Below are 288,358 nucleotides of genomic sequence, written 5' to 3'. Positions count from 1 at the left end.
TAAAGCTGCTACAGGTACTGAAAATATAATAAGAGGATATTATGGAAAGCATCAAGTCAGCAAATTTGAAAATTAACATGAAACAGGAAATTTTGTTTAAAAAAACTTAATAAAACTGACAAAAAAAGTAGAAATACTGACAATAACCAATAACCTATAACCTGAATATAACAGATAACCATTAGAGAAATTGAGTAGGTAGTCAAAAATATTTTGGCCCAGTTCCACATGTCCTAACTTATACAAATCTTCCATATGACAGAAAAAGAAGAAATGCTTTCCAACTCATACATTGCTAGCATAATCTTGTTTTCTCAAGTTAATAAGTAAAGACAAGAAAATTATGGGTCAAATTCTCTCATAAAGATATATGAAAAATTTTAATTAAACTATTAGGTAACTAAATCAAGCAATATATTAAAAAGCTAATATGTCATGATTAAATTGGATTTATCCCATGAATGTAAGGTTGGCTTAACATTAGTAAAGAAATCACTGTAATTTATCATCTTAAGAAGTTAAACACAAGAAAATCACATTATAATCTCAAAAGATACAGGAAAAGCCATTTGGCATAATTCAGGTCCTTTTCTTGATTAAAGGGAAAAAAAAAGAAACTTTCAGCAAACTAATAATAGAAACACAAAGCCTGTGGCTCTACCCCAGACCTAATGGTCAAGAACTGTGGGAACATGGCTCAGGAATGTATATTCTGATAATCCTTCCTAGAGATCCTGATGTCCTTCAAGTCTGAGAACCACTGAACTATTCCAAACCATACCTCACTCATTTTTTTACTTATGTGAATGGATAATTGGTCTTAATTTTTATTATGAGGATTAATTAACTGGTGACCATTGAAAAGAAAAAAATACAATGTCTTTAAAATAGGTCTGAAGAGCTTATATGGTCCTTGTCAAATGGTTTTGTCAAAATAAAATTAACATGAGTATCTTTTCACTAATTTCATGAAACTATTATTCTACACAAGAAGAGAAAGATCTATCATCAAAACCTGCTTGAGAAGACTTGAAAATATTTCACATAAATATTAGGGAGAGATTTCTCATTTGTAATTTACTAATTATGGAACCTCTCCATATACTGCTTCATCTATCATTGCAATTATATATTACTTAGCATAAGTAACATCACTTTATTCCAAGATTATTATTTCATGCTAGGATTTTCAAACTCTCCAGAATTTTTTTTTTTAATTTGAAAGTGTTTCAAAAATATCCTTATGTGTCTACAATAATACACTCAGAATTAAAGTGACATTTCTGAATCACAAAATTTTTTCCTTTCTCCTATTTGTTTCACTCAGCTTTACCTAATCACTATCTTCACATCTATTGTATAAAATGACAGATTTCCAACTAAAAGCTCACTAAACGCACACAGTAGTCAACTCTAATTGTAAAAAATTACAAAACAAACTTTAAAGCATTTCTACCAATGTAAAGCTCAGTGGGACATTTTCTCAAAGTATTGTGGATGATTATTATGAGCAAAATAAATGAGGTAAGGTAATGTTACAATAACAATCTGGAACTATGAGTCAAATGAGTAAGATTAAAGGCACAAAGAAACTCTTCCTAATAAACAAGCAGATAACTGCTGGAAATAAAAATATGTTCCTTGTTTGAAATTAACTGCCAAACATTCTCAACCTACACAAAGCTGTCATAAAGGACATCTAAATCTGTCCTTGTTTGTAACATGTGTTGTGACAAGATTTGACAGTTTATCAAAGAACTATAATTGCCACCTAAACATCTAGCATTTTGTCAACTGCAAGTATGTTTAGTGAAAGCATTTATTTTACTTAAAATACAACAACTGTTTTTCTCTACTTTCTAAAAGAATTGACTGAATTTCTTTTCTCCTTAGATGATCAAGCTGCATCAGGGCTCTCTCTTTGAATTATTTATGTGTCAATTGGGAAGGGTAAAAGAATAATCAGTAAGGCAAGAAACTATTTCCAAGGGAATGAATATATATATATATATATATATATATATATATATATATATATATATATTTTTTTTTTTTTTTTTTCCTGGCTATTGACTCAAAAGACCTTCAAAATGTAGCAATTCTCACAGATCTGTAGAGATGACATTTAAATACACTTGCCTTGGGAAGGAGAAAGGTAGGCATTTTCTCTATACCACAATTTATTTATCCAGAGTAATTTATTAATAGATGATGTCTTAAATATAGAGAATGTGTTCTTCAATAGGCATTATTCCTACCCATAACTTCTGTTCGAAACAGCCAGTGATAAGATAAATGTCTTTATCAACCTACAGAGACCAAGGTAAACAGGAGCTAAATCCCCTTGCAACAGATTCACGTAACAGAAATGTCAGAGTAATAAAGATATTTCCATGACACTGCCAATTGTTCATTTCTTTTCAGAAATAATTTTTTGGAGAATTTTCTAGTCTCAGGTTTAGGGCTTTGTTCTTTGTTGTAGTTGTTTGATAATACAAAGTTACATTTTTAGCAAAAGTTTCTGCCTGACTTTTAAATTTTTCCTTCATTTTCATAAACCTCAAAGAAAAATGATAGATTGAGAAAAACTCTATTTGGAAATTCAGGAATCCCATATTTTAGTGCACACTCTGCCTCTAATTAGCTGTTTGATCCCAGACAAGTTGCTTCATTTCTCTGGGTCTCCGCTCTCTGTCTGTGAATCAGGATGCTGGACTGGAAGGTCTCGAAGGCCATTTTCATCTTTAACATTTTATGATTTCAGACAAATCCCTGGAACTACGAGGTGTTGCAACAGCCAGAACTTGGAGCAAAAATAGCAGCAAGACAAAAATTTCTCCTACTTAACACCTCAAGGAAAATGCAACCAACTATGTGTTTTTAATGTTTACATTAGCATTCAGTCCTATTTAGGTAATAATAGATCTATTTAAAAATCTGTTTTGTTTTTCTTTAAAAACTGAAAAATGTGTGACACGTTGAGAACACTAAGAGAAAAATCATTTTAATTGAAGCTGCAAGTACTTTTTAGTGCTGCTAAATTAAGCCACAGAATTTTCTTTAGAAATCACTGTATGTAGCCAGGCTGAGGAAGAGAATTATATAGTATAGATGTTTCTGCTGATTTTATGATAGGAAGGAACATGAATGGAGGGTTGTGGACAGAAATGACCTGGCAATAAAGTGTCTGAATTAAAAAATGGGCAGATGCTGATGTTGGAGAAAGATGTGACTGGATCAGCAGCAGGACATTTTGATTTAGTCTTTTTGACATAGTTGTTTACATGGCTTTATAATAATAGCACATTTAATATACTTTTTTCCCTAGTAAAATATTGTGTTTCACAGACATTGTCAAATCTTCCCATTTCTATTACCTACTCCAATTCCTGAGCTTATCCTATCAGTGAAACCAAAACCAGTGGGAGAACTCAAAAGTAGGGTGTGAAAATATATTCAACAAATTATTTAGGAATTTCAAAATACAAAAAAAAAAAAAAAATGGTTACTTGACTTTTGGCTAAATCAAAATGTTCCAGAAACAAATGTCAGTCACACAACTGGCGGGATAAAAATGTATGATCTATATCTGATGCCTCCATTATTTTTATGAGACAGTTTGTTATTGAAATTCCTGGTATCTATTGTCCCTTCCACTTCTTTCCTCATTACTCTAAACCCCAATGCACTTAAGTACTTAAGCTATGTACTTAAAATTTGCTAACACTTAATCATCTTATATGTTTTATTAGTGCTTTTTTTATTATAGAAAGTAATGGAAGTTCCAATACTACATTGATAGATGGCAATAAAATGTGACAGCCCTCCTTCACCCCAAATTCCCACCCACCTACTCCGTCCTTCACACCAAACTCCCACCTATCTACTCCTCTCTCCAAAGATAATCATAATAAAAAGAATCTCCACAATGATTTGATGTTTTTACTATTACTTATTACTTACTACTTATTAAATACATAAATTTCATATTATATATATCATTTTGACTGTGTTTTTTACTGTATTTATATATATATGTATACATATATATATATAAATGTATATATATCATTTTGACTGTGTTTTTTACTGTATTTCTACTATAGTTAGAAATATCTTGGGGATATTTCCATATGACTACACATAAATCAGCTTCTTTAATGGCTGCTGATGTGATAATTTACATTATATAATCATACATTATATGTAAATTTCCTATTGATGGACATTTATTAGTTTCCACCTATTATAAGTAATTCTAGAGAGACTACTACTTGTCAATCACCATCTTATATTCTGTAAATGGTACAACACTTGACACACAGAATACCTGAGGAAGTATTGACAGAATGAATTAATACAGCAACAAGTAACATTATCAATGTATTTTGGGGATGCCTATGAATATTCCCATTGAGTAGATTCCTAGAAATGGATATGTCCGGTCAAAAGATATACAAAATTTCCCTTGCAAAATTTATACACTTAACACATTCTCTAACAACAGAGATGTTATCTAATAGTTTGGGCCCACCTGGTGTGTGAAAATGATTGGCATTTTCCTGATTATTAGCATTTTTTTCCATATGTTTATAACTTCCTCCCCTACCCCCCCCAAGCTATGTATACTACTTCCAAACTATTTTGCTCATCTTCTTCCTTACTCTATCAGAAAGAATACAGCCTAAACTGTATTTTAGACTTTTTCCTCCAGTCTGTAACTATCCTTTTAAACATATACATCTCTTATGCTGCAGAAGTTCTACATTTTTTTAAATTTTTTATTTTTTATAAACATATATTTTTATCCCCAGGGGTACAGGTCTGTGAAAAGTTCTACATTTTTATGTGTTTGAATTTGTTTCGCAGCCGTAGGGAACTACTATAGACACCAAGAGAAGAAAACAAATCCATGAACTGAAGAAAGACTTGATTTTTCTCAGTTTTAAAGTGCGAAGTGGGGGCCAAACAGGATTTTTTTTTCTGAAGACCCAAGGTGCCCGTAGAGCGGTTCGTGGCCGGAAGTGGGACTGTAACCGCCCAGTAACAACCGGAAGTCCTTATTTATCCGGCGGTCGGACTTCGGTTGGGATCCTGGCAGCCGGGGTGATCGCTGGACGGAGAGTGCCTGGAGTGACTGACCAAATGCCAAATATCAAAATCTTCGGAGGCAGCTCCCACCAGGACTTATCCCAGAAAATTGCCGACCGCCTGGGCCTGGAGCTAGGCAAGGTGGTGACGAAGAAATTCAGTAACCAGGAGACGTGTGTGGAAATTGGCGAGAGCGTGAGGGGAGAGGATGTCTACATCGTGCAGAGTGGTTGTGGCGAAATCAACGACAGCCTCATGGAGCTTTTGATCATGATTAATGCCTGCAAGATCGCTTCAGCCAGCCGGGTTACTGCCGTCATCCCATGCTTCCCTTATGCCCGGCAGGATAAGAAGGATAAGAGCCGGGCCCCCATATCCGCCAAGCTTGTGGCGAATATGCTGTCTATAGCAGGTGCAGACCATATCATCACCATGGATTTACATGCTTCTCAGATTCAGGGCTTTTTTGATATCCCCGTAGACAATCTGTATGCGGAGCCAGCTGTCCTGAGGTGGATAAGGGAGAACATCTCTGAGTGGAGGAACTGCATTGTTGTCTCACCGGACGCGGGTGGAGCTAAGCGAGTGACCTCCATCGCAGACTGGTTGAACGTGGACTTCGCCTTGATTCACAAAGAACGGAAGAAGGCCAACGAAGTGGACCGCATGGTGCTAGTGGGAGACGTGAGGGATCGTGTGGCTATCCTGGTGGATGACATGGCTGATACCTGTGGCACCATCTGTCACGCAGCTGACAAACTCCTCTCAGCGGGAGCCACCAAAGTTTATGCGATCTTGACTCACGGAATCTTTTCCGGGCCGGCCATTGCTCGCATCAACAGTGCATGCTTTGAAGCAGTGGTAGTCACCAATACCATACCTCAGGAGGATAAGATGAAGCAGTGCCCCAGAATACAGGTGATCGACATCTCCATGATCCTTGCAGAAGCCATCAGGAGAACTCACAATGGGGAATCTGTTTCCTACCTGTTCAGCCATGTCCCTTTATAACAGAATTCTGTTTTAAAATAAAATAAGATAAAAATCAAAATATACCTTGCTTCTTGTTTGTTTATTTATCCCCCCCCCCCGCCTTGGAATTTTATGGAAAGTTCAGTAGAAGACCCAGCTTGCCCAGGTGTGACTTTCTACCTCCCACATCGGGTATATTAAGGTTTATCTTAAATTGAGAGGAGACAGATTGAGGATAATTGCTGGGATTTTTCTCTCTGGGTTGTCTCATTCTGGCTTCTTTGATTATTTTGTGAACCTTGCAGCTTTAACTACAGTTCAGCTACTGATTTCAGACTTTGAGGGTGTTGTGTGGAGGTGTTTGAAAGTGATTAGGGAGGTTTAGACTACATGTGAATGCTTCAGGATAAATAGCAACTACAGCCAACCTCAACCACCAACCTCACCACTACCCTTTCCTACCATCCTCTATTCCCTTTTCTCCCCCCCTCTTCTGAGCTGTTCCCCCTCTCATTTGTCACAAGCTCTTCAAGATGCATGCTAAACCCCTGCAAGCATGCTACAAGAGTAGCAGCTTTCAGTTTGAACAGCCACTGGGTAGGATCATGAGAGGAAGCTGGAAAGTGCAGCCAATGCTTCTGAAAAGGAAGGAGAGGAATCTGTCACCATCTGTTTGGAGCTTATATATCTCGGATTCTCGAGGGAGAGAGTGGAGAGAGAATCTCAAGCAGACTCCCTGCTGAGTGCAGAGCTCCCTGTGGGGCTTGATCTCAGGACACTGAGACCATGACCTGAGCTGAAACCAAGAGTTCAATGTTCAACTGATCTACCCAGGCACCACTGTACCTATAACTTCTAGTTTTACCTCCAACCACCTTGACCTTTTCCAGGACAAATATCCTGTTGGGTCCAAATGATCCAATCTTCTGGAAAGCAAATCTACTTCCTGCTATGCCATCTCTTAACATTTGCATTAGATATTTTTGCTGTAGCTTAATCTGAGCCTACTAACACCATGATTGTAGATTTTAGGTGATATTATAGTGCTTTTTGATGAAACATTTATCTTTGTCATCCTTCCTTGTATTCAGTTGGCATCTCGGGTGACCTCAGATAAATTTATGTTTAAAAGTTGGTATTGTCCTCCTGTTGGGGAAACTAGTAGAATATCTGCATGTAGGTGAAATATATATATATATATATATATATATATATATACACATCTAGACATATCATGAAATTTCTAATTTCCAGGAAAATGCAGATAGGCCTTAAAAGCTGCTGGAAGATAAAACATAAGGTGATTTTAAAAGAACAGTATTCAGAATGCTGTTAGATTTTTTCATTTGATCTCTCAGGCAATAAGCAAAATGGAAAAAATTTTTGCATTCTGAAGGACATTATTTTCAACCTAGATTTCTTGCCCAACCAAACTATCATTTAATTTTGAAGGCAGAATTAGGGCATTTTAATATACTAAAGGACTCTGGAAATTTGTCCCCATAAGTGCTTTCTGAAAATAATCACTTGAGGATACTGAAAATTAAAAAAATACATATACAACTAAGAGGAACACATGAATTAAAAGAGATATTGGTGAAACTTACATAAAAATAAGTTTTCATGAAGTTATTGTGAAGATTATCATAGTTAAGATAAAATTCATATAAAAATTGAGCCACAGTATAAAGCAAATCATTTTAAAATCTATAAATAAAATTCTAGATGATATCCAAAAAGCATGGGAGATTACGAGATGTAAGGATTGGTCTAAGTTAATAATTTTATCTAGTTTGGGAAGAAGGTTACTGACACAACTGACATTATAGAAAAAAACTATGTTAAAATATGTTTTCTAAAATTCAAGGACAAGTAAGATAAAAATGGAAAGAATTACTTGAAAATTCCTAGACAGAAAAAAAAATGTGTAATGGTCACAATAATGACAAAATGAACAAAGTAAAAAAATCCAGATGAAGACAGGAAATAAATAAGGAAGAAAACATAGCAAATAGAAAATACATATACTTTAAAGTCAACATATTAACTAAAGTCAATATGTTAAATTAACTTTATGAAAGAAATTATTAGATTGGGTAGCAAAATTTTCTAATGATAAGCTGTTTACAAAAAGATACACCTAAACAAAAATTTTGATTAAAAAGGAATGATGAAAAATATATCAAGTAAATGCTCACAGAGAGAAACTAGAAGGGATTTTTCAGTCAAAGTAAATGTGGAGAATGTTTTGCTGATTAAACACAATAAGTCACAATCATCAAGAATCTTTATGCACCTAACAGCTCAACATTGAAATATAAAAAGAAAAACAAGTGAGAGTGTGAGGAAAAATGTATGAACTACATTAACAGAAGGAAATTTCAACAGAACTCTCATAAATAAGATATCATTTTAATAACTACATATGGAAACTGAACAGATAATTCATAACTTACAGCATGAGTGAAAACATAATATTAAAAATATTCATAGGTCACCAAAAAGTCTTCATACATTTTTTAAAAGAAATTTACATAGACCATATACAGTGAAGAGGATTTATTACAATTGTCTTGACAATCTTGTGAAAAAATACAACTATCAGTAAAATAGGAATAGAATGAAGCTTGCTTGACTTGATAAAGAAAATCCACTAGAGACTTACAAAGATATAATAAATGATTCCCACTACAATCAGTCAGATATCTCAGCCAGTGGAATAAGGCAAGAAAAAGAAGAGAGCAATATTAGAAAAAAAGGAGCCAAAACTGTACTTAGTTAAAGATGTCATGATTGTCAACAAGAAATCCAACAATCCAAAGAAAATTTATTTGTTCCTACAGGAGGTCAGGAGACTGATTACACCTAAGTAATTGCCTCTCCTAAATACCAACAAAACACAATTTTTAAATATAACTTAAAAAAAATATTCCACAACCTAGAGCAATAAAATCTGTAAAATAACCGGTAAGAAACTCTAACACTTTAGGACTGGTATGAAAAAAGTTTGCTATAGGATACAGTATATATGAACCTGGAGAGGAAGAACAATATGAGAGTTCCTCAAATCACCTAGTCAGTATAACTCCAATCAAAATCCCAAGAGGATTAAAAAAAAAAACTTGACAAGTTTTTCTTGAAGTTCTTTTGGAAAATAAATAACAAAAATATTCAAGATATTTTTCAAAATGTTTTTGTATTATATTAAGATATTATAAAGCTATAGTAATTAAGACTGTTTTGATGCAGGAATGAACACATAAATCGATATTACAGAATTTAGATTCCTGAAACAGACCTATGTACACTTACAGGAATTTACCATACCCGTACTCTTTTTAATGGAGGGATTGTATTACTGGAAAAAGAAGCATAACTGAATCAATTCTCTAGGAGATTCACTATTGTAAAGTCTCTATGGAGATGCTTTCCTGATATCCTGCCTTGGCAACCACTCCCGCAATGTACTCAGATTCTCTGAAATGGGGATGAGACTCCTGCCACAATTTTTTTCCTTAGATATCTTCATATAATTATTGGTCAATCCAAATGATAGTGATGCTTATAATGGGCTCCTTAATGTAAGCTGACACTGGCCAATATCTAACTTCGTGATGATCTTAACTTTTCTGCTTACTTGGTTCTATTCTAGAAAGCACCTCCAGCCTCTTCAAGACTTCTACTTCTTCCGTTATAACACTGTTACCTTGTATATATGAAGTGTACCCAATATTATTTCCACACATTTAACCAGTCATTTTGGACAAACTGTTCTCAGAATACAAAATAAACGAAAGAGAGGCCATAGGATAGTAAATAACTCAGATAGCGAATATATTCATCCCATGGTTGGCAAAGTAACAGATAATCTAGCTGAAAGCTATAGTGTGCTTATTATGCTTATCGGTCAAGAACTGTATAATACAGTCCATCACACTGGGTACCAGCTTCTATTAGATGAGAGTTCACAACCGTACCTAAAAGTTGAAGGGGTCGGGCACCTGGGTGGCTCAGTGGGTTAAGCCGCTGCCTTCGGCTCAGGTCATGATCTCAGGGTCCTGGGATCGAGTCCCACATTGGGCTCCCTGCTCAGCAGGGAGCCTGCTTCCCTCTCTCTCTTTCTCTGCCTGCCTCTCTGTCTACTGTGATCTCTCTCTGTCAAATAAATAAATAAATAAATAAATAAAAAAGTTGAAGGGGTGGAAATGTATAATGCATGTGTGTGTGTGTGTGTGTGTGTGTGTGTATACATACTCACACAGTTGGCCCTTTAATAAGTTGAGAGTTAGGGGTGCTGAACCCCGACACAATTGAAAACCCTCTTACAACTTTTGACTCCCCCCAAACTTAACCACTAATAGCCTACTGTTGACTGGATGCCTTATCAATAACATAAACACTTAATTAATACACATTTTGTATATTACACATATTACATACTATATCTGATAATAAAGTAAACTAGAGAAAAGAAAATGTTATTAAGAAAATGATAAGGGGGCACCTGGATGACTCAGTTGTTAAGCATCTGCCTTTGGCTCAGGTCATGTTCCCAGGCTCCTGGGATCAAACCCTGAATCAGGTTCCCTTCCTAGCGGGAAGCCTTCTTCTCCCTTTCCCACTCTCCTGCTTGTGTTCCCTCTCTGTCTTTCTCTTTCTTTGTTAAATAAATAAATAAAATCTTTAAAAAAAAAAAAAGGAAGTCATAAGAAGGCAAAAACACATTTACCATACTGTACTATTTTTCTTAAAAGATTTTATTTATTTATTTGACAGAGAGAGATCACAAGCAGGCAGAGAGGCAGGCAGAGAGAGAGGAGGAAGCAGGCTCCCTGCTGAGCAGAGAGCCCGATGTGGGACTCGATCCCAGGACCCTGAGATCATGACCTGAGCTGAAGGCAGCGGCTTAACCCCCTGAGCCACTCAGGTGCCCCATACTGTACTATTTTTATTTAGAAAAATCTACATGTAAGTGGACAAGGAGTTCAAATCTGTGTTGTTCGAGAGTCAACTGTGTATCTATGGGAGTGTGTGTATTCATATATATATATTTATTTATTTATTTGTATGTATATTACAACTAATTTTGCCAAAGTGGCATTCAGACAAGTACATGGCAAAGTTGGCGTATCATGTCATTAGATAAATAATGTACTGATCAATCAATAACGATAGATACCTAGTAACTGGGAAATCTTTTTTTTTTTCATCCTTAAATGATGCATAAAAATAAATTCCAGGAGAAATGGTCATTAGAAAAAAACTGTAAAGCACTGGAAGGCAATGTGGAGTAACTTTCATACTCTTGTATTGGAGAAGGCAGTACAATGCACAACCTTTCAGACGTAAAATCACACCTTGAAAATTTCCCTCTCCCTTTCAAGAACTATACTCATGAATTATCTCTTGTGGCAAAATTTTGAAGTCTGTTGGTCTAAAGGTAGAGACAGTCATAACAATTCTCCTGGTCTTTAATATATTCATTAAATTCATTTAGTTCAACAGACTGATCATAGATCATTCCCATTCTCAATACCCAATACCTCTCTGAAGGTTTGTTTGTTTGGTTGGTTTTTAGAAACTTGCATCCAGGCTTCCTTATTTGGGGATCCTATCTTTTATCTCTATGAAATTCCGATTTTTGCATTCTATTAGGATTTATTGGCAATTGGTTTCCATATATTTTTATATAACATAGGAATTATTTACTTTTCTGACCTTTCAATTATTTCCCTTCAGGCTAAGATTTTATTTTGTTTTATCTTATTTTATTTTCTGTTGACCTTCCTCATTCTCCTTGGCTCTGAAAACCATTAGAAGATTGATAACTATTTGCTAATCGAGGTGCCTTTTTCTACCTGACTTTTTATGGTACTGTAATACAGGGGCTTTTCTCCCAACTCTTGGTCCTTCTCAAACTTCTTCCCCACTATCCCACTGATAAAGCTCATTCTCAGTCACTGTGGGCAAATCTTAAGGGCAAAGACCTTTTTATATAACAATTATCAAAGGTAAGTACTTACCCTAACATCCTCCTATGGATTCCCTGTGCACTTCTGCCAGACTTATTTTCTTAAAATATTATTTGTATTACTTTAATGTCATAATAAAATTTTCAATAATTCCTTTTTATTGTTTACAGCAAACCCCCTCCTTTATTTTCAGGCATGACCATCAAAATCTGGCCCACGACTCCCAACTTTCTGCTTTGTTCTTATTGGTTTATTTACTGCTCCAGAAAATACTTGCAAATCTCTGCCATCATTCCTTTACACACGTTCTCCTAACTTTCAATTATCTTCGTTACCCTCCACTTGACTGAATCTTACTTCAAGGCCCACTTCTTTTACAAATATCACAATATCTGATCTTTTTGTGTCTCTCTCCTGCAAACTCCTTTTTCCTGCATCATTTTTTACAATGTTGCCTATTCTTTTTTAATTTAATTTTTGAGTGAGTGTGTATGTTCCAAAATTCATTGTTTATGCACCGCACCCAGTGCTCCATGCCATACGTGCCCTCCTTAATACCCACCACTAGGCTCACCCAACCCCCCACTCCCCTCCCCTCCAAAACCCTTAGTTTGTTTCTCAGAGTCCACAGTTTCTCATGGTTTGTCTCCCCTTCTGATTTATGAGATGAATTTCGGTAGTCATTAAGGACTGGGAATATTTCATACAGTCATTGTATCTTTAAGACACCTTATTTAATGTTTATCATGTATCAAGCAGTCAGTTATTAGGGCTTGGTGGATATTTCTACATTGATATAAACCTTACCTAATGATGGGTAAACCTAATAGTAGCTAAGTAGGTGTCTTAAATACCAACCTAAAGATTCTGTATTCATTTAAAAAGTAAAAGAGAGCCATTGTAGCTTTTAAAATGAAAACAGTACTTTTTTTTTTTTAAATAGTATTTTCTGGAAGACAATACAGCAGCACTGTGCAAAATGAACTGGACTGGAAAGACTCTGCAACTGGAAGATCCAATGTGTCTCGGTGATTTCCATTTTGAGAAATTAGGCCTAAATAATATTTTTTTTAATTTATAGTAAACAAAGAAGTCCTAATTTTCCTAAACCTTAATGTACACAAGGGATGTTCACTGGAATTCAGTCTGAGTATACATTTCTAAATGCAACACTGACAGTATCTCTTATCAAATGACATGATTAATGATGTTTTCTTCAGAGTGGCTTCAGTTCGTGTTTATTAAGATGCTTTCCAAATCCTAATGCTCATTCAAAGATACAGTCAGATGATTCTACTTATGAGCATCTTACAAGAATCAAAAAAGATAAGGCTGTGATTGAATGGTTTTAAAGAATACATTTTACCCAGATTTAATTGTTATTCAACTAGTGACTTCTTGTTTTTATATTCACCTTTCTTTATTTTCTAGAAAAAAAGCAATTCCTTCACATCTTTGTAAATGCTATGTGATGACTGACATAACTCATTGCTTAGAGCTATGCCCTCCCTTTTAGAATATTAAAAAGAGTTCGATTGTCATATAAGCAATGGGCCTACTTCACAGACTTAAAATCTTCCTCCTTGCTTATTACCATTTAGTTTTTACTTAATCGCCCTACCAGTTAAAAGAGGATGAGGGACACTAACCCTGTGAAAGTCTCCAGGAATGATAGACCATGCAGGGGAACAGAAATGACAAAAACTTTGAGGTGGGAACGTGCACATGTTAGAGCAACAAAAAGATCCGTGTTGCCCAGAGTGGAGTGAGCAAGAGGAAAAGCAGAATGAGAATAATCAGTAACTTGGGCAGAGCCAGATTCAGTGTGTAAGCCATCATGTGGGCTGAAAATTCTCTGATCACCAGTCTCTATCAAATTGATGTGTTGTTTACCCATGGCTGGTAAGTGCCCAAATCTCTACCAGTAAGATTGGGTCTTAAATTATCACTGCTCAATAACTTTACGTTTGTCCTTCACAGGAGCTTTCTGAATACAAAGGCAACTCTAATAATCCCAAACTTGCCAAAACTTAAAATTCCAGGCCTCCTACTCTTAACTTCCTGTATTTTCCAGATAAGAGACCTAGGAGACAGTAGTTTTAAACAATTAATCTAGGTGATTCCTATGATCAGGCCAGCTTAGGAAACACTAAGTCCCAAAAGTGAGAATAATTTTGAGAGAATTAAAGTGAGAGGATTTTGAATGTGGGAGGCAGTTTGGAGCAGTAGCATACCAAATTATATATTACATTACTAATATTTGTGGCATCTGTAGCCAACACATGGCACATGGCTGCCATTTTCCTCACCTATGACCATGCGCTTCACCTCTTATGGACCCCAAGGCTCCTTCCTGTTAACTTAGACATGACCTCAGATTTCTTCTCCATGCAGAGATCCAGGCAGCAACTACCAATTACTAAGATCTGACAACATATGGAACTTGTATGCCATCTCTCTTGTGGGGTTATCCCTAGACCAGGAGGTCTTCTCAGCGGATTTTTACTTTGAACAATATTGTATTCGTTTATAGAAAAATGTATTTGTATTTGGGGAGTGAGCTGTAGGGCTAACTTTGTTTTATTAACTCAGAAAATATATTGATATAAATTTCATGACTGCAGCATCTAAAATCAGATTTAGACATTTCTTTTGTAAAAGTTTATATATACAAACATATTTTTGAAATATTAGACCCTGAAAACAAGAACGAGCTTAAGAATTAAATAGACCTTAATTTTAATTCTGGAATGTATTGCTTACCAGCTATACAACTAACCAGTTAATACATGTCTTTGAATCCCCGATTCCTCATCTCCATAATGAAGACAAAATATCTCACACGATTACTGTGATTCAATATGAACATGTGTGAAACAGCTAGAACAGTTTTGGTCACATGGTATGTACATGAAATAAAGCCTAGATTTCCTCTTTTCCTTTGCTTGAAACAGAAATCTTCCTCTATTAATAGACTTGCTCATAGACTTTTTCCTGTGTTCCTCTATTTGGTAACAGAATTTGGATAGTGTAATGTGGAAATCTGAAGAAAAACTCTAAAACGTTATTTATTCAAAGTTTGATAACTAATATGTATTCAAACAAGCGAAATCCTCAATTAACCTTGTTTCTGTGTATGGGTATATGTCTAGCCTCATATAAGGAAACCATGGAACCATAGTTCCTTAGAATTAAATGGGATCCTCCACATCATTAGTACAACACCTTGAACTCCTACAGGCAAGTGATGAGAAAATAAGCTCAAATTGGGGTCTCATTTATAAAAAATGTTTTCCTGGAGTTTTAATAAGGAATTGTCCAAAACTACACTTTGTGCTTCTTCAGTAAAGAATAATGTCTTTGAATATGTGAAATCTTCAAATTAAGTTATGTGACTTAAACTACCATAAAAAGTCTGGAAATGTAAGTTAACCTAACAGAAGTAAATATAGGAAGAATTTATACACTCAAAAGTTGTCTACATAGCTCAAATAATCAGAACTCTAAGTGAGTCAGAACAATACAATCCTTATACATGATATTTCACATTTTACTGAAGTTGTATGTAAATGTCTCTAAAATTCTCCCAACTTCTTTGTTTCCCCTGCCCCTTAGGCATGTAGTCGTCTTCAGAACATACATCAATAGGCTAAAATATCAAAAAATTGGACTATAGGGTCTTATTACTTATATTATTACATCACTTCCAAGTTCCTCATTTTGTACCTCCCTTTGCTTCCTCAGCTACTCTCATGGGGAACTGGTAGTTTCTGAAACAATTCTAACAAGATCAGAGATCAAAAGCTTTGAATGTGCAACCTGATGTAGGTTTAGAATTAATCACCGCAATGCAACTGCTACCCATAATGGTTGGGCTCCCACATGTCCTCTGTTTCTTCTTTACCGTCAACAGAGCTCAGCCCAAGGCCTGCTCTATGAGGACCAAGCTTCAGGTCCCTAGGCATTCCCTGGGTTGGCATATTCTGACATTCCTTTTGTGTTTGCTATTAGGTCGGGATTTTCCTTTGATTATCTCTCTTCTCCATATTCTGTCTGCATTGTGCTCTAGTTCCTGTTTGTACTGGGGCCCTACATGGAGCCCCAGGTGATGTCAAGCCTCAAGAAACTTGCTGGCTCTAGCGTGTGCATCCGTTCCTGAGGAGAAGCCTGGAATAGCCTGCTATGTTGTCACCTCTGGTCAGCCCTCCTGCACCATCACTTCGATTTCCTCTCGCTGTGTTCTGCCCAGCGAATCAACTCTTCTGATTCTGGCATTGCCAGTATCATGCCCAAGCATGCCTTTTGGATGCTGTGCTTTGGAGCTTGCTTCTGACCTCACTAGGGCTACTCTTTCACTTCCTCTACCCTTACCTCTGCTAAGTGGGTAAGTAGCTTTCCACCTGGTTTTTGGCTGTGACCCACTCCCTGCTGTGGTCCCTATGTGCTTTTTAACAAGGCCAATCCAAGTTACTTCTAGTACTAGTACTTCTAGCTCTCATGCCACTAATCTTAACCTATAATCTCTCTTTCATAATGCTGACAGATTATTCTTCAAAGACATCCCTTTAATGTCATCATTCTGATGCTCAACAGCTCTATAATAGCTTCTTTTCTTTTTAAGATTTTATTTATTTATTTGACAGAGAGAGACACAGTGAGAGAGGGAACATAAGCAGGGGGAGTGGGAGAGGGAGAAGCAGGCTTCCCACCAAGCAGGGACTCTGATGAGGGGCTCAGTCCTGGGACCCTGAGATCATGACCTGAGCCGAAGGCAGCTGCTTAACAACTAAGCCATCCAGGCGCCTCCTATAATAGCTTCTTACTGCCCATTGTGTTTAACAAATTTTTCTTTTGGCTTTTAGAAATCTCCCAGGATCCATCCAAATTCCCCAATCATTCCCATGAGTCAGATCTTACTTGCTCACGGGCCAAGTTCTTCACTCACACTGTTGGTCCCACATAAAGTGCCCCCTTCCTCCTTCCTTCATGGCCCAGTGCTAGTCATCACTCAGAGACAAACTCAAGTAGAAATCCCCACACTAAGTCTTCCCTGACCCCTCCAGCTCTTTGGAACATTGACTAGTATTTAACAATTTAGTTCTTAATTCTTTCCAGTTGTTTCATATGTTTCATCAGTTCTGAGTTTCCCAAAGAAGTCTGGAAGGATTCTGTAAGAGATGACCATTTTCTCTGCTCTTGTATCCTTTCCCAGTGCTTAGGACACTAAGAGATGGCAGGAGATAGATAAAACACGTTCATTTGGTTTTAAAAAGTGCCCAATAGAGACACCTGGCTGGCTCCATCCCTAAAGCATGTGACGCTTGATCTTGGGACTCTGAGTTTAAGCCCCACACTGGGTGTAAAGATTACTTAGAAATAAAATATATAAAGTTATAAAAAATAAAAAGTGCCCTAGAGGCAAATTGCTTATTTCCATTAAAAACACATTGCTCACTAAGCAGTGGTTTAGTTGTGTTTGATACAGTGATTCAATTACGTGGTGCTTTCCTCTGTCAAAGCATCTACCTATCAGAGAAGATACAAGGTGACTCCACCTGGGTAAAATAGGAACAGGTGTTAAACAATTGTGGAAACCTCTCTAAAGCAGTAACAGCAGTAACTGGGATGGTACTTGACTCAGCTGAGTTAAAAAGCCTAGGAATAACTGTTCCCTGTTTGTTTTACTCAGAGTTTCTGGGATATTTATTTCAAACAGGGCAGAGCACTAGGAAATATGCTCCCAAGATAAAAACAGAAAGAAAGAGAGAAGGAGGGGAGAGAATAGGGGGAGAATGAGTATACATATAAAGATTTTTTCTCTATGAACCGACTAAGAATTAAATCAGAACAAGCTCTATAGGGGAGCCATGCCTAGCTATACTTACCTTGCATATAAATAGTGGGGTGCTGGGAAATGTTTAACAACCAGCTCTCTGGAAAACAAAAGTCCTGCTTTGTACTGTTTGCATAATTCCTTGGAATACATACTCCCAATTGCCAAATTCAAGTTACCAATGTGCCCTTATTGAACAAGGAATTGGAAATGGACATAACTGTGTCAAATGAGGAGAGGCTCTAGAAAACCCTGGCATAAAAGTTGCCAGCCACTACGAGAACTTTCTGAAAATAACGTGAGGGCTTTTAAATTCTCTCATATTATTCAGTTTCCTGAAGTTGCAGGCAGTGAACCCCTTATTGGAAAGGGCCTAACTGCTTTTATCAAAATAAGACTGATGACATAGTGTTCTGGGAAAGCTAAATTCTATTCTTCAAACAGTCTTTGGAGGCAAACAGCCAAATATTGCAGAATATACAGAAACATTTCCCATCACTTTTTCTGTTCTTGAAGTAACCGGTTTTATAGCGAATAATATTCTTGTGTAATCCGAGTTCTACCCAGAAGAATTTGGCTTTTCACAATAGTAACCTGTCTTAGTCATTTTGGGCTGCTGTAACAAAATACCACAGTTTGGGAGGCTTAAACAACAAACATTTATTTCTCACAGTTTGGAGGCTGGAAACTCCAAGATCGGGGTACTGGCAGATTGGAAATCTGTTGAGAGCAGCATTTCCACCTTGCAAACTTGGCTGTATCCTCGGTGTGTAGGGAGTATGTGTCTCCTCTTTTTTCTAAGGACATCAATCCCATCATGAGGGTCCCACCCTCTGACCCAATCTAAGCCTAATTACCTTCCAAAGACCCCACCTCCTAGTACCTTCACTCCTGGGGTTAGTGCTTCAAACAACACGTGAATCTGGGGGGGAGGCCCAAACATTCTCTCCCAGCATAACCATTTTTACATAAGGAATAGGAAGAGGACAGGGGGTTGTGGCCAGCAATAGAGGCAGGCAGGAGCCGAGAAAAGGTAAGGTAAAGCAGAGAGCCTGGTGGAGAGCCCTTGTTCAGCTTTGCTGAAAATATCTTTCTTCCTCTTGGGCCAACAGGGACAATAATGTGCTAAAGCTGTTTGAGAGAATGAAGGTAGGAAAATGTTTAAGAATTAGTTGACCAAAAAGTAAGTAAACTGATCTAAGCAAAAAGGTTACCAAAAAATAAACTGATATTAGAGTGATCTATACAAAATAAGTTTGGACAAGTTTGATTTATTTAAATGAATAAAAACAAAATGTTAATTTATGGACATAATTCGGTAGGCTAATTAGTCATGCAGTACAGCATTGTCCTTTGACAGTTTATTTCCATCAGCAGAATTAATCACAGCAGAGCAGATGTAGTAGGGACAATCCAAGGTTAAAACAAATGATACAAAATAATGAACTAGAGCACAGGATGATAACCTGGAGAAAGTAATGATTTATTATTCTGCCAGAGCCTTCTGTGGATTGTGCAGCCACTTTATGCAAGCCTGTCTCCCTTTTAACCAGATATCTCTGATTGTAGTGATCTTTTACTTTGCATTAATTTTATCTGCCTTTGAAGGTAATGTAACTGTGATAAGAGCCAATTAGTTTTGCACCATTGAGAAGCACAATGAAATGTGACTTAAGAAAACAAAGATAAAATTAACTGTCTAAATGAGACTACAAGGCAATCTCATCTTCGCTATTTTCTTATAGGGCTAGAGCACCATACGTTCAGCATCATAAACTGAAGGACAACTATAAGGATATTTAAGTTGGTTCAAAGACATGCTGTAACGAACACAATTCTTCCTGAGTAACATTAACCAGTAATTTAATGCTAACTTTCCACAGGACTTCAGATCTGTATCTACAGATTACGTTACAGACAAACAGAAATGACAGGGTAGCACTCTGGGGGAACCAAATCCCTTTAAACTTCATGTTTGGGATTTTGATTATGAAATAGAATGAGCAAGAGGGTCTTCCATTGAACATCATCTGGCTTTATTATGCCATCATCCTTGTTTCCCTGTTGCTTCATTATGCCCAGGACGATTCCAGTGTTTAAGTCACAGAGGTATTGCACAAAGGATAAACTTTTGGGGGAGTTCACATTTTGCACATCTTTTACGTTTTTAGCTTATGCTTCTGGCAAGAAACAGATGCAAATAATGATTTAAATCATATAAAACCCATTATATTGTTCTAGGTCTCCTTTATTTATCAAAAAATAAACAGTTTTGCTAAAAAAAGTAAAATAATTAACAGTTTTAGTGTTCATAAAGAGTTTTTTGAGGGTTCAACAGATGGATAATAAATGGTTGTAGTGTTTTTTTAAAAAGTCAAGAAATTGACACATAGATCATTGGAGTAGATGAGAGAGCCCAGAAATAAACACACGTATAAATGATCAATTAATTTAATACAAAGGAGGCAAGAATATACAATGGGGAAAGTCTCTTCAATAAATAGTTTAGGGAAATCTGGACAGTCTCATGCAAAAGGATGAAACTAAGACTACTGTCCAATCCCATACACAAAAATTAACTCAAAGTGGATTAATGATTTGACTGTAAGATCTGAAACTACAAAACTCTTAGAAGAAAACATAGGCAGCAAACTCTTTGACATTGGTCTTGGTAATGATTTTCTTAATTTGACTCCAAAAGCACAGGCAACAAAATCAAAAATAAAAAGTGGGACTACATCAAACTAAAAAGCTTCCGCATTGCAAAGGCAAATATGAAAGGGAACCAATTGAATAGGAGAAAATATTTTCAAATCATTTATCTGATAAGGGCTTACCATCCGAAATATATAAAGAACTCATAGGACTCAATACCAAGACAAACAAACAATCTGATCTAAAAATGGGCAAAAAATCTGAATAGACATTTTCTAAAGCAGATACACAGGTGAGCAACAGACACATGAAAAGATGCTCAACATTGCTATTCACTATTCATTTGAAATGCAAATCAAAACCACCAAGAGACAGCACCTTAAACCTGTTAAAACAGTGAATATAAAAAAAGACAAGAAATAACAAGTATTGGTGAGAATGTAGAGAAAGGGAAACTCTAGTGGACTGTTAATGGGACGGTAGTTGGTGCCAACACTGTGGAAAACAGTATGGAGGTGTTTCGAAAGATTAAAAATTGAAATACCACACAATCCAGCAATTCCACATCTGGGTATTCATCAGAGAAAATGAAAACACTAATTCAAAAAGGGATATGCACCCCCCCATATTAGTTGTACCATTACTTACAATAGCCAAGACATAGAAACAACTTAGGTGTCCTTTGATGGATGAATAGATAAAGATGTAATAGATGTGATACACACACACACACACACACACACACACACACACACGCTGACCATGTAACCCTTAAAAAGAATAGAATTTCGCTATTTGCTACAACATGGATGGACCTTGAGGGCATTATGCTAAGTGGAATAAGTCAGGCAGAGAAAGACAAACCCTGCATGATCTCACTTATACAGAATCTAAAAACCAAAACCAAACAAGCAATGAACAAAAAACCCCAAGCTCATAGATATAGAGAACAGATTGGGGGTTGCCAGAGGGGTTGAGGTGAGGGATGGGCACAGTGGGTGGAGGCTGTCAAAAGGTACAAACTTCCAGTTTTAAATAAGTCAGTCGTGGAGATGCCACGTACAGCATGGTGACTATAGTTAATAATACTGTATTGCATATTTGAAAGTTGCTGAGAGGGTAAATCTTAGAAGTCTTCATCACATGAAAAGAAAAAAGAATTCTGTAACTTTGTATGATGACAGATGGTAACTAGACTTATTGTAAGGATCATTTGCAATGTGTACAAATATCAATTCATGTGGTATAGCTTAAACTAATATAATGTTACATATTAATTATGTCTCAATTAAAAAATGTTTAAAAAGAGTGGTGTAAAAAATGGAAACAATAAGGGGTTGCCTGGGTGGCTCAGTGGGCTAAAGCCTCTGCCTTCAGCTCAGGTCATGATCTTAGGGTCCTGGGATCAAGCCCCACATTGAGCTCTCTGCTCAGCAGGGAGCCTGCTTCCCCCGCCCCCGCCTGGCTCTCTGCCTATTTATGATCTCTGTCAAATAAATTAATATCCTTTAAAAAGTGGAAACAATAAAAAGGATAGAATTATTTGACCTTATGAAAAAAAAGAAACCCTGTATGTCAAGGTAATAAAGAAGGCAGAAAAAAACATCTTGAGTATAGACCCAACATATATGACAAAGATATAGCTATAGCAGGTAAGGACAAAAAAAGAAATCAGAGAAAAGATGATCACCTCAGAGGAACAAAAAAATAGCTGAACAAAAAAATAGGTAAGAATAATTCTCAGAAGAAATAAAAGGCAAACTAAAATGAGGAGAGGGTAGAAATTAGCATTTCTCAGGCGCCTGAGTGGCTCAGTGGGTTAAAGCCTCTGCCTTCGGCTCAGGTTATGATCTCAGGGTCCTGGGATCCAGCCCTGCATCGGGCTCTCTGCTCAGCAGGGAGCCTGCTTCCTCTTCTCTCTCTGCCTGCCTCTCTGCCTACTTGTGATCTCTCTCTGTCAAATAAATAAATAAATAATCTTAAATCAGCATTTCTCGTAATGCAAGAAATAAAAATTAAGCGTACTATTTTTTACTTCCAAATAAAAAAAATCATTCTTAATTAAATAATTAATATTAGCTGGGAATAGGAAAGGACTTTCATGTCACAAATCATTTGTAAAAGTATAAATTAGTGAATCTTTTTTGTGGGCAGTTTGGAAATGTTCATGCTTTTTGATCCAATGATTCCAGCAGTAGGAATTTATCCTAAGAAAGTAATCACAGCTGTGCTCAAAACAGCTAAGAGGATGCTCTTGTTATTATTGTTTACAGTGATGAAAACAACAACCTTAAAATATATCCAATGACAAAATATTATAAATCACAGTGCATCCATTCAAGAATACTGTGCAACCATTAAAGCCTTGGTTCCCAAACTTCCGTGTGTTTCAGAATCATCTGGAGATCTTTAAAAAGTTCCAAAGTCCAGGTCCCTTTCCTGGGTCGCCAGTTAGACCATAATCTCTGGGAATGAGGCATAGGCTTCATTATTCTTTTAAGCCCCTCACCTGCAATGTGCAATATCCTTAGCAAACTATTGCATTAAGGTGACATAAAAAATATTCATTATCATGAAAAAGTACTCACAATATATTGCTTTGTCAAAAAAAATTTAAGGTGCAAAACAATATTACTGCAGAGATAGCAGGGTTCTGTAAAACATTAATTTTTTGTTCTACCTTGTGGATCATCTTATGAAGGGTTCTCAAGCCCCTGGTGACATGCTTCGCCTTTACCAAATCTAATTGGACCAAAAATAAGCTCCTGACTTAGAGGCAGTCAGTCTATGAGCTAGCCAGAAGCTCAGAGTAGTTTGGCATCAAAATCTCTGACCGAGCAGAAATTAGCTGGGTCAGTCAGAATTTTGTGATAAGGAAAGCACAATTGTGAATTGGGGGGGGGGGTTGTTTTTGAAGATTTTATTTATTTATTTGAATGTGAGAGAGAGACAGAGTCACAAGCAGGGGGAAAGGCAGTGGGAGGGAGAAGCAGACTCCCTGCTGAACAGGGAGCCCGATGTGGCCCTCGATCCCAGGACCCTGGGATCATGACCTGAGCTGAAGGCAAACGCTTAACTAACTGAGCCACCCAGGACCTCTAGTTGTGAATTTTGAAGGAATCAGGCAATGAGACTGAAGCTAAAGGGGTGTACAAAGGAAGGATCTTGAGGCAGAGAAGACTCTTGAGGTAGAGAAGGGGTCAAAAGAAAATTACAGTAATGAAGAAGCTGAGAGCATTAGTAAACAAAAGATACAAAGTGGTCAGAAAGACTAATGGGTGAGCAAGCAGCTGGTGAGGGGGACAGTTTAAAAAGACATGCAAAATGAGGAGACACCAAGAGAGGACCCAAAATGTGGCATTTATAAAGCTCTGCAAATACTTGTTTAGGCTTTTCGGAGCTTCCTTAGATTCAAAAGACCCACTTGGGTCCAGTTTTCCATGAGGCCCAGTAGAATCCTCAAGAGAATTGTCAAGGTAAATATTGCACTTGGTGAGGGAAATCTGGCCAGTTTCTAGGAGAACAGAAGCTAGAGACTCCAAAGACTGAGAAGGCCAACACCAAAGCAGAAACCAAGCAAACAGACCTAAGTAAAAACCATGAAAAACAAATGGATATGGTGATGACACTAGATTCAGGTTCTGTGAGATCCAGATTAATTTCCCGACAAAGACTATATTAAGGCTGGACTTTAAAGAACTTTAAAGATCGGTAGGTGGAGCATCTGCCTTGGGTTCAGATCATGACCCCAAGTCCTGGGATCAAGCCCCGCATCTGGCTCCCTGCTCAGTGGGGAGTCTGTTTCTCCCTCTCCCTCTGCCTGCCGTTCATGTGCTCTCTCTCTTTCTCTCAAATAAATAAATAAATAAATAAAATCTTAAAAAAAAAAAAAAAATGGAAGAGAATTTCTTTCCTAAGCACTATGAAAGAAGGCATTTGGTTTCTAATCCTGGTTACACTGCTACCACTAAGTATGTAGGCGACATGGGAAGAATCGTCTTCTGTGCATCTCAGCCTTCCATTTCAAACCAGGGACAGGATTCAGCTAGTCTCTGTCAACCGCCAGCTGGTACCATTTGATTATTATATAACGAAACCTAGGACTGTTGGAATTTCCTCTCTCTGAGTATCTTTAAAAAAAGGATGCTTTAATATGAATCACTTAATCGGTATATTTAAGCCAAATATTTTACAGTTGGACACATAGTGCACCAATAGCATTTAACACACAGTTCAGTATCTTTGGGGAAATTTGGAAGGAATTCCGTATGGAACACATGCAGTGACAGTTTTAAGAAAATCAATTTCCAGATCTTCATTTTCTTCAATGACTTTTTTCTTAAACCTGAGTATGTGCCTATGGTCAAAGTATCAAGTCTCTTTTCCTCTTCCACCTTCACTTTTCCTAATGCCCTTGTCCACTTTACCAAAGAAAGGCATAAACTCACCCACTCTGAATTGACAAGGTTGCATTTCCCCATGTTGTATAAACACTATGGGATTGCCAAACAAAGGGTAATCCGGAATGTGAGGGTCTGTGAAGACTTATCCCTTAATTAAGAGTGTGTTTGGGTTTTTTCTTTCTTTCTTTCTCTCTCTCTCTCTTTTTAGCATATGCTCAGACTCATAGCAGATATATTTCCATCAACATTTGCTAAAATATTACTGATGCTATAAATTTATGTCTGTCTTTTCTTTGGGTAGGTCTCCTGCTCACCGTCACATGCCAACTGCTTCTCTATTTTTTCATTCCTATCACATTCTTATTCAATTTGGGCCAACATAAAGATGATGTGTTGTGGATTTTTCTGTAAATAATGCACTTAGAAACACTCCTGAAAAACTTCACGTAAGCCATACACTTATTTAGTGACCTCCCAGTAAAATTTGTCTCACTTTGGAAATAAGGCATATTTACTCATGGATACACCCTTTATTGAAAAGTGAAAAAACTGCATTCATCATATAAGAATTGCATTTCTGGTAAAATCTTACTTTAATGTTTAATAATAAAAAGCGTAATATATTTATGTTTCTTTGACCAATCACTTAATATTAAATACAATCATAACTCAACCCAAAAGAAAAAACATTTTGAACACTTAGAGCTTTATGGTAACAGACAATAAATGAGCTTTCAAATGTTGTTTTATGTGTATATTTTGCTTCAGAGAGGTATAAAGGAATAATCAATAAATCCTTTCAAAACGTAAATATTTCAGGGGCACCTGGGTGGCTCAGTCAGTTAAACTTCTGACTCTTGATTTCAGCACAGATCATGGTCTCAGGGTCATGAGATTGAGCCCTGTGTCAGGCTTTGCCCTGGGTGTGGAGCCTGCTGAAAATTCTCTCTCATTCCCTCTGCCCACACTCCCATGTGCTTTCTCTCTCTCTCTCTCTGTCTCTGTCTCTCTCTCATACACACACACTAAATACTTCAAACAAAAGAGTAGATCATAATAGGGCAAAAAAGATCATTCGGGTTAGTGTAATGAAAAGAGGAATATAAGTAGGAAAAAGAACAATGTATACTTTGTGACAAGAAGGGCTTGATACATCTTTTAAATGTATCCTGGTGGTCATCAAATCACTATGATATTAGATTCCATTAGCTAAATTTAAGAGCACTATAAAAGTTTTAGGGGTGCCTGGGTGGTTCAGTGGGTTAAAGCCTCTGCCTTCAGCTCAGGTCATGATCTCAGGTCCTGGGATCGAGCACCGCATCAGGCTCTCTGCTCAGCGGGGATCCTGCTTCCTCCTCTCTCTCTCTGCCTGCCTCTCTGCCTACTTGTGATCTCTGTCTGTCAAATAAATAAATAAAATCTTTTTTTAAAAAAGGGCATTTTGGGTGCCTGGGTGGCTCAGTGGGTTAAGCCACTGCCTTCGGCTCAGGTCATGATCTCAGGTCCTGGGATCGAGTCCCACATCGGGCTCTCTGCTCAGCAGGGAGCCTGCTTCCTCCTCTCTCTCTCTGCCTACTTGTAATCTCTCTCTGTCAAATAAATAAATAAATAAATAAATCTTTAAAAAAATAAAAATAAAAATAAAAAAGAGCATTTTAACAGTTTTAATTTTAAATGTTAATATTTTGGGGGTGCATGGGTGGCTCAGTCGGTTAAGTATCTGCCTTCAGCTCAGGTCATGATCCCAGCGTCCCGGGATCCAGCCCTGCATCAGGCTCCTTGCTCAGTGGGGAGCACTGCTTCTCCCTCTCCCTCTGAGGCTCTCCCTATTTGTGCTCTCTCCTCCTCTCTCTCTTAAGTAAATAAATAAAATCTTTAAAAAAAATAAAATGTTAATATTTAATAATGTGGAAAGGGCATGTTAGTAACTATGAATCCCATGATAAAAATTTAAATATACACTTAAAATGGGTAATTAAGTATCTAAATTTTTCAAAACATTTTTAAGAATAATCAAAAAATTTAACATTCATAAATGAGAAACTTTATATTTAGTATTTAATGTTTTCTTGCCATTATAAATGGTCTTATTAAGGACATGGAAAATCGTTCAAAACATACTGCTTACTAAATGACGATCATAATACGGTACATTACAACTTTAAAAATCTAGAAGATGCTAAGATTTTAACACTGTCATATTATGTCTTTTATTTGAAAAACACTCATTAGGTTATAATATTAATATTAAAAACTAAAATAGTAACAATGGCCAGGGTGGTTAAAATAAGAAGTAATTTTTATTTTCCTTTTAGCTTATCTTTTTTTCCTAATTTTTATACCCTAAGCACTTCTTACTTACATTGTAAGAAAAAATTAATTAAAACAGTAAAATGTATATTTTGATCTGAACATCAACAGCTCTCCAAGAGAAAACAATAACAACAAAAATCCCTGCAGAATGAGGGGTTTTTTTTATTGTAATTCTCAAGTGTTAGCTAGGACAAATGCTGAAATTAAACCTTCCCCTTTGATCCTAAATTCTGCTGGTTTTATCCAGGATTCTCAGGACATTTATTCTGAACAAGGAGGGCAGAATCAGTCCTCATAATAGTAACAGTATTATATCACTAAAAATATACTGCCTAACTCTTTGTAAAAAAAAAAAAAAAAAAAAAAAGCCAATCAGCAGAAAACATATTCTATAAAGACACCTCCTGCATGGTCCTGAATTACAACTTACCTTAACTGAAAAATATAGAAACCAAAGAACACAGAAATAGTAGACAACTTACATTCCACATTAAGTTTGAATTATTACTCTTCAAGGAGTTCTGAGGTCATTCAGTGTGTATTAAATCTCGAACAAGTTACAGGTTTTTGGAACCAAACAGTAATTGGTTTGTAAAACTGGCTTAAGCATTTCCATCTGCACACATAAAATTTTGATTAATTTTCTTTCTAGCTATGTGGTGAGGCATAGCAATGTATTTTGACATTGAGCTCTTATCCCCATTTGGGGGACTGAAAGGTCATTACGCTTGCACTCTCGGTGAAGACCTGTCTTGAGGGTAATAGACTATCCCCAAACAGTACCAGGTGATACTGGGCTGGCAGTTAGCTGGGTCTCTGCACTATTAAAATTTTCACAGGACTCAATTCTACCAACACTAGACTGAACACTTTCATTGTGTCTGTTTCATCTTGTATATTTTGGAAATATAGATCCTGATAACCCTAGATCAACACACATCTCTTTCCTAATCCTTACCTTTGTCTGCAAAATTTCCCCTTAATTTAAAATAGAGAAAACAGAGTTTTATAGAAAATATAAATAACATGGGGTGCCTGGGTGGCTCAGTGGGTTAAAGCCTTTGCCTTCGGCTCAGGTCATGATCTCAGGATTCTGGGATTGAGCCCCGCACACCGGGCTCTCTCTGCTCAGCAGGGAGCCTGCTTCCTCCTCTCTCTCTCTGCCTGCCTCTCTGCCTACTTGTGATCTCTCTCTGTCAAATAAATAAATAAAATCTTAAAAAAAAAAAAAAGAAAATATAAGTAACAACATTCTCATAAGCAAAGATGAAATTGTGCTTAATCCAGCTCCATGGGTTAATGAAATAGAACTTTGGATGCCAAATGGGATAGTAAGGTGAGACCAAATCTTGAATCTATACTTACTTCAAATGTACAGGTCTGGCACTCTAGGGCGTGCATCTGAAGAGTTAAGGAAGAGAATATATTAAGTTTCAGCTCGAGATAGTGGGACTTGTAAATAAAAGCAGCTTAAGATAAATAGTGATGAGCAATTCCAATGCACTGTTGTTTGACATGAGGGCTCATGGAGACAAGGAGACATGCTAAACTCTAAATTGTCCACCAAACCACTCCTCATCTACTAAAATTGATTTTCCATTTTCATATGTGATTTATTTTCCAAAATACTGTTGTACGTTGCTTGTTAATATATAAAATTCCTCTTAAAAGCAGATTTTTGTGCTAGATTTTGCTATTCGTTCTGTTTCTTTCACCCTATAACAGTCCACAGAGTACCCCCTCCAAATTCTTTCTAGTTTGTTTAGATACCCACGGTGACTACCATAATTCCATAATCACTTCTGATGAGATGTGAGGAACAACAGTCTTAAATCTAAACACCAATTCTGATACTGACTGCCTTTTTAACACTTGAGAAGTTACTTGAACATCTGAAATGTTTGTTTCATCGTCATTTAAGTGGAAACAGTAATATCCACCTCATGTTGCTACAAAAAATAGACAAGGAAAAAATCCTACCATTTTTCCTAAAACATAATGGTTCCCCAACAAGTGTTCTGTTACATTTTCTCCTATTGTATCATCTACTGAATTACATTAAAAATTAACCATGGGACAATTTCTATAGCAATAACACTAATATATTAATAACTATGTGAAAACAGTATTCTTCTGATCATCAAGGTAGATGGATCAGATTAGAGATAAATCTATGTTAAACTGAATTCCATGCCATAATTGGTTGGATCATGGTCTGTATTAACCATTACAGGCTCTGATGTACTTACCTTATTGGTGCATTTGTTCAATGAATGCCCTTAATAATTCTGTCAATGTCAACACTGTTTACTCTAAGCTTTTTAATTGTCTTTGGACTTCAGTTAGCACATGTTGTTACATTAAAATAAGAATATAATTTAAGAACTTAAGTGTTAAACAAATGTGGTTTGATTTGGCTGAAGGTCCAAAAGCAAATGATGAAAAAAGACTTTGCTGCCATGGATAGATTTACTTTTAATGAAGATCAAATTATTGAAGACTTACTGCAAGGGGAAAAGTATTAATAAAAAATCATCCTGCAAACATAGGATTAAACACAAAGCAATTAAGGAAAAGTGAATGTCACTCATTCGCATATGGAGAAAGTATTAAATAGTCATTTCAATGCTGTTGTGACCTTTGTTTCCCCAGGCAATGACAACTTTGGAAGCATTCAAAGCTTAGGCAAATAATCGCAGTAGTAATTGGGTCCAGTTGCCATTCAGAATTTTTCATGGGGACTCCAAACTCTCTTTTTCCTGGTGGGGCTATTAAAAAAGTTAATAGTGCTAGTCAATTACTTTATGTAATGCTACTCTGGAAATTTCTATAGATGTGTTAAAAGGGCAAGTTAATTAAGATAAACAGAAATAATTACTGGTTTTCTTCATCAATTCCCATCTGTTATTAAGAACTCATAATCACAACATACTTTCACTCATAAGAAGCACAGATAAATAACAGGAAAGAGAAGGGAAATACACAATCCCTTTTTCTACTGAAAGGTTCTAGCTCAATTCCCACCTAACTGGTACACTGAGTAGATAAAAGCTCAGTGTAGTAAAGTCTCTACTTATGCAGTGCAACATCTCCATGGAAACGTCTCCCCCTCCGCGAAATAATGAGATGGTAATGAAAACAGCTGCCACATAATGAACCTAGGCACAAGCAGAGGCCAAGTTACTCATGCCAAAAAGTGAGTGACAGGAGGTCAAATAGATAGGGGTGGGATGCAAGGTGTAAGAAGAAAGCCCATCAGTGTGTATTATGCGAAGGGCTGGGAAGAACTGCATAGTACACTAATGTTGAGACTCAGAATTTGATTATTGCAAATTTTGGTACCAAATTTGTGGCATTCCCTTTTTAAAGATAATTAGGTACAGAATTGAGTTTGAGTATCTGAATGCAACCTAATGTTTCATGTATTCAACACTTCAAACTCAAAACATGTAGCTTGACCATTTAGGGTTCTAGATTCTGCTGGGATCTAAGAAGCATGTGTAAAAATGGGAATAAGACCAGGATTCCAGGGGGACCCTTCCATTTGGGGAGATAAAAGGATATGATGCCTTCCCTTCAAATGTTCCCAGGTTAATAGAAACTATACCTTCCTGTTCAAAGGTGATCTGGGCCCACTCATTTCAAGATTAAGAGTGGAAATAGGTTGGAACTGCTCAGTAGACTTGGATACATAGAACAAAGAGAGACAAGTGTGGATCATTCACAATAAAAGCCATGAGTCCAAAAGGCCTGGGCCAAAAGTGAGAAACAAGACATAAAACAACATGAAACACATGGACACACACAGATACACAAACATTTGTATATAATTTACATATAATTAATATTTAACTTAAGTATCATAGTTTATCACACATATACTTATATTCACATACATTAGCAATTGATGTGAAAATCCCCCTTAAGGAGTGAGCCTCTTTTGTTTGATCAGCCACTGGGAGACTGGGTTTTTAAGGTTGTGGCATAGCAGGGCCAAAAAGGGACCAGAACTTTATGAATCCTGTCCTAGCTTTCATCCAGAGATAAAGTGAAAGCCAGACCCAGAGAAACCACTTCAAACGATATTTTTATTACTAAACTACATAAGCTATACTAGTTTGATGTAAGAGTTTTTGCTGGTAACATGCTGCATCTACAGGATAAAGGAAGGGAAGGTATTAGAAAAGGAAAAACAGGCATGAAGAGGAAAAATAATGAGTTTGATTCCAGATGAAGCACGACTACCAGAGGTGTTAAAAGCTCGTTGAAGATGGAAATCCTTTTTATCTCTTTCGCACATCCATGTGTCCATTCCTTAATTCTATAAAACATTAACAAATGCCTTTAGTGCCTGCACTGTGCTAAGCATGGAGGGTCAGTGGATAGAGCAGTGAACAAGATAGATGTGGTCTCTGTCCTCCTGGGTCTCACAATCTCAGAAGTTGACACTAGAGGTGGAGATTACTTTCATGAAGCTTGACTTACAGCCAAGGGAAGGAAAAATGAAGTGCCTAGAGGGAATGGCCAAGTTCGTGATTTTTTTCTTAAGGTGAGAAAGATTGGCAAGATTTCATTCTTTTTTATTGTTAAGTATTATTCCATTGTGTATATATACCACATTTTCATTAAACATCTTGCCATTTGCAATGACGTGGATGGAACTAGAGGGTATTATGCTAAGCAAAATAAGTCAGAGAAAGACAAGTATCACATGATTTCACTCATATGTGGAAGTTAAGAAACAAAACTGTTAAACATAGGAGAAGGGAAGGAAAGATAAAATAAGACAAAATCAGAGAGAAAGACAAGCCATAAGAGACTCTTAACTCTAGGAAACAAACCGAGGATTGCTGGAGGGAAGGTGAGTGGGGGGGATGGGGTAACTGGATGATGGGCATTGAGGAGGGCGTGTGATGTGATAAGCGCTGGGTGTTGTATGGAACTGATGAATCACTAAATTCTAACCCTGAAGCTATATAATATGCTCTGTTAATTGAATTTAATTTAAAGAAAAAGATTTTTTTAAAAAGTTGAGAAAGATTGGACCATGTTCATATCCTGGAGCCAAAAAGCTAGTAGAAAGAGATTAAAATACACAGAAGGAATAAATGATAAAGTAGACCTAGAAGAAGAGAGGAGGAACTGGACTAGACCATTCTTGCATGGGGGGGGGAGACGGTGGGAAGTACAGATGGCCCAGGAAGCAGTTTTGGTTGCTCCAGTCAGCCAAACTCTACACAGTGAGGTAGGAAGAAAAAACAACTACTAAAAAGAACCGGAAGGCAGGAGTCCTAGGGGATTTTAGGAGGAAGTTTAGAATAGCCTGTTGAGAACTATGTGGAGTGACCTAGTGGTTAAAGCCTGTTGTTCTGACATCAGAGAAGAACTAGTTTGAAATCTGGCTCTTCCGTATCCTGTGACCAGGAGCAATGACTTCATGTGGCCAATCCTAAATTTCTTCAGCTGTAAGACGAAGTCAAGAGTAATACCCGTCAGGGCAGCTGGGGGCCTCAGTTAGTTAAAGCCTCTGCCTTTGGCTAAGGTCATAATTCCAGCGTCCTCTGATCGAGCCCCGCATCGGGCTCTCTGCTCAGCGGGGAGCCTGCTTCCTCATCTCTCTCTGCCTGCCTCTCTGCCTACTTGTGATCTCTGTCTGTCAAATAAATAAATAAAATCTTTAAAAAAAAAAAAAAGAGTAACACCTGTCATGGAGTGATCGTGAGGCTTAAATGAGAGCATGCTTACAAAACACCTATCACAGGGAGTGTTCAATAAATATTAGCTATCATTTATATTAACACAGGTAAAAGAGCTGACAAATTACTAGAACTTTGGAGAGAGTATATATAAATACATGATTTTCTTGGTAAAAATTTTATTTATTTATTTAAGAGAGCACAAGTGGCATGAGGGGCAGAAGGAGAAGGAGGCTCTCTGCTGAGCAGGGAGCCAGGGAGCTGAGCAGGGAGCTGAGCAGGGGACTCAGTCCTGGGACTCCAGGATCATAACCTGAGCCAAGGCAGATGCTTAACTGACAGCCACCCAGATGTCCCAACACATAATATTTTTAAAAAGATTTTATTTATTTATTTGACAGACAGAGATCACAAGAAGGCAGAGAGGCAGGAAGAGAGAGGGGAAAGCAGGCTCCTTGCTGAGCAGAGAGCCCCATGAGGGACTTGATCCCAGAACCCTGAGATTATGACCTGAGCTGAAGACAGAGGCTTAACCCACTGTGCCACCCAGGCACCCCAACACATAATATTTTAAAAAGGATTTTCACATGGCATTAAAGGACCAACTGAGTTTGAGTAGTCTATATTTGGAATGGCCCCATTCTCTCCAGTTAGACAGTATTTTTTTTTTAAAGATTTTATTTATTTATTTGACAGAGAGAAATCATAAGTAGGCAGAGAGGCAGGAAGAGAGAGAGAGAGGAGGAAGCAGGCTCCCTGCCGACCAGAGAGCCCGATGCAGGACTCCATCCTGGGACCCCGAGATCATGACCTGAGCCGAAGGCAGTGGCTTAACCCACTGAGCCACCCAGGTGCCCCAACACATAATATTTTAAAAAGAATTTTCACATGGCATTAAAGGACCAACTGAGTTTGAGTAGTCTATATTTGGAATGGCCCCATTCTCTCCAGTTAGACGGTATTTTATAGCTGTCCTTTATAGCCTGGATTTAACAGGGAAATAAATAAATAAATAAATAAATAAATAAATAAATAAATTGTACAATTGCATTGAGAATTTGCAGGCAGTGTTGACCAAAGAAACTGTAAGGGTTTGTCAGTGAGAGATTTGCCATCCCCTGCCATCCCCATTGTCTGTAGAGAAGCAAGCAAAGTGGGCAGAAGCTGAATGAAAGTCAAAATGCTAGGGCATCCAGGTGGCTCAGTCAGCTAAGCACCCACCTCTTGATTTTGGCTCAGGTCATGATCTCATGTGTCGTGAGATCAGGCCCTATGGAGGGCTCCACACTCAGCGAGGAGTCTTCTTGAAAATTTTCTCCCTCTGCTCCTCACCCTACTTGCATGCACGTGCTCTATCTCTCTCTCATAAATGAATAAATCTTAAGGAAAAAAAAATGAAGATGCTACAATAAGACAGATAACCTTGAGTCAAAGAGAAGTAGAGTGAAGCTAGAAGGAGCCATCTAAGAATTGAAGAAAGTGTTGAGAATAGAGAGTAGCAACTTTAGAGTTCCATGAGAGTTCTGTCCATTGACAACATGCCTTTGCAAGCAGGTAAGGCTGATTGAGAGTTCAGAAGGTGGTCAGCAAAACTCACATCATGAGGACAAGTTCCCTACTGCTCTCGACCAGGTTAGCTGATCTAAACTCCTGTCTCCTGTTCCACTGGAACTCAACTGGCTTCCTCAGATGGTTCTGGGGTCCTTCTCATCGGCCCCCTCCAGTGAGACACTGGTGTCTCCCCAGTCCCCTAACATCAGGACTGCTGTGTTTTCTCTCGGGGGACTGCTCTAGTCATTGTTGTGTCACCAAGGTGTGGTCAAACCCTTCATTTCAGACCTTCCTCTGTACCCCTGGCTTGTTGCTGATTAATAGCACCCCACCGAAGAGACTTCCTGCTCTTCCCTGCCTCAGTCAAAGTGCTGACGTGCCCCCAGCTGCCTCAGAAGATCACCTCCAGTGGCTGCTGCAACGCCTCCTCCCTCTGACCGGTGTTAGGTCAGGTAGACAGGAAGAATGCCAAGATACTCATCCTTATGTGCATCAGTCAGAAAACTCCTACTGATGGCAGAAGAGATGATGGAAGACACTAGCCATTAGCAAATTAATCAATTTGGCTGTTATGTTTAGGAGGTTTAAAATGTGCAGTCATTACCCAAACATGCAGAAATGATGATGGAAATCTCACACTTCTGCCATTTCAAGATTTTTAACTCTCCCTTAAAATTTAAATGCCTTTTAGGCAGGTAGTATTAAAAAAAAAATTAAAAAGTAATTTTCCTTCTCCTCCTTTTCAGGCCTTTTTCCGCCCAACCCCATCCCCCACTACTTCTCAGCTCTTCTATATAGCTCTGGGAAACTCAAGGACACTCAGCTGTTTCCCCTTCCTATGATGGAATGTTCTGGACCTCTGCAAGTGTACCAACAATTTCTGTTGTCCAGACACATCCTCCAGCCGTGGACATCCAAATACTCTAGCACCAGGCTTCTTGCAGAATTTCTTGAAGGCGCCTGTGTTCTTTGCTATTTTTCTTGAATTCCTTCTCAACTTGTCTGGGTTTTCTAGCTAAGCCAGGATCTAAATCTTAGTCATCTTCCTCTCATCATATTCTTGACAGCTAGCTAAAATGTTACCTCTTTTTAGAGCGGTGACAAAGATGCTGTGATGTTAAAGAGTAAATTCTTCCTATTTTATGATTTGTAGTATCAACCACAGATTTTCCAGCTATAAACTACAATTCATTAATAAGTTATAAAATCTATTTCTCTAACCTTAAATAGAATCAGAGTAGAAAATGCTATTCTATCATGTCAAAAGTACAAGTATTGTTTTGTAACACTTCTGTTTTATGTGTGTGTGTGTGTCTCCGTGTGTGTATTATATACCAGATCAAGATGTAAAAATATTTATTTCTGTGAGTCACTATCAAGAAATGTTTTAAAGATTCTGGTATGAACTTTGCTCAGTTCTCCAAGCTCTGACTTTGGGGAAACCAAAATATTTTTCTCCTAGGAATTGTTTGGCTCTTGCAAATCAAAGTATTTTGACCTATTACTGGTTTTTGACAGAAACTTTCAGAAATCAGTATTAGCTTTTTATTTCAAATTCTGTCATATCTTCCTCTGAGGTAATGGGCAGCACTGGATAATTGGTAAAGATGCTTATGACAAGGAAAAGGGGAAGAAAAAAGAAACCTGGGACTAAAGTCTTCATTTTCTCATTAAATGGGTGAGAACAGAAGGATTCACACAGTTCCTTGCAAATGAAGCCATGGTCATTTTATGCAATAACTATATCGAACATTTATTGAACATCTAATGGGTGCACAGAGATGAATAAGCGATGTCTGCTCACATCCCAACTGGGTAGACAGGTAAAAATAATTAAGAATGTAGTAATTGGGGACGCCTGGGTGGCCCAGAGGGTTAAGCCTCTGCCTTCGGCTCAGGTCATGGTCTCAGGGTCGTGGGATCGAGCCCCGCATCGGGCTCTCTGCTTGGTAGGGAGCCTGCTTCCCCCTCTCTCTCTGTCTGCCTCTCTGCTTCCCCCTCTCTCTCTGTCTGCCTCTCTGCCTACTTGTGATCTCTCTCTCTCTCTGTGTCAAATAAATAAATAAAATCTTAAAAAAAAAAAAGAATGTAGTAATTGCCGGTGACATAATTCAATGTAAAGTGCTAAAGATCCGTAGAGGACGAAGTTTAGGATGGTTACTTCATCTAACTCTCAAGAACAATAGGTGTTTCCCAGGCCCCAAATGGGAGGAAATGTCCTCTAGGCAGAATGGACAGCAAAAGTGGGAAAAGTACTTGAATACACAGTGCATGTTCGGATTTATTGGGGGGAAGGTACAAGGCAGAAGTGGAATGAGATGAGGCTGAAAACAAAGACTGAGGACAGACTGAAGAATGGGAGGTTCTTAACACCGTCCTGGCAATAGCATATAGTATTAATTTTGTTGTGTGCCATGCTTAGAAGTTTGTACTTCCTTTGGTAGAGCAGATGGGAGTCACAAAGTTTTAGGCAAACGTGTGATGTTTCAATGTGTTTTAGAAAGATAAATGCAGTGGAGAAATGTTACAAAGTGAGGAAAGTTGGTAGCAAGCAAAAGAACATGCCAATCTGTTGGAGGTAGGGAACGGGGGCAGGAAGGGCATTCCAAATGTTCCTAGCTGAGGCTAAATGCATGGATGGTGTTTGTGGTTTGTAAGAGAAAGTGCAGACTTGAGAAGCACAGGAACTTACAGTAGTTTTGCATAAAACTACAACTAGGGGAAGAAACTCTAAAGGTCATCAACAATATTAAGGGAATTTATTCTAGAGTGGGTTTCCAGGGAGGGAGAACTGAAAATAAAATGTGTGTGAATCATAAAGATACTCTTTCTCATGGGGTTTGATGAGATCTTCTGGCTGCATCGGAATAGGGCCGAGTGGGAGAATAGGTAGTTGGAATATAATACTGGGGTGGGGTCTGTGCTGAGGTGACAAACCCAGTGGAAGGCTGAGACTGTCTGTGTCACCTGGAATTGGATAGAGATAAGCAGTATTTGATAGTAGAATCCATTACTTTGGTAAGGAAAAAATGTATTGTGACATGCTTATCCGATGGGCAACCAAACATAATGGTTTATAATTCACGAAAGGTAATATCTGGGACTCCCGGTGGGCAGACAACTAGTGCAGGGCAAGTCTGTCAGTAGGTGACCCATTCACTGGGTGGGACCTTATGAGAGAATTCTAGTGCCTCACAGGGAGACGGAGAAGGATCTATGGATCTATGGATCTATGAAAAATGGAGCTTTATGTGGGTATTAAGTAGGGACCTAGATAAAAAAACAAAAACAGGGATCCAAGTATAAGGCTCTGGGTACAATTTGGGGAGTGGATCTTGGAAACAAGATGGAAACCTGTTACCAGCTGATCAGGAAGAACATGGAGAGCTGATAGAGAACTGAATTCCAAAGTGTTAGTCAATGCTTCTTCAGCTGGCTAGCACATTACAATCATTTGGGGGAAATTGAAACAAATATCTTTGCCTAGTAACCAATCTAAACCAATTAGAATCAGAATCTTGAGGATGGAGACTGGACATTGCTATTTAAAACAAAACCTATGCAAGTGTCCTAAACCAAAGTTGAGAAACACAAGTCTAGAGTATTCTTAACTTTGCTGCCCATTGTATTCACCTGGGTAACAAAAAATCCTGAGTTCATGTTCTACCCAATAGATTCTACTTTAATGAATCTGGGGTTTGGCTTAGACATCAGGGCTCTTAAAATCGTCCCTAGATGATTCTAGTGTACAGCCACAGTGGAGATTTGGGGTCTAGAACTACACCCTCCAATATGGTAGCCACTAGCCACATGCGACTATAAAGCCCATGAAATGTCACTAGTCTGAGTTGAGATGTGAAGTGTAAAATACACATTGGATTTCAAAGACTTACTATGAAAATAATAATGTAAAATATTCATTAATAATATTTATATTGACTACATGTCAGAAAGCTAATATTTAAGGTATGTTGGGTTAAATAATATATTAGTAAATTTAACTTTGCTTTTTGTTTTACTTTTTACAATGTAGCTACTAGAACATTTAAAATTACATATGTGAGTCATGTTATATTTCCATTGGACAAATGACAGTCTAGCACTTCTTACATGTTTCCAGCCTAAAGTCCAAATTGGTCCTAAGGAACACAACTGAGCTAAGCCTGGGATAGACTAGCTGTGGGAGGAAAAAGGCCTGTGGCCAAAAAGGCCTTTTCTTTATACATTCCTTATTTACTCATAAAATTTAAGTACATCAGGGATGGGGCGAACATTAGAAGTCATCCAATTTAACTCCTTCATTTTATAGTAGGAACTATGTATTTCATTTTACTGTGTTGTCCTAAATGAAAATTTTCCAATTAGCTATTCTAATTAGGTAACAAACATTTTCCATTAATAATGTAAATAACTTGAGACTAGGGAAACTTACTCAGTGACACAAGAGTCAAACAAATTCTTTCCTTATAATACCTAAGGGAAAGCTGTGGAGAGACAGATAGATTGCTTTACTCATAATACCTAAAGAAGGCTGTGGGGGAAGAAATTTGGTTTTGGACTTGGCGAGGGGAGCAAGGTAAGGAAATGGTGAGTACCCTGGAGAATAGAATGGGTCTCAGAGGAGTCCTATAAGGAACACTTAGGACAGGAAGAAGATACCATGAATCTGAATGGACTAGAAGAAGATAGTGGGGGGAAAAAATACCAAAGAGAATTGGGAAGCTTTTTATTTCAAAATTTTGCCTGTTTCCAAGGAAACAAGAAAAAGAAAACTAGATTTCCTTTTTTGTAATTCCCATAAGTCTGACTAATATGAAAGTATTAAAGTTTAGTGATACTGAAAGTTAAATAGGCTTTTAAAAATTAAGAGTTGCCCATGTAGAACACTGACTATTAAGTGGAAAATTCCTCACAAAACTTAGCTATATACAGTACCTGGATTTTCTAAATGGTAGCACATGGCATAAATCTGGACAATAAGCATATAACACAAGCCAGAGGTGTTGCTTTAGAGCTAGACATTTTTGTCTATTTAATGACTAACATCCCTGAATTGAATGCTTTGGACAAGAGGGAAGATGTTCATTTCCTCTTCGTACACCAGTCTACTGTGATACAATTTAGAGAATCAAGAACGTTAAAATGGGCCTGGGAATCCAAACTTGATTTGGTAACTTTTTGATAGTTGACGATTATTTTTTTTTTAAATAAATTCCATTTCTTTTGCTTTGAGAAAGAGGTTTCTGTTTCTCCTTTCACTTCCTCATGAGAAGGTGATCATTTAAATCCAGTTCTGTCTGTGCAACCTGTCGCAAATGCAAGATTCTTCTTTAAGGTGAGGCATTCTGCTTTTGGGTACAAAACCAGAACCTCGGTAGAGTGGTAAAAAGAAACTCTAGCCAAGTGAAGAGGGCATGTGAAGAAAATATTGAGACCAGCCTAAATAATTTTGAATAGATATTCTGCTCTAACTGTGATGTTGGCTAACTCACACAAACAAAACAAAACCCCTTCCATAATCTTTGTGGAAAAAGATTGACTGAAAACTTTAATGAGGAAAAGAAATTCAAAGATTACAAGATTACAATGTGTTTAATCAACATTTTGCGGGTGCTTAGATACTCCCTTATGTCTTAGAGTCTTTTCTCTTCCCAGCTTTGTAAACCAAGGTCCACCTTCCCAAACTTTGAATACCAAGCTGCTGTCTGAGTTCTAGAAATGTCTCTGCATGTAATACCATTCATTTAAAACCTGAAGTCCTAATCTATCTACTTGTCACCACTCTGCAGCAGCAGACGCGTCTGATTCAACTGAATACAGAATCAATTGCCTTTTTTTTCCAAGAAGAAACACTTTATTGCTCCCAAATTATGAGTCTGTGCCTAACCCATTTTTCTTCTCAAATGGAAACTGATTTCTTTCTTGACTCAAAAACGAGTTTATGATTCTCAGTGTTTATGGGGGACTAAAGGTGAGGCATAGAGAAGCAGTGGCAAGAGCTAAAGGGGATCCTGTAAACGAACTTCAGGAAACCCCACAAACACCTTAGGAAAATGTGGGAGTTACAGAATTGGTTGTATGCTAAATTCACAGCAGAACTTCTGCAGTACCAACCTCAGAGTTTATTACTTTTTTATTTGTATAATGGGTACCAGCCTAACTTATTAGAAAAACATTGGACCAAATTGGCCAAACATTTTATAATCATCCATAACATTTCTGGTCATTTTTTCGTTAAAATAATATTTTACTTTTACTCGTGATTTTTAATGGACCGCCTGTTTTTGAACTGAGTACATGGTTGCTCTGAGTAAGGACTACATTCCTCAGCTATCCAGGTAGCTCAGCATAGATACTAATAAGTTCTATTCAATGGGATAAAAGGGGAAGTGATAAACACAAGTTTAAGGAAGAATATCATTCAATAAAATGAGAGTGCAGATGGTGATGACATTACAATGCATACCTCTCTCTCCATCCACACATATTATAAATATATATGCATATATATACATATATATGTGTGTATATATATATGTGTGTATATATATATCTATCCATATACACACTCGCATATATATATATATATATATATATCTTCCAAGAAGAAATGCAGAAACCATTCCAAGTCTTGCCAAATATAATTTTATATTCATTTTTATAAACAATTAGACACATTTTGGAAATTGTTCATTTTCTGACTTCAGTGACTAATATCCTCACCCCCTACACCCATGCCATATGGCTTTTTTAATTTTTCTTTTAATGTTCCTTTTACATATAGAAGAGTGTAGAGATAGGGCTAGGCCTGGGACAGCCAAAGAGCCTACATAAAATTTTGTTATGCGTTTGTGTCTTTGACATTCTAGTTGATACCATTTAGCAAGAAAAAAAAAAAAGAAGAAGAAGAAGGATCATACAAGGGTGTCTGGCTGACTCAGTGGGATGAGCATGGGCTTCATCTCAGGGTTGTGAGTTCAAGCCCCACACTGGGTGGAGAGATTACAAAAAATAAATAAACTTAAAAAAAATAAAATAAAATGGGACCCCTGGGTGGCTCAGTCCGTTAAGCATCTGTCTTCATTCAGCTCAGGTCGTGCTCCCAGGGTCCTGGGATGAAGCCCCACATTGGGGTCCCTGCTCAGTAGGGAGTCCACTTCTCTGTCTGCTGCTCCCCCTGCTTGTGCTCTTTTGCTCTCTTTCTCTGACAAATATATGCATTTTTAAAAATCTTTTAAAAAATAGTAAGAATGAGAATAACTAATACAAACATATGGAATGTGAAGTGCCAGTCACTGTGTATAAACATAATCTCATTTCATGTTCACAACAACACAGAGAAGCAGGTATCATCCCCATTTTAAAGAAAACCTATTTTTAGGATAAAGTTTAAATCCTTATTCATTTTTCTCCTGCTGGGACTAAAAATGAAAGAACTGTGAAGTGTAGCAAGTTATGGGTGGTAAGTGCCTGGAGTTGCTCTGCATATCCCATTGTTAGGGCCCTTACAAATTGAAAAAAAAAAATGGCACAAAACACCTCATACAGAGGTGTTTTATAAGTGAGTAGGTTGGGGAAAAGCATTGTTTTTAATCAGTCAGCCTGAGTATTTTGGTCCTTGACAACCTAATTAAACTCTAGCTTTGGCTATTTCCGTCAATGAGATGCAAAGAAACACAGATATGAGTCATTTTCCTTTTTTATAGGATATTTTCCCTTCAGCTAAATCAATATCATTAAACAATCTCAGAAAATCTGGAGCCTTGGACATCCTTGATATTTCTGAAAATTAGTGTATTCAGGAAAAAATTGTTCATATGAAATTGTATTCGGCATAATAAAAACACAACCTTGACATAGAATTATTGCCATGATTTGAGGATTTTATTCCTCAAAGAAAAATTTGGTTGAAACATTCATCTTTATTCTTTTTTGCTTCATCCCATCAAGTTAATGAACGAAGAATGACAAGCTATAAGGAAAACCTGCATCTCAAGCCATGATTTTATTCCGAAAATCAAATCTATTTTTAACAGCTACTGTGAGCCAGAGACTAATTTTTACACAAAATTATACATTCATGGAAAAACTGTGAATGAATCTACTGCTTGTTAAATGAACATAAGTAAGTGATGGAGTAAGCTGCCACCTAGAGTTGAGATTTTAATTCAGTTCAAAATATGATATAAAAATGATCCTATCAGTCTGAGATTTTCTTTGAAATGTCTCAATATGTATACAGAAGTCCTTTACTTCTGAAAGTTAATGTCTGTATAGATCTGAAAATTTTGTCAAAGAAGAAAATGGTAATATCTTTGAAGGAAAACCTAAGACTACTAGAAGTTAAATATGTTGATATTTGTTGGCTAAATATTTTTAAATGAGTCTTTGGGAAAATATATTTAATATATTAACACATGTAAGTGCTCCTGAAACAATTTAGAATGTCTTTATATTAGAGTACCTCATGGCTCAGTCAGTGGTGCATCTGATAATTTTTTTTTTTTAAGATTTTATTTATTTATTTGACAGAGAGAGAAATCACAAGCGGCAGAGAGGCAGGCAGAGAGAGAGGGGAAGCAGGCTCCCTGCTGAGCAGAGATTCCCGATTCGGGACTTGATCCCAGGACTCTGGGATCATGACCTGAGCCGAAGGCAGTGGCTTAATCCACTGAGCCACCCAGGCGCCCGGTGCATCTGATTCTTGATCTCAGGGTCATGAGTTCAAGCCCCACATTGGGCATGGAGTCTACTTTAAAAATAGAATGTCATACATTATAAATTTCTGGAATAACAGTCTATTCAGCCCAACCCTTCCATTCATAACCTATTCTATTTCCTAGTTCACTTACAGCCACACTGGAGCCAAAGGTTTCTATGACATGTATATCCAGGTCAACTGGTGTGCCTCATTGCTCAGTTCGAAGAACATGTGACTCTTGCTTTCAGGGTCGTGAGTTCGAACTCCAGGTTGGGTGTGGACTTAAATAAATAAAACTTAAGAAGAAAAAGAAAAGAAGGGACACCTTGATGGCTCAGTCAATTGAGCGTCTGCCTTCAGCTGGGGTCATAATTCCAGGGTCCTCAGATGAAGCCCCATGGCCGGCTCCCTACTGGGTGGGGAGTCTGCTTCTCATTCTCCCTCTGCCTGCTACTCCCCTTGCTTGTGCTTTCTCAATCTCTGTCAAATAAATAAATAAAATCTTTGAAAAGAAAAATATGGGTCAACCATTCAAATTTAAATATGACAGTGAACTATTCTAAGGTCTGGAAAGCTCATGTTTTCATTTCCTTAAACTAGGCTGGTCTAAAATCATACTCTTGTCAGAACCCCTGAAGTTACTAGATTAGCCATAAGAGAACACACCTAGCTCAATAAATTGTGAACAGCCCATTGTTACCCCAAATTTACACCTACCCACAAGTATGAAAAGGATTTTTCTGGCCTAACTATTCATAAGCAATGTGGGTGGAGCCTTGACTCTCTGTGTATCCACACTCTGTGAGTATAGATTTTCGGGGTCAAAGAGAGCCAGAGAATGTTGATGAGCAAAGGGTTTAGGAATTAAGCTACTTCTGACTCTTCACCTGCACAATTCTATGGCTGCAGGTTTATCAGCTGACTCTACTCATTCTTCACCCCCCACCATGTACCTGGTTATCTTTCAGTTTCTTGGTGCATGGAAAATAAGTTGTTGACTCTTTTCCGCTTCACAGAATGTCCTACTTCTTTCTTCTCCATATTTCTCATTGTAGTTCTCCTCATCCATTTTCACAGCACAAACTTACGGTCTTTACTTTTGTCACAAAATTTTGTTTCGATAATCCGCTTCCCCTCATTTTCATCCTTCTCTGTGCGACCTCTGTGGCCCAGTCCCCCGTGGGCAAGCATGTGCTTAATCCTGTTGGTTTGTGACAGCTTCCCTTCAGCTCCTCTCAGATCTCAGACCTCCCCGAGTCCTTTCCTCCCTTACAGCGCCCCCTAGGAAGCTCTTGCCTTCCTGCTTCTGCATTCAGCCAGAAAGGAAGCAAGATGGGTTTCCTTCTCACTCCCTAGCAATGACTGCTTTGTTAAACTGTATTCTTTAACTAGTTGTTTGACATTTACACCGTATTCTTTCTGTCCAAATTGCCTACAAGTCCCCATGCACCTTCCCTCTTCTCTCCCGCCCCCCACCTTTAACTAAACCATTTTTGTCTACTTTAGAACATTTTGATCTTCATTGGCCTCTTGGTTTCTACCCTAAGTCCAACCGTTATATTAGTGTCTTGTCATTTACACCAAAATGTCTTAACAACATGAACTGAACACCTGCTGTACTAAAAGCATTGTTCTGTGCTTTGCACTGGTTATTACTTCACATTTATAAAAAAACAAACAAACTCTGTGAGGTAGGTATTATTATTGCCCTCTTCTTTCAGATGCGCACACACACACACACAAACCTAATTAACTTGCCCAAGGGAAGGTAGGCAGTAAGTATTAAACCTAGAATTTGAATCCCAAAAAATTAGGCTCCAGAATCCATAGACAAAGTCACAAGGCTCTAGGCTTCCAGGCCTCAGCCCTTCTCTTAACTTTTCTTTCTACTTCCAGGGCACACAATGAGTCTCAAAAAACACCAGAGAACCTAGATTTTGGTTGCTTGGAGAAGGGGCTGGTAAAGTCAGCTGACTTCTAACTGTTGCAGTAGAAAAGCACTATGGATTCAGGCAACTGCTGTAAACAGCCAAATGGAAGAAAGGCTTGGGAATCAGATAGACTAGGGTTTGATTTCAGGCTCTATAGCCTGTATGGAAGACTTTGTGTGGTTTTTTGACCTTTCAGGTTCCCTGTGTGTGAAATGGAAATAGGCATCTGTCTTTATGTTACTATTCTAATCCATGTTAGTATTCCAATTCAAAATTCAGTCTCTTTTTTTCCCCCTTTCTACTGCCAGTCATGTCTCTTCCAATTTAATACTGACTTCTGGTTGGTTGCTCTGAATGGAGAAAGGTAACTAATATCTGAGCTGACAAAGATCTGGAGCCCCAGACCCTATTCTTCCCCCTCCACACTCTCCTAATTGTTCACTCTTGTAATTTTTTATTCTTGTCAGCATCTGCTAAATGTCCTTTTGATACAGGCTATAATTTTTTTTCCTATTGAACTCACTGGAAGTAATAAGTAAACTCTAAGAGAACAAAGGGTATTGTCTATAGGAAGTAAGTGAGAAATGGGAAAATTGCTTTGTCAATGCAGGGTGACTACTAGAATTTTCACAGTTTTCATGGGAAGTTAGGCAAATATACACGTACATTCTACCACCTATCAGTTACTATATTAATTAGTATACACAGTATATATATATATATATATATATATATATGGGACAAGATTTTTTTTTTTAAAGATTTTTTTATTTGACAGAGAGAGAGATCACAAGTAGACAGAGAGTCAGGAGGAAGCTAGCTCCCTGCTGAACAGAGAGCCTGATGCGGGGCTCAATCCCAGGACCCTGAGATCGTGACCTGAGCTGAAGGCAGCGGCTTAATCCACTGAGCCACCCAGGTGCCCCTGGGACAAGATTTTTGAGGGAATATTAGATGAGACAGTGTAAGCCAAATGATTAATTTAGTGCTAAGTACATAGTAAATGCTCAATAAATATTAACTCTTGTTTTCATTACTGTCCTATAAATGAGTCTATCACTTGACTATTAAAAATCTGACTAGATTCTATGCAAATAAAAATAATAAGACATGCTCACTTGAGAAGTGGATGAAAACAACTTTGTTTTCATATTTGTATCTTTTCAATTTGATCTAGCAATTACACTTCTCACATATCCCTAACTGTAATATACTTGAATTTTGATTTATATTAGCTTTTTAAATTTTTTAAGGATTTTATTTATTTGAGAAAAAAGAGAGAACAAGAAGGTGAAGGGACAGAGGCAGAGGAAGAGGGACAAGAGACCTCCCTCAAGAGAGGATCCTGATGTGGGGCCTGACCCTAGGACCCTGAGATCACAACCTGAGATGAAGACAAATGCTTAACCAACTGAGCCACCCAGGTGTCCTGCTTTTTAATTTAATATTATAGTCTGAATGGTGTTCTCAGACTATAAGGGGAAACTTTTAAGTAATATCAACATTGCTTAATCAATATGTAGATCAGATCATTTGTATTCACTAACATGTTCGAGAACACTGAAAATATACTATATGAATGTTCCTGTTTCAGGTATTTAGAAAACAAAACATATTGGGGCCCCTGGGTGGCTCAGTAGGTTAAGCGTTTGACTTGTGATTTCAATTCAGGTCATGGTATCATGGGGTTGAGGGATCAAGCCCTGCATCAGACTTTGCACTCATTGGGACGTCTGCTTAGGATTCTCTCTCTCCACCTCCCTCTGCACCTCCTCCTGCCCCCGGCAAAATAAATAAATAGATCTTTAAAAGAAAAAGAGTGAAAACAAAACACATTTTTCTAGGGGATTATTTTGGGGTATGTTATTGCTTAATGTCATATCTCAGCACGGACCAAAAAAGAAACCTGATCTGGTCAATAAAACAGGCCTATGGTAGTTTTTGATTCTATCTGAATTCTGAAAAGTGGCATCAAACAAGGACAGAAGTTTCAGGAGCAGTTGTGCACCAAAAAATACATACCCACAGTTGTTCTTGAGAAAAAAATCAGAAATCCCCCATAAAAGTGATAGATGCTGAATTGGGAAAGAGATGGGGCAACTAAGTACCATCAACAAAAGAGATCAGGAAAAAGGCAAATTCAGATTAATTTTTCCATAGTTTGCCTTCTAAAATAACCATTTTTTTATTAATCCAGCCATACATATAAAATTTTTGACCCAAGTAGGATGATACCTTAAAGATGTTGCAGTACCCATGAGACTTACCGGGAAACGGTGGCCATCATAAGATATATAGAAACAGAGTTGGGAGGCACGTTAGTGCTCAAGAATACTGCTAGACACATAAGCCACCAAGGTTACTGAGTGGCCCTGGTCACATTAGTAAACTCTGTGCCTACATCTTCTTATCTGCAAGATAGGGTAGTAATAAACCTATGGGATAGGGTTGTCTAGGGAATTTTAAAATGTAATACATGGAAAAGTACTTTGAAGGGTTCCAGATCATAGCATTTGTATATTAGATGTTAGCTATCATCACCGTCACTGTTAGCATTTACATTTAAAAATGGGTTATCTGAGTGCTTATTCCCCAGAAGCCCCTTCCAGTAATGGTCACTTCGAAAAATTTCTCATCTGCTAGGAATTGTTTCAGCTTTGTCATGGAATGATCATACGTCTACTGCTTTCTTTAGCCTGAGATCATTAAAGACACAGCAGTAGAAAGTCCTTTGGTACTAGTGAAAGGGAACCAACGGTTACTTTCTTCACATGTATTCTAGTCTGAAGATTGAAAAACATGTTGTCGGGGCCCCTAGTTGCATGGTTGGTTGAGCTTCCAGCTCTTGGTTTGGCTCAGGTCATGATCTCAGGGTCCACATCTCAGGGTCTGCATGTTCCACACTCAAAGCAGAGTCTGCTTAAGATTCCCTCTCCTTCCCCTTCTGCCCCTCCTCCCCCTCAAGTAAATAAATTAATCTTTAAAAAAAAAAGTCATAGGAGTGTCTGGGTGGTCAGTTGTTTAAGTGTCTGTCTTGGGCTCGGGTCATACCTGGTATCAAGCTCTGTGTCTGTCTCCCTGCTCAGTGGGGAGTCTGCTTCTCCCTCTTTTCCTTCCCCTGCTCATGGGCTCTTTTGCTCTCTCTCTCTCTCTTTCTAAACAAACAAACAAACAAAACATGTTGCCTTTCATTAACACAGATCTCAAGAAAGTTGTACTAGTTCTTCAAGTTTGAGAAGGACTTGATATTTTCAAAGAAACTTCAAATATTAATTAAACAACATCCGCATGAAGCAAGTCAGTAATTTCACCTTTCATGGTAGCTAAACAAAACACAGTGAGGTAGAATAAAAATTTGCCTTGGGTTATAAACTAGCTCATCATTTGAATTGACTTCCTCTCAAATAACTAGTTTGTGCTTCAATCCAATAGGCGCAGCTACAACAAACAGATTATCAAAATACTAATTTGTATATTGTTATATTTAGTGAGTCATTGCTGTATCCTGTTCCTCATGAATCTGAGCTTTGCATCTCATGTTTCACTGCATGAGATGACCTCTCTTCCCTAGCCCATTTATTTTCTAGTTATTTTATTTTCATTTTTGTAACTTATATGTAACCTCCTCTAAGAAGCCTTCCCTGACTTGTTGTATGGAAGTTTCCTATTCATTGTTAATAAAACACTTTGGATCCCACAGCCTATTATGGCATAAACTATATTTCATATAGTTTATAAAACTATATTTTATCAGAAAATAGGCCCTCTGGGGGGAAAAATTCCTCTTTGTCTTTATACTCTCTGGCACATGCCTAGCACATAGTATTTGCTCAACAAATAATTTCAAAGAAAGAATGATAACACACATAAATGATATGTGTGCTGGTCAGGACAGGAGAGGATCTACCATAATAACATATGCAGGCTAAGTTCATTTCTTATGTTAATAGAAATGTCCAACCCAGGTCTGAAGGAGGTTTGGCACTGATCATTGAAGAATACAGTGTGACAAGGCTTTTTACCTTCGTGGGGTGCTAGATTTTCTGAAGCAGTTTGCCAAGGTTTCCAAGCAGGTTTCAGGTCGACAAGACAAGAGAAGAAAATGCTGATGGATCACACACTGAAAATTAAATTCACCTGTGATAGTAATTTCCTTCCAAAAACCACTGGTCAGAACTGCTCAGCACCTAAAGGAGACAATGCCTATCCCTGGCTCAGCTCCTTAAATCTCCAGGCTGCAGCCATTCAATGGCCGGCACCTATGGCTCCTCTTCAGTCGTCTGCCTTTGAGCTCCTGAAACTCCTTTGCACAGTCAGAAGTGCTTAGTATTCACACGGATGAAGCCTGGAGTGGCCGTTGATTAATGACTGTCCTGTGCAAGAATATTAGCTCAGTCCCCTTTCCTCAGCTTAGGACAACCCAGAGGCATCTCCTATCGTCCAGACTTCTGCTGTGGGGTCATGCTCAAGCCTACCTTTTGAGAGACTTTGGCCTCAACTTAACACTCTTACTTGGCTTGATTCCATTCCTTCTTTCACTTCGTTTCTTTACCAGTGTCCCTGGAGAATATTTCCTTACTACATCACTTGCATATGTGTTTTTGTCTTAGAGAATGCGTTATAGGAAATGACCTAAGATAGTACCACCTAATGAATAGGTAGGCAAAGAAGTATAATGCATGCCATTTCCAGAAAGAGGAGAGCCGATAGAGGTAAGCACTGTTATTTCTACCACAGCACAGTGAAAAGCGATTTGGTAATTAAGGGCTACGTGACATGGGTTTAGCTATCTCAGTATCAACAAGGACTAAGAAGATGGAAGACAGGATTGCACCAAAATGTGTTCACTAAAAAGGGTGACCTCTTTGCCAGGTAAGAAGCTGAAGAAGCCAGGCTAGTAGTCCAAAATACAAAGTTGAAAGAAGCACTGGGCTTGGCTCTAACTGGAGTCATTATTTGAGGAGAGTCAATTGTGCAGTAATAATAAAGATGGCAGGCAACACAAGAGTCCACGTGACATCACAGTATAAACAGTATATACAGGAAAGTGCAAGACCTCACTCATTACATTTTCTTTATTTAGAGTTTTCCTAGCTATTCTTGAATGTTTATCTTTCCATATGAACTTTAAAGTCAACCTATTTTCATCAAAACAAAACCAGAAACAAAAATAATAACTTCAGAGTATTTTTATTAATAATATTAATAGGGATCACATTAAATTTGTATATTAACTTGGAGAGAATTCACATCTTCACGATATTGAGTTGTTTTATCAAAAAATAAGGGATGTCTTTCCCTTTCTTCAGATCTACTTTTTGAATTTAAGAGTATTTTAAGGTTTTCCTTACATAAGCCTAGCATATTTTCTGTTATGATTATTCTTAAGCATTTATCTTTTTGTTGTTATTATAAATATTTTTCAAGTATAGATTTTTAAAAATATTTTATTTATTTATTTTTTTAGAGAGAGAGAAAGAGAGAGCACAGAGGGGGATGGAGGAGAGGGAGAGAACCTCAAGGCAACTCTTCACTGAAGGTGAAGAGCAACCCGGGACATGATCCCATGTCCCTGAGCTCATGACCTGAGCTGAAACCAAGAGTCAACTGCTCAACTGACTGAGCTACCCAGGCACCCCCAATTATTGATTTTAAGTGGTTATGTTTCTATCTGTGAAAGCTATTGGTTTTTATATGTTAATGTAATTTAATATCTGCTACCTTATTAGATGGTTTTTCTTATTTGTGTTAGAACTGATTCTCTTCTATGTTAGAAGGTATGCATACTATATGTTATTGGATATAGTTTTACTCTTTTTCAATTCTTATACTTCTGCTTATTCTCTCTTATATAATTGAATTCATTAATACCTCTACTCCAAGATTAACCCTAGTGGAGCTCATAGATATCCTTGCCTTATTCCTGACTTTGGTGGCTCTCTATATTCTCTACATATTACAGAAAGGTGTATCAATTTGCAGAGCTTTTTATTTTTTTTAATTTTTTAAAAAATATTTTATTTATTTATTTGACAGAGAGAAAGAGAGAGATTACAAGTAAGCAGAGGGGGGTGGGGGAAGCGGGCTCCCTGCTGAACATAGAGCCTGATGCAGGGCTCAGTCCCAGAACCCTGAGATCACGACCTGAGCGGAAGGCAGAGGCTTAAACCACTGAGCCACTCAGGTGCTCCTATTTTTATTTTTTTGTAAAGATTTTTATTTATTTATTTATTTATTTTTGAATTTGTTTATGTATTTATTTATTTATTATATTTATTTATTTGACAGAGGGCACAAAGCGGGGCAGGGGGAGAAACAGGCAGAGGGAGAAGGAGAAGGAGAAGCAGGCTCCCTGTTGAGCAGAGAGCCCAATGCAGGGCTCCATCCCAGGACGCTGGGATCATGACCTGAGTCAAAGCCAGATGCTTAACTGACTGAGCCACCCAGGCACCCCTTACAGAGCTTTTTTTTTTTTTTTTAAATGTTTTAATTCTTTAAATTAACATATAATGTGTTACTAGCCCCAGGGGTACAGGTCTGTGAATCGCCAGGTTTACACACTTCACAGCACTCACCATAGCACATACCTTCCCCAATTCAATGTCTATAACCCCACTTCCCTCTCCCTATACCCCTCCCCCAGCAACCCTCAGTTTGTTTTGTGAGATTAGGAGTCCCTTATGGTTTGTCTCCCTCCCGATCCCATCTTTTTTCATTTATTATTTTCCTACCCTCAAATCCCCCATGTTGCCTCTCAACTTCCTCAAATCAGGGAGATCATATAATAATTGTCTTTCTCTAATTGACTTATTTTGCTTAGCATAATACCCTCTAGTTTCAGCCACATCATCGCAAATGCAAGATTTCATTTCTTTTGATGGCTGCATAGTATTCCATTGTGTATATATACCACATCTTCTCTATCCATTCATTTGTTGATGGACATCTAGGTTCTTTGCATAGTTTGGCTTTGGTGGACATTGCTGCTATAAATATTCAGGTGCATGTGCCCCTTCAGATCACTACAGTTGTATCTTTAGGGTAAATACCCAGTAGTGTGATTGCATCACTGGTATCTTTCCTGACAGTTATCTTTATCTAGAGAGTTAATAAAATATTTACTGTTAAGTTGTATAAAATTACATCCTATAGTGCTATCTATTAATCTTTCCTTTTTAAAGTAACTCAAAATTTACTTTTATCGATAGTGACTGACTGGAAAAACCATGATGACCTACAGAAATTGTAAATTTCCCACCCTTTCTCTTTGTCACCCCATGTCCTATTTTCAACTATAGCCATATTTGACCATGGCAAGCAATCTAATTCACTTGTCAATTCCTTGTGTTTTCATAATTATTTTATCATCAGAGACCAATCAGCTGTCTAATAAACAAAATTATGCAACATAAACATTTTTAAGAACTAAAAATACTCTTTTGCTAAGGGGTTTACACTAAGGTTTTAAATATTCTATACCTACCTCAAACCAACTCTGAGACCCATATTTTTCCTCTCAGCACCTATTGGCTTTATTCTTTTTATTCTCTTAGCTACTTTCAAATTTGGAGGGAGGTATAAAAGATGGTACTAATGTCTGGGGTGAAGGATAGAAGTGAAACTTTTGGAAAAAGAAGGGATGGAATTTTAAACCTGAAATGGCCTGTGGAATTTTTATAAAATAGACATAATGGGTTAAATCTTTGTCATCTTACGTCCTTCAGCTTGAACAGGGGCAACGTTTAGATGACTTTATCCCCACTTGCAGGCTCTCAGTCCATCTCGTTGGTCGGAGGGACAGTCACTTTGGGAATTGCTCACGATTATTGTTTAGTTTGGGATAAGTTACTACTTTCAATGTCAGTTTAAGTCATCTTATGGAAGAAATAATATTAATAAGTTGATGATAAAGAATAACGAGTCACATATTTCCTGTCTTCCAAACGATTGTTTTATGTCTAACTTTGTATTCTTGGAGCTCAACACCTACAGCCATGTGAATTTGCACTTCTCCTATAGTGAGTTGTGATGAAAATCTGAGTTCCGTGGTCAGGAACACCCTGGGGCCAATCCCTTACTCTTATTGTGCCTAAACCTTTCTTTTAGCTATATATTATAGAGTGACAAAATATTGTTTCTCTTTGGTGATCAGAGCCTTCAAAATTTTCCACATCATGTTTATTTATCAATCTATTTGTACACATATTTGGGCTAAGATTAGAGTCAATAGCATAAGAAATATTTGTGAAGCTAATTCTAGACTCCAAGAACTTGAGGTAGCCTTAAAGATCAGACTAGCTCAACTACCCATTAAATAGATATAACATACTCTAGCCTTAGAACCGAGGATAGAATTTATTTCTGTATATCGATTAACCATTCTCAACGGGTAACTTAACCCTTAAGTTACTTAACGGTTAATATGATTTAAAGAAGGAACATTAAATTTCATCTGGAAGTAAAGTTTAAATGTAGTAAGGTTGTTTCTGGAAGTGGGCCAGTTAATTTGATAGTTTTAACTCCTGAGCTCTCATTAATAGACTTACCAATTAAACCTGATATCTTGGTCTAGTTGTTTTCAATATAAGCCTTAAACATGATTCACTTCAGCCTTGACAGGATATTTATATTGTTGTCTACTGACTCTGATGATAAAACGTTTTCAGTTTTTAGAAGCTTCAGTGTACCACATTTTAATTTTCAAACCAAATTTATATTCAAAGAAATCTTGACTATATTACTTTATTGCATCCACTATATTTTAAATGAGATTTAAATAATTTCTTTGAGTGCAATAGGTACAATCAACCAAAACTCTTACAAAGGCTGACAGAATATTGCTTCAGTTAGGTGAGTGGGGCCTGCACAGCCTTCTGTGTCATGCTTATCCAAGCAATAAATTACTTTTTTAGACAAAAATCATCCTATGAAATTGCTTTAGCTTTTTCTGAAGAAAAGGTATTGAATGTATAGTATTGGAAACACTTTATTTTGCATTTTATCAAACACAATTATTTTCCACTTGATAGCTAGCATCACAAGAGAACAAGATGGATTTCTTATATTTTCCTATTTTCTAATTTATATTGAGTCCAGTTTTAATTTGTCCCATGAAAGATTCTTTCTGCCCTGTAGCTTAATTTCACCGGCTTCTTAACCCAGAATTCTTTTGAAAGTAACCTTAAAACATCTGAGATACATTTATCAAATTTGAATTTCATGCACAATATTACTTCCTAGAAAGTTATTTCTAAAAGTAGATAAAAGTCATGTTTAAAGGTTTGTATAGAACATAGATACTGGCTTCTTATTAGATGTTCATCTTCCTTGATGTTTCACACATCAAATGAATAACAAGTGTTTTGCATTTTACTCCCTGGAGAAGTATGCTAACGGTATCACACATATACAAATAGGCTGGTATGTGAAGAAAGTAACAAGGGAGGAATTAAATGAAAAATAAGTGTCTTTGGTTAAAGCTCTTAGAAAGCCTTAAAATCTAGGTTAAAAACATCAGGCAAAGACAGATTCTATTCCATACTCAGGCGAATGTAGCCACCTTGGTATGATATATTCTGAGCAAATCCTGACAAGTGAGCTATGTGCTCACTTTATTTTGATTCACATTAACTTAAGTCAGCTTTTGTGGGCTTACAGGTCTTTTTTTGATACTGAGACAAGCTATAAACCCTCTTTGGGATGGGGAGGCGAGGTGGCAAAATGCAAAAGGCACTTAAACACAAACATGATATCTTGCATAGAATTTCAGGCAGTTTGCAGCCTGCCCATTTACTGCACAGGGATTTGTACTCATCAGGGCTCTAATATTACAAATGAAGAGAAAACCAGTTTATATTAAAGGAAAGATAAATGTATTGGTTCATGTATCTAGGAAGATACTGAATAATTCACAGAAATGAAGAAATGGCAATAGTGATGTATCTAGGAAGAACAGGATCTGGAAACTCAGCATCACGAGAGTATATTCTGTCTGCTGCTCGTTTCTGCTTGTCTCTACTTCTCCTGACATATTAATGTCATTTTCTTTCTTTTTTTTTTAAAGATTTTATTTATTTCTTTGACACAGAGAGAGAGCACAAGCAGGGGGAGCAGCAGGCAGAAGGAGAGGGAGAAGGTGACCTCTCGTTGAGCAGGGAGCCTGATGCAGGGGTCGAAGGCAGATGCATAACCGACTGAGCCCCCAGGCACCTCTTAATGTCATTTTCTCCTGCTCTGCAGAGATGCTTTATTATGTGGTAGAGAACATACCTGCCAGCAGATCCTGCTTAGCAACCCCAGGAAAAACACCAATCATGGGCATCCACAGTATCAAAGTCAGAAAGGGACCCTATACCTGATTATATCACTTGTCAATTCCAAATCACCATTGCTCAAATTAATCAAGAGCAAGTTCCATGTCTACCTCTGTGGCAAGGGAGGCAGAGTCTGTAAGTAAAAGAGGATGGATCACCTTAAATACTATAACCAACATCCCTGGGTCCCAGCATCAAGAATCTGGAGGAGAAGGGGAATAAGCTGACAACCAGTGGGAAAACTGAGACTGTGTGAAGGGGGTCAGAGAGCGTCACTGCGGGACAGTGGCAAGCTGGTAAACTGGTTCTTGGGGGGAAAACGTATGCATATATTTATAGATGCATATAAATTTATCATGTACTTTACTGATACAAAAATGACTGGCAAACAATTTACTAAAAATGATGCAAAGTTTAATATTGTTATTACTTGCATATAGCCAATTAATTCTCTTCTAAATTTTTTGTTGTTGTTGTTGAATTCTTATATCCTCACTAAACTGTGATTGCAATTGACAGACAAGTGTTTGGTGAATGAACACTGGTTGATATTTTCTTTTTCTTTAACAAGTAAGATGCCAGAATTTCATTCATTTGTCAATAGTGTGAGCAACTTCTTTACTGAATTGGATATAGTTTTGGAATGACAGAAGAGTAGTTTCTCAATTTTGTGGTGTGTGTGTGTGTGTGTGTAAGAGAGAGAGAGAGAGAGAGATTCACAATGTAACAGTTGGATGGGGCGCCTGGGTGGCTCAGTGGGATATGCCTCTACCTTCAGCTTAGGTCATGATCTCAGGATCCTGGGATTGAGCCCTGCATTGGGCTCTCTGCTCAGCAGGAAACCTGTTTCCCCCTTTCTCTCTACCTGCCTCTCTGACTACTTGTGTTCTCTCTCTCTCGGTCAAATAAATAAATAAAATCTTTTTTAAAAAATTTAAAAAAGTAACTACAATGTAACAGTTGGTCATCACACCTTTTAAGTTTAATATGAATTATTAACATGTTTTTGATTGCTTCCTTAACTCTAGAAAATTAGCAAAACAGTAACCCAGGTCTTGATTTTGTAGTATTTTTCAATTTCCTTGGTATAAATATTCCCTCCACAGCTGGTTTTAAGCTATCTTTGGGATGTCAATGAACAAAGAGTTGAGAGATGTGAAGTAGCACACCATTCCATAATAGTTTTGCCGTAAAATAAACATAAATGACTTTGAAAACATAGATAATAGTAAGGAGTAGTAAAATAATTAGGAAGTAGAGATTTTTGAGTATTTATGAGCTTTGTGTTATACATAATTTATCCAATTATAAGTTTACACACTTGAATTTTTAAAAATGATTCTATCTAAAAATTGGCTAGTAAAATTCCAAGAATTTTAACCACTGTCGCTCATGCATGATTCCATTTGAATTAGCTCCAGCATACCATTACTGATGGTTTGCAAGACTTTCATGAAGAAAAGGATAGGTAAGAAATACTAACTTGAAGTTACTGTAAAATAGAAAGCTAATGTGTGAAATTAAGGTCTGCTTTGGCATCACTATGCTTTCTCTAAAACAATATACTCAATAAATAGAGCAGGGTGAATATTCTATATTAGACAATCTCAAATTTGAATGGCTTTCCTTTATAGTTTGACAAGTTTTAGATTATTCACCACTTCTGACTTTTAAATTCATTTTCTCTTTTATTAGGGTCATTGATTGAGTGCTTATTTTATCACACTTTAAAAAAGTGTGATTTCTATAAGCTTTAGATTTTAGTTAGAAAAGGAAGCCAAAGCGATCTCCACAAGGCTTTTCTGTTCCTTCATTGATGTGTGTGATTAAAATCTCACTTCCATTTATTTCATCACATTATAAACTCGATCAGAATCTTTTATAATCTAATAATCAGCTAAAAAACTATAGTTGATCAAGTGGAACAATGAACACTAGGAATACACTGTTTATCTCAGATCTACTGCTATCTTTCAGAGAATGTAATTTGGCCAAATGTAGGAATGAAGGAAAATAACAGTGAGAAACACTTTTGATATTTTATTTATACATATTTAGCTTTGGATGGAAAAGCATCTGCTTAGCAGCTCTCTGGCAACTCAAAGCTCTCATGTGCTTTAAATCAATAAATGAAATGGATAAATGAGAGCAATTGCTGAATAAGTTATATTGAAAACTAGATAGTAATTGTGTCATTTAGTAATTATTTTGTCTTTGATGTTGAGTAAAACGTGTTGCTGTTAAACCTTGTGTTATTGTAAAAACCTACTAGTTTTAGTTAGCAAACATTGTAGTGTCATTCTTAAAATAAGCAAAGCAAAGCATATGATTAGATGAGATGCAGTGTTCCGATCATATTTCCAAGGAATTGGTTCAAAAGAAAAGTAATTTTCCCTAATAAATAAGGGAAAGATAATCTGGAGCTTAGCAGAAATATCAGAAATGACTGAAAATGAACTTTTGGTGCTCCTGGGTGGCTCCGTGGGTTAAAGCCTCTGCCTTCGGCTAAGGTCATGATTCCTGGGTCCTGGGATGGAGTTCCGCATTGGGCTCTCTGCTAAGTAGGGAGCCTGCTTCTCAATCTCTCTCTGCCTGCTTCTTTGCCTACTTATGATCTCTGTCAGTCAAATAAATAAATAAAATCTTTAAAAAAAAAAAAAAAGAAAGAAAAGAAAAGAAAAATGAACTTATGTTTGGCATCTGCACCGTCAAAAATGGGACCTGGCAAATCAACTCTGGACATACGTTCTCGTAAATGCCCACATGCTGCAGCAAAGGCGGCCTGCTGCTGAAGGTAATGCATGGTTTATCCCTTGTGTTTGGTTCTTACTGGGACTTACCTGTTACCGATCACAGGTCTTCCCTTTCAGTTGGAGTAAGGCTCAGAGGAAGCCTGCGACCGTGGACACAGGGCTACTTTAGGGACTAGGGATCAGCCTGAGGAGAGAGAAGAGTTGTTGATTAATGGTATACTTACCAATGTCAGATACATTGGGGATACAACTGGTCTAGGAGAACAGAAAAGCACAGGTCTCTGACGGTGAGTTATGAAGGAGAACAGAAGGGACACAGCTTAAGTCTGGCACAGCACTTGGAAAGGGAGGCAGAGTGAAAGAAATGGACTGGATACTCTCAGGTTACAGCATAAGCATGGTGGGAGTCAGAGGCCAATAGGTATGAGACAGACATAACAATCATAAGTTGTCAACGATAAAGAGGCCTCAAGTGGGCTTGGAGAGATTAGCTGAATGTATAATGCATGTCAATCAATGAGAAAAATTCAATAAAAATGTGAAACTCACTTTTACTATCAGGAGAGGTAAAGTGTGTTTACATTAGACTAGAACTATGGTTAGATTTTCCAAGTTAACAGAAGAAATTGGATAAAACTCTATAGGGTTCATACCCTTGTCTCTTATATGAGCAGGGGGGGGGTAGTATGCAAACTGGAAAAACAAGTTATTGTTATATTAATTCCAGTTTATTTTAAGAGATTCTCATGAGATCTAGACTACAAACAAACAAACAAACAAAGCCAGAAAACAAGGGTGCCTGGGTGGCTCAGGCGGTTAAGTGTCTGCCTTCGGCTCAGGTCATGATCCCAGGGTCCTGGGGTCAAGTCAAGCATCATGCTCCTTACTCAATGGGGAGCCTGCTTCTCCCTCTCCCACTGCCTGCTGTTCTGCCTACTTGTGCTCTCTACCTCTCTGTCAGAAAAATAAATAAAATCTTATATAAAAAAACTGAGATGCCCAAATTACAACCATAACCGCTATTTCTGCTTCTGTACCTTCACTTGCTAACCCAGGAGGAGATGGAAAATTACCAGGAAACTTTCTGGAGGCCCTCTGTAACCACACAACAGAATCGAACCTAGCAGAGTGGCCACTCCCAGACCCCCACCCGGCTCTGGGCCAAAAGATAACAGCCATCTGGTGCCAGAGAAACCCCCACCCAGAATTGGACGTGACAAAGTGACTGCTCCCAGACCCCCTAACCAACTTTGGGTATGGGAGATAATAACCATCTGGCTCCCCGCGTCTTGACAGGGAGACCCCGGCCAATCCTGAGGGGGCACGTACCCTAGCAGGGCCAACTAAGCAGTTTAAAGAATGACAGCCTTTTGATCTAACCAATAACCTATTCTCAGCTTTTTCCCGCTCTGTAGCGCAACAGTCATATTATAGAGTTGTTGTTTGATTTTCCCGCGGTATGTAGTAATTTGTTACGAGATACTATGATGTATGCTAAGTCCCTCCCTCCCCAGAATAGAGTATAAAAAGTGCTGTGATCCTGAGCTCAGGACCTCTTAGTGTCACCGGCAACGAGTGCGCGGAGGTCCCGGTTCGAACTCATAATAAACGACCCTTGCTGTTTGGCTTTGACTCTGGACTCTGGTGGTCGTCTTTGGGGGATCTTGGAATCTGGGCACAACAAAACAAAAAACAAAAAACAAATTAGAAGTTGCTTGAGAAAAACAGGCAGGTTTTTTTTGTTTTGTTTTGTTTCGTTTTCTTTTTGACATTCAAAGCATATATTAACTCCTAGATCTACAGCTGAGTTTGTGGGTGGTATAGTAGAAAAAAGAATAAATTTCAAATTAGAAAAGTCTAGATTCAAATTGATATGCTATGTATTAACAGAGAACTCTGAGGCAAATTCAATCAACTTTTGAGCCTCAATTTCCTCATTTTAAATATGGGGCTAACAATACTTACCATGAAGTTCGAAGGTTACAAGGTACATAAGGCACCTGGCACAGAGGAGGTGTGTAGTAACATTCGTTTCCCTGTTTCTCAGTGAACTTTCAGTGTGGGAGACTCCTGTCAGGGTAAGGAGTGCCTAAAGAGATCCCCAGGCAAAACTTGCCCCATAGTCCAATTCACCAAAGTCATTCTTTGACGCAATGCCTGAGCCAAACAGCTGACTGTACCACCTCTTTAGTTCCCAATTTTCCTCATCCTTGGATAACGGCTACCAGAACTCTCTGCGAAGGCTCTCAGTATTTTAGGAGCAACCTGTCCTTCATTCTAACTCATGTTTGTCTCTTATTCACTCTTTCCTTAACTTCCCTGGTTTGTTTTCTAAGTAGACCAGATGGACCAGCATTTTCGGTCTTCAGCCTGTCCACCTCTCCCAGAGATGTGTGTGTGTATGTTTGTGTGTGTGTGTGTGTGTGTGTGTGTGTGAGAGAGAGAGAGAGAGAGAGAGAGAGATGCAGCTGTTTAATTATAATACCCAGGTCATGATTTGATGAAGCAGTTCTCCTTAAAGCCCAGTGTAACTGTTGAGGATCAACTTAAGCCCTATCCCTTAAAATAGTCCCTTGGTCCTGGAAGCTGGGGGGCAGAAGAGAAGGTGAGGATTTCTCAGGTTAGACAATTTCTACTCTCAGTAAGTAGAGTTAAAAAGTGTTTTATTTGGGACATATATTCCCAGGTGTGGTAACAACAACCCACAATAAAAGAACTTGTCACTCATGAAAGTCCTAAGGTTTTTCTTTTTGAATCTAGTAGATGGGTTGTCCTGTATGGTTCTTTCCATCTCAAGAGTCTGTTATCTCCACCAGTAGCATCCAAAGTTCACCTTGGAGAGTAGAGAGAGAATAGGATTGCTACATTCCATTGACCTGAGCTAGTTACATGACCCCACCTAGATAGGCAGGATTTGTAATCTTTCCTAATGCCCAGAGGAAAATGAAATGATTAGGTCAACACATCATCATCTGCCATAGAAGATTTAGAGAGATGTTATGAAATATTCCCTTCTTCCCAAAAGCTGATGGTTCATAGATTAACAACTTGCTTCTAAAGACAAAAATAAAAGTTGGAAGAAAGAAACTCAATTATATTTTCACATCATAGAGTTTCAGTGTAACCAAAAATTCTGGCAGAACCATGAAGAACACATTTGATGAATTAATCAGACCCAGCTTGAAACAAAGTAAAAACTCTTGCTTAGGGAATCAACAGTCTTTCACTGAGTAGTACAACACAATTAAGATAGTGATAGTATAGAATTTAATTTTGGGGTAACAAAATTACATTAAAAATGATGCTGTAATTCTTATGCTGAGGACAGCCAGAATGGTCAATTTTTTTTCATGCAGTTTTTTAAAAAAAATACTTTATTTATTTACTTGACAGAGAGAGAGAGAGAGATCACAAGTAGGCAGAGGTAGGCAGAGAGAGAGGTGGAAGCAGGCTCCCTGCCAAGCAGAGAGTCTGATGTTGGGCTCGATCCCAGGACTCTGGGATCATGACCTGAGCCGAAGGAAGAGGCTTTAACCCACTGAGCCACCCAGGCGCCCCTTTTCATGCAGTTTTAAGCACAGTATATCTCTCTCTATTACTAAAGTAACTAAATGTTACTAAAGTAACATTTTGTACGTATTCGCTTGCCTGTGGTATCTCCTCCACCGTACAAACAATAATATATAGAACTGAAGAGCAAGATGGCTTGTATTTTAATTATGTGACCCTAAGACTTGACAGGAAAACCCCATCCTTGTTATTTCTTCCCTTACCTCTTTTTCTGAAGTTAAATTACACTAGGCAAAAAAATGTGAAAATGATAAATGTCTTCTTTGTACCTTCCAACCACTGAAAGTTCAGTGGTAATAAATGTCTCGATACAAATTCTATAACCCTGGAACCGTTGATATTTTAATAGACCATTTAAGCTTTAGTGAATAAAATAATGGGTAAACAAACAGACAAATTTCATGATTCTATTAAAGGATTCTCTGGTAAATAACCAATCATATGCCTTTACCCAGAAGGCAGATATTTCACTTAGAGAAACACAGTTAACCAAAAAAAAAAAAAAAAAAAAAAAAAAAAAAGGGATTCCTTCATTCATCCTTCTGCTACTCCTCCCAATAAAAACAAACATTTCCCATTCAAAGCAGAACATTTAGCTCTGTTAGCAACAGAAAGAACACTTCCCCAGCAACAGGAAAACCCCAAAAGGACATCTATTTTTAAAAATCAAATGTGAAGCCCTCTGCATTTTGCTGATTTAGTGAACAGGATAAATCTTATCCAACCAAATTAGGTGAATATCCTACAGATTTCAAGAATAAATAGCCTGATTTCACATTCCTTTTATTTGTCTACTCACTTTGTTTTTTATAGAGCAGAACTTTTCTTGACATGTTTGCTGATCTCTCTGTTTGTGGATATTTACACGCATGGCTGTTATAAGGTAGGAGGTCTCTCATTTTAAGCAGAAAGGTGGTAATTCAAGATCATTACCAATCACCTAACAGCTCACAGCAGAGTATGCCTCTGCTCTGAAGCAAGGTTTTTGGAAAAGATGATGATGAATAAGTTTGTTGAAGGAAAGTGATAGGAAAATGAACTGCACCTTATTTGGTATCATAAGTTTTAACTTTGAAAAAACCCTAAAAAGTGGGGTGCCTGGGTGGCTCAGTGGGTTAAGCTGCTGCCTTCGGCTCAGGTCATGATCTCAGGGTTCTGGGATCGAGTCCCGCATCGGGCTCTCTGCTCAGCAGGGAGCCTGCTTCCTCCTCTCTCTCTGCCTGCCTCTCTGCCTACTTGTGATCTCTCCCTGTCAAATAAATAAATAAATAAATAAATAAATAAAATCCTTAAAAAAAAAAACCCTATAAAGCATTTGATCTTGAACCACAAGACATTACCCAACATTTCAAATAACACTGTGTACACAGTACACTGTGTACACAGGGTACATACTAGATTAGTATTAATCTAGTTATATGTTTAACCTAAGTTTACAGAAGAAGACACTAAACTTGACAAATGATAGATTTTCATTTCCAAAGTTTAATCCTATTTTATAGTAAAGACAGGACCATAGTGTAAATATTCTCAGGCTGTTAATCATTTTCTTCCACAGCCATTATGAAGGGGTATATGTCTAATATCTTTTCAACTTAATTGTGTGCACATTTACTAACAGGCTTAAATTTGAACATTTAAAAAATATTTTTAAAAATTTTATTATTTATTTGAAAGAGAGAGAGCTAGAGAGAGAGCATGAGTGAGGTGAGGGGCAGAGAGAGAAACAGACTTCCTCCCAAGCAGTGAGCCTGATGTGAGTCTGATACCAGGAGTCTGGGATCATGACCTGAGCCGAAGGCAGACTTAACTGACTGAGCCACCCAGGTGCCCTGAAACTTTTAAAAAGGATTTTATTTGAGAGAGAGAGCACAAGCAGGGGGAAGGGTAGAGAGATGGGGGAATCAGATTTTCCTGATGCTGAGCTCAATCCCAGGGATCATGACCTGAGCCAAAAGCAGACATTTAACCAACCAAGCCACCCAGGTGCCCAGGTGCCCCATGAATTTGAAATCTTCATTTAAAGCAGAAAGATCACCATATATGCAAGAGTGAAGGCAGGTCAAATTAACTTTGTGCCAATAAACACAATATACTGCCATTTTAAAACAATAATAATTTTTAGGATAATCTTATTTTTTTCACCTTACTTGTTAGGTCAGTAAAGTAGAGCACAACATAATAGCAGTCTCTGATTTCACCCTTACTTGTAAAAATGGAACTAGCTGAGGTAAGCCTTAAATATGGGGACATATTAGGTTCTGTCCATGAGCACTGATTCCTTTTCTCATTTCCTCCTTTGGCTGATGGCAAAAACAGGAGGTCAAGGCTAATTACAGTTCTTATGATTCACATAAGAAACTGGGGACATGATTATTTAAAATGTTTAATTTTTAAAAGTTAACTAATTTTAATATACTTGAAGATACAGTTTATGCACACATAGAATTCTAAATTACATAACTATATAGGGTATACATATATATACACATACATACATATGTGTATGTATTTAATTTTTTCATTAAATATCAACTTTACTACTAGTTGTATAAACTTGAGCTAAAAAAATGTAATTCTCTGGGCCTCAGTTCCATCATATATAAAATGTGAATAATAACATTTTGTTATTTAACTTTATACCATTGTTGTGAAGCACTTATAATAGAGGCTGGCATATGGCAGAAACTTAATATTAGGTATTACAGGGAATTATATATTTAGTATATGAAATATATATGTGTGTATATTTTTTGGTATCTCTATATCCAAGTGAAGTTTCTTTTGTAAAATCATCAGTTGTTTGGGTCTATAGATAAGAATGTAAAAGAAATTTCATCATGTATTTTTCTTTTATGTTTTAGGCCTGTGAAGCTATTCTATATGATATGATGTTTAAGTAGTTGACAAAAAGCACAAAGAGTGAAACTTATTATATCCAAATGAGAAAAAAATCAAATCATTTGGGAGGTTGGGGGAATTTCAAAAAGAGAGTAGCGAGCTATAAGAGAATCTAAAGGTATTACAAATGTGTGAAACTACATCACTGAAGGCAATAGGGGGAAAGGTAGCTGAACTAAGCAACTTTGGAAATAACTGAAATTAGTAAGATTAAAGGCGAGAGGAATTGTGTCTAGACACTGTATTCTAGTTGATCAGGTTGTTGCCCAAGGGTTAACAATTCTGATAATGCTATGCATGTATACTGAGATTAAATCATTAAATAAATGGCTGGCAAGCGTAGGAACTAGGTTTCCCACTGTTGGAGTGGGAATTTACAGATAAGCAATGGGACGCGGCTAGAATGATTCACTGTTAATGGGTTAGAGTCAGGCGACATCAGTATGAACTCGTGTTTAGCTTAAATACAGATGGTTACATACAGAAATATGTATAGATGGGTGTATATATGGATTAATGTACACACACATATTTCCTTGCTTTATCAGTTGCAAGGGATGAAAAGAAAGGACACCCTAAGTAGCAAAGAACACACCTGGTGCCTAAATCTTGTTTTCTCATCTTCAATAAAGAAATGGAAATTCCTTAGAGAAATGGCTGATTCTAGAACTGGGGTATAATGACCCTGGAGCATTTTATAGTATCTTGAGTATCATGTAGAAAGGAAGTCCTCAAAAAACAAAAAACTATCCCACATTGATATGAGTATATTAAGAGGACATAGGGCAACTAAGAATTCCCAAAGCTGGGACAATTTCCACAAAATACAAAAGTGTTGGATTTAACCTGGAGGACAAAATAAATATCTATGAGTCCAAACTCATATAAATAAATGATTGAATTGATAAAAAATGGAGAAGAGACACATTTCCCATGTAAAATAATTCCAAATAATTTAAGTAGATATTCCCCCCTCAACGAGAAGGAGCTTAATTCTGGGCTCCTTCTGTGTGGGCTGCTAACAGTGACTTCCTTCCAAGGAGTGTAGTAGTATGAAAAGGGGAAAAATAGTAACATTGTAGCAGAGAAATCTGAGAAACACTGTCTCAGCCAGGTTGACTGAAGTCAACATCAACAGTGATAAATGATGTTGACAGATATACTTTTTACTGGTGACTTGGGGCCACTCATTAAGTTTGTCATGGCCTCAAAAGGTAATAGGATCTACTATGATAGCCTTCTTCAATTGTTAAGCATAGTATCTGCAAAATAACCTCCCATAGCACCTGGCCTGTATTCATAACTGAGAATTAAGTGTTTGAAAAGTGCCGTAGGTTTAATTTTTGTGATGAAAAAAATATGTTTCAATAAATATTGACTGAGGTTGCCAGTGATCTCCTCATACTTCTGAAATGTGAACATTATTATTCTGCTATGGCTGCATCTATTGTTAGCAAAGTTTCATGTTATTTCTGTTTCAGTTTTTTAGGTTTGAGTTGCCTAAGTATTTTCTCAAAAAATACTATGCAAGAGAAGAAAGCACAAGCTGGGCTATTTGAAGCTAGACTTCAGATCACTCTTAAATGCCCAGCAATTTCTGCTTACTGTGACCCTACCAAAGCTGTAATGAAGAATCAGGATATCCTGCTGTTGTCTGTTCTTACAATGTGTCTCCTCTGTTAGCAATGCATTACTTCAATACTGATTCGCTGGCTTTGAGATTGGGCGTTGTTAATGAATGCAGAGTACTCTTTAATGTTCAGTAGCAGTGGTAGTTGACATTGATAATAATGGTATTATGAAGAAACTGGAGTTAATGAAATGGCTTAAAAAACCAAGTTTAAAATATAACAACTGTGTGATAGATGTGCTTGCTTGGAAGGTTGATGCTGTATGTTCCCAGTTTCTCAAAAGGAATTGTAGCTAATTTGTAACAATCTGAATATGTAGGAGAGTTTTTTTTTTTTTTTTTTAATCTGTTTTTAAAACGAAAAAGTAGGCAAACTAGGTATTCCAAATTGCTGCTTGGGGGTTGAGAGGTCATTGGCATTGGCCTATTTAAAAGGGTCATGCACTTGATTTTTGCCTCTGACCTCTTTTCGTCATCCCTTCCTGTGTTAATTGGACAGATTGGACACTGCTGTTGGGGAATCAGACCTTTTGCAAGAACAGCCACGTAAATATCCTTATCATGTGTTTCTTAAGACGGATTGTTTTGTTTTGAATTTCTGATTGATAGCCAAAGCAGCCGGCATTTCAGATCAGCTGGTTCCAGGTTTCCTTTGTAACAACTGATAGGGTATTTTCAAGACCACATGGAATGCAACTGTAATCTGTACCAAATTAGGTGCTTATTTTTAACATTGTTTCTCAGCTATACAATTCCTCAATTTCCATAACTCACTGAAATGGCATACCATATTCAGTTTGTTGCTTCTCTTGCCAGCATGCTAATTTTAACTCATGCCCAAGATAAATGTAACATTTGTTTTTAACATTTTTTATCCTTATCCCTCACCCCATTAAAAATAAAGGTGTAGATCACATTTTTGTCATAAACTTTTCTTTAGCAGTCTAGTGACAATAAAAGTAATTCTCCCCATAACTGCAAGGTAAGAACATGCAATGGCTGATTTTTTAAAAATTAACCTTCTAACACCAAAGATTTTGCTTTAAATTAATTTTAATTAAGGTTTTTCCTTTTGAGGTCTTTCAGAAAACGATTTACCCATTCACTTAAGAAATACTTATTGAGTGTCTACTATGTTCCATGCAATATTCTTAGTATTCTTGGTGCTGAGGAAACATCACAACAGAACAAAAAACAGAACAAAAAAAAATCCCTGACCGTGTGGAGCTTATGTTCTAATGGAGAGAAGACAGACAGTAAGAAAGAAAACAGTAATTATGTTAGAAGGCTTAAGAGTTATTAAGAAAACTGAAGCAAGGGAGGGGGGATGGGGATAGGCAACATTTTAAATGGGACGGTCATAGTAGGTTTCTTTAAAAAAGGTGACATTTGAGCAAAAACGGGACAGTGGTGAGGGATCTAACCATGTAAGTATTTGGTGGAAAGATCTTTCTACAACATGCCTTGCTGTTATAGGAGCAGGAAAGCTGGAGCAAAGTGCTTAGTAGAAATGAGGTCAGAGAGGTGGATGTGAGGAGGGACTTGAGATGCTAGCTAGCATAAGGTTTTTAGGTCACAGAAAGGAATCTGGCTAAGAAAACTAGGAGCTAATGATTTTGGCTTGCTCCTAGGTCTACAGAGAAACTCTTAAATGTTAAAAGCACGTTCAGGTCACATTACAGGTTTGTTGTACCAACAAATCTCACGTTATGTCTACACTTATTTTACCACCTTTAGAACAGGTGAAAACAGGTGAAAATGTATAGCTCCTGGAATGGGAAAATATGTGCAAAAAGTTAAATACCCAAGGCTAAACGCCTAAATTACAATTTTAATTCACCAGCTGGTATCTTAAATATTAATAAGTCTCCTCTGTTTTCTTACTTACAGGTTGGATCAGTATCTTTTTCCAGCTTCCTTGTCTCTAGTATCTTAGTTTCCCTTAACATCTTAGTCCAGATAATATTTTCCAATAGTATTTCCTACTCATGGCTTAATCTGTCAATACCAGTAACACATTTTATTGTGTTGCAGAGGTCAGAATTCTGCCCAGCCAATAATATGGAAATTATGTATCAGATGGAGACCAAAACAACAAAACTGCTTTGCCTCCATTAGCTGCATTCAGTAAAATGAGTGTTTTACTATCTAAATGAACAATTTTGTTTTCTTGGTGAGGACACAGCAGAATAGTAGTAACACAAGTCTGTAATGCCTTCACTTAATATTTCGAGAATATGACAGGAATGTGTTAAGTAAATTTCATTTTATAAAATAGTAACATTGTTAAGGAAAGGAGTAGAGGTGTGGGGAACGAGATTCTGGAAAGGGGAATGAACCATTGGCGTTAGTTTCCCCAAATTGTACCCCCGTAAAAAAGAGATGGAAGGGTTCTGCATTTCAAATCTGAAAATCTTCAAATTTTCTTGTAAACTAGTTTCGAATACACAACAGAATAACACACTTTGACAGCAGGTTCAGGTAAACTACTTTCACTCAAATTCAGGTGGAAGTGGCTGCCTCCAATTCCACACGTTACAACCCATCTACTGGTAGATTCAGAATGGGGTCAGTCTCAGGGGCTCCTATGCACCGAGCGCCAGAGTTCAGTTCCATTTTAAGTTGGCACTACTTATACGGACGGCTGCTCAAATCTGCACACCCTGATACAGACCCATAATATATCAAGAAGCCAGGAGAGCTGTAGAGATGGCAGTTAAAAAGCAAAAGCGGCCCCCCCCCCCGTTTTTTCCAGGTCTCTTAGAAGCAGCGAAACTAAGCCCTCATTGTCATGCAGGTGGTGGCCAATCAACTAATCTGCGACAGTCCGCACGGCTAGGATCGTGGGTAAAGCTGATATGCCTGTATCAATTCTACAACCTGCCGCGCACCCCAGAAGAGGGTTCGCTGACGACGGGTCAGGACAAAGGAAAAGTTTCTGTCAAAGTTCCGGAAGACAGGGGCTGCGTGGGGAGCAGTTTCAGATCATATTTAACCCCATTCGCGGAAGGGGCCGACCCTGCTCTTCGGTCGCCGGTGGGCAAAGGAAATGCGAGAGGGAAGTTTTTCCACAGGACATCGGCCGCCTTGTCCCCGAGAGGCGCGAGGTGCGCAGCGCCATCAGTCGAAGGCTCGGTCTCTGCCGGTCTCGCTCCACCCCAGAGGCGGCCTACCCCGGCGTGCGGTGGAGGACGAGCGAGCTCCGCTGGCGCGCGCGCCGCCTCCCGTACTGGCCCTGCGCTGGGGCCGCTCTCCACTCGCAGCAGTCCCAGGTGGGTTTGGGAACCCAGCTTTGGAGGCCTCACCGCCGTGTCGGAGTGGGCCCCGCAGCTTCCGCCTTCACTTCCCCACGCGCTGGCGCCATGGAGACGGTCACGAGTGGCCGGCGGCTCCTGCGCCCACCAATGGGAGCGCACGTCGCAGAGAGACGCGGACGTCGCTCTTCCAAGATGGCGGCGCGTCCGTCGCGAGCAGCCGGGCCGGGGGGAAGCCAGCGAAGCCGAGTAAAGCCGCCGCCCGGGAGAAGACTGAAGGAGCTGTTCCGGCCGTTGGCGGCGGCTCGGGCAGTTTTCGTTGCTGCTACGGCTGTTGCCATGCGGCGAGGCTAGGGAGGAGCTCGCTTCCCCGGGGTGTAATAATGTTAACAGAGGTAAGCGGCGACGGCGGCCAGTGTTTACCTGTGAAATGGGGAAGGGGCCGGCGCCAGCTCTTCCGAGAACATCATTTCTCCCGCCCGCGGGCTTGACCCTCTGTAGAAGGCCCCTGGGCCGGAGGAGGAGCGGGGATCCTACAAGTGCCCCCTGAATAGGAGCTGTGCTGACTCAACAGAGTCCCACCACCTCCAGCTGCTGTGCCTCCTCTTTCGCAGTTGCCACTTGCCTGTCGCCCGTGGCACTGGTCACCCTCCTGCTGTCGCTACCTAACTCATCGCTTCCTTCGTGGTGTCCCCTTACACGCTGCTCTGTGGCAGCGTTGGTCTCTGCGTTGCTGCTAGTTCCAGTTCCCCTACGGTTTGCCCGAGAGCTCCCTTCCTCCGGTCCCTGGCCTCCAGGGCCCTCCACTTCCAAGCTCGGTCAGCATCCTGGGTTTGTCACTCGGCCAGACCGGTTTTTACCCACCCCCTACTTTGCTTACTTAGTGAAGTGGACCTTCTTTCTCAAGCGACACTTGAATAGCCCGGTTATATCACCGTCCTCCCTCCCCCCTCACACCCTGTCACCTTTTTAAGTCGTAGGAATCGGGAAGTTCAGTTTAGCACCTACATACACTCTTGATTTGCGTAAGGCTCCCTTGGTACCCTTTGTGGAACAGTTTTGTTTTGTTTTGTTTTGTTTTAAACTTGGACCTGAAATGGAAGTAGGGCAGCTATGACTAGCCAATCAGTTTCCCTTTTCTAGTGCTTCATGTCCATTGCAAAAAAAAAAAAAAGCAGAGTTTTTGAAGAAGTAGAGTTTGCCTTTACTAGCAGTACTTTAAGGGGAAGAACTAAATTGGTCTCATTAGATACTTGACCCAAGTTAACACAGTTATGTGTACTGGTATATGCTCGTGTAGGCGTCACTGAAGAGAAATTCTGCAGCTTGTGGATTTGAGGAAATATCTTAGAAGCTACTCGCTTGAAGTCCTTTGAAGGTTCAGATGTCAGCTGTCAGGGACTAGTTTGGGTTATCTTTGTGGGCCGAGTTAAGGATAGGAAACAGTTTTAATGGGCAACAGGGAGTATTCCTACCTGGGCCAAAAGAAAATAAAAACGTTTGTAGATGAGTGGCTTTTGTTGTGTTAAAAAGTGATAAAAAAGGATTTACTTGCCTTTCCAATTTGTTGAACCTCTGAGGAAGTTCACATTTTGGTATTTGCTCTTGATCTGCACACAGAGCTTTGGAATATGATTGATCTGGTAAATACTGGTTGGTATTAATTCATGAAATCCTTATTTCTTGTAGTTTGTAGTTCACTTAATATTTCTAAATCCCACATATTTTTCATTCCTGGAGTTTATTTAATTTTTGGAAATTATGATGTGTCGTAAGTTTCTGTTGTCATTAGCAGTATTTGGTTAAAAAAGAAGTCCTAAGTAGCAGAAGTTCTATTATTACCTTCAGTATGATATTTTGGTGAGAATAATTAGCCTTACAATAAGTTTCAGTCGAGTCTTTAATGTCTGATATTTTATGACATGATCTTCTGATGAAACTTGGCTTAGGTTAGCATGGTTTAAAGGGTTCTAATGTTATCACATGAGCTCAGTGTCTGCTACTAAAATGCTAGTGTCTTGATTTGGCAGGACTGTACCTTTTAAGCCTCTGTATTGTAAAGTGGTTTTGTGTTTCAGTGAAATATTTTAAACAGTACATCATTGATGGTAGTAAGATGTACTTTAGTGCTTTGTGTGTGTTGATTGGTGCACAGCTTGTAGTGGCTGAGCCAGGTTTCCCACCTTGGCAGTCAGTCCTTGCCGAGTCCATTCTGTTAACTACTACAGTGGATTGCCTTCCCGAAGGAAGGCCCAGATTAAATGGGACTTGGATTTTATCTTTGGTTTTTAGTAGTTATTTTATAGATGAGAAAACTGAAGCCCAGAGACTTCAAGGGTCTCTGTCCAAATGTCTAAGGCCAGCATTTATTAGTGGCAAATGTGAAACTTGAATCCCATCTCCTGACCTAGTATTTCTGACTGTATAGCTTTCAGTGAGTAATTTTCACCTCTCTTAATAGATTTTATAATACACTACTTTTGCCCAAATACTGTCAGTAGATAAACAGAAATATTACGTGAGAAAGACTTTTTGTTTTACCTTTAGCCTTTAGTTTTTAAGACTCAGAAATAGTCTGTTTGGAAATACATTAGATATAAAATTTTACTCAGTATTGGTTACTAAAAAATTAGTAGTGTGGGACTCCGTTTTACTGCTTCTCTTTGTTACAACATAGATCAGGAGATATTAGAGGAAGTGATTTAATTCATGTTAAACTTTAAAATACATAATGATGAACTATGTGCAAAAGAATCTATTGTTCAATGAGCAGACTTTATGCTCCAGAAAGTGGTGAGTGGTACTGTCTGCTTGGTTTTTTGATATCTCAGCATTGAGATGGGAGATACAGTCTTCAATAGCCAGATGAGAAGACTGAGAGTTAAAGTAGTTGGCTTAAAATTATGTAACAGGTGGAACCAAGAGTCACACCTATGTCCTTTTATTTCAGATTGTGTGCTGTTTTTGTGACTCAGTATGGAATAAATGCATCATTAATTTTCTTTTGTAGCTGATAATCATCAGTAAAGTATTTTGAGGTTTACCTTTTTTTTTTTTTTTTTAACCAGGATGAGGATGCCAGGTATATAGATACATAATAGTAACAGTAGTGATAAATATTCATATGAAACTTCAGTTTTGCATTTTGTCAAAATAGATCTTTGAAACCTTTCAGAACCTATGCCAGTGGCCAATTAAGGGCCATCTCAAGTTAATGGAAAAAATTACCTAGTTGAGCAAATTGATATGTATGTTGAACTTTGAAACCTGTGATGGTAGATTAGCGTGAATTGAAAGTACAGCCCCAGTATGTCCTCTTGCATTTTTTTTTTTTTTAAGATTTTATTTAGTTATTTGACCAGTTATTTTGATCACAAGTCCGCAGAGAGGCAGGCAGAGAGGGGGAAGCAGGTTCCCCACCGAGCAGAGAGCCTGATGCAGGGCTAGATCCCAGGACCCTGAGATCATGACCTGAGCCAAAGGCAGAGCCACCCAGGTGCCCCTTGCCTTTTTTTTTTTTTTTTTGGTTTGTTTCCCTAAAGGGAGGTTAACATAGTTTTCGATTTAAACTTTTTGGCTTCAATTTGTATTATATTCATTATCAGTACAAATGACATATTTAGAAGACTTGCTAGCGATATTTGTGTGTCTTTTGCATTTTCCAAATAAGTATGACTGGTTTGTCTGTTTTAAATGTCTAGTTAATCTTTTTCCCCTTCTACTGTCTTTGCCCCTGTTAGGACTTCTGCTATTTTTTTTTTTTTTAAGATTTAATTTATTTATTTGACAGAGATCACAAGTAGGCAGAGAGGCAGGTGGGATGGTTGTGGGGGGGGGCAGGCTCCCTGCAGAGCAGAGAGCCCAATGCCGGGCTCGATGCGGTGCTTGATGCAGGGCTCCATCCCAGGACCCTGAGATCATGACCTGAGTGGAAGGCAGAGGCTTAACCCACTGAACCACCCAGGCGCCCCAGGATTTCTTACTCTTAATGTTACTCCTATTTGTCATAGTGTACTTGAAAATTATTTGTTTAATACCTATTTGCCCTCTACTCCTCTCTTTTAAAAAAGAAGCATAAATTTACATATATCAGAATTAGGGTATGGGATGTTTACTTGAGGATTTGTTTCAGTTAATCTGAATTTTCATAGGATTAGAATGTAATGAAATACATTAGGATATAAAGAGGTATTTAACAAAGAATTGTCATTAACTACATTTTTAAACTTTTTTTAAAAGCTTTTAGGGTTATGGGTCTGAGCATTTATTATTACAGAATACTAAAGGTATAGAAGATACAGGATAATATGTTGAATTTAAACCTAAGCTGTGGTATACTCTGGAGGTTGTTTTTTGCTAACAACCAATTACTAGACAGTTGACATTGGTCTTCTGCTTTTAAAAATATGGAGTAAAACATTGTAGCTGTTTAAGCTTAGTAGTTTGGGTTGTGAGCAGATGTGAGGTGTTAGATAAAAATGGTTTATATTTGTATTCAGTCACTGCCACCCAGATTTATTGGTTTTTATATACTAACGCTAATTGTAGCTTTTGTGATTAACAAATAAGATATAGGTGGGAAAAGTTGCACTCTGTAGCGCTTTTAGAAGTCCCAGATTAATAGTTGTTGAAGGAATAAAATTTTGTGTTTCAAATACTTTCTGAAGATATTTGCACAAAGGAAGTCAGTAGGTTTTTTCTTTCCGGATTTTATAGTTTTTGATAGGTGATTTGCTCTTAAAGGTGATTGAGTTTGCATTATAGTACAGAGTTGTTTAATCATGTGATGATAATTTTATTTGTCAGCGTAACTGGTCATGGGGTGCCCAGATTAAACAGTTACTTCTAGGTGTGTCTGTTAGAGTGTCTCTGGATCAGGCTGAGATTAACATTTGAATCAGTGCACTCTCTAAAGTAGATTGCGCTTCCTGTTATGGGTAGGCACTCTCTAATCCCTTGAGGGCCCGGAATAGAACTGTAGGTGGAGGAAGGAGGAATTCGCCCTCCCTTCCCCTGCTAGAGCTGGAACGTCCCATCTCATTTCCTTGAATTGGGATTTAAATCTTTGGTTCCTGATTCTTAGGCCTTTGGACTGAATTACCACTAATTTTACTGGGTCTCCAGCTTTTGGATGGCAGATGTGGGACTTCTCAGCTCCCATAATCGTGTGAACCAGTACTTCATAATAAATCTTAAAAAAATCCTTACTTCTTATTGGTTCTATTTCTCTCCGAGAACTCTAATATAGAGACTCTGGTGTTTGGATGGGTTGTTTCAAAGTTTGTTGACCACTTTTCCATAGACATTGATAAAAAATTGTTTTCTTAACTAGTCTACTGTATGTTTATAATTAAAAATGCTATACTGGGCGCCTGAGTGGTTCAGTTGGGTTAGCGGCTGCCTAAGGATCAGCTCAGGATCCCAGGGTCTTCGGATGGAGTTCCACCTTGGGCTCCTTGCTCAGTGGGGAGCCTGCTTACTTCTGCTCTCCCCCTGCTTGTGTGTGTGCTCACTTGCTCTCTCTCTCTATGACAAATAACTAAAATCTTGAAAAAAAAAAAAAGTTAAAGGAATTGGTTGTATGTCATAAGGCCACTGGAAAATGTATTTGCTTTTGATCTTTTCATGTGGTAATTGCCAACATATATATAGCTTTTCGCAGATGACATGGGATGTTTTATGTATTAATCTAGTCTTGTTAGATGTGCTCATGCTTACCTACATTTAGTCTCATTTCTAGTGTTACTGTGGAAATCTCCTAAAGGGAAAATAAAAAGGGTATGAGAGGATGTTTGCTTCAGGTGGAATCAACCAGGCTGTGTTAGCTGAGTAATAATGGAAAGAGGGAACATGAGCTTTTGGAAGAGGAATAAAATAGGTTTTATCATGGGGAAGTTTTCAGCTCTGGTCACTAAGTAGCTAGCCATTTGGTGGTGAAGCTAAGTGACTTTATGGCATTCCTGAGAGAGGTTCTTAGGGTATGGCTTTTTAAACGTGTTTTGAAATTTTGTGGTTTTACAGACCATTAAGTGTCCTCTCTATCGATGGTAATCTAAAATTGACTTTCTGTTTCTTAGGTTTAATTTTGATACTACAGCACTTTAAATATTTGGAAGGAGAGAGATAAATTTGAATTAAAGCAAGTGGACAGCTTTAAAATAGTAAACTATTTGACCATTAAAAAGGTTTAAAATTGAGTGAATAAACAGGCTGGACTCATGGTGGTAATGCATGCTCATGTCTGTCAACATATTACATGTACCACAGTAGTGTGGCAACAGACAATAACCTGTTGTTAAGTGGTATGAGGATGAGTTCCAACTTCACTTATTTATGATGTGACATCAGGGGAGTTGTTTGAAATTTTTGAGTCTTAGTTCCCTTCTTTGTAAAATTGGATAGTAGTAGCACTTCCTAGCTGCTCTCATATTGTGAAGATCAGATAAAAAAATGATAGAGAGTACAACTCTGTAAATTTTCAATCATTATACAAATATTTGTGGTTAATACATCAGGCTGCCCCCCCCCCCCCCCGCCCCGTATGCCTTGCATTGATTTGAATCCAAGTCCTAGGCTCCATCTAGCTTTATGGCTCATTTGCTTCTTAGTGGGTGGATGGATGGATGGATTCCCAGAGAAAGAGGGTGCCCCCTGGCTACTGGTGTAGATATAGGGGAGGCCAAGAATAGGTTAAAAGAAGTGAAAAGAAGAAAAAAAAAGGTTGACCGAGAGCATGTCTTGCAAACTAGTAATGAGATTAGTTTCCTATGTAGTTGGTAAACTGATTCCAAAGAATTTTTGAAAGAAAAAATATTTTGAAAAAGTTCACTTATTTGAGGGTTAGCAGTTATTTCTACATGTCCTTAAATATTTGTGGGAAAGTAAATCTTTTAATCAACCCTGATAAATTCTTGAAAGGAAAAGGTGTTGTTTAGGATAATTTTTATAAAGCTTTGGTTATAACTTGTATCAGAGGTTAATTTTTGCAGTTTAATTTGTTCACTAAACATAAATACATGTACTATGTGGTAGGCACCTGAGAAGTTCTGGTGCTCAGGGGGTGAGTCAGATCTGAAACCTGCCCTCTAAAAATTCACTATCAGAGCTACCTTGTGCCAGTTTGGCATTCATTCACCTGAAGCCTTGAGGTCTTTTGTCAAAATAAAACAGATAACATAATTAAAGGATGAAAAATTAAGCGGAAGAAAAGGTTGGAGTATGTAATTAAAAGGTAATTACTTTCATTAGCTTTATAACTCCAGGTTAAAACTACCAGTTTGGATGAGATGGTAGCTGTTAAAATGAATTTCTCTTTGTTATTGAAGAGTCAGCCCATCTCTTCTGTCTGTATTTGCGCCAAGCTAATTCATAATAAATTTTTTTAAAAATGAGAAAAGAGAGGTAAAAGAAATTTGTGAATTTGTCATGTTCTTTGTTTTTTTGTTTTTTGTTTTTTTTTGGAAAAGACTTTAAATCTCCTTAAGGGGTCTACCATGGTCTACTGAAGGATCTAGCTGAATTCCATTACTCCATAAAAGTAATGCTAAGCTCCACCCTCCTCTATTATATATACATTTATATGCTTATTTTGTGTTTCTTCCCAGCCGAATGTGAACTCCTGAAGATGGGGTTCACAGTTGTGTTCCCAGTACTTGGAATAGAGCTTAACATCTAATGTCCTCACTAAAATCTGTTGAGGGGATGAATGTTAAATATTCTTTGCAGTAAGATTAACGTACAAGTGAAAAATCATTAAGACAAAAATTGTCTACCATAAATTTATGCCAGCACATTAATTACCTTTCAAAGATTGGTTATTATCAGTGTCCATTAGATATTTTTTAATAGGACACCATCGTTGAATATTGTGTTTGGGATCACAAAACCAAAAAAAGTTGAACACCAGTCTTTTTGTTAGAATGTATTTTGTCTTAATTTTTCTTACAGGTAAAAATTTGGTTAGATTGATGTCATTTTCATATGACCAATTACAAATGCAAGAACAACTTAGATTTTATCTTGTATCTCTTAATACTTGGTTTTTATTATGATTTTATTTGTATTACTTAAAATTTGTGTTCCTGTACTAGGTAAAGCTTTGTTTCTAGCTGATTTTTGTGGTGTTTTGTTGAGTGTTTCGCAGTTTGTATAACCTTTAATGCTACCTTTTTTTTTTTTTTTTAAAGATTTTATTTATTTATTTGACAGAGATTAAAAGTAGGCAGAGAGGCAGGCAGAGATAGCGGGGGAGCAGGCTCCCTGCCCAGTAGAGAGCCTGATGTGAGCTTGATCCCAGGACCCTGAGATAATGATCCAAGCTGAAGGCAGAGGCTCAACCCACTGTGCCCTCCAGATGCCCCCCTTTAATGCTATCTTGAAACTTTGTGAGTATGACAAAAAATTTGGTTATGGATTTCAGAAAGTTGGAAATTTGGGATACATTTTCAAGGAGGGCAGCTGCTACCTTACTCTCTTGACTAAAAGCCTCTTGGTGTCATTGTTAGAGACAGAACATTGTTAGATCATTTCAGCCATCTACAATTCCATTATAAATTCAGAAATGATACGTACCACAAAGTTCAATGAAACAATTCTATGTTCTGCTGTGAAAATTAAACTGGTTTATGATCTTTAAGTTAGTACCAGGCACTTCATGTACATTAACTGGAATAATTTACTGTTCTTGGTTTATTGCGTTGTTTTTTCCCAATTTCCTGAGGAATCTTTTTATTCTTATGCATGTGTGAAACCCACAGGGTGTATCTTGGTTTTTTCACCATAGATCTGCATGATTGGAGAGTCCTTGGATGTTACTGTGCTTAAACCTGAATTGGTTTTGCTCCTGGAACCCTGGAGCTATTTTTATTTTTAGCCTGGCTTTGGTTTGGCACTGTAGAGAGAGTGTGATTCTTTGCATTATGACTTTTAAGGCTAGAGCTGTGTGACAGCATAGATGTGTGGAGAAAGGCTTTTGGATGCACCATCATTTGAGGCTTGGAAATTATAAAACTGATTGAAGTTGTGCAGTGTTAATAGAAGAATTAAACTTCTTATTTTCGTTACTACATAAATTTTGGGAAGTAACTGGTCTGATTTTAAGATATGTGTTATCCAGTGTTTAAGTCATAATATTGTACTTTGCATTTGTTCTTGTTGTCTCTTCTCGAGTTTATTTGAGATGGCATATTTTTCTCAGGGTACTTAATCAGACTGCAGTTATTAATATAATCAGCTATTTTTATACCTGATGTTAATCACTAGTATCTGACACATTTTCTTAAGTAGCACCTAAATGCTCAACACCTAACCCTGTGGAATAGTCTAATCCTGGTAAAGTTTGGCAGAGTAAGAGAAAATGGGGTAGGGGGAGGTTGGAGGCAGCTTGAAGGGTTTAACAACAAAGAGAAAAAACATCTGAAATAACCTATTTTAAAAGAGTGGGTGTATTGATTACATAAAAATTTTAGAAAAATCATTTAGGCCTGAGAGTATTTTATAATTTATTAAAATTGTGTTTTATGAACTAAAGTTCAGTAAATGTCTGATAACTCAGAATAGTGAGTCAAGTAAAGGCACTAATGCAAAATTTAGTGTGATTGTCTTTGTTCTGGGGCGAAAAGTGCTAATTATCTCTCTTTTCTACCTATGCATAAATCTTTGTATACACGCATATTCGTATTTTCTAATCACAATTGAACATTTCCAATTTCTGAGGAATGTATGCTGATGATTAAGAGCAGTGGGTGGTGTCAGATTATTTGGATTTGAATCAAAGTTTTGTCACTTCAGAGCATTTTGATTTTGGAAAGTTATTAACCTTTTTGAACCTTAGTTTTCTCATCTGCGTGACTGTAAATTAATGGTATTTACGCCATAGTGTTGTTATAAGTATTAAGTGAAACAACACATTAAATCCTGTGAATAATGTTTCCCACAGTAATACTCAGTAAATACTAGGTTTTATTCTTATTTTTTCAGATGTAAATAGCAAGTAGTTTATTTTCATAGCTTAGAATTTAGTGTTTGAAGTTGTTTTCTGTGTTCTTTGTTTCATGGTAGAGATTTTAAAATGTCAAACTGGGGACGCCTGGGTGGCTGTCTGTTAAGCATTTGCTTTTAGCCCAGGTCATGATCCCAGGGTTCTGGGATTGAATCCCCATCTTGGGCTTTTGGGAGTCTGCTTCTCCCTCTGCCAGCTCTGCCTGCTGCTCCCTCCTTCGCTTGTGCTCCCTCTCTCTCTGATAGGTAAATAAATAAAATCTTAAAAAAAAAAAAAAGCAAAGAAATTCTCTTTGACCCAGATGACCAGATTTTTCCCTCTCTCAGTTTTTACTAACTCTGTAATTTATGTATTACATTGAGAGCTAGATTTAGAAAATTTCAGGAGGAAATTGAGAGGTGATACCTGTGTGATAGAATTGGTCATAACTAGAACTTTTGACTAATTTATCTATTCTATATTAAAGCTTTTACTGTAGGTGAGTGAAATGAAAAAGTTGTAGTACAGTTTCATATTGTGCTTTAAAAATGCCAGTGTTGGGCGCCTGAGTGGCTCAGTGGATTAAGCCGCTGCCTTCGGCTCAGGTCATGATCTCGGGGTCCTGAGATCGAGCCCCGCATCAGGCTCTCTGCTCAGCAAGGGAGCCTGCTTCCCTCTATCTCCCTTTCTGCCTGCCTCTCCGTCTGCTTGTGATTTCTCTCTGTCAAATAAATAAATAAAATATTTAAAAATATATATATTTAAAAATGCCAGTGTTAACGTAGTTTTCTGTTATGGAAAGTATTATGATTCTTGTCAGTTTGATAACGTTTTATGTAAAGTAGCTTTGAATTTATGGAAGTTCTTCTGTTAGTTTGTTCCTTTAATAGGGAATAGGCAAGGGATGTAAAAATCCTTTGTTTAAAAAATAGACGCAGTGGCATGATTAGTAGTAGTAGTATCGCGCAGTGAGTTAAGAAAAGGACTGAAGGCTGTGTTACTACAAATAAAATTTGTACTTATAAGTTTAAATGTGGATATTAAGCATATAAATTACTTCAGTCCCTCCACAGGACAGCTGCCTTTCTGCGTTCATGCAATAATAAAATAGTTATACACAAGGAGGGGGTGTTCCTATTATAAAAACATTTTACTTAGCTGGAGATTATGCCATCAAAGTCCTTTGTGGGTGAATCTGTATCTGTCTTTATTTTCCTTTCTATACTTAATTTTTCTTTTGTTGGTGAGGCTTTGTAGATGTGTTGATTATTTTCCCTTACCTCTTATTATTCTACTCTCTCTAAGCTTGCAGCTTGCTCTCTCAGGGCTTTTCCCCTAACCTTACCCTTTCCTCCTTCTTGCAAAGAAATTAAATAGGTGATGATAGAGTATTTAACTTTCATTTTTACACACCACGAACAGGTATAAAAATATTTTTCTGTTGTTAATTTAAGAGGTGAACAAATAAAACAGCATGTATACATTTAAAGCGATACAGTGCAGTATAATTTTTTTTATGTTGGTATGCCTCTCGTCTGAATTTATCTTATTAAAGACTCATGATCTCTGAGTTAGTGAACACCGTTGGGCTTTTTTTTTTTTTTTATTGTGAGTTAAAAGGATCTTGTAGTACTTTCAGGGTCATTGTTTTGATAATGATTTGTTACTGTACAGCCGTCAGGACTGTGAAGGAAATTTATGTGTATCTGTGCCAACTCTAGAACATACCCTAAAAGTTACCTGAATACTATTACTTAAAAAATCTACATCAGAGTTTTAGAGTACCATGAGATTTAAGATGTTAGTGTCAGTTTAGTTACTTCAGGTTTTTCTGACAAATTGAATTTTTGAATCTCAGTAAATCACTTTTATTTGATTTTTCAGAAATTGTGTGTATAATCTTGCCCATCTCCTCCTGACTTTCCTTTTTAAAAAGTCTGTTTGAGAGTCAGTGTAAAATAATGGTTCAAAACATGCTTGAATTTTAAATAAACCAGGCTCACTTCATGGCCCAGTTCTATGATTTAGCTATTTCCTTATCTGTAGAATAGCATTAGTAATATAACATGTCAGAGTTGTTGTGAGAATTAAATATATATAAAGTGGTTAGCAAAGGTCCTAGCCAATACTAAGCACTTAGTAAATGGTGGTTTCTACTATGGTTTTAGAGGATGCTCCTTTTTATAAGGAAAAAAAAAAAAACAAGATAGAAGGTTGGTGATAATTCATTGGTAGGCTTTGCATTGAAGATCTAGGTCTTTCTACTGTAATAGGCTTGTGTTGTTTTGATTTACCCTTGGATGATGTATGATGGGGAAAAGCAAAAGTTGAGTTTGAATATTGAAACTTTTTTCTTGTTTTAGTCATGTATGAATGAGGGAGAAGAGGAGCCATTTATGAATATGGCCTGTTTTGTCTTGCTGTTGCACCTGTGAACTACTGTGGTAAAAGTTTTGTGAACTTTAGTAGAGGAACACTTTTGTAAATGGAATTCTTCAGGCATATTAAGTAAATTCATTCTTTATAAATCACTTTTGCTAAGGGCACTTAATATGCCTTTATATTGCCATGTAACTAAGCTTATTTTTTCAGAATGAGGTAATGATAGAGAATGGTCTTGAATTTTAAAAAAAAACTATTTTATTTATTTGTTTGTTTGTTTGTTTGTTTATTTAGAGAGCATGCATGTGCTCACGCTGGAGCCAGGGCAGGGGCAGAGGGAGAGAGAGTATCTCCTGTAAGATCCAGGCTGAGCAGGCTAGGGCTGGATCTCAAGACCCTGAGATCGTGACCTGAGCCAAAATCAAGAGTTCCATGCTCCACCCATGAGCCACCCAGGTGCCCCAGGGAATGGGCTTGATGTTTGAGGATCTTCATGTAGTATAATGTGGCCCAAAAAGAGTAGGTGAGCAGTGCCTAATTGTTGGGTTAGAAGTGCCAAGTGCAGGGGTGCCTGGGTGGCTCAGCAGTTTAAAGCCTCTGGGTCATGATCCCAGAGTCCTGGGATCTTGGAACGAACCCCGTGTGGGGCTCTCTGTTCTCTGACTGCCTCTCTGCCTACTTGTGATCTCTATCAAACAAATAAAATCTTAAAAAAAAAAAGGTGGGGGGCGCCTGGGTGGCTCAGTGGGTTAAGCCTCTGCCTTTGGCTCAGGTCATGATCCCAGGGGCCTTGGGATCAAGTCTCCAGGCAGGGAGCCTGCTTCTCCTCATCTCTCTCTGTCTGTCCCTCTGCTTACTTGTGATCTTTTTCTCTGTCAAATAAATAAATAAAATCTTAAAAAAAAAAAAAGAAATGGCAAGTGCAGTACTAATATTAGAATAATACCTTTTATTTTAGTGTTAAAGTTACAGGATCTAAAGAGAACAAGGTATTTATGGAATAGGAAGAAAATTACTGAGAAACCTGGACATTCAAGATCTTAATTTTTTTTTTTTTTGATGTTTTCTTTCTGGTCTTGAAGAATATAGTGGAATAGTGCCCTCTTTCCCATTAAAACATTTTCATTGTTGTTGCAAGAAATGTCATGAATAAAAAACACTCTCCATTATTCAGAAAGAACCTTTTTAAAATAAACTATTTTCAGAAATATATAAATAATATAATTTTAATCAGTTTTTTAAAGTGTAATTTTTCAAACATACTGGAACCTTGAAAAATATTGCCTTTAACACCAATATACCAAGTACTTATATTAACATTTTGTCATATTTCTTCATTTCTGACTCTTGTGTTATTTTTGTTGCATTGTAGCTGAATCATTTTAAAGTAAACTGCAGATATTAGGTCATTTCTCAGAATACTCTCACAATCTCCCAAGAGTATGGATTTTTTTTTAGCTTTCAAGTTTTTATTTTAATTCCAATATAGTTAGCACACAGTGTTATATCAATATCAGATGTACAATATGGTGATTCAACAGTTCCATACATTACTTGATACTCATCACTATAAGTGTACTCCTTAAGCCCTATCACATATTTAACCCATCTCCCTACCCACCTCCCCTTTGTAACAGTTCTGTATAATTGAGAGTTTCTGTTTCTTGATGTCAACCCCTGTTTCCCCTTTGTTTTTCTTAAATAACACATATGAGTGAAATCATACAGTATTTGTCTTTCTCAGACTTACTTCGCTTAGCATAATACTCTCTAGTGCCATCCATGTCATTGCAAATGGCAAGATTTCATGTCTGGATAATATTTCATATATTATATATGCACGCACACCACATCTTTATCCATTAATCAGTCAGTGGACACTTGGGGTGCTTTCATATCGTGGCTATTGTAAATAATGCTATTGTAAATATTGTAAATAATGTAAATAAATGTAGGGATGCATGTATCCCTTTAAATTAGTGTTATTGTATTCTTTGGGTAAATACCCAAGTAGTGTGATTACTGGGCTATAGGGTAGTTCTGTTTTTAACTTTTTGAGGAACCTCCATACTGTTTTTCAGAGTGGCTACACCACTTTGCATTCCCACCTGCAGTGTACAAGGATTCCTTTTTCTACACATCCTCTCCAATACATGTTACTTATGTTGTTGATTTTAGCTATTCTGACAGGTGTGAGGTGATAGCTCATTGTAGTTTTGATTTGCATTTCCCTGATGGTAAGTGATGATGAACATCCTTTCCTGTGTCTGTTGGCTCTCTGGATGTCTTCTTTTGGTGAAATATCTGTACGTGTTTTCTGTCCACTTTTAGATTTGATTTTTTGTTTTTTGGGTGTTGAGTTCTGTAAATCTTCTTTTTTTTAAGATTTTATTTATTTATTTGAGAGAGAGAGTGAAAGAAAGCATGAGTGGGATGAGAAGCAGAGGGAGAGGGACAAGCAGACTCCCCACGAGCTGGGAGCCTGTCTTGGCTCCATCGAGGAACTCCTGGATCATGACCTGAGCAGAATCTATCAATCAACTAAGCCACCCAGGCTCCAAGCACCAAGTTGTGTAAATTCTTTGTATATTTTGCGTACTAACCTTTTATCAGCAATGTCATTTGCGGATATCTTCTCCCATCCCATAGGTTGCATTTTAATTTTGTGGATTGTTTCCTTCTCTGTGCTGAAGCTCTTTATTTTGATGTAGTCCCAGTAGTTTTATTTTTGCTTTTGTTTCCCATGCCTCTGGAGACATAATTAGAAAAAAATTGCCATGACCAATGTCAAAGATACTACTTCTTTTTTTCTCTTATAGGATTTTGACGGTTTCCTGTCTCACATTTAGGTCTTTCATCCATTTTGAATTTTTTTTTGTGCATGATGTAAGAGTGGTCCAGTTTCTTTCTTATACCTGTTACTTTGCAGTTTTCCCAGCACAGTTTGTTGAAGAGACCATCTTTTTCCCATTGGATATTCTTTGTTGCTTTGTTGAAGATTAATTGACCCTATAGTTGTGGGCTTATATCTGGGTTTTCTGTTCGGTTCTGTTGATCTATATGTCTGTTTCTGTTTTGATTACTGCAGCTTTGTAATATAACTTGCAGTCCAGAATTGTGATGTCTGCAGCTTTGCTTTTGTTTTTGAAGATTGCTTTGGCTATTTAGGGTCTTTTGTGGTTCCATACAATTTTAGAATTGTTTATTCTAGTTCTTTTAAAAATGTTGTATTTTGATAAGCATTTCATTAAATGAGAATTTAAAAAAGTATAACCGCAGCATTATTGTCACACCTAATAAAATTACAAGTAATTTCCTATTACCATTGAATAGTCATTATATTAAAATTTCCCCAGTTTGAACCAGAATCTGTTCCACCAGTATCATTGTTAATATCTTTAATCCAGAATAGGTAATCTCTTCTTCTTCTTTTCCTTCTCCTCTTTTTCCTGTTTCTCATCCTTTTTTCCCTCATTGTTGTACGGGTTGTTGTCTTGTGCATTAGGATGCTGTGTAGGGTACACACAACATCCTTGGCCTCTGTGATAGTAGTACCTGCTCCTCTTACCCCCCCCCCCCCAACACATCTTTTGATAACCAAAAATGGCTCCATATGTTGTTAAAGTTTTCCTGGGGAGCAGAGTTGTCCCTGGCTGAGAGCCACTGCATTAAAGGTAGTACCCTTTCTTCACTGTAATTTTTTAGATACTTGTTCCTTAGAATTTTTTTTTTTTTGTTCTAAATTGATTATGTTCCATTTTTCTGTGTGTCTGGCCTGCTTTGCTTATTTATTTCCTCTTTTTTTGTTGTTTAGCTAGCAAGTGGTAGTTTTAAAAATAGTTTTACTGAGATATTATTATTCACATACTACACAGTTCACCCAAAGGGTCTAATTCAGTGACTTCTAATACAGAGAATTATGCCTGCATTGCTGCAATAAGTTGTAGAACTCATTACTCCCAAATAGAAAAACCCTCACCCTTTGGCCATCATTCTCAAATCTTCTCTCCTTTTATCACAAATACCTTGCTATAGATTTGCCTATTCTGGACATTTTATATGAATGAACTCAGAATATGTAGCCTTTGTGACTGGCTTCTTTCATTTAGCATGTTTTCGTGTTCGTACATGTCGTAGCATATATCAGTACTTCAAATTTTTGTATTGCCTAATATTGTATAGGTACACCACATTTTATGTATCCTTTTGTTTATTGGTAGACATGGAGTTATTTCCATTTTTGTACTATTCTGAATACTGCTGGTATGAACACTTGTGTACAAGTTTTTGTGTAGACATAATATTTAATTTCTCTTGGGATGTATAGTAGGAGTGGAATTGCTGGATCATATTGTAACTGTGTTTAACCTTTTGAGAAACTGTGGACTGTTTTCTAAAGCACCTACACCATTTGACATTCTCATCAGTAGTACAGAAAGTTTCTAGTTTCCACATCCTTGATATTGTTATATCTCTTTTTGATTATAGCTGTCTGGTGGGTGAGAAGTGTTATCTCATAGTGGTTTGATTTGTATTTCCCTTATGCTTAATGATATTGAACATCTTTTCATGTGCTTTTCATGACCATTTATCTGCATTGGAGAAAATGTGTATTTGAATCTCATGCTCATTTAAAAATTGGGTTGTCTACTTCTTACTCAGTTCTAATGGTTCTTTGTGTATTATATGTAGAGGTTCGTTGTCACATATTTTAATTTACAAATATTTTCTCCCGTTCTGTGCTTTGGCTTTTTTCATTTTCTTGAAGGTATCATTTGAGTGCAAAGTTTTCTGATTTTGATGTAGGCCAGTTTATCTACTTTTCTTTGGTTGATTGTGCTTTTGGTGTCACAAGGTATTTAAATTTTGCTGTGCATTTTGTTGTTGTTATCTTTAGGAGATAGTATTACTCATATTGCATAAGTAAGACCAAATAGATAATAGAGCTGAAATTAAGTCATTGCAGTTTTCTCCAACTTGAATTAAAATTTTTTTTTTGTGAAATTAGTATCACATGTAGATGGTGTATATGTATTTATAGAAGACTTTACTGAGATATGAGGGTGACGAAGAGTGGGGTTTATGTTGTGCAGTGTTGGAGAATTAACAACCACTGTGCTCTTTAGTGGGGAAGCTAACTACAGTGACTTGAAATTCTGCAGTGTTCCTGTCTTCAGTTGCTCTGCTGTGAGTGTTCTTCATGGTTTGTCACACCCCTGGAGGAGGAGGAATCCTCCTGAAGCAAGAGACACCCTGTATTTCCAGCCTTGCCCTCCTTGCCCCTGGAATCTGCTTACTGCCCCTCACTAAATTCCTGCCTGTATTATCTCGTGATAATTACCGTGCTTATCCATTTTTTTTTCTCCTAGCACATTTTGAGTCTCTAGGTCTTAACTTTGGAGATCCTTTATAAGACTGGCTAGTTGTCTCAGCATCACTTTAAGTCCAGGATTCTTAACTTTTTATTACTCTTGAGGATCATCTTTGTTAATGGTCCTGCTGCCTCTTTACAGTTACTTGCAGCAATGTCTGTCTTCATCACCTCCACCTTCCTAATGTCATACTTCCTACTAAGTGTTTTAAAATTCTTAATAAATACTTAATTAGGCCTTGGCAATATACCAGTACTATTTTTTCTAAAGATTTTCCACATAAAATCTGTTTTAAAGGGCATGTGTGTGTTAAGCTAGGTCCTCATTATTACCATAATTTGACCAACTATTATGCTTTGCATCTTAAGGATGTTTCGTATTTTTTGCTTAGAGGAGTACAAATATTATGACAGCCTTTATGATCAGAGCTTGCTAGAAATAAATGTTAGTAATAGTGTATTTTAATATTTTTAGTGAATTGTTAATTGAATGCTAATAAAATCAATTAAGAATATGGTGTATATTTTGTAGGAAAAGTGGTAAGTGCAATCTAAGAATATTGAAGTATATTTGTACTATAACATGACTTTTGAAAAGCAAACCAGTGCAGAAGCATGTTTAGTAGGTGAAAGTCTTGTTTGCCTTTTCTATTAAAAAAAAAAGTATTTACTTCTATACCTTTCTCTATATTTAAACACATGAGAGAATTTTCAATACATTTGTAAAAACAAGTGTCAAGGTAGTGATGTGAATTACCTTTTCCTGCTTTGGTAAGTTTCTAAATTGTTTATCTAATTTTTTCAGTGATTTTTCTTTATTAGTGTACTTTATACTGTTTTCTTTTCTCTGCCCTATAGTTAGCAGTTGGTTAGTGAATTGATTTGACACAGAAACCAAGGATAAGTGGAACCTAAGTATTAAGATACCAGTTGATGATCAGAAAGGAAGATAAACTGTTGAAGATTATTGCTGATTATAAAATCTTGTATAAACTACAAATCTTGATTTATGTAACACTGATTTGATGATTGATCAGGGTACTATTTTCAATATACACTCTTGAGAGCGTACTACATGTGCCAAATGTTACATTTGGCACCAAGAATATATCAATGAACAAAACATACACAGTTTATGTCCTCATGAGACTTATAGCATATGTTATATATCAGAAAATAAACAAGTAATTTCATCATAATGTGATAAATGAGGATATTGGCAAGAGAGTAGTTGAGATGGTGAGCTGTGGAGTCCAATCTAGATAGGGAAGTGGATACAGAAGTGGGCTAAATAAGGAGAAAATAGAAGAATCAAGTGTCTGGAACTCTGAATGACAAAAATAGATAAGTTGGTATAACTAATTTAGAGCTGGAAGATTGTAGTAAGAGAATAAGACAATTAATTTTCACATTTGCCATTCAGAGAAGACAAGATGATGATGAAGTCTGGAGTGTGGTCTTCCAGTGGCTAAAGTGGAGTTGCACTAAAAGTTGGCAAAGGTGAAATATTAATGATGTTAAAAGTAGACTGATGGATGGATTATCCGTATGTATGTTAAATGATTCAAGGTTATGTAGTACTTGGGATAGAGAAGAATGTTATATACCATGTATGAGGAATTTTGAATGAACAGTTAAGGGTGCCATGGAGATTAGTGGTCCCTACCTGTGACCATGTTGAAATCACTTGGGGAACTTAACAAACTGCTAATGCTCTTCCTTAATTTGCTACACCTCGGAAATCCAAATAGCTAGCTCTCATCCCCAGCTGTTCTGATTTAATTCATAGGTAGTGTAACCTGGGCAGTGGGCCTTTAACACCCCCCCTCCCCCGCCACCCCAGGTAGTTCCAAGGGGCAGGAACTGTACAGGGACAGAAGTTCTTACAGGAAACTGACTGGGAGTTATGATTGGGACCATGACCCTGCATCAAAAAGTTGGAGTAAGTAAGTGATAAATGAAAAAATAGGCAGCCTTTGAGAGGGTCACTGGAGAAGCAGCTTTTACTTAAAGCAAACAGTGAAGTTTTTGAGGATGTAGGTGTGTTTGTTTGTTTGTTTTACCATGGAACACAGTAAACCTAGAGGAAACATAGGAAACACTAGCTTTGGGTAGGAGGGAAGCAATGGGAAGTTGGATAATGGAGGAAAAAGCAAGAACAATATAGTGGTTAATAGTATACAGGAGAGTACTGATAACTGAATACATTTATCTTGGTAGTGACCAAAAACAACAGGGCATTGTGGGTTCAGACTTGATGTGGAAAATACATTCATCAGTTCCGCAGTGGGTGACAGTTGGTAATAAGGTAAATGGTTCTTAGGTGTCCGTTTTGACCTTGATGGGTTGATAGTGTTTCATAGGAAACACTAGCTTTGTACCCTTCTGTTTGTTACAGGGTTTGGATTAATTGAACACGATCCATGGAGGGACCCAGAGTACTGGGCTGTTGTTCCACAGGTTCCCTGGGTAGTCGTTACTCGCCTGGTCTGTTTGTTCTGACACTGGCTGGTGGCAGCTTTGGAGTGTCAAGACTAGGTCCTTTCTGCATAGCATAGTTCTGTGCACTCACTCTGCTGCTCATGTGCATTTGGCACTCTGCTGTACCTGACACACTTTCTTTAACTCTTGATGCTTTTTAGGAACAGTTGTAATTGTCTAGTTTCAGATTTGTGAGCAGCTCTTGATGGGTTTTATTTTTTCTCCACTGTATAAGAATTGGAGTAGATTTAGAAGTACTGAAAAAGAACTTTATATATTACATTGACAAACTTCCCTTATTTATACATTAGAATTTTAAGTACAGAGAGTCAAGGTCGAAGTGAGCTTCATGAAGAAACCTTACTCAGTTTAGCTTAAGGTATAATGGACCTAGACATTTATAGTTGTTAAACTGATTCAAATTTGTTACAAGAATAAATGGGTTAATTGCAGCTCATTTTATTAATTTGACATATATCTTGATTTTCTTGCATGGTTAAACTTGGAAAATGTGATCATCAGACCTCCCTGTCAACAGAGTGCAGCAAATTTATTCTTCTTTTAAAATTAAAAGCTTTTCAAAGTATAATACTTGCAGTATGAAAGAGCCACCCTAGTTATGCATATGTACTATGAAATTAGTTTTGAATGAAAAGTTCATTCAAAACATTCTAAAAATTTTCAGCATATTTTTGGTCAAAATAAGATAAGTAGTTATGTAGTAAATTTAATAACAGCTTGATGTAGAGATAAGAAAATTGTATGCTAAGTGGAAAACAAGACTTTTTGCGTAATTATAGTGTATCATGTTAACTAGTGATTAAAACCCATGTGCTTTTACTAAGTGAAATATATGTCATGATTAAAGCTTTTATGCTTTGTTTAATTAGATGATTTTGCATACAGTGACCTTATTTTGTATGTGTTTAAATTAGGGAACTAAAAGTAATTTTTTGAGGCTATGACATGAAGTAGATGAAGCCTGTGATAGGTCATGGGGCTTAGGGTACGTCAAAAGGGTGCTTGTAACAGCTGAATTAAGACATGCATTTTTATTTCTTTTGTATTCATAGTTTTCAGACGTACTTAGCAAGGTGAAAATTAAGGCACAATTATGCTAAAGAGTGCTCCTTTTCCTTTCTCTTTTTGGATTTCATTCTTTGCCTTTCCTGATGTTAAGGTGGGTATGAATGGTACCCATTTTCCTAAAAGTCCGTTGATATTTATTTAAAAACTACACAAGTCACTTGTCTCAGTCATCTGTGGTTATATCTCACAGTTTAGTTTTAACAAGAGATTCAGATGATCCATAGGAATGTTAAGATTTTTCTTTGGCTATGACAGCTGACATCTTTTGGCTTAAAATTTTCTAAGCCAAAATTATTTCTACTTTACTGTATGGTGGGAACTGATGGTAACTCAGGTCAACATTTGTTATGTTGGAATGTATCCAAAGTTGCTTCCTTTTTTTTTTTTTTTTTTTTTTAAGATTTTTATTTATTTATTTCCCTGAGAGAGAGAGAATACGGAGCCTGATGTGGGGCTCCATCCCAGGACCCTGGGACCATGACCTGAGCCAAAGGCAGATGCTTAACGATTGAGCCACCCAGGTGTCCTCCAGAGCTGCTTCCTGAGGAAACCTTGGGCTTTGCTTTTTTGTGCCACCTTATAAAAGCAAGGTTAAGAACACTAGTCTCTTTAATTTTTATGGCTTATTTGATTTATTGTGTATGTGGATTAAGTCTAAATCAGAAATAGAGAAAACCAACCCAAAATGATCTCAGGCTTTATGGTACTCAGTACCTCCTTTGCAAAGCCCAAAAGAATTGATACTCTTTGATTTAGAGTTAAATTTGGAGTTAATTTAATCCAACCTGTCTTCTAGATGATCTTTCACCTGTTTTTTATTTGTTTATAATTGTGGTTAGATTCTCTAGTTTCTGCCCTTGGATAAAGTTTTACTGCTAGAAAACTAATCTTAGAACACATTAGTTTTACTCTTTGCGGAATTGCCTTCATTGAATTGACTTTTAATGTTTATGTCCACTTCCATTTAAAGTCATTATGAGAAGCAGTTCTGTTAAACTAATGACTTTGCTGTACAACTGTAACATTAACCAGTACTTCATGCTTTGTTTTTCAGGTAAATTCCTATATGATACAATTCTTTAAAAATTCAGAGCTGCAGATATAGAGCCTGAGTTAAATGAGAGGAACCTTGGATATCATCTGTTTCCAGCCTGTTTACAGATGAAGAAATTGAGGCTCAGAGAGGTCAGCTATAAGTAGCTGGTCTAGAACCCGGGTCTAGAAATTGTATCTTCTAACAACTGACCCAGGTTTTTTTTTTTTAAGTTTTAAAAAAATTGAGGTGAAATTGAAATTGACATAACAGGTTAACCATTTTTAAAGTGAACAGTCCATTGGCATTTAGTACAATCACAATCTTGTGCAACCACCACCTCTGTCTAGTTCCAAAACATTTTCATCACCTCAAAAAGAAGACTGTATTCATTATAGTTGCTCCCCATTTTCTTCCTGTTCCCTCACTTCCCAGAGGTTGGCATCTGTCATTCTATATTCTGTCTCTATGGATTTCTCTATTTTGGATATTTCATATAAATGGAATCATACAATATTTGACTTTGTATGTCTGGCTTCTTTCATTTAGCACAGTGTACCCATGTTGTAGCATGTAGCAGTACCTCATTCCTTCTTATGGCGGAATACTACTGTATTGCATGTGGATACCATAATTTGTTTATCCTTTCATTTGTTGATGGACATTTGGGCCACTTCCATCTTTTGGCTTTTATGAATAATAGCACTATGAAAATGTATGTGCATGTATTTGAGTTTTCAGTCCTTTGGGGGGTATATATCTAGAAGTGAAATTCCTGATCATATGGTAACTGTTTCATGTCAGGCCTTACCATTTTACCTATCTCCTAGTTCTGTTTATTTGTTCTTTGCTTCCCCTCTACCCCACTATGGTGGATCATGGTGGCTTGAAAAAGAAAATGAGCCAAAGATGAGTTTTTTTTGTTGTTGTTGTTTTTTTAAAGGCATGAGCTCTCACTTGATATGTCTTATGCAATAGATTTTAAACCAAGTTTATCTGTCTTTTTTTCCCCAGTGGTTTATTGAATTTGATTTTGGTTTGTTCTTTTCATTCAAGCTGAGTTGAAATTGTACTTCTTCATTTCTTTTCCCTTATAATATTTATGTTCTTAGAACCTATGAGAATGATTTTAGAAGTCTAAAGTAAATGTCAATTTATTTATTATCATTTATTTATCAGAACGACATGAAAATAATAAAACAGAAGACATAACAACACAAATAGTCTTGAGTACTTGTTATTTTTAGGTTTTAATGGACTGAAATGCAGGTCAAATATCTGTGTATTCCACTTGTGTTTTGGGGATCAATTGGCAGGGCTTGGCAGTTTGTTTTTTTCTTTTATCTCAGAAATTTGGGACCATCCCATCACTTTGTCATTATTAAAACAGAGCCATGTATTACTTGGCAGATGGATTTTTTAGTAAATTTTAAGTAAATGCTTAAAAGAGGTTAAATAGTCATCAAATCTAAGTTTTTGAGGTAAGACTGATTTTGATTTAGCTGGACTTCTGTTTATTGAAGTCTGTCAGTTTTTCCACTATTTCATTTTTTATTTGGTTTTAATCATCATAAAATGGTCCTCAGTAAATTTTCTCTTTTTCAAGAAAAAAAAAGTTAAGCTAATGTCAACTCTGGAAGAAGACTTAACTGAGTATTCCTGTTAACAGAGAAAACTTCTTACCCCAAATAAGAGTATAAACCTATATTTATAGTCCTTGAGGAAAGAATCTGAAGGTAGTGGTGGTGGTTGTTATTAGTACTACTATTATTGCTTTAGTTTTAGAAGCTAGAGATCTACTAAGAGGTACACAGAATGCACTTATTTAGCTTTATGAAAAGTATTAGGTATGTTAGGCTTTTATTTATTTTATTTTATTTTTTTGTTAACATGCAAAGCACAGAGGGATTCTGGAATTACCTTAGGTGACAAGAATTGAATTACAAAGATACATGATGAAATCAATAAAATAAGAGCTTTATTAGCTATCCATGCTTCACAATAGAACAGACATGGCTGCCCTGCCTGGTTAGCTTCCTGGTTATCTTGTGACTATCACTAGCATTAGACTCCTATTGTGTTAATCCCTGTGCTAGTGCTTTGCTATGACAGTTGACTTTGTTACTGTTTTACTACTGCTTTTATCCCTCTTAGCACCAACTGACAGTCTCAAGAGAAGATCTTATTTGTCAGATGAGAGTTATCATTTTCTCTAACTTATCTGTGTTGCCATGTGTTGCCATGCTAAGTTACCTGCCAGGCCATGTCACAGAACATTAAACCAGCTGTAGAAATCCACCCAGCTGTGGATTTCTAATCTGTCTAGCTGTCTGTGGTCTGACATGGTAGGGGTCATTTATTTGAATTAGAGCATGGTACTCTTTTCTTAAGGAATCCCTCAGAAGACCATTTAAGGTATGGTAGGCAGGCATTTGTGAGCAAAGTCCAGGAAGGAAAGCAGTGTATCAGGTGAGTACCTTGCTTGTCTTGAAAGGAAGTTTCATAATTAGACATAGTTACTACGTTTGTGCTAGGTGCTGCTTTATGGATTTCTGGGATCTTAGGAGAAGGCCATTTTATACTCCCAAGTTAAGATCTTTCATAGTTAGAAAAATTCACCAGAGACTTTCAAAGGGGTGCTCTAAGTGTATATATCTTTGAATTTGTGGTATGTGTCCACATGAACACACCCCTCACAAAATCATCGTAAGTTAATTTTTAAGCCATTTTTGTATAGGAGGTCTGTAATACAGTTCTGTTTTTGAAGTGAGTAAACAAAAGTTGAGAGACATTTTGATTGCCCAGATTTGCATGATGTCTTAGAGCAGAGCTATGAAGAGAAGCCAGAATTCCTAACTACTTCTGTGTTAAAGTGTGTAGTACCTATTTAGTGACTTAGAAAAACAAAAAGGGCTTCTTGTGTTCCTGGCATTTTTGTAATCTTATTTGGGAATTTCCAGTTGGGAATCTTGATTGTAAGGAACAGAAGTATACCTCCATTACCTCAAAAAGGAGAATTTAGGGAAGTAAAATGGAACGCCACTGGTCCTATGGGAAGGAAAAAGCTGATTAAGGTCTCAACTCTTTCTGTTTCTCTTCCTCTCTTCCTTCCCTCCCTCCCTCCCTCCTTCTCTCCAGCCCCCTTTCTCCCTCCCTCCCACTTTCTCTCTTACAGGTAAATACAAAGTCTCTCATCTCAGCTTTTCAAAATGTATTTGTGTCATTTTGAGTTTTTCTCTCAGTTGGCTTCCATGCTTGCTTACTGACTTCTTATCCCTTAAAATGGCCATCCCAGCCCCAGAATGTACGTGTTCTTTTTCAGGTTCATTGCCCACCTTTGGTTGGCTACAGTTTGTACCTTTTCAAGTTACTGAGAGAGATCCTAGCTCAGATCATTGATGGAGTCAGGTCTCACAAGGTATACATTGTCTGTTAAAGTTAGTTGGCTTCCTTTGTGTTAGGTGTACACATGCCTGTCTAGACCAGGGTGAGTTTGGGGGAGGGAGAAGTAGATAGGATAGTTTGATTCTTGGGGGTGTGGATGGACAGGATAAGCAGATGACACCTGCCTTTTACAGATGTAACAATGACTGGTTTTATATTTCAAAGAAAAACTAGTTTTATAAACTCCTAAATAGGTCTTATATTTGGATGACAAAGACTGAACAGATCTTAGCATGGGACATCATACCCTATACATATGTGCATTGCAAAGTTCATTAATTGTAAATAATCTTTGAAGTCATAACTCTTCTTAAGTTTTCACTTCTAGATACATACTTTTAGGGGATATTTCTTCCCCCCCCCCTTTATTTTTCAGATTGTTTATTATATTACAAAAGGGATCTCCTCCTGAATTCATTCTTGTAGTTATGCATATCACAGACTCTTTCAGTTGTATTACATTCCAGGCATTTTGCTAGTTGTGGGGAGATGACATTGAACATGGTACATTCCCTGCCCTAAGGGAAACTTTAAATTTTGGAAACAGCTGTCCCTCTTGCAATTAAATAGAGGTTCGGCTCTCTTTGTACCTTTGATCCTGTCGTCTGCTGCTCATTGAGTCACATTTATCTCACCTGAACTCTTTTTACTGTATCTTTCCCTAGAGTCTGAAATACCTACAAATCTCTTCCCATTCATTGCTAAACCTACTGCAGTAGGGTTCTGTGCTACTACTTTATCGATGTTGCTCTCAGTAAAATCATTAGTTACCTTCTAGTTGTCACGTCCCTGGACGTTTACTAGTTTTTATGGTACTGAACTATTCTCTAGCTTTTGGATACTGATGATTCCATCTTTATTAGGGAGATACTGTTCTTACAGCTTTTGGGACTCCACCTATTCCTGATTCTTTCTGTACCTTTTTCTAAGCACCCCTTCTCATTTGTCTTCCTGGACTTTGTTTTTCTTTTTCTGCCCCTTAAAATATTTCAGTATGTCATTCTTGACTTGCTGACTTTTCTTGATCTGATTTATTCCATTTTGTAAGATGACTGTTTGTAACTGCAAATTCTGTATCTCTAGCCAGAGTAATCCCTTGAAAATAACTGTATTACTATATCCAGTTGCTTGCTGGCTACCTTCACTGGATAGATATCTTGTATATTACCCTTAACATGCCCCTTAGTGAATTTGACTGCTTCTTCCACAAAACAAAACAATAAACACACTGTCTTCCACCCTTGTTCTCCCATGTGTTGTTTGGGATGATGAGCTTGTTCAGTCACTTATTACTCAAGCTTAAAAAGCTATGATGATGGCTTTTTCTCATGCTCCATGCATTAATTATAATATCTATCGGTTGAGTCATCTAGATACTTCTCCAGTTTATAGACTTTGTCCATGCCTACTACCTTTGCCCTAGTTCTGGCTTTTAGATAATATGACATAATTGCCCTTCTTAGGTTTTTCTGCCTCCAGGTTTGCCTGTTACAACTTGTATAGGTGGTTGATAGGATAGTTTAAACTTGTATATCCCATATGCTTCTCACAATCTGCTTTTTAAAAACGACCTTCACTGACTTTCCCATGGAAGTAGTTTTCTTTCCTCAGTGTCTATTCCTGTTTTCTTCTCTTTATCGGTTTCTCTGTTCTTCATCTGGCTATGTCCTGTTACTCCCTGAGACTGGTCTTAGGTATCACTTTTCTGGGATACTTCTCTAATTTGCTGTCTTTTCTCCCCTTCTTGGTGGGTCAGATTACATGTTCCTTCTTAATGCCTTGTAATAACTGATGGATGCCTATCATTTTATTTATTGTTGTATTTTATATATATATGTGATTCTCTTCCACAAGACAGTGAGCTTCTTGAGGCCCTGAACCATGCTTATCTTTTAAGCATGGTGGGCATGTGATAGACCTCAGCAAAATTTCTTTTAAAGATTTTATGTATTTATCTGAGAGAGCGTGAGCAAGAGAGAGGGTGAGAGCACAAGTTGAGGTGGGGTGGATAAAGTGCAGAGTGAAGGAGAGAAGCAGACTCTTCCACTGATCAGGGAGCCTGACACAGGGCTCCATCTCAGGACCCTGGGATCATGACCTGAGCCCAAGGCAGATGCATAACCACCTGAGCTACCTAGGCGTCCCTTCAGTAAATATTTGATCAATTAATGAAGCTTCCAGTCTAGAAAAGGCAGATATACATAAATAACTCTGTAGAATTTTAAATAGTGCTGTGGAGACAGAGAATGCAAGGATTGACCTTTCTTTTCTTTCTTTCTTTTTTTTTTTTAAGATTTTATATATTTATTGACAGACACAGCGAGAGAGGGAACCCAAGCAGGGGAAACAGGAGAGGGAGAAGCAGGCTTCCTGCTGAGCAGGGAGCTGGATGCAGGGTGTGATCCCAGGTCACTGGAATCATGACCTGAGCCGAAGGCAGCTGCTTAAGGACTGAGCAACCCAGGCACCCCCAAAGACTGAACTTTCTATCTGCTGAGAGGACTTACTTGATGGAATATATAAGTTTGAGCTGGTTCTTGAAGGAAACTTGATAGAGATTCTTGCTGAAGAGGAAAGGTAACCATACTAGAGGATAGACACAAGAGAACAAGTTATAACTAGGGGTAACTAGGTATTTCAGAATCTTTTCAAAGGTCATTTTGGCAGTAAGATGGATAGAATAGAGGGGAGGCAGGAATTGTAGTTTTGTAGGCTATAATAAAGGTTTTGTCTAAGACTTTAGTGGTGAAGAGGGGAAGGCCTCAAGAGATATTTAGGATATAAAACATAATTAGTTGGATGTGATCGTTCCAAGAGGGGACAGTTCAAGATAACTTTGAGATTTATCTTTTCAGTTAGTGGATAGACACTGATGTTCTTTTTAAGTAGGGGAATATAGGAGATACTTAGGGTATGTAATGAGTTTATTTTTGGACATGATTAATTTGAGTTACCCATGAGAAATTTAGACAGAAGTGTTAAGTATGCATTTCAGTGTATGTTTTAGAAACTCAAGATCCCCCCCCAACCAAAGATAATCAAGGGTATACTTGCAAAGCGGTATTAATTTTCCTTGACCTCTTATTTATTTATTTATTAAAGATTTTATTTACTTGTCAGAGAGAGAGAGAGTGAGCATAGGCAGACAGAGTGGCAGGCAGAGACAGAGAGAAGCAGGCTCCCTGCCGAGCAAGGAGCCCTAGGTGGGACTCAATCCCAGGACACTGGGATCATGACCTGAGCCACCCAGGCATCCCTTCCTTAATCTCTTTTATTTCCTTTTATTATTAACCACTTTAACAGCTTTCAGAGATTTGGGTGCCTGTGTAGCTCAGTCGTTAAGCGTCTGCCTTCAGCTCAGATCATGATTCTGGTGTCCTGAAATGGAACCCTGCATCAGGCTCTCCGCTTAGCGGGAAGCCTGCTTCTCCCTCACCCACTGTCCCTGCCTATGTTCCCTCTCTCGCTCACTCTCTCTCTCTGTCAAATAAATAAATAAAATCTTAAAAAAAAAAAAACCCACAAAAACAGATTTCAGAGATTCCTCATTGCAGTCCCTATTTGTGCTTTCTTAATTTTCTTCCTTCCTTTTTCATCCATTGGATTCTTCCTGAGGCTGTTAGTTTATTCTTTTTTAAAGTGTTTGTTGTCAGACTAAACTAGGGATAAAAGAAAGGCCTAACTCATGTGTGTGAATTTAGATCCCTTCATGAAGTAAGCATCATATATATATGTATGTCTTTATGCCTTTGCTTCAAGTAAGTAATAGGCTATCTGCTATTTTTAAGACACATTACTCTTGGTTTATCTTTTTTTTCCCCCACTTTTGATAGTGACATAGTTGTAGACTAGTATTTTGCATCTTTAAAACAGCTGTGAAGTTATGATGATGAATTATATCTTCGACTTAGAATCAAATAAACCTTTTAGCAACTGTAGGTACTGTAGCAGTACTGAACTCCTGTTTCTGGCTGATTTTCACGGTGGTTGTTGCCATTCACTTTTATCTCATTGTTGCCTTGCAGGACTGATTCCACTGATTCCAGATTTTTCATATTTTAAAAAAGATTTTATTTATTTATTGGGCAGAGAGAGAGTGCCAGAGAATACAAGCAGGAGGAGCAGCAGAGGGAGGAGAAAAGCAGGCTCCCCACTGAGCAGAGAGCCTGCTGCTGGGCGGATCCCAGGACCCCAGGATCTTGACCAGAGCTGGAGGCAGATATCTAATCAATTGAGCCACCCAGGCACCCCCAAATTTTTCTTTTAAAAAAAAAATAATAATGTAAAAAAATTATTTATTTATTTATTTATTTGACAGAGGAATCACAAGTAGGCAGAGAGGCAGGCAGAGAGAGACAGGGAAGCAGGCTCCCTGCTGAGCAGAGAGCCCAATGCCAGCCTCCATCATAGGACCCTGAGACCATGACCTGAGCCAAAGGCAGAGACTTAACCCACTGAGCCACTCAGGCACCCAAAGTTTTCATTTTTTAAGAAAAGCCAGAAACTGTGGTATGTATGTGATGTTTTAAATATTTACTCAGAATTAAAAAAAAAAAATACTATGTTGGCCAAATAAAACACACCAGTTTTTTATCCCTTTCTCAAAACTTAAATTCTTTCTGGAGAAGATCAACCAGCATCACCTACTGAGATATTTGAGATGTGTTTAGTTCTATTGCATATGAGGGTGAGAAAGGAAACTTGAGTGGAAGTCACAGAAGACAGTAGTGGCAAAGAGACAGGCTCAATCCCTTGGTTTGGAAGATTGAGTAATAATTGGGTCGTGAAGTCAAATGGGCTGAGATTTACACAATCTGCCGTAAGTATCCTGACAGTGAATTCTTTTTTTCTTTTTTTTTAAGATTTTATTTCTTTGACAGACAGACAGATGGTGAGAGACGCACTACAATAGGGGGAAAGGGGAGAAGGAGAAGCAGGCTTCCCATGAGCAGGGAGCCTGATGTGGGGCTCCTTCCCAGAACGCTGGGTCGTCACCTGAGCTGAAGGCAGACGCTTAACCACTGAGCCACCCAGGCGCCCCTGACAGTGAATTCTTGTACCTTCAGTTCCTTATTTGCTGAGATCTTGATTCTGAGCACCATGTTCAGTTAGGGAGCATATTTTTCTTATTATTTTATCCTGCATATTTAAGTACCGAATTAAAAAACACCCTCACTCTCCTCTCTCACTGTCTCTTTCTTTCTCTTTCTTTCTCACCCTCCCTACCCCTTCCCTACTCTGTTGTTTTGTCCCAAGAATGCAACCCACATAAATAATGTTTCTGTCAGTTTCAAGTTCAGAACACCTGATTTACTAAATTAACTGAGTGTAATTTGTTAGGTCTTACTGTATAATCTTGATTTATTTATTTTTATTGAGTCAAAGTAAAGAATTTTTATAGGAAGTTTACTAATTCCATGAGAAAATTGGAGATTTATTGGAACTGGCCTTTGGCTTTTCTGTTTGTTCTTTGTGGGAGGGAGGCCTAAGGATTCTTTTTTGTTTGTTTTAAAGATTTTATTTATTTATTTGACAGAGAGAGAGATCACAAATAGGCAGAGAGAAGCAGAGAGAGGAAGGGAAGCAAGCTCCCTGCCTAGCAGAGGGCCTGATGCGGAGCTCGATCCCAGGTCCCTGGGATCATGACCTGAGCTGAAGGCAGAGGCTTTAACCCACTGAGCCACCCAGGTGCCCAGGCCTAAGGATTCTTAAAAGTAGAAGTTGGGAGTTTTGACTATGCATGTTTTAGCAACAGCTTTTACTTGTAAATAAAGTACACTTGCATAAAAATTAGATTTTACAATTAAAATTATATTTTAAAAATTATGAAATTCATGAAATGATTCTAAACAGTTAATTTTAATACCATATAAAAATAATTTTATGTTTTTTTTTTTTTTTACATTTTATTAAAAGGTAAATGAATTTTGAGCTGCTTGACATTTAGCATTCTTTTGGGCATTGGTAAGGTTGACTGTCAGTTTATTATAGTTCATGACTGGTGCCAACTTGTTATTATTTTCTCCCTTTGTAAAGTCTTTTTGTACTTGAGATTATTTGTATGTGGTTTAAAAAAAAATGTTTTATTTATTTATTTGACAGAGATCACAAGTAGGCAGAGAGGCAGGCGGAGAGGGAGGAAGAAGCAGGCTCCCTGCTGAGCAGAGAGCGCGATGCGGGGCTCGATCCCAGGACCCCGGGATCATGACCTGAGCCGAAAGCAGAGGCTTTAACCCACTGAGCCACCCAGGCGCCCCTGTATGTGGTTTTTAAAAGACTTTAGGGATCAGTTTTCAATTACCACAAAATTTAGAGGAATATACGGAGATTTTCTGTTTATCCTCTTCTCCCAAATATGCAGTCTCCCTTCTGTATCACCTACAGAAATGGTAGATTTTTTTTGTCGAGGCTGAACTTATATTGACACATGATGGGTTCTCCATGTCTTTTCATGGCTAGATAGCTCATTTCTTTTTAGTGCTGAATAATAATCCATTGTCTGGATGTACCATAGTTTATTTATACACTCATCTACTTTAGGCCATCTTAGTTGCCTCTAAGTTTAGGCAGTTTTGAATAAAGTCCTATAAACATCTATGTGCTGATTTTTGTGTGGAGATGTTTTCAGTCCCTTTGGGTAAATGTTAGAGTGATTGCTGGATCATATGGTAAGAGTATATTTAGTTTTAAAAGAAATTACAGAATTGTCTTCCAGAATGCCATTTTACTTATTTCCACCAGCATTGTATGAGGATTCCTGTTGTTCCACATCCTTGTCAGTATTCTGGGTATTGGCCATTCTAATAGGTGTGTAGTGGTATCTCACTTGGATTTTTTTTTTTTTTTTAAGATTTTCTTTATTTATTTGAGAGAGAGAGAGCATGAGAGGGGAGAAGATCAGAGGGAGAACCAGACTCTCCATGGAGCTGGGAGCCCAACGTAGGACTCGATCCCAAGACACTGGGATCATGACCTGAGCCAAAGGCAGTTGCCTTTTTTTTTTTTTTTTTTAAAGATTTAATTAATTTATTTGACAAACAGAGATCACAAGTAGGCAGAGAGGCAGGCAGAGAGAGGGGGAAGCAGGCTTCCTGCTGAGCAGAGAGCCCGATATGGGGCTCGATCCCAGGATCCTGGGATCATGACCTGAACTGAAGGCAGAGACTTGAACCCACTGAGCTACCCAGGTGCCCCTGAAGGCAGTTGCTTAACCAACTGAGCCACCTAGGCACCTTCATTGTGGTTTTCATTTACATCTCCCTAATGACATATGTGGAATATCTTCTATGATTATTTGCTCTCAGTATATCTTCTTCGGTGAGGTGTCTGTTAAAATCTTTAAATTACGATTGTTTGTTTTCTTACCTTTGAGTTTCAAGAGTTCTTTGAATATTTTGGATAACTCCTTTATCAGATGTGTCTTGTGCAAATATTTTCTCCTAGTCTGTGGCTGATCTTTTACTTATTGTGATAATGTCTTTCTTTGAGTAGGAGTTTTTAATTTTAATGAAGTGCAACTTATCAGTTAGTTATTTAATGGATGGCCCAATGCAGGGTTCCATCTCACAACCCTGAGATCATGACCTGAGCCAAAATCAAGAGTTGGATGCTTAACCAGTTAAGCCACCCAGGCACCCCAGTAGCTTTTTTTTTTTTTTTTTTAATAAATTAGAAGAGCTTTCCCAGGACCCTTCTCCCTTCCTCACTCACCCTCTCTTACTCTGTAGTGGTGTTGTACCTAAAAAGGCATCACTCTACTCAAGGTCTTATAGTTTGTCTTCGGTGGGTTATCTTTATGGAGTATTAAAGTTTTGTCTTTTATTTTCGTCTGTAATCTATTTTGATTTAATTCTTATGACAGTTGAAGATCTGTTGTCTTAGATTCACTTTTTTTGCATGTGGATGGTTTTTTTTTTTTTTTTTCCCCAGTACCATTTGTTGAAAAGAATGTCTTCGATTACATGTAGATTTTTTGGAAATTATGTTTTTTTTATTTTATTTTTTAAATCTTTTTTTAAAAGATTTTATTTATTTATTTGAGAGAAAGAGAGAGCATAAGAGGAGAGAGGTCAGTGGGAGAAGCAGACTCCCCGCCGAGCAGGCAACCCAATGTGGGACTCCATCCCAGGACTCCAGGACCATAACCTGAGCTGAAGGCAGTCACTCAACTAACTGAGCCACCCAGGTGCCCTGGAAATTCTTAAATAATGCATTTATCCCTCACAGCTTACTTTGTTGCCATTTATAAGTGGAATCTTTAAATATATTCAGATGTAAAAATATAAATAGCCTTGAGCATTGGGCTAAGTTCAGTAAACAAATGATATTCTCTGTCCTACTTTTAAATAAAACAGTACTTTCTCTGTGACACACTCTTGAATAGTCTTAGCATTTGTGAATCTTTGTTCACTTGGAGTTTTTATTATTGGAAATTACCAGGACTTTAGTACATAAAGTTTATAATCAGTTTTGGAGAGTACCATTTTGATGGAAAAAAGTGAGTAACTGTAAAGAAAAGAGATTGATTTCCTTAAGTGCACAATTGGTTATGGAAGACACTTTCAAAGGAGTTTGAATATGTTTATAAGCTCTGGAGGCTTTATCTTTTCTGCATTCCTAAACATTTTGTAAATCTTTTAAATCTTTTTATTGTGACATTTATGACATTTTTATGTATCCTTACATGTAATTTTACTTATTTAGTTTGTGAGCATGTTGAGGGCAGAAACTGACTCATTTTTGTGTGATTAAGACCTAATACATAGCTTTTTAATAGTTATAGAATCATATGAAACCCCCCAAAATAATTTTGAAGAACAGTAGTTCTTACATAAAATGTGCACATAACCACACACAAAGGAAGATATTAGAACTTTATTTAACCTGTCTCTTGGTTGCTTTTTTTTTCTTTTAAGATTTTATTTGTTTATTTGTCAGAGAGAGTGAGAGTGTGTGAGCACTAATGGGGAGTGGCAGGCAGAGGGAGAAGCAGACTCTGCTGAGCAGGGAGCCTGATGAGGTTCCCCATCCCAGGACCCTGGGATTTTGACCCAAGCCTAAGGCAGACGCTTAACCAACCAAGCCACCCAGGTGTCCCGATTATTGTATATATTTAAACAGGTTTTTTTTTTTTTTAAGCATTTCAAACATTAAAAGTAGAAAGATTAATATAATGAATTTCCTCTCCTCATGCACAGCTTAGACATTTATCAGCTCATGGCCACTTGTATTTCATCTACATCCTTTTTTACTTTTCCCCACTCTCTACTTGCAGAATTATTTTTGACGTATATTCTAGATACATGATTTAATCTGTAAATAATTCATTATGTGTCTGTAAAACATAAAGATTCTCATTGTTAAAACATAATCATAATATTATTTTACCGCAAAAAAATAAGCAATGACTTAATGTCACTAAGTATCCAGAAAATATTAAGAACTACCAATTTGGGGCACCTGCATAGCTCAGTTGTAGCTCAGTCAGTTAAGCTTCTGCCTTAGGCTTGGATCATGATACCAGGGTCCTGGGATGGAGCCCCGCATCGGGTTCCTTGCTTAGTGGGGAGTGCCTTCTGCCCCTCCTCCCCCTCTCCCTCGGTCCCTCCTCCCACTTGTGCCTGCTCTTTCTCTCAGATAAATAAATAAGTAAATAAATAAATAAATATTTTTTTTAAAGCTATAAATTTGTCTCCTTTTCCTTCTTTCTCTTTTCATCCCTCTTTCTCCTTTCCTACTGTATTTCTGTGAAAATTAAGTAGGATAAGCTCTACATACTGTAGTTGTAACCTGTAGTTTTCCCCAAACTCTCCTTCTCCCTCCCTTGTCCCCCTTTTCTTACTCTGTTTTTCCCTGGCCTTGCATTTGTTGAAGGAACTGGGTATTTTTTGCCCTTTAGTGTTTCTCACATTCTCTCTCTCTCTCTCTCTCTCTATATATATATATATATATTTTTTTTTTTTTTTAAAGTTCATCTCCCTAGTATATTGTAACAGTTCATCTTCCTGATATATTGTAACCATTTCCCAGTCTTCTGCATTTCTTAAAATCAGATTCAGGTTTGATTACTTCCCTTCCCTCCCCTCCCCTCCCCTCCGCACACCACCCCCATCCCACCCAAGACTCTTTCATAGATGGTAGTGTATATTTTTGTTTGAAGAGGTGTATAATGTCTGGTTTGTTCTTCCTTCCTTCCTCCTTCCCTCCTCTGCTAGATCTCTGACATATTAAGGATTGCAATATGGTACTGTTCTAGTTGTATCATTTCTTCTTTATTATATGGAATATTTCCATAAAGAGAGACTTAATTTTCATAAACTTTCCAATTAACCTGATAAATGCTTAATTCTCTACCACTCTTCAAACACAGTTGCACCCTTTAAAGGATTAAAAAAGATAAAAAATCTTCATGATTTCATGAATTCAAGTATTTGAAATGCTCCAGTCTACTGTAGTTATTATTTTTAGTGTTTCCATCTTTAGACAGTTGCAGCCTTTTCAGGTTGTTTGCTGAGTCCTTTTGACTTATCTTCAGTAGCCTTCAGTAGCTTTCTGGTATGTCAAGTTGCTGCAGGCCCATTTTTAAACTCATTTTCTTGAAATCAGCCATTGCTCCAGTAGCCCTGGTTCACTTCAGTGGAACTGTCAACATTATTTTTTACAGAAGTAATATTATTTTTTTTGTGATTGTTTTTATACCACTAATGAGCCACAGTTAAATTACTATATTTTAAAATGACTTAAAATAGTTTCTTTGTGTGGTTATTCCGCATTCTTAGTAGTTAGATTTGTTTTACTTTGCTTTTCATTTTTAGAGAATGTTTTTTAAATTCTTTTTTTTTTTTTTGAAGATTTTATGTATTTATTTCAGAGAGAGCATGAGAGGGGAGAAGGTCAGAGGGAGAAGCAGACTCCCTGCAGAGTTAGGTAGGAGCCTGATGTGGGACTCACTCCGGGGACTCCAGGATCAAGACCTGAGCGGAAGGCAGTGGGCCAACCAACTGAGCCACCCAGGCGCCCCTTAAATTCTTTTAATATGTAAAATATTTATAGTGTCACAAAAATCAGATCTACACAGCAAGGTGTTTTCAGATGTCTAATTCTTATCCCTGTCTCCTCTACTCCCATTTTCTTCATTCCTCATTGATCAGTTTAAAAAGTTTCCCTAGGGGCACCTGGATGGCTCAGTGGTTGGGCATCTGCCTTCGTATTAGGTGGTGATCCCAGAGTCCTGGGATCCAGCCCTGCACTGGGCTCCCTGCTCAGCGGGAAGCCTGCTTCTCTCTCTCCTATGCCCCCTGCTTGTGTTCCCTCTCTTGCTGTCTCTCTCTGTCTAATAAATAAATAAAATATTTTTTAAAAACTTTCCTGTATCCTTACAGTAAAAAAAATAAGCAAATGTGTGCATATTTATAATTCTGTCCCTTTCTTAGCTGAATGATAGCTATACATACTTTTACTAGTATGTAATTAAATTTTAAAAATAATTATGGGTAAATATGTTGATACAAAAAAAGGCAATTTTTAAAATATGCAAGATTTCTGTTCTGATATCTTGATGGATTCTAATAGCATGTAATTAGAAATTTAAGTGTCTTACTCTTTGGTAGCTTTAAAATTTTTGCTTTAATCAGTTATTTTTAAGGGAATATTTTTCCCTTTTGTGTGTCATATATTTATATATATACACACACACACAAACATTTATATATGTGTCATATGTATATGTATATACACACATATATATCAGTTTCATTCATAAACAAAGATATACACATATATCAGTATCATTCATAAGCAAAGATAGACTTTCATTTCATATATATCAGTCTCATTCATAAACCAAAATAGACTTTCCCATTTCAAATGGGAACATTAGGAAAAGAATCTATTTTCTTTCTTTTTGATGGAGAGTAGAGGCTTATTTATTATTTAAAAGACATCTTTAATTTATTGAGTTATTTATTATATATGTAGACTCCAAAACAATTTGTATAGCTAGAAATATGTTGTCTCTGAAAAGCTCTTTTGGTTAATTTAATTCAGCCTTGTGTATCTACTAGACCTTTTATTAGAAATTCAGGAAATCTTGATAAAGCAGTTTTTCAATTTGAGGCTTTGCGTATTTATTGGAAGCCTGTCAGGACTGTTCTTTGCTATACTGTCCTATCCATATTTTAGATACTTTATGATTTTTCCTGTATAAGAGAAAATGTTGAATAAATACCATCTTCCTCCCCCCCCACCCCCCAATACAGTAGTAGTTCCTTCAAGCCCCAATTCAATGATTCCAGTGTATGGGCTGTGGGAATAAGAAGGAGGTTGGCAGCCTAGCTTAGTTTGTATCCTGAATAAATAAATACAAATTCTGAATGTTCCTGCTATTGTTTTCAAACTGGGTATAGGTATTTTGCAACTGATAGAATCTAGTTTGAAAAACACTAATTTATTGTAGCTTATATTTGTCATTAGATGCTAAGAGTCCTAATTGTGTGTACTTCAATAGTAGTCTGTGACCTTTTTTTTTTTAAAGATTTTTTTTAACCCAGACGTCCCAGTCTGTGACCTTTTATAACTACTGCTCTAATAAAAAGGGAAGGGTTTGTACAGGTGGTCATCTCTATATGTGTACATAATTCATTCTTCAGAATATATGACAGTTGAACAATAACAATACTTCTTTTGGTAAGGGAGAAGAGTTTATTATCAAAGAACTAACAATATACACCCCCAGTTGGGAGAGGTAGGAGAGACTCTTTAGGTATCTAGTGGCTGTTATTTTTGCCAGCTGGGCGGTTAGCCATCTTGGAAACCAGGGTCATTGACTGTGGTATCTACCCTTTCCACAGGCTCTCTTATCTTTCCTGGCTCAATAACTGAATTGAAAACTCCCTATCAAACTAGTCTTTAATCATCCTCCCAAGAACATGCTAGGTATCTTAAATAGAAGTGAGTAGAAGAGGATCTTTATTCCCTTGTCCTTAGAGTATGTAAAGAGGGATTTGGGACAAGTTGCCCCAGCAAATGTACTGATGATCCCTGTGTGGCTGCCGTTCTGTGGCTTCCTCCCCATCCATTAAGGAAGTAATGGATGTAGGTTGCTGTCGGCATATGTTGAGACAGCCAAAAGAACGTTTTTTTTGGTCCATCAGTCTCATGGAAGAACAAGGTCCAGTTTTGGGGGTTTTTTTGTTGTTGTTGTTTTTGGGTGGAAATTTGGTGTCAGTTGTACTGGAAGGAAGGTATAACTCTGCCTAAAGCCATAAGGTGTGGGGTAGAGGAACACTTCAAATTAGGGTCCTTTCCTTTTTCACTTTCCTAGACCTTTTCCTTGTCTTGGCAATTTCCCCTTTCCCTGTCCTCTCCTTTTCTCCCCTCCCTTGTCTTTCCATTCCCTCCATTTCATTTCTCTGGTTAATATATTAAATATTTCCATTTTTAGTGAGCAGCTTCTTTGTACCAGGCTTTGGTTAAATTATATAATGTTGAATGAGAGGTTCCATGTCAGGAGTACATGCCATTGAAATTACGTGGAGCAGAACTTCCAACATATTTTAAGTGGAATAAAGTGAGAGGAAAACAATTTATAGTTGTAGTAGGCCACTCTTCTTTTGAGTGCTTATTTTTGTTCTTTAACTTGTATGATTTCTGTGAGCCAAGTTGGCACTGAAGTAATAATGGTTTGAAGATTCTTAGCCCTGTCTGGCTGCCCTATGCCACATAATGTTTTCACATACACCAGGTCATTATAACTCTTGAGTATGGTTGACCCATTCTGTTGAGACATCAGAGTCCAATGTTCATTTTGTGGGAGCTCTGACAATGTGTTTTTATGAGATCTAAAATACCTGTTTCCACTTAGCTCCATTCTCCCCCTGCAGCCAGGAGACTCTCAGTCTGGCTTTGCATCAAAATAGCTGTGTCAAAAAAAAAATAGTTGTGTCATTATGAGGACAGTTACTTAACCAATCTGCTACAGCTAGACCTGACTTGAGAGCCTACTCAATGGGAATTCTGGATCAATGAGTGATATTGCAGAAGTTACACAATGTTAGTGGCAAACTGGAACCTATAATTTCTAACTTTTTATTTTTAGTACCGTATTATGCTACCTTCCCTATCATAAAAATAGGTGATGAGAGTCAAGTAAGATAAATGTCAGTAGGACTTGATAGGCATAAAATATTACAAGGTAAATTATTTCAGCTTGGTTTCTTTTGTCAGGAGGTATATATGATCCTTTGTATTATCCTTTTTTGGTTCTTAAGCATCTTGGCAGCAGGGATCATTTTTTATTTCTCTGTGTCCCTATGCTCAAGGCCAAACTGATACATATAGGTGTCAGGACATCCTAATAAATTGATACCCTTTGAAAGTGAAATTCTTTCCATTGTTTATGTAGGGTATATGATGGTTAAAATGATTGTCTAATAATAAAAATTACATACTTCATATTCATGCCAGGGATTTATTACATTCATTACAAGTCATTTTCTGACTGATTTCTTGGGAAGCATATTAAAAAACTGAAAAGTATTTGATTTTAAAATGATTTCAGCTTTTTTTTTTCCTTAATGTTGTTGTCAGTGACAAATTTTAAGGTTTAAATAAGGAGTTGGGATTTGCCTAGGATCAAATCCCACTCTTTTTTTTTTTTTTTAAGATTTTATTTATTTATTTGACAGAGAGATCACAAGTAGGCAGAGAGGCAGGCAGAGAGGGTGGGGGAGGCAGGCTCCCTGCTGAGCAGGGCTCGATTCCAGGACCTTGGGATCAGGACCTGAGCAGAAGGCAGAGGCTTAAACCACTGAGCCACCCAGGTGCCCCTCAGATCCCACTCTTAATTTACTAGCTTGCATAACCTCAGGCAGTTTTTTTTTTTTTTTTTAAAGCTTCTCTGTGTCTTAATTTCTCTGTTGCTAGACTAAGAATGAGAGTGACCACTAGACATTGCATTTATTTACTCCCCACAACAGACACATGAAATAGGTGAGGGAATGAAGGTGTGTAGTGGTTATCCATCTAATAAAGAGTAAAGGTAAGATTTGCACTCAGTCTGACTCCAGAGTCCATATTGTTTGGGCACTATGCTGTCCTAACTTCTGGATTATTTAAGTAAGTTGTTCAGGGAAATAAATGAAATGGAGTTTGTAGAATGTTTTGTACAGTTTTGGTTCTCAAAACTTTTTAGGTTTTGGAGTTTGTGAATAAGGTTTTGTGGACCTAGAGATTAAGGGGAATTATAAACATATAGTTGTTTTAAGTTCTAAACAGTTCTGTTAACTTGTTGGAAATGAAAGAATCTCAGACATAATGGATCAGCATCTTAAGAGTTTTTTGAGTCTGCGTTTTTAAGAGTCTGCATTTAAGATCCTTGAAGTTTGAGAAGTACTGGAGTAGATGATCTTGAAGCTTTCTTCCAATTCCCATTGGTGGGTCAGTGGTTCTAGGGAATCAGATAGCAAGGGTATTTTAGCACTGATTATTGTATTTAGAGAAGAAAATGATAATATATCAAGTATTATTTTAATGTACATCACTGTAATAGAGATTTATTTCTATTTTTTGGCTTCTGTGTTAGGTCAGCTCTTGAGGTAATTAATACCTGTTTGAATTTGTAGAAAGTTTCTAATATGGTCCCAAATGATCCTGAATTTTATCATCTTGTATCATCTTAGGAAATAATTAGAACTCAATTTTTATATGGCTTTAAGTTCAATTGTATTCCTTAATTTCACCATATAATGAGCCAGTTTTATATGTGTGTGTGTGTGTGTGTAAACACTATGAAACTTTCTAGTTTTGTACAATTCACTATTCTGGTATTTCAATGAACAGCTTAAAATTTGAAGTTAACTATTGTAAAAAATTAACTGCAAAGCAAATGAACACTTGACTTACTTAATTGAATCTGTGTAATTTTATTAGTCTATAGAAAATAAAAATTCCTCTCAAAATTAAAGGATCTTTTGTAAATTTTTTTTAAATAGATAGTAATGTCAGTTTTGTTCACATTAAATCATTAGTACCTGGCACATTGTAGTAGGTATTGACAAGTATGAATGAATGAATGAATAAAAATTTGTGTTTAATCATTTTTGCTACCATTTTCAAATGAGAGGCAATAAGATTGTGAAAACTTGCATTTTAGACATTTGAGCATCTCCCCATGTTAACTAACTGCTGCATTTTATAATCTTCCCCATATTAACTAATTGTGATTCTTCTCTGAAAATTATTTTAATTGTGAGAGGTATGATTCAAACAGGAGAAGAAATATTACGTTTATTATGCTCCCTTCCTTTATGTACAGTGGTAGCTGCTTGATTTCATTTTTAAGACCTCTTAATATATCTAAATATATCTACGTTGTTTAGCTTTGAAAAACTGGCTAGCAAGCATAAATCTAACTTTGTAGAGAAAGAATAATATTGCAAATATTAGGTCAGACCTCATTCAAGAAAGTAGTTTGAATAAAATATCTGGGGCATAGTCTGGTTTCACTTTCCCTGAGAGTTTATGAAAACTCTTTGCAGGGAAGTCAGTGGATAAGGTTTTGAAGGAATCTTGAGAAATAGTTGGGCATCTGTCAGGACTGTATTATGGATCTAGGTACACAGGTGGTCAGCTGACGTATTGTCAGAGGGATTGGACTGCTCTGTATTTTATTCTAAATCCCCTTGCTTACTTTCAGCTCTTAGAAGTCAGAGACCAGTTCTGTAGATGAAACAGTATCCCCAACTGATTCAGGGAGGAGATCATGAGGGCAAAGCAGAAACTTCATCAGTGGGGCATTCTGTCTTCTGGTTAAAAAGTGGCCAGTATAGGAAAAAGGATAATAAAAATACAAATGAACAAAAATTGCACCAGCCTTAAATAAAAGAAGAAATTTTAAAAAGCTTCCCCAGAGTGACATAAAAGAGAATATGAATAAATGGAAAAATATTACTTGGGGTAGGAAGACTCATTATTATAAATTCTCCTTAAATAAATTCTAAGATTTTTGTTCATATGTCATCTAGTTGAAAGCTTCTTATATAGTCATATATATATATTTATATATATATGACATATATATATTTATATATATATATGTCATATATATATATATATGCACATAGTAACCATATATATTTAATTTTTCTCCATAGCACTTACCCCATCTGATATAACTATGTAAATTTATTATTTTTTCCCCTGGAATGTAAACTTAACAGAAGGTCATAAATTTATCAAAGTGTGCCTATCTTTCTCTCCTTACTAGAATGTAGCCTTATGGGGATATGTTGTTTTCCTTGTGGTTTCCCCAGCACCTTGAGCTTATAGCACATAGAAAACAGTTGATGACTGGAAAATGAGTGAATAAATAAAACTCTCCTTTCTCTCTTAATCCATAGAACTTATTGTCTATTCCATAGTTTTGTGGTCATTAATTTTGTTCACTTTAACATGTTATAATGCTTTCTATTATTTTCTTTTGGTTCAGTGTCTAATTGTTTCATTCCTATAAGACATTCTTCTCTGTGCTCCTTGATGGCAGGAATGGAACAAATGCTTCCTTTGTGGACCTCACAGTACAAGGCAAATGGATGTAGGAACTTGTGAATTGAATATGTTTATTTATTCATAATAACTTAATTGCTAAAATCCAGTTTTCCTTCAACAAAAGGAGTATTTTAAATAAATAATACAATATAATTCTAAACAAAATAGGGTTTTTTTGTGTATTTTTAAGGACAGAATTTTTGGAGATGTTTCTTGAGCTCATGGTATATTTTAGTAATGAAAGTTGGAAGTTTGCAATTATCATTTTACAAATTACTGCACACAATTTGAGTAAAAGAAATAATTTTCATTGAGATGTGGATTTCTTAACTTAAAATTTTAATTTATAAGAAATGTCTTGTTATACTGTAGTTATGTTGGAACTTAGTTTTAAAATGAAATATTCTAAGCAAGTACAACTTTGTAGTCTACATAAATGTTTTTATAAATACGTTTTTTTTTTTTTACCATTTCTTATCCCAGCATATCATTCAACAATTTGTGTAATGATCGCTTGCTGTGCATTTCATTGTCACTATGTTTTTAAAAAATCGTTGCTGATGTACTTAAAGCCCTTTCTGCATATAGATTTTGTATACTGTTTCTTGGAGATAAATCTCTAAGATTGTAGTTAACATTTTCAAAAATAAATATGTAACAATTACTGAAACAGTAACTGTGTATGTTTAAAAGGAGAGATGTGAAACTATGTAACGGTTTTGTTGGTTCTTTTCTAATGTATATGGACATTTGTTAAAAAAATTTTTTTCTTTGCTTTATTTCAGACCAGTCTATCCATATGGGGATGGGGAAGCCTTGGCATTGTCCTTTCTCTAATAACCTTTGGACCCTTTGTAATATTTTATTTGGCCTTTTATATCCTCTGCTTTGTGGGCGGGTAAGTATTCTCAATGACAATCTTACAATTCAAATGTTTACTCTTGTTAGAAATTGAAACAAATGACCATTAGACCTCAATAAGTAAGAAAAAAATGACCATGAGAAATGGTAGTATAATTTATTTGTGAGTGCTATTTTTGCAAATTGTTTTTTACCAAAGTTAAGTAAAATAAGATATCCAGTAAAATAAAATTGGTGGCAATTATGATTTGTACCAGGAATATGGATAGTCATCTTCAAAAAATTTTCAGTTTTTAATTGTATAAAACTTTTTTGTATAATTTGAAAGGTTTTAAAGATTTTTTTATTCCTTTTGGTGTTGCTACCTTTTAAGGCTGAAAATTTTTATTCATTACAATATTAACAGGATAATTGTTAAGTTTAATAGAAGTGATTCCTCAGGTTTTACGTAGTATAGTAGAAGATACTATTTCATTGACTAGACTTCATACAATAATATTAATTATTTCCCTTAGTGAATTCTGTCATGTTGTTATGGAAAATTCAAACACCTGATTTGCTATTTTTCTCTTCATTATTTGATTATGTTTTACATTGAGTTGATAAACCTTTACAAGAGAAGTTTCAGTCATGATTTAGTATAACTTCCTGTGCGGAGTGTTTGGTATCAGATATGAATTATATCTAAGAAAAGTATAGAAAAGAGAGTTAGAGGATTGTTACTTACTCAAACCAAGTACCTTAACTGAGTTGAGTGTTTTGTTTTTACTATTTATATATGCACGTGTTTGTGTGCCTGTATGTATGTATATATAAGATATGTTTATGTAATTATTTTTGGAATAAATACCTTTGACTTCTATTTAAAAAATCTTTTGAGGCCCCAAATATTTGGAGGAGTTATTTGAACCTATAGGCTTAGAGAACAGCTTAGCTAAATTGAATTGAATGTAAAAACTGTGGCCTGAAAGACTGTATAAGATACTCAAGGAGTGATTTCTCAATATACTTACCACCTCCCACCTTTTTCATGATAGGGTTTGGAAGTTCTGTGTGGCCATTTTAGAAGGACTGCACCCACTATTTGTGGGTAAAATGGGAATCAAATCAAGCTCTACTCAAGGACTATTCCTAAAACTGCATATAATTTATATTTAACACTTTCATAATAATTGCTTAGGTATGGTATGGTATTAGGTGTGTATTGTATGTAAGTAGGTATTGGGTATAGTATTGCATACAGAAACAATTAGAAATAAGCCATAAGAATCAGATAAATGGAATTTTGAGTATCTTTATTGACTATAAAGATGATTGAAGACTATAGATCTGCAGCCCCCTGGGCTTCCTAAATTACACTTCTTTGTCACAAATGAAGACCGAAGCAGAATAATCGCATAGCTGTGTGCTTGCACTTCTTCCCCATGGAGTCATGGCTGCTTTCATTGACTGGAAGGGAGACTGTTTTTTGGAGATGTTTCTCTGAAAATGAGAACTTTCTTCTCTTTGATGAATTGAATAAGCTCTTGGCAAAAGTGAAGGTGAATAATTTTAGACTATTTCCCAATATTTCAGGGAGGGAGGAAATTGTAGCTTTCTTTGTCAGTAGGAGCCCTAGGAAGCCTTGGAGACTGGAGGGTGGAGAGTCATCTCTCATACACTGACATGCTCCACATCAGGTTTTGGAAGAGGGAAGTGTGCTGAGTCCATGTACTTCAAAGTCATGGCAACCTTTCCTGCTCCTTTTCTGAGTGTGCAGGTTTACCAAGAAGTAAGCACAACCATTTTCAGATACTTTTAAAGTTCTGTAAAAGTTTTTAAATAAGGCGGGATATTGGATGGTGTGCTAGGGTCACTAAAAACTCTTTAGATAATATTAAGAGTCACATTATAGGGTCTGAAATTCCAGTTTGATGTTATATCATAAATGTTCTGATCTGATGTTCTGTTCCAGATTGTAAATCTCAGTGAAATTCACTGCCATAGTAAGGGGTCTTCAATTTAAATTCTAGAAAGCCTCCCAGAATTGTCTTCAATAATCAGGGGATTAATTAATCATTTCTAGATTACTCAGTTGTGGTCAATGACTATCTAGTTCCTGAATCAAATCTTTCCTATTTTGGCTGTAATTAGAAAACATGATTGTTTTTTCTTTAATATAACTTAGTATAGTTTAATGCCTTATGAATTTGAAGAACAATGCAGGCTTTTAAATAGCAATCTCAAGTAAAATAATTGCATTTAATAAAATCATTTCTTGGTTTTAATATCTGAATTTTTAGGATTTTTTTTTTACTTCTATAAAATGCAAGTTTAAGAGGAATTAATACATTTTCTTATGGAAACCACCTTTTAAAAAAATTCTGCAGTTAACCATCTACAATGTTGATAATATATATGTTTTGCTGATAAAGCTAATTCCATATTTTCTAGTATAAAGATAACTTTTGGAAGGAAAACCACTTAGAGATTTTTGTATTATGTGTTATTTTTTTTTTTAAGATTTTATTTGCTTATTTGACAGAGAGATCACATGTAGGCAGAGAGGCAGGCAGAGAGAGAGGGAAGCAGGCTCCCCACTGAGCAGAGATCCCAATGCAGGGCTCGATCCCAGGACGCTGAGATCATAACCTGAGCTGAAGGCAGAGGCTTAACCCACTGAGCCACCCAGGCGCCCCAGTATTATGTGTTTTTTTTTGTTTGTTTTTTGGGTGCATACTTTTGATACTGTTTTATGGGTTATTTAATGACATTCTGTTAGGTTGGGTGATGCAGTCATTTGTAGCACCTGTTTTTACTTAAACCTCAAGTTTTTACTTAAACCTCAAGGCTAAAATAGGTGCTAAGTTTAGACTGTTAGCTTACTTTCCTACTATCATTCTTTGGACAAAGGTTAATACTTTATCAGTCTTTCTTATGATAATAATTTTAGAAATACATAGTATAAGCATTTACTTATGTCTGTAAATCTGCTTATCACTAGATAAAACTGAAATATGGGGCCATCTTGAGTCTTAGTAATAGTATTAGATGCAGGACAGGCGAAATTCTGAGGCCACCTTTTTAAAAAAGAAACAAAAACAAAATTGATGACATGGGCTAATTTGACTTTGTTTTCTCAACCCATCTTTCAGCTTTTGTGGTGCTTGTACTAAATAGCAACAGATAGCCACAAAAAGCAGGGGACTTTGAGAACCTTCCTTTTAGTAGTTGAGGCTGACCCTATTTAATTTTTCATAGTTCCCTTCTTGTTATGACAGCAGTTGAATTGTAATAAGATTATTATAAGATTATTATAAAGTTAGAATTTGATGTTTTTTATTATGGGTTTCCTGTCTACTTAGTGGTGCTTAGATTTAATTGGTAAATTTTGAATATATAAAATATTGATAGCATTTAGTCAATACTTAGAGTAAAACAGTTCTAAGCCAGTTTTTATCTTACCTCAACTCTGTAATTGTTTTTAAAATAATCAGCCTTTGGGATGTATTTATATGTATTTTTAAATTCCAGTCTAATTATAAGCTATATCTTTTTTCTCCTTTTTTGGCCTTTATTTTCTCTCCATAATCACAAATTACATTACTATCTGACATTAATTAGTTAATAGAACTATAGAAATGTGTGATTTTAGCTATAGATTTAGATCTCATTTGTCTTTATCGTTGTTTAATGAACCTACTTACTTAGCGAGGGCTGATTTTTTTGCCTGGGATTCTTTATGAAATATATGAAATATGAAATATATGGAATATATTTATATAAAAACTTTGAAAGGCATTCTTGTATAAATTCACAAAATGCTTATAGTTGTTTTAAACTTCAGAACATAACAAACTGTCAATTACTTGCTTTGCCAAAGTAAAAACTGATTTTTTAGTGAGTGATAAACCATCTATTAAATCTGAAAAATATCTTTGGTTAATAGATATGTTAAGTTATAACAGAATTTTGTTTTTGTTTCTGTAATTGAGTTTTTTCTTCCCTAGGGGCTTTGTGGTTACTCTCCTCTTTGGAAAAACAAACTCAGAGAAGTACCTAGAACAGTGTGAACACTCATTTCTTCCTCCAACGTCAACTGGGATTCCTAAGGTAAATAGGGTAAAGGAAGATAAAACCTCACAGTCTTGTTCTGTGAAATGATGGTAATGTGATCATCTGTATATGGCTTGGCATATGTTCCTACATGTCACTAATGCTCACTATAAACTTATGGGACACTTTCTAATCATGCTTTAGAAAATGTATCTTAGAAGATTACTTTGAAAACTTGTAGTGTTAGATGTTCAGAGTGGAAAGGCAAATTTTAGGAAAAGATAGAAATTTGGGGCCTCTTCCTACTATTGTGACATAGGATTTCAAAAATATGGAATGAAATAAATTGCAAAGAAACCAGAGAAAAGAAAATGGATATTATTTTTTAACTGACTTGAAAAATACAGCTTTCAGTTAGGCTATTCAGTATCTATAATTTTAATAATTTAGGCCCAATTATATTTATATCATCTTGAGTGTTGATATTTTTTCCATTTTTTAATATCATAATCTGTAAAATTGGAATTTAGTACTGTAGGTAGGCTTCATAATTGCATTGTCTTCAGTTCTTGTGGTATTGGGATGGTTTGTTTCATCTTGTGTGTAGAGAGACAAAGTGATCTGGAGTTGATGCCAGTATCTTAACTTTACAGTTAATAACTTGTTCATTATGTGCTAAGATGTAGGAAATGCAGAGATAGAAATATATATAGTATAGCTTTATATTGCTGAAATAAAAGAATTTCACCCTGTCCTTGGAAGTTGCATGTTATAATTTGAAGGGTATGTTTTATATATGTATTCATGCTTTGTTTTTTTTGTTTTATTTTTGTTTTTTGTTTGTATTTATTTATTTTTTTTTAACTGAAGAATGTCCCACTACTTTTCACATTATTTCCAGGCCACTGAATTTACTGAACACTACAGAGAAATAGAGAAATTTATTTTCTTTTGTTGCTAAAAATTATCCCTAAATAAAATTAATTAAAATATATTTATTTGGCACTTTGTATACTGTTATGGGCTGGGAGGGGGAAGGGAGAAGAGGAGGAGAGTTTTAATAAAGACAACTATTAATTTGATTCACCTGAAACACTAATTTATGGTTTTTAAGTTTCACTGAAATACAGCAACATTGTATCTTACATTTTTTGTTTTTTTTTTTCATTCTAAATAATATTGCCGATTTTATGAAATTTTTGAGGATAACAATAGGCTTTTTTTTTTTTCCTGGGTGTCTAGCTGTGTTAACTTTAGAAAATGTTTGGTTTTGTACAGAGCCTTGAGAAATAAGGTTATTGCCTGACTTGAAGATGGCAGGGAAGTTGCAAGTTAGAAGTAAATATACAGACTTTAAATCAGAGAACTTTGCAGTAAAATGTTGTGATTTCCTTTAAGTGCTTAGAAGAAATGAAACGAGAAGCCAGGACTATAAAGATTGATAGAAGATTGACAGGTGCCAATATTATTGATGAACCTCTCCAGCAAGTGAGTTTTCGTATGTGGTATTTGGATTCCTTATCTTGTGTTGTAAGGTGTATTTCTTTTGAAAATACTAGGAAATAATTTTTGCTATTTATGTAATATGCTGGAAAGTCATTATAATGCTGTTCTTGGATTCTGTACTTAAAGAAGCTGCCTTATTTATGAAATCATTTATAATGAAGTGGTTTATATAGTATTAAAGCCTTTTGTTCGAACTTGCATTTAATAGAAAAGTTTTCTCTGACATATTTGATAATGTTTCTAATTATTTTAAAGTTAAAATGCTCTTTAGCTGATGAATAGGCTTAGTGTTTTGGCAAATCAGACAATTTGTACTATAGTTTTTTAAATGGTTATACCTGATTTGTTTCAAAAATATTAAAAAATTAGAATTAAAAAAATTACTCTCCAGATATTTTTCATTGATGTTTGATTATATGATTATTATAATGTGTTCTTTAAAATTCTAACATTTCTTTTATAGTTAAACCCATACTTCGTTTAACTGATTTTCAAAAGTAATATACATCAAGTTGTATCACTTGCTGTATTGACTGATTGTATTAAATCAATTTTGTTGATGCTGTTGGCAGTATCAAAGGTATTAGATTTAAGTGAACTTGGGTAATGGGCAATTTGGGACACCAAAATAATTTAAAATTTTTTGAAATGGTTTTTTAGCATATTGATCCTTTTGTAATAAAGGCAGTTTTTTTGGTACCACAATTTAGTATGTAAAGAGTATATATAAATTGGTAAATAATCCTTTTAGGTTTTAGTTTGCTGCTCATAACTTTTTAAATCCTAAAAAGTTGTGTTTTTTCCCAATATTTTTGTTTTAGGTTATCCAGTTTTCCTTGAGGGATTATGTCCAGTATTGGTATTATACACTAAGTGATGATGAGTCTTTTCTTCTTGAAATTAGGCAGACTCTTCAAAATGCACTCATTCAGTTTGCTACTAGGTAAGGTCACTGATCCAGAAAAAGTTAAATAATATTGTTTATACCAGTAAAGAAAATGACTTTTAAGTTGGAGGGGGAAATTATTAATTAGTAATAATTACTAAAGGTGAGTAGAACAGTAGATGATTGTGAGATAACAGATTATAGAACTAGAGCTCTAAAAACCTGTACTTCTTTAGATTTAACCTTTACATTTACAGAATGTTTATCTTTATTAAACCCTGTTCTCTCAGTCTGAATGTCAGTGTCTTCCTCAGGGTCTAGTCATGTGACTTTCAACTCACTTATTGAGAATACTTTTTTTTAAATCTCTTACCCAGAGTGCCATGGAAATAGTTTCAGTAAAATTACTCTTTTACTTTTAGCACATACCTTATAGAAGTCTCAGTGGAGAGGAAACCAAAGAAGCATAAATCACTGGAGAATATTCACTTTATTTATTTTCAGAAGGGAGTATATTTTTATGAGTTTGCTTTAAGAAATTTTTGTGAGATATACTAAAATTCTTACTTTAAAAAACCCATTTAAAAAACCCACTTACATACTGCCTCCTCTGTGACAAAAATATTTTGGTCTATATTATTGTATTTAAACCTCTTGATTTTTTTGGGTGACCATTTCATATACAGAAGTGACTTATTTTTGAAAGAAAGGATTTTATGTTTATTTGAATTTGATTTTTTTTAATTAAAAGATTTTCCTACTAGCCTATAGCCTCAAGGATTTTATGTTTATTTGAATTTGATTTTTTTTTTTTTTTTTAATTAAAAGATTTTCCTACTAGCCTATAGCCTCAAGCAGGAAGCTGCATGCCATGGCCATGAGAACATTTTTAAATCTGACTTTGTTATTTTTCAGCCGAGCCTCTTTTCTTCCCTACTTAGGTTCTTGAAATACAATCTTGTACTTTTGACAATCTTGGAGAATAGAGCTTTGCCCTGGGGCTTTTATTGCATTTTTATCTCTGTGCACGTAGATGTTTCCAGCTCAGGCTGCCCTGTCAGGACTTTTCATCTGTAACTCAGTTAATTCTAAGCTTTGGAGTAGGAGGTTAGTTCCTCAACCTCAGGTCATTACGGAGGCCTGCAGTAATATTTATGGTTTGATTAATAACCTTGTAGAGGTAGATTTGAGCGCCTTCTCCTTTAGTACTAATAGCAGACGTTTATGGAGTAGCCAGCCTTAATTACAAGTGTAAAGTCGCTGTGGAACACAGAAAATAAAGAATAATCAAACTTCAAAAATAGGACTTTATCTCCTTTATTTCATATATATAACATTATTGAGTGTTAGGTATTCATTCAGACCTCTTCTGAGTCAGTCATTTGCTACTTTTTATAGTAACATCATCCTAATGACTGTTTTTTTCCTCCTTTGGGAAGGTGGGATTAGGGGTTCATTATAGATATGTTTGACTGCCTAAGTATATATTGAAATATAACAGATTTTAAACCTGGAAAGAACTTTGAACTAGTAATTGGGAGGCTTCAGTTTGCATCCTGCTCTACTACTTAGCTATGGAACTACGAGCGTGTAATTTGAACTTTTTGAATCTTGGTTTTGCTCATATGTGATATAAGCATAGTAATATCTGCCCTGTTCTGTGTTCCTCACAGGGTTATTGTTGGTATCAGATTCATCTATCCATTCAACTAATATTTTGTGCTTCCTTTGTACCAACCAGATGCTGCAGATACTCCAGTGAAAAAAACAAAATTTCTGATCACTGGAATGTAATGAAAATAAGAATTGTGAAAATGTTCTGAAAACTATGAGGGAATTTAGAAATTTAGGTTTTTAATGTCCTCTGACATTTATAATTTCACAAGAGATGAGGAAGCTAAGGTCCAGAAAGATTAAATGGTCAGTGCAAAATTATCTGGTGAATTGAGGCAGAGTAAGAATTAGAGTCAGATTATTCTTAGCAGTTTAGTGTTCTTTCCTCCATTCTATACCAGATATATTATGATCTGATTTTTCACCTTAGTTTCCCCACTTTTTTTTTTTAACCTTTCATAGCAATGCGTTCCCTGTTTTTGATTCCCCCAAATCACTTTTTCTTTACACTTCATGTAGTAAATTGTTTTGTTTTTGGTTTTTCCCTGTTTTGTAATATTGTATGCTATCAAGCTGAATATTTAGGTGATTGCAGTAAGAGTCGAGTTTCTTCCATCCTCAACTGAACTGAATTTATATCTTTGCTTTCTCATTTGCCTTAAGATTTTGGACAAGTTTATCAGCTTCTTTTGAGCCTTAGTTTACTCATTCATTGAGTTTGATAATAACAAAGTTGCTTTTGAGGCTGTTTTCAGGCTTAAAATGATAATGAGGAAGCAGTCACAGAGTATCAGCATAAAATGAAATGCTAATTTTGAGACATAACAGGAGGGAAGGATATACTTAGTCTGAAGTCCTCACTTTTGAGCTTTAGTGCTTTTATTTATTAAGCTGTATGGTCTTGAATGGGCAAAACACATAAATTCTTAAGAGTCTGGTGATAGCCCATATCTACTTATCAGATTATCAGGGTTAAATGACATCACATGTCAGAGAGTACTTACAATGATAACACCTTGTGTTAACATTAGTACCTGTTACTCTAGTAGCAGTTCGGGGATGGAAACCTTCATAGAGCACTCTTGACTTCCCTGTGGTAGAGGCTGGCTGTGAACTAGGCTGGAGCTTTAGGGATTGAATCTGAGATAGCCTGTGTATTTTATTTCTCCTTCAAATAAGATATTATATACAAGACTGAGTCCTGGGAGATTGTATTATAATTCTACCTGTACCATTGAGTTACATTATACTTAAAATTTCTTAACATGTATAAAATAACAATAGTAATACTTGTAGCAAACTTGTGAGAGTTAAATGAGATGATGTCCAAAAAGCATTTCCTGAAGTATTTGTTAACCAATAAGTGGTATATTGAGCGAGTTACATGTCTTTCTGTGTCTCAGTCTCTCCATCAGTAAAATGGGATAATTCTTCCATTGGGCTCTTGTAATGTTAATCTAGAGGAGTAGTGTATGTCTAACACTACAGGATTTGGTACATAGCAAATGAGTGAGTGTTAACTTGGTTGTTACTGTTATTTCTTGTTATTTATTACCTTCCTAGGATATATACACACAGTTTCTTTGACCTTGTCTTAGTTTGTTTTGTTTGTGGGGGAAGGAGCAGGTAGAGACAGTGTTAAAACACATACAGTGGAGAGAAAGTAGTCATTTGTGTGATACTGAGAGAGGTTTTTATCTAGAGGTAGAATGAACCAGAGTAACTGATAAAGACCTCATGTGGATTGAGGTTAAAACTGGTCTTCAAGGGGCGCCTGGGTGGCTCAGTGGGTTAAAGCCTCTGCCTTCGGCTCAGGTCATGATCCCAGGGTCCTGGGATCGAGCCCCACATCGGGCTTTCTGCTCATCGGGGAGCCTGCTTCCTCCTCTCTCTCTGCCTGCTTCTCTGCCTAACTTGTGATCTCTGTCAAATAAATAAATAAAATCTTAAAAAAACAAAAACAAAAACAACAAAAAAACTGGTCTTCAAGAATGAATAGTGGGATAGACAGAAGGATGTCCTTCATGAGGTTCTGAGAAGGGGAATAAGGTTAGTATGGTAGAAGCAGTAAGGAGATACAAGTGATCAAGGAACCTTATTGCTTTAAGAGGTGTGAAATGTGGCAGCTGTTGCTCTCTGTTCCCCTTTACCCCAAGATTAGCAAAAAGTAGATATATTCTAATGCCACTGTATTCTTCCTAAAGGGTTTTCCCATGGCAGGAGAAGGTACGGGTAGGCAGATTCCAGGATTCAGTGGTTGTAATACTAATGATAGTATTCTTTCTGGAACAAGGGGGGATATGTTTTGAAAATTTAACCATTTTTCTCACTAACCATTTTGCTGTAGAACTAATAGATCATGTGTTTAGACTTGTCCAAAAGGCAGGCATGACTCAAATAATGGATATTTGCAACAGTAAAGTTCTTTTGCCATTTTACATTCTTTGCCTTTTGAAAACTTAGCTTAAAACTGACTTTAACTAGAAAGGTAATTATTGTCATATTTACTACAATTAGCAAAAATAATTAGGAGCCATTAAGTATTTAAAAGAAGGGGCAGTAAGTTAATGTTTTTGCATGTGTAGAATAGATAAGGGGTTTGTTAATTGTATATTATTATTGTATATATTGTATATTATTATATAATTCACATAGCACACAGTTTACCCACTTAAAGTTAGTGGCTTTTAATATATTTATAGAGCTGCGTACCCTTCATCACAATTTAAGAACATTTGAATGATTCCACAAGAAACCTTGTATCCACTTTCATTCACTCCCTTCATTCCCCCCAAAGTTTCTAGCTCTAGTCAGCCACTTATCTACTTTATTTCTCTCCGGTTTTGCCAATTTTGGACATTTTATATGAGGGGAATAATACCGTCTGTGTTCTTTTATGACTGGCATCTTTCACTTAGTACAATGTTTTCAAGGTTTATCCATGTTGTAGCAAATGTTATTACTTATTCTTTCCTAATGCTGAATAATATTTCACTGTATAGGCATAAACTACATTTTGTTTATCCATGGACATGTGGACATAGGGATTGTTTCTACTTTCTGGATATTATGAAGAATGCTACTATGAACATTCATATACAGGTTTTACTGTGGACATGTGTTTTCATTTCTCTTGGATATATAGGAGTAGAATTCCTATATCATGTGGTAACTCTTTAAGAGTCTCATGCTCTACCGACTGAGCTAGCCGGGCATCATGTGGTAACTCTTTAACCTTTGAGGAAGTGCAAATTGTTTTCCAAAGTGACTGCATATTCTCAACAGCACTGTATGAGGGTTCCATTTTCTCCATATCCTTGCTTATACTTGATTTTGCATGTTGTTTTTTTCTTCAAGTTTTATTTATTTAAGTACTCTCTGTAACCCATGTGGGGCTTGAACTCACGACTTTGAGATTGAGAGTCACATGTTCTACTGACTGAACCAGCCAGGTGCCCATGATTTTGTCTCTTTTAGATTATAGCATCCTAGTAGGTGTGAAGTAATATTTCATTATGGTTTTGATTTGCATCTTCCTGATAGGTAATGATATCGAGCATCTTTTCATATGCTTACAAGTCATGTGTATAGCTTCTTTAGAGCATGTGTTTTCAGATCTTTTTCCCATTTTTAAATTAGGTTATTTGTAATTTTAATATTAAATGGAGTGTGCTATAGTCAGGTTTTGAAAATACAATTTTATTGGACAGTCACACTGATTTGTTTGCATTTTGTCCATGGCTGCTTTTGTACTACAGCGGTAGAATTGACTAGTTGTGACCCTAGACAGTGTCGTCTGCAAAGCCTGAAATAGTTGCTCTTTGGCCCATTAGAGAGAAATTTTCTGAACCCCGAAATAGTTTTGTAGTTATTAAAATATTTAGGAAGTGTTGTTGGGGCGCCTGAGTATCTCAGTGGGTTAAAGCCTCTGCCTTCGGCTCAGGTCATGGTCCTGGTCCTGGGATTGGCCCCGCATCAGGCTCTCTGCTCAGCAGGGAGCCTACTCCCCCCCCACCCCCATTTGCCTCTCTGCCTGCTTGTGATCTCTGCCTGTCAAATAAATAAATTTTAAAAAAATCTTAAAAAAATAAAATATTTAGGAAGTGTTGCTAAACAAATAGGAAATATTTTAGAATAAAAATCATGTAATATAGTATATGATTTTGGCTGTGTAAAAAACTGTCAATATGCATGCATAGGAAAGAGACTGATAGGAAATACACTAAAATATTAACTGATCTTTCGATTGTGGATTTATGGCTGATTATAACTGATGCTGAAAATCAAAAGAAGGAAATTACACTTCACGAAATGAGAATGTATTACTTTTATAGCCACAGATAGACAGAAGCATTTGCTAATGAGCAATAAAGATCTCTAGGATGGCTTTTTTTAAACTAAATTTTCCTGTTTCTCCATTTTTTACATTCTTAGGAACATATAAGAATAATTTTTTTTTACAACTATAGATGATGTGTTTTGTATAGGCAGTCACTGTTCCTTTATGTCTTCAGAAAGTGATCTGGAAAATAATGCTTAATATAGTGTTTTGTACATGACACGTTAGTGAGTAGTCAATAAATTCTTGTTGTGTTCCTGTTTATGATTTACATGTTACTTTTTTCCCACAGAATTTTAATATATTTCACTACTAAATCTAGGAATGTTTCATTCGTCAGGTACATTTTACTAGAAATCTTGTTTATTAAAATAGTTAACAGCATTAATTTTTTTCATACTTATCATTATACCTAGGAGGATGCACACCTAGCCCCAGGTTATTTATTTTTTTCCTTTCCTGTTTAAGACTTCCAGCTCTGTGTTCTTTACACTCAAGCTCTAAAATAGGTGAGTGTGCTTCACAGGTGTTTCTCTAAGTTCTTCATTATATTCAGAGATCCACATCCTTTAGAATATCTGAATCTTTAACATCTTTGAAGCATTGGGACACAGGACGTAGAACTAGACTTCTTATGTAGTGATACATTTCACGAAATACCATTTCCTTTAATGTGGTTATGTAAAACTGCATACCTAAGATTTTTCTCCATTTCTTCCAGTTTGTTTGTAACTTTAAGAGTCAGGAAGTTTTGCGTTCCTATTAAGGTAAAGAAAACACTGAATTGAAAATTAAGAACCCTGATTTATTTTTTTAAACAAAACCTTGATCTCACTAGCTATATAATCTAGAATAAGTAATTTAAGTCTGGAGCTGTAATGATCGCAACTTGTAATTATTTCAAATCCGTTGAAGTTCTAAAATACTAAGACTCCTTGGTGAGGTCAGTACTAATCTTGGTTTGTTTTTGTTTTGCCAGTCATACCCTGTCGTGAAAACATGGGCTCATATATTCCGTAAAACCTTACATTTTGAATACCATTTGGGGAGTTATTTTTTATAGTGTCTAATGTTGGTAATTAGATTTAATTTACTTAGGAATTAAAGTACTTTTCTATTATTTTGCTAGTAGGAATCTTAGAATAGGATCATAATAAAGTTTTTATACCTCTTTATATTTCTATGTGGTCAGAAAGAATGCTTAATTTCAGACATAAAGGACATTCAGTAGACTAATCTTTTTTTGATGGTTAAGTCTTCTATCAGTGAAAACTTAGAAATTTTTATTTGATTATCCGGATGACTGCTATTCTTTACAGAATGTGGAAAACAATATATTTGTAGTTTTAGAAGTCTACTTTAAATTTCCCCACCATGGTTGATTTTCAACTATTGTCAGGAAGTCACTGAAGGTGGAACTAGAAAAGAGATGTGCACATTTTGCTCTCCCACTTTTTCTCCCCCTCCAGCTGTGAAGAGGAGCAGCCAATGAAGGGAGCAGCAATTCCTTGTGATTGCTAATTTAGTTCTTGTAAAAGAGGAATTTTCTACATATATTTGAGGATTATGGTAGAGAGCAACAATAAATTTCATGTAAGTTCAGGAATGTTGTCAAAAAATGTTACCTTCTTTTATACTTAACCTTATAATTTGATTTTTTAAAGTAATTTTAAAAGGGAAACAAAGGTGCTGTAGTGAAGTGGTTATGGTAACATGTATTATGAATAAATGGAGATTGGAAGAAGGGCAATTCTTTTAATGGGTTTAGAAGCAAGTTTACAATTGTGTGCCTTAAGAATCTGCTCAAAATTGAATTTCAGGCTGAAGTTTTTGACATGATAGCAAAGTATTCCTTCAAGGGCTCCTGAAGGATGGAAACAAGTAAAGGTTTATGTATTATAAAGAGTATATCCTTTCTAAAAGGGAATTATGAGGGTAAGTTACTGCCTGATTCGGTGGCTCAAGGAAGAAGGGATTCTTCTTTAGGATACCACCTGCTTTCAGCAAAAAATATCTGTGGATCAGTTGATCAAAAGCCCTCTCCTCAAATAAAACTCTCCTTAAAATCTTCTCAAAGATGCTTGCTTGTTAAAATCTATACAGAAAAACTAGGAATTTTACTAAAGATTTAAAAAAAAAAACCAATTTTTTTTCTTTTTTTGTTTTTTTCATAGAAGACATATATACACACTATGCAATATATAGTCCCCTTTTTATTGTTTTCAAATAAGGTCTTAGTAGTCATTTCTGAGAAAATATAGTGTGGCATCAGGAACGTAACATTTATTATAGGATTGTTCATGTGGGAAAATCAGGTTTTTTTTGTATCATTTTGATAGAAAAGACCTTTTCCAGGAAAGTATTCTGCCAAGAATGTGAAGATTACGTTTACTGCCAAATCCAGCTACCCACTTCTCTAGTCAGGCAAGTCTACTCATGGTGACCCTTGCATATACCATGCTCATTTCCTCCTTTTGCTCATTCCTAAATCCTTTCTTTCTCCCATTTCAGAGACATTCATTAAGATTAAGATTCATTAAGACTCTGCATTCAGAGTTGTTCAGAAGTGTCATTAGTTGTCATGACTATCTGAAAAGTCAGGGATTTGACTAATCTCCAAAGAAAAGGGGGAATGTAAGGGCCTGCCACTCCCAGAAGAAACTGGATACTATAACTGTTGCAGTGTTGTAATGTTTTATTAAAGACAAAAGCCACATTAATATCTCTTGGCAAAACCTTAGTGAAATAAAAGGTCTTAGTCTTATATTGAAAGATTTATATAATTTAAGTTAAAATGAAATATATTCATGACTCTCTCTTTTGATCAGATATTTTGATTTACTCACCATTTACCAATTTCCCACATACTGTGTGTGTGTGTGTATTACACATGCTTAGACGGGTGTTCAGGTACTATAATCATGGATTCTTAAAGTTCTAAGTGTCCTTAAAGAGAACAAACCCTGGGAAGTGAGGTGATTTGCTGAATTTCACAACAAATGAAATGGTGAATGTTTTACTTGAATTAGAGACATATATATGCCAATCCAGTGCTCTTTTACAGAAATCCTTAATTGATTTTGGTGTATTTTTTGCATTACTGGTGATGAGTTGTACATTGCTCATTCCATTGATGGAACCAGTGAAGCAATTTATATAATCTCATTGTCAGCCCACGTGTTTGGAATATTCATTGGATTTTTTTGATATTAGCATTATATAGTTTAAGGATTTAGAAAGGCAAAAGGAGCTCCTCACTTTATGTTCTGTTTCAGAACTTTAAGGAGTAAAGAGTCTGTCATAAGCACCTCATGTTGCCTTTCTCCGGGAGGCACCTATTAACAGTGTTTTGACCCTGAAAAAGGAATCAGTAAATCATTATGTATCGAGTGTCTCCAATGTTCAATACATTATTTAGCCACGGGAGATACCACTGCAGAATAAAACGAGTCTCTTGCTTCCTGAGATTTTTATCAGCAGTTGAGTAGTTGAATTTATCTCACCAGTTAAATTATTTAACTATAGGTTGAAAGTGCTGTGAAATGTGACAAATTTGGTGCCATGGGAATGTATAACTGGAGATCCATACCTAGGCTGAAGGAATATGGCAGAGAGAGAGAAAGCTGAGGGGCATTGAAGGCTGCCATGGGGAATAGATATTTTAGATGAACTCTGAAGTGGGAATTGACAAGTCAATGTGGGGGAGAGCAGGGAAGTATGTGAAGAGTGGGCAGGGGTGAGCAAACTTGGCAGAGGGATTAGGCTGTCCAAAGGCTCTGAGATAAGAGATATATTTGAGAAATGGAATTAAAGCCTATAAGTCAGTAGAACAGAAAGGAAAGAAGGTGGAAGAGATGGTGATGCGGAAGTAAGCATAGTCCTCCTGGGTATGCAAGATCTTAGAGAAAGTAGTCATGCTTAGCCTGAAAATTGATGGGGAGTTACTGAACAGTTTTTGAATTTCTTATTTTGTACTATCATATTTGTATATTTAAAAAATCACTCTGGTTGCTCTGTGGAAAACAGAATGGAGAGGAGACAAAGGTGGATGTGGGAGACCATTTAAAGTAAAAGACCATTTAAAGTAAAAAGGCCAAAAAAAGACCATTTAAAGTAATAGAATGCTGGCATTAGGGATTGAGATAAAGGCATGGAAAAATATGTTCAGAGAGGTATACTTGTTTGGTTTTTGCTCTTGTACTTTAATAAAACTTCCTTACTTGTTCGCATCCGTAGTTAACTTCTGTAGTTCTTGAAACTGTTCTATCAAGATACATAAGCTTTAGGGGCCTACTATGAATTTTATGTTTTCAAGGTAAGGTTGAATATATTACTGATTCTCTTGGTCATATAGGAAATAATCTTCTCCTCTATTTAAGTTCAGGAAAGGAAACAAAACATATAATTTGAAAGATTATATATTCAGCTTTCTTCTAAATTTGTTAGAATGAACCTTTTACGGATAAAATGAGCAATGGCCTGTACCAACTAAATTCTGTTATAAAATTTTTAGATGTGGATGATTTTTTTTTTACCAATAATTCATGTAAAAACTTTTGAAAGATGCTTATACAGATTGTGGTTTTTTGTTTTTTGTTTTTAATAAGTGAAAAGGAGACTCTAGAGACTGCTAGGTTTAAATTTTCTTTTTGGTTTTATGTTGAGTCCAAGTATTGTTACCAAAGTTAATATATGCTTATGTATGATGGCTCTTGTAGTATTTTAAGTAATGTTAACCCCTTCTCAGGTTCCTGAGTACAGGTTACCTTTTTAATGTTAATTTGTTTCTGTGTTCATGTACTTAATAATTTAGTCTTTCTTCCCACATGTGTAACGAAATTATAGTTGTGTATTTAAAAAAAGATGAGTGTTAATAACTTATGTTTTTGAAAATAGGCATCTGTTATATTCCTCAAAGCCATTAACACCTTTACGTTTTCTCTCAAAATGAGACAGTAATCAAGTTAATTTCTTCACTAGCTTCTTTATTATATATGTTTGGGTAAATAACAGTGAATTATAGTATACTTTTTCTTTGCTCCTCTGCTGCCCAGCATCTTCATGAATAAATAGATTCTTTTATCTATTTGGTATGTTCCTAAAAAGGTAAATTAATTTGAGTGCTAATTTAAGGAAAATTTACCAAAAAAAAAAAAAAAAAAACTTGTTTAAAAATATCAATCCAAGGAGAGGTGTATACTGCTTTTGGCTTATCTGTTTTATTTGTTACTATTTCACGGGATGGACTAAATTAGCAGTGTTTCTTGAGGTTTGTTACTTTTAAGGTAGAGTAATAGGTAACTTAATAAAATTAATAATCACCTTTTTCATGAGTATTGTGGTATTTTGTATCATTCTTTAAGACCTATTATTCCAAATGGTCAAGTGTTCAAGTGCTAGTATCTGCAAACAGAAACCACTGTTTGCAGACTCATACCAAAGGTATTTGGTTCAGAATTGGGCTGTATAACTAAGAAGAATGTAGAGCATTCAGAAAGGGTTCAGAAAGAACCAAGAAGTGTCTCAAATGCTCTTCGAAAAGCAAGGAAAACCATTTGGAATCCCTAATATGTTCTGTCTGGCTGAGAAATACATGATATACTTGGGGTCAGAATTTTAGATTGAACTGGAAAAAAGTTTTTTCTTTGTATTTTAAGCACTTACGTAGTATTTTAAAGCCTTGGCACATAAAATACTTAAAATAATATTGTTCAAAGACTTGGCCAAGTAGATTTGATATACCTTGGGTCTTGTGAAAGGGAAGACTGAGATGTAATAGAAATTAAGTAAGCAAAATCTTAGTGTAAATAAATTCAATCTCTCTGGTAATGGCATTGTTTAATTAGTCATTAAAATTAACTTACTTTAACTTTTTGATAAAAAAAATTATATAATGCTTTTATCTAATGTGTTTTTTATAAGGTCAAAAGAAATAGACTGGCAACCTTATTTTACTACACGTATTGTAGATGATTTTGGCACACACCTACGAGTATTCAGAAAGGCTCAACAGAAGATAACAGAGAAAGATGATCAAGCAAAAGGTAATACCTTTATTCCCTTTGAAAATTAGGACTTTATTTAAAATATGTCTTTATCATTCTTTGTGTTTTATTCTTTTCTTTGTGCAGGTACAGCAGAAGATCTGGTGGATACTTTCTTTGAAGTTGAAGTTGAAATGGAGAAGGATGTTTGCCGTGATCTAGTGTGCACTTCTCCCAAAGATGAAGAAGGTTTTCTTCTCAGTTTAACTCTTTGGAGAATAGTAACCGTTTATATTGGTTAGAGACAAGTTAGCAGAGCCAGGGAACAAAATACGGGTAAAGGGTGAAATTATTCTTACAGGATGGGTAGCATAGTATAGACACTGTCACTAGTCATCTTAATTTTTAACTCTTAAAAGTAGTTTTCAGATTTTTTTCTCTGTTTTTAAAAGTCATCTTTAAAATTTAAAGATGGTAATTAAAGATTACTTCTCTTCTTTTAAAATAGAGCAGGCACAAACAATTTATAACTAAATTTACTTTTTAGGATATATAGTAATTTATCTTCTCCTTGAATTTATCAATTCTACTTCAAGAGTATACCTATTACCCTAAAATATTTTCTAAGAGAATGAGTATAATGATTTCAAATACATTTTATGGGGTAGAATGGACTTGTCTTTTCTTTGTGAGAGGTTAGACTGGATAAGCTTTCACTGAGGAGGTTATCTTTTCCTAGTTTTGTAGCCTCTCAGAAAGAGTCTTTGCTACTTGGCGCATTTTGGATTAACAGGATCAGCTATATAATTCTGTTCCCAGCAAGTGTCAGCATATGTACCACAGAGAAGTTGTTCTAGTTGTGGAAATTGTTTTCTTCAATTTTTAAATTGTGCGCTTACTCTCCTTTTTCTTCTTTTCTTTATATTTACACTACTGTTGAATTTTTAATTGTCATTTCATTAACACTGGCATGAAATAATAGCTAAGTATAAGAAATACAGTGATTTGTAGTACTTTCATGTAAATCAAGGAAGTAGTAAAGTAGAAGAGCATATTCTTTTTCTTTCCTTATTACCTACCAGGATAGTGGAGGTTCTTTCTTGAAAGAAGAATTACAAGTATATTTTAAAATATGCAAATAGCTTGTAAGTACACAAAGGTAATGTGTAGTAGAAGTGTAGAGTACTTGGTACAACCATAACTGTTTTGGGGCGAAACACTTTGATAATTGAAGTTTCTCAGTGATTCAAAAACACAGTAAAACTGAGCAGAATAAAAAAAAAATTAGTTTGATTAGTGAATCGTTACTGTTTAGAGAATAATGAAAAAATTTAATCAATACTGATTTGTACTAATTAATTATTAAAATAATAAGCTGCTATAATTGGGAAACTACTTATTTATGCCTTTATGTGTTTTTTTAATCACAAATCGGTGGAGATTTTATTTTCTAATGTTATTATAGCTAGCTTTTTCATTTCTAGGATTCCTAAGGGATTTGTGTGAGGTCTTATTATATTTATTGCTACCTCCTGGAGATTTCCAGAACAAGATCATGCGATACTTTGTCAGGGTAAGCAAGCTTAAACTCATATCAAATAAATGGCTATAAAGAAACTTTGTATAGTAATTCTCAAAGTATTGGTTTCAGGACCCCATTAAATTCTTAAAAATTATTGAGGACCTCAAAGTGCTTTTGTTCACATGGGCTTTATTTATCAACATTTACTGTATATAAGTTAAAACTAAGAAATTTTGAAACACAAAATTTTGAAGGAAAAAAAATTATGTACTTACCTACAGTAATAGGGAATTATGAGGGCACTTTAGATTGGGTACACATTCCATTACTTGATTTCTATCATCACACCATCATGTTCCTTTTTGAAAATATCACTCTGTGCTTGTCTCCTTCCATCCCCCAGAGATCCCTGGACAATACTTTGAGAACTGTTTGACTTAGAGTTCAGTACGGGGATTTTGGGTTATAGCAAAGATACGTTTTAAATTTTGTTTAATATAGCTTTACCTATAAACTTACTGGAATTAGGTTAATTAAAATAACACTTTTGGATAGAAACTTACCAAAAAAAAAAAAAAAAAAAAACTAAGCAGCTATGATTCTGCTTCTTATAATTAGAAAATGAGTTAAAGTAGATGAGAACAGTAGTCTTGGACTTTTTATTCCCCCAATATAAACATCAGAGTAAAATTCTATATACAGGGCACCTTGGTGGCTCAGTCAGTTAAGGGGCTGCCTTCAGCTCAGGTCATGATGTCAGGGTCCTGGGATCAAGTCCTGCATAAGGCTCTCTGCTCAGCAGGGAGTCTGCTTCTCCCTCTCCCTCTGCTTGTACTCTCTCTTTGTGTCAAATAAATAAATAAACAAACAAGTAAATCTTCTTAAAAAAAATTGTATGTACAGATGTAAAGGAATAACTCTTTTGTTTTGATTGCTGGTTGTGACTGAGATAATGCTAGCTAGTTAGGTACAACCCTTATGCTGGTCGAATGGGTTTTAAGTGTCTAATTTATATGAAAATGAAAGTTAGGATCTTTTTGTCTGCCATCCAGCAAAATAGATGCCAATTCCTGAGGTGTGCTTTTATACTCGTATGTTATTATTTAAGCAATACCAACAATTTCTTAGTACCTACCTAACTTGAGTTCAGTACACTTAAGTAGGGTAGTGGTGCTTGAATTGAGTAGTAAATGCTTGGTTTTAATGGGAAATACCTGATAAATGATGTATTGTTAAGACCAATTATTTGGGCTAGTCATTATTAAGGCAGTAAATACCTGACACGTCTATCTGTAGATTCACCTCTGCCATTGAAAGAAGACACTGCTAAATCAGTTACAGTACTCATTTGTGTTGAGTATTTGTTTGGCAGCAGAATCTTTGTCTACCTGGTTCACTAGACAGCTGCTACTGGGCAGTGTCTCAGAAACTTTCACATGGCTAGCAAACTTTTCCCTCTTGAAATTTTGTCTTTGCTTGCGTTCCATGTCATTGCTGTCTTGATTTTTCTCTTCCTTTGGTCTCCTTTTTAGTTATTTTTACATGTTTTATCTCCTCTTGTATTTAATTTCAAATTTACAAGTTCTTTAGGCCTGAGCCCTCTTTTTTGCTCATCCATTCCTGTGGCTTTAAGTACTTTCCAAGTGCTAGTGACTTTCCAATTTATATCTGTCGTACAGACTTTCCTTCTGAACTTTAGCTGCCTCTGACTAGCTGCTCACTGAAATTGCCATTCAATTGGCTCACAGTCCTTTTAAACTTTAAATGTTCAAAATGGAAATCTTACTCTTGTTTCCATGTCCTGTCTTGCCTTTTAGTCTCCTCTCCATCCTAGTAAAGGCTGTGACCATCCAGCAAATATTTCCCATCTCGAGTTCTTCCAGAGGTTTACAAGGACTTTGTTTACTTTTCTGGTCTTTGTGCCATGCTGTCACTGTATTCCAACTATGCTGTCTTCTCCAGAAGTGCCATTTTCTCCTACTGTAGGGCCCACCTCGTACTCTTTTTTTTTTTTTTTTCCTGGTCAAAATGATTCCCCATATTCTCTTGGCTAAGTTATATTCACCCCTCATATCCCACTTCTTCAGAAATGCCAACCCTGACCACCCAATCTAAAGTGCCCTCATAATTCCCTATTACTGTAGGTAAGTACATAATTTTTTTTCCTTCAAAGCATATATCATATTTTAATATTATAATTTACTTACTTGATGCCTTCCCCCTCCCTGGTAGTACTGTAAGGCCCATTAGGACACAGGCCCTATCTGTATCATCATCATGTACCTCGTGGTTATCACAGTGCCTGGCACATAGCACATACCCTGTCAGAGAATTAGTTTTTTGTTTTTTGTTTTTTGTTTTTTTTAAGATTTTATTTATTGATTTGACAGATCACAAGTAGGCAGAGAGGCAGGCAGAGAGAGAGAGAGAGAAGGAAGCAGGCTCCCTGCTGAGCAGAGAGCCCAAAGCGGGGCTCGATCCCAGGATCCAGAGATCATGACCTGAGCTGAAGGCAGAGGCTTTAACCCACTGAGCCACCCAGGTGCCCCAGAGAATTAGTTTTAATGAGGGGAAACTTTTTGCCCTTCTTGCTGAAGGTGCACATATTACTGCGGCTCCTGAAGATGAAGCTGACTCTTAGGAGACATGAATGAAGATCTGCCTTGTTACATGAGGTTATCATTTAAAGCATATAGGATTATTTAAAGAGCAAATATGTTTTGCTTTATGGTTGAATCTGATTGTGTGTAATTACAGAGTCCTGCATTCAGCAAATCAGGTTTTTCTCTTGTAACTTGGTAATTCTTTATCAGTTTTCTTTTGTTGGTAATTTAAGTTTTCCTAAAGATGGTTTTGTTTAGATTAAATAACATTGTAAAGAGTTCTTACTTCTTTCCTTTATATGGATCTTTTATAGAAATTGTACAAATCATAGCATTTGACTACAGTAATTGCTCTTTAATTGTCTTGCTTTCTGTCCATTACCACATTTTATTTATTTAAAGATTCATGGCCTCAGTGACTTTGTAGCTTTTAAGCCTTCATATTTGACAGCTGGTGCTTGTCTTAAGGTAGAAATTACATGGCTATGGCTACTTATTTTGGAATATTTAGAGCTCTCACTAGAACCTGTATAGAAATTGTTGAGTCATATGATTACATCTTGACTAACCAAACCCTTTCATGAGGCAAATTAGAAGATCAATGTAATTTTCTAAGACAGGCTGACTAATAGCATTGACTAATGAGAAGCATTAAATTTATTCACAGTTATTCCCCATGTGCTTTTTATTTCTTACTTTGAAAAGAAACTTTCGAGAAACATAGTTTTGTTTATGAATTTTCTCCTTACAAAGCACATTTTTAAATTTGAACATTTGTGGCCAGAGAGAATTTGAAGGAAAGAATTATGTAAAAAATATAATTTTTAAGAAGTTGGAGACTAAAACTAATCTTAAAAGAATAAACAATTCCTCCTCCTCCTCCTCCTTTTAAAAAAGATTTTATTTATTTACTTGAAGAGAGAGACCGTGAGAGAGGGAATACAAGCAGGAGGAGTGGGAGAAGGAGAAGCAGGCTTCCCACTGGGCAGGCAACCTGATGCAGGGCTTGATCTCAGGACCCTCGGATCATCGGATCATGACCTGAGCTGAAGGCAGATGGCTGACAGTTGAGCCACCCAGGCACCCCTAAACAATTTCTCATAATTTGAGATTGTAAGATGTCTCAAAAGATATTTCTAAAAGTTAACGGAACCATCCCACATTCGATGTAGAGATTACTGAAAAAAATTAATTAGTAAAAATAAATAAGAGGTGCCTGGCACCTCTTGGTAAAACATGCTACTCTTAATCTGGGGTTGTGAGGTTGAGCCCCACATTGGGTGTAAAGATTACTTAAAAGATACGAAGAAAAGAAAGTAAGTAAATAATTAAAAGTTTCTGGAACCTTCATGATTGCCTTTTGGAAATGTTAATTCATCATTGGTAATAGTTTTCAGAGACTTACACAGCTTACAAAAGTAGAGTTTATATAAAATAGCTCTCTAAAGGAAAATAAAGTGAATGCTGCCTTTTATGAGATTATATCAGAAAATGGACCAGATAAGTTAGAGATCTTGACAAAAGGAATAAATTGGCCCTTTAATTAGAAAAGTAAAATATTCTGTTAAAATTACAGTCACTTAGTCTTTTTCCAGTTTTCTTTAGAAATGGTATTTCATAGATTTATGTATCAGCATGCATAAAAGAATAAAGATTAATAATGGGTGAAGTTGTGGTATTAATAGAATCAGCACTAAACTCTTCATTTCCATCCCTTTACTATTTATGTAATGCCTGCCATGTTGAGGAATATGACCTTGAGTAAATAGTTTTGAAGATTGACAAATTAGTAGATCACTTGACAGGTGTCATTCGTATGCTGAACATTCCTAGATAGTGGTAGCGTTTCTAGAAGTAGAAAACAGACAGTTACATAGAGGATGATAAGTGACAAATCCCATAAATTCAGGGCATGGGTATATTTTAAAAATGAAAATACAAAAATACTCAGCTGAAATGATCAAGGCTTTTTCAGTTGGAGATTTTATTCTGTAGTCAGTCCTGGGAGGAAGAGCAGGATTTTAGTAGGTAGGAGCATAAATAGCTACAAAAAATGGGAGGATCTATTCTAGAGAAAGATGAATAATTAACATACTATTTTATTTTCTATTAGGAAAGATTTCAAACACAAACAAGTATAGAGAATAATACAGTAGACATTTATGTACCAACTACCCAAATTTAACCAATGTTAATGTTTTACTTTAGTAGCTCTGTTCCTCTCTTGAAGGTAACTACTGTTCTAAAATTGGTTGTGTATTTTTTTTATTTTTTTATTTTTTATTTTTATACTTCTAATATAGATGTAAGGATTCATAAATACATATGGTACCTTTTTTGTTTTGCCTTTTTAAAAATTGATGTAAATGCTAACATACTACAGCTACCCTTTTGCTTTTTTCCACTCAACACTAGATGCCATTGTGGAGATATATCCAGGTTGGTATAGGTAGCTTCATCTCACTTATTTTAACTGAGGTGTATTAGTTCATCTTTTTATAAGATTGTTTTGGCTTTCGGGTTTAACGTGTATCGTACCTTTCTTAAGTAACAGCATTGTGTTATTTACATTACCTAGTGATTTGATAAATATATTAGTTTAAATTTGTTTTTGTTTTTTACAATTTTTGTCCAGGAAATTCTTGCACGAGGAATTCTTCTTCCATTAATAAATCAACTCAGTGATCCTGATTATATTAATCAATATATCATATGGATGGTATGTACTTTCTAAAATTATGACTCTGTTTTTAAAACAGTTTTTTCGAACTTTAGAAACAGTACTTGGAGAGCAGGAAGATCAAGAAATAATTTATTAAAGAAATTAGGTAAAAATATGTTTAAAGATAATCTTTATATTTCTCATATTTCTGTTTCCTAATATGTTGAACATGCAGCCAAATTCTTTTTAAGATGTTTGTTAATAAGATAATCCTGTTACAATTTTGGTGTTGTTACTACTTATTTAAATTAAAAAGAAAAGGATATTTTACTGCCTGAGTGGATAGATGATGAGTATTTTAAAAAGTTGCTGTTTGCTTTTAAACAGAGCTTGTGATCTGAACTACTTAATAGCATGTGCTTTACATTTTTATACCGTATAATGGAGGAAAGTATGGTAAAACGAACACTGGACTAAGAATGGGAGGAAGTGTGTTCTAGACTTGTTTCTGCAGGTTGCTTAGTGTGTGTATAAGTAGCTAGTTTTCTGTAAGTCATAGCTTTCTCATCTGTCAGACATATTAGAGGGTTAGTGATTACTAAGTTTACTGAGTCTAATTATTTTTGTGTTTATATGCTTTTCCTCAGTAAACTCATAGTTAAGAAAGAGTTGTAAATGGGCTATTGCTGGGAGTTCTTTGTTATATGCTTCTAGATCGTTGATTCATTTTCTTGAAATAGAATTTCTTCACCACAGTTGTCTTCTATTAACTCAGTCTAGCTTTCTTAGGAAAGAATTTCTTGTTCTTTGTTTCTAGTAGCCATTATCAAACTGGACATTGTTTTGGTGGTGTTGCTGCAGCAATTTTTCTCTCTCCCACCAGATTGTGGGTTACCTGCAGGCAGAAATTGTTTTGTTAGCTTTGTATTTCTAGAGCCTTTTTTGCAGGCCATACAACTGGTTCTTCATTTCCTTTGTCAATTTTTTTAGTGTCCTGTTGGGCTCTATGAAAGCTTTAAAAACATGCATATCTGCCTAGTTAAAATTTTTGAAAATGCATATCCTTTGGTTAGGAGTTATACTCATGAAATTCATTCTTAAGTAGTAATAAGTAAGTTTGAAACAATTTATATTTAAGGACATTAATGGCAACATTGCTTTTAAAACTAAAAAATTGAAAGCAATTTAAGTGTTCTACGTGGAGGATTAGTTTAATAAGTTATGGCATATTGATAAAATAGAATACATGAAGCCATTAAAAAGAATGATAGTAGTGTATCTTAGTGTATCTTGAATAATGAAAAAATGCTTATATATATATTAAAGATTTTATTTACTTGAGAGAGAGAGAGTGTGAGAGAACAGGATCATAAGGGGGGGGAGGGGCAGAGGGAGTAGCAGGCTCCCCACTAAGCAGGGAGCCTGTTGTGGGACTTGATCCGAGGACCCCAGGATCATAGGAACATGCCCTGACAGAAGGCAGACACGTAACCAACTGAGCCACCCAGGCACCAGGTCCTTATTTCATTTTGCATTATGTTTTATACTAAACTAAACATATTTTTTATATGAAAAGGATAACCAGAGGTGATGTGTGTGTAGAGAGTGCTTTTTAAAAAACAAATATATAAGTAATTATATTCTTACTAATGACTATAGAATTCTGATAGTATATATACTGTTTGAAATCTTAACAAGATTATGTAGGATTATAAAAGATTATGAATGTTTTAATTTTTTCTCTTGTGTATATATTGTACTTTATAGGAAGTATTAGTTATATAATAAAAAAAAGTAATTTTTAAAAAACTAGGTAAAGAGGTAAAATTCAAAAACATTTCAGTAATGAAATAAGGGTAAATGGTATTAGGAAATGTTTTTTAGAACACAGTAAAATGGATGTTTTATACTAAACTTAATCAAGATATAGTACTGTATAATCTTATTTGTGATATAGAAAAGGTACAGAATGTTATGGTTATCTCTCACTCATGGGATTAGGAATAATTTTTTTCCTATATATTTTTCTTCAGCTTTCAGTTTTTCTTTTGCTGAATTTATATTAACTATATAATTAAATACATGGTGTAAACATTTGAGGGGGTGGAATTTAAAATATGCTCCAAAAGAAATTCAAACCAATATGTCTTTACTTGTTCTCCCTAGAGTTGGATTAATACTACTATTGTGTATGATGCTTGGGTCTTTTTTCTTGTTAATGAACAGGAATTGTTCCTTATTTCATTTTGCAGTATAGAATCAGAAAATATATTTAAAAGAGCAAAGTTTATCAGTAAAGGATCTTTAGCCTACTTTGTTGCCTTGTTTAGTATTTTGACATTAATTGTGTGGAAAACCTTGTATCCATAGGTATTATAAATATTAAAATGAGCTCAGTTCTTATTCTTAGTTCAGTTACATTAATATCTAACCATATAGTTCATTTCTATTTGAACGGCAAAGTTTAGAGCAGTCTAGTAGTAACATATCTTCTTTCTATAATATGTTAGTGTTATCCAACGATAGTTTTTAAGTCATTTCTAAAAATAGTATAGATAGTTTTGCGTTACTCATCATAAATGTATATATTTTTTTAAAATACGAACTAATTAAGAATGAGTCTTCTCTCTTACTGTGGAATAAATTATTTCATATTGTTATTTTCAACTAGAGCAGATAAATGGACATCTGTTTAATTGTTTCTTAATGTGTTCTTAGAGAAATCATGTCTTTAATAACCTACCTTTTTTTTAATCATTGAAATAAAATTTACATAAAGTGAAAGAAATTGCCAAGTAGTCTTCTGAAGTTTTGTTCTGATTTTGCACTTCCCTAGCACCAGTTGAGAGCCCCCATCTCTCTGCATTCTGATGAGCATTTGGCATTGCTGTTTTGTTGTGGTTAACTTGAATATGCATGATGACTCAATGATATTGAGCATCTTTTCGTCTGCTTATTAGCTAGTTTTTCCCAAGTTCTGGACATCTTCAGTCCCCAATTCTTCGACTCCTTATAGAGAATGTACAGTATCCCAAGTCTGCTGCCTTTTCATTGTTTCCCTTACTCCTTTACTTAAGTCTTGTTGGCAGTCACAGCAGCTGGTCACTTTATAATATCCTTGAGTACTTTTTGTGTCTCACTTTGTTATATTTTTGATGAAGCCACACTCTGGTTAAATTCAACTCAACTCTCAACTCCCATTCCTGTTCTTAAACAGCACATGGCTAGGAGAAAAAAAAACAATTATGTCATCACATCGATTCTGTTCAGTTTAGGTCAGAGAACAGCACTCTTCTGTTTAAAACCCTCCAATAACTTCATTCCACTCAGAATGGAAGCTACCACATGTACTGTACCCTACCAGATTGGCCTTTCACTGCCACTAATCTCATCTTCTACTCCTTTACCTTTCTTTGGGACTATGAGTACAGAAGTTTTCATTTTGTGTTCTTAAAAGCACTGCGTAAACACTTGATATAAGATTGTTCCTACCTAGCATGTGGTAGACCCTGAAGATTCTTTTTTTCCTGAGTCCTTCTCCCACCTGTTTTTTAAACTTCATTTTCAGATCCGTGATTCTAATTGCAACTATGAGGCCTTTATGAACATTATTAAATTGAGTGACAATATTGGAGAGCTAGAAGCAGTCAGAGATAAGGCAGCAGAAGAATTACAGTATCTTCGATCTCTAGATACAGTTGGTGATGGTAAGTAATTCATTTAAGTACAGAAACATGTACTTCTTTAATCATTATTCTATCTTTAAACAAAACTTTAATTTACCCAAATGTCACTTTATGATATTAGTTATTTTCACCTTATCTAAGTCTAAATCTTATTATGTTAATGTGTGTTAAGAATAAAAGTATTACAATTTTCTGAATTTGAGGCTGTTGATACTGTAATTATCTCTAAAGTAAAAATAATAGGCATGGTTTAATTTTAATTAAATAATTTCACTATAAAATTTCAGATTAGTTCTTTTATTGTTTGCTCTGTTCATGTTAAATTACAGTACATACATGTTTAAAGTATTTCATAAATAACATTACCACTAGCTCATAATCAATTTGTTTATATTTAGATATCAACACTATCAAGAATCAAATAAATAGCTTACTATTTGTAAAGAAAGTATGTGACTCAAGAATACAGCGATTGCAGTCAGGCAAAGTAAGTAAAGTACTTTAAAATTAATGTTTAGTTATAAATACTTTATATTCACTTAAATATCTAGCAAATGACAAGATGTGAAATATTAACTAGTGTGGCCCTCCACAAAAGGATTTGCAGAAAAAAGTATTTGTTAAAACTAAAGAGATTAAAACATTTCCTGAAAAATGCTACAGCAATTAAGGATTTTATTTATTGGTTTATTTATTCATCTTTTCATTTTTTATTAAAAATTCAACACTTACATAGTTTTATACATTGAGCACCATTTTAGACGGACCTAATAGGCAAAAGTTCTCTCTTCATAGAACTTATATTTTAGTTGAAGAGTCAAAAAATAAACCAATAAATAAATTATTATATAATGTTAAAAAATGTGTTAAAAATAAGTAAATATAAAAAATAACAAGGCAAAGTAGAGAGAGAACATCTAGGAATGTTTTAGATTAGATGCTGAGTGATTTGGTTACATTTGAGCTTAGAGAAATCTGGTAGAATAATGGGAAAGTGTTGAGATTTTTTCTTTTTCTTTTTCTTTTTTTTTTTTAAAGATTTAATTTATTTATTTGACAGAGAGAAATCACAAGTAGATGGAGAGGCAGGCAGAGAGAGAGAGAGAGGGAAGCAGGCTCTCCGCTGAGCAGAGAGCCCGATGCGGGACTCGATCCCAGGACTCTGAGATCATGACCTGAGCCGAAGGCAGCGGCTTAACCCACTGAGCCACCCAGGCGCCCGAGAGATTTTTTCTTTTTTAAAGAATCGTTCAGGCAGAGGTGAAATCATATGCAGAGGCCCTGAGATAGGAAGATGTTTGGTGAGTTAGAGTAGGTCAGCATTGCTGGTATGGAATGAATGAGAAAGAATGATAGTAGTAATAAAATTGGAGAGGAACCTTAGGGATTATATCATATGTGGTTTTATCTACCATAGTAAGATTTAAAAAAAAATTTTTTTTTTTTTAAAGATTTAAAAAATTTATTTGACAGAGAGAGAGAGATCACAAGTAGGCAGAGAGGCAGGCAGAAAGAGGGGGAAGCAGGCTCCCTCCTGAGCAGAGAGCTAAATGTGGGGCTAAGTCCTAGGATCCTGAGATCATGACCTGAGCCGAAGGCAGAGGCTTAACTCACTGAGCCACCCAGGTGCCCTGATTTTTAAAAAATTCTAATCGTGATGGGAATCCGTTGGAGATTTATGCTGGCAAGTGACATGACCTGACTTATGAGGTAAAATAATCACTTGGGGTCTTTGTGATGTTTAGAAATTGTGGTAGAGTTGGCGGGAATAAGAATGGAGACTAAAAGATCATTTAGGAGATGATTGGTCCAGTATGAGATGTCTGCAGAGGTTGTGGGAAGTAATTAGAATTTGGATGTAGTACTAACAGATTTGCTAATAGACTAAATATGGAGTGAGGGGAAAAAAAAGGAGGATTCCTAGAATTTCTGGCCTGACTGCATGAACAGTGTTGTTATTTACTAAAATAGATAATACAGTAAAGAAGAGATTAAGAAGAGACAGTCAAATTTTGGATGTTTTAGTTTGAGATCCTTATTGGACAGTCGTATAAACCTGCTAGCTGTTAAGCACTGTAGTTCAAGGGGAAGGTTGGTGATGGACCTAAACTTTGAGGGTCCTCAGGATTATTAGATGTTTATTTAAAGTAAAGATACTGCATGGAGTTACCTAAAACAGTGAGTATAAGTAAGAAGATAATCAAGAACTTAGTCCAGAGGCAGTATAGTTACTAGAGTTTAAGACAAAGTGGAAGATCTACCTAAAGAGACAGAGTAAGTCACTGGTGAAATTGAAGGAAAACGTGGGAGTGTGATATTCCAGAAGCCAATTATAGAAAGTTTTTAAGGAAGTAAGAAATCGGGTATGTCACAGGCTGCTAATAAGTTGAATAAGATGAAGATAGAATTGACCATTTGATTTGCCACCAGGAGAATACTGGTGATCTGATAATAGCATTTTGGAGTATTGGAGAGAAACCCTTATTGGAACTGGTCCAAGAGAAAATGGAGAGAGATGAATTAGAAACAGTGATTATAGGTAGCTGAGAAGAGCAGAGATTTGGGCCTTGGAAACAGAAAAGAGATTTTTTTTTTTAAACTAACTACCTTAGTTTTCAGTATAGTCCTTTTTTTTTTTTTTTCTGGTTTTCCCTTTTGGAAATTTATTGTGACTTTCTGGGCTTGTAATTTTAAAATGTATTTAAATTTTGAATTTCTTAAGAATAGAAGTCTGATTTTTATAAATATTGAGTTTAGTTGCTGAATTAATTACAACTCATTACTTGAGGCCCGCGTTTGTCTAATACCTGAACTTATGTGTATGTATGTCTTTGTTTCAGTTAAATGTATTTTAAAATTATATACTCATGCACATTCAGTATAGAAGAATACTTATTTTGGGAGCAAGAGAGCACATCAGTGGGAGCAGGGGACGGGGGCTGAGAGAGAGAGAGGAAGGAGAGAAAGAATCTCCAAGCAGACTCCCCAGAGTGTGGGAGCCCAGTATAAGGCTTGCTTCCAGGACCTAGAGTAAATGTCTTAAGCTGAAATCAAGAGTTAGATGCTCAACTGATTGAGCCACCCACGTGCCCCAGTGTTCAGACACCTTTTCATAGCAGATCCCTTTAAAATTTAGATACTTTGTTTTGAAGCCCATCAATTCTTTTTTGAGTCTCAAGCTTTACCTTTTTAATTAGTTCACTTGGGAAGAAAAGTCAGAATCTCCACAGAGATAAAGGTTTTTTTTTTTGCATTTTATTTTAATTTTTTATTTTTTTTATAAACATATATTTTTATCCCCAGGGGTACAGGTCTGTGAATCACCAGGTTTACACACTTCACAGCACTCACCAAAGCACATACCCTCCCCAATGTCCATAATCCCACCCCCCTTCTCCAAACCCCCCTCCCCCCAGCAACCCTCAGTTTGTTTTGTGAGATTAAGAGTCCCTTATGGTTTGTCTCCCTCCCAATTCCATCTTGTTTCATTGATTCTTCTTCTACCCACTTAAGCCCCCATGTTGCATCACCACTTCCTCATATCAGGGAGATCATATGATAGTTGTCTTTCTCTGCTTGACTTATTTCGCTAAGCATGATACGCTCTAGTTCCATCCATGTTGTCGCAAATGGCAAGATTTCATTTCTTTTGATGGCTGCATAGTATTCCATTGTGTATAAGTACCACATCTTCTTGATCCATTCATCTGTTGATGGACATCTAGGTTCTTTCTATAGTTTGGCTATTGTGGACATTGCTGCTATAAACATTCGGGTGCACGTGCCCCTTTGGATCACTACGTTTGTATCTTTAGGGTAAATACCCAGTAGTGCAATTGCTGAGATAAAGTTTTTTAACCATGCTACTCATCTTGAAATCTTAGAAGGCTGTTTATCTTTTTTATTACAATAATAAATGAATACTCTTCTGCATCTCATATGTGGAGCTGCTTCTGTGAAAGAAAGAGGTGAAGAAAGAAGACTTAGGAGAAAACGTGCTGCCACCAGGTTGCTTTATGCCAAACATTTTAAGTCAGTTATCTATTATTATACAGTATTTATATGAAGGGAAATACTAATTAGAGAGGAAGTTTTCCACTTTTCTCAAGTTCTTTTTCTTCTCCATTATGTATTAACTACATCTAATTTAGTATTTCCCCCTAATTAAGGCACCCAAACTTTCAGAAAAACCTTCTGATCTTTCTTTTCCTTTTTTTTTTTTTTAAGATTTTATTAATTGATTTGACAGAGAACAGAGCAAGAGGGAGATGGAACACATGAGCAGGGTTCAGGGGAGCAGAGATAGAGGGAGAAGCAGGCTCCCCACTGAGCAAGGAGCCCGACAGGGGACTCAATCCCAGGACCCTGGGATCATGACTTGAGCTGAAGGGAAACCTTAACCGACTGAGCCACCCAGGCGCCTCTGATCTTTCTTTTTTAAATAGAGGATTGAGATAGGGATTTAGGAATACAGAGAACTGGTGACACAGAAACATTCGGGTTTTATGGAAGAGGCTGTAGGCTTTGAAAACACCGAGTCATTCTTGGCAGCTCTGTAATCATAGACAGTCTTTCTGATTTCAGCTTTTTTATCTGTTAAGTGAGGTGGGTGATATTTATCCAATAGGATTATTGTGGAGAATAATGTGTATAAAGTACATAGCACAGTGCTTGACATGTGGATTCTCTAGAAATTTTTTTGAAGATTTTATTTATTTATTCATCAGAGAGAGAAAAGAGAGAGCACAAGTAGGAGGAGTGGCAGGCAGAGGGAGAAGCAGGTTCCTTACTGAGCAGGGAGCCCAATGCAGGGCTCGACCCCAAACCCTGGGATTATGACTTGAACTGAAGGCAGATGCTTAACTGACTGAGCCACCCAGACATCTCTAGACTGTCTAAATTTTGAACTCATGTTTTGTTTTGTTTTTCTGTGTTTTTTCATGTGTAGGTAGTTACTTTGCTTTTTGACTTTGAAAACTAAATTTAATTTACTGTTTAGGTCGTCTGAGAAGAAGCATATTTTTAATGAAAGATGGTAGAGTTTTTACTCTCTCAGGAGAAAAATTACTCTTTTGGGAAATTTTCTGTTTTCTCAGTGAATAGACTTCAGTCTGTACTTGAACATGTTGGGATTTATTTATTCTTGGACATTGTAAGCATTCCAGATATTCCCTTTAGCTCCTAAAATGTTCATTTTCATTTGGAATATGTAGAAATAGAGAATATTTGAAATTCTGGTAATTCAGAATTATTTTATAATGAAAGAAGTGAATGCTTATCATACTTTTAATGCATACTTACTACGCAGCTATTAATTAGGAAATTCTTTAGGCTAGGACTTTTGGGAACCCACATGAAGGAGAAAGAAAAGAAAAAACTTTATTTTTATTCCATTTTAGTTTAACATTTTTATATCTATGAAAAGATCTTTGACCTAATATATGAGTAGATGAAATATTGACCTGCATTTACTTTTCTCTTAGGAAATAAATACTGTGAAACTGGCAGCGAACTTTGGGAAACTTTGCACAGTCCCCTTGGACAGCATTCTTGTAGACAATGTTGCACTACAATTTTTTATGGGTGGGTAAATCCGTTTTATGAAAATAAAACAGCCCTTGAAATTTTTAATAATCGTAAATATTACTAAACTTTAAATATCTGATATTAAGCATACCAAATATATCTTTCCTCCACTCCCCATTCTCTGAAGTGTTCCCTTTTTTGGAAATCATAGAGGTAGAGATTTATTTTGTTTAGAAGGAAAGAAATGCTTATTATAACTTAAATGTGCATTTGTTAAATAACTCATTTAAATTCTAGCAGATTCTATGAATTTAAATTATTTGAGAAGGAGTTCTTTATCAGCAACATTGTTTTTAACATTTGTATCATTTTGTGCATGAATAGGTCTTTGTTTTTATATAATTTTAATACATATAAATATTTACTAATTTTGTTAATATATTTGACCTTGGAACAACATGGATTTGAACTGTGCAGATTCACTTATTTATATAGATTGTATTTGATAAATACAGTATAGTAATACAAATGTATTTTCCTTATGATTCTCTTAACATTTTTTTCTCTAGCTTACTTTAAGAATATAGTACATACAGAATGTTGTATGTGTTCATTGTTTATATAATTGGGAAGGCTTCCAGTCAACAGTAGACTATTAGTAGTTATGGTTTTGGGAAGTCAGGAATTATACATGGATTTTTGAGTCCATGGTGAGTTGTGCCCCTGATCTAACCAGCAGTGTTCAGGGGTCAACTGTACATCAAAACTGCTTTTTATCTGGAGGACATTTTCAGTAAACCTCCCTGATTTTTCATTTTCATGACCAAAAACATAAATGCATGGCTTATTGAAGATCCTAATCCTTACTTTTAATATTTGTAAGAATATTAATATTATAATCAGTAATCTTTATTGAGAACAGAAGCCAAATGTTCCTGAAGTAGTTTCTTTCTGATGAAGCCTTCTGTAGTAATTTTATCTCCTAGAAATTTTATCATGAAAAATAAGATTTAAAAAAAAATGTGTGCTTCCATTTGTGTTTTCTATATAACTGTGATCTTTTTAACCTAACCAATTTGTGATGTAAGCATTCTTCATCTTAAGCATTTGCTTAACAGTTTGAAAATGTAGAGTTTTAAGTATTTGAAACTTTAATCTTTCTTAACTTGCATGGCTACATGCATCCAAAAATATGTGACATTAATATCTATGTTGTTATGGATTTTGTTTGGTAGATTACATGCAGCAAACTGGAGGTCAAGCACATCTCTTCTTCTGGATGACAGTGGAAGGATACCGAGTTACAGCCCAACAGCAACTCGAAGTTTTATTAAGTCGTCAGAAAGATGGAAAACATCAAACCAACCAAACCAAAGGTCTCTTAAGAGCAGCTGCTGTTGGAATATATGAACAGTATTTATCAGAAAAGGTGAGTCTCTGTTTTGATTAGTTTTTTTATCTTCTTTGGTAGTAACATTAGTAATAATATATTTTTTAAAGACACATTTATTCAGCATCATGATCAGACTATTACATTTAGCAATCAACAGCAAGGATGCAAAAAAAAAAAAAACTACATTAAAACCCTTTGTTGGAATGCTTTACACTTTCCACAGAACAGAAACTATGATAATCTGTTACACAATTAGTCACAAATACAGTCCTTGAACTTTTTGTACATACACATGAGTATTGTCTAAAACATGTCTTCTTTGAAGCAGCTAGGCCCTGCTACCCCTGTGTTTGGCTCAGTTCACAAATCTGTTATAACCTGTAGCCTCCCTGTCACCTCTCTGGCTCTCCTCTCCTGCTAAGCTATTTCCTGGCAGTAATTAAAACCTTCTGCCACTGCTATAGCTATTTCTGCTGCTGGAACCATCATAGCCACCTTGGTTTCATGGTTTAGCAAAGTATTGTCCTCTACTACCATAGGGGCTAGAACTTCTGCCTCCAAAATTTGCTCCTTTCATGGGTCCAAAATTTGAGGATTGATTGTTGTAATTGCCAAAATCATTACAGCCTCTGCCACCTCCAAAGTTGCTTCCATCATTACCAAATCTGTGATAGCCATCCCAACTGCCACCTTATCCACCACCGCCTCGACTGCCACCAAAAGCCACCTCGGCCACTGAAGTTCCCTCCATGACCAAAGTTGTCATTCCCACCAAAACCACCTCCACGACGACCAGCAGTTTCCAGAACCACTTAGACCTCTTTGTGTGAATGAAGCACTAGCCCTCTCTTGCTTTGATAGGGCTTTTCCGTTCTTCACAGTTGTGGCCATTCAAAGTAAGGTATTTTTGAATGACAGTCTTGTCTACAGAATCATAGTCATCAAATGTTACAAAGCAAAACTGCTCTTTTTGCCCCTGCTGTTGCTTTCCAATGACCACTTGCCACTTTCCAAAGGCACGTGGGAGAAGAATGGGGCACGAACAAGTCACTTCAAGAGAACGGGAGCAAGTGTCAGCAATTGAGAAGATTGCCTCCCAGAACAGCTCCTCAGTCCATACTTAATAGATACAGATAACAGTCAACAAGCAAGCAAGATATACCTGATCAAGCAGTATAGGATCTGTGGTTGAGTAAACACATTTAAAGGAATCATCTAATTAACTACAGGTGATCACTGGAGAAGGGGAGATAACAGAAAAAAGAAACAGGCTGGGCGTTCCCAGCTGCTAGGGCTTCAAGGATGTATATCATCTTCTCCCAGAGAGGCCTATTGCTGGTACATGTTCAAGCGTGTTTGGTCAGTACATTCTTCTGAGGGATGATTACACACTGCCTCAGTCAGTCATGATCTCAGTTTCTTTGATTTTCCCTTACTGTTCAAATGTAATCCCTTAGATGATATTCTTTCGTGTCATCTTTGATGTTACCAACAAAAACTTTTTTCACGGTTAAGTGGGCACCAGGTTTTTGAGAATCTTCTCTTGAGATAGCTGTCTTTAGTTCCACAACTCTTCCTTGTGTGGAAGAGTGGCCTTGCATTCATGGCTGCATCCACCTCCTCCCCAGGGGCATATGTGACGAACCCAAAGCCTCTGGAGCGCTTGGTGTTTGGATATCTCATTACCACACAGTCCGTCTGTAAGTGTTCCGCATTGCTCTAAATGGCTCCTCAGACTCTCATCGGTTTCAAAGCTCAGACCTCCAGTAAAGAGCTTCTGCATCTGTTCAGCCTCTTTGGGAGACCCTGACTTAGACATGATGGTGGTGGGAGGGGAGACTTGAACAAAGCTTACTCAGCAGCATCCCTGGGCAGAAAGGAGTAATCTAACAAACGTTTCTCAGTAATAATTTTTGTAATACTTCTGAATATTCATTACTTATAGTAAGCAGAACTACTTGCAAACCTTGTCTCATTTAATCTTGGTAACAGTCTTTCTGTATATTACTGTTCTTGTATTATAGGTAAAGAAGCTCATGTTTAGAAAATTGAATTAACTTTGCCAGGGTCATGCAAATACTAGTGACAAAGTCAAGATCAAAATCACACATACTCTAGATTCAAGGATACAGAAGATTGAAAGTATAAGAATGGAAAAAGATAAACGATGCATACAGTAACCAAAACACAGCTGGAGCAGCTATCTAATATTAGACAATAGATTTTAAAACAAAAATTATTAATAGAAAAAACATTTTATAATGATAAAAAGGTCAATTGATCCTTGATTTACCGTCAAAAAAATAATTAGAAATACTACAGCAAAACCTCCACATACATAGGACAAAACCTGACAGAATTGAAGAGAGAAATAGACAATTCAACAACAGATGGATATTGAAGACTTCAGTAGTGATAGAACAAGTAGATAGAATATGACCAAAGATACACAGTAAATGAAGAACACTATAGAACACTATAAACCACTATCAAACCTGCACATCTATAGAATACTTTCCCTAAGAACAGCAGAGAATACACATTATTTTCAAGCTTATATGAAACATTGTCTGGGTTAGATAGACCCTTTGCTAGGCCATAAAACAACTCTGAATTTAAGTGTTGAAATCATACAAAAGTATGTCCTTTTATCATAGTGGAATTAATTAGTAATTAACAGAAGGAGTTTTGAGAAATTATAAATTCTTAAAAATTAACACATTTCAAAATAGTCTCTGGGTCAAAAGAAATCAGAAGGAAATTAGGAGGTATTTTGAATTGAATGAAACCGAGAACACAGTGTATCAAAATTTATGGGATGCAGTTAACACAGTGCTTATAGAGAAATATGTCACTTTAAATGCCAAGTTAGAAGAAAGATCTTGAAGCAGCAATTTACATTTTCACCTTAAACTAGAAGGGGAATAGTAAAATAAATTCAAGGAAAACTGAAGGAAGGAAGTGGGAAAGATCAGAATGGATATCCATGAAATGGAAAACAGAAAAACAGTAATGAAAATCAATATAGCCAAAAGTTGATTCTTTAAAATTGACAAACCTTTAGCCAGCTTGGCCAAGAAAAATAAAAAAGAAAGTCACAGATACCAAAATCATGAATCAAACAGAAGGCATCATCACCAACCCTATGGAAATAAAAAAGACTAAATGCAAATATAAACAACTTTACACTACAAATTAGAAAACTTAAATGATATGGGCAAATGTCTTGAAAGACACAGATTGAGAAACTCTATTTTTTTTTTTTTTTGGTGTTCTAGTTTTTTTTTTTTTTTTAATTTTTAAATTTTTTCATTAACGTATAATATATTATTAGCCCCAGGGGTATAGATCTGTGAATCGCCAGGTTTACACACTTCACAGCACTAACCATAGCACATACCCTCCCCAATGTCCATAATCCCACCACCCTCTCGCTACCCCCTTGCAACCCTCAGTTTGTTTTTTGAGATTAAGAGTCTCTAATGGTTTGTCTCCCTCCCGATCCTACCTTGTTTCATTTATTCCTTTCCTACCCCCAGATCCCTCATGTTGCATCTTCCCTTCCTCATATCAGGGAGATCATATGATAGTTGTCTTTCTCTGATTGACTTACTTCACTCAGCGTAATACCCTCTAGTTCCATCCACATCATCGCAAATGGCAAGACGAAACTGTCATTCTGATACCAACACCAGACAGAGACATCATGGAGACTACAGACCAGTATTGCTCATGAATATGGACACAACAATCCACAAGATTCCGCATACTCCAGTATTTGTAACGGCTATGCCATAGAGTACCTTCGAATTTATACATACTAGCACAAAAATTGTATTTGAACTTTTAAAAATAAGATTTTATTTTTATTAGAGGGAAAGCAAGAGAGATAGTGAAAGAGAACGTGAACAGGGAGGAGAGGGAGAAGCACACTCCCCACTGAGCAGGGAGCCTGGTGTGGGACTCAGTCCCAGGAACCTGGGATAATGACCTGAGCCGTAGGCAGGTACTTCACTGGCTAAGCTACCCACGTGCCCTTGTATTTGAATTATTTGAATTTTAAGTGTGAATTTTATTTGAAAACTGCTTATTAGTCCATTTGCTTATATTTTTGCCAAATGAAATATATCATACTTTTTAAAGAGTGCATATTCTAAAGAATGTAACAGACACATTTGTATATACCATCTGGCTAAAGAAATAGAACATGTACTGTGCTTTTGAAGATCCTTAGTATATTCTTCACCTGTTTCACCTGTCTTGTTTGTCTGTTTTCTTTTTTCTTGATGAACTTAGTTTTCTGTAATTATTCACTTGCTTTCCCATACCATTTTACTATACATATATTTTCTAAAGCAGTATATTGCTTAGCTTTTTTTTAACCTTTATATAAATGGAATGGACTATATGCCTTGCTTTTATTCCCCTCATTATTATATTGCATTTTATACATGTTGATTTATATAAGTGTAATTCATTTGTACTGAAGCCCAAGAGTTTATTTACTTCAAAAATGTTTTTTTAAAGATTTTATTTATTTATTTGACAGAGCTCACAAGTAGGCAGAGAGGCAGGCAGAGACAGAGAGAGGGGGAAAGCAGGCTCCCTGCCTAGCAGAGAGCCCAGTGTGGGCTTCAATCCCAGGACCCCAGGATAATGACCTGAACCGAAGTCAGAGGCTTTAACCCACTGAGCCACCCAGGCGCTCCTACCTTCAAAAATATTTATGAGCTGTTTGGTTTGTTTCCCTTTCTTTTCTGTTGTACTTTTGCTCTGAATATTGCTGTTCATATTTCTACCTGAACACATTCAAGAGTTTCTGCTGTTTAAAAACACAGCTATAGTGTGTATATCTAAGTCTTTCTATGTTAATTTTTAAAGTAGGCTATAGAGTCAGCTCTGTTATATGTAGACCAGTTGAATGGATTACAGTTAATACTGGAAAAATGAAATAATAGTTATTAAGTCAGTTTTTTCCAGCATTTTAAAGATAGTATTTAATTGTTTTCTGGCTTTCATTATTTCCAGTGAGAAGTTAACTGTGAGTTTGTTATATTTTTGAAGTTAATATTTTTTTAAAGCTTTGGAAAATATCCTAAGTCTTGGGAAACCCTTCTCCAAGACACTGTAAGTCCCACATTTTAGCAGTGGGTGGAGAAGATTGAGAAAAAATGCAAAACCCATACGTAATTCCAGAATTCAGTGCTAAAGGCAGCATTTTAGTGTCAGATGACTGTGGCGTGGATTTCTCTCCTTGGGTAGTCATTGCTCTCTTTTTCTCTTACCTTCTACTATTGGCAGTCATTGTTTACTCTTCACAGTAATGAATTCTCCATCGTGTAGCACTCCATGTATGGCTTAAGTGCATTGTTACCATGAATGTTAACTATTCATCTTTTGCTTTTCCTGTTCTGTGCTGTGTATTGTGATGGGACTTTTAAATTTTTAACATTATGAATATTGTAACCAAGGTTTCTAAAGTTCAGATAATGAAAATGAGAATGATTATGGTACCAACATCAGCATTACCCAGACATTGCCAATAGAAGAGGCTGAAGGACTAAATCATTTTAATGACAGATGGAAGGAGCCTTCTACCTGGGTTAGGGAGAGTAAATAACCAAAATAAAGCATACTGACTGCATGAAGAGCAAAAAATGTTTTGGGATTGATCTTGGTGGAGAAGGGGATATAAAAGCAAATTTGGAAACTGAATTTTGCAAATAATTTTAAGTCAGTAAAAAGTTTTTTTCATCTCCCCCAAAGACCTCACTGGTCAGTTAAAAGTAGTGGCTATTAAGTGAATTAGCTTGGGCATACTACACAAATGAACACACATTAGCCTGTACCTTTTTTTGTTTTGTTTTGTTTTTTTAAGATTTTGTTTACTTATTTGTCAGAGAGAGAGAGCAGGGGGGAGTGGCTGGCAGAGGGAGAAGCAGGCTGCCCACTGAGCAAGGAGGCTGATTGCGACTCCATCCCAGGACTGGGATCATGACCTGAACCAAAGGAAGACATTGAAGGACTGAGCTACCCAGGCATCCCACTTGCTTGCTTTTTAAAACTAGAATTAATTTTGGGTGCCTTTGGTAAGAAGTTTATGGACTGAAAGGAATTGGTGGCCCTTTGAAATTTAGACCTTACTCTGGTAGATCTCACCAGCAATCTTGCTTTCTGTAGTATATCGCGTTACATCAGATTGTGGCAATGAGAGTGTATTTTCCACTGGTGTTTGGTACTTTAATTTGAAAAAAATGGGAGTTTTAGATATCTTCTTGATTTCTAAGATTTTAGTAAATTGCAGAAAAAAATAAAACAAACTTTGTTCATATATTTGTATATTTAGCAAACAGTGCATTTGATCTTAGCCAAAGGCCCAGAAGTTATTGCACACAGTACAGATGTAAATTTTAACAAATTCCTTTCAGTCCATAAAATTTTTACCAAAGAAAATGAAAAGATCTTACCTGCTAAATATCATATAGTCCTTCTATTCAATACTGCTAAAACAGGGTATCACTTGCTTACCTGTGATACTGAGGTTTTCATAATAAAGATTTTTGGTCAGTTTTTAGTTTCTTCGAAACATTAGAAACAATGAGGGTTTTTTTGTTTTGTTTTGTTTTTTTTAAGAGTCATTTATTTATTTGACAGCACAAGCAGGGGGAGCAACAGAGGCAGAGAGAGGAGCAGACTCTCTGCTGATCAGGGAGACCAATTCGGGGCTTGATCCTAGGACCCTGAGATCTTGACCAGAACCGAAGTTAGCCACTTAACCAACTGAGCCACCCAAGTGCCCCAACAGTGAGATTTTTGACATTATAAAAATGTCACAAAATAACTTCCTTAGACATTTGCTTCAACATGGCTATGATTATTGCCAGCCATAAAAAAGATGCTAAAATATTGACATACAGTAAAGTCATATTTTCAAAGAATGTGGTAAGAATAGTGTCCCCTAATTTGAAAATACATTAAAAATAAATATGGAAAAGAATTATGGTAAATAGAAATTTATAAATAAATAAATAACTCTCAACTAATCTTTGAAGAGGTTAAAAGGAACCTTGAAAAGGATAGATTGACCTGAGTTGTGTATGTATAGGCTACAAAGAAACCTCAATTTGTCAAAGAAGGGCTGATTGTTTTTGAAATGAGATTGTTGAGAACTCAAAAAAAATATAAGAAGGAGATAGTTAGCTTAACAGGATTTTCTTAGTTTCTTTACTAAAACTATAATTTATTTGGAATTCACCTTTGGTCTCACAAGTTTAAATGACCTCTGTGTTTTAAAACCCATTTTCCTCGAGAAGGAGGTAATAACTTTTAGTGATATCCATTATGTTTAAAATGTTTAAAAAGGGCATTTTAGACACAAATAGTCTATATGTTAATTTATAGATGCAGTTCTTAGTAAGTAAAATGTAATTATTCTGTGCCTAAATAGTTCTACTGAAAAGACATTTAACTTGACATCAGCACATTGGGCTGATAACAGAAGTAAGTGTGACGTAGGCTTAAGAGCAGACCTGAAAGTCAAAGTGAATTTTGTATTTGATTGTATTCATTTATACCACTTGGTACAAAAAAAAAAAAAAAAAGTGATGTCTTAAAATCTGCAAGCAGATCAGAGAAGTATTATTAAAAAAGGAGACTCAAAAAAGTAAAATATCTTATGGAATCATGGAATAAAAAGAAAATAATTTTTTGATTAAGTATAGATAGTCTGTTTAGTCTTATTGTAGGTATATAACTTTTTTTTTTCAAATATTTTATTTATTTGACAGAGACAGACACAGTGAGAGAAGGAACACAAGCAGGGGGAGTGGGAGGGGGAGACGCAGGCTTCCCACTGAGCAGGGAGCCCGATGCTAGGCTATATCCCAGGACCCTGAGATCATGACCCGAGCCAAAGGCAGATGTTTAATGACTGAGCCACCAACGTGCCTCTGTGTATAACTTTTTTCGAGGTCTTATATTTATACATTTTAACAATACACAATAATATAGCCTACAATATTTAAATATCTTTTAAAAAGCTTAAAAAGTTACATAGTGTATTAGAGGGTAAAACCTAGTATGTTTCTCTCAAACATTATTTGTTTAATTAGTTTTATTAATTACTAATTGCCGCTGACAACTAGACCTCTTATTTAAATAACCACATTTGTGTGAAAAGTACAGAATGCAGATTAATAGATGATTTTGGAAAAACACATCTTTGCATTTTTATGTTTAAAGTGATAAAAAATATACATAAATATTTTTTCTGTATTTATTTTTTTTAAGTAGGTAGATCTGGCTGGTTGTGTCTCATGAAAGCTCTTTAAAAGTATTGGTCACGTTATACCAAGGATGAGTCCTAACCCAGTTGTGTATATTTGAGACTATAGGAAAAAGTAAACTAAATGTAAAATGTTATGATTTTTAAGTATGCCTCTTATATCCTAGAAACTGAGTTTCTTGAGCTTAGAGGGCAACTGACAGGACAAAATAAGCTAAAATCAGTCCCTCTCTAATTTTTATCACGTACTTGAAGTTGTTCAATTCTTTTTTTGTTTCAGGGGAAACCACACACACCCCACCACCACCACCACCACCACATCCTCCTCTACACACACAAACAATAAATAAGCACTCCTTCCTTCCTCTTGCAAAAAACCCTAACCACCTACTTGGGTTTACTAATTAGAATGTAGAGTGAACCAGGGAGCATTAGACATTGTGTAAGCCTTTTTCTACACATTTATACCCTGTTGTTTACTTACTCTTGAAACCTTTTCTCCTTTTCTGTATTTATCCAGTCTTTTCCTTGGATAGAGAAATTATTTAAACAACGCATTCTTGTGCAAGTTTCTTTAGAATTTCCCATCCTGATCGTTCATTTATTCTCCAGAGCCTTCAGAGTTAAAAATTCAAAAGCTGGCATGCCAAAGATGACCATATTTCTAGCTTTTCAGCATTTTTTCTTTCAATAAAGAAATTTTTCACATTGAACATCACATTTTATATTTGTGTGGCATATCTGTCATATTATGCTCATTAAAATGGAAGTTGTTGGAAAAATCAACATTTTATATTTTTTGCCCTCCCGTATCACATTGGAACTTCGCTGCAGCATTTTAAGTCAAATTTAGGAGAACAGTAATCTCTTAAAGACTATTTAAAAAGATTGTTTCTAGTGTTAAATAAGTAACAAATGACTTGCTCTTTTGGCAATCGCATTAAATACACATCCAGGACTACTTGATACTCAGCACTAACTCCTCATGACAGTATTCCTATGTGCCAGACACTGGTTGTATGCCTTAGAAATCTCTTAATTTTTTAATATTTATTTTTTTTTAAGATTTTATTTACTTGAGGTAGACAGAGGGAGGGAGAACATGAGCAGGGGAACAGGCAGAGAGAGGGGGATAAGCTGACTCCCTGCTGAGCAAGTTGCTGACTCAGGGCTCATTCCCAGGACTCTGGCATCATGACCTGAGCTGAAGGCAGCTGCTTAACCTACTGAGCCACTCAGGTGCCCAGATAAATCTTTCAATATGGTGAAATATTTATATGGTTAGTATTATCTCCATTTTACAGATTGAGGAAATGAATCCTATTGAGAGGTAACTAATTCAGCAAATGTCAAGATTTAAATCCATGTTTGTCTCCCAGTGTACTTTATACTAGTTGATGACAAAGTTTTTTGTTTTGTTTCAGCCTTCTTAAATGTCAAGGTGTTGTTTACAAACCAGGGTTGTTTTTTGTTTTTTGTTTTACCAATTACTTTCAATAATATGGTTCCATCCATTATATAATTCTTCTACTCTAAGAAATAAGTTGTCTTTAGAAACTCAAAAAGGTCATTATTTTATTTTTCTCTGTTAGGCATCTCCAAGAGTTACTGTTGATGATTATTTGGTAGCAAAATTAGCAGATACTTTGAATCATGAAGATCCAACCCCTGAAATCTTTGATGACATTCAAAGGAAGGTATTATATATAACATTTGTCATTTGTATGTTTCTTATGAAAATGTGTTTTTATGTGCATGTAATTGATTTTTTAAAAGGTTATTGAAACATAAAAGTATAATGGTAACTAAAAAGATAAGTTAACTGACTAACACTTCTCATTAAAAAAAAAAAAAAGTAGGCCAGTCTTTTGTTTGTTTATTTAAATGACAAATGAGGAAAATCCTTATTTGGGTTGTTACTTAAATCTGGCTAAAGGCTCAGATATATAGTCATAGAATTTCATGAGTTAATAATGATGTATAAGTGGCCTGACATAAATTTATTTTACTGTGTTCCTGGAGCCTTTATGTAGACTTGTTTCTTAGAGAACACTAGTTCCTAGAACATTACCTATAACCTGTCATGTGACTTGCCTTGCACTGGGATCATTTTCCATGCACTTAGGTACTAGAGGGATTGTTGATTTTGAAATTAGTTGAGAAATCATTAGTTGTGATGTAGGCTTATTGCTGGCACCTTATAAATATGGAACCTGTGATTGATTATAACAAGACCTCATTCTAGCTTTTGTTGAAATCTTATTAGTGAAAATTAGTACATTATCTGTATTAATGGTGAAATATCTTGATTTATTTCAATAAGGTTTATGAATTGATGCTACGAGATGAAAGATTTTATCCTTCCTTCAGACAGAATGCACTTTATGTGCGCATGTTAGCTGAGCTGGATATGTTAAAAGATCCTAGTTTCAGAGGATCAGATGATGGTGATGGAGGTAAGGTGGCACAATGCCTGTGTGTGTGTGTGTGCCCGTGTGCATGCATGTATACATAAATCTATTCCTATATACTGTTGACCAAAAGACAATGTTTCAAGCAAGGTAAAAAATGGCTTGAAGCCCAATATAAATTATAAAATATTTAAAACTCTATAAATGAATGACAAAATTTAGTCACTACACTAAATTAAAAGGCTGAAAATTTAGTAACAGATTAAAACATAACTATAAAAGCCTTGAAGTCTTCAGAAGAATGTTTTCTTGAGTTTGTCACCCAAATATTTTTATGGTATTTTCCGTTTTACTAGTAACTAATAATATTCATGACTAACAGCGGGATTATTGAGAAGATTAAATGAGATAACAAGCCATGATCTTGAGAATGTACCATAAACTATATAAAGCATTGTTTAAAAAAATTTTTTTTCTCTTTTATAGTTCTGATTTTTATAATACTGTTTTCCAAATCCTGCATTGTATAAGGTAGAAGAAACTACATGTGTGGCTTATTCCAATCTTTCAGTTGTTTTCAAATGAGGATATTATCAGTATGACATATAAAGAAAGCAGGCTTTGAGAATCAAAATATTTAGATTTTACTGCTGTTCTACTACTTAATACCTATAGTGATGCTGACCAAACACTTAATTTAAGTCTGATTTTTCTCAGTTGTAAATCTGGAAGAATAATTTTGTCATAGTAATATCTTACCTCAGAGTTGTTGTTAGAGCATTGTTGGATTTAAAGGAAATTATGTATAGGAGAATGATTTATAAACTAAAACATCAATTTTTATTAGTAGTATAAAAGCAGTTATTTAAAAATAGTGAGAGAGGCAGCCTTTAGAGCACAGGCGTGCATATTATGAAGTCCAATGACCATTTTACTGGTGATCCAATTCAGAAGTACTTAGAAAACTAATAGAATATGTAAGGTGTGATAAGCCTCCTGGTATGTTGAAATAAGCAATGGAAATAAAAAGTAAGTGGGCAAGAGTTCACTAATTATTTTGAGAGTAATTTTAACCATTTATGAATAGGCTCTATGGACAGGACTACTTCAAGTTGGAGATAACAATACATCTGTTAGGTAGTTAGCATTGCTTTATTTTTATCTATCTATTTTTTTAATTTTTTAATTTTTATTTTTTATAAACATATAATGTATTTTTAGCCCCAGTGGTACAGGTCTGTGAATCGCCAGGTTTACACACTTCACAGCACTCACCGTAGCACATACCCTCCCCAGTGTCTGTAACCCCATTCCCCTCTCCCAACCCCCCTCCCCCCTGCAACCCACAGTTTGTTTTGTGAGATTAAGAGTCACTTGTGGTTTGTCTCCCTCCTAATCCCATCTTGTTTCATTTATTCTTCTCCCACCCTCTTAACTCCCCCATGTTGCATCTCCACTTCCTCATATCAGGGAGATCATATGACAGTTGTCTTTCTCCACTTGACTTATTTCGCTAAGCATGATACTACCTATCTGTCTATTTATTTGATAGAGGGAGACACAGTGAGAGAGGGAACACAAGCAGGGGAAGTGGAAGAGGGGGAAGCAGGCTTCCTGCCAGCCCAATGTGGGGCTCTATCCCAGGAACCTGGAATCATGACTTGAGCTGAAGGCAGACACTTAACAACTGAGACACCCAGGTGCCCCAGTTAGCATTGCTTTAAAAAATAATCTCTGTTATAGCAGGTTCGTACTCTTCTCATCCCCTCTCCCTCCTCCTTCTTTCCCTGGTCTGTATTAGTAAGAGTTTACTTTTTAAATAATCTAAGAAATCCAGTTACAGGAGTTTGCATTTGAGTTTTAATAATTCTATATTGGTTGTTGATCTAATATTTTGAGTTTTTAAATTAATACTTTTTCTGGTTTAACTTGTAAACCTGGAATAATGTTCCATTAACTGGATATGATTGCATAATTAAGGAAGTTTGGGTTTTTTTAAGAGTACTTCTGTGGGAGCTGAGTAAAATTCAGTGTAACTCAAGTTTATCATACAGTGTTATTTGTATTTACTGTTTCTATTGAAAAATCTTTTACAGAGCTGCTATAAAATTTGCAAGTAGCAGTGTACTATATATAAAAAATATAAAAAACATAAATATTTTTATTTTCATTTCATCTAGAGATTTCTTAGTATTACGTAGTGTGTATACACACACACACACACACACACACACTGTTTTATATATGTAGATACTCTAGAGATTTCTTAGTATTATATAGGATTTGCTAATGACCCAGAATGAGAGGAGATAAATCATAATCAGCCAATTCTTTGAGCTTCTAAGTAATCTATAATTTAAAATGATGATAGTAGCATTACATTCTGTGGCAGTAGTTTTTGTTCCTATAGTATAAGAACTCTGTCAAAGTCTTGTAAATTGACTTTAACTTTTATTCATATCTTTCTAGGCAATCTAGTTAGTTGTCATCTGTGCAACTAATGGAACCAATATTTTATCAGAAACTTCCCAAAACTTTCTTAAAGCATAAAGTACATTAAAAATTTTTTTCTGCGACTTGTCTTGATCTGAAGTAAATGTACTTCTCTAATGTATCAGCCACTGAGTCATCCTTCACATTGGAATTACTGATTGAAGTTTGGAATTATATACATTAATGTATCTTTTGTCTTTCTAGGACATTGCTTTTTAATGTTTTTTGTCCTTTTTGGTGACCTTTTATAATCTTTATAACTAAGAAATTGTCTAACTCCTTTTCATGAAACCATTTGAAAAAAGTATGTGGAAAGACAGGTATAAATATGTAGAATGATGGGTATAAATTCCTTTTCTTGAAACCATTTGAAAAAAGTATGTAGAATGATGGGTATAAATAAATGTCAGGTTTATTGTTTTTGCTTGTGTTTAGGTTTTAGGCAGTTGCTGGGATTTTTTTCAAATAGTAATGCTTATGATTTTCTTGTTATTATAAGATTGTTTAATCAAAAATAGGCCTTCCCCACATTTTTTGTTATAAAATCAGTTTTATCTTTAAAATTAAGTTTCTTGAGGTACCTGGGTCGCTCGTTCTGTTAAGCATCTGCTTTCGGCTCAGGTCATGATTCCAGGGTTCTGGGATCAAGCCTTGTGTCGTGCTCCCTGCTCAGAGGAGAGCCTGCTTCTCCGTCTCCTTCTCTGCCCTGCTTCCGCTCATTTTCTCTCTCTCTCTCTCTCAAATAAATAAAATTAAAAAAAAATAATATTCTTGACAATTTATTTTTTAGACATTTTAAAAATAATTCTCTAATCTAGTTTTTAACTATTATAGATAATTTTTTTTAAAAATGGAGGCTACAGGCGAGCCTAAAATGAATGAATGGGCCAAGTCTTATTTTGTGTGATTATATCCTTCAGTGGGTTGGTTTTTTTTCCCCTTCTGAGGAAGGAATTTCATTCCTATTTAATCAAACTTCAGTAGGTAGGTAGGTAGGTAGCTGAATGGCTTTTGTAAGCCTCCCCTTTTTTCCTTCTCTTCCTCTTTGTATTGCATTTTAGTTCAGCCTTAAAATACTTGATATTTCTCATTCATTAAAACCATGTTAATTGATTAACCATATTAATATATTTAATAATTAAATATTTAAAATATTTAAATAATGCTCTGTTTTAATTTTACTCACATTTTTCGTGCCATATGAAATCATACTTTTGTTTTCTAATGTTCATAGGCAGTTATCAAAATCTTGACTAAATATGGGCCTTGATTGATTTTAGACTCTATTTCCGGATCTTCTTATTGTTGATCACAAAACTAAATTACACCTTGTTTTCCTTCTGATTGCTCTTTTAACTTGATTTGTCTTTGGTAGAAAGATTTAAGAAGTGGGCAGACTACAGAAGGAAGTAGGAGGTATATAATTGAATAAGGTGGATAGAGAACTGTTTGCTCATTTTAATTATCACTTTGCTGTTAACAGGGGGTAATTCTAGGTGGAATTTCCTGTTTACTTTTTGTGACCATAGGTCTGAGGGACCAAGAAATGTTGTTGGGCATTTAGAGTTGTTGAAGCTGGATAGCAACACGAACTGCTTCTTTCTAAAAGTAATAGAAAGTGGTTTTGAAGACCTGTTTAGATATCTAGATTCATAAATAATCTCTTAAGTTCTAGAAGCCATACATTAACTTTAAGCTGTATATGTTTACTGCTTCACCATATATTCATTTCTGTTTTTAAGTGAGAGACATCTTAATTGGTAACTTTGTGTGCTTATATATAGTATAAAACACCGAAGGAAATGACATTAATTTTAATAATGTGTAATTGACTTGGCTCTCTAATGTTACTTTCTAAACATAATTTTTAGCTTTTTAATTAAATGGCAGTGCATATGGAGTTTATGTATCTTTTTCTATTGGTTATATATTGATCTGTGAATCTAGGGTTGTAATGTTTTTGAGCCAAATCTACCAAGAATAAGTGGACATAATCGGTATATTATATATACACACTAATCTATTTATTCTTCACATGAAAGAAAAATTTTATTTGTATTATTTCTTAATCCAGCAAGACAGAACTAACAAAAAAACCTTGACATTTCCTAATGAACTTCACTCTACAATTTTCTTCATGTTTATGTTTTATCAGAAAACTTTATGTGATACAATAAGAATAAAATATTTAATAATTGCTCTCCTATACATGAATGTCTATTTTTGGTGTGTGTTTTGTAGGGGCAACTCACACACACACATATATATATACACATATATGTGTATATATATTTTGTTTTGTTTTCCTCTAAATATGTGGCTCACAAAAACATGAGGCTTAAGGGAGCTGGTGTTTGGGGAGTAGTATACCACAGTTTCCTTTGCTGTTTCATTATGTCTTTGCTTGGGTGACTTTCATTCTTGGTGTTTGAACCTTAGGTAAAACAGCTCTTTCAAAAGTTTTTTTCTATACTAACTTGAATTTCTCCTCCCACAGAGTCTTTTAATGGGTCTCCTACTGGAAGCATAAATTTGGTAAGTTATTATTATGGGCACTTAATTATCACAGTGACTTAAAAATATAAAAATAAATATGCATAAGTAAATATTAGAAGCTCTCAGATCATCCTTTAATATAATGAGAAGTTATTTACTTTAAATGTTAAATTCACATAATAAGCATCTCTGAAATTTATTTTTATTTTTAAAAAATGGTAAAAAAGGTGACTTCATTATTTCCAATCCCAATATGTAGTATTTTGAAATGACTCTTTGGTTAGTGCTATGTTGGATAGTAAACTTGTAATATACAAATGTTTACATTGAAATTAGGTTTTATTTTTTGTATGTAGAAAAGAAATACAAAATTAAGATATCTGAAAACTCCCAGATACTTCTTAACGTGTGCACTATAACCAGTTCTGGTTGTTGTAAAAATTATTTTTAAGCTTAAGCTTAGAGTAAATTAAGCAACATCATTTTATGATTACCAATTTAAGAGGGATATATTTTTAGCACATAAGCTGTCATTGGCATTTTATACATTCACAGTGAAGTGTGAAATAGTGAACATTTCAGTTCTTTTGTATATCCATCCTTGTAATGAATAAGTTATTTCATAAAATGCTGCAAGGAAGAAATATGTTCTATGAAAGTTTCAGTCTAGGGTTTGTAGGGAATTAGAGATTGTTTGCTTTGTTCTTATTCTATTTACATTACTTTTTCTTTCACTTTCTGTAAAAGCTAAATGGTCTGTAGCCCCATTATTTTATGTTGTATTCTGTATAACTATATTTCAAAAAATAACCTTATTGAGTGTTTTATTACTCTACAAAGTACAGCCTGTAACAAAACACTGAAGCAGTCAGCCATAGTGTTGTGTCAGATATGATGTAGCATTTGAAATATTTTCCTAAATCCTAAATTTGGTATCATTACCATTTGTTCTTTATATTTTGTAACCTTATAACAAAAAGGAATAGCTCCTAGAGCATGAAGAAAGTATTAGCAATAATGTTCATTTATAATGAAAGTTTTCAAGTGTGATGAAGCTTCATTCATTTGAAATTTCAGTTAGTCACACTTTTGTAGTGCTTGTACAAGTGTTTGAACACTAGTAACAAATACTTTTTTTTTTCTTTATTCCATATCTGGAATAAATGCTTTTTCAAATAAGAGTGATTCCTTTGTCACATATAAATATAAACCACATAGTCTCTCTTGATTGACAAAGGTCACACTTGAGGTCAGTGATTTGCAGTATTTTGTTATGAATCTATTATATTCAAGGTTTTAAATAGCTAGAGTTTTTTTAATTCTTTCTTCTTTAATATATAGACAAATTTTAGTGGATAGCTACATTTAAAAAATAGTTTCAAGATTGTAAAATAGATCATAATAGTTTTTTCCAGTATAGTAAGCAAAGAAAATATTTAATGTGGGGACTTACTCATTTTTTATTTGGGACTGGCAGGTAAATTTTAGGCATTTCTAGCAGTGCAGTCGTTGTTATATGGATTATCACAGTAAAGCTGAACTTTACTTTTTTGTTTCAGCATGATGTTAAATTAAAAAATTCTTTTTTTTTGCAAGCAGTCCAAGAATCTTAACCGAAAGATTACTTTACAAAAATTATATTTTATTTCAGGACAGCATTAGTCTACTTGTTTGGAAATAACATTTTTCTTTTATTAAATAATACTTATTCTAAACAGAATGTAGTTGATATTTCACTAATTATAATTTTATAGTCTACTTGATAATTACATTTGCCTTATATCTGTGACTAATGTTTAAGAGATGTTTCATTGGATTTTTTCATCATATTAAATGGAAATAATATTATTTAAGTGTGCTAAAAAGACATACAGGTACAAAGTTTTCTAACAATTTCTGTGTTGCATAGCATAAGATGGTAACGTTTAAAGCAATAAGTACTGTTGTGCTGTTGAAATGTTACTACAAAGGAGGGTTAATAATAGTAACAAAAATACTTCTTGAAAAACAATTGTTTTATATTCTCTGTGATCGCTTATAATTAGAAGATCATAATCGATAACAATCTAAATTTTGTAGAATATTCTATTTTCTTGAGGCTTCTATCTTTCACATAAAAATAGTATTAAAACAAAGGTTGTGTTTCTATCAAGATGTTTTATTACAGGTCATACGACCACTTAAAAATAAGTGCACTCTCTTTTCAGAGCATTATAATTCATTCTGTAAACTGACAAAGTTGTAGAACTAGTATTATACTGTTGTACCATTGAGAAAATTGAGGTACAAGAAAGAGTTGATTTGGCTAAAGTCTCTTAGGGTGTCACTGGTGAAGCCTGGACTAGACCCGTTTTAATTTAATGATTTGTCCACTTGACTTGACCTGGGAAATATTGGATTATCTATATGTTGTTGCATATTTTGCTTCTCCTAATGAACAGTCTTAAGTAGTAACCTTTTGGCTTTCTTCTCAGAATGTAGTTGCCTTAATTTAAATGGGCTTGCAAGGCTTGCAAGCATTCCTTTCTAAGGAGAGCAATTTCAAATGAACTCTTTTTTGTTGTTGTTTATGTCATATATGGCTGCATTTAAGTCATTTAAATGACTCTTCTAGTAATATCTACAATATCATGTTAGGTCCCAAAGTTCATTCAGATCCTGTGGTTTTTAGAGTTTAAGAAGCGTGTGAATCATATGTCTGTGTGTCAGAGGTCCTCAAGACCATTTTGATGTTCATTGATTGTTAGAGGACTCATAGGCCTTAGCATAGTCTGACTCCTGTGGAAAGGATTTATTAGAGAAAAAGAATAGAAAGCAAAATAAGGGGGTGGCTGGGTGGCTCAGTGGATTAAGCTCTCTCTGCCTGACTCTCTGCCTACTTGTGATCTATCTCTCTCTGTCAAATAAATAAATAAAATCTTTAAAGAAAAGAAAGCAAAAATCAGCACAGGGAAAAGGCCATGCAGCAAAGTCCAGAGGAAACCAGGTACAAGTATCCAAGAATCCTCTCCCATGAAAGTTACCTTAGGCAAACTTAATTCCTCCAGAAATGAATGTGACAACACATGTGATATGTTGCTACCAGGAAAGCTCATCTGAGACTAAGTGACGAGGATTTTCATTGAAGGCAGGTCACGTAGACAAACCTCTAGTTAGTACATACTAAAATTCCAGACTCCCAGAAGGAAAGCAGGTGTTCAGCATAAACAGTTATTAGGTACAGTGAACTCTTTGCAGTTAAGGAATGGTGGGAACCTTCCCTAATTCTAAATTCCCACATGTCATCCAAGGGCCAGGCTTGCAAGCATTCCTTTCTAAGGAGAACAATTTCAAATGAACTCTTTTTTGTTGTTGTTGTTTTTTTCTAGCTTTATTGAGATATAATTGACATAAAACATTACATAAGTTGAAGAGGTACAACATATTGGTTTGATACTCTTTAGGGTTAGCTAACCCCTCCATCACATCACACAATTAATTATCATTTCTTTTTATATTGAGAATATTTAAGATTACCCTCTTAGTGATTCCAAGTATATAATATTGTGTTACTATTATTATTTGAAATATATTTGACTCATTAACTCTTTCTGTACAGCATTATGTGATTATGTGCCCTTCTAGGTATATGTGGGTGTGTGTATATGGGCAAAAATGTCTTAAATTTAAACCCAAAGGCCATAGTTGAATAAAGATTCATTTTGGGTCACTCTGATAATTTTTTGTCTGTGGAACTGTTTTTGAAAATTATTTAAAATCTCTTAGACTCTGAAATCACTTCATGGAAATAACAAATCATAACAGGCAACATTTTTTTTGTGTTAGGTAGTCTTACTAAATATTTTACATGTCTTTTTATTTAATCCTTATATAACCCTATGATGTGTAGGTACTCATTTTATAGATAAGGAATCTAAAATCATTTCCAAATTAACTAAAATGTTAAATAATACAGAATTGGCTCTAGTATAGGTCAACATTAAAAAAATTAAAATGTTAACTTAAGAATATGTCTAATTATTTTTATCCATATTTTTTTCCTTGCCATGTATTGAATATAATTGAGAAGTAACAAATGTCGGTATATGGATAAGCAATGAAGGAGGAAATAATCGACGAAGTTCATTTCTGAAATACTTTGTATTATAGTTTTTTAATTCTGTATTTTCTCTCTCTCCTGTTAGTATAAATAGAGAGGTTTTTTTGTTGGGGGAGAATGCAGACAATATAAAGTTTATGTGGGGCAAGATGAGTAAGGCATATATGATACAAGATGCTTTAACACTTTTTTCCTTATAAAATTAAACTTTTTTTTTTTCTTTACCAAGTCTTTAGATGACCTTTCAAATGTATCTTCCGATGACTCAGTACAACTTCATGCTTACATTTCAGACACTGGTAAGAGACTTTGTGGTATAATTATTACTCAAAAGTTATTAATTATTATTACCCTTGGATTATTTTCCACATTTACTTTTACAAACAATTTTTCTCATCTGTAGTCATTTTTAAGTTACATTTTTTCTGCAGCATGTTTTTCATTAAATTCTGTTATTTTTATTTGTGTATATGGCTTGATACATACTCTTTATTGTGTTCAGTGATTCTTTGTGTATATGTTATGATGTACTTGTGTATCTTCTTTCTCTAAGGTTGTTACTGTTAACATTTGAAAAACTTAAACTCTAAGCATTTTGTCATTGCTAATAAACTCTTGAAACCTAATCTTTTCTTCTTGTTTGCATCTGGCTGATAATTATCCGCATAATTCTTATTAAATTGCTTGGGGCTGGCTTTAGCTCTAATTTTTTTATACATGCAAAGTCAAACTAGGTAAATGGGTTAATGAAATGTTGGTATAGGAGTTCACAGAAGCTTAAGAAATGCTTAGATGAGGTAAGAAACCTCTAAAACTTTGTGACTCAGTCAGCATACATGCAAAATGTTTAGTCAAGTAAGAAAAAAATCAATTTCCATCATTGCCATTGGGTTATTAGATAATGCCATGAGTAGTAATTAATGATGGTTTACTTATCCTTCCTCTCACTATTACTAGATTATAGGAGTGTGTCTATCAGATTACATTTGGAATATTACCATACTGAGGTATCTCAGGTCAGTTTTGTGCTTACATTTGAGGTAACTAAAAGGAGATTTTATAGTGGAAGTACAGTTTAAAAGATAATTTGCATTTTTTAAAAAGATCTCTGTTTTCTTTTTCTTCCCACTGGTGCTGGAGTCTCATTTTGCATTGTGTTCCCTGCCGTATTTCTCAAATAACTTATTAATAATTGCTGTCTAAGTTGTATTATCCTTTACAGTTAGTTGGTGCATACATTACTCTGCTTGTAAAAGTCATTAGATAGCAACTTTCTCAATAAAACCAGAAGTTCTGTTGCTTTTCTTTCTAGCTTTGTTAAAGTTGTTTCACTTTTACTTCATGAAACTTTAAAATTCTTTTTAAGAATCTCTCTTTTCTTTGTTGGTTTGTCTTCCAAATATTAAAGTCTTTGTTAAACCGCAAATGTTTAGTATTTGTCCTTATATTTCTTTCTTAAAGACCTTAAACTTTGTCTCAAGGAAGAAACTCATGTCCATATTTCTTATGTAGATCTTTCTTTTCTCCGAAAGTTGTGATTTTTCTAGCAGCCTTGTCCATTGATTCAACAAATATTTATTAGCTTGTTAAAATGTGTGAAAGCACTTTACTAAGCATTTTTAATAAATTATTATTTCTGTCAGACAAACTTACATATAAATACTAAGAGGCAGCATAATAGGGTTTTAAGAGCATCACTTTTGTCCATTTCTGGGGGTTCAAACCCCAGCTCTGCCACTTAATAGGTAGGTGAATTTGGGCAAGTTCCTTAACTTCTCTGTACTTCAATTTCCTTATCCATAAAATGCAATAGTAATATTTATCTCATAGGGTTGTCATGGGACTCATTAATTATATTAATAATTACATATGAGTGGACATTATATATGTTTGTTCAATAAATATTTTACCAGTTGGACTCCAGAGAGTCTAGATTTTATATTCTTAATATCTTTATTACAGGGAGTAGAACTTAGAGTCTAGTGAGGGGCTTGTCAAGAAGTGGTCCTTGGACTAGTGCATACTGTTTCTGTTCTTTGTGAAATCTTGCTTTAGAAAATATTAGCTAAATTAAGCAATGTTCTTAGTAAAAGTTTGATTTATATTCGGGGCCTCTTCCTTATCCAAGTATGGATTAGTGACAAATAGTTTCTATCACCTGCTATGAATAACATTGTCCTAATGAAAACAGAGTATTTCCACAATAATATCTCACCATCACCTCATAATCAGTATATGCAACCTCATTATCTATTTTAAAAAATTACCTTTTTATCTTCTGCACAATCTTTTTATGCTTCCTATTTTGTGTGTACCCTAGTCATGAGCTCTTCTGCCTATCGATTTGTGATAGATATATCACAAATAGCTGATAATTCTTTTTTAGAAAGCTTTCTTACATTCTTCCCCGTATTTCTCTCCATTCTTCTTATTCTGGTTAGCTTCTGATTGGTTATGATTTGCTGCCTAATTGGCTTCTGCTTTCTATTTTCTTTCCCCAAACCTTTCTTAAGCACAGCGGATAAAACTATTCCCTTGTCACGATGTGTTGAGTGGTGGTGGTTCTCTCACATGATGAAAGGTTTATGCAGTGTGTTCTGCATCGGTCTCTGAGAGAAGGATGATTGGAAGAAGTGAATTGAACAGTGAATATTAAATAGTGTTACCTATAGTTACAGCCTTAGAGCCAGGTGACCAAAGTCTGTCCCTAGTGTTATGTTTTGTTGAATCAGGCACACTGATATTAAATGGGAATGAAGGACAGTTTTGAGTAGAAAGTACAAATCTTAAAATAATTTTGATGAAAGCTTCAAGGAGGCTTCTGTCTCAATTGCATTTGCCAGTATAGATTTTTAGCCTTTTTTTTTTAGTTTTTATGTTACTAAAATAATTTACTAAGATTGCTATATGCAAACCCTTCTTTGCCTAATTATATACAAAACACAAAATATTTAGCTCCAGAACTTGGCCATCCCCCCCCACAATTATGGATCAGTGTAATCTATTATTAGAAGAGCAATTTATTGGGGTGCCTGGGTGGCTCAGTGGGTTTAAGCCTCTGCCTTCGGCACAGGTCATGATCTCAGGGTCCTGGGATCGAGCCCTACATCAGGCTCTCTGCTCAGTGGGGAGCCTGCTTCCCCCACCTCTCTCTCTGACTGCCTCTTTGCCTACTTGTGTTCTCTGTCTGTCAGATAAATAAAATCTTAAACAAAACAAGACAAAAGAGAAGAGCAATTTGTGCTTGTGGTCAGAATGGTAGTCTAAAAAGTGCCATGGTAAATCCTGCCCTCCACACATAGAAAGGGTGAAAACAGTAAAATAAAAATAGCTAAAGGGAGAAAGCTACAGGTGCCAGACCAAGAGGAAAAGTAAATTTAGGGAAGTGAAGTGAAGTTGAGGCCAAGGTGCTCACATGATTTTGATGTATTTTGATTTTTTTTTAAAGATTTTATTTATTTATTTGACAGACAGAGATCACAAGTAGGCAGAGAGGCAGGCAGAGAGAGAGAAGGAAGCAGGCTTCCTGCTGAGCAGAGAGCCTGATGTGGGGCTCGACTCAAGGACCCTGGGATCATGACCTGAGGTGAAAAAAGATTTTATTTATTTGTCAGAGTCAGAGGGAGAGAGAGCGAGCACAGGCAGACAGAGAGGCAGGCAGAGGCAGAGGGAGAAGCAGGTTCCCCGCCAAGCAAGGAGCCCAATGTGGGACTCGATCCCAGGACCCCGGGACCATGACCCGAGCCGAGGGCAGCCACTCAACCAACTGAGCCACCCAGGCACCTCTTGATGTGTCTTGATTTTGATGGCATTTTCATGTCTCTCAAGTTCCAAAGAGGCAGTATGGACTAAGGCCATATGAAGTTGGAACCCAACCCCCCACATGAAACCCAGATTAACAAAGGGTATTTGATATGAAAGAGGAATGAGAAAAACAGCCTAGTGTCTGGGGAAAAAAGAAAGAATGTCAAGATCATGTCTGGAAAAGGTATCTGTCATCCACAAGAAATTGAAAGCCTATCTAGAGTCAGCCATCTTCAAGTGATTTGTACCACAGAGTCTCCTAGCCTGAGAGGATGTCAAAAGTAGTCATAGGATAAAACCTAAGGCAAGAATGCAACACTATGAAAAAAAAAACAAATGCAGTCATAGAAAAAATACTGTGATTAAAATTGAGATCAGTGGTTGGATTAAGAAATAGACCAGATGTAGATGATTAGAGACTCAGTAAACTGCTCGAGACCTGAAGAAATGTTCTAGAATAGAATACAACACTAGAAGGAGGTAAGAAAATGGAAAAATAGAAAAGGAAATGAAAATTATTCAAAGTATATCTCTTTACTTAATACACAATGAGAACAGGTTTAGATTTTAAAAGCATTTTCCTACGGACTTGTCACACTTGAATGGTTTGTGACAAGTCCATAGGAAAATGCCTTTAAAAAAAAATCTCCAGGGGGTGCCTGGGTAGCTCAGTGGGTTAAAGCCTCTGCCTTTGGCCCAGGTCATGATCTCAGGGTCCTGGGATGGAGCCCCACATCTGCTGAGCCTGACTCTCTGCCTACTTGTGATCTCTCTTTCTCTGTAGAATTTAAAAAAAAAAAATCTCCAGAATGAATTACACTTGTAAGTTTTTAATATTATAAACAATGAAGGGACTTGCCAAAAGACTACATAAGATCTTATTCCTTGGCTTTTGCTTTCTGTTTAGTTGAAGAGATTTTAATTGAAATACAGCTGAATGGTGAAGGCTACTATGAAAGATTATTTTGTTTCTGTTACTTTTCCTCTAAAGAATAATACTATAATAGGTGGTAGTGCGGTATTGTAACTAAGAATAAGTACAAGCTCTTGAGGAAGAGAGTCTAAATTAGATATCACTGTGTGGTTGGTAGTGTCATCATAAACTTACAATGGAGTTATTGTGTATAAAATCTTATCAATGTGAGTACAGAGGATGGGAATCTGTCCTTTGGTGACATCCTTTTGTCTCAGTCTGTCATTTCAGATTCTTCTTCATTTCATGTTCTTTTGTTTGTTTTTGTTCTTCATCTTCCTCCTTTTTGTGTGTTTTGTTCCTCTTCATTTTGTTTTAAATGACTAGTATATGCTGACTATGACCCATATGCTGTGGCAGGCGTGTGTAATGATCATGGCAAGACATATGCGCTGTATGCTATCACTGTACACCGACGCAATCTTAACAGTGAGGAGATGTGGAAAACCTATCGTCGTTATAGTGACTTTCATGACTTCCATATGAGGATCACTGAACAGGTAATGAAGTTTTTAAAGTTTGTGTGCTTTACATTGTTTCCTGATTTGATGTTTGATTCTAAATAGTTCTGAGGATACTGACCAAAACAAAAGAAAGTAAGGTAAGCATTTTTGTATAATCAGCATAATGCCAGAACTATTACGAGCATTTAACCAATAAATCAATCTTTAACCATTCCCAAGCATTGTAGACCAGTGACGAAATATCAGTGATCTACCTTGGAAAATTAAAATGAATGTATATTTCTGAATGTGTGTGTATGTGTGTTGTTTTGCAGGTGTGTTTGGGTTTGGTTTAAAATAGGGAGGATCATTGTAGGGCACTTTGTGTTTTCAGCAATAGAATTTAGAGCTCTAGTTATTGTAAATGGCATCCTTATCCCCACAGTTTAACAGTTAATTCCTTGATCCATCAAGTTGTTTTATAAACCACAACCTATATTAAGTTTAACATTAACCAAATAATGTTTTTAATTCTTACTAAATACAACCCTTTTGTTTTATAGAAGTATATAGACCCTTAAAGATAACATATGCAAACAAATTATTTCTGTTTTGCTTTTTTATTAAATACTTTTTTCCTTTACTTTAACTTTGAAAAAGTAGATCATCACCAGATGAATTGGAATATGTGATCTGTAAAATTTATTTTAACTTTTGAAAATCTTTTATTTCATTCAAGGTCTTTAAATATGCAACTGTATTAATCCAGTAAAAATAATAATAGTTAATAGTGACATTTGAATGGACAGAAGCCCTGAAATGACACTGTATTATTTGACTAATAAGAAAATACCTTTTCCAGTTAAGATAGTGGAAAAAATATGGTTGATACGATGATAATGTTATTGAAGTATTCTGTGAATAGAGTGAGATAAACGATTAATGGCTTAAAGTGATTAAAAACAGATTAGTATTGACTCCAGAAGCCCATGTGAAAAAGACTATTTTGAGGGCACCTGGATGGCTCAGTTGGCTAAGCAGCTGCCTTTGGCTCAGGTCATGATCCCACAGTCCTGGGATTGAGTCCTGCAAGTCCTGGGTTGAGGCTCACATCAGGCTTTCAGCCCCATGGGGAGTCTGCTTCTCCCTCTGACCATCTCCCATCTCATGCTCTCTCTGTTTCTCTCTCTCTCAAATAAATAAAAAATAAAATCTTCAAAAACAAAAAAAAAAGGAAAAGGCTTTTCTGAATTATATTCACAAGGAAATAAATAACTTTGGGCTTGCCTGATCTGTTTTTGTTGTTGAATAGATCAGCATGTTTCTTGATTTGTTTCTAAATGTTTAGCTTGATTTTTTTGCAGAGTTAAAAGAATTTTCTGTGCTACATTGAAGAAATAACTGCTTAAATTTTTTAAATACTGCATGTTTTATATGCTAAAATCTCCTAGCTTGTGTTTCTTTCTCCCCATCCTCACACTTTAACCAAAAAAGACAAATTTTAAGATAATTTGAATTGCTAAGAAGTAGTTTTATTTACTTCCAAATCAATAGAAAGTTGGTATAATGTGAAATTCTCTAGGAAAGTAAATATCATGTGTACATATTGACAAATACAAGTGAAGAACCTGCCTTAAAAAAAACTTTATTAATAGAACAGTTCAGAGAGAAATTGTTTATTAGCATCAAAAATTAAATGAAATTAATAAAGTGAATTCATTTTTGAGAGAGCTCAGTACAGGCAAAGTGCTTTTGACTTTGTGTTTCCTATCAAGTCCTGTAGCTTGTGATTACTTAAGTGTTTAGATTGCTCACAGAGCTTATGATTTTAAAAAAGAAAAGTTTGTGAGTGAAAATGTAGCTTTAAGCAAAATACTAAGTAAGCATTTGTAAATAAGACTCAGACTGTTTGCCTTTTAGCTCTGCTTTACCTGTAATTTAAAATTTAAATCTTATAAAATAGCAGAAGAAAAATGCAGTGACTCAATTGTAATGCATTGGTTGGTAACAGTACAACTGTTAACACAAGTGAATTTTACCTCCATAGAGCTCTTGAAGTGTTAATGTTTTTTTAAAAACAGGTTTTGTTTATTTAACTTTGTGATGTAAACTTTTTCCTGTCTAAATATATGAAATCATTTATACTCTTTAAAGGTTTTTTTTAGCCTCATTTGATATTTTATGGATAGAGATTTGTAAAATTGAAAGAAAATAATTAAAAAATTAAATGCGACATTATTTTAGAAATCACCTGAACTACGCATTTATTTGTTTAACAAATACGTATGAAGTTTTTTCTGTGGCTTGGTACTGTTCTCATGCTAGGGATATAACAGGGAACAGGACAGACCAAGTCCTTGCCTCCAGGAGCTTACATTCTGTTAGACACTGTATATTACTGTTATATTGGGTTAATTGTATATTAGCACTGATAAAATAGTAGTGATTTAGAAAATATAAAGTATGTGTTAAGGTAACTGAGTAAAAGTATTTATGTGCCTGGCTATAAACCAGTTTTGAATCCTTCTAACATAAAATTTCAGGCATGTCTTTTGAATTTTCCAGTAGTGCATTAGGGATCTAAACCTGACATATTCAGTGTAGAAAGATAAAATCTTTGAGTTTGGAATGTCTGTGATTTATATATAATACTTGAGTTCTTTGTGAACATGAAATACTCTTTAATTTATGTGATTTCTTATGTTCAGGTAAATTTCTAATTTTTTTACATTCTTTTAAAAAAATTTCTGGAGCTTTTGGCAGAGGGAATTATATTATCCTTTCAGGGAACAGGTTATCTTTTACTTGTACTTATAAAATCTTTAAAATACCAAACTTGTAATGAGTTTAATATAGACTATAAATTTCACCATTTTTTCCTTTCATAATAACAGTATTTGAGAAAACTGTCAGTCATTTATGCTTCTGTTCCAGATAATTTTAAAAGGAGTTTGATAATCTAGGCTGTAAGAAAATAACTTTTTTGGCACTTAATTTTTTTTAATTAACAAGGTTTAATATTTTAAAGTTTCTGAAATAAACTGTTGGTTTCATTACAAACTGCTATTTTCCTTTGATGTATTAATTTGCTAGGGCCACCATAACAAAATATCACAGACTGAGTGGCTTAAAGAATAAAAATAATTTTTTTTCAATTCAGGAACGTGTAAGTCCGAGATCAAGGTATTGGTGCATTTGGTTCCTCCTGAGCCATCTCTGCTTAGCTTTCCCTGTGGACGCTCTTCTCTCTTTGGCTTCACATGGCCTTTTCTTTGTGTGCTCACATCCTTGGGTGTCTCTTTGTGTGTCCAGATTTCCTCCTCTTATAAGGACCCCAGTCAGATTAGATAAGGGCCCACCCTGGGGGCTTTTGTTTTAATTAATGCCCTCTCTAAAGGATGTATCTGCAAATACAGCTGCATTCTGAAGTACTAGAGGTTAAGGATTCAACATAGGATGTTGGAGCAATACCTTTCAGTCCATGACATCTTTGTATTAGCAGAATAAAGTATATATTCTGTAAAGTTAAGTCAGGAGTATAAGATGATGTAGGAAAGTAATATTCCAACAAATTAAATAACTTTAGGACACCTTGAAAAAATTAATTTATTTCCATAAGGTATGATTCTTTTTTAATTAATTCATAAAACCAGGAACTCTCCACTGGACATTTGATATTCAATGAAGGCTCATTCTAATACTTTTGTGAGCAACCAAATTTGTGAGTATCGCTACAGCATAACGTTTTCCCTGTAAATTGCAATGATCCTTTTTTGTTTTTCTTGACTTTGCTGAGGCAAAATAACTGCCCTTACCTTTCATGTATAACATACATTGAATTTATTCACATTATAGCTCCAGGCAACCATTGGATTTGCTATTCTGTTTAATAATTTTACAGAATCTTCCAGTTTGGAGATGAAAATTAACCTACGACTTTTCATTCATTTCCTCTTTAATCTGTGCACCGGGAATAAGTTTTCTTTACAGAGCCATTATTGTTGATGTTTTTAAACACAGGATGGTTTTAGAAAGCTTGTTTCAGTTTAGGGTGTGTATCACATGGGAAAAACAGGAAGGCTGCTTGAAGTTTCAGTTACTAGGCTTTCAGTCAGCCACAGTCACTAGCTAAATGACTTTGGTCTCATGCTGTGTTAGTAGCTGGTGTAGTTAAAATCTGTGTTTTAGCAGGGTATCACACATTACTATATATGTGGACCTCTGAAGGTGCATCCAAATGTTAAGTCTGTAAATACTAGACCTAGAGCATGTAGACTTACTTGGTGTTTGTGGCCTTACAAAGATGCAAAATATACTAATGGCTTTTAGGTTTTTTTCCCTTAATAATCTCTGAGTTTATTTTTCTTATGTTTGGTGGGGGAAGAAGTGCCAATGTTGTACTATATTTGTTTATATGCGGAGTTGTAATAAAACTGTAATCTCTATTTTGAAATTTGCTTTTTCTGTTTTATATAATTAGCTGTTACAATGATTAACTGATTGACAGTCATCAATATTAAAAAAGATTTCCTTTTTAGATTTTTTAAGCCAGAAACTCATGGGCCCTTGATTATTAAAAATATATTTGCTAATACTTTATTCACAAGTCAGAGTGTTAAGGGAAATATTTTAAAGCCTTTTACTGTTGATAAGTTTGAACAAAATTAAGAGTATTAAAATGAAACCCCATGTGGACATCATCCCTGCTTTATCAGTTATACATGTTTGTCATTCTTGATTGAAAATACTTCTTTATAAATAAATAGCATTAGAACTGTGTTTGGAAATACTTTCTGATTTTTGCTTAATATAATAAAATATATTACAAAATAATATAGTAATGATGCTTTTGATATATAGAGGAATTATTTCTTGGAAAATGTGTTTCTATTTTTGTAAAACACTAAAATTATTGAATGTATTTTATCTTCTAGTTTGAAAATTTATCGAACATATTGAAGCTTCCTGGTAAAAAGACTTTTAATAATATGGATAGAGATTTTTTAGAAAAAAGAAAAAAGGATTTAAATGCATATTTGCAGGTAAATCCATGTTTGTTATTACCTATAGATTTTCATTTTAATATATCATACAGATATAGTAGATTTCTTTATTGAAGAATGTTTTAATATAATAGTGGGATAGTAACCACACTTCGTTAGCATGTCACATCTATTCAGTAATTTATCAGTATTCTCTATTTATTGACTAACTTAAAGGGACACTGAGTGCTAGGGATTTTGTCACTTCAGGTTTAGATGAAAACACACACACACAGGTACACATATCACAGGTACACATATCTCTTCCACATCACATAAACTCTAGGTGTTTTATGGTACACCAAACAGATAAATGTTTCCAATTCAGTAGGTAGTAGCTCTTCATGGGGTATCCAGAGCTAGCAGATTTTCATTCCTGATAAAGGCCTCCTGTGGGCCACAATGAGTCTAAGACTTTTAAAATTACAGGATAATTCAAAAGAAGAATAGATCCCCTGCTTCCTCCTCACTCTCTCTGCCTACCTCTCTGCCTACTTGTAATCTCACTCTCTTGTCAAATAAATAAATAAAATCTTTAAAAAAAAAAAAAAAGAAGAATAGATCCAAGGGACTATTTCTTACACATAGTATCCTAGGTATGTAGATATCTGTTGTGGAATAACTTGACCCACAAGTTAATTATTCCAGGAAAAACTTTGTTTTAGACCTGCGTACCCAGATGCCAGATATAATAATAATATCAGTTTGTAGTTTTTTATACTAATGAATGATCTGTAAAGGTTTTTCATCTCGTAGACCTGGCTTTAGCCCAGGTATATAATGTTCCATTATTTAGTCCCCCACTCCCACTCCACCCTCTAGAATAGGGGTCAGCAGATTGCAGAGTGCAGACCAAATCTAGTTCACCATATGTTTTATTGAGTTTTAGAACACAGCCATCCATTTAGTTTATTAGTACCTAGTATAGCTTTTACATTTTGCCTCAGCAGAGTTGAGTAGCAAAGACTCAGTGGACTACAAAACTTTAAGAGTTAGGATGTGAATAACATAACAGTTGAGTGGATCTTCATAAGTTATAAAACCTGAAAATGGACTATACAGTAGTCTCCCCCTTATCTGTGGTTTTGCTTTCTGTGGTTTTACTTACCCACAATCAGCCATGGCCATGGTCCAGAAGCAAATGAATGTCCTTCTGATAAATTGTCAGGTCAGTAGTAGTCTGTTGCTGTGTCACAATGCTTATGTCATTCACCTCGCCTCATCTAATTACATAGGCATTTTATCATCTCTTATCATCACAAGAAGGGTGAATCAGAACAGTAAGATATTTTGAGAGAGAGAACACATTCACAGTATATTGCATGTACTTTTATTATAACATATTGTTATAATTGTTCTATTGTTATTATTATTAATCCCTTATGTCCCTAATTTATAAATTAAACTTCATCACAGGTATGTATGTATAAGAAAAACCAGTGTATGTAGGGTTTGATACTATCTTTGGTTTCAGGAATCCACTGGGGAGGGGGTTGGAATATATCCCCCCAGAAAGGGGACTACTGTAGCAAATACATTTGGACAACTGTCACATTAGATGCACTGAAAGTCAAAAAAGCAGCTGGGAAAAATATACGCCAAACTGTTAATGGTTGTACAATTATTGATGACTTTATTTATAAACTGTATAATTGGTTTTTTAAAATACAAAATTAAAATAATTTTCTAGCAGATAAAATTACAGATGGGAGTGAATTTCCAATACCATATCTATGTCAGGTATCTTTTTTTTCCCCCCATTAGTTACTTTTAACTCCTGAAATGATGAAAGCATCACCAGCTTTGGCTCACTATGTGTATGATTTCCTTGAGAACAAAGCCTACAGTAAAGGAAAAGGAGATTTTGCTCGCAAGGTAAGCAGACCATTGCATTGGTTTTCTTTATAGGTCTGTTTTCGTACATTTTTGGGGAAAGATTTTACTTACTTGAGAGAGAAAGTATGTATGAGAGAGAATTGAGGGAGAGGGAGAAGCAGATTGCCTACTGAGCAGGGAGCCTGACATGGTACTCCATCCCAGGACCCCAGGATTATGACTTGAGCCAAAGGCAGCTACTTGACTGACTAAGCCACCCAGATGCCCCTTCAGACATTTTTTTAAATAAAAGAAAGTAAATTTATATTTGTATGTTTTAAAACCAGAAAAGTTTATTAAATGCTTCTTGGTTTGTTTCTCTTCTGTAGTTTATTAAGTCTAGTATTGATAGGCATATCCAAAAAGTATAAACTCCTATTTTTACATGTAGATTAAAATCTAACAGGAGCTTAAAAGAAAGAAAAAAGAATTTTTGAAATAATGCAGTGAGGAAGATTTGCCTAAGATAGGTCACAGCTTTCCAATAACTTGAGAAGGAGCTATTTCTTACTGGGAGGAAAGGTCTTTTACTTGAAGTGTGGATAAGAAAAATGTTAAATAGGTTATGTTCCTGAAAGTATTTATGCCCCTTGAGTGAAATCTTTGTTATTTAAAATTTCTTTAGGGATATAGGTCCTAAACTTGGAATTAGATGGTAGATTAAGAAAATAAATGACAGAGTGCTCAAATTGGGGAGGATAGTTTAATGAGTGAGAACATAGACTTTGGAATTAGTCTTTGGTTTAAATCTGCTCTGCCATTTACTAGGTGTAACCTGCAACATGTTACTTCATCTTTTGGTCCTTTAGTTTTCCCTTTAGTAGTAGTGGCAGTAATAGCAGGAGCAGTAACAGCAGTTGGGAGGGCTGGGTGGATAGTGTGTAGGAACTCTATGTATTTTTGTAACTTTTCAAAAGTCTAAGATTATTTCAAAATGAAAATTAAGTACAAAAAGTGACTTCCCTGCCACTCCCCCGCAAAAAGATTAATTTTAAAAAAAGATTAAGGAATTGGTATAAAATAAATAAGGATTAATTTACTGATGCAGAGTAAGAACGAACTAAACATAAGAATTTTGTATGATTACTCAAAGGTTTTAGGTTTTAACATCCGAGTTAACATGTTTAAGTGGAGGGTTTTAATAATAAGTTCCACATTATGTGCCTCATAACGGTGGGGGACAGTGTGGTGGTATTTTCTTTGTATTCCATGATTGAAATGATTGAGTTTAAATTTCAGCTCTAAATGGTTTGTCAATAGAGAGGCCTTCTAGTGTTCCATCTTTTTGATATTTACCTTGTGTTCTCTCAAGATTTTATCAATTTTACGAAAAACTAAAAAATCAGTAACAGCTTTTTTGAGGTAAATATTACCTCGAATGTACAGTTTCTTTTTGTCGACTATAGAAGTTGTTTGTGTCTAAAGTAAATATATGCTGTGTGTATCCAAACAGTTGTATATTGCTTTTTAAAAATATTACCACTGGAATCTAAATTTCCTTCTGAATCTTTCTGGATGTGCATAGTAACATATGTTTTTTATAAATCATATTGGTTATTACCAAGGTCATCTTAACCTCTTTTAGATTGGCAAAATAATTTCTATGCACATCACGAATTTTCAGCTACATTTCCTTTTTGGCTAAATTATAATTTAATATTTTTTCTTAATTATGTTTCACTGGATATTAAATAGGTATTAGAGAAATCATCTGCAAACATTTTATCAGTGGTTATCAGAGCTTGAGAAATAATACTTTATAATATATTAACCTGGTCACAGGATTTGTCTAGCCTTTCAAAATATGTGGGCAGTTCCTGGGAAGAGTAACTAACTAACAGTCTTCCTTTATTCACAATTTCTTTCTATCCAATTTTATATCATGACATGAGGCATTTTTTTAAGCTATACTTGGGACCTAAATTTAAGTTAAAATTACTTTGTGTTGTTACTGATACCCATAATTGAAGTGATGATGAGGGGAAAGCATCTCTGGTAAGTCAGGGCAAGTTTACAATTATGCTGGTGATCCATAATTCATTCCTCTTTTTGGTAATTTACAAATTTTTGTTTGTTTTAAGCACATGTTTTAAGAAAAATCTTGTTTATGGAAATCTTGTCATATACTTATGGATTCTGTTTTTATGCTTCTGAAATTCTGCTTTTTTTTAGGATTAGGCGGCAGAATCACTTGTGGAGGTTTTTTCATCCCTCTAGTTCACCCATTCCCTGTCCCTAGTACATATGCTTGGGCTTTACCCTCAGAAATGGAAAAGCAAACAAAAAACAAGAAGGAGAAGGAAAAGAAATGGATTCTGTAGGTCTAGGATAGTGCATAGGCAACTATTTATAATTATTAACCAATTAATGATACAGATTTAGGTTCTTTTATTTTAAAAGATCAGTAGTAGTTTAGCCGCATGTCTGTTGTTAGGCTACACACACACACACACACACACGTAATTTTACACACAAGTGCACATGCACACACTGAGATAGCTTCATCTTTTTAACCTTTTTATCTCTGTATCTGTGTACCAGTGGCAGTTTTTCAGACCCTTCGTCATCCTTGTTTTGTCCTTTGGATCTCCTCTGAATTCTGTGGTGACAATGTCCTTTCTAAATGTTGCATATTCCATCAAGGATACCTAGAGCACTATTGACTCATCTTAATCAAAGAGTAACTAAAACTTCCAGTTATTTTACAGCTATCTTCAAATTCACTTGTTTTTTTATTATAGTACTTATTTAACCTTATTTCTAGTTTTTGTTAATGGAAACCATTTTAGCATATTAGAGTGAAGTTTTATTTTCTTGGTACCATCTCTTAACATTATGCTGTTTCTGAAGTAGTGGAGTTCAGTATCTTTTACTGTTTTTTATTTTTTATTTTTTGGCAGGGAACATAATTTGATTCTGCATTAGTTCTTATGAGACTCATACTTTCTGGAAAATATTCTCGTAGTTTTTTATAACTTTGATTTTGTGTTCTTTTTTTTCTTTGTTTCTGTCTATTTAAATTCTCAGAGTTCCATATGCAGACTATTTTGATTTCTAGAGGTTTCTCCCTTTCTTAATTGAAATTATGTGACATTTGTGCAGTCAGAATGTCAATTTTAATGCTTCTTATACCTCTGGAGATTATTCCTTTTTATATTTCTGATCATATTTCTTTTTATAGTTTTTCTATTCTTATTAAAGGACTCCACAGTCCTTCTGTAGATTCTGAGCATGTAATGTAAGCAAAAAGTTATTTAAAACAATAAGTTTTAGTTACTTGTTAATTACTTGAGATTTCTGCTTATTTTATCTGCATGTTTATTTTTCAATGTCTTCTCAAAATACTTATGTTATTATTGCCTTGAATTGTAGCACAAGTATGTTACGGCTAATTCCAATTTATGTTTTAGAAAATGTTTTGTTTTTAAAATCTTATTTATTTATTTATTTATTTAGCTTATTTCTTCAGTAAGGCAGGCAAACCTTATAATCGCTAGCAGTATAAGCTAAAGTTTATATTTTCTAGCAATAGCCTTATTACCTCAGTTTTTTAATTATCCGTTTATGTGTGAAGATACAATTTTAAGACAATACATTTTGAAAACTGTAGTTGTGTACTTTCAAAATGCAATGAGGTATTATAGACTAGAAAATTACTTCTTTTTTCATGTGTGTTGCACTCTGTATTTTCCCAGGCTTCTCAGTTAAATAACAGGTCTGATACATTGAAGTCATGGTGTAATGTCTTTTCCTCTTAGATGGACACTTTTGTAAATCCACTTCGAAATTCTATGAGGAATGTTTCAAATGCAGTTAAATCCCTTCCTGATAGCTTGGCAGAGGGAATGACTAAAATGTCAGACAACATGGGCAAAATGTCAGAAAGATTAGGTCAAGACATAAAGCAATCATTTTTCAAGGTAAGAAGATGTTTTCGGTAATATCTACAGCAAACTATTTTTAAGTCGACTAAGATTTATTGAGCTTCTGCTTAGATTTATCTTACTTCTTTTTAGAAGTCCAAAGCTCTCTAGACACAGTCTTATAAAGAATAAAAAAACTAAAGAGAATGAATTCTTAACAGAAATGGATCCTATAAAATTGAGTCACTCTTCAGGCTTTGCTGTGGTAGAATTTTGAAAGCAGTTAACATAACAAACATCCTTTGTACTGTTATATTCTGTTAGGCCATTTTTATTTTATAATGCCATTTAATTTTAAAACATAAGCAAGTACTATTGGGCAAATTGGCTATACTAGTGTTCATCAGGAAACATAAAAACTATTACCTCCTGCTTCACCTGACCAAGTAGGAGATCAAAGGGAGGAAAAGTCACAGTCATCTGCCTCTCAGGCCATCCTTTACTTCGATATACAAGTGAGTTATATTGAAGAGTTTTCATAGGAAACTTTTTCATTATATTAGCAAATACAGGTAGCAGACCAAGTAGTTTGTTACTTTCTGATTTATACTTTTTATAATTATGACCTACTTGTTTAAAATTATAATCAAGACTATAAAAGAAAACCTGTACTGTTAGAGTTTTCTATTTTAGGTCATGTTTGAAGAGGAAATGTAATGTGTGTGTGTGTGTGTGTGTATTGAATATAAATTACATATATAACATAATATAAATATATAAAAATACACACACACAGAATTTCCATAAGATGCAACTCCTAAAATAGTGTGTGTATAATCCATACTTCTCTACTTATTCTCATACTTTCTCTGATGCTTTATCTTTGATTCTAATCATGGGGAGTACATTGACACTGAAAGTGAGGATTTTGCATTATGCCAGTTCTGCCGATAACCGTTCATATGACTTTGTACAGAAGCCGCTGAGCTTTTCCCAGTTCCTTTTTCCTTAACAGCAACATGAGGGGTTTATAATAGGTGATCTTGATGGTCGCTGCTGTGCTTTCATATGATTATCAGCTAACACTGGTCTCTCCATTTTCCTCATAATTTACATGATCTAAAACAGGTTAATTAGTATCTCAAGTCTATTAACTGTCTGTCAAGCTCCTTATGGTAAAATAAAGAAGATTGGAATTCTGTTCTCTGTGCTACTATCTTTTGGTTTTTAAATCATTTAACTTTTCTTAGATTTAAGTTCTTCTAAAAAGTATAGGGGTTTAACTAAGTAATCTCACCTTCCAACTCAAAAGTCCATTGTTTTAAGGAAAAAAATCTTTTGGTAATGAGGTAATCACACTTTAACATTGGGTTTCTAATTGTAGATTGTTAATACTTTTTAATACTATATAAACTTTGTGTCATTCTAAACATCAAATTAAATGCTATTATTATGGTTTTTATTCACTTTGATTTATTATTTTATTGTGTTCTTTCACTGTCTGCTATAGTGTGTTTATTTTGTTCTGTTTTTGTTTTTGTTTTTGTTTTAAATGTTAGGTGCCTCCTTTAATTCCGAAGACTGACTCAGATCCTGAACACTGTCGGGTCTCAGCTCAGCTTGACGATACTGTGAGTTAATTTCGGTTTTGGTAGTATTCAACTGTCATTGAAATCATACTTGGTAGAGCTTTTTAACTGTTTAATGAAGTATAATATGTATACCTAATATTATATACCTATGTGTATATATGTGTTAAGTTTGATGAATTCTTACAAAGTGTCCATGTAATCAGCACTCATAGCAAGAAACAGAATGTAACCAATACCCCAGAAAGCCCCTAATGCTCTCTTCCTGTCACTATCCTCTCCCCTACCAAGGATAATCACTATCCTGACTTCTACCCTGCTTTTATACTTTATATAAATCAAACTGTAAGGTATGTATTCCTTTAAATCTGGCTTTTTTTTTTTTTTGCTGAACATTGTGATATTTTTCCATGTTTTGTGTGATTGTAGTTTCTTCATTCTTGTGGACTTACAGTATTCTGTTTTGTAAATATAGTATAATTTATTAGTTTTATATGAATAGTACTGTGATTCTGGTACATGTCTTTTGATTAAAAAATTAAGGATACGTTTCTGTTGGGTCTGTACCCAGGAATGGAATTTCTTGGCTTGAAGGTATTCTTCATAAATTCAGTTTTAAGAGATACTATCAAATAGTTTTCCACAGTGTTTGTGCTGCTTACAGTGCTGCCAGCAATGCATGAGAATTTCAATGCTCCATAGCCTGCCAATAGTTCATATGTTATGTCTTTTAAATTTTAGCCAGTCTGGTTGTATCTCATGTGGATTTCCTTTTCTCTGATGACTGTGGAAATGTTGAACCTCTTTGCATATGTTTGTCGGCCATTTGGGTGTCTTGTCTTGTGTCTCTAGCTCTTTCCTCTACTTTTCTGTTGGCTTGGCTGTCTTTGTTTTTTTCAGTTAACAAGAGTGCTTTTATATAATCTGAATAGTGGTTCTTTGTCAGATAAAAGTATTTGTGCATTGTGAATATCTTCTAGTTGGTGTGCTTTTGTGCAAAGTATATATATAATCTGTGCCTACTACAAGGTCACAAAGATCACCTGTGATTTTCTTTAAAAATCTTTTTTGTTTTATCTGCCGAAATTTGGATTTCCCATTCATCTAGGATTGATTTTTGTGTATGGTGTAAGGGCAGTTGACCCAAACAATGTTTACTGAGAAGGCCCCCTTTTCCCAAGTGTACTGTTTCTCCCTTGTCACAAATTAGATTATCATATTTGGGTGTGGGCTTTGTATACTGTTCCATTAGGCAGGTTTTTTTTAAAGATATAATTATCTCCCTTCAGTTTTTCATTGACTTTCTTATAATTAAACTATTAAACAAAGATAATATTTTATTTCCTTTTTAAGGAATATTTTAGAATGTTTTATTATGAGTTATGCTGGTATAACATCCATAACATCATAATTATCATGTTGCACCAAACTAATGAATATACTTGGTCATAAAATTGAGCAGTATTTATTTTGCCTCTGGAGGGAACTTGATCTCTGCACTGCTGTGCCAGATCCCTCACCAACCCCAGCCACTCCTTGTTTGGTTTAGGTGTGAGTTTTCAATATGTGAAAGGGAAGGTACACTAAGATAATCAGTTTACAGTATGACAATGAAAAATAAAGAACTCATGCTGTTTTCTCAAGATTTAAATTACAACATGGACGAAGAAATGATTGGAATATCTTATTGATGAAAGAATTATAAAATTACTGGCAGTTATGCGGTTTTATTGTATTTCTAAATCTGTTTGGCTTTACATATATATTTTTTATATCAAAGCTTTCTAGTTGTTTACTTTTTTTACCTTTTTATTTTCTTTGCTCTTCTAGTCATTTTTTATCTTATTTTTTTGTATTATTAATTGAATATTCCCATATAAAAGTGTCCTCATTTTTACTTGTTAAAAGTTAAAGGAAAATTTTAAAAGTATAGTGAAATATCCCCTTTGTAATAACTTAGCTATATACTGGATCTTATTTTAGCTTCTTTTTTTCTGAAAATACCTGAGTATATACAATGCAGTAACTAAGCAAAACATCTTATTCTGTGTAGTTTGTGTTTTGTTCTATTAAGTAAGGAGAAATGTTGAGAATATTTTGTTCTTTTCAAAAAGATGCTCCAGAAAATCGGCAAAGGGGGCCAGCATTTGCCTTATCAAAGCAGTACAGACTACTAAAAGTAAAAGAGCCAAATTATTTTTTCCTAAGACATCATAGATCCACTTTGAGAAGTTTTTTCACTACTACTTTGGAACTGTGTGGGTTGTGAAATTCTGCATTCTTGCAGAATGACTGTTAAAAACATAATGTTTTTAAAATTAGAATGGAATGTTAGGTTATGAAGACTATAGTAGAATTTATTCTCTGATCTCTGAAATTGAGTGCGTCATTTTTGTGAAAGCCAATCATAGTAGATAAATAACTCAAACATAATTTCATTTCTTTCCATACTTTTTCAGGTGGATGACAATATTCCACTTAGGGTAATGCTGCTTCTTATGGATGAAGTATTCGACTTAAAAGAGAGAAATCAGTGGTTGCGAAGGAATATCAAAAACCTACTTCAACAGCTTATTAGAGCCACATATGGTGATACTATTAATAGGTACCAATACTTTTTTCATCCCTTAGAGCTGTTCTTGCTTAGCTTTTAAACGTTTCCTTCTAGAAGTAGATTGTTCAACTTTTATAGGAGAATTTTCTTCTCTGGGCCTTTTAAGATCATTAAAACAGTCTGTTGCTTTCACAGATAATTTACATACAGATTAAGTTCCTTCATGAAAGGAGTGCTTATTTTACACACCTTCTAAAATTTTGACCCTACTTATTTAAATTTCTTTACTTTCAGAAAAATAGTTGACCATGTTGATTGGATGACCTCTCCTGAGCAAGTAGCCGACTTAGTGAAACGTTTCAGGTATATCTTAAGACACAGTCACTTCTTTCAGGTAGTACAGAGTTTAGCATTGTTATCATTAATTAACCTTGACTGCTTTTCTTTTCTTCCTGACCGTAAAGTTGGTTTGAATCATCATTGATGAACAAAAAGACCTGTAAGAATTACAAAAACATTTGTTCCCTGGACCTTTTGATCTTTTTTTCTTTAAAGTCAGAATAGAAAAGTATAAAAGTATAATCTTTAAGATGTTGTTTACATTTTACTACAGTAATGTGGCTTCAAAGTTATTGAAATTTTTGATTTTAAATGAAAATTTAAAATGTCTCTGCTTATGGACTAATTATTATAACTGTTCAAACCTCTGAGAAGAATACAAATTAAGTACAGTGATACTCCAATTCATATGTTCATCCTACAAAAATATTCTGAACCCCTTCTCTGTGCATAGTATTTTACCAATCACCAGGGACTGAGATAAAATGCAATCCCTTCAAGGAAAGCACAGCATAATCCAGAAATAAACCTCTTTTCTAAAAGTGAAAGATAAGCAAGGCTTAAATATTCATGGCATCATATACTTTGAAGTAACAGAAGCAAGAAAGGAGCTATCAATATTGAACATTATTTGCTTGGCACTGTGCCAACTACTGTATGCATACTTTCTGATTTTACCCTATTTTATAAGATAGGGATTGGTCTCCATTTTGTTATGTGGAAACTGAGGATTGAGAAGTTGAGTGTCTTGTCCAAAACCTCACATGCTGGAAAGTGAGGAACAATAGTTTTCTCTAATCTGAAGCTGAGTCTCTCTCCATTATGCAGTACTATTGCCCAAAGTCAGACCACCTGTCCTGGCATGTACATTCTATTTCAGGGCCAGTGAATGATGTTTGGTTTACTGTGGAGTAGTGATTCTCAGTCTTGGCTGCATGTTGGAATCACTTGGGGAGCTTTAAAAAGTACTGATGCTTGGGTCCCATCCCAACAGTCTGACTTAATCAGTAGAAGGCCTGAACATGAAGATTTTTTAAAGCTCCCAGGTTTTTCTAATGTTCAGTCAAAGTTAAGAACAACTGCTCTGGGAAGTCTCTCTCCCTCAGACCGAATTCCCAGGTAGAACCTTAGTGTGTTCTGTTCTTGCCTTTGACTCTGAATTGGAGAACTGGAATCAAGCAAGCTGTGCGAGTGAAGGAGATTAGGATATATATGTGAGAGGAATGTTGTAATCAGTCTAATTGGAAGTTGCGGGTGCAGGATTTGTTTTGTATTGGCTTAATTATAAGGGAACTGAGGAAGATTAACTCTAAGATATCCAAATTCAGGATATTGTGGGGTTGTATTTGGATCAGATGTTCAGTCTCGTTGAGATCAGAGGCATACTTGAGTTTAAATGGCTGTGATATAATCATCTATATATGCCATTTTGCTATCTTTTTCATTTGTTAGTGTTTGTAAGGTATTCCAAGGCAGAATTCATCTGTTACTTTTATTATGTATATCCTTTCATACCTAAAATTGAATCCTGCTCTTAGTTACTCTGTTGAATGTCATACCTCCATAAAATTTCAGAAATGTTTCTGGTTTCTATTTACATTTGTGTTTTCTATAGAAAATTGGAACAATTTTACTGACTTACATCATTAGAAAATGTAAATTTTTACAAAATTTATTTAATTTTCTTAAATAGAGATGCCTTTTGGCCAAATGGCATTTTAGCAGAGACTGTTCCATGCAGAGATAAAGCTATTCGAATGAGAACAAGAGTTGCAGGAAAAACTAAATTACTTTCAATTATGCCAGGTGAGTGAACAGGTTTGGTAAAAATCTTATTACTTTGTAGTTCTTCAGAATTTTTGGCATTGGGCATGCTGGTTTAGCTGCCTACTGATTTTAGTAATTACCATTTAATGGCTTACCACGTATCAGGCACTGTTGCTACGCATTTCTCAAATATTCTTCACTCTCATAACAGTATTAAGAACTTACGCGCTGTTAACATGACAGCTTTGTATGTGAGCAAATAGAAGCTCAAAGAGGTTAAGTAAGCCACCCCAGGTTTCAAGCTAGGAAGTGACTGTTGGGCTTCTGCTCCATGCTGAGCTACTTGAAAGCCACTGCTTTCAAACATGAAAAGAAAGTGGTGCTTTTAACCACTTCATTTGCTACCTTGAACCATTTTGAGAATAAAGTTGATGATAAAATATGTGACAGAAGAATAAAAGAACAATGAAGTGTCAGGTTTTTAGGAAGTATATTTGTTCTACTTCAGAGAACATACTCTTTCAAAGAATCCCTTTATGTAGAAACAACTAATTGGTCCATTATTAATCTGAATTGAGACATGATTCCAAAGAAAATACACTTAAGTGGCATTCTTTTGGTCTAATTTGAATTATTTCTTGAGAAGACTGCTGTCTTAGACTCACTTTGCCCCCCTTTCAACTTCTCTCAATAAGAGGTCCTCTATAATATGAAAAGCAATTTTGTGTGACTGGGTAGTTTTTTGGTCCCTTCTTTAGTTATGAATATCTTTGAAAATACTTAGATATCTCTTTTCCACATTTTAATTATGAATGTAGAGTAGAAAAGGAATATTTAGGAAGTTCATTAATGTCATTTAGTATCTATTTCTTTTTCTATAATTTTGTTTTTCTTAGAACTCTATTTTCCTCATAGATTTTAAAATTTCTCTTCTGTCAGTTGAGAATTTGCCACATGGCTATCAATTCTGTCCTACAGACTATACTACTATACTACTGCATTTGGAGGAAAAAGTCATAGAAATATCATTTTAGAAAAATAAAAATAAATGACAACTTAAGATTAAGTATTATTTATTATACTGTTAGTGTAAACCAGATGGTGCTATAGACTGATTTATATACTCAAAGAAACTAATGCATTTATTCAGTAAATATTTACTGAGAGTGTGTCATATGCAGGACACTTTCTTTGCACTAATCTTTGCTTTCTTGGAGCTTACATTCTATTAGGGAAACACAGACAGAAGGCAGACAAATAAATAAAGGTCAGTATGTTAGCTTTTGCAGGAAGAGGGAGGTGTCGGGTGAGGTGTAGTTGTGTGAGAAGGGGACACTTGTGTGAAGACTTAAAGGAAATGAGGCTAAATATAAAGGTATATATGTTGATGTATGCATAATCCCTTTCCTGCTTTGAGTAAATTCATAAACCATTTGCTTTAAATTAACATAGTACTCCTAGGTAGAAACAAATCTTTTGGAAGTTGCGTGTTTTTTTTTCTTTTTTTTTAAGATTTTATTTATTTATTTGAGAGACAGAGATCACAAGTAGGTGAGAGGCAGGCAGAGGCGGGGTGGAAGCAGGCTCCCGCTGAGCAGAGAGCCCAATGGGGGGCTCGATCCCAGGACTCTGGGATTATGACCTGAGCCGAAGGCAGAGGCTTTAACCCACTGAGCCACCCAGGCACCCGGCATGTTTCTTTTAAAAGCAGTTAAATAGTATCTACTGCTGGTGTAGCCCTGATTATAAATAATTAAGGATAGTCCTGCATGTTCGCCTATTCAAAGATCTGTAACAACTTCATGTCACCTAGGAGTAAACTCCACACTTGGGCTCACTCTGATAGCCATAGCACTTGTTTCCGTTCTTCTCTCTACTTTGTTTTAAAAGAATCTTAAAATTTAAAGCCAATTTCTGGTGTCCCCTATTTTGAACCTGCTTTGTTTTTCCCACTAGTTCTCATTTGCTTGTTCTCTCCCCCAAAGCGAATCCGTCATCTGTTGGTGCCTGTCAAACTCCTGCCTAGGTAGCAAAGTCTCCTTCGTTCATCTCCTCCATGAAGGGAACCTGTCTTGATTATACACCATGTGGAATTCTCTTCTCTAAACATCTTTATACTTGGGGTGTTTGAGTGGCACTGTTACTATTGCAAGCTTTTTGAGATCATTAGTCACCTTTCATACATCATTTCCTTACAGTATTTCTCACTGAGCATTAGACACATAAGACTATTTGTATGTTTTAGCCTTTGCAGATTCCTTTTCACATTTGCATTAAAGCTCTCCAAATTCTTAGTTATAAGGACTTGGTTATTATAAATCCCATTTTACAGATAAGGAAACAAACTCAGGATGGGTAAATATCATATAGGTATTAAGGGACAGGATTGTAACTCTAATTTGGGGTTTCAGAGTCTAGATCCTGCTTCTTTTTCCTGTGCTATCTCATCCCCAGTGTCTGTTATTACATAAGTGGATGGATGCATGCAGACATGGACATTTTAATCTCAGTTAGAATACATAGGTGAGACACATGAACTGAGTATCTCCTATTTTCTCCCCTGCTGTGTACTTCCCATACTTTAAACTTAGAGCATAGTTTAGGCCTTGTCTTTCCTTTATATAAGTAATGAATGATATTTATTTGTCTCCTCTTCATTTAGATGAACTGAAGCACATTATCGGGGCTGAGACAACACGGAAAGGTATTCTTCGTGTTTTTGAAATGTTTCAGCACAACCAGTTAAATAGGAGAATGGTTTATGTCTTCTTGGAAGGCTTTTTGGAAACCTTATTTCCACAGTATAAATTTCGTGAACTTTTCAACAAACTGCATTCACGGTCAAAGCAGATACAGAAATATAAACAGAAACTTCAAACTACTCAAGCGCCTTCTTTACAGAAAAGGTGACACTCCAGTCTCTGAAGCTGGTGTTCATTTTGTCCAGGACTAATAATATGGACAGATCTTCTGGGGCTTAACTCATACACTGTCATATTGCACCAGTCTTTTACTGTCTCAAAATAGATTATTAATACATCCATTAGACTGTGGTTCTTCTCATCTTCATCTATAATCCAGCCACTACCAAGAGAGATTTCTGTGTCTTAAATGATTTGGTGCATATCTTTGCAACATTGAAATGATACTGCCCCCTTCTCAAGCAAGAATGATGTTGGTCTCTTCCATTTCAAACTAATCAGCATTCTCCAGCAATGACAAAGTGCCAGAGTGTATATGTGAGAGCTGAGGAAAGCACAAAACAGTGGTTCACAGGTAAACTGGCTAATTTGTTTGGGAGACTGAGCAATGTATGATTTGGAGGGATTTTTTTTTTTTTTTGCATAATAATTTTATAGATCTTTATCAGAATTTTGATATAATGTGGATTAGCCAGGTGAACGATCTTTGGAACATCTGCGTCAAGTCTGGGAAAGTGACAGGGTGCCCTTAAAGTATGAAGTAACCTTTTATCCTAATTACAGTTTTGTGACATAAAATAAAACCAATCAAAACCAGAATTTGATTGGATTTGTTATTCATTCGTATAAAACAAATTTTAATTGATTCTTACCTGCTTTGGGCTCTATTTTGCTCTTATGGTACTCAATCATAAGTTTTCTTTTGGTATTCTGTGTGCAAAAAGAAGCATATAGTGGCGATCTCACTTAAGTTTCAAAATTATTACTGTTTTCTTTATCTTTAAGAGATTACTAATTATACAATAGGGAGTATAATCTCGAAAGAACTGCCAAATACATTCTGTTATTTTAAAAACATGGAAATTTTAAAACAGCACTATTGAAAGTTGTAATGTGACCATTTTAAATTGTGTGATCTAGACATACCTTAGGTGATTGCAAAGGTAGCAAATCAAAGGATTAAATGAGCTTATTAGTCATGTAAACAGACAAATTCCTAACTCTATTACTATGTATATATATATGAAAATAAATAATGAAAACAGAACTATAATATTTTTTAAAATATGCTTTTATTTATATTTTGCATAATGTAAAATTCTACTAAATAAAGTTGGCAAAACCCCTGGGTGTATACATTTAAGTCCCTGAAATAATTTTATACCAACAACAACAAATTACCTTTTCCAGTTCTGGAGCCTCTGCATTTCTTATAGTTTTCTCATTCTCTGTTTGTCCATCTTGGAAGTCTTCATATCCCTTGTATGCAGGATTTCTGCATAGTTTTAAATACTTACAGTGACTAAGGGTTTCAGTATGTCAGCCTTTTTTGTTTTAAAAATATTTAACACTACAACCTTAAAATAGTGAAGCTACTTATCAGACCACTGAGCCAAGACCCTGGTATTAAAAGAATGTCTGGGTGCTTAAGATAAAGGGACAGAGGATAGGTATCCCAGTTATTTGGGAGCTTTAAGATTGGAGCAAGATGTTACTGTCTTGTTTTCACTGAGATCCTACTTAGAAAGTGAAGCCTCATAACAGAATAAAGCCTTCCTTTAAAGCTTCATAGTAATAATCATATTTATTAATAATGCTGTTGTGCATACTCAGAGTATGCTCCTTTCAGTACATGTTGCATGTCTAAAGAATTACAAAAATGAAACCCCATGATTTCATTGCAACCTGCAAATGAGAAAATATCCTTATTGACTCTGGTGGAAGAAATAATATTTTTTCTTTCCAGTGTGTCTCTCTGCCATGGTCCCTCCCCAGGCCCCAGGCTTTAAAGGTGAGGATTTGTGAAACGTCTATAGGAAGCATCAGCATGGCCATAAGTGAGATGATTTTCAAATATGCCCTTCCCATTTCAAGTATATTTTTGACATAAATAAGTCTAAGAGTAAACAAGAATTCACTTAAGAGCCTAGTGTGTACATATGAAAAGCATTTCCAGATAATATGAGGAATGCTGGCCATCAACCAGGAAAAGAAAGGTCCTGCAAAATAGCAACTTTTCATAATAGAGCCCTGCAAGGTAACTGCAATCATACCAAAAACTATGTGAGTAAATGGGTTTTTAAAATAATTTTTGTTTAAAGAGTTTATATTTCAAAAGCAGAAATATCAAATGGTAGTCTTTGTAAACAGTTGTGCATCTTCTCTGCACATCTGTGTTTTACATCAGAGAAAGCCGTGGTCATGCTAAAATTAGAGATACTTTTTGAATGACTTGGTTAAGCTGTGTGTAAAATATTTAATTCATAAGTACGGTGTACTATGTTTAATAAAGTTATTACATTTAATGCATTCATTGCATATATAAATACATACCTGAAGAGGCTTTAAGTCTTCTGATATTTGATTTTTTGAATGTGTTTTTAAGTCAGAGGTGCCTTCAGGCAAGAACCTTCAAAATTAATTATTCTTTGTATGGGTTTTCTGAATTTTTCAGGTAACATATAAATTATTTAGAAACCATCACTACTAACAACAGTTTGTTCACCTAAAAATTGATTGTATGATTTAAATATAGTGCTTAGCTGGGCATTTCCTCTGATTAGGGTATTCTGAATAGTTGCTGAAAAAATTGTGCCATTGACCAATGGATGCACTTGGTTAGCCTTAATTTTTTTTTAAGAAAAAAATTTAAAACTTTCTTGAGTATTTCTGTTAGCTCAGTTTAAGTTTGTGCTGCTGGTGTTTGGAAAAAATCAGTTAAGTGCTACCAGAAAGTGTATCAATTTTTTAAAAAATGAAGAACAATATAAATTTCACAATCTAAAATTTTAATTTTGTGCAATATTTTCATTTAATGCATGTGTATTTGAGTAATTGTAAAATAAATGAATTTTTAATGTTTTGAGATCTAGTTTAAACTGTCTTCTTAACCCAACAACTTACATTCCGTTGTTGCTGCATCCTTTTATTTAAGGGCTTGTTTTAAAAGTCTTTTTTTGTCACTCCTTGTAAAATTCTTTTGTTAATAGTAAATTTTGCTTATAGGAGCATGGCTCCTGTATTACAAGGGAAAAATATAAAGAGCACATCTTAGAATTATAGTTGTTAAAAGATAACTTGTGCATATCATTGTACAGTAAATATCAACTGTGTGCCTAACTATTCTATCAATACTTTCCTTTAACAAAGAAGAAACAACAATCAGAATGTCAGTTATTTTTATTGAACTAAAAAGATTAAAATTTTTATTTGGTTTGCGTTATGTTCTGTCCATTAGAAAATGCTAATAAAGTATTAACAAACCTTTTTGTTGAATTTATTTAGTAGTGATGTATTCTTATTACTTTAAAAAGTGCTTGCTCAATGGTCTTTTTAGTATCTGTACGTATTTTCCTTTCTTTTCATTTTAGAAATCAAGCAGTTTAAGTTCCATATCGATAGAAGACCTGTTGAGTGATTACTGACAACTTATTGAATTTAATTTTTCTATTTATGGGGCAAGTAATGTACGACCACAATGTTATAGAAACTTCATACTTACCTATCACACAAAATTATGAAGTCATTTTCCCATAGCGGGAAAGAGCTGTAATAAATAGTCCATTAACAGTTTTTATTTGATGCTATTTTTAATTCATAGTCTGCCTGATATTTTAGATGTTTGAGCTCTAAAGGCAATAGATTGAGTACTCACAATGTAGCTATGTTTGGTTGGTCATAGTATTTTCAGTCTTGCATTTGTATCCATAGACTTCTCAGACTTCAGCTGTGAGTACTTTTACCCTACTATGGACAGGTGTAGTATTTGTCAACGTGCATCCTGTAAAATACTGGTTCCTTTAAGATGTTTCTGGGTAGTAATTTTATACTTCTACGTAACTTGTGCAAATCTATGTACTATTCCAAACCCTAAAATATTCCTTTACAATCCAAATGATACTATCAAAATTTCTGTAATAAATAATTCTGTTTAATTTTGTTTACCTAACTTCCCAGACCACAGAATTTTTTGTCATCAACACCTATTAATAGCTTGATGATAATGTTCCCGAGGAACATGATTTGAAAACTCTTAGATGAGGGAAAAAAAGGTGAAACATTTTTAATTAGGGAATAAACTCTAGATAGAATATAAAACAATGGATTTGGGATTTGAAGTTTTATTTTTAGCCTGTCATTCCAGTGGAAAGTTGAGTCTTTGAAAGAAAAAGGAGAACATGGAAAATTAACAGATGGGTATATAGCAGATATTAGAATTGAATTTGGACCTGCGTACCTGAATAATGAACTCAGTAAGGGTGATATAGTATGTCCCATGAGGAGTGGGAAAGATACTTGCTGAGGATCTTGCTAGTGTGGTTAAGAGAATATTAACTAGGAAGTGCGGATGGGAGAGAGAAAAGTGATATAGTTCAGTTTTTAAAATGTATGCCAGACATTGACCCATATGTACTGGCAGATACCATTTAGCCTAGGAAAAAATGCAGCAGCTGAGAACCTAGTAGTTCACAAGAAATAAATTTAATAGAATTAAAATTAACTCATATATCTATAGTGTATGAGAAATGTATGAAATATGATATTTTAAGTGGGTAAATAATGACCTTTTACATAGCATCAGGTGGAAGAAAAAACAGGATTTTTGTATTGGAAGTCCGCAGGACCACCCCCTGGTGATTCACTAGGAGAGCTAACAGACTCAGAGCCTGAAGTCCTACTCACAGCTAAGATTTATTACAGCAAAAAGATAAAAAACAAGATCAAAGGGGAAGGATTCATAGGGCAAAGTCTGAGGGAAACCTCCTGAGCTTCCAAGTTAACCTCCCAGTGGACCCTTACAGGAGACACTTATATTCTCCCCTAAGCAAAGGGCACTTAATCCTATCCCACATGTACTGTTGGCAACCAGGGGAACTGCTTCAAGACTGATTTTTGTTGGGGGTGGAGAGAGGTCCTCTAGGCACCCTTTGCCTGGTATATACCAAAATTCTGGACTCTCCAAGGGAAAGCACGTGTTCTGCATAAGTCGTGCATTTTGTACAATTTAGGCATAGTGAGCCTTTTTTTTTTTTTTTTTTTTTTATCAGTTTGGGGAATGGTAGGAATGCTTCTGAAATTAAGTTCTCAGATGCCTGAGATCAAGGGCTAACCTTGTAAGGAGGCCTTTCAAGGGACAGCAGTCCTACCCACTATGTTAACTCTTTTTTCCTCAACTATATACCTTAATCCCAAGAAATGGCTAGTAGTAATAGAGATATGCACTGAAGTAAGATTTATTCTCATGTAGAAGCCTCTACATCTAGAGGTGGAAACAGCGGGGAAGATTTAGATGTAGATAAAAAGGAAAAAAGATCAAGTGATATTGATATGGATGTATCATGCAATCCAAGAAGCTGGAGAAATAGATTTGTGTATTTCCAGTGAAGATTCCCATAACCGTTATTTAGTAATACTCCAAACAGCTTTTTGAGGTAGAGATACTGTTCTCCAGTGGATAGATGGGAGAATTCAGGCATAGAGTGATTGAGTCTTTTATCCAATATCACAACGGGTTGAAATCTCAACGGTGGTGGTCTGATTCTAGTCTGTGCCATACCTTCTCAGGAGTTCTATTGACATTTTAGGCTGCATAATATGTTGTGGGAGCTGTCCTCTGCATGATGGGATGGTTAGCAGCACCCTTGGGTTCTACCCATTAGGTAATTTCTGTAGAACTACAACTTCAACCCCAGTTATGATAACTAAGAATGTCACAAGACAGTGATATCCGGGGAAAGATTGTCACCAGTTGAGAACCACTGGTTTATGCTCATTCATAAAGACAGTGTGTTTTTTCTCTAAGCAAACAAGTAACCAATCTGTGGCTTGCCTTGTCGGGAGAATGCGAAGGGAATGCCTAACTCTGCCTTAAAAGGAGGGGAAAGGTAGGGTGGGAGGGGCAGCAAAACCAAATATTTAACCTTGTCTTATTTAAGGAAGCATCCCATAGTTGAGGGGAGGAAGGAGGAAGAAAGGGGTTTTGCAACCTGAAAGAGAAGAACGAGGTTTTTCTTGAAGATGTGAGATGAACGATTATATGAGAAAATTGGCACAACCAGGCTATTAACTTGCTAACATGGATACTGTGGCATCTTTTTCTTTCAAATAACTGTTGTCCGTTTTATTTCATGAGCTAGTCCTTCTAGAACCTGAAAATTCCCTTTGCAATCTTTGCAAGCCAGTGCCTTCCCCAGACGCTCTTGTTTTTTTGACAGGTGAGGACCCCACTGGGATGCCCAGGTGGCTCTTATTTCTTTGACAGGTGAGGACCCCACTGGGATGCCCAGGTGACTCATCTAATCTACTGACTTTGCCCTCATGGATAAACCTCATTCCACAATTAGAGCTTCTAACCCTGCTGACTGTTTTCTCTTTCCCTCTGGTTATTTTTCTGGGTCTTGGTCAAGTCAGTTCTGGTTTTGATTAAGTGCACAGTGGCTTCATTTCTCCATTGATAGAAGCAATGTTGGGAAGCTGGTTTTTGCTTTTTAATCTGATTATCAAGCAGTCATCTGTCTTTTTTGTTTGTCTGCCTGTCTTGGGGATTCTTGATGTCCTTTTTTTTTTTAAAGATTTTTTTTTAATTTCTTTATTTGATGGAGAAAGAGCGTAAGTAGGCAGAGAGGCAGGCAGAGAGAGAGGGGGAAGCAGGCTCCCCGCTGAGCAGAGAGCCCCATTGGGGGCTCGATCCCAGGACCTTGAGACCATGACCTGAGCCGAAGGCAGAGGCTTAACCCACTGAGCCACCCAGGCGCCCCAGGATTCTTGATATATTACTGGCATTTCAGAAATAGGTTTTTAGTCAGGCCAATAGCTGGTCCCACCTGTGGGATTTAAGATATGCACGTTCCAGCCCACAGGTGTTCCTTCTTCTAGTAGAATCCTCCATGTTGTTTGTCTTATTCATACAGTACTACAAGCTAAAAAAAGTTTCAAGAAAAAAGTTTTCATGCCTGTTGGAAAGAAAGTGGCTTCTTGCAGTCCTTGTCTCTGAACTCCCTCCTTACAACGCTATTAACAATGAATTGGTAAGTTTTGTTCCTTATTTGTGATTCAGGTTGTAAAAAGTTGTAAAAGTGAGCCTGCTAGTTGTGTGTTTGTGCGTGTAAATGGAAACGAAAAATGTCTTTTACAAACTGTCTGCTTGTAATACTATATTTGTGACTGGCATTCACCCACTTCATTGCCTCAACTTCTGGAGTTAGATTATAAATAATCTAATTGATTATTTAGAAGTACTATTGGGATATCTGATATAAAAAAACAGCTTAACCATCATATAGGGGAGAATGCATAAAAAGATCTAAAAAAATTAAAATTAATATCACTTGGTATTACGGTAGGAGTTGAGACTTAGAATTTTCCTTTTTTCTTTTTTTTTTCTTGTAATTTATATCATTGACTATGCATGTTTGATAGAATGGGACTGCAGATTAAAAGATTACATTTGGCTTGTCAGGAGCTTCATGACTTCTTATGCAACCTGAAGGATGTTGAGTACTCTAATTTTTTTCCTTTTTATTTCTTTAAGAACAAACAAATCCATAATGAACGAGACAAAGATATGAAAAAGACCTTTGTGTCAAAAACTGAATACACATATGTGCTAAAATGGGAAGAAATCTAGCATTAAACTCCTCCAGAGTTTCCTAGATTGCTCAAGAGTTAGATAAAATTCTTTTACTATATGAGTATGAAATATTTTCCAAATGTGTTTGCTGGTAGATTTGTGTATCTTTGCTTATCTCCGTAATTGATAAATTAGGTTATAAATTCTTAAATTTAATGAAGGTCCTATCCTGATTGCGTAAATAGACTAGGACTTAATATATAAACTTAAAATAAAAGAACCAAATAAGTGTCAGAGTCAAAGTAAAAAAGAAAATCCAGTGGATCAGTTTGCTAGTTTTCTAAGGAAACTCAAATGCTTGCCGAGGGAGGTGGGGTAGAAAAAAATCATTCTATAAATTAATGGTCTAGATTGCTGGGATGCAAGATAAAAAACAAAAGCATGCATAAGTTATCATAAAAGAAGAACAGTACTAAGACCTTGTTTTAATAATTAGGTTGGCTAGAGTTGAATTAATTTTATTAGAACTACTTTTGGCTTCCTTGATATTCTCTGTTGCCTTTCTGCTTTCAATTTTATTTTTTCATGTTTTTATCTTTATGTCTGCCCTTTTTCTTGATTTTAGTTTATTTCCTCTTCCTTTTGTAGTTCCTTAACTTAGAAGCTTAGATGATTTCCTAATATATTCATTTGATACTATAAATTTCCCTCTAAATATGCTTTAGTTGCATCCCATAAATTTGGGACTGCTTCTCTTTATCCCTCCTGATATTCTTTGTTCTGATGTCAACTTTGATATTAACAAGAATGGCCTTAAAAGAAAACGAACAACGTACTCCAGGCTAGACTTAGCCCATGAGCCATAGCGTATTGACTTCTGTTTTAGGAGGTTTCTTGTTCACCAGGCATAGTTGACTCTTTTGTTGCTGGTTGGTTGTTTTTTATTTTTATCTCTGCCATTTAATCTGGGTGTTTAAACCACTTAAATTTACTTTAATTATTAAAAATTGTTGAATTTAAATTTATTATCTTGCTAGTTTTCTATTTTTTTCCATTTATTCTCTATTCCCCCTTTCCTCTTCTTTTGGTTTGAGTATTTTTTGTGAATCCATTTGATCTTTCTTAGTGACTTTTAGACTTACCTCTCTAGATAATTAATGTTTTAAAGTTTAAAATATACAACTTTAAATTGTCACAACTGTGTTAAAATGATGTATTACTTTGTGTATACTATAGGAATCATACAGTATTTTTCTAATTCCTCCTTTATTGTTGTTTTGCTATACATTTTATTTTTACATATATTATAAGCCCTACAATTAAACTCTTAATTACTTTACCTCGTCATATATCTCCTAAATTTATTAGAAACAAGGAAAAATATCTTTTATACTTAGGTTCATTTTTACCATTTACAGTGCTTTTCATCTGTGCAGTCCAGCTTTTTATCTAGTAATAAAAGTTACTCCTGAAAATTTTTGATTTAACATTCATGGTGGCACACATCTTTTGCCCTTGAGTTCTCTCAGTTTTTGTTGTATACAGAAGTCATAACTTCACCTTAATTTTTGAACAGTTATTTTCACTATGCATAGTACTGTGTGTTGACTGTACTTTTTTCTGTGCCAGTACTTTAAATATGCTCCATGACTGTGAAAAGATCAGTGGTTGTCAGGGGTTTGGGAGGTGGGAAGGGAGGTGGAACAAAGGGAATTTTTAGGGTGGCAAAACTATTCTTAATAAAACAAATGGTGGATACGTGTCATTAGGTTTGTGTCAATACAACACAAAGAGTTAACCTTAATGTAAAGTATGGACTTACATGAATGTAGTCCAAAGTTTACATTATTAATACATATTGATAATGTACATTATGTAATAATTTTAACTACATTAATTATTATATTACAGTAAGCATTTGTAACAGTTGTTTAACACTAATGCAAGATACGTGTTAATAATAGGGAATACTGGGTGCAGACTCGAAGGGTGAAGTGGAGTGTGGGTGGGTATATGGAGTGCTACGTACTACTTCTTAATTGTTAAATCTAAAACTACTAACAAAAATAAAGTCAGTTAATGATTTTTTAAAATACCTCACTCTGTTGTTGGTCTTGCATGGTATTGGGTGAAAAGTCTGATGTAATTCTTGTTTTTATATATATTTTGCATTTCTTTTCTTTTTGCCTTCTAGATTATTTGCGTTAGAGCCATTTAACTGTGTTGTGTCCAGATTTTTGTGTGTGCATATGCCTGTGTGCATGCATTTTATTTTTATTTATTTTTTTCTTTCTTACTTACAACACTTATCGGAGCTTCTTGGATCTGTGGTTTTATGTATTTCATTATTTTGGAGAACTGTCTTCATATATTTTTATTTCTTGTTCTTTTGCTTTTTCTCGGACTCCAGTTAACCTATATGTTAGTTTGACTGATGGTATCCTGCATTTCTGGATTTATTCCCATTCTTTTCTTAATTTGTGTTCAATCCAGGAGAGAGGATTTGATTGATTCATCCAATCAACATCCAGCGTAGGGCATTCCTAGTGGGTGTAGACTTTAGGACAAACCATATCAGAAGTCAGCATTGGGTCAAGAGCCATTCTTTAGGTCCATTCATCTTTGGCAGTCCTTTATGGTATCGATCCTACATCTGATCCTCTTAGCAGGCATCAGGGGCAAGACATCTGAGAGAGGTCTTAGGTATGACCAGCATCCCTCGTATGGCAGATGCCAGTCCAAGACAGTTTACAAGGAAAAGCAAAGCAGGAAAAATAAAATAATACTTTGGTAAAGGGAAATCAAGATATTTTCATGCTCTTGTCCTAAAGCACAGAAATATTGTACAGAAGCTCATTCATCTCCTGGGTGTCCATATAGGAAACAGTTAACTTCCATTTTACTTAAAATTTATATGAAGGATCAGCGTTACCTCCAAGGAGGCAAAGGAAAATTTAAATGACACCTATAGTCAAGTACTTAATAATATTCTGAGGATTAGAGACCAGGTCTAGGTTCCTATTACAACAGTATCACACATTGCACCAAAACTACACTTTTCTGAAGTTGGCACATAGAAAACAGTTTTTAAGAATATACTAATTAATCCCCTCTGCTGAAGAGTAATTGTGGGGAAAGACAATCCTTTAGTAACTGTAGTGAGCCTTGTCCCTTCCTGATTACTGCTCCTACTTGTGATTGACTTGCACTATTTCATGGACTGAGGCAATATTCACTTAGGGGACTGAGAGAAAAATGAAAGAGGACAATGGAATAAGACTTCCATGGCTAAAGTTAGTCATTCTCTAACCCACCAGCTCTGTGGCCCTGTCATGGACAAAATCATTCTGAGGCATGGACCAGCTGGAGCCTCAGCTCTGCTCATTCTTGAATTCATGTGCTTTCGGGTACATAATGAGTGTATGGAGAAGCCCTCCGAACCCTCCGGAAGAGAATGTTTCCCAGGGGAAGAGGGAGTCTGGGTTAGAAACTTGCTCAGATAACATTGCCCCAGTGATCTGAAAGGAACCGCAATGCTGAAGGCAGCATCTCAAAGAGAGGCCTTCCCAAAACTTCTGTAAAACCGTAGTGTCACAGGGCGAATATTTAGGACTTATGTAAGCGAGAGCGTGGAGCTCAGAGAAGGAGCTGAGATAAATTCTCACTTGCCCAGAAAAGCTTTGGCATACCATGGGCTCTGAAGAACAGAGCACATCTAGGGCACCTGTATACCATGGCCCCGCCACCCAACAGAGGCAAGCATAGCTCTTCACGGACAAGGCCCAGCAGTGCTATGGGCCCGGTTCTTCCTGTGGGCATTCTTTTGGGAGTTATTTCCTGTTAATCTTCATTTGTTAGTCAATTATTCTTTTGAGACTTTGCACCTTTTCGGAGATAGGCTTTCTAGAACATGTCTACACTTTCTTCAGTAGAACCATTTCTATTTCTTGAGTTGTTGTGGAGCTAACAAATTGCTTTGGGGGATTTTTTTTTTTTTTTTTTTTTTTTAATATATGGCTAGAGCAGCATGTCATAGGACGTGGTAGAGAAATGAATGATTCTGTTCCTTCAGCTGATTCTTAGAGCCATCCTCTCATGTGGGTGCTATGAAGGGATAGAACTTCAACCATTGGAGTTTGATTTATTTCATTTATTTCTATTGAGCTATAGTCATGGAGATAAATTTACCAAGAACCAGTTTACAAATTATAGGAAATAACTCGGTACTTTTTACATCTTGTAATTCTGCATTTCAAAGTGGCCCTTAAGAGTTTGATTCATGAGACTGTTCAGTATTCACCAAAGGTATGCCTTTTTCTGAATAGTAATAATCCTAGCTAGCATTTAGCTAGTGCTTAACATAGCTTGTTTCAGGTAATCGTGAACAGTGAATAATACCCACAAGGTATTATTATTATCCCCATTCTATAGCAGCAGCACCTCAGCTACAGGGGAAGGTACATGATCTGCACATGGTTGCACCGTTAACATTGGGTTGAGCCAGAATTCCAAGTTGCTCTCCGTCTCTCTGCCATCTTGCCTTCAAATAATGAAGAAATTGCCACTGGGTGGAAAGCCAAGCTTGAAAGCAAAGAGACTGAATCATGAATCACAGTGGGGATGAATGGCCAGGACAAGAAAACCCATGGCCCATGCGGTTTAAGCATAGGAGGCTGACTGATTCATGCATCTGGGAGCCCCGGATATATAACACTGTGAAGAGGATGACTCCTGGAAAACTGGGCTGCACACAGGAAAGGAAAGACATTATTAATGTTGCATATCAGTTAGTAGGCCTGTGTCTTTGAAGTGACAGTTGTGGATGCAGACCATTTCCTTTGAATTTTTACTTTTTTTTTAAAGTAGGGTCCATGCCCAGCATGGAGCCCAGTGTAGACTTTGAACTCACAACCCTAAGATCAACATCTAAGCTGAGATCAAGAGTTGGAAGGTTAACTGAATGAGCTACCCAGAATGCCCTTGAATTCTTATCTTTTTTCTTTTTTTAAGATTTTATTTATTTATTTGACAGACAGAGGATCACAAGTAGGCAGAGCAGCAGGCACAAAGAGAGAGGAAGGGAAGCAGGCTCCCTGCTGAACAGAGAGCCCAATGTGGGGTTCGACCCCGGGACCATGAACTGAGCTGAAGGCAAAGGCTTTAACCCACTGAGCCACCCAGGCACCCCTTGAATTCTTAATCTTATCAATTCTTGCCCCTGTCCAATAATTTGGAAGGAAATCTGGATATATAGACTGTTGTACAACCACAGGATCATAAATTCATAATGCCAATTTCATGAAGAAATAAAATTTCCCAAGTTTGTTTAGGTCATGTTGCTTTAATTTCATATCAGAAAGCCTACCTAAGTTTGTCTTGGGTCTCAGGCATGCCTAGGGGACTGGTAGAGCAGGCTGGCTGGGCTCACCTGGCATGAAGAACTGAGACGCTTTTTGAGAGGGAAGGTTCTTAGACCCTTTTCTAAGGACAGAGGGTTCAAGAATGGTAGGCCTTAAGGGAAGAGTAAGATGTCTGTCACTCATCTAGATGGTCAAGTCCTATTTCTGCTTCGAGTTTGAAGGTGAAAGCTATAAAGAACTCAGCTCAAAAAATGAATCAAGCCACAAAAGGAAGTTTGGAAAGAGCCCAAATACGTGGAGACGAAACAGCATCCTTCTAAAGAATGAATGGGTCAACCGGGAAATTAAAGAAGAATTGAAAAAAATCATGGAAACAAATGATAATGAAAATACAACGGTTCAAAATCTGTGGGACACAACAAAGGCAGTCCTGAGAGGAAAATATATAGCGGTACAGGCCTTTCTCAAGAAACAAGAAAGGTCTCAGGTACACAACCTAACCCTACACCTAAAGGAGCTGGAGAAAGAACAAGAAAGAAACCCTAAGCCCAGCAGGAGAAGAGAAATCATAAAGATCAGAGCAGAAATCAATGAAATAGAAACCAAAAAAAACAATAGAACAAATCAACGAAACTAGGAGCTGGTTCTTTGAAAGAATTAATAAAATTGATAACCCCCTGGCCCGACTTATCAAAAAGAAAAGAGAAAGGACCCAAATAAATAAAATCATGAATGAAAGAGGAGAGATCACAACTAACACCAAAGAAATACAAACTATTATAAGAACATACTATGAGCAACTCTACGCCAATAAATTTGACAATCTGGAAGAAATGGATGCATTCCTAGAAACATATAAACTACCACAACTGAACCAGGAAGAAATAGAAAGCCTGAACAGACCCATAACTAGTAAGGAGATTGAAACAGTCATTAAAAATCTCCAAACAAACAAAAGCCCAGGGCCAGACGGCTTTCCGGGGGAATTCTACCAAACATTTAAAGAAGAACTAATTCCTATTCTCCTAAAACTGTTCCAAAAAATAGAAATGGAAGGAAAACTTCCAAACTCATTTTATGAGGCCAGCATCACCTTGATCCCAAAACCAGACAAGGATCCCACCAAAAAAGAGAGCTATAGACCAATATCCTTGATGAACACAGATGCGAAAATACTCAACAAAATACTAACCAATAGGATTCAACAGTACATTAAAAAGATTATTCACCACGACCAAGTGGGATTTATTCCAGGGCTGCAAGGTTGGTTCAACATCCGCAAATCAGTCAATGTGATACAACACATCAATAAAAGAAAGAACAAGAACCATATGATCCTCTCAATAGATGCTGAAAAAGCATTTGACAAAGTACAGCATCTCTTCCTGATCAAAACTCTTCAAAGTGTAGGGATACAAGCCAGGATCCTAAAAGCACAAGGTGCCAGGAACCTAGGCTCCAGCACTGAGAGACAGCCCCTCAGCATGGAGCACAGGGTTTATAATCTTCGCCCAGAGATGTGACAGTGAGGGCCTTACTGGCCATGTGTTACTTTAAAAAGACATTAACCAGCATGACACAATGAGCCAGAGCTTAGAGGTAGTCAAGAAGACCAGGACGAGGAGCACATGAGATGCCTTCTAGAACATTTCAAGGGGGACTCTGAGGGCTTTATAGGTTCCCTGGCAAATGTGAGTGGGTCCCCAGGACCGTCTCTAGTGACTGGATTGCCACCAAGTGTTTCCCTGCAGTCTGGGCTCACTGTGCGAAGGGGTCATGTGGCTGTTCTCTAGGAATGTTGCTCTTTGGTTCTCCTCGTTAGAATTCATCATCATTAGGGGCACTGAGAGAGACTTTGGACTTTGAGGAACCAGTCAGTACTATAGTGAGGTGAGTTTGCATCTTCCTGAAGTCTAACGAAAAAGTTCAGGCTTAAGAAGAGATAATCCTCAGAAAATAAACTGGAAAATTACAATAAAGGGACAGTTGTACTGTTCAATTAGTCCTGGAAGAGGCTGGTTTCTAAAGGACACAATCTTTAAATACAGTGCAGTAGAGGAGCACTTGAGATTACTGGAGAACAGAGTCTACTCTCTTAGAAAATCTTTCAGCAACAGGTGTTTCTTCTTTTTCTCTTTGGGACATCAAAAGGTCAGAGAAGCATGAAATTTTTCCCTAATGTAGCTTAGCGGCTAATCATACACAAAGAAATGAAATTCTGATGGAGTTGCGAACAAATGCCTTTTGGCACCTGTTTTTGCCATCTTGGTTTGTTTCTCTTCCCACAGCATTTTACACCTCCTAATTTAATTTGTGACTGGCCCCCTTCCTCCCAGCTGTTCGGGCCTAGAAAGCACACACACACATTCATACGAGGTCCTGGAGCTTAACACAGTGCAGAGACTGAGCCAAGAGCACTGGCCAAGTCCTACACCGGTCTTGGAGCCCAGCGCTCTGGCTGCCTTTATCCCACTATGTGCTTGTAACTTGAGACTAGAGGGCTGATATGGAGTCTGAGAAGTTCAAAAACGTTTAGAAAGTCTATCCCAACCAAACAGGGCTTTCTAGAGGATTAAAGGGATCTGGGGTCACAGAGTGGCCTATGCAGGAGCTTTGTGATGTGAAAAGTGACATTGGCCAGAAGAACCCCTTGGGGATTCTCACCAGCTGCCGCAGTCAAGGTGCCCTTGGTGTCCTTGCTTCTGGGGAACACGTACAGATCCTGAAAGCCAACAGCAGACGCACAAAGCAAGTCAGGTCTAGAGAATTGGAACGTTTGACTGTGGTCCTGCACTTGTACGCATTGCCAAGGAGATGTGAATAGACAGGGGTAGTATACTTTCTCTCAGGGGCTGCAAACAGTGTGAATTTAATCCCAGTCCTCATGCCTGCTCTTTTCGAAAGAGTACCTGTAGAGTGGAGCAGACAGAATGCTAGGAATTCAAAAATAGCGTCAGGGGAGTGTCACAATATCTTAACAGGGACTGTGTTTCTCTAGGTGCGGCTGCTTCTGAAGCCTCATTGTAAATCACCCTTTGCTGCTTCTGTAACTTCCCCAGGATAGTGAGGGATGTTGGCAATGGTACGGTACATTAAAAGATCATAAATTTATCTGTGGGACTGAAATAATATTTGAGTACAAAGGCAAAGCCTCTAACTGCCTTGTAAATCAAGAACATGGTCCCAAAGGGACAAAAATAATCCTGAAAAAGTTCAAAATACGTAAGAAAATTCAATTTGTGATCAAGAGGACACTTTGTATCGGAAGAGCAAAGAAGGCAGTTTAATAATGGAAAATAGTGAGTTCATTCTTACCTCCACCTATATATCATGATAAACAGAAAATTGGTGGAAAATTTGGTATGTAAAAAGAGACTGAAAGCACCAGAAGAAAACATTGGGAGTATTTCTTTGGATCCTTGAAATGGGAAAGGTCTTTCTAATGATGATTCAAAATGCAAACACTATAAAATGAAAAATTAATTCAGGTATAGAAGATAAAAACAAATAACACCAGAAGTATATCAAAAATCAAATGACAAACTGAGAAAAAAAATTCCCAACAACCGAAGGCTAAACTCCAGAAGCACAAAGCTCTCCCCCAAATCGATTTGATAAAAACATTTATTTTTAACTAGAGATAGCACATTATACACCTTGTATTTCTTGTCTTTCAGCTCAGTGACAGCTTCTTTATGCTTTTTCACCACTGTGTTTCATGGTTTGAGGAATTTCTTCACCAGTCAGTCCCCTATTGATGTACATATGTATGGAGTTCCCCCTCCCAAATCTTTTGCTTTAAATGATTTTTCAGTGCACCTGGGTGGCTCAGTCCTTAAGCATCTGCCTTCGGCTCAGGTTGTGATCCCAGGGACCGGGGACTGAGCCCTGTGTAGGGTTCCCTGCTCAGTAGGAAGCCTGCTCTTCTCTCTCCCACTGCCCCCACCCCCTGCATGTGTGTTTGTGTGCCCTCTCTTATTGTCTCTCTCTGACAAATTAAATAAGTAAATAAAAATAAATCAATGGTTTTTCACAAAAAAAGAATTTAAGTGTTTAAGAGCGTACATTGTCTATGAAGTCAGGTTGCCTGTGGTTTCCAGTTTGGGCTATCATCAATTTCAAGTTATATGACTTTGGGCCTCTGTTTCCTCATCTGCATAGTGGGTTTGCAGTTAGTAGTCTCAGCAGCATGAGTCTGTTGTGAGGATTCAGTCTTTTCCTCTGTAGGTGGAGGATTTGGAGACGTACCGGGCCCATCATCGCTGCCCCGGAGATGTTCATCCTCGTGTGCCCAAGAATACACATGTTACTGGCTTCATAACCCTCTGGCTTTATGTTTAGGACTTGTAGAGAGCACTTCAGGAAAAGGTGCTGTATTTTAAAGTGAAAATGTGGGATCGCATGGTGAGGGAGTAAGTCTATTATTTGTTGTTTCTTACTTTCTGGTGAAGAGCTGCTTAGAAAAGGCAACACGGCAGGCACCAGGCATGCGTGCATGTCAGGGCGCAGATATGCTGTGGGATCTCTGCTTGTGCACGAGTGCTGGGGGATTCTGCCACAGACAGTGCCTGGCAACTTAAAAAAAAATAAAAAATAAAAAATAAATTATAAATAAATAAATAAAAACACTTTTGGAAGTAGATTTTATTTTCTGCACTTTAAATGTAAAGAGATTGAAACCTAGAGAAAGCAAGTTCACAGCCCGCCAGTTAGGAAGTGTTACTGACAGGATTTGAACTTGAGTCTTTGTGGTTTGCCACAATGAGTCTTAACTCCATCAAAGTCTGTCCTTCCTCCCTCCCTTCCTTCCTTTTTTTTTTTTTTTTTTTTTTTTTTTTTTTTGTAATTAAGAGACTTTATCTTTTAGAACATTTTTAGATTTACAGAAAAATTGAGCAGAGTACAAGAAGTTTCCACAGTGCTCCTACCTTGTGTCTGTTATTGTTACCTTCATGCATTTTTGTGGTATATTTGTTAAAACCAGTGAACCAATATTAATACGTTCACTTCAGTACATGGTTTACAGGTGATCTGGGGGTAGTCAAGCAATTCTGCACCATACTGTTAGAGTGGACACATGTTCTTATGTTTGTCAAGACACATGGAACGTACAACTCAAGAAGTGAACCTTGTAAACTGTGTATGTCAATGGGGTTACTTAGTTACTATAAATCAGACAGCATTTTGATAAAGTACTGCTAACTGTCCCCTGGTTGGATATTTGAATTGTAAGCACAATGACTTAAGTATGTGGGTCAGGTTCAAGTTTCTTAAAAGTTAAGCCAGTGTTTAACCTTCACAAACATCACACACCAGTTCAGAAGGAAAATGTTGACTTCATGGAGGCATTCTTCCTACCTGACTTCAGGGTATGGACCTTGCTTGCTTGTGTTTTGCATTCTCATTAATATTGTAAGTCTTTGGAACCAGTGAATTTGATTTCAGTTCTTTTCAATGTCTTCCAAGTCCTGGACATATTCTCTTAGCACATTCTTGTTCATATATTAATGCTGTTTAAAGCGAATAATGAAAGAAGGAAGTTCTAATTCTGCTTCAACATTTCTTGTTACCTTGGAAGATTGAGCTTTGGTGGCATGAAAGAAAGACCACAGGCTTCACAGTCGGTTCAAATCTCAGCTTATCAATTACTATATTGAGAAATGCTGGAGAAGTTCCTAAACTGCTCTAGCTCTTTTGTCAAATCTAGATGCAAATACTTCCCACCCACAGTTATTCCACTGAAAAGAGAATATAAGGAGTAAGCTACGCAGCCGGTGTTTAGTCAATGGTAGATGTTAGATGTGATTAGAACGGATTTTTCCAGGGGATTCTCTTCTGGTTGTCTGATGCCCCCTCATGGACAGTCCAGAACCTGGATTAAGCAAGAGTCTGACTCAAATTAAGTGTTATATGAGGTTTCCAGAAGCAATGTATCAGGAAGAGTGTGAAATCAAAGCCAGATAACTAGTACAACTGAGAAGAAAACCCAGGAAAGAAGCACTGGGTAGAAGCCAGAGAAACAAGGTAAGAGTAGAAGGAGGGACCTAGAATTCTCTAAATGAAAATATTAATTATGATAATTACTTTGTGTTGAGAATTACATGTTCAGAATTTGTATACATTCTCTCAGTTGATCTTCATTGAAATTCCATAATACATAGGAGTAAATCTTCATGACCTTGGATTAGGCAGCAGTACCCGAAACACAAGGAACCAAAGGGGGAAAAAATCGATGAATTGGGCTTCATCAAAATTAAAAGTGTTTTCTTATGTGTGGAATCTAAAAAAAAAAAAAAAAAAAAAAAAAAAATTAAAAAAAATCCAAACTCAAAGAAAAAGAGATCAGAAGTGTGGTTACCCAAGGCCAAGTAAGGGGGAGGGGGAAATGGAGGAAGGTGGTCAAGAGATACAAACTTACAGTTATCAGATGAGGAAGTACTACGGACATAATGACTGTAGCTAACACTGCTATACATAGAGTTCTCATCACAAGAGTTCCTTTTTTCCTTTTTTCTTTTCTTCTTTCCTTTCTTTTTATTGTATCAGTGAGAAGATGGATATTGGCTGAACCTATTGTGGTAATCATTTCTGTAATGATACAGGATTTGTAATTCCAATTATCACAATATATACCTTAAACTGATGCAGTGATGTAGGCCAATTATTTTTCAACAAAACTGGAAAAAATTAGAAGTATTTTGTTTCAAAGAACACAATCAAGAGAGTGAAAAGACAACCCACAGGGAGAAAATACTTGCAAATCATATATCTGATAAGAGACTTGTATCCAGAATAAAGAATCTTTATAACTCACTAAAAAAACAAAGAACAAAAACAACAACAACAAAAAAAACACTCAGTTAAAACATGGGCAAATCTGAAGAGACATTCTTCCTAAGAAGATATAGAAGTAGCCGTCAGCACATGAAAAGATACTCTACATTATTATTTGTCATTAGGAAAATACAAATCCAAACCACAGTGGGATGCCACTTTATATTCACAGGAATGACTTTAACAAAAAACACAAACCAGGATGTGAAGAAATTCAAACCCTGATCCACTGCTATAGGAATGTAAAATGGTGCAGTCACTTTGGAAAGCAATTTGGCGATTCCTCAGAATGTTAAACATAGAGTTACCATATGACCCAGCGATTCCACTCCTAGGTATGTCCCCAAGAGAGATGAAACCATAGGTCCACAGAAGCTTTTGCTCACAAATGTTTATATGGCAGCACTGTTCATGATAGCCCGAAGCTGGAAACAACACAAATGTCCATTACCTGATGAGTGGATAAACAAAATGTGGCATATTTATACAATGCAATATTATTTGGCAATAGCAAGGAGTAAGCATTGGTACATGCCATAACATAGATAAACCTTAAAAGCACACTAAATGTAAGAAAATAGACACCAAAGGCCACATGATGTATGATTCCATTTACGTGTAATGTTCCCAGCGGGGAAAGCTACAGAAATAGCAAATAGATTAGTGTGATCAGGGGTGAGGGGAAGACAGGGAGAGGAGTGACTGCTAATGGGTATGGAGTTCCTTTTTGGGGTGATGAAAATGTCCTGAAATCAGAGGTGATGGTTCCACAACACTGGAAATATATTCAAAAGCACGGAATTATCTTCTTTAAATGTGTGAATTGTATCCTATGTAAATTAAATCCCAATAAAGCTGTTAATAAATGTCAATTCAAAAAAATCTTAGGAAGTTAGTATTATTTCCATTTAATAGATAAAGTAACTGAGGTTTGCAGAAAGCCAAATGGACCAGTGAGAGAGCCACAGTTCAAAAGCAGTCTGTCAACTCCACAACCTGGATTCTTGGCCAGAATATTCTGATTCTCTAAGGCGAGCTAGAGAGAGACCCTGAAGTAACTTTTCTAAGGGACTTCTGGTCTGAGACCTGCCAGAGGAGGAGCCCTTGCTTACTGGTCAGGCTTGGTTTCTCAGGCTGATTGTCCTGACCCGGTTCTGGCTGCTGACTTCATGAAGGAGTGATCTCAGGAGGCTGAAGTCACTCATTGGTTGCTAAGATTTTGACACGCCCCGTTGAGGTGCAGGGCGCAGAAGACTTTGTTCCATTGCACAGAACATCACTGGGATACGCTGAGTTTGTATTTGAAAATACAAAAATGGAGGCTCTACCCCAGACTGAGTTAAAAAGTGAACATCACTGCCTGGTGTGTGTTGGCCGCTGGGGGAGATAAGTACAGAAAATCTGGCCACAACAGATAGGTTCTTGTAAGTCAGTTTCGCTCGGTAAAAAGCTCTAGAGGGGGTTGTTGCAATTCTGGTCCCAGAGGCGCTGTTGGGGAGCAGAGAGCTCCTAGGAGCTGGAAGCTGACCCCCAGAGAGGCCCGAGGAGAAAAACTTTCCTTTTCAGAGATCCAATACATGTTTCGACTATATTGAGAAAAAATTATTTTGTCTTCTTTTAAAAGCTATTCAAATAATCAAGGACAATGTGAAGTTTTGAGGGGAATTCATCCCGCACTTTGTACCAAGAAAAACATTTTATTTTTTTTATTAATATATAATGTATTATTAGTCCCAAGGGTACAGGTCTGTGAACCGCCAGAAGAAAACCATTGTTTTATATATATATTCACACACACATATATATATATATATATAAATATATATATTACATAAATAAATAAATCTTTAAAAAATAAATAAAATCTTTTAAAAGTATATATATATATACACACAGACATATGTGTACGCATATATATATATATATATACTTTTAAAAGATCTTATTTATTTATTTGACCGACAGAGATTACAAGTAGGCAGAGAGGCAGGCAGAGAGAGAGAGAGGGGGAAGCAGGCTCCCTGCTGAGCAGAGAGCCGGACTCAGGGCTCCATCCCAGGACCCTGGGATCTTGACCAGAGCTAAAGGCAGAGGCTTTAACCCACTGAGGCACCCAGGTGCCCCCCATTGTTTTTATATTTTGATGAACACCTTTCCAGAGACTATATGACTCTGAGCTACCTACATGAAGACAGAGTCATTTATAATTTTACGGGATAACACAGTCAATTCGTGAGATCTTATAAATCTGGTATCAGTATTTTGGGGACCTCCATATTTTAGGGGAAAAGACTTCATCTTTAATGAAAGAAAAACAATTTGGGTTTGGTTTGATTTCTACAGTTTTTTAAAAATATATTTTTTAAAGATTTTATTTATTTAGTTGACAGAGAGAGCACAAGCAGGCAGAGGGGTAGGCAGAGGCAGAGGCAGAAGCAGGCTCCCTGCTGAGCTGGGAGCTGGATCCAGGGCTCAGTCCTAGGCCTGGGATCAAGACCAGAGCTGAAGGCAGACACTTAACTTTCTGAGCCACCCAGATGCCCCTGATTTCTACAATTTAAAAACAGTCACTGTTTTATTTGAAGAAAACAGTCCTAATCCTAAAATACATATCCTGAATCAACAGATCACAAATTTTTTTTTATTGCTGTTTATGTCATTATCTTTTTTCTTTGTGAATTGCAAAGCTAATAAGGAAATAGGTGAACATAAACAGTTGGTTTCTTCCACAAATTTTTAGCAGTGCAGGAAACATGATTGTCAAAACATTTTATAAGTGCTTTCTGGATGCTTGTATGCATCCAGGTCCTTGGAAACAAAAGTTGTGGTATTTGAGAGTTTATAACTTTTAAGTTAATTCTTTCATTTATAGAAAAACTATTAGTTTTTTGTCACTGTGTCTTTGCAAAGAATTCTAGTGGGGCAAGAATCAATTTACAAGCTGTTCCATAAGCCTCATTATACTTTGTAATAAACACACACTGAAAATGTCCCAACAAACGTTCACTGACAGAAATACTAAAAGTTTTCAAAACCAAACTATATGTTTCAATAATTACTTTCCTATTCTCGAGGGATTCAAGAGAATATTTTCAGCTTATATTCTGGGAGAGGTCTCCATGATACTGGAATTCTCAATTCTAACCCAGAGCGAGAGGTAAATTAATCTAGAAAATAAATTAGGTGGAAGAAATTTTATTTTCAAACCTTTTGGTTTTTATTTCCTATGGCATGAGAGCTGGTCCTGAAAACATGAGCTGTTTCTCAAGAGAAACGTTCAGCTAGATCTACAGAAATAATGAGAAAGAGCAAACCTTTTTTTAAAATGTTTATTTAAAATTATTTTTTAAATTCCAGTATAATTAACACACAGTGTGATATTTGTTTCAGGTGTACAATGTAGTTGTACAACAGTTGATTCAACAGTTCTATACATTATTCAGTGCTCACCGTAAGAGTGGTCTTAGTCCCCTTCACTTGATTTACCCACCCCCCCACTCCATTACGGTAACCCCCAGTTTGTTCTCTATATTTAGGAGTCTGGTTTTTTTGGTCTCTTTTTTCCTTTGTTCATTTGTTTTGTGTCTTAGAGTCCACACAAGAGTGAAGTCATATGGTGGGAAGGAGCAAATCTTTTTTATTCACAGCTAAATGGACTCTTACTAAGGATTAGGAGACACCTGGAACAAACTGACAGAAATCTCCTGCTAAATGATAGCACATTTAAATATAAAGATGTGTATTTGACACTTTTTTCTCCACATGTATCTGCCTTCACCCACTGTTGAGACGAATCCATATTCTTTTTTTAGAGGTGTATTCCTCCCTCTAGAAAATATAATTCTCTCGGGATATCCATAAATAAGCAAAAAATTCTTTTTAATTTCAAGGGATTTTGTGCATAATATAACTTTCCAGCTTATTACCACTTCTATCTTTGTAATTGGACAGCTTGATAAAAGTGAAAATTAAACTTTTTCAGAAAAGCATACACATACCAGTCACTTATTAGAACCTTTTCCTTTTTATATGCCCGAAGGGACTACTTTGGCTTTCAGAGTCTGCTGACTCAGAGCATACAGGATCCAATTTTTTTTTTTTTTTTTCTGAACCTGATGGCGATGCCTGGGTTGGGACAGGAAGCAGGAATAAGCATTTCCTAGGTTTTGAAGGATTAATGCTAGGAATTCAACTATCTATTGGATCACTTGCTTTTAGCAGTTTCAGTGACTAACAAATTATCACTTGGAGGTAGTGACACGGCAAAGAAACCGTAGAGAGAAAACACTGAAAATTCAAAGTGTTAAGTGGCATTAACAGTGCTGGGCATGTCCTACTTTCCTTCCAAATCACAGCGTCAGGGAAGGGGCGTCTGGGTGGCTCAATGGTAAACGTCCTTCAGCTCAGGTCATGATCCCAGAGTCCTGGGATCGAGCCCTGCATCGAGCTCCCTGCTCAGTGGAGGACTGGCTTCTCCCTCTGCCTGCCACTCTCCTGCTTGTGCTCTCTCTCTCTGACTGATAAATTAATAAGATCTAAAAAAGCAAACAAACAAAAAAATGCTGCTGCTTATATCTTAAAAAAAAAAAAAAAAGCAGTGTGAGGATGAACTTCAGAGGGCCTTTTTAGACTGACACACACATGTGGACATCCCAGCTGGACAGAAGCTGCTTATGGTGAAAGGATTCTTGGGGTTTTCCTTTGAACGTTGCATCTCTGTGTACCAGACACTGAGCCTCCAAAAGCTTGCCGCTTGACTGCCCTTCACATGGATGGGAATGTTGAGATACATGAATTGGAAGCCCAGCTGGGGGTATTCAGTTTTTAGGGTTGCCCACTTTTTTAGAGAGAGATTCTTGCTCTTTCAGAAAAATGCCAGGCTAAGTTCATGGGATCCTTGGTAAAGGCATCTGCTTAGGTCATTGAATTGTACTCAAAAGGAGTCAGGGGGCATCTGAGTAGCTCAGTGGGTTAAGGCCTCTGTCTTCAGCTGGGGTCATGGTCCCAGGGTCCTGGGATTGAGCCCCACACCAGGCTGTCTGCCCAGCAGGGAGTCTGCTTCCTCCTCTCTCTCTGCCTGCCTCTTCGCCTACTTGTGATCTCTGTCTGTCAAATAAATAAAATCTTAAAAAAAGAGGAGTCGGGAGCACCAAGACTGGTTCATATTGCCTTGCTGGGGACTTGACTTCCATCTGAGACTGGCCAAGGGCAGCTGCCTCACCTAAGGGTGGGGCCCTCCTGAGAGAAAATATAGAAGAGCCCTGGGAGACTGAAGCTATGTGAATGGGACCCTGCACTTTCCCCTTGTCTGGGCCTGAGCGACTGTACCACCAGAGAAGCAGAAGCCTAAGCAGGAGCCGTGGTCATTTACCCTTTAACAGATTAATGTAAAAGTAGATAAGAATACAATTTCAAATTACAAAATAATATTGTCATCAACATTGTGATAGCCCTATTAACCTGAGACAATAGAATCTTTGCTATCGTTCAGGCTTCCTGAAGTATTGATTATTATATCTTCTTATCACATGGCAAATGGGATCTTGAATTTGACCCTGAGTGGAAATACCTTTATTAGATCACCATTAAAGCTTGAGGTCCTGAACCTCAGTTTAAAGGATAAGAGTCAAAAAGACAATGATACCCTGAGAGAAACAGGCAGAGCTGAGGAAACCCTCTGTGAAGAAGCGTATCTGTGTGTCCTGGTGGACATTACTGTTAGAGTAGAAAAAGTTACAACTCTATCCTGAAGCTTTTTGAGCTAAACTGGAAAAGCTAAAACAACAGGACTGATCCTTGGCTTTTGACAATAATAGAGTAGTTAATTGGAGGTGAACCCTCCCCTTAAGTGTATCTAGACATGCAAGACAAAAGAAACAAACATTGGTTTTAAGGCATTACGTTACTACTGACGCAATTGGAAATTGAGGCACAAAAGACCGGAGAGAAGGGAAGTGCACTGAGGTGTGTACCTTCCTCCACAAAACATTTGGTGACACCAGTGGTAGGTGACACCAAACCAAGAACTTTCGAAGTCAAGTAGCTGCTGCTAAAAAAAAAATCTGGGTAGAAGTTTGAGCTATCTCACAAGGGTGGAGAGAAAAAGAAAGGATTTCAGGGTCCACCAAAGAGTGGGAACACTGAAACGCGCACACTTCCAGTAGGGTCAGAAGGGCCTATATCCTGGGAGAAAGGGAAAATTACGAAAAATACCAGCCTTTATGAAGACTGAAATCCAGTTTTGAAACAGTTAAAGCCCAGATTAGATTAAGGTGATCTACCAATACTGTAGCTACGCATCTCTCCTCCCCTCAGCCAAAAGTAAAATAAATCCTCTCTGGAGGAATAAAACATCCATCAGAGACTCAAATTATCTTTAGATTCTGTCATTGTGTTCATTCATTTTTTTTTTAAGATTTTTTTTTATTTATTTGACAGACAGAGATCACAAGTAGGCAGAGAGGCAGAGAGAGAGAGAGGAGGAAGCAGGCTCCCCGCTGAGCAGAGAGCCCGAATCGGGACTCGATCCCAGGACCCTGAGATAATGACCTGAGCTGAAGGCAGAGGCTATAACCCACTGAGCCACCCAGGTGCCCCAACGTTCATTCATTTTATTATGCAGGAAAATACAGATAACTAAAAACAAAAAGAAAGGATGTATTAGAAATCAATAGACCACTCAGTTACTGCAGTTTTCCAATACAGGCTTTAAAAGTACTATAAATATTATTCAATAAAATAGATAAAATGAAGAATTTCATCAAACACTAAAACTTCTAGAACATAAAATAAAAATTCAAGTACTGAAAAATAACTCTATGGCTAAGTTTAACAGATTAGATATCTCACAGGATTTGTGAACAGAAAGATAAATTAGAAGAAAATATACAGATGAAGAGGAAAGAAAATGGAAGATACATGACCCAGTGAAAACGTCTAATATACACGTAGCAGTAGTCTCCAAAATAGAGACTAGAATGGGACAAAAGCAAATATTGGAAAATATTTGAAATATGCTGAGAATTCTCTGAGACAGATAAAAGACATCAAGCCATATACTGAAATCTCTATAAACCTCAAGTAGGATAAATATAAAGAAATCATACCTCCGCACATTCTAGTAAAACTGTTAAAAACCACAGATGAAGAGAAAAACATTTAAAGAAGCCGGCAGAAAAAAATACATTACCTTCACAGGAGACAAATTCTCATAGAAATAATAGAAGTCAGAAAAATGATAACAGCTTTAAAGTCCTAAAAGAAAGCAATACCAGCACCCAGGTGGCTCAGTAGGTTAAGCCTCTGCCTTCGGCTCAGGTCATGGGATGGAGCCCTACATCAGGCTCTCTGCTCAGCGGGGAGCCTGCTTCCCCCACCACTCTCTCTGCCTCTCTGCCTACTTGTGATCTTCCTCTCTGTGTCAAATAAATGAATAGAATCTTTTAAAAAAAGAAAAGAAAAGAAAGCAATACCAACCTAGAGCTATAAATCCAGTGGATAGGTCTTTCAAAAATGAAGATATTTGCAAAATAAAACAAAGAGAATTTGTTTATAAACCTATGCATATATGGTCAATTAGTCTACAACAAAGGAGACAAGACTACTCAATGGGGAAAAGACGGTCTCTTCAATAAATAATGCTTCAAAAACTGGTTAGCCACATGCCAAAGAATGAAACTGGGCTACTTTCTTACGTCATGTGCAAAAATAAACTCAAAATGGATCGAAAAACTTAAATCTGAGATCTGCAACCATAAAATTTCTAGAAGAAAACATAGGCAATAATTTCTTTGACATCAGTTATAGAAACATATTTCTAGGGGCACTTGGGTGGTTCAGTCTTTAAGCAGCTGCCTTTGGCTCAGGTCATGATCCTGGGATCCTGGGATCGAGCCCCACGTCAGGCTCCCTGCTCAGCAGGAAGCCTGCTTCTCCCTCTCCCTCTCCCCTTCTTGTGTTTCCTTTCTTGCTGTCTCTCTCTCTGTCAAATAAATAAATAAACTTAAAAAAAAAAAAGAACCATTTTTCTAGATATGTCTCATCAAGGAGAGGAAACAAAAGCATATATAAACTATAGGATGACACCAAAATAAGAAGCTATTGCACAGTGAAAGAAACAATCATCAAAACAAAAAGACAATCTACTGAATGGGAGAGACTCACAAGTGATCCATCTGATAAGGGGCTGATGCCCAAAATAATATAAATAATTTATACCACTCAACACCCAGAAAACAAATAGGCCAGTTAAAATGGGCAGAGGATTTGAATAGGCATTTTTCCGGGGATGACATACAGATGGCCAATAGACACATGAAAAGATGCTCAACACCACTTACCATCAGGAAATGTAAATCAAAACCACTGCGAGATAGCACCTGACACCTGTCAGAATGATTAAAATCAACAACACAAGAGAGAAGTGTTGGCGAGGATGTGGAGAAAAAGGAATCCTCGTGCCTTGTTGGTGGGAATGCAAACTGGTACAGCCACTGTAGAAAACAGTAGGGAGTTCTTTAAAAAATTAAAAGTAGATTATCACATGATTCAGTATTCCACTACTGGGTGTTTACCCAAAGGAAACGAAAACACATATTCGAAAAGGTATGGGCACCCCTAGGTTTATTGCAGTATCAGTTATCATAGCCAAATATGAAAGTAACCCAAGTGTCCATCCATAGATGAACACATAAAGGAAATGCATAAAAGGGGTGCCAGGGAGGCTCAGTTGGTTTAACATCTCATTTCAGCTCAGGTCATGATATCAGGGTCCTGGCATGGAGCCCGTGTCAGGTAGGCTCCCTGCTGCTTGTCTCTTTCTGTCTCCCTTTGCCCCCACCCCTGCTCGTGCTCTCTCTAGCTCTGTCAAATGAATAAATAAAATCTCTGGGAAAAAAAAAAAGAAAATGCATTAGCAGCAATGAGAAATTGTCGTTTGGAAGAGCATGGATGGACCCAGCGCGTATAACGCTGAGTGAGATAAATCAGTCAAGGAAAAAATACCATACGATTTCACTCATAGGTCAAACTTAAGAAGCAGAACAAAAACAAACAAAAAGAGACCGACTCTAAAGCCAGGCTCTAAAACACAGAGAACAAACTGGTGGTTGCCAGAAGGGAGGTGAGTGGGCTTTTGGTGAAACAGATAAAGAGGATCAGGCACAGTTATCTGGCTGAGCACGGAACAATGTATAGAAATGCTGAATCATTATATTGCACACCTGAAATTAATATAATACGGCATGTCAATTATGCTTCAATAAAAAAGGCGAAAAAAAACTAAACTCTGTTCTAAAGAGTAAAAGAAAAACAAGACAAATGTATGTACAATAAAGCAAAGAGAATTTGCCACTACCACTAGACTCGTGCTAGAAGAAAAAGCTAAACTGAATTTTCAGAATGAAAAATCATCCCAGGTGAATGCATGGAAGATTGGCAAGTTATGGCTAATACATGGGTAAATCTAAATAATTAGTTACAGCTTGAAAAAGTAACATTGTGAGGGCTGGAAGAAGGAAGAATGAAAACACATGAGGATTATAGCACGAAAGACAGGAAGGTGAATAATAATGGAGACACAGTGTTGTAAGTTTCCTGAACTGTCTGGGAACTGATGAAAGTAATGTCCGTGAGACATGTTACAATCTCTGATAACTGGTAAGAACAGAGTCAATAATATAATAAAACAAAAGACGGGAAAATGAATGATAAAAATATTTGACAAATACAAAGGAAGGCAAAAAGGAAGAAAGGTAACATATAAGACAAATGGACCAAATAGGAAACTAAGAAAAAAATCAAACTTAACTATACAAATTATTTTAAATATAGATGGAATCCAAGTAAAAGTCAAGGATTGTCAGACTAGATCGAAAAATAAAACATTGTACTACATTCAAGAAATACAAAGAAACAGGAAGAATTAAAGTAAACAGATGAAAAAGATACACCATGCCAACTTGAGCCAAGAGAAAAATAAGGCTGATCTATGCTTAGATCAGATCAAGTGGACTTCGGTAAAAGTATTTTTTGAAATAGAGAGGGACACTTAATTATGACAGAAGTATCAGTACAATGTTTAATTTGTATGCATCTAATAGCCCCAGCTTCAAATACATGAAGCCAAATTGACAAGACGGATGACAAAAGTAGACAAATGCACAATTCTAGTTGGGGATTGGAATAGACCTCTCTCAATGACCATAGAACAAGGGTAAAAAATAAATCCAGAGTACTATAGAAGAATATTTGCATAACAAAGCTATCAAATTTGACCAAATGCCATAGCCCAGTTTCACATGTGATAATGGGGTATAGGTCATATTTTTTAGATGTATTTATCTGTGAGAGAAACACATGGGGGGTGGGGATAAAAGGCCCTGAAGACAATGACCTTAGACGAGTCATGGGGGTTAGAGGAGGAACTGGAAAGGAAATAGAGGTACCAGAAGCTTTGGGGAAGCAGGGGACCCGGACTTCCGGCCCCGATATCAGAGCAAGACCAAAAAACAACAGACAATACAAGCACCAATAATGGCAAAATAGAACTTTCACAGCTGAGGTGCTTATCATTATTGCTTCATAAATTGTAAAGAATATGACAATAGCATAAAACATTCTAAAAACAGTCAGCAATAAAAGTCACTGATATCCCTGCATTTTCTGTATGTCTGTTAATTTAATATTTTTAAAGGCTTATTTATTTATTTGACAGAGAGAGAGCCAGCGAGAGAGGGAAAATAAGCAGGGGGAGTCTGAGAGGGAGAGAAGCAGGCCTCCCGCTGAGCAGGGAGCCCAAAGAGAGGCTTGATCCTAGGACCCTGGGATCATGACCCCAGTGGAAGGTAGATGCTTAACAACTGAGCCACCCAAGGGCCCCTGTTAATTGAGTATTTCATTGTAGCTCTATAAAAAATGGAGTATCCTTTCTCTTCTGTTACAAACTAGGTGTTGCTTTGGTATTTTACAACAGCTTCACTTGATCAAAGAATCCTTTTTTGACCAAATATGTACTTAGAAATGCTACAAATATAAAAGTCTTAATGGATCTAATTCTTTTGTGGTTACTTTAGTTAAATTACGCTTTATTCTCCAAGTCAATTTTTGGTTCAGTGAATTCTTTCTGGCAATACTGGAGAACATATTCTGTTTCTTTTCTTAAATGGGTAAATCACAGAAAATGGTATCAGGAAGGTTATAAGATTTTTAAATTCATTATCAAATCTTTTTAACAGCATCCAGTTGGATGTCTATTTTCAAATCAATGGTTTAAACCAATCATTTTCTAGTTGCTGCAAAAAAAGAAGCTCTAGAAATTCTGTGGGCAGGCTTATGTTAAAATTATTTAAATTGCCTGTTAACTCATTAAGTTTTCTTTTACTTTAATGATCTCATTTCCTTCCATTTTAAGAAGGACTTTACTTAAGCTTTTCAGTATCTTTTAGAGGGGTTCATATAATTTTATATTTTCATTTTTATTGCTTAATATCTCATTTGATAAAGTAAAAATCAAAGATACTATTCAACAGTGGCACCAAATATTAAGCAAAAAAAAAAAAAAAAAAAAAAAACCCGAAAACAAAACAACCCAGATAATGTGTTTTGGAAGGTCAACTTACTTCCTTTTGTAGGATAAAATATACAAACTCTTCTTCATACCACTGAACATATTACAAAATAACCTGTCATTTAAGGGGTCACTATTTTATAAATAGATCAAGTAGCATCTATTGATCTAGCAAGTCTCTTACTACAATCCTTAGCAATTAATTGTCAAGGAATAATATAATGAATTGCTGAAGTATTTGTTGCCCTTTCTTTTAAACCAACTGTAGACCTATTTTGCTAAAAATAAGAAGATACAGGCCCGAAATGAAGTTGCTTAGGCTAAGCCCCACGTCATCTAATTGACACTTACCAATAGTTTCAGGCCTCTCAGAAATAGAATCTTAAAGCAGTCAATCAAGAATCACCTGATAAGCACCAGTTAGGTGGTCTTCCCAAGAGACAGCCACGTTCCCCAAGAGGAAAGTAACTGGTAATCAACCAGTTTTTTGCTTCATAGAACTTCCTTCTTCCTGCTCCCTTCTGCCTATAAACATTTTTTATTTTGTACAGCTCCTTGGAGCTCCTTTCTTCAGCGAGATTGGAGGCTGCCTGATTCAAATGGAGTTTTTCTCAAACTCTTAAAATTTTTAATATGCCTCAGTTTCTCTTTTAATACCACATCGCTAAGCAGTTATAGTTGCAACTTTACCCTTTACATATATTTCTGTATTGGGAAAGGTAATACTTCCCTATTAAATAGTTGTAAAGACTTCAAACATTGACAACTCTTTTATTTATTTATTTTTTAAAGATTTTATTTATTTATTTGACAAAGAGATCACAAGTAGGCAGAGAGGCAGGCAGAGAGAAAGAGAGAAGCAGGCTCTGTGCTGAGCAGAGAGCCTGATGCGGGGCTTGATCCCAGGACCCTGAGATCATGACCTGAGCCGAAGGTAGAGGCTTAACCCACTGAGCCACCCAGGCGCCCCATTGACAACTCTTTTATATCCATGGTTGGTAATTTTAAAAAGTTGATTACTTTTTCTCAATTACTTTTTGTCCTTAATACTCTCACCCAAGTGTAAGACCTTATTGTCACATGAGATACATGTTCATTTGACCATTGTTTGTTACACCACTGAATTTTGCCATCTTTTGGTTTTATTGCTTATTCTTAAACCAGTATCGTTCTTTCTTCTTCTTCTTCTTCTTTTTTTTTTTTTTTTTTTAAAGATTTTATTTATTTATTTGACAGAGAGAAATTACAAGTACACTGAGAGGCAGGCAAAGAGAGAGAAGGAAGCAGGCTCCCTGCTGAGCAGAGAGCCCGATGCGGGACTCGATCCCAGGACCCTGAGATCATGACCTGAGCCGAAGGCAGCGGCTTAACCCACTGAGCCACCTAGGCGCCCTTCTTCTTTTTTTTTAGAGAGAGAAAGAAGGCATGCACACTCACGTGTACACAAGAGTGGGGCAAGGTCCGGGAAGGTGGAGAAGGAGGGAGAGAGAGAATCTCAAGCAGGCCCCATGCCCAGGGCTGAGCCCGACCTGGGGCTCTATCTCATGACCCTGAGATCGTGACTCGAGCTGAAATCAAGAGTCAGACTCTTAACCTACGGAGCCACTCAGGTGTCCCTTTACCAGGATCATTCCTAAATGGAAGGCAATACATTATTTTGTCTAGATTTTTCTCCCTTTGTCACATACCTGGGAAGATCACATTTCTCCAACATGGGGTGCCTTACCCCATTTGGGATCATAGGTGCTAAATGATGATCTTCCTGATTAGAAGGTTTAAAAGAACTTGAAGTGGCAATATTATTGTTCCAAACTTTTCTCTTAACTCTTCTTACAAAGAGTTCTCTTTTTACTCTATTTTGCCAACTCTATTATTGCGTGTCTTGTAAAATGTTCCATTAATCTTTTTTTAAAAAGGTTTTATTTATTTATTTGACACAGAAAGATATCACAAGTAGGCAGAAAGGCAGGCAGAGAGAAAGAGTGAGAAGCAGGCTCCCCGCTGAGCAGAGAGCCCGATGTGGGGCTTGATCCCAGGACCCCAGGATCATGACTTGAGCTGAAGGCAGAGGCTTTAACCTATTATGTCACTCAGGTGCTCCAAATGTTCAGTTAATCTTGATGACTCATTGTTTCCTCAATTAAAAAAAAAAAAGTACACAGGTCCATTTGCAGGGCTGATGGATGGTTGTCTCAATATAGACTGATTAGTTGTTAAAATAGTGAAATATCAATCTTCCAGTTGGTAAATAACCTCTGTTCTGAGTCTCTGGGTTTTCAAAGCAGTATGTTAATAGATATTTTGTGTTTATATCTAAAACAGCCATAAGGTCTAGGCTCAGATGTTTGTGAGCAGGAATAACATATGTTTTTCTCATCTACTTCAGTGTTTGAAGAAGTATTTGAATATTTGGAGGACTATGAGACAATTTTTCATAGTGCCAGACTTCTAGCATCTCTGGTCTCATGTTAAATAGCCATAGTTCCTCAGCTATTGGGACAACCAAAAATGTGTCTACAGGTTTCCAAAATTTTCCATGTCCCTATTGAGAAACACTACATTCGCTTACATTATTAAGTACTAGTATAGCCCCTGCTTTGGCCGCTCAAGAAGACTTGACATTTAGCTTTAGTTGCTCTCTTTGAAAAACAAGAAAAGAATAATCTGACTTAGTTCCATATAAATAGAGAATGTGAGGCAAATGACATCAAAACTATACAGTGAGGACCAGGAAAGAGTAAAAATAAGGACATTCTCTGAAATAAAACATTGTGATTTTCCACAACAATAATGATAACATAATTGTAATTTATTGAAGAATTACTTTGTGCCAGGCTCTGTGACTATTGTTTTACATGTTTGAATTTTATTTAATCCTCCCAACAGCCTGATCTGGAATAGAAGTTGTTATGCACTTTAGAGGAAAGGTGTATTCTCCAGAAACTTGCCAGCTCTGAGCCTGATGCCTAGTTTCTAAGCAGACAGGCTCTGAGGATGGGGTTTGCGGCTGGGGTTTAAGGATCACCACTTTGCTCAGACCCAAGAAAATATACAGAGTGAGTGGTTGGGAGCACAGCCAACCTCATCTGAGGGGGTTTTCTGCCCCTCTATATCTCAGGATCCTGATTTTTAAAACATTTTTATGTGCAGCTTCTATTTTATAAAAGTCTCTTCCTCTCAATTTTTAAAACTGAAACATTAACTTGAGCCAATCATTTTTGAAAAAAACATTTTGTCATACCACGCCTTGAATTCTTGGACTGATTACCAGAGTTTTGTTTTCTTAGAGAAGTAATTAAACTCTTTCTGTATCTGATTATTTTCTCTAAAGAGAAGGAAATTGCTATTTAGAGATAACGGATTTCTAGCAGAAACTTGGAGCATCAACATATTGGCTAGAAAGAAGCCATTTGGTCCAAATATTTGTTGGAGAAAACAATGTCTTTGTTAATCTCTGACATTCAAGAATGCGATGTTGATTCTTCTTCTAAATTCAGATCTGCTGACATATCACTGATGGTGATACTTGGGCTCAGAAACGTGGAAGGTGAGGCAAAAATGGCATGCTACTTGGGTTTCAGATAGATACATCCTGATTGCCCACTGGTTCTGGGAAATTGTGCACTGGCAGAAGGACCACTGGAGCCTCATGGATACAAACTTTGGCCCAGAAAGTCTTTCCCACACGAACTGATGTGCTTCCAGTATGGAAAATCTCTCTCTCTCTCTCTCTCTCTCTCTCGTTTTTAAAACATTGATTTATTGAAGAGACTTTTTTCCACTGTATATTTTTTACTGCTTTGTTGAAGATACAGATGTCGTGAAAAGAAGATGTCGTGAAAAGATGTCGTGGTCCTTCTTTGGCCACGGTCACCAAACTGTGGAAAGAACCAAGATGCCCTTCAACGGTTGAATGGATAAGGAAGATGTGGTCCATATACACTATGGAGTATTATGCCTCCATCAGAAAGGATGAATACCCAACTTTTGTGTCAACATGGACGGGACTGGAGAGATTATGCTGAGTGAAATAAGTCAAGCAGAGAGAGTCAGTTATCATATGGTTTCACTTATTTGTGGAGCATAACAAATAGCATGGAGGACATAGGGAGATGGAGAGGAGAAGGGAATTGAGGGAAATTGGAAGGGGAGATGAACCATGAGAGACTATGGACTCTGAAAAGCAATTTGAGGTTTTGAAGGGGTGGGGGATGGGAGATTGGTGGACCCTGGCAACACGTATTATGGAGGGCACATATTGCATGGAGCATTGAGTGTGGTGCCTAAACAATGAATTCAGTTACACTGAAAAGAAATTAAAAAAAATAAACAAAACATTGATTTATTTAAGTAATCTCTACACCCACCATGGGGCTTGAACTCATGACCCTGAGATCAAGAGTCTCAAACTTTTTTAACTGAACCAGCCAGGTACCCCAGAAAACCTCCTCTCTTTTATGATTATATGTATGTATGTATGTATGTATTTATTCGAGTATGAGTGGGTGGAGGGGCAGAGAGAGGAAGAGAGAGAATCCTAAGCAGACTCAGTTCTGAGTGTGGAGCCCCACGTAGGGCTCTATCCAATGACCCTGAGACCATCACCTGAGCCAAAATCAACAGTTTCACCCTTAACTGAGCCACCCAGGTGCACCAGGAAAATCTCTTTTAAACATAAGTGATTTTACCTTAACTCTGGTTTTGCCTCTCCTAAGGACAGGAGGTGTCTACATTAAAACACAAAGGACAATAAACTTTAGTTACTTCCTTTTTTCTCATCGATACTCTTGGGAAAATAGAAGATAATGAGGAGAGAACGTGATAGTTGAGGCACTTACTGATGTGTTACCTGAACTATCAGAAAAGGTTAAGAAGTTCTAGAACACCTAATGCCCTTCAGTGATTAAATCTGTCACTATAAGTCTAATTCAAACTGTATTTATATTTACTCAAGAAAAATACGCTTGTCAGGATGTGGGTTCCAAAGGCCGATATTAATTTCGAAGGTCAGAGTCTTTCACTGGGTGGGAGTTGGGGAGGTATCAGAAATCTTAAGGGAAATCTGTCAAAATACTTGTGTATGCAAGACTGGAAAAGAAGTTTTATGAAGAGTAAAGAGCTTTTCAAGAGTTGGTAACACATGTACAAAGTCTTCATGTGGCTAACGGGTATGTGGGGCACAGCGTTACAAGGGGCTCACCAAGGCTTTATGTGGGGAGTGTTGGCAGACAAAGTGCCTCTCTGGGGATCTAGACCCAAACAAATAGCATGTCGGTTCCCAGGCTGTCCCCTAAATTATTTGATGGATGTAAACCTCCAACATAAAGCCGACAACCTGAGTACAACGTAGTGACATTTTAAACTTAGGGGCCAATTAGGGGCCAAGGCTGAGATCTAAGAGGGTGATTGGAGAAAAGGAATTATTTTTAAACATTGGGTATAATTTAGCCCATATTCTGTGGGAAATGGCAGAAGCTTCTGTTTGAATTCATCATTAGAGAGTTCAAACCCAGGGAAACGGGAAATGTGCTCGAGAGGGAGAGAGGGTGTGCTAGGGAGGGCTTCCCAGGGCTGGTCGTGCTGGTTATCCAGAGCACCTGAGTGCTCCCCGTCATGGGGCCATTTTCTCAGAGGCCATGTGAACTACTGCATTTTAGGAAAGTTTGAGGGAGGGAGAAAAGAAAAGCTTTATCTGACAGCACCTATTTCCCGTCGGCTGAAGATGTACCCCCCAAGATATGAACTCTTCATGGGATATTTAATCCATGAACCCAGGGTGCACACGACGGATCCTTAAGAAGTTCCCCAGCTTCTTGTGCATCAGCTGCAGTAGAGAATCTGGGAATAGTGAAGCACCATGGACCGCAGGCGTGAGGCAAGTCACTGCTGGCTTCTGCCAGGGAAGCTAATGACAAACGAGTGGCCAGGGGTCCCAGAGACAAGTGGGGCCAGGAGAATCTGAGGTAGCAAGTAGGAATCCTGCTACAGGGGGTGGTGTGTGCCTGAGCCATCCAGTCTGTGACTGCCTGGCCTCTCAACATGAATGAAGATAAAATTAATTAATTAATTAAAAAATATTTTATCTATTTATTTGAGAGAGAGAGAGAGCGAGCGAGAGAGCGTGCATAAGTGGGGGTGGGGGAGAGGGAGAAGCAGACTCCCTGCTGAGCAGGGAGCCCAATGAGGGACTCGATCCCAGGACCCTGAGATCTCAACCCAAGCAGAGACAGCTGCTCAACTGACTGAACCGCTCAGATGCTCCAAATCAAGATAAAATTTAGTTAACTCTCTGTGTCTAGAGAGAGCCACCTGTAAGAGAGGCTTTTGTTGGTCCCACTGTAAGCAACAGGACACAGAGCACGTGCTTGCTCTCCTCCAGAGCGGATGAGGCCCAGCTTGTCTGGGTGCACCATTAAGATGGATTTGATGGAAAGTAGCTGACAACCCAAGCTGGCATAACATTAAGGAAGTGTATTAACTCCGATAAGAGGAAGTCCAGAATTTGGTGAATTCAACAGTTGAATCACATTCAAGCTCTCTGCTTTCAAATAGGCTACCATCTGCCCAGATTTCTTTCTTTCTTTCCTTTCCTCTTTTTTTTTTTTTGGAGAAATAGTCCTATGTAATATGTTCCAATATCATACATTTTCCCTAGTTCTCTTTATACAACAGCCTTGGCACTACAAGATATAAAATTTGACTGTTTTGTCAGCTGCTTCACAACTTCACAAGAAAAGTTGCCAATTTCCCAGCTAGGAAAAGGAGCCGGGCTCTCATTTATTTCTTCCCTATATTTTCCACTCACACAAATCCATGTTTCACATTCCCTTATTTGCTATACCTCCTCTTCCGGGATCATATTTTGTACTTTTAGGATTCTTGGTTGCAAACAATGATGAAAGCGTGGCTAACTTAAACAGAAAGGGAATCTGTTAAAAGGATATCTAGGCTGAGAGCATCTATGGGAAAGCTGGAAAAACAACTTGGGCAGAAACCATGACAGGTAAAGCACAGCCAAAACTCTGCCACAGGACGGTCTGCTTAGACTGTCGCTGCTGGGAGCACTGCCACCCCACACCTGCCCTGCGCAGCTGGACCCGTGGTCGCTGCCAAGCCCCTCCCCGAGTCACACCACCTCACCCACCTATTGGGTAATGCTTTCTCATTATTCTGATTTTCTTTGCTAAGAATCATACCAAGTGAATAGTACTTGTATTTCAGAAGTAGAGACCTTTGTAATTGAATTGATTTTTTTCCAGTTCCTGTTGTCTCTAAAGATCTGGTTTTTCAAATAATGAGTCTTAAACATTTTCCAAGAGCTACCTTTATTATCATGTGAGCCGTTTCCCTCTTGGGGTTTCACTACACGTGATCAATGTGTTCTCCGTATTGATTTTACTTCAGTTTTAATAAAATATAATCAGGTAATTTGAATTTTCTGCCAGAGTGCTTGGCTTGTTTTCTGGCAACTCAATGGATAAATTTATTGAGCACGCATAGCTTGAAATTTTCTGGTGATAGTGTTTTGTTGATTTGCTCTTTTGTAATTAAATCAAATAAGCTCACATTTTTAGGTACTCAAGCAGCGAGAACATGACTTAAACTTTTATCCAGGTGGATTTGTTATTTTGCACAATTGTGCGCATGGAAACACAGAACCAGAGGATGAGATATGAAATGTAATAAAACCCACATATTATCCAGAGCAAAGTCTACTTTTATCCAAGCTGTCCAGATGTCCAGATTTTTTAGCACAAACTGAGTGATGGTGGCTTACATTACCCATACAAGTGTGATTATAGCTAGAAAAAAAAAAAAAAAATAACGGATTCTTTTTAGCCTAGAGGGTTTTTCCTCCAAGGAGCCTGAAAACTGTGACTGCATTTTGCAGATGTTTTCAATGTATTTAGTTAAAGAAAGACAGTAGAAGTCAATTAAAAAAATGTAATTTTAGAAATGGGATCTATAAGACATACATGAACACAACACTTGACTGGCTTTTTAATCTTTCAGCCTGCATTTAAGGTAAATTACACTGGTCAATATTTTTCCTAAATAGTGTGGATCTCCCTGAGACTGATTCGGGGCTAGGGTCTTTCAAAAGGAAGAAATCAGAACACAGAGAGCCATCAAGAATTGTTTCTATTAACAAAGTGAATTAACAGAATCAATGACTAGATCACTTTGCCTTTGATCATGTGTAAGGAAACACTCCCCACCAGGCCCTTTGCCATAACGGCAGAGTTGCATAAGATAGGCTGTTCACAGACTTGATTCTGCTAAAATCGCATATGGGAAATTCAATCTAAATAAACCTAGAAACATGGTATTTCTCTCTCTCTCTCTCTCTCTCTTTTTAAACCAAGAAAAAAGATCAGGCTTTAAAGAATGAGGTACTGAAGCTGGATTATAAATATATATATTTATATATTCACACAAAATATTTAAAAATGGTATCACTGCATGATTTTGACCTTGTCCTAGGGCAAAATGGCAGGAGGTTGTCCCCTCTCTACCAGGATGGCAACGCTGGAGGAAAAAATGGGGCCAATCTGGAGAGCATTCATCACTCTTTATGAGCATTGCTAAATGAGCCCTTCTGGAAAGGCTGTTTAGCTCCTGGAGATACTTCAAAAGAGCCGGTGGAAGCCTGTGAAAAGCAGGTTGCCTCCAACACTTTAAAGGGCTTTGGGAACTACCTGAGTTTCTTGTGCGGAATGTATTCCGTATCAGGCAGTCATTAAACTAGCTGCTTGAGATCCGTTAGGGACTCACCCAGTCTGCTGCTCCTGACCTTTTTAAGATCCGGCACTCCCTTTCGAATGTCTGACATCATAACCTCAGTTGAGAGGTAGAGATTGGGAGGGGCCTGTGATTGTCAGGTTTCCTTTTGATTTTCCAGCCCCCCTCCCTTCCAGCGCAGTAACTGTCCCTGGACGGTCCCTGGAGATCCGCCCATCTGCTCACCAACAGCCCTTGGAAGTGACAGACTTCATTTTATATGGTGCCGCCATCCTTCATCCTTCTAGTCCCCCAGGCCCTCCCCGTCCCGGGAAACACACGCGCACACGCACGCACACACGTACGCCCATGCACTGCACGGAGCTCCTAGCTCCAACTGTAGAAACTGATGTGATCTATCTCCATTTTGACCTCCCAGGGACCTAGACCATGGTTTTTAATGATTTTGTTGTAGGTGATTGGAATGATACCAGTAAGCAGATATCACTCAGTACCATTATTCGATTTCTCCTGTGTTCTATGTGGTGACCTGCGGGTAATTCCTAAGTACAAACAGCTGCGCCCTATGATCCAGGCCAGAAAATTTCTCGCCACTACTCATTTAAGCTTAAGTTATAAGAAAGCTGTTGTGGAATTCATATGAACCCACCCATAATTTTCAAGTTAGTTAAATCATTTATCAGATCATTGAATCATTTATCAAAAGGCCAGCAGGATACCTATTGTTCTGAGTGTGGCCTTTTCTGGACAATGATAATGATTGGTTACTTGATTTATGAATTTATTAGCGATTGTTTAACAGCAAAACAAAATATCAGTTTCTCCACTTCTTGGTGGCAACTGGAAAATAAAAGAACAAATCAATTTTTTTTTTTTTTAACAGAAAGACCTATCTCCTGAATTTAGTCAGTATCAGTACACAGAAGGCAGAGTCTAGAATAATGTTGATGCTCTTTTTATCCTGAGGATGCTGAGGCCTCCAACTTTACATTTTAAAGCATATTCCAATTAAAGGGATAACAGGATGGAGACTCCCTTCATTTTGTCAGCTTGGGACAGGTTTCTCAATTTCTAAGAGCCTCAATTTCCTTGTCTGTAAAGTGAGAATAACGAATGGTTCCTCCCTCCCTCCCTGATCATGGGTTGAATGAGAATAGTACTTGAACGTATGAAACCTGATTTATAAGGAGGATTCCTGAAACATCGTGTGTGGATGACTGTCAGGCAGCTGACCCATGTTGACTTTCTCTTCCCGGGGATTAAGTGAAAGGCTATGACCGTCTCTTTTCTCCAGTAACTTCTGGTGAGCCCCGTCTTCCAGGCTCCCCTCTGCTTTCTCCCAAACTGATTTCTTATTCATTGCCTGGCCGTAATCATCTGACCTAGCAATTCCATTTCCCCAAGGCACAGATTTTTAAAAGAGAGCATTTGCCACATCCCCAGGATAAGTTTATAATATTTCTTCACCACCAAGCATGTTGACCAAACTAATATGTTCATGTTTGGAGGCCTACCTACCCCTAATCTGAAAATGAAGTTGTCTTAGAAAATGGTTGATGACTTCATTTTAATGGAACTGGACCAACACTGAAGATTTTTCACAAACTTTTTCAGTTACATTATTTGATCAAAATTTTTTTATTTAGCATACTGAAACCCTTGCTGATTTTTCTTACTATTTTTTCTTTTATTAAATCATATTCACTAGGATCAGTTCTCTTCTATGGAAAGTTTATAATAAAAATTTGATTTATTCATCATTTTGTTTTAACCCAGGTCTTTTTTTTTTTTTTACCCATTGCCATTATAGGTTTTTTTTAGGGGGGGAATCCATTTCTTTCTTTCTTTCCTATGAAAATGTTTTTACCCATAGAATAGTTGGAGGAAGAGTAAAACAAATGCTCTTATACTCCTTTCATAAGCTCATTAAATTTTACCACAGTTCTAGGGCTTTCACACATTTTCCTTTCCCCAAATCACTGAGAGTAGGATGCAAAATTTCGGTACTTCACCCCTAAGTATTTATCTATCCTGACAACCTTATTCTACAAAACCCAACACCTTAGTTGAATTGGGCTTAGAGTTAAGAAGGGGGAAGTGAGGGTGTCTGGGTGGCTCAGTGGGTTAAGCCTCTGCCTTCGGCTCGGGTCCTGCGATCGATCGAGTCCCGCATGGGGCTCTCTGCTCGGCAGGGAGCCTGCTTCCTCCTCTCTAACTCTCTCTCCGCCTGCCTCTCTGCCTACTTGTGATCTCTGGCGGATAAATAAATAAAATCTTAAAAAAAAAAAAAAGGGGGAAGTGTTTGATCAACATGAATTCAATGGTGTCAATTAACATAAAGTTCATACTGAATTTTTTTCAGATCATCCCCAACTGGTTCTTTGTAGTTTTTTTGTTTGTTTGTTTTTGTTTTTGTTTTTTTCCATTTTTTGGTTTGAGTTTCAATCAGCTTCAAGAGTTGGGGCGCCTGGGTGGCTCAGTGGGTTAAAGCCTCTGCCTTCGGCTCAGGTCATGATCCCAGGGTCCTGGGATGGAGCCCCGCATCCGGCTCTCTGCTCCGTGGAGAGCCTGCTTCCTCCTGTCTCTCTGCCTGTCTCTCTGCCTACTTGTCATCTCTGTCTATCAAATAAATAAATAAAATATTTTAAAATGGCAGAGTTAAGTACTGGGGACAATCTGACCTACTTATCATCAAGACATGTGGATGGAGAGTCTATGCTGTTGCATTAAGCAGGTTTTTCAGCTCAGTAGCACGAACGACTCATCCAGGCTGGTTTCTCACACTGTATCTGTTATCATTACATATTAGAGTTTTCTAGTAAATTATTAAAGAAAACTACTAGAAGAATTTGGTGACTTGGTCTTGCTCAAGCCTAGAAGTCTCAAAACAAATTGCCCCCCGGCCCCATGTTATTTGCTTGTGTTTGCACTGGTTCTCATATGGCCTGTTACTGCAGTTGCTTTAATTTTGAAAATTACTGTTCTTCAGCAACGAGGACTTACTGGTCAGATCTCAATGACTTCTTGAGGAGAAACCTAAGCTCATACCTTTGTTGAAATTCTTCCACCAACTTCCTTCTCTGTGACGCTCATAAATATGCCTCAGGTTTTGCGTCTGTGAGGGATAGCTGGGGCAAACTGTCAGTGATGGAAATGAGCTGGCCAAGGTGGGTGGGAAATGGAAGGTTGAGAGGAGTGGAATAATCTGGGGATCCATCTGCTTTTCCTCACGTTTCTCATTGAGGCGTTGTCATAATTTTACAGGGTTCAAGAGAACCCTTGCTGTGCTGCTCATCAGCCATTTTCACTCAGACTCTGTGGCTAAACAGCTTTTCATCTGTAAAATGGAGGTGATGGTATTTGCCCTATGGACTTGACAATGGTTGCTATGAACCTCTAAGTTAAACTGTGCCTATCCACACACTGTCTGAATAAGCATAAGGCATTTTTATTATTGCTGTAGCAAAAGAGCAATATGACCCAGTTTGCCAACATAAGCATTTCCTATACCTTCTCCATCGTACTATTTTTACTCTGGCGGCTGTTGGAGTTTGCCAAGCAGCAGTAGGAAATGAGTACGAGCTTCAGAGTTTGATGTGATGTAATATGGTGACTTTTCCAAGTCTTTGGTTTATTTAAGAACTGGAAAGCATGGAAGGGTTCACTTTCTTTTCTCCATGGCTAGCAGATACATCACTACCAGTATCAAGCCATACTGACAATGTATTTTGAATTCTAGAGCAACTCTAGATGCATATCCCTACAGATCAGAAACTGCTAGCCTATGGTAGAGAAGTAGAGTGGAGATCCAAGTTTGAGCCTTAGCTTGTTTCTCCTTGGGCTTCAACATGTCTGGAGATGCTTAATGTTGTGGCTGCAGGTTTCTGAACTGCTTATTTGCAGGAGAAAAAAGGTACTCGTCCTAACTAATGAGAGACTCAAGACCCAGGCCTGGTCTTAGACAAGGCTCAGGCTTTGGAGTGGAGGGTGGAACTGAGGAGAACATGACAACTGTCCTTCGGAGTCTCCTCTGGCCCAGCCCACGGAGCTGAGCTCCTGAGAAGGGGCTTTGAGCAGAGCAGAAAGGGAGGACCTTCGCAAAAGTCTCACTGAGCCGCTAGGGTCTTGAAAGTGCGGTGTTTGGGGAACCGTGTGATAGGAGGAAGGAACATTGTGGCGTTGCTTTGGTGGATTGGAAACTCTGCTACCAGCGGTGCCGGCAGTAACAGAACACAGAACAAGTGGCAGCCATACCGTCAGCTACTTCTCGGGGACTCCAGAAATCATTATGTAGTGGGGAAATGGGTAGGGGAAGGCAATTCCAAGGATTCTATTAGTCCTTGGATGATGGGCGGAGATAGAGCCAGAAACACCATCTTTCACAATTATTGGGACCCTCTCTTTGTCCTGGATTAGTGCAGTAGTTTGCTTAACAAGTGAGGAATACATGGAGGCAGGGAGGCCCAATAGTGTAACTTATTTAATGCCTATGAACTACACACTTCACAACAGCTAAGATGGGAAATTTTATGTATATTTTGCCACAATTTAAATTAAAAAAAAAAAAAGTGGGGTGGGGAGGAGGGAAATGCAGGTACTCTTTTTTAAGGAAAAGTAGGTACTATTTTCTAATTTAATTTAATAACTTCAACAACATGGGACAAAGGCTAACCTCAGAAGAATTTCTGCCAGTTAGGCTGAATAGTACTGCACTCTGGTTGAGTCATTAGCCCTCTATCTGGTCATCAATCCCTGTACCTTGAGAAGAGACGAGCACCCTCCGCAATCCTTCATTCCCCTTTCCAGTAGGACACCCGAATTACACTCACGCCCCTGAACCTTTCCCAAACCAGATGTTGGAAGACTTTTCCGTCCTCTGGATGAAAACTGTCTTTCATCTTCTTGATGGATGACAGTGTTTCATTTGATGATCAAACGGAGCCACTAATAATTCTGTTCTAGATGTCTTAGAGGTCCTTAGCGGAATATTTATGTCCCGTAGGCTTTTGGCCTTCAGTCCTCCTTTCCTTTGTCAGAGGCACAGGCCTCCGTGCCCTGCGCACTCTCATCCACGTTGGAATTTTATTAACATGACTGTTCTCTCCTCTCGGTGCTTTGAAGATCACGCCTCTGTAGGGGGATGCTTGAAATGGCACTCAGTGGGGTGAAAGGCGGCCAGGACTACACGAAGCCACTCCTGTTGCTCGACCCTGTGAGGCCTTTGCAAGTCCATCGTCACACACACCGTGTGTCATAAAAGGTTTTCTCTTTTACCTACTCAACCCTCTAAGGAGGTTGGTGAAATAGAATTCTTGTGTGGTGAGAAATAAAGTGGGTGTTATGTCAGTATCTGCATTTTCTTTTAGAAGCAATGCGGTGAAAGCAACATCTTAAGAATGAGAAAAATTATTAGAGTCCTCAACAGTAAGACTGAAGTGGTTGGAGCTTTCAGAGAGAGGCACAGTTAGAAATAGATCTTGCTATTTCTACTTGATTTTCCCCCCCTTGGCTGTAAGAATAGCACCTCACAAAGCAGTCGAGAGGTCTAATCATGTTAGTCTTCTTAGACACTAAATCACACGGCTCATGCGGCAATTGATTGGAAAACTGTTGGTTTGATTCTGATAAGACCACAGACCGGTGAATATTTATTCTTACCTGTAGGAAAAAAAGGTGATTACAGTACCAGTAAGTATAAAGAGAGTGCAATTTTGAGGGCGCAAGGAAACCTACACTGACTCCAGAAGAGCTTTCTTACTCATTGTTAGGTGCCTGAAATCATGTTATTGTGACTTTTTCTCCTCTGTAGTTTAAGACCCTTATGTGTAAATTTTTCTGCAAGGAGTTAAGCCATTTTTTCTAAGTGTGGGAGTATATGTTTTAAAGTCACCTAGGGTCCTCTTTAAAATGCAGATTTGTACCAAGACCATCTGAATCAGAATTTGGGGGATTTACATTTCAGTCAGCCCCCAGTTGATTGTTTTCCACCAAAGACCCATATCACTGCTTAAATCTCTGGCAGTCTTTTTATGTAATTGAGCTGTTTTGCTGAGGGTAACTGTTGGCGGGGAGGAGTGATCTAGAGAGCCCTCAGAAGAGGGAAAGGGAAGACAAGAAACTCTCAAAGGAAGAAAAAAAGGAGGAAAAGACTGACAGAAAGTAGGCTGGAAGGAAAGATACACGTCCTGTTTCACAGTTTTGATTTTTGGAGTTTGACACTGGAAAGAGTTAGGGGCTGTTTCAGAACTTGCAGTACGGGAGAACAGAAGAAGAAAATACAAACTCAGACCATAGGCAAACTGAAGGTACAGAGCACAGACATCGTCCTCAACAATGGGGGAATGGGGGAATTATAGCTTGAAACTCCTGGAAATACTACAAGAAATTGCAAATTGAAAGAGGAGTTAAAATTTCATAAAACCATATTTTTATATCCTCAAACCAAAGAACATGAATGCAAATGACAAAAAGATCAAAATAAAAGCACACACCAAAAACATGACAGAAAATTATGGAAGGAATCCTAAATGTATTACAAACCTACTGTTTGCCAGGAACTTGCACATACTTGTCTAATTTAATCCTTACAACTGTCCTACAAGGTCCTTATCTTTATGGCCAGATTTGAAAAATGAAAAAAAAAAAAAAAAGACTCGGAATCAGAAAGTTTAAGTATCTTGTTTGATATGATAGTCAGATGGGGGTCTGGCTTTAGAGTCCACATTCTTAACGTTGGGCCCAGCAGGTTCCACACTGCGGCCCCCCACTGCTGGTTGCTCCTCACAATCCGTGTTATCCTCGCTTTCCTAAGTAGACAGCTGCGCTGCATTTCCCAGAACCTCTGACTGAATTGACCAAATGATGAGTTTACCAAATGGATTGAGGGTGGAGATAAGAGCTCCATTTCCAGGCTGGGTCTAAAACAGTTCTTCCATGAACATTCCTCTCTTTCTCTCTTCTTGCTTGACTGGGATGGGGGATGTGTCCCAGGGCAACTTTTGACGTTTACAGAGCAAAGATCGCAGACTCTCTGCAGCCTGGGTTCCTGGCAATTGTACAGAAGCTGACCTGCATACGAAAGTGCGGTTCCTCATAGCCTTGAACCAGGACGCATTTAGACCTATTGATTACAGTGATGATCCTGTCAGAACTAATGTTGACATGAAAAAATCCTATTACACTTCTGAAACTCCAGGGACAAATGGGCAAATGATAAAACATTGATACAATGCTGACGCATTATATATTGGGACAACCTTTTTTGGTTGGAGATTAGAGAATATTTATTAAGAACCACTGTAACTTTTATCTCTTTGACAATTATTTTTTTTAAAGATTTTTATTTATTTATTTGAGAGAGAGACAGTGAGAGAGAACATGAGAGGTGAGAAGGTCAGAGGGAGAAGCAGACCCCCCATGGAGCTGGGAGCCTGATGCGGGACTCGATCCCGGGACTCCGGGACTGTGACCTGAGCCGAAGGCAGTCGCCCAACCAACTGAGCCACCCAGGCGCCCACTTTTATCTCTTTGAATTGAAACATAATTCTAGATATTAAGGCTAAATAATGCCTTGAGAGAAAATGATCAGCATTGAGTTGTATTTATGATGGCAAACAAACCCCAAATACAAAACCAGTGTATTAGTATTCTTCAGAGAAATAGAACCCAAGGGGTGTGTGTGTGTGTGTGTGTGTATAAGGAGAGATGTATTTTAAGAGATTGGCTCACTTTGATCACGTGACTGCGTTTCACGTGACTAGTCAAAGTTCTGCAGACTAGGTCTAGAGAAAATTTGCAGTTTAAGTACAGAGGTAGTCTGCTGGCAGAATTCTTTCCTTTTCTGGGAAGAGTTTTTTTTTTTTTAATATGGGGTGGATGAGACCCACCCCATATATGGAGAGCAACGTGCTTTACTCAAAGTCTACTGATTTAAATGTTGATATCATCTAAAAAATACTCTCACATAGGGGTGCCTTGGTGGCTCAGTTGGTTAAGTGTCTGCCTTCAGCTGGCCTTCAGTCATGATCCCAGGGTCCTGGGATCAAGTTCCACATCAGGCTCCTTGCTCAGTGAAGAGCTTAATTCTCCCTCTGCCTGCCCTTCTCCCCGCTTGTGCTCTTGCTCTCTCTCTGTCAAAAGAATAAATGAATTCTTAAAAAAAAATTTCTCACATAAATATTGAGAATAATATTTGACCAAATATCTGGGAACTGTAGCCTAGTCAAGTTGACACATAAAATTAACCATCACAACTAGTATAGCTAAATATCCAAAATTACGAATGTGAAAACTATATAGAAACATGAAATGTCTCTTTCTCATTTCATGGAAGCTTATTGAATGCCCTCATTGCCAAGTTGTGTGGGTGGTGATGGATAAGCTGTATCTTGTCATCTTGAAATATTCACAGCCCAATGAGGCAGGCATCCCGGGAGACAGTGTGTGTGTGTGCAGGGGGGTATGTAGGGGGGACAGGCTTTGCTCGTGGAAGGTGGGGATTTGTGACGGTTGAAGCTGACTGAATGGGCGAAGATCAGCCCGCAAAGGGCTAAAAGATCAATGTATTACTGAGCATTTGGGCTTTACCCTGCAGCAATGGGCAGCCTCCAAATTGTCTTTTTTTTTTAAGAGAGAGAGGAGTGTGGGTGGAGGGGTGGAGAAAGGTCCAAGGGAGGAGGAGAGAGAGAATCTCAAGCAGGCTGCCCACTCAGCACAGAGCCTGATTTGGGCCTTGCTCTCGTGACCCAGAGATCATGACCTGAGCTGAAATTAAGAGTCAGACACTTAACTAACTGAGCCAGCCAGGAGTCCCTGAAATGTTTAAGAGACAGCAGTTTTGCCTCTCTGGAAGCTGATTTTGGTAGCAGGATAGAGATCGGGGCGTAGGGAGGCTGCAGGCTAGGAGACTAGTTAAATGGGCCTGGTGAGAAATGACTCAAGCCTGAATTAAAGTGGTGGCAGGGAAAATGGAAAGGAGGGAAGATAATCCCAGGGAAATACATAAGGGTCAGAAGCAATGGAACTTAAATAAATAAATGGAAAAAGAAAAAGAAAACTATTTATTCATTTATTTGAGAGAGAGAGAGAGAGAGAGAGAGCATGCACATGGTAGGCAGGAGCAGGGGGAGAGGGAGAGAGAGAATTTCAAGCCAACTCCATGCTGAGCCCGGAGTCCCACGCGGAGCTTCATCTCATGACTCTGAGGTCATGACTGAAATCAAGAGTCGGATACTTAACTGGCAGGAGTCATGGAATTTGTTAGTAGATTGGCTATAGAGGCTAAAGGAGAGATACGGGGAAAAATTAGAAAAATCTCCTAGATTTTTTACTTGGTTGCTTCTCCACCAAGATATAGGACAGAGGATGAAAAGCGATTTGGGGGAGAGGGAAAATGAGATTTTGTGTCCACTTTTGATTAGGTTTCATTTCTTTGTTCCATGTGCTTTGGGACAACTGCAGGTAGAATGGAGTCAGAAGACAAACCAAACAAATGATCTTAGCAGAAAGAAATGGATATAAGGTATATTTAAGCAAGAGGAAGCTAAAAAAGGACACTTAGGAAACATAGAGCTGGTAACTGCAGGAAGCAGGCTCCTGGGGCTAAGAGGACAAGGAAAGAGATTGGGGTTTTAGTCCAGGAGGTTTGGAAGAGGTCCTCTGTGGAGTCAGGAAGAGCTGAGGAATGATGAGGAGGCTGGACTGAACCCCCAAGTGCTGCAGGGAAGAAGGGCTGTTGCCAGGCGATGCTTCAGGACTGGGGGAGGGGCAGGAGAGAGCCACGCCCTTCTTCCTCCACCCTGCTACCCCCTATTTGCAGTCTTGCCCACAGGTGAAGGAGAAATGTTGTGTGCTCAGTAAAAGTCCCAGCATCAGAGAGCACAGGGTACAGAAGGATGGTTTCGAAGATGAAAAGAAAAACTTAACTTAGAAAACAAAGTTCAAAAAGAAGGCTAAAAATCAATGATCAAAGCATCCATCTCAAAAGTTAGGAAAAGACACCCAACTCAAGCAAGGAGAAGAAAACAGAACTAAGGAGCAGTAGTTAATGAAATTGAAAAGCAGTGTATAATAGAGACTATCAACAAAGCCAAAAGTTTTGTTTTTTTTTTTTTTTTTAAGTTTTAAATTAGCGAAGTGGATAAACTTACATCATGGATAAAAGAGGGAACTTGGCAAAATTCACCAGTATCTTGGCTGGAGAAAGGATATTACTACATATTCTATCAGCATTAAAGACAGAAAGAAGACATTTGGAATGACATGACCCAGTGTATTGAAATCCCTTGAAACTAAAGACGAGAGGAAATGTGTCTTTGATGCACCAACCTTGGAGGCCAAAGCCTGCTAGGGCAGTGCTGCTTCCTTCTGGTGATTTCAGAAGGAGCCCTCTCTGATTTTCAAAAGTCTAGGTCAGTTCAAGCACCTTCAGTTCTTCCAAAGTGAGCAAATGCTAGACGAGGAAGACATTCATTTTAGTTCATTCATTCAGTGACAGACCAACTTAGCATGCAGAAGAACAGGGGGAATCTCACTAATGTAATGTGGAGAAAAAGAAGCAGACACATACGAGTGCGTAGGACTCTGCTTAACCTTCAAAGGAAGGTAAAACGGACAGCTCACAGTAGAAAGTAGAACTGTGGTCGCCTTTGGAAGAGAACTAGTAACAGAAGGCATGAAAGGGGCTTGTGGGGTGTTGGAAAAGCATGTGGTCATGTGGTATATTTGATTTGAGAAAATGCATCAAGACTGCTTGCATAACTTGCCTACTTTCCCATATACATGCTATGCTTTAATAAAAAAAAAAAAAAAAAAAAGCTATTAAAATTCATTTAGGATAGAGACTAAGAGAGGGATTCCAGCTTGCTTTATTCTCATTCCTTCCCTAGTCTTACTGGACCCTGCATTGTCTTCAAATTTGCTTCCATGCTTCCCTTTCAACCAGGCCAAAACTTCTTTAATCAGGAAGGCCTGGAGGTCTGATGGGTGGAGATGCGGAAAGGCAGAAACACCTTTTGGTTTTTATTAGGAAGATGTCATTGGCCGGACTTCATCTGTACCTGCTGTTTGTGCTGGTCCCTGCGACTTTGCAGGGTTATCAGTCAGAGAACTGTGGGAAGAGGGACTCTTTGCCAGGGCCCTTGACAACACTGCTCCTTCCAAATGCTGGGCACATAGAAATGGGATCAATCTGTCCGGCTCCGGACAGAGAAAAAGATGCCTCTGGGCTGGGCATCCCCCAGAAGTGCTTTCCCCTGGGCTGTTTCCTAACGTGAATGTAAGACATACATCTTCTCTAGATTTGTTATTGACTCTTTTTTTTTTTTTTTAAGTTAAAAATGCTTCCTTTAGTACTTAACACCAATATTGTACTTCTAAGCTCGACTGTGTGCATCTCTGTCTTGTTCAACACGTTATGCCTGTGATGTTAAAGACATTCACTTTCAAGTATCACCAGGTGGTGGCCTCCTGGGGGTGTCAACCATTATCCCTGCTCCCCATTCCACATACCACCCACAACCTGCTCTAGGAAACTAAGAATTCTCCCAGGCCCCAGAGTAAACAAATATTTAACATCCTTCCTCTTCCACACCTTATTGTAATAGAAGCAACACAATTCTGGAGGAGACACAATTAAAGCTGTCACAGGTGTCCCAGCTTGTCAATATACCATGTTATCAATTTCATTAACAAAGTATATTGCCATGGAGCCCTAATATGCATTATTATTAGTTGTTACAAGGTATTATGCATTCTCCTGAGGACATTCCATAATTTTACTTCTAAGAGGACACACCATAATTTTATTTCTCACTCTCAGAACAATCTCTCAACTAGCGAGTGGAGAACTCGCAGCATCTGCCCTGATCTGCTTCCTGAGCTCCAACTTGGAAACAGTGCTTTGCAAAATCGATGCTGGTTAGAAGTGTGCACAATTCTTTTCTTTCTTTTTTTAATGTCTCAAGTTTTTATTTTAAGTTCTTCTAGTTAGTTGACATATAGTGTGATATTGGTTTCAGGAGTAGAATTTAGCGATTCATTACTTACAGATAACACCCAGTGCTCATCCCAACAAGTGCCCTCTTTGATGAGAAGCACGCACCGTTCTGAGGTAGTCTCGGTCACACATGCACTGGAACTCAAAGCCAGCCTGAGTTCATCTTACTGTAGTTAGTGTATTCGTGCTGCCTCATGTGGTAAGGAGATTTAATTCCACTGTACAGGTTAGCTCAAGAGAGAATGAAGAATAAAATATTATAACAAGATTATGACCCATTCTCTAAGCAAAATAAACAAAGTTTCTGCTGATGTGAAAAGATGCAGTAATTCTCTTCATACGGCCTTGTGCTGGATTAATAATTACTGCATTATGCAGTTAATAATGATTGCATTATTAAAAATCACGAGTTTAACAAAAACCCTACAAGCCAACTCATCAAAACAGGCATTCGGCCAGTAAGAATGTAATTTCACACCAATACCTCTTCAGATTTTAGATTTATTTAGGACCATTTGCCACTATTTATAGACTGTTTAGTTTACTCTAACACATGACCAGACAGGGAGACCCTTCAGGGAGATCCTGGCTTAAACATATTGTTTTACTTCTTCAGGAAAAAGATAACCCTGGACATGGAAGCTTTCAGTTTGTGGCACTGAACGATGGTCTATAGGGCACCCTTCAAAAGCTACAGTGGAGGGGCCACCTGGCTTTCTGGCAACACAAGCCTGGCCCATTTGTTTGACATTCGTGTTTTATGCCTTGAAATTTCTTTTTGATTGTCTCCTTGGAGCTCACATAGATCACTTTGCTTTTCCAAGGAGCTAGTTCTGGTGCCCTGGTCTGCTCCTCCCACTAGTCGCTGTGTCTCTCAGACTCTTACTTTTCTCAACTCGAAGGTCCAAGGATGGAGGCAGGGCCATAACTGCCACCTCAGGTCTGGAAATTGTTTGAGCACATGCCAAAAAACACCCACCAACTGCTCTTTTCCAGATTCCTTGGTTTCAAAGCTTGCATGATACAAAGTATAGTGACATCTTTTTCAAGAAGCATTTCCAAATAATGCTTGAAAGGATCAGTTAAGGATACACCAACATCTCTGACTAAGATTTCTTTCCCTTCTCATACACTGATGCACTTTTGGTCTGCCCTGACACAAAAAAATGACAGCCTTCTTTCTCTTCTTGATTTCTTCTGGTGTGGAGCTCATCCCATCTCTCATGTCATAAAAAGTGTGATCTACTTCATCTCCAACTTGCTTTCCTGAGGCCTGTCACCCCCATTAGAATGTGTATAGTTCATAAGGGCAGGGAATTTGTCTTGTATATTGAAATCTCCAAATGCTACCACAGTATCTGGTTCCTCCTGGAGACAGGAGATGGGGTCCCCCTCTCACCAGTTAGGGTCTGTGGGGTGGTTCCTCCTTCAACTACTGGTGATGAGAAGGCTGAGCTCAGGCTGACACCGGCTGGCAGAGGGATGGGCAAAGGATCAAATGGGATAGGAGACCCTTACTCTCCTCACCCCTGGGGGGTGAGGTCATGCGGCACACCACCCCGTTATTGTTTTTTTAAAAAAATATTATTATAGCCATCTTAATGGGCCTGAAGTGTATCTTGTTGTGGTTTTGATTTTCATTTCCCTAATGACTAATCATGTTGGGCATTTTTTCATGTACTTATTGGTCGTTTGTATATATTTTTTAGAGGACTCTCCATTCAAAACCTTTGCCCATTCAAAATTTGGATTGTTTCTCTTTTAATTGTTGAGTTCTAAGAGCGCTTTATGTATTATGGACATTAGATTCTTATCAGATATCTCATATATGAATTTTTCTCCTGTGGGTTGCTCTCTCACTTTCTTGATAGTTCCCTTTGAAGCACAAACTTTTAAACATTTTATTGTCTATTTATGCATCTTTTTTTTTCTTTCATGCCTTGCCTTATGCTGCTTTGATGTTATATCTTAGAAACCATTGCCTAAAAAAAAAAAAAAAAAAGAAAAAAGAAACCCTTGACTAATTCAAGATCACAGAGTTGTATACCTATGTTTTCTTTTAGCATGTGTGCTGTTCTCTTACATTTTAATCAATTTTTAATTAATTTTGTATATGGTGTGAAATAGGGTCCAAATTCATTATTTTGAATGTGGATAACAGTTGTCCAAGCACCATTTGTTGAAAACATTTTTCTTCCCTCATTGAATTTCCTTAGGACCCTTGTCAAAAATCAATTGATCATAATGTATGGGTATACTTCTGGGTTCTCAATTTTTTTCTATTAATCTATATGTCTATCCTTATGCCAAAACCACACAGTCTAGATTACTGTAGCTTTGTAGTAAGTTTCAAAATCAAGTAGTGTGAGACCTCCAACTTTGTTCTTTTTCAAGTTTGCTTTGGTGATTCTGGATCCCTTGCATGTCTATATGAATTTTAGTATGAGAATGTCAATTTCTGCAAAAAAGCCAGCTGAGGTTTTTTTTTATAGGAACTGTGGTGAATCTGAAGATGAATTTGTGGAGTTTTGCCATCTTAACAAACTCAGAAGATCTTAATATCTTCTGATCCATGAACTTGGGACATTTTTTATTTAGTAAAGGCCTTTTCAATTTCTGGTGATATTTTGCAGTTTTGGTGTATAAGCCTTGCAATTTTTTTTTAAAAAAATTCTTTTTTGTTAAATATATTCCTAAATACTTTGTTTTTGATTCTATTATAAATGGAGTTGTTTTCTCTTTTCTTTCTTTTTTTTAAAAAGATTTATTTGTTTATTTAAGTAATCTGTATACCCAACATGGGGCTTGAACTCATTGCCCTGAGATCGAGAGTTGCATGTTTCTCCTACTGAGCTAGCCAGGTGCCCCTGGAGTTGTTTTTTTAGTTTAACTTATATTTTGGGTTGTTAATTGCTAGTGAGCACATTCTCTTCTGTTCAAGAATGAACTTTCAATTTGACTAAAATAGCTCTCAGAAATTTAATCTCAAATTTGATTTAACAGAAAATATGATTATTGTGACAAGAAGAATTTAGAGGGAACATTAAGACCACATAGGCAATTTTTTGATGACTGTTCCAGATTTGATCTCATAGTTCTGAAATTATGTTTAATCTCATTAGAAGAGGCAGAACACACACATACACACATACATCTTTGTAGTAAGTTATGGGTGAGAAATTCTTGGCTGGTGTGTATTAATAGAGACACACTAAAACATTGATTTCCAAAAAGAGCATTTTGGAAAACATCTTATTCTTCAGACTTCAGTCACTATAATCATGAAGCTTAATTAGTAATTTCTCTTGGTCCACATAGTCAGGTTTATAAGATTTATATGATTTAAAATAAATTAGTTCCATAAAACATGGTTCTGTTAAATATATCTTAGCTAACCCCTGAGGATATGTTCCGTGTCTCAAGGCTACTGAGTGTACTAAGCACTTATGTGTCTCTCATTAACTTTTCCAACCTCCAAAAAGTGCCTGTGAAGTGCAGGTCATCTAAAGAGATTCACTAAGCCAGAGAATATGTGGCTATTTATTATTTCAGGATCACTCTGTCAATTTCTGGGAAGATAAAAGGTAACTTTTGCTAAAATTTTCCTTATAATGCGGCCCGGAACACAACAAAAATCTTCAGTTATTCCTAAGTTGGGATAAACATTGGGGGTCTGCCGCCAGTCTGGCCCCCCAGCCCTTTCCAGGGCACAGGCTACAACTCTGAAGCAGCACTGCCCTCTTGTGAGGGAACTCGAAAAGTGACTCGCTTCCCCAAGTCCCCTCCCTGCTTTTGCGTCTCTCTGTTTATAAGAAAACTGAAGCTTAGTTGGAACCACCGATATTCTGCCAGAGGCCCCCATCGCAGGCCCACAGAGCCCCTCATACTCAATTTTTATACTAAAAGAACATTTCCATTTGTAGTAAGTTTCAAAATCAAGTAGTGTGAGACCTCCAACTTTGTTGTTCTTTTTCAAGTTTGTTTTGGCGATTCTGGATCATTGTGATCCAATAATCATGATCCTCCTTGCCTCACCCCCTAAGGAACTGAATGTGTCTTGGATGACTAAAACCTCACCACGAGTCAGCCAGTGAATGTAGTTAAACAACAGCAAGTTGGGTTCTTCCTCAGTAATGGATGCTTCATGACAGCAGGAAATTGACCAGATGGCCGAAAGCAAGGAAGTCGATATAGATAGACTGTTTCTTTCAGATATACTGCCCCTCCTTTTTGTGGTGAGAAGCCAGAGGTCCAGAGACACACGGGATATTATCAGAGCATGTGATTTGAAGTCCTTGTCTCTTGTGCCTTGGTCCAGCCCGGTTATGCTGACATAACAGGATGTCTTTTTTTCTTTTTCTTTTTTTTAAGATTTTATTTATTTATTCAACAGAGAGAGAGAGAGAGAGAGAGAGAGAGAGAGAACAAGCAAGGGGAGCAGCAGGCAGAGGGAGAAGGAGAGGCAGCTCCCCGCTGAGCAGAGAGCCTGATGTGGGGTCCGATCCCAGGACCCTGAGATCATGACCTGAGCCACCCAAGTACCCCTGGGGTGTCATTCTTTAAAGGCAGCAGCTGTTGATAGTGACAGTTCTGTCAACTTGGTAGATGGGCACTGTGGTGGACATTGAACATGGAGATACTCTCACCCATCCAATTTGACTCTCATTTCTAGTATCTGTTCCCTGAACCCTATCCTCCCTCCCCTCGAAAATGCTGATGTTTGGGAGGAAGAACCTATAGGGAGGTGGGAAGAGGAAGTAAGGAATTAGCAAGGCATGCCGCGGTGGTTGTTCCTTCCTCCAAGAAGAAAATGGAAATGAAAACTATGGAACAGACAGGAGTGTTTCTCCCTCTTCTGCTTTCTCATTTTTCTGCCCCATGTCTTTCCTTGTCTCCGCCCATCCCCTCTATTTTTAGGTAGCTGGCCGTAATGTGTTCTTAAAATTATCAAGTGATCTGATTATGCTATCGTTCCCCTAACCTGGCGGTATTTGTTTCCTTTACCCCATTTTCCCCATCTACCTCCCAGTGTCCAGTCTGGTAAAAAGACACACATCGCAAGCCCTGGTTGAAATTTATGTATGACTAGATCAGAAATTGAGGTTTGGTTTGATGATCTTTCATGAGGGGTGAAAGCTTTCATGCCGAGTCCCCCCCTGAGCTTCATTTGACTTATTTATTCACTCTGTGGTGTGAACTGAGAATCACTTCTAGAGCCTCATGCTTCTGTGAGGTGAATTCTCTACAATCATACTTGGCAGCCCCAAATAATACAACCTTTGTTCCCAAAGATCTTACAGGCTAGTACCAGGAGATCATATCTGTTGGACATATGACGGTCGTATTATATTCTATTTGGATGTCTTGGTCACCTTAAGGTCACTGTGTTAAGTCTAGATTCAGTAGCTTGTACTCAGAAATCCAAGCTAGGGACTCCTAGGCAGCTTGGTGTCCCACAGTCTTTCAGGTACTCAGTCCCATATTCTCTCTCTTACCACCATCACTGTCCCATACATCGGTGTGGTCTGCATTCTGTGCCAGGATGCCTGGGCAAGAGGGCCAGTGGGGCTGCAACCAGGACTCAGCCCTGCACCTGGCACAAGTTGGCCTCTTGTGGGAGGAAGGGCAATCTTTCTTGTCACAAAGGGGCTCTTTTTCAAGCCATGTGTCTGCAGGGCTGTGTTGCTCAGAGAAGTCCCTTTCTTCTAATTCCTCTACCAATGGTGACTCAGTGACTTTTTAAAAATTGGTACAAAGTTTTCTTAAAGAGTAGTAGCCAACTCTCTACTAAGATAGATTAGTGACATCCTGTTTTCCTTTCTTACTTCTCTCTTCTGAGCTACCCTCACAGGCACTGGGTCAGGATGATTTCTGTAAAACTCGAAAGTGACCGTGTTGTGCCTTGCCTAAAGTTCTTCTTTTGTTGGCTATTCCTCTCAGAAAAAATAAAAATTGCTGTGAAAGCGTTGAGGACAACTCCTAATATGGTGCCAGCTTCATTGTTACTGGAGCTCCATTTTATACCTTGCTGTTGAGTCTTGTGGGTCTCTTTTCAGTACCTCAGTGTTCCGTGTTTTCTCCGTCTCCATCCCTATTACCGACTGATGTTTGCTTTCCCTCCAAATTCTAATGTTGAAGGCCTAATCCCCAGTGTGATAATGGTAGGATGTTGGGCCTTGGGGAGGTAATTTAAGTTTAGATGAGGTCATGAGGGTTTGAATCCCTCTGATGGGATTAGTGACTTTAGAATTAGAGACCTGAGAAAGATCTCTCTTTCTCTCCGCCCTCTGAAGATACAGCAGGCAGACAGCCATCTATAAGCCAGGAAGAGGACTCCTACTAGGACCTGAGCTGGGCTGTACCTTCATCTTGGACTTGCCAGTCTTCAGAACTGTAAGAAAAAAAAATTCCATTCTTTAAGCCACCTAGACTATGGCGTTTTGTTATAGCTGCTTGAACAGACTAATACAGTCCCTTGAAGGTACTTTTCTCTACATCTTGAATAGTCCCATGCCTTGTTCACAAAGCTCACTTCTGGTTTTTCATGTCCTTGTCCACATGTGGCTTTGTCCCAAGCATTAACTATCCTTGTAAATGTGGTTGACTTCCCGTGTTCTCCTTGGAGTGCTCAAGAAGTGTGTCTTACATGAATACATTGATTCTATATTTAAAATGTTAGAAAAACCGACTCCTGCTTCTTCACAGTTCTTTCAAGAGAGAGAAGATCACATTAAACATGATCGTCCCAAAGGAAAAACTTGTGATACAAATAACCAAACCAAACAAGTGAAACACGTTTGGTGGGTACACAGGTAGGACAGAGGCAGGGATAAAATCCCCAAGAGACACACTGAGCATGTGCTTAGATCACCAGCAGATAGAGACAAAGACAAATAGAAAAAAATAATGATGTTTCAGGAAATGCACTGCAGTATTATCATAGTAAGAGTCTGAGATTTGCTGAAATTCCTTTTTCTTCCAGGTTTAGACCTTTAAAAAAAAGTGATAATGCATATGGTATGGGGGGGCAGTGTGGGAAGTATTATCTTTAATGCTCAGGACTTCTGAATATCTTCATCAAGCCCTGGGAGGGTGTTGCCCCGGATATTGGTCCGAGTTTAATTCCCTGGCTTTATAATAAATCTTCTGTCAGTTTCTGAGTGCATATGACAGGGCAAAATTGCATTATTCTGGAATGAAGCTTGAAGGTGTTAGAGCTTGAGAGGACAGGCAGTACATACCCTTACATTAAAGCAGAACACTTGCTTCAAGCACTAGGCTTTGCTGGTCTTCGGGAGCACTCAGAGGCAGAGTCCCTGTGGAGAGGAGGGGAAGGAAAGTCTTCCTCAGCTGGTCACCTCCATTCATTCCTTCTGCCACTATGGAGGCCAATGTAATTGGCCTTCCTTTTCCCATACACCTCTCGGGCAGCAAGTCGCCCTTCCTGACTCACTGTCTTTAATCAAGACTGCTCTGGAGGATTTTATTTTTGTAAGGAATTTAATGGGTGACCCTCCAGTAATATATATTAAGGCCCAGAAATCTTTGAAGATGGCCTTCACCAAAAGGATTTCTATTCTTTGTGAGGGGAATAAAATGGCCAGATTAAGACAAGTAGTGAGGGGCGCCTGGGTGGCTCAGTGGGTTAAGCCTCTGCCTTCAGCTCAGGTCATGATCCCAGGGTCCCGGGATCGAGCCCCACATCAGGCTCTCTGCTCAGCAGGGAGCCTGCTTCCCCCTCCATCGCCTGCATCTCTGCCTACTTGTGATCTCTCTCTCTGTCAAATAAATAAATAAGATCTTAAAAAAAAATAGTGAGATGTGAAATCAGAGGAAAATAACAGGAAGAGTTAACAGACTCAGTAATGACATACATTAAAAATGGAGATGTTTAACTTACATAACGGAGGGAAAGCTCAACCACATGGACAGAAAGAAACATGGAAAGACAGCTTGTTGAATTAAATTTGGTGCTGTTTATCAACTCGAATATCTTCATCTTCTCCTTTATTGACACAGATTTCTCTCCGGTGAAATCATTTCAGTGACTAAGAAAAGTTTCACCCACTGGCCACCTGCTGTTTGGGATGAGGGCTCTGTGGGACACCCATCAGTGTTTGCACTGCTTGGTTCGAGTGACGCAAGACCCAAGCAGCAACCTGCGCCGGTATTGGCCTCTCTCAGTGCCTCGGGCCTTGTTCTAGACAATATTTCTTTTTAGGCTAAGGGGTGGCAGGCTGCCCACACTGCTATATTCCCAGTACCAAATGAAACCTCCCTTAAGTGTTACTACATGTTAATAAACATAGTCAGTGAAACCCACTTAAAAAGAATGACCTGTTTATGAAAGAAACCTTTTGAAAGACAGAATATTTCCCCCTGTGGGCCAAAGCTTAGGCAGAAAAACAAAGAGCTCTTTCAAAGTCTTAAAACATGATGGAGGATAGATTCTGACTTTCTAACTACAAAAGTAATGATACTTTTAGCTCCAACCTGCCTTGCTCCAGGGAGCTGTAAATACACTTTATAGGCCCAGGTTGAGCCTTTCCAACTTTTTACCTCAGATGCTATTTGGATTTGTTAAGGGTGTGCAATGTTAGCCCACATTTATATACAGAGAAACTGAGGCAATAGAAATTGAAGTGATTTGTCCAATGCCACCAAACAACGTAGAGGTAAAGTTCAAAAGAGAACAAACTGACACTGAACACTTCTGGGACACTTGAACGTTGCCTGACATCAGACTAGGTACCTTCATTTCCCCTCCTTATCTTTTCTCTTTCCTCTTTGTCTTCCATTTTGTGTTTCATTGCTAATTAGCTGGGCCTAGCATGAGTGTTGGCACTTCCATCAGAAAGCCCGAGTTGGTCCAGGAGGCAAAGGACCTACAGCTGGTACTAGCAGACTTCTCCAGCTTGTTGTTGTTCCTATGAACAATAAAATATAATTGGCAAAACTGATCTTCTATTTTTTTTAAAGGGAGGTTTCTTTCTTTTTGAATTTTATTTGTTTATTTGACAGAGAGAGACACAAGAGAGGGAACAGAAGCAGGGGGACTGTGAGAGGGAGAAGCAGGCTTCCCATCAAGCAGGGAGCCCGATGTGGGGCTCGATCTCAGAACGCTGGGTTTATGATCCGAGCCTAAGGCAAACTCTTAATGACTGAGCCACCCAGGTGCCCCCAAAACTGATCTGGAAAACAACAAAATCCTTTCATCCCGAATACTTTGTCTTTTAAGAAATACTACTCTAGAATACACAATTTTACAATTTTTAAATCTCTAGTGTTGGAATGACATTTTTTAAAAGAAATGTTGCCTAAGTAGTTGTTAATCCCCCCTAGCTATTAAAAGTCCATTTATTCAGTCATTCATTAATGTTTTTATTTTACAATTATTTATTTTGAACTTACTTTTGGCTCAGTACTGGGCTGTGTAATGATTATTGTAGAGCAGATCAAAAAGAATTTTTTTAAAATGTTTTCTAGAGAAGTCTATTTAAAACGTCGGAGTTGGCATCTGGTTAGTTAATTTCCCCAAAATAGAGAATTGAAAGTTAGCTTAATGGAAATAAGTGTCACTTTGAGTGACCATTATTAAGTATAGTCTAACACTCTTTTGAAATACATCAGTATACTTCTCTTCTGCATGCTCACATGGTACCACGTACCTCATTGTCCTGGGAAGGTTAAGTTTCTAGAGATGCTTAAGAATAAGAAAAAAAAAAAAAATCAGTGCTGAGACTTGATACATAGTAGAACCAAAATAATCGTAGAGACAATATAATGTAAGAGCTAAAGCCTTCTATTTAGGGGTAGCTGGGTGGGCTCAGTTGGTTAAGAATCTGTCCAACTTTTTGTTTCAGCTCAGGTCATGATCTCAGGGTCCTGTGAGTGGGCTGGGTATGGGGCTCTGCACTCAGCATGAAGTCTGCTTGAGATTCTTTCCCTCTCTGTCTGTGCCTTCCCCGGATCACACACTCTCTCTTTAAAATAAATAAATAAAATTTGAAAAAGAAAATAAAGGCTTCCATTTGAAAGAATTTTCAAATTAAGGTGTTAATTTCAAATTAGGTATTAATCTCAACTTTCAAATTGAGGGCATTAAAAAAAAGATTTTGTAAACAAAAGCCAAATCGAAAACATTTATTTATTTAATTTTTTTAAAAAGATTTTATTCATTTATCTGATAGAGAGAGACGCACAGCGAGAGAGGGAACACAAGCGGGGGGGAGTGGGAGAGGGAGAAGCAGGCCTCCCGCTGAGCAGGGAACCTGATGTGGGGCTCGATTCCAGGACCCTGGGATCATGACCTGAGCTGAAGGCAGATACTTAATGACTGAGCCACCCAAGCACCCCAGAAAACATTTATTTACATAAAAGCTTACACATGAGTATTCATAACAGCATTATTTATCTTAGCCAAAATGTGGAACCAACTCAAATATCCACTAATGGTTGAATGGATAAACAAAATGTGGTGTATCTATATAGTGGAATGTTAATTAACCATAAAAGTGAATAAAGTACTGATCCTGATATTACAGTATGGGTGAACTTTGGAAACATTATGCTCATAAATGAAAGAAGCCAGACATAAAAGGCCACATATTGCATTATTCTATTCATATGAAATGTCCAGAATAGGTAAATCCATAAAGACAGGCAATGAACTGTTTTTTCACCAGGGGATAGGAGAAGCGACTGCTAATGGATAAGAGATTACTATCAGGGTAATGAAAAATTCTAGGACTAGAGAATGAAGAAGGTTGCACAACCTTGTAAATATATTTAAAAAAATCACTTAATTGGGTACTTTAAAATGGTGAACTTTAATGACATGTGAATTATAGTTGAATAACAACAATAACAATAATAATAATACCACCACCAAGCAGCATGAACCACCACAACAAACTCTAAAAGCGAATGGATGAGAAGCTAAGTGAGGGGACTTGAGGGCCTCCTGGACCTGGCAGGAGCCTCACACCCCACCCTTGGAGAAAGGGATCAGCTCTAAGAGATTGCTGGGCACGAAGGAGCCTGGTGGAACACAAGCTGACTTCAGTGGATGGTTTGTCCTTGTGAGGGAAAATGTGAGACCCCTCAGTGACATCTACCTGAAAATCTCACTTGTATCTTCTGAGGGGAAAGATTCCTATTACTCCTCAAGACTTTGCTCAGTCCATCCTGTGACCCCTCACTGCCTTTCACAGATCAGAATACTTGAAGGTGACTCCCTTGGAATGACAGACAAATGAAATTAACCAAATAAAGTCTGTGGGACTGTAGACACTCAGAAAGATTGAAGTAGTGTGGATAGGGAAGTCCTAACTGTTTGTGGACTTAATATAATCTGCTTGATATCCTCTCTCTACCCTAAGGCAAGAGAGTGATGAAACCTACCTCGGGTTGTGACCGTCTGGTATCTGCTGCAGGACCACGTCTCTGGACACTGTGATGCTTCTGACATTGATGTGATTGGTACTATGAGCCGTATCATTTGTAAGGAGGCTCAGCTTTCATCTTCCTTGCCAATTCTTCTGTTATTAGTTCTTCCAAGACTGTCACTCTCTTGACCTTAACCTTCCCCCAGTAGCTTTGTGGCATGATGTTGCAGTGGAAAGGATGGGATTAGAAATCAGAATCACTGATTGTAAAATTACCTCTTATTACCTGTGGGACCTAAAATGGAGCCTCCCAACCCCAGTGCTTGATGAGTTGCAAGAAGTGCTTCAAATTATTGATCTATCCCATACTTGGGGTCGCTCAGGGTGTGGGTAGCTGAAGCCCCGAGGCAGGGCAACTTTGGCTGTTAGCAGGCTTGTTCAGGCCACCACAGAGGGCAGACCTGCCAGAGTCTACAGTATCCCAGGATGTGAGCACAGGCAGCTACATCAGCATTCGTGGATCCCCATCAAATCTCTGTAGACCGTCAATAGGAGCTCTGCCACCAGGACTTCTGCAGTGACCAGGATAGGCAAAATCATCTCCATATTGGACAAGTGGCCCATGGCCTATGGGGTGGGATAATATATGTTCCAAATATCCAAATACGTGCGGAGCTCATTCCAATGTGTGGATGGTTAGGGTGAGGGGTATGGTGGTGGAATGGATATTCAAAGTAGGACTCCTGAGGGCACTGGTCTGCATCAGACCCTAACTGCTCTTTTCATGTTTGTGATACTTTTGTTCCTTTTTGGCTGGGCCATCTTGTAGGAGTCATGCTCATGGATTCTTCTAACAGTGCACACACCTTTTGCAAATTAGAGCTTTATCTGGAAATACATAATGTAAGAATATTCTACTGAATCCAAAGTCAATTTACATTATTGTGAAGAAATTTAATATTACTTTGTCAATGATAAAAGGAAGAATTGTGCCAAAATAACCAATTTCTGGGTGTGCCTTGATGTATAGAGAGGGGTGAGAAGAAAGAAAAAGTTCTAGACTTTCTCAGCTTTAGTTTTCTCATTTGCAAAATAATGTAAGAGCTTATAACTAATTTAGGCTAAAGCTCAAATGTGACTCTCTCTTTGCCAGGCCCTAAATTAATTAGTAGGTTCTTTTTATAAGAAATGAGTAGAAGTTTTGGAATTCCAAAAGATGCCCAACAGGTAGAAGGTTTTTTTTTTTTTTTTAACTATTATTATTTTTTAAACAAAGTCCCTTTTATACTTAGAAACATTCATTAATATCAGTCATTGCCCATACTGTTTTCTCGGCCTTTTGCTGATGAAGTTTTTTCTCTTGTTTCACTTATGGAATAGTGAATATCTTTCCTCCACCCACTGATCTTGGGCAGTAGACATGGAAAGAGTCACCCACAGTGAAGTTCCAGGTACACAGTCTGCTTACTCCCTCTTCCCAGGGGAATGTGACTGTGTTCTTCCTTTGTACTCAAGTTGATCTACAGTGATGGTATCCTGTTATAAATCCTTTCCCTTTCATTTGGGTCTCTGAGTTGTGGGTTTGGAAACACTCTCATGACACACAGCAAAACAAAGACTGAAGCAATTGCATACTTTCCACCCTTCCCTTCTTTTATTTTATATAAATTACTGAATAGAATGTCCCATGCCTTGGGTTATTATACATTCTGATGATGTCAAGTGCATCCTTTGTCCTCACAAAGGGAGGACTGTCTCATGCCAAATAGCTAGGGAGCCTTGGCATACAAGAACATAGGCATATAAGAATTTTGTGATAGAAACTATCACAGGAAACAATATTATGGGGCTGTTGTGAGGATCAATGTGGTTATATGTGTGGGAGAGGTTTGTACAATCAAGCCCTATGTATGTATGCTTTATTGTTATTGTTTTGGATGGAAGATGACTGCCAGTCTTTTTTCTTCTCTTAAGATCCTGGACTGGTCTAGAATGAGAATATTTGGACGTGTGACTAGATGTCATGTAATGAAGGGTAGTAAGCTAGAATTTATGGGGGAGGTGGGAGAGACTTGCCTTGCATCATAACTTTTCCCCATCAACCCAGAGGAGAGAGGTGCTTTTAGATCACAAGAAGAATCTTGTTTTTCTACCTTAAAACTCTTCCCTTTTTGAGGACTACTCAGGAAGGCTAGCTTCTTTAATGAGAATTAATGACCTCACAGTGCAGAGTCTGACATGTTAGATCAACCATTCCAGACTTGTCTGAGTGCATAGGATGAGAAAAGCCAGAGAGATTCTACTATGAACATCCACCATACCAGTGGTGCTTAGTGCCAAGAATAATACTAGAAATGACTTTCTAAACCACACTCCCTATGCTATTTTTCTACCCTACAAATGCTTTCATCAACTCTAGAAATTTACAGAGGACCCAGGAGTGAGAGCTGTGGGGGAATGTCTTTCAATGGAGTTAAATGAGAGCTTTCCAAAATAAAAGTATTCCAGGTTAAGGGATTGGAGTTACATACCAACAGAGATCACCTTAAAACATACCTATACATCTTTTTTTTTTTTTTTTAAAGATTTTATTTATTTATTTGACAGAGATCACAACCAGGCAGAGAGGCAGGCAGAGAGAGAGAGAGAGAGGGAAGCAGGCTCCCACTGAGCAGAGAGCCTGATGCAGGGCTCGATCCAAGGACCCTGAGATCATGACCTGAACCAAAGGCAGAGGCTTTAACTCATTGAGCCACCTAGGCACCCCAAATACCTGTACATCTTAAGCAAAAAGGATTTACTCTGACATACATATTTCTCCAAAGGAGGGAATTCTTTTTATGTGTAGCCATTGTTCCAAATCAGCCAGGAGCTGAATCTGTAATCAGCATTTCACTATGAAAAAATAGACAATGATAGTCCTAGCAAGTGAATCAAGACTTATCTTCTTGAAGATTGAAATTATATCAAGATTGAAATCGTTATCAATCATTTCTGACCACAATGGTAAGAAACTAGAAATCAATTAAAGAATAAAACTGGAAAATTCACAAATATGAGAGATTAAATAACATGTTCTTGAGCAATTGATGGGTTAATGAAGAAATAAAAAGAGAAAAAATACCTTGAGACAAATAAAAATGAAAATACAGGGGCGCCTGGGTGGCCTAGTAGGTTAAAGCCTCTGCCTTCGGCTCAGGTCACAATCCCAGGGTTCTGGGATTGAGACCCACATTGGGCTATCTGCTCAGCAGGGAGCCTGCTTCCCTTTCTCTCTCTCTGCCTGCCTCTCTGCCTACTCGTGACCTCTGTCTGTCAAATAAATAAATAAAATCTTAAAAAAAAAAAGAAAGAAAATACGACATACCCAAACTTATGGGATGCAGTAAAAGCAGTTCTAAGAGGGAAGTTCATAGCCATAAGTGCCTATCCCAAGAAACAAGAATAATCTCAAATAAAGAACCCAATTTTACATCTCAAAGAACTAGAAAAAGAACAGGCAAAGCTCAAAGTTAAAAGGAAGGATCTTTGTTATTATAAAGATCAGAGCAGAATTAAATAAAGTAGAGACTAAACAGACATTAGAAAAGATCAATAAAACTAAAAACTGGATCTTTGAACAGATAAATGAAATTGACGAATCTTTAGCTAGACTCACCAACAAAATAATAGAAAGGATTCAAATAAATAAAATCAGAAATCAATAATATACCACAGTGAACAATTATAAATTGTTCAATAAATTGAACACCTTGAAGAAATAAATGAATTCCTAGAAATATACACCCTTCCAAGACTGAATCATGAAGAAATAGATAATCTAACAGACCAGTTACTAATAAGGAGATTGAATCAATAATCAAAAACTAACAAAAGTCCAGGACCACATGGCTTCACTGATGAATCCTACCAAACACTCAAGAATAAATAACAATCCTTCTATCAGCATTACCCTGATATGACAACCAGACAAGGATACCACAAGAAAAGTTAATTATAGGCCAAGAACCCTGATGGAAATAGATGCAAAAATCTTCAATAAAATATTAGCAAACCAAATTCAACAATGCAGTAGAAGGACCACACATTGTGATCAAGTGGGATTTCTTCCAGGGATGCAAGGATGGTTCAACATCTGCAAATGAATCAACATGATACATAACATTTACAAAATGAAGGATAAAAATCAGGACCATCTCAAAAGATGAGAACGTTCATTTGATAAAATTCAGTATTCATTTATGATAAAAACTCTTAACAAAGAAGGCATAGAGGGTATTATAATGACCTTTATCGTGTTGAGGTATGTTTAGAACATACGATAAAGGTCATTTATGATGAGCCCCAAGCTAACATCTTACTCAATAATGAAAAGCTAAAAGCTTTTCCTCTGAAATAAGGAGCAAAATAAGTATGCCCACTCCTACATTTTTATTTAGCATAGTATTGGAAGTACTACTTAGAGCAATTAGGCAAGCAAAAAAAAAAAAAAGAAAGACAAAAAAGCTTCCAAACTGGAAAAGAAGAAGTAAAATTGTCACTATTTGAAGATGACACAGTATTTCTAAGACATATGGACAGTCATAAAGATGACAGCAAAAGACTTTTAGAACCAATAAACAAATCCAGTGAAGTTTCAGAATACAAAATCAATATACATAAATTTGTTGCATTACTATATACTAATAACAAACTATCAGAAAGAGAAATTAAGAAAGCAATCCCATGTACAATTGCATAAAAATAATAAAATGCACAGGAATAAATTTAATAAAGGTGGTTAAGAATATGTATGCTAGAAACTGTAAGACATAGATAAAAGAAGTTGAAGCGGGCACAAATAAATGGAAAGATATTCTCTGTTCATGGATTGGAAGAATTAATATTATTAAAATGTTCGTACTACTCAAAACAATCTATAGATTCAATACAATTTTTATCAAAATTCCAATAGCATTTTTCACAGAAATATGACAATCTTAACATCTGTATAAAATCACTGAAGACCCTGCATAGCCAAAGCAATCCTGAGAAGGAAGAACAAAACTGGACATATCCTTTCCCTGATTTTGAACTATATTACAAAGCTATACTAACCAAAACAGTATGGTATTGGCATAAAACAGGCACATAGATTAATGGGCAGAATAGAGAGCCCAGAGATTAACCCCCATATATGGCCAATTAATCTTTGACAAAGGAGCCAAGAATATTCAATGGGGAAAGAGCAATCTTTTCAATAAATGGTGTTGGGAAAACACGACAGCTACAGGCAAAGGATGAAACTGGGCCACTATCTTACACCATACACAAAAACAAACTCAAAATGGATTAAAGACTTTAATGTGAGGCCTAAAACCATGAAACGTCTAGGAGAAAACATAGGTAGTAAGCTCTTTGACATCTGTTTTGGCAATAATTTTTTAAATTTGAGGAAAGGGAACAAAAGTCAAAAGGGAACCAAAGGCAAAGGGAACAAAAGCAAAAGTATGGAACTAAAAAGCTTCTGCACACACAAAAAAGCCATCAACAAAATGAAAAGGCAACTACTGAATGGGAGAAAATATTTGGGAATCATATCTGGAAGGGGTTACTATCCAAAATGTATAGAGAATTCATATAACTCAATAGCAAAACACCCCCCAAATAATCCAAATAAAAAATGGGCAGAGGATCTGAAATAGACATTTCCAAAGAAGATATACACATGGCCAAGAGGTACAGGAAAAGATGCTCAACATCACTAATCATCAGAGAAATGCAGATAAAACACAGGATATCACCTCATAATAGTCAGAATGGCTATTACCAAAAAGATAAGAAATAAGTGTTGTCAAGTATGTGGAAAAAAAGGAACTTTGTGTATTCTTGCTGGGAATGTAAATTGGTGCAGCCACTGTGGAAAACAGTATGGCGGTTTCTCAAAAAATTAAAAATAGAACTATTATATGATTAGCAATTCCACTTCTTCATGTTTATCCAAAGAAAATGAAAACAGTAATTCAAAAAGATATATACACCCTCATGCTTACTACAGCATTACTTACCATAGCCAAGACATGGAAACAACCTAAGTGTCCAACAATGGATGAATGGATAAAAAAGATATGATATCTATGTATCTATGTTTATATCTGTGTATATATTTATACATGATAGAATATTACTCAGCCATGAAAAATAATATAATCTTGCTGTTTTGACAACATAAATGGAACTTGAGGTGACTATGCTAAGTGAGATGAGTCAGAGAAAGACAAATGCTATACGATCTTACTTATATAGAATCTAATAAACCAAAAACAAAAACAAAAAAGTAAGCTCATAGATACCAAGAACAGATTGGTGGTTTCTACAGGTGCAAGAGGGGCAAGAAATGAGTGAAGGGAGTCAAAAGGTACTAACTTCCAGTTATAAAATAAATAAGTCCTGGGGATGTAACGTAAAACATGGTGACCATGGTTAATAATACGGTACTGTATATTTGAAACTTGCTAAGAGAGTAGATCATAAAAGTACTTACTGTAAGAAGTAATAATTCTATATGTATAAGGACAGATGTTAGCTAGACTTGCTGTAGTGATCATTTCTCAAAATACACAAATATCAAAGGGGAATGCTATAAACTTAATAGAATGTATGCCAACTATACTTTCATTAAAAAGAAGACAACTCACTCATCTTCTCGAGTTTTGATGATGGACAGAAGTTTCATCATCCATGTAATCACTACTGCACAAGGAGGAAGGAGCGTGGGCTCTTCCTCTATAACTCTATTATAATTTAAGTGCCATGCCCTTGACCCCTCCTTGAATGAACCAATGTCAACAATAACTCTTTTCTTTATGGACTTGGTCCTGTTGAAAGTTTTCCCTTTTAATGACAAATGACAGCATTTGGTTGTCCCTAGTATTAGTTCACCTCTGTGTATTTCTTAAGGACTGTGGAATCATTATACCATAGGGGCTGAAGGATCACTGTTGCATACTGTTATATATAAAAGGAAGGGGGTATATAATTTCACTCTTATACAAGGTGTAAGAAATGTCATGCTTCTTTTTGTTTAAATAAAATTTAACTTACATTCCTATTCTTTAAGGTAGGACTTCAATGTCTGTCATTTGGAATCTACTTTACCTTGACCCCAGAGTCATATGAAGACCCCAGATAACTTTATTGTCTAGAGCATTTCAAGAAGTCTATGGTTTCTTAAGTTTAAAGTATTCACGGCTGATGTTTATCTTGCCTAATTTGTTTCCTTGATGGCAAGTAACTTGACTGCCTTTTAGCCAAGCCTGGGCATGGGTTTTGACAGGACAGGGAGTTTTACTAAGCTACTGCAGAGAACAGGAAAGCCTCACCCCTTTCTTGATTTTGAAATGAAATCACCCACATCTTATGGTTCATTCTGACATGCCCACATCTTCAACTCCAAGCCCACCCTTCCATCCCCTCTACTTTTCAGACTCCCTGGCATAATTCTCCTCAGTGAGTGAAGTTTTCCATAAGTAAATATCCAAGGCCAGCAGGGGTGAAGTAGGGTGATGGGCGGGATGTTGACGTGGGGATACGGGGCAACGCTGGTTTGAGCCCTGCAATAGGAAATCTCTGAGGGACAAAAAGGACTGGAAAGCCTTGAGTATCCTCTTAAAATAAGAAAAAGACTCCCTATGCACTGAGGGCAAAATAACTTTTCCGGTCAGTTAACCAGTCGTAGCTGTAAATTCCCCACCTGCTCCATACTTGCAGAGCCCAGAAACCAGATGCTGCTGAGGAGCAGGAATTAGGAGGCAAGAGGAACATACTGAGTTCCAGTGACACACCAGATGCTGGCCCATCCAGGGGTTTGGTGTTTTGTTTAACCAATATAACAGACCCAGGAAAGTGCCATTATTGCCACTTTCAGAGAAGGAAGTAGAGGCCCAGAAAGATTAAGTAACTTGGTGTGACATCGTCCATTGCTAGTCCCTCACACACCCCCACTTTCTTTGCTCTGTCTCCACTGTGGAGCCTGGAAGAGCTTTAATCACTTGGTCAGCCTCCCTTATGGCAGGGGCGGCCCCAGGACACAGTATTTGGCTATGAGACATATGGGAAGAGGGAAGAGAATTTCTGGGGGAGATCTTTGTCACCTTTTTCTTTTTTTCTGCCTGTCTTGGGATGTCTGCTTGCCTTCAGGCAACTCACATACCTGTGACACCGAGGAGCTTTTTCTCCCAAACTCCCTAACACCTCTCTGGTGATGTTCATCAGCTCATTCCGTCTGGAGTGGCCCTTACTCTATTCCCAACCCTACCGCCATGCCCAAACCCTGCTCAGACTTCTGGGTTCAAAGCAGCTATTACTGCTTTCTTTGAATCCTTTTCTTGTCCTCCTGAATAAAGTGATTATTCCATCTCCTTTATTTTCCCAATGTGATATCTGTACTTCCTTTATGGTTCTTACCATAACCATTCTGTGAAGTTCTCTGTCTTTGTGTTTGCTCTGCTCTGTTGTATAAGACCTTTTAGAAAGGACCTATGTGTGTGTTTGTTCCAGAAAGTCCTAGCATAGTGACTTCAGTATAGTAACCTTTAAGCAATATTTTTTTAGCTATGAAAAGAGAATCTAAGGTCAGAATTGATTATGGGTACCACAAGGAGGAAGCCCAAAGAATTGTAGGCACACATGAGATAAGTTACTATCTTTTGCTTAAGCCATTATTTGTTGGATATTGTGCGACTCGCACAATAGAGCTCAAAGCAGTGCACCTTTTTCTGATATTCTTCTAAGGTCATAGAAACAAAGAGCAGAGCCATCTGACCTTAAAATCCAGCAAACCACCCAAACAACACAAGTGAGCCCATAAATCTTCAGCCAGTGCTGAACTATTTATATGTAAGCAGAGAAATACGCCCTCTTTGAAAAAGGCCGGAGAATAAATTAAGTAGGTATTAAGGTATAATTAAAGAGAAGTGAAGTTGCCAAGTCAGTTCCAAACCTGAGCACGGCATGAATGCAATGGAAGGTTGGAAGATGTGGCTTTTTCTTGCTTCGACAAGAAAATAATTTCAATTGATTGAATTTATGGAGGCAGGGTAGCGTGGACATCTGAGGACTGGCTGCAGTGATCGCCATTGTCAACAAAACTTCACTGAGTTTGAACGGTTTGTTTGTAATCTAGGAAGAAATAGGAAATCTCTGTGTGTTCTCTGAACGTCATGGCCACCCCTGACACAGAAATGTTGGGGAGCACCGCCAGTTCATTCACACCTGGAAGGCACATAGAATCCCTGTCGATTTAAAGCTCTTTTGAGAGCATTTAGAGACCCATGGCTCCAAGCACAGTAGTTCTCTCCACCTACATTCACTTTATCCAAGTGGATAAAAAGTAAACTGGAAAATGTACTCAGATTCATTTGGGCAGGTGGTCGATAATCATGTGTTGAAAGGCAGCAGAGTCCTTGAGAAAGTAAAGCAAAGCTACAATGTCAGGAGCTCTGGGCTGAAATGTGTCCCCTGAAAATCTGTATGTTAAAGTCCTTCCCCGCCGCCTGTGACCGTGTTAGAGATAGAGCCCTTAAAGAGGTAACAGAGGTCAAATGAGGATCCTAATCCAGCAGGATTGGTGACTTGATGAGAAAAGAGGAGAGAGATCCCTTGCTCTGTATGCACCCACCAAGGAAAGGCCATTTGAGGACACAGTGAGAAGCTGGCTGTCCGTGATGTAGGAAGACAGCTTTCTCTAGAATGCACCATGCTGGCTTCTGATCTAGACTTCCAGCCTCCAGAGCTGTGAGAAAAAAAAGTTTCTTTTGTATCAGCCACCCAGTCTATAGTATTTGTTTAAAATATTTTATTTATTTATTTGACAGAGGGAGACACAGTGAAAGAAGGAACACAAGCAGGGGGAGTGGGAGAGGAAGAAGTAGGCTTCCCATTGAGCAGGGAGCCCAATGCGGGGCTTGATCCCAGCACCCTGGGATCATGACCTGAGCTGAAGATAGACACTTAACAACAGCCACCCAGGCACCCCCAGTCTATAGTATTTTAGTAACTGACTTATACACAGGGTGTTCTCATAAGAAGACCAATGAAGGGCTTTCATTTTGAGGAATTTTTGGTGGCAAATGTCAGTGGACTGTTGGTGTTATGCAGCAGCATTTGTTTCTAACAACAACAAAAAAAATGCTCTCCACAGTCCTCAGTTGGAATCCCTGTTTTCGGTAGTCTGCAGCTCAGTAGGAGATGAAATGGCCACTTCCAACGATTGCTTTAGGGCATGTCTGATACCCTCAGAGGTATCAAAGATCTGATGAATAGAGGTGTGGAACAGCTGGCATCTGATAGGATGATCCTACTAATCTCTACTTAATATTTTCTTTAGGTTGGCTCATCTTTTGAAACTATACATATTTTTAAAATTTTGTGAATTATTGGGCCTGATGAGCTATATTGTTTTCATTATATGCTAAAATAAATATTTAGCTACTAAAATAAAGATATAGTTACTTACAGAGTGACAGTATGAAATTTCTGATTCATGGCCATGTCACCATAAGAAAGTCAGAACTAGGGGCGCCTGGGTGACTCAGTCGGGGAAGCCTCTGCCTTCGGCTCAGGTCATGATCCCAGGGTCCTGGGATGGAGCCCTGCATCCCATCGGGCTCTCTGCTCAGCAGGGCCCTGCTTCCCCCTCAGCCTGCCACTCCTCCTGTTTGTGTTCTTAGTCTCTCACATGAATAAAAATCTTTTTTAAAAAAAAGGAAAGAAAGTCACGACTAGTTCATTTGACTTGATGTTTAAAGAAATACATTAAATATGTGATTTCCTTTAGAATGCAAGGAGGTTTTAACTACTGATACTTTTTTTTTAATGTTATCATGGCCCTGATTAAATGCCTTTTGTGTGTGTGTATGTGTGTGTGTGTGTGTGTGTGTGTTTGTGTGTGTGTGTGTGTGAGAGAGAGAGAGAGAGAGAAGGAGGAATTGCAGTCTTGGGTTTGCTTGCTTGTATGAATCACTTAGACTTCTTGCATGAATTTTTATCATCTAAAAATAGGTATGGTGCATTGAATGACTTTTTTGTCTATCTCAAGGGAAATTATCAATTGAACTTTTTTAAAAAAAGATTTATTCATTTATTTATTTTAGAGAGAGAGAGTGCATGCATGCAAGCAAGCAAGCAGTGGGAAGGGGCAGAGGGAGAGGGACACTAAAGCAGACTCTGTGCACTGAACAAGAAGCCCAACGTGGGGCTTGCTCTCACGACCCTGAAATCATGATCTGAGCCTAAACCAAGAGTCGGAGGGTTAACGGGCTATGATACCCAGGTACCTCTAGTTGAGCTCTTGATTTAGTCTTGTATCTGGATTATTATTTATTTGAGAGAGAGAGAGAGAGAGAGAGAGAGAGAGAGAGAGAATGAGCAGTGGGGAAGGGCAGAGGGAGAGAGAGAAGCAGACTCCCTGCTGAGCAGGAAGCCTGATGCAGGACTCGATCCTAGAACATGGAGATCATGACCTGAGCCGAAGGCAGATACTTAACCAACTAAGCCACCCAGGAGCCCCGAATCTGGAAAAGTAGCTAGCTCCCAACTAGCTCCACATCCTTCCCCCCGCCATGGGTCCTTCCTGTACCGCTACTCAGGTGGTATTCCTTAGTTCCTCAGTTCCCTGCTTTAAAACTTTTAAACACTCCCTTACCCTGGTACTGAAAGGCTTTCCAACACTTCTCTACCTAATTTATCTGCAGGTGTCTTCACCCCGGAAATAATGAGCTGTATATTTTTCATATACACTTGATGATTTTTTGTTCTTTGACTCATGTTTACACGTCAAAATGGCCTTTGCCTCTTCGACTCGGTCCCAATTCGACCCATTTTTTTTAAAAGGTCCATCCTGGCTAGCACATCTTTTCTTGAAATCTTCTCTTATCCCCCTGGGCTAAAAACATCATTTCATCATCCAAACTCCACCTTTCTTTGCAACCTCCCCCACCCCCAACCTGCCCCGCCCATGGCTTTCATGGCAAGCTTGCACTGTGGTTACCTGTGTAACTACAAGTGTGAACATGGTTGTCTTCTCCGATGTCATATAAAGCTTTGTGGGAAGGGCCTACATGTATGTTAATTTCCTCTAGAAAACCCTAGCACAGTGTGTGGCATATAAAACATTGAGTAATTATTTTCTTTAGTTAATAAATGAATACCTGTGTGTGTGTGTGTGTGTGTGTGTGTGTGTATGAATTAGAAGAGTACCCAAGGTTTAGGATCCACCAGATACAGATGAAATACCTTTGCAATACACTGAAAGTAAATTAACTCTCTGTGAGCAAGCTAGTTCATATGGCAGCCTTTAGGATTTAGGAAGTTTCCAGAAATTGTTACAGCAAAGACTGTGGCAATTCTAGCCTCCATGAAGTTTCAGAGTCTCTCAGACTTGCCTAGAACTATGGTCCTTAAAGTGTGGTCTCCGGGCCGGCAGCATCGGCATTCCTGGAGCTTGTTAGAAATGCAAACTCCTGGTCCTCTCCCAGTCCTCCTACATCAGAAACTCTGGGAGTTGAAGCCCCGCCATCTGTGTTCCAACCACCCTCCCCATACTCTGACGCACATCTAAGTGTGAGAACCACTGGATTAGAGAACGTTCGAGCAGGGCTTCTGTTCAGTCCTGATGATTCTCAGCTCAGTTGGGGGGAGGGGGGGCGGTTATAATCACAGACTGATGGAATGTAATTTTATAAGTGAATAATGCTTGCTCAGTCTTTGTGCAAGAAGCCACAGATGATAAATTAGGAGCCTACCTTTCGCCTCCTACCCTTATTTGGTTCTTTGTGAGAAACTGCTGCTCAGAGTAGACAAGTGAACAGTGACACATATACCTCCAAGTAAGCTGATGCAGAGAACGTGATGTGAGAAGCAATAGGGCCCACGAGCTTCCTATGCACTGACCGGTGAAAACCATGGTGAGACTTTATGCTCTATGTGAAAGGAGCCTTCTTTGACTCTGAGTTGCCTGGAAGTCCTTGTTTTCTGATCTCTTGCATTTCCCAAACACATGAATATTCCAGTGTCCAGTTGCACTCCCTTGATATGGCCGTCTGTGCTGGTTGACTGGCCCAAGATGCACTTTCCATTTCTTACCTGCTGGCAGTACCCTAATTTTTTTTCCCCAGTGCCCACGCCTCCTCCATGTGAGTCAGATTCTGATTCGTAAAAGTCAGCTATGGTGTTTCTATTCCCTCAACAGTGACTCATAGAGGATCAGGCAGGTGACCCAATTCTGGTGAGCAGATTGTGAAGGCAAATCTGCTGGTGGGTTTCTGTGAAGGTGGTCTTCATATTTGGTAAGAGCTGTGCAGGGGAAACCTAGGCTTTTGGACTTTGTGTGTGATGCTGCGGCGTCTGGGGCTGAGACAGCTTTCTTGGTACCATAAAGAGATCTTAACCAACACGGGGGGCAAGGGGAGACACAGAGTAGAGAAAGTGAAGGGAACTCCCCGAACTCTCCCTGATAGTGTTGCTGAGTCATCAAATCAACTACCTGCAGACCCATGTCAGAAACTTCATTAGGAGAAAATAAATCCACATCTGCCTGAAATTTGTGGAATAGTAAGATTATTACTGTCCCTCTCCCCTTACTTTCTCTTGAAAAATGGAAAGGACCGATGTAATGACAACTCTGAATTACTTCTAGCGCCAACAGTCAATGATTCTTTGCTTGTAACATCTTGTATGGAGTTTTAAGGTGAGGCAAGATTTGGCAGGAGTGGGATGTGGAGAAGGTGCGAATGTCGTCTGAGATAGGGTCAAGTTTTTCTAAGGCCCAGGAGACGGCATCCAGGTGAGGCTGCGAGGTCAGTGGCACAGATTCCTAGAGGAGAACCGAGATCCTAAGTCCTAGGGCACAGCAAAGAGAGGAGTCCACAGGAAAAGCCAGGCATTGAAGATAGTAGACTAAGAATCGGGTAAAGGACAAGTCAGAAAAATTCTGATGCGTGATTTGCTTGCCTGCAGTAGGAGCTCATGGTCTGTGTTTCCCCTGGGCCCTCTCAAGGTATCAGGTAAGGGGAAAATATTAGTATTCAGTACTACAGGGTGAGTAGTCTCCATGGGGCATTAGCAAGATCAAGAATCCTTCTGTGGGCGCCTGGGTGGCTCAGTGGATTAAGCCACTGCCTTCAGCTCAGGTCATGATCCCAGCGTCCTGGGATAGAGTCCCGCATCAGGCTCTCTGCTCCCTGGGGAGCCTGCTTCCTCCTCTCTCTCTCTGCCTGCCTCTCTGCCTACTTGTGATCTTTCTCTGTCAAATAAATAAATAAATTCTTAAAAAAAAAAAAAAAAAGATTAAAAAAAAAGTATCCTTCTGTTGTCTGAGCTCAGTGAATTCCTGGGCCTGGCCCGCTAGATGACCTCATGCAGCCCCTTTGTTTTCTCCTCCAGTTGTTTCTGCACTGATGATTTTCCAAGTCCACACGTTTCAGTTCTTGGTCTTCACGGCATAGTAATGCAATTTCTAACTTTTTCAGATGTTCTAACTGTTGAAAGACAAATTTAAACCAACAGGGAAATACAGCGCAGAGCTTTACGTTGTTCCTATCATTTTTGGGTCAACATTGCCACCTAGTGGTGAAATAATCCTAAAGCCCGTGTCCACCTTGAAACTACTTCCATTGTGATGGGATACTTTATTTCAAGATCTTCAAATGGTCATATTATGAGCAAGAGGAGATGGTGATTATGACTCAGTTTAAATGTATCACTTTGAACCCGAGAAAATGCGGACCTGGGGAAAATCCTTTAGACACACTGAACTAATTATTGGGTTGATAGCCTTTGGTTCATGATTCACAGAAGTTCATATTTTTTTTTTCCTATCTTACGATTTTGTTTGCTTATTCAGTTTTGCTCCTGAACCTTTTAAGAAATCCTTACCTATTTGGCCACTTTTTAGTAGTAACCATAAAACAAAAATAAAACAAACTAACAAAAATCAATCTCAGATGAACCAAGGCTACATTACTTTCCCCCCTTTGACATGTTCTTGTTTGTTTTTTCTTCTTTCCTCAAGTCTTTCTCAAAGGCTTGTCAGTTTATGAGTATTTCTTCCCCTCCTGTGTCTGTTTTAACGCAGTAAGAATTTCCATACATTCTGTGCCGTCTAGCTCGGTTTAGAGTTTGGGGCCTGTCTGGGGTGGGGTCTTCGATTCTGAGTTTCTACTAAGCCTCCGGAAGATGCCCATCTTGCTCGGAGGGGGCCGCACTCTAAATGGTAAGGCTTTCTAGAACAGTGACGACCTTCTCCACAACACAAAACCTCTCTTCGGAATGGATTGGAAGCTGTGTTCTGCTGGGGAGAGCTCATTTGCCCGCAGCAGCACCCGCGAAAGTGTCTGGTTCCCTTCCTGGAAGGCCTGAGCCAGGCGGAGCCGGCCCTGCTGACCGCTGGGGTTGGGCGTCTCCCTGCACTGTCCGGGACCACCACTCCCTCCTCTGGGGAGTCTGGGCTAACAGAGTCTGGCGGCTATCCTCCTCGCCGTGCTTCTAGGCCACACAGGTGCATTAGAGTTCTAAATTTGGTTGCACGTTGGAATCCCCCAGAGCTGAGACAAGACCCGCTAGTTGGGTCCTCTTTCTGGACAAGTTTTAAAGGCTCGCTAGGTGCAGCACGCCTGAGAACCACTGTGGACCCGAAGGTAAGTCACAGGCTGAAATGATGGCCCCCTTCTCTCCTTTCTCGTGGTCACCAGCTCAATGGGGAAACAAAGTCTGGGGGAAGCCTTCTGCTGGGGAGGGGATTCGGCCTGCAGCCGCCCTGGCCAGCCCTCATTCTCTCAGGCTTCACTCCCTCTCTGCACCCCAAATGGGGGCGCTGTGCTTTCAGGCTGAGTCTGGTTCTTCCGCAGTGTCCCTCAGGCTTGGTGAACTCTGTGTTACATTTTAGTATCTACCACTCCTCCCCCTTGAACTCCATCCACTCCAGGGCAGCTGAGGTCACGTGATATGCATTCTGAGAAAAGAGTTTTGGCTTTTGCAAGAACAAGTGCTGGATTGGTCATATCTTCTGGGAGTTATGAATCAGATGCTCTGAATGCTGGCCTCGGGAGGCTTGTGGAGTCAGGATGTTATCCAGGTTTTTCCTTCAGAATTTTTTGTCTGGGATCCTGGAAGCACTGACCAAGAACTAAAATGGCTCTTGACTTTGAACATAGATTAATTAGGATTAATTGTTTTAGGCTGCTTCTGCCCCTTCTGTGTATGTGTGTGTGTGTGTGTGTTACACATATTTGTGGGTGGATGTCTATTTGTGAAATATAGTAATACCTAGGCTGGAACTTTAATGAGAAGTAGAACAAATTTCCTAGTGAGGAAATTGTTGGTTCTTTGACATTATGGTTAAAGGAAAAAAAATGCCCTGCTTCTCCAGTCTTGTCTTTTTTCATTAAATTTTTTACAGAGACAGAAAGTGAAAGAGAGGTTATAGGAACAGAACATTTTCTCTCCTTCCCCTCTGGGCCCTTCTGTATTCTTGACCTTGTTAACCAGATCTCCTTGAAAAGGTTTCCCTTCTGGCTTTTACGGCATTAAAGCCTCGTGGTTCAATTTCCATTGCTCTTGATATCTTCTGTTTCCTCTTCTTCCTCACATGAAGACGGTCCTGGGGATTCATCCTTGGCTTTCCTTTCACTCTCATGTCTCCCCTTGGGGGGGTCCCACTCACTATGCACCCTTCTCAGCTCTGGTCTTTGCCATGCTGGCGACTCCACCACTGCTGGCTGGAGTCTAGCTTCTCCTTCTGAGCCACAGATTCCTATTTTCTTTTCTCACTGAACTACCAGTAAGTCCTGTAGGTGGTCCTGCAGAAACCTAAAATTCAACATTTCTCAAACTGAACTTGTCATTGAATTTGTGCCCGACTGTGTCAGACACATCGGGCTCCAGACATTCAGGAGTGAACAACACAAATACTGTTCCTCCTTTCATGGAACTTGTATTTTTGTGGTGGAGGACAGTCACCTTTTGAAGAAAAATAAAGCAGTGTGAGGGGATGGGAGATGATGGTGTTCACATTTTAGGCAAAGTCAGGGAAGTCTTTTCTGAAGAGGTTCCTTGGAGCCCAGACTTGAGAGAGTCATGGGTTCTTTGCAGGCAGAGCATTCAAGGCAGAGGATTTTCTACAGATTTGTCCCCGTTTCCCATCCTCTCAGTGGCTCAAGCTGGAAACTTAGCAGTCGTTATGTATCCCTTACCTCCCTCTGTGTCCCCCAAATTCATAAGACCTATCAGTTTGAGGTCCTAACCTTGGAATTGCAAAGACAACTACCAGGTGACCGTCATCAGAATTGTTTCAGGGAACCTGACACAGAAAGATTCAATGTCAGTTGATAACCTCTGACGTCCAAGAACTTCCAGAGATTTCTAGTGAATAGTGGATCGTATGGAACATCAAAACCCCCTTTTTTGGTTGTGATTGTCTGTGGCCTTTCATCTAGCGTGAGCACCCCTCAGGGTGTCATGTATTCTGTGGCTACTATTTAAATAGCTGTGACCCTGAGTGAGATACCAAACCCGTATTTGGAGGAGAAGTCAGAGAGCTGAGAGGTCTGGAACTTGGAACTACGGACTAGAGTCAGAATGTTCATGGCATCTCTTCATCTTGGTTCTCTGTCCTCTTTAGCCTCCGTCTATGAGCTGTACAACTGCAGTGGCATTCCTATTAATCTTTTAGGACAGGTGATGGAAGGTTTATCTAGTGTTTTATTTTGTAAGCATATTTTTCTAGCATTCTTATAGTTTTTCTTAAATGGGCTGCGTTTATTTTTCACCAAAGGAACATTTCATATGTTCATTTACTGAATGCTCCTGTGGGTCAGTTACGGATGATGCAAAGAACAAGACAGCATTCCTCCCCACCAAGAACTTGAGAGTGTGGTGAAGGCATCCAGCACCTCGGAGTTGGTTGTAAACCAGACCTTGGGGCTGTCTGCTCAGCAGCCGCTTTTTCCATCTTCCCTGCTAACAGGGCCTTGATTTAAAAAAAGATAAAAGTAGGGTAGGAGGCAGTGATACCTTCAAAGAGGGTGTGCGCCATTCAAAAGAGGAATCATTATTGGTTTAAACCAATCATGTAATCCCAGTCCTCTCTGCCAGGATTGGTTGGAATGGCCATGTGACCACATTCTGGCCAATGAGAAAGATGCCAGAATCTTGGGGAGACTCCTGGAAAGGGTTTCCTCACTCATCAAATACCAGAGACAAGTGGGTAGAGTGCCTCTCCTTCTCTTCCTGCCTCTGAATGTGGTTTTTTAGGTACAGGTGGTTAGGCTGGAATGACAATATTGGGGATGATCAGGTGGACAGATGGACAGGGCATTGGTCTTTGTTGACACTGAAGCACTGCAAGACCAGCCACACCACTGGCTTTCTCCAGCATTCTTGTTCTCTGAGGTGATCGTGGTAATAATATCCCAATTGCTTCAGCCACTTTTAGTCAGCCATTAACTACTGGCACCTGAAAAAGTCCCAGTTGATAGATACTTCATTAAAGTCAGGTACAAATCCTTAAAGAAACACAGCATTCAGGGAGGTATTTTGGCCAGAGGAAATCAGAGTGGGTTTCCTACATGAGGTAAAATTTAAGTTGCCATTTCTTTCTTTATTTATTTATTGAGATTAAAAAAAAATCCACTGGAGAGAGAGAGAACACAAGAGAGTACCAGTAGCGTGAAGGGCAGAGGGAGAAGTAGACTTTCTGTGAGCAGGGAGCCCCATGTGGGGCTCACTGCAGGATCATGACCTGAAGGCAGATGCTTAAAGGTTTGAGCCATCCAGGTGCCCCTTAAATTGGCCTTTAAAGAACAAGTGGAAATCCACCAGGTGGAACGCACAGGAAGGAGCATCCAGGTGGAGGGGGCTACCAAGACCTTTCAAACTCATTGGTATTTTTGAGGTATCTGGAGTACTTTATAGATCTCAGTAGAATAGATCCTTGGCATTTGTGGATTTAACATTCATTTACATGTGCTTTTTAAAGGTTTTAATTAAGCACGCTATCCGAAATGTACAGTAACCTGTAATTTATCCAAGACTTGAATCAAAATCTTGGTGGCCTTCTGTCTTGAAAGTCGACTTGTGAGCAGTGAGCCAGTCTGACTGAGGGAAGAGTCCCCAGTGTAGCCTCCTCAGTTTTTTGCCTGTAACTCAGGAACTTTCTTTCTTTGAAGAAACAGTTAAAATTTGCTTTGTTAGTGCTGTTTGAGAAGCAGAAGCCAGGATGGGATTAAACATTCTAGGATTTATATTAGGTAGCCACCTCAGGAGAGAAATGGGGAGGGAGCTGGGTGAGGTCTGACATTGAGATGCAGTTGTCCTGCAGAGACCAGGAGAGAGGGAGGGAAGGTCCACGGAGAGCCCAGAGACCATGCCATCTAAGGAAGGTTCTGGAGGGCCACAGGGGAAGTACGACCACCAAAGTCGCTGTCAGAGCAGTTTCCTGTCTCCCAGAAGAGAGGTCTGCCTCAAGTGTCCTTGCCTCACTGAAAGCAGCCAGTGGGAGGCGCCCTCTTGGCACCCAGGTGACTGGATTTCCCCCGCACAGCAGCTGGAGCCATTGTGTACTGTAGTTACAGCACGGCAGGGGTATTCTGTTTCTTTTCACAACTTGTCTTAAAAAGAAGACTACTAAGATTGGTAATGGAAGTAAAAAAGAAATATTGATTAATTTTACAAGTAGAGTTCTTAACCCTTTCTAACACACGTGCGTATTGATTTTAGTGTGGTGAATGAATTTGAGCCAGTAGGCAAATCTACACATAGGGAATTCATGAATAAGGAAGATTGACTGTACAAGGTCAAAAAAATATTTAGTGTACAAAAGGGCATGAAGTGAAGAGTATGTCTCCTTTTCTCCTCTATCCTCACATACCCTCGTTCTCCAGGTTCCCTGCTCCCCAGTCCTAAGGGAACTGCTGTGATTAGTCTATTATTTATCTTTTTCAGTGATATTCTTCTTAAATAGCATCTTGAACAAAAATGGTGGCTCATGATAGGGGATTTGAATGTGAAGAGATGAGTCGTCAGAAAACAAGCAAACATGGGCAAGCAATTTACGCACACTCTAGGCTCCTCAGGTCTAAAATGGAGGGGATTACTTTGCCTACCCGACTGCCTGAGAGGATTAGCAGTTGCTTGTGCATGTAGGTCCTGTCACAGTTATGTAGGGCCTGTCACAGTGAGGGGGGCGTGTGACACCCCTGCGCTTTACCTACAAGCACTCGTCTGACCTTTCCTGTCCCACTGCCTGTGACTGACCCACCTGGTCCCAGCCTTGGGCGCAGTTTCACAGTGAAGGGTCTAGCTGGGGAAAGGGAGCAGTTAGCTAACTGTGTCTCTTCTGTGTATCTCAAACCACCCCCACTTCTAGTTCGTTCGGTGATTTATGGAAAGGGTCATAAAGTTTTGTTTTTTTTTTTTTTTTTAAAGAACTGGTATAAATCAGGGTTTAGCTTCTATGACAGCCAAACCCCGAGAGAGGAGACAGAAAGATATAGGCTAAAGGAGAGAAGGAGTTATTTCTTGATTGAAATAAATTGGAAAGTGTTGCCTCACCTAGTCTAAGTACACACCAATGCACGAGTGTTTCTTCCATCATTCAAGTGGTGGTCTGTCCTTCTTAAGGTGAGAATCCATGTCCTCCCAGGGAAACTAAACCCTCTGCCATTTTGAATGAATTTTAGGCATTGATCCTGCTTGCAATGATCTATGTGAAGTTGATTCTCTTGGGAGAATCAGACAGCTTTTTTACCCTAGAAATGATACTTATTTTTCAATTACACATATCTTTTCACTTACTAGAGGTGCCACTGTTGGCAAAGCCTTTAGGAAGGATTTAACATTGGAGATACTGTTTACTTAAAAAAAAAGACAGGGCTATATCTGATTCGCGTATTTCACAGAATCAATCAAACAGCATATAAATCCATGTAAAAATGGAACAGAAGACCATGTCTTGCGGAAATGAGTCTGTGTTTGAATCGTTTATCTACTTTCTGTTCCTGGGCAAGGCTGTCTGAAGCTCGGTTGTTTCTGTAAAAGCTCTGAATACTGGTATTTTCCTGCTTTGTGTATCTTTGAGATTTAATTCCTACTGACTTCAAAGGGAAAAATGATAGCATGATCTAGATCAAGATTTTGTTTTGAGGAGGATTTCAGAGGCTTGTTTGCCTTTTTAAAGAAGATGAAAGCCCTTTTGTTTTCTCATTTGCTCAAGAGTAGCTACCATCCTTGGTGGGAACTCAGATTTCTCACAGTTTTATGTTTTAAGTAAGGAACAGAATATCTAAAATATGCTTATGCTTTTTTGTGCCCCAAGCTTTTTTGTAAGTTTGTAGCCCTGAAAACACTTGAGTTGAAATCAAGAGAGGTACAATTTATTCTGGTCATTAAACAAGTAATTCCTTTCTTTCGTTTTTGAAGTCCAGCTTGGGGCTGATGTTAGGAACGGTGGAAGCCTTTTACTCCTTTGCTCCCCAGAATTCCTGACCACAAATATTCCTGGGGGTGGGGTGGGGGTGGGGTTCTTATTGTCTGCCCCCAGTGCTGGCTCAAGATGGGAAAAGAAGCAAATCATGAGAGGCTGCCAACTTTATTTCTTCTGACCTAATCAGCTTTGCTACAGCTCATTCTGTCTTGGTGGTCCATAAGTTCTACTGTAATTGTTCATAAATGCATTCTGTGTCGGGACCTCAGTAAGAGGAAGGGGATATTCTCACCTTGTCATTTAGCTCTGTTTATAACTTGGAAAATTAATGGATGACGTGCTGTTCTGTTTCTCCATATCCCAATACATTTTTTTCATGGCTCTCTTCTCCTCATTATATTGTTTGCCCCTTTGTGCATCAGCGGCTCTTAATAGGGAAAGGAGTTCCTACTTGTGCCAAATGATGATTTCTTCTAGTCGTATCGGTCTAAGGCGGGAGAAGACAGGGAAAAGGAGAAATACAGTTCTTGTTCTTGGGATGCTTACAGTTTAGCTAGCGAGAACACACATGGAATTATTTGCAGTGATAGAGAAGTGATCAGTGTGGTTGTGGTTTAGGTAAGTGGTTTTCAACCTGTTTTTCCTTCGCAACACATATGTAAATTGAAGTTCACAGGTGTGATGTACACCCCTGTGGGTAATCATGGTGAAATACAATTCTTTAGGAATTTAGCCATAACCCCACCCATACTTTCCTGTTCAAGAAAATAGCAGAGTACAAGTGAATCAGCATGCTGGTGTTCAAAATAGCCTTAAGCTTATTCGCATTTACTTAAAAACACCAATTTATTGAATACTCTGTTCCTTTGTCATTAGTGATGAATTACTTACACGATGCCCTTTAGGACTGGCTGCCCACCCAGAAGTTAGCGTGGAAAGGTGCTGATTTAGGCAATTATCGGTACTTGGCTTCATACTCCTACCTGTAGGTACACCCTGCAAAGACACGTACACATACAAAGTTCTCAAAGAGCCTGCCAGTACCTCTGTCCCAGCCAGAGGGCAACCCACAAACCTCAACCTGTTCTCTCATGATTAACACTGTTGAGGCTCTAGGGAAACACTTGGCCACATCTCTTATCCTGTCTTTGATATCCTGTGTCTGGAGGCCAAGAAACTTAACAGCGAATGTTCCTGCGGGTGTCAGAGAATGACGCTGCCTTAGGGTCTGAAAGAAATTTGGTTAAAGAAGTGCTTGGATGTGCCCGATCCATTCATTCAGAAACAAAGTATCACACTTCTCAGTAGTACCAGAACAGCAGCCTGGCCACTGACTTGCTCTGTCCTTTGAGATAAGAAGTGGTCACTTCCATTGGCCACCATTGCTTCTCTCCTTTGTCACTAGAGAGCAGCACTCGCTTCGTGGCTTAAGGGCTGTCCTGGAATGAAGGAGATAGGGAGCTCAGCCGAAACGTGTCTGCAACTGACATTCACGTGCATGTGGACCACAGAGACTCTGGGGTCATTTTTTGCTTTGTTTTTAACCAAGCATAACTCAGCTGATTCATTATATACAGTGTCTTGGGAATGCCATCCATTTCATAAAGTTATGGTTTCAAGATTGACCTGTCATGTTTCATGGGCATCTTTCTTAACCTCTAAGAAATTCAGTTTTCTCATCTGCAAGAAGGGACTAAAAATATATATGTTTTACTGTTGAAATGAGAATATTGTAATTGAAAATACACTGCAAACTCAAAAAAAAAGTAAAAATGTAACAAGGGTCTTCTGTAGAAGGGAAACAATTTTTAGCTTGAGGCAGACCCACAGTCCACCTCTACTCCTGACTCACTTCGAGATCTTATACCATATTACTTAAGTCCCCTGAGCCGGTTTCTGAACATGTAAAGAGTGGGCATGAAAACTAACTGTGCAAGCTTGTTGGCTAGCTACTGTTTGAAAAGTGTCAATCTCCACGCTTGGCATGGGGCAGGAACTTCAGCTGTGACAGCTGCTCTCATCATGAGAAAATGGGTTGTTCTTCTCTGTGGTATATTCATGGTGTAAAATCAACAACAGTGTTCAACATGTTCAGCGTTTACACATTTAAAGCGTGTGGCAGATGTTTACCTGGCTGTTTGTCTTTCCTCAACTCTGATATCCTTCCAAAAAGGACCAATTCATCTTCCCACACTTGGTCTTAGTACACAAAAGGTGTTCAAGAACCATTAGTTGGATTTTAAAAGAGTTGAAGTTTAATGGTGGCTGTTCTAAAAAAGTAAAATAAAGTATAGGCTAGGAATTTGGAGCCTTGTTTTTTTGTATTGTATTTCTCAAGGGATGGTCCCAGACCTTCCTGTGTCAAAAGTTTGAGGGATGGGGTGAAAAGGGGTGGGTGAGGCAAACTGCTTTGACAATGCAGATTCCTCACAGGGGAGTCAGACCTCTGGGGAGCTTGACGCTTAGGGAATCTGGATTTTGAAGAAGCGTCCTTCCCTGAGGCCCTCCTACCCCTACCCCAGGTAAACTGATGTTGGTGTCTAAACATCAAGCTTTGAGAAAGAGGAAACTTTTCTTTTAGAACTGTTCTGTTTTCCCTTTCATTGTTTGGCTCCCTTCTCCTTCCTTTTTGATTCTGTGTCTTTGCAGTGTTGGGGGAACATTTTGAATTCTCGGTGGCTGAATTTTACCTCAACTCAGTTGTGATAGTGGGGGAACCATAAATAGCACAAGGTTCTCCTGGGGTTTGTGGTTTTGGGGAAAGGGTCGTCCAAGTGCTTGGCATTGACTCTGTGACTGTCCTGCCTTGCTCTCAGCTAGGCTCAGATGTACTGAAGCATTAATGACTATGTCCTCACTTGAGACGGGTCAGTAACGCACCTGTCCCCACAGGGGGTGAGGTGACATAAGTCACAGCAGCCTTGGCCTTCACTGCTCCCCTCATCTCAGCTGCCCCATGGCTCCTTTAACCAGACTTCAAAGAAGCTAGGCAGGGGGGCTGTGATAGCAATGGGGTTTTTAATTCAGGCATTGCCAAAGGGTGGCAGTGATTCTGGAAGAGACCGATATTCATCCTTCTGTGGGGACATCTCCCATGTTAGGGATGGGGACCCCGGAGACTGCATGTGAGGTGAGGTTACAAATCCCTGGAGCAAATTAAAAGCTAAATTTAAGAACTTCAAGTTGATGACCAAAGAACATTAAATGCCAGTGCTGAGCTCTTTTGAGTGAGGCCCGCTGTTACCACTTGGGTTACAGGCCCCTGCGGACTGCCTCGTATCTAAGGATGAATCCTTTTTGCTCATCTCCCATCAACACAAAGGGAACTTTGAGATTCTCAGATGGTATTCTGACCCCCTCCTGCCCCCCCTCCCCGCCCCGTGTGTAGTTTAACTTTATTTACACTGTTTTTTTTTTTTTTTTCAAGTTTTGAATTTTAATTGCAGTATAGTTACATGCAGTGTTAGATTTCGGTGTACAGTGTAGTGATTCAGCAAGTCTGTACATTGCTCAGAGCTCATCATGGTAAGTGTGCTCTTAATCCCCCTCACGTGTTTCATCTGTCCCCCTGCCCCTCCTCTCTGGCAACCATCAGTTTGATGTCTAGAGTTAAAGGTCTGTTTCTTGGTTTTTTTTTCTCTCTCTCTTTCTTTTCCTTTGCTTGTTGGTTTTGTTTTTTTCAGTTCCACATGAGTGAAATCATAATGATGTTTGTCTTTTTTTAATTCACTTATTGGCTTAGCATTGTATTCTCTAGGTCCATCTATTTTGTTGCAAATGGGAGGATTTCATTCTTTTTTATGGCTGACTAATATTCCAGTGTGTATATAAGGCCAAGTCTTCTTTATATATTCTCTGTCATTGACACTTGGGCTGCTTCCATAATTTATAAATAATGCTGCATAAACATAAGGGTTCATGTATCCCTTTGAATTAGTATTTTTGTATTTTTTGAGTGAGTATTCAGTAGTAAAATTACTGGATTATAGGGTAGTTCTATTTTTAACTTTTTGAGGAAACTCCATTCTGTTTTCCACAGAGGCTGCCCCACTTTGCTTTCCCATCAATAATGCAAGAGGGTTCCTTTTTCTCTACATCCTTACCAGCACTTGTTGATTCTTGTGTTTTTGATATTAGCCATTGTGAGAGGATATCTCATTGTGGTTTTGATTTGCATTTCCCTGATGATGGGTGAATATTGAACATCTTTTCATGTGTCTGTTGGCCATCCTGTCTTCTTTGAAGAAAGAAAGAATGTCTGTTCTTTTCTTCTGCCCATTTTTAAATTGGATTATTTGTTTTTTGGGGTGTTAAGTTGTGAAAGTTCTTTATATGTCTTGGATATTAACCTTTTGTCTGATACATCATTTGCAAATATCTTCTCCCATTCAGTAGGTTGCCTTTTAGTTTTGTCGATTATTTCCCTCACTGTAAAGAAGTGCTTTATTTTGATGTAGTCCTGATAGTTCATTTTTGCTTTTATTTCTCTTGCCTCAGGAGACATCTAGAAAGAAATTGCTATAGCCAATGTCAGAGAAATTACTGCCTGTGTTCTCATCTAGGATTTTTATGAATTCAAGTCTCACATTTAGGTCTTTTATTCATTTTGAGTTTATTTTTGTGTGTGGTGAAAGGGGTTGGTTCCGTTTTATTCCTTTGCATGTAGCTGTCCAGTTTTCCCAACTCCATTTGTTGCCGAGAACTTTTCACATTACATATTTTTGCCTCCATTGTTGCGGGTTAATGGATCATGAATTGTGGGTTTATTTCTGGGTTTCCTATTATGTTTTCTTGATCTACATGTCTATTTTTATGCCAGAGCCATCTGTTTTGATTGCTATGGCTTTGTAATATAACTTGGAAGTCTGGAATTGTGATACCTCTAGTTTTTCTTTCTTTCTTTCTTTCTTTTTTTGGTTTGTTTGTTTTCAAGATTGCCTTGGCTATTTGGGATCTTCTGTGGTTCCATACAAATTTTAGGGTTATTTCTTCTAGTTCTGTGAAAAATGCTCTTGGTATTTTGATAAGGGTTGTATTAAATGTTTAGATTGCTTTGGGTAATACAGATATTTTAACAATATTTATTCTTTTAGTCCATGAGCATGGAATGTCTTTCTGTTTCTTGACATGGTCTTGATTTTCTTTCATTCATGTTTTATAGTTTTCAGAGTACAGGTATTTGATGTCCTTGGTTAGGTTTATTCCTAGGTGTCTTACTATTTTTGGTGCAAATGTAAATGGAATTGTTTTCTTAATTTCTCTTCTTGCTACTTCATAATTACTGTGTAGGAATGCAGTGGGTTTCTGTATGTTCATTTTGTATCCTGCAACTCTACTGAATTTATCACTTTTAGCAATTTTTTGGTGGAGTCTTTATATACTATCTATAGTATCATGCCATTTGCAAATAGTGAAAGTTTTACTTTTTACCAATTTTGATGTCTTTTATTTCTTTTTGTTGTCTGATTGCTGTGACTAGGATTCCAGGACTATGCCAAATGAAAGCGGTACGAGTGGACATCCTTGGCTTGTTCCTGACCTTAGGGGAAAAGATCTCATTTTTTTTTACTATTGAGTATTATGTTAGCTGTGGGTTTTTCATGTAAGGCCTTTATTATGTTGAAATATGCTCTCTCTAGACCTATTTTGTTGAAAGTTTTTATCATGAGTGGATGTTGTACTTTGTCAAATGCTTTTTCTGCATCTATTGAGATGATCATATGGTTTTTATCTTTTCTCTTATTGATGTGATGTATCATTGACTGATTTGTGAATATTGAACTACCTCTGCATCCCAGGAATTAATCCCCCTTGATTGTGCTGAATGGTTTTTTTAAACATATTGTTGGATTTGGTTTGCTAGCATTTTGTTGAGGATTTTTGCATGTATGTTCGTGAAAGATACTGGCTTGTGGTTCCCCACCTTTTTTTTTTTTTTTTTTTTTTTTTGTGGTGACTTACTTGTTGTGTTATAAGGGTGATCACTGGCCTCAGAGAACATATTTGGAAGTTTTCCTTCCTCCTCTGTTTTTTTGCAATGGTTTGACAAGAATTGGTCTAACTCTTCAGTAAGTGTTCAGTATAATTCACCTGTGAAGCCATCTGGTCCTGGACTTTTGTTTATCGGAAGTTTTTTGATTACTGATTCAATTTCATTGCTGGTAATTGGTCTATTTGAATTTTCTATTTCTTTCTGCTTCAGTTTTGGTAGTTTATGTTTCTAGGAATTTTTCTATTTCTTCTAGGTTGTCCAATTTGTTGGCATACAATTTTCTCTTAAAATTGTTTGTATTTCTGTGATGTTAGTTGTTATTTCTCCTCTTTCGTTTGTGATTTTGTTTCCTTTCTCTCTCTGTCTGACTAGAAGCATATCAATTTTGTTGCCTTTTTCAAAGAACCAGTCCCTGGTTTCATTGGTCTGTTTTATTGTGTATGTGTGTGTGTGTGTGTGTGTGTGTGTGTTTTCCCTTGGTTCTATATCATTTACTTCTGCTCTAATCTTTATTATTTCATTTCTTCTGCTGGTTTGGGGTTTTGTTTTTTCCTTCTTTTCCTAGCTCTTTTAGGTGTAAGATTAGGTTGTTTGAGATTTTTCTTGCTTCTTGAAGTCGTCCTATATTGCTATAACATTCCCTCTTAGAATGGCCTTTGCTACATACAATATGAAGGTTTTGGAATGTTTTCATTTTTGTTTGTTTCCTTGTAATTTTTTATTTCTTCTTTGAATTCGAGATTCATTGTTTAGTAGCATGTTATTTAACCTCTATGTATTTGTGGTCTTTCCAGATTTTTTCTCATGGTTAATTTCTAGTTTCATAGCATTGTATTCAGAAAAGATGCATGTGGGGCACCTGTGTGGCTCAGTGTGTTAAAGCTTCTGCTTTCGGCTCAGGTCATGATCTCAGGGTCCTGGGATTGAGCCCCGCATCGGGCTCTCTGCTCAGCCAGGAGCCTGCTTCCTCCTCTCTCTCTCTCTCTCTCTCTCTGCCTGCGTCTCTGCTTGCCTGTGATCTCTGTCTGTCAAAAAAATGAATAAAATCTTAAAAAAAAAAAAAGAAAAGATGCATGCATTCAGTCTTTTTGATTTTGTTGAGACTTGTTTTGTGGGCTAATGTGTGATCTTTCTGGAAAGTGTTTCATGTACTCAAAAAGACTGTGTATTCTGCTCTTGGTAGGATGGAATATTCTGAATTTATCTGTTAAATCCATCTGGTCCAGTTGTCATTCAAAGCCACTGTTTCCTTGTTGATCTTCTCTTTGGATGATCTGTCCATTGATATAATGGGGGTGTTAAAGTCCCCTACTATTAATTGTATTACTATTGATTATTTCCTTTATATTTGTTACTGACTATGTATTTCGGTGCTCTGATAAATATTTACAGTTCCTTTATCTTCTTGCTGGATTGTCCTCTTAATGATTTATAGTGTCCTTCTTTGTCCTTTATTATAGTTTTTGTTTTAAAGCCTAGTTTTTCCCATGTAAGCATTGCTGCCCCAGCTTTTTTTTTTTTTTTTTTGACATCTATTTGTATGATTAATGTTTCTCCATCCCCTCACTTTCAATCTGCAGTTGTCTAGATCTAAAATGAGTCTCTTGTAGGCAGCATATAGTTAGATCTTGCTTTTTTTTTTTTTTTTTATGTGCCCTATGTGTTTTTTGTTTTGTTTTGTTATAATTTTGTTATAATATAAGACATTGGTTACAATGTCTTTAGATGGGAACATTTAGTCCCTTTACATTTCAAAGTAATTATTGATAGATATGTATTTATTGCTTTTTTGTTACTTATTTTGTGGTTTTTAGAGATTCTCAGTTTTTAACAGATGTTGTGGGTTTCTCTTATTGTTCTTGGATGGATAAATGAAAAAAAATTGGACTAAAATAATATTGAAAATCAATATGTTTTATTCTTTTGCTCTTTAAGTTTTGTTGTTTGGGGTTTTTGTTTTTGTTTTTGTTTTTGATGAGCAGTGTTTACAAATGGCTCTTAAAGGTGTAAGTAAGTCTTCCCTCTCTTTGGAATTTTTTTTTTTTTTTGAGGACTCCCTGTAGAGTTAAATCTTATATGCCTACAGGGTGAACATGGTTTAATGCATCAGTTTGTACTAAGGGAGACCACATTCACATTTGATGTGGATATATAACATTTTCCACATGTGACTGCAAAACAACCTAAAGCCTCCATTGCAGGAGACATGATTATGAGTTTAAATAAACCCTGAGCAAACAGCAGGTGCTGAGGGTAAATAAAACTATAACTGGTAGGTTCTCCTTGCCCTTCAGGCTTCCACTGAATAATTAATATAATTGTGCAAATCACTTAAATATACTCTCTGAAGATTATATTGATAGAGTAATGAGATGTAGAATGCATCTTGGTTTTCCTTGTCCACTTGAATCCACTTTGTGTGCTCTTCCTTGCAAAGTCAGAGTAAGATACAATCTTGTGTCTTTTCAAGGGCATGTGGCTATGTGTGTATATAGTGTTCATTGATCCTAGTGTTTTCAAACCTTTTAACATGAGTAAAGTCAAAAGAAAAAAATTGTGTCTGACTCTCTGATTTGTGGACTACTTTTTAGGCTGGAGTCCTTGAAATTGCTAGGATACCAAGTAGATTTACAGTTGGAGATGCTGAAAGGCACAAAAATAATCATCTTCAAAGGGAAAATAAGTAATAGAAATACTCTCAACTCTCAGAAGCCTCTAGGATCTAGCAGAGATGCCTTCCAAGGGGGTGATTTGCTTCTTTATGAAGAAAGAAGCCAGAGTGGGATGAATTCGCTTTGCTTTTTTAGGTTGAGGGTCTGGTGTGTTAGAGAGGAGAAAGTGCTTTGTATTAATTATGTTTTCCTCTTTTATCCTCAGTGTATGTACTTCATTTCGTGAGTTCTTGTCCATATTACTTGCTGTTATCTGATCAACTATCTACTTTCTTGATTATTTGTCTATTGCCTATCATTCCCAACAAAACATAAAATTCATAATGGCAGGGAACCATGTGATTTGTTCCT

The 288,358-nt window shown here is 37.1% G+C and overlaps 2 protein-coding genes and 2 pseudogenes across 4 annotated transcripts; 2 read left to right on the top strand and 2 right to left on the bottom strand.

Annotated features, from left to right (window-relative positions):
* The first annotated feature begins 5,045 nt into the window (after positions 1-5,045).
* PRPS1L1 (phosphoribosyl pyrophosphate synthetase 1 like 1) lies at positions 5,046-6,129 on the top strand. The gene has a single exon (XM_059172655.1). It carries the CDS (start codon positions 5,146-5,148, stop codon positions 6,100-6,102), a length of 957 nt encoding a protein of 318 aa, XP_059028638.1. The 5' UTR covers positions 5,046-5,145; the 3' UTR covers positions 6,103-6,129.
* Positions 6,130-69,089: 62,960 nt separating this feature from the next.
* Positions 69,090-197,712, top strand: SNX13 (sorting nexin 13). Of its 3 annotated transcripts, none has more exons than XR_009352863.1 (26): positions 69,090-69,934; positions 113,648-113,760; positions 117,713-117,815; positions 119,157-119,246; positions 120,086-120,207; positions 132,026-132,147; positions 132,235-132,336; positions 133,572-133,660; positions 138,848-138,931; positions 142,443-142,581; positions 142,959-143,047; positions 148,044-148,143; positions 149,322-149,515; positions 159,356-159,460; positions 160,087-160,219; positions 165,165-165,202; positions 169,492-169,561; positions 174,367-174,539; positions 179,417-179,524; positions 181,289-181,399; positions 185,158-185,319; positions 186,822-186,893; positions 189,311-189,456; positions 189,700-189,799; positions 191,438-191,550; positions 194,174-194,312. XR_009352863.1 is itself a non-coding variant. In XM_059171289.1 (26 exons), the coding sequence occupies exons 1-26, from the start codon at positions 69,335-69,337 to the stop codon at positions 194,419-194,421; spliced, it is 3,495 nt and encodes a 1,164-aa protein (XP_059027272.1). In that variant the 5' UTR covers positions 69,091-69,334; the 3' UTR covers positions 194,422-197,712. The 3 variants fall into 3 exon arrangements, 2 of the variants coding, with proteins under 2 accessions (XP_059027272.1, XP_059027274.1); XM_059171289.1 differs by having other exon boundaries at positions 69,091-69,934; positions 189,700-189,768; positions 194,174-197,712; XM_059171291.1 differs by having other exon boundaries at positions 69,092-69,934; positions 174,400-174,539; positions 189,700-189,768; positions 194,174-197,712.
* On the bottom strand, positions 149,919-151,298 carry LOC131829472 (heterogeneous nuclear ribonucleoprotein A1-like; annotated as a pseudogene).
* A 49,377-nt stretch (positions 197,713-247,089) lies between the features above and the next one.
* Positions 247,090-252,588, bottom strand: LOC131830192 (destrin-like; annotated as a pseudogene).
* Positions 252,589-288,358: the final 35,770 nt, after the last annotated feature.

The sequence above is a fragment of the Mustela lutreola genome, chromosome 4, assembly GCF_030435805.1.
Source record: "Mustela lutreola isolate mMusLut2 chromosome 4, mMusLut2.pri, whole genome shotgun sequence".
In the NCBI taxonomy this organism is placed as follows: Eukaryota; Metazoa; Chordata; class Mammalia; order Carnivora; family Mustelidae; genus Mustela; species Mustela lutreola.
This window is presented reverse-complemented; position numbering and strand designations above follow the sequence as displayed.

Bases quoted from the DNA above. Each gene is read 5' to 3' on its own strand.
- PRPS1L1 (XM_059172655.1), top strand. From the start codon at position 5,146: ATGCCAAATATCAAAATCTTCGGAGGCAGCTCCCACCAGGACTTATCC.
- SNX13 (XM_059171289.1), top strand. From the start codon at position 69,335: ATGCGAGAGGGAAGTTTTTCCACAGGACATCGGCCGCCTTGTCCCCGA. The intron at 133,661-138,847 runs GTAAGCAAGCTT...ATTTTTGTCCAG, and splicing joins TCATGCGATACTTTGTCAGG to GAAATTCTTGCACGAGGAAT. The intron at 138,932-142,442 runs GTATGTACTTTC...CTTCATTTTCAG, and splicing joins ATCAATATATCATATGGATG to ATCCGTGATTCTAATTGCAA.